Here is a 229,069-nt window from a genome sequence, read left to right on the forward strand (position 1 = left end):
ATATAACGAGAGCCACATTATAATTTTTAATTTTCTAGTAACACTTAACAGTTATTACATGTCACTTAAAATCAAAAAGAAACAGGTGAAATTAATTAGAATAAGATATTTTAACCAATATTAAGGTGACCAACTGTCCCGGTTTGCCCAGGACTTAGGAGTTTCCTGGGATACAGACGTTTCATTTCAGTAATAAAACCAGGAATGTCTCTGGCAAACCAGATTAAGTTGGTCACTCTACTTAATAAATCCAAAAAGCTATAATTTCAACACAAGAGTATTTTTAAATATATTATTCAGACCCAATTCAGTGCCCAATAGCTTTCTTTGGCTACTGGTGGCTCATATTAGACAATGTAGGTATAGAGAGAGATGCTTGATATTGAAATAAACCAGTTAATACGTTGGAGATCCATAATGCTCTCACCAGGGTCCTGACCTTGGGACCCCCCACCCCTATATGGGAAACCCTTGTCCACACTTCAGGAACCCCAGTTCCATCACAGGGGTCCCAGGTGAACCCGTGTTCTTTGGTGGCATCCTGGGGTCCACTGCTAAAGCAGCATGTCAGGATATTCATAACAGTAATAATAATAGAAATAATACTAATAGAAGTTCCCGTTTCTTGAGTACTGGCATTTTCTCATGTAATCATCACAACCACCCCAGGAGGTGTTGTTATTACCCCTGTTTCGTAGGTAAGGAAACTGAGGCTGAGCGGAGTAGTCATATGCCTAAGGTCACAGAGTGACAGAGACCGGGTACTAAGCAAGGGAGTAGTCATGACTGAGAGCAGGGACCTGGGGCTGTCCTTGACTGCTTCCTTACCTGAAACCTACGGGCATACCTCCTAGGAGTTTCCGATAAATGAAGAACTGTGTGTCCAGCACTTAACATGTACATGTCGCCGAGAGAGCTGGTACTGCTATGAGGGCGATGACGATGCTGTGATAATACCATGATAGTGTCGTGATTGTGATTCTGATATGAGTGCACATCAGAGTGAAGACTGAAAGTTCCAGATTTAGAAGCCCGCTTTCCAAAGGGAACAGAGATGGAGAACCAGGACTTGCAGAATGAATCTGTGTCCTCCCCAGCTGCATCTTTCCCCCAGGGCGGGGCCTTCTCCCTTGTAATTTTATACCAGTGTCCACACCCTGCCAGAAAGAAAGAGAAGCAAAATAAAAAAGAGAATATTTGCTTTGCCTCTGCCCCAAGAGGAAGAGGAGCTGCTTCTCTCTGCAGCTCCCTGGAGAGTTGAGAGTTCTCACCCTCCAGCGCCCAGCCCCAGCTGCAGAGGTCCTGGGACCACGTGGGTGGGGTGCTGGGAGAAAGCCCACTCTGGCAGGAAGAGGGAGGAGGGTTGCAGGGGTGCTGGGAGGGCAGGCCTTCCCCGAAAGGGGTGGCAAAAGGCCATGGCATTTTGAAGGCCCAGGGCCCCCCCGAGCCAGCCCTGCTCTGAGATGAGGTGAGCGCTGCAGACCTTCAGCCCAACTCTCCACTCACCCGCTGGCTAAGGTGGAGCTCAGAAGGGGCAGAGCAACCTCAGGAAAGCCATTCTTTACTGGACTCACACACGGTCCAGCGTGTGACCATGATTGTGATTTAATCGGTATTCTCTCTCTGGATCCTACAACTGTAGTAAATGGCCGCTTGCTAGTGCCAGGTCCTGAGCTAAGCATATCATGTCTGTGAGTTATCTTTTTTAATCTTCTCGAAAACACTGGGAGCTCAGTGCTCTTATTATCATGCCCATATTACAAGTAGGGAAACTGAGGCTGCCAAAAAAATCAAGTCACTTGCTCAGGATCCGTTTGGTATTAGGTGTCAGAGTCTGGATTCAAACCCTGGTCTAACCAGCTCGAGAGGCCACTTCTGAGTCGCTAAGCTCTTCAGTCCCTCAGAGCCCTCAGCCCTGACTGCCAGAGGCACAGTTTGCCTGGCGATGGGAAGGGAATGAAGTTCACTCGGCAGGGGCAGGGAGACAGAGCCTGCTGAGGGCCTTGACTTCCTCCCTCTGGGCCCTCCAGCCCAGGGTGGAACTCACAGCCAGAGCATGCCCACACCCCACCCCATCTTGCTGGAATCACACACACACCAAAACAAAACCAGTTTGCAAATGACTGGGCCCTTTCCTGGGCCCTCTTCCTCCACCCAGTCTGACTTTGGCTTCTTTGGAAGATTTATGTCTGGGTCTGGTTTGTTTTTTTAAAGTGCAGACTAATGCCACAGAGCACTTTTTGCTAAAGAAAACTCTGTCTAGCCGCTGCTCACCTGGCAAAGCCAGTCTGCCTTCCGACTGGAACAGAAGTGCCCCTTTGTGGCCAGTGTATGGCTGACAAAGCCCTTTTCCATCCTTATCTCATCTACTGCGCCTCCCCGAATGCTCGGCAAGCCAGGAATAGTATCATCATTCTCACAGTGCTCCAGGACGGGACTGTTTATCTCATCCCTAGGGTCTAAAAGAGGGGAGGCCCTTGTGACCACTTCTTGAATTGCCAGGGAGGAGGGACGCACTGGTAGCTCTGAAAGGTTAAGTGACCGCTCATGGTCACACCGTTAATGTCAGGGTCAGAGCTCAACGTTATGTCTTCTGACTCTAAAACTTGTTATCTCCTGCTTCTTTTGGATATTCAAGGTGTTTATTTCAGCGCTGTTTATAACAGCTGAAATGTCGCTCACCTGTGGGTCCCTCACTTGCGTTGTTGCCTTGCTTCTCAAAGTATGGTCCCACCAGCAGCTTGGGCATCAGCCGGGAGTGTGCAGAATCTCAGGTGCCACCCTGGACCTACTGAATCAGAAGCTGCCGTCTAACAAGATCCCCAAGGTGATTCGTGTGCTCACTAAAGTCGGGAAGTACTGCATTTCAGTACTTCCATTGGATGCACTACCTTGCTTTTTTTTTTAAAGATTGGCCCTGAGCTAACATCTGTTGCCAATCTTTTTTTTTCTTCTCCCCAAAGCCTCCCAGCACATAGTTGTATGTCCTTCTAGTTGTGCTATATGGGATACCGCCTCAGCATGGCCTGATGAGCGGTGCCATGTCCGCGCCCAGGATCTGAACCAGCAAAACCCTGGGCCGCCGAAGCAGAGCGTGCGAACTTAACCACTCAGCCACGGAGCTGGCCCTATCTTGCATTTTTCACAAAAGAATGTGATGGATCTACATAGGCTGATATGAAAAGATCTCAGAATTTATTATTAAGCAGGGGAAAAGAAAAGCAAGTTACAGACCAACATAAATTTGTATGATTTGTGTACACATTCTTTAAATAAAAGTAACACTGTTACATGTTAATATATGCACAGAGCTAATCAGCCTAGCAGGGTGCCAGTCTAAAAGGGGAGCCCAGATAGCACTGGACTAGATCAAAACATGGTGCCAGGTAACTCAGGCTTCCACACAGGACAGACCTGTTGTAACCAGTGGTCGGAGGGAAATAGCATCCTTTGGGGGAAATTAGAACATTCTCCTCCCCAGCACGAGGGCAACTCTTGGCTGTGCCACTAAGCCAGAGTCCAGCTAGGTGACAATTCTCTCAGGTCCTTGGTCTTGTCAGCTTAGTCCTTGGTCAGAGCTGTGTGCTGCCCCAAGACTAGCGATCTGTGAGTGCGTCACCTGAATCTGTGCCCTTTAATACTGCCCTCAAGAAGGCGACTGCTTGGACAACAACAATTCCAGGACAATTCTAAGTAAGTTAAAAGGTCAGATTTCATTCCGTGTATGTAATAAATCCTTTATTTTGAAAAGAAAGAGGAACAATACATTTTATTAACTGAAACTCAGTTTCTCCACATCCTGCCTAAGCAAATTTTCAACAACTGTTTTTAAAATGTCAAGTTGAGGGGATGCGAAATTATGAGCCTTCCCGGGGCACCTTTATGTCTCAGTCTGGTTCTGTGTGTGGATAAGAAAACAAGGCTGGAAGGATTTATAGGAAACCATGAACCAGGCAGTCTCTAGGAGGTGGAATTATAAGAACTTTTTCTTTCTATCTTAAGAACTTTCTTTCTACCTCAAATGTTTCTCTAATGGTTTTTAAACATAAGCTGTTGTTGGGATGGTAAAATGGCACACTCACTTTGGAAAGCAATTTCTTATAAAGTTAAACATATACCTACTATATGATCCAGCCATTCCACTCCTAGGTAATTACACAAAGGAAATAAAAGCATGGGTCTGTAAAAAGACTTGTCCTTGGATGTTTGTACCAGCTTTATTTGCAACTGCCCCAAATGGGAAACAACCCAGAGGTCCATTAACAGGTGAATAGATGAACAAAACGTGGCGTGTCCACCCAGTGGACTAGTTAGTACTCAGCAATAAAAGGGAAGGACCTCCATACACATAACAACGTAGGTTGTTGATACACATAACAACATAGGTGAATCTCAAAATAATTATGCTAAGTGAAAGGAGCCAGACAGAAAAAGAATACATACTGCATGATTCTATTTATATAAAACTCTTGAAAATGCAAACTAATTATAGTGACAGAAAGCAGATCAGCGTGCGCCTGGGGCTGCTGGGGGTTGGAGGGGAGAGATGAGGGGGAGAAGTCACGAGAGTATGGAGAAACTTTTTGGAGTGATGGATGTTCCCCATTTTTATTGTAGTAATGGTTTCATGAATATGTGTGTGGATACAGATGTGGGTGGGTGTCAAAAAACATCAAATTGTACACTTTAAATCTGTGCAGTTTACTATAAGTCAATCCTACCAAAAAAATAATCATAAAGGAGGAAAGAAAGAATACAAGTCTATTTTACTTTTATGGGCAGAAAAAAGCAATAAGGATAAATTCAGAGGCACACCCACATAAAAATGTGTACTCTTTCACTCCATACCATGTTTGTCTTCTAAATCTCCTAGTCTCCCCTACCTGTCTTTGCAGAGTAAGGTAACTGCAATGTGTTCTTTCAAGCAGCTTATTGAAGACTATCTGTTCCTTTCTCTCCTGCATATTCCCCACCCAGGGTGAGCAAAGTGGGAGCCTGCTGAAATGGAGTCAGATAAAGTTTCCTCACCACCCTTGCTCCACGATGGCCCCAGCTTCTCCCCATGGAGCTTACAGGCTGTGAGGAATGTGATGACATGTTTACTTTGGAGCAGACTTTGGCCAGTAAATACACTCTCAGCTCAGACGAGAATCAGCCACTGATAGGAGACAGGCCCTTCCAAAATAGCTGGAGGTCAGTCCTCCCTCCAGATGCTCTGTGCAGCTCTTTAATAGTGAGGGGAGGCAAGGGGTTAGCATGAACACACCACGTTTTCCCTTGGGATCCCTAGAGCCTAAACTGGGAAGGCTGTTGGACATAGAAGCTCATCGAGAAGTAACACGAGAACAACTCGAGCATGGCTGACTTCAGAGGGTCCCCTGTTCTCCAAGGGTGAGAGGTTTGCCCCTATGTTGGCCTAGATGGTTCACCAGTCATGTGATCCCAAGTTGGTTAGGACCAGAGGAAGTCCACCGGATCAACTGGCTTTCTAGAATGCAAAACTTCTCTAGTAATAACAATGGCAATCATGTCAACAACTACCCCATGTACTGAGCAAGTGTTTTATATCTGTTGCCGCATTTAACCCTCACATCACTTTGTGAGGTAGGAACTGAGGCGCAGAGAGGTTAAGCAAGCAGCCCAAACGCATCCCATTAATAGGTCTGACTCTGGAGCCCAAGCCCGGAACCACACACCGCACTGCCTCCCAGGACACCTTGGGAAGTCCAGGCGTGGCACAGACTCTGGACTCAGATGCAGGTTCAAACCCCCTTCTGCCATTGATGAGTTGTGTGGGAATAACAGTAACACCCACCTCACACAGCTCTTCTGAGGTGCTTATGAAATAGTGCAGGCAACGTGGGCTGCGCACACACACCGTGATCCAGAAGTGGTACCTGTCGTCATCATCATCATCACTATCCAGAAAGATCTTCATCCAAAGCTGCTTCTAATTTGATGCTAGCGAGTCATAGTTAGAGATGTCCACACGGTTTCCTCCCTCACGCCCTCAAATCTAAACTCTAAGTCCCGTTCTCTGTGACACCCCAGGTCGACTGAAATTTTCTCACCCTCCCTTGGAAACTCCCTGTCCTCCTTTTCTGCCTGATTTTTCTCCTTGATACACATCAGCTTCTAGTGTACACCTTTTTATCGTGTTTATATTGTCTTCCCAAATAATTTATGAAGACGCCACTGCCTAGAACATGCCTGGCATACAGCAGGTGCTGAGTAAATATTTGATGTTGAATGAATGAATGAACCCTTGCTTCAGGTTTAGACTGGAGTTCAGGTTCCGCTTCTCTTTAGTCTTGTAACATTAATCAAGGTATTCAGCTTCCAGGAGCCTCCTTTTCCTCAGTGGTTGAAAAAGAGCAATAGCATCTGTGCACCTCAAGGCACTGGCAGAGCCTCAGGGAAGGACAAGACGGTGCATGGGGAAGAATCCCCTCCAAATACTCCAGAAATCGTTACTGAGTGTCTGCTCCATGCCAGCAGGCACTGGGGGGTGCAGACACGCATTGGAGACCCCCTGCCCTCCTGGAACCTGTGAGCGAGCTGTTAACAGACATGTCAACAAATAGAATCTGATTGGGTAATGACTCTGATCAATAGCAGCCATTTATCAAACTTTAACACTTTGCGTTTATTGTCTTGTGTAACGCTATGTGTTAGGTACCACCATCAGTCCCATTTTACAGACAAGGAAACTGCAGCAAGAAGTTAAAAAACAAGGATTTGGGGCCGGCCCGGTGGCGCAGCAGTTGAGTTCGCACGTTTCGCTTCTCAGCGGCCCGGGGTTTGCCAGTTCAGATCCCGGGTGCAGACATAGCACCGCTTGTCAAGCCATGCTGTGGTAGGCGTCCCACGTATAAAGTAGAGGAAGAGGGGCATGGATGTTAGCTCAGGGCCAGTCTTCCTCAAAAAAAAAAAAAAACCAAAAACAAAACAAGGACTTATTCCACACCTAGGTATATACCCAAGAGAAATGAGAACATGTGCACACAGAAACTTGTATGCAAATGTTTATAGCAACATTATTCATACTAGCCAACAACAGAAACAACTCAAATGTCCATCAATGGGTGAATAGATAAGTAAAATGTGGTACATCCATACAATGAAATATTATTCAGCCGTAATAAGGAATGACATATGGATTCATACTACAATTTGGATGGACCTCTAAAACATGCTAAGTGAAAGAAGCCAGACACAAAGTTCCATACTGTATGCTTTATTTTACATGATATAGCCATAATAGGCAAATCCGTAGAGACGGAAAGCAGCCCAGAGGGTACCAGGGGAGGAGTGGGGGATAGGGAGTGACTGCTTAATGGGTACAGGGTGTTTCGTGATATGATGAAAAATTTTGAAACTAGAGAGAGCTGGTTTCTGCATAACGTTGTGAACACACTAAAAACCACTGAACCGTGCACTCTCAAATGCCTCCATGTACGTCGTGTGAATTCCACCAATAAAACAGAAACAAGGACTGGCATTGGACATAGCAAAGGCTGGGGCTAGGACTAACCCGGGCACGGTGGCCTCTGATCAGAGCCTGTGATCTTAACTGCAAATCTTAATTTTCATATTGTATTTTTCAGCCTTGGAACTTCCGCTTGATTCTTTTCTCTAGTTTCCAGTTTCCTGCTGAAATTCTCGTTATCTAACTTCCTGAATGTATTAATCACAGTTATTAGAACTCCCCCTAAAGCCTGGGGCATTTTTCACAGATCTGCCACCATGATGGGTCCTGCACTCCAATTTTTGTTCCCCGAGACTTTGAGACACCAAAGCTCTGCCAGCTTCTCAGCCTCTCCGCGGCCCCAGTCAGTACACACCTTGAGGGGAAAAGCAACTCCCAATTTCAGGCTCATCTTTCTGGGCCACTTCTAGGTGTTCTGGGTGGGAAGGCTGACCCAAAACCAGTGAGCCCACCATGGCGAGAAGCAGGAAGCACCAGACCCTCCTTCCCTACTCCTCCAGCTGCTGCTCTCCTGCCAACACAGATAAAGACTTAAAAATTAAAAAGCAAAAAAAAAAAAAGAAGAGTTAGGCTGGTAAAATTGTACTTTTCTTTTCTTTTCTTTTTTGTGGTGAAGAAGATTGTCCCTGAGCTAACATCTGTGGCAATCTTCCTCTATTTTGAATGTGGGACACCACCATAGCATGGCTTGAGGAATGATGTATAGGTCCGCACCCAGGATCCAAACCTGCAAAACCCAGGCCACCAAAGTGGAGAGTATGAACTTAAGCACTATGCCACTGGCTGGCCCCAAAATTGCAGTTTTCAAAGTGGGATTATTTATTTACTTATTTGGGAGAACATTTCCCTCTATTTCATTACAAGAAATACTGCACAGTATAATTTCTGAAGGAAATTAATGATAAAAACTGCCATTTATTGAGTACATCAAAAGAGCTTACTATTTTAAACGTTTTACATGTATTAACTCACGTAATCCTCATAAAAAGCCTGAGAGCATCTCCACTGCCATTGTTGAAGGGACCAAGCCCCAGAGAGGTGAAGACACTGGCCCGAGGACATACAGCTTGTCCATCAGGGAGCAGAGACACAAACCCAGGTCTGCCCAGACATTGTTCTTCAAGACCAAAGAGCAAGGAGTGAGTCATCATAAGGAATGAGTATCCATATTTGGGAGGGCAAGAAAGGCAGAAAAAAATTTGCGGACACTAGATGGAAAATCGTTAAGGAGGAGGAAAAAAAAGAGTTCTGAGTTCTCTTTGGTGGGCCCCAGGTTTGAGGATAAGTAACTTAACCTCCCTGGCCTCAGTGTCTTCATCTGTAAAATGGGACTGATAAAGGCCCTAACCCCTCAGGCTTTCCCCAGGCCTCAGCCCCCTTTCCCATTTCCCCTCTCCAAGCAGAACCTGACATCTTCCCTGTTGGGGAGGTTTGGGTCAGGGAGAGGAAAACAAGGACTCAGCTTCTGGGCCAGCTGCACACCTGCCTGAGCAGAGCCTCCTCCCTCTCCGGAAAGAACCTTAGACTTGGATGGCAGGCCCTGCAGGTGGGGAGAACGGAGAGGGCACACTCCCAGGCCAACCGAAGAATGCCTGCAAGTCCTTATGGTCCCACAGGGAAGCAGGGTCCTCCCCCTGGAGTCACCCTCAGACTTAAAGAGCTCAGGGGAGGGCCAGAGCGCTCGATGCTCACCCAGTCCCTTAGTCAATGCGAGTTTACTGAGCACACATCTATCAATCAGGACTCTCCTGCTTGCCAGTGACAAAAACTCAGCTTAAACTCCTAAAAAAGAAAGGGAATTGATTGGTCCCTGTAACCAGCCCAAGGGGGTGGATCAGGCATATCTGGATCCAGAGGCCTAGGGGACACCATCAAGACCTGCCTCACTCCATCCAGGGCTCTGTCTTGCCCTCTGCTGGCTTCCTTCTCAGGCAGGTGCACCCCACCTGGTGATAGGGACACCCCCTAGCTGCTCCAGGCTGACCTCCTCAACAACCCCTACGGGGAGAGAGCTCTTTCCCAGACTTGCAGCAAAAGTCCAGGGCTGATGCTAGCTGGCTCCGTTGACCCTGACCCAACCCCACAGTCAGAGGGACGTGGGCCTTGTATCGGCCAGCCCTGGACTGCACTCTTACCCCGCATGAGGGGTGTGGCCAGTCACTTAGCTGTTGATATGAGGAGGCATAAACGACAGATTTCTTTCTTTCTTTTTTTTTTTAAGGAAGATTAGCCCTGAGCTAACATCTGCCAATTCTCCTCTTTTTTGCTGAGGAAGACTGGCCCTGAGCTAACATCCGTGCCCATCTTCCTCCACTTTATATGTGGGACACTTACCACACCATGGCTTGCCAAGTAGTGCCATGTCTGCACCAGGGATCCAAACTGGTGAACCCCAGGCCACCGAAGTGGAGCGTGTGCACCCAACCGCTGCGCCACCAGGCCAGCCCCAAATGACAGATTTCTTGAGCCCTTTGCTCTGTGCTGTAGCTGTGTTTAAACCTCCCAGGACCCTGTAAGGTAAGTACCATGTGTTATCCCTGTCAGGCAGGTGAGGAAACTAGGGCACAGAGACGTCAAGTTACTTGCCCCAAATCACAAAGCTGGGAGATAGCGAGGCTGGGCCTCAACTCAAGCACTCACAGAGCTCGACGCCTAACCGTTGCACCACAGGCTTCTATCATTTCCCCTTCAAACCCTGTCCTCTGTCCGGGCTGTATCACTTCAGTTGCTCAAATGATTGGGCTCTCTCTCACCTCCAGGCCTTTGCACTCACTGCTCCCTCTGTTTGGCATCCCCCCTTCCCTTTTCCTCCCGGTTAAGTCCTATTCATCCTCCCAGCCTCTGCTGAAGCAGCCCTTGTTGAGCAAGTCTTCCCTGATGCTTCAGGCTGAGCAGGGGCCCTTCTCCGTGTCGCCAGCCGCAGGTGTCCCCTGCGATGCGTTGCAACTGCCCACTGCTGGATGATGTACCCTGCCAGGTGTCAGCTCCATGAGGCCAGCTTCATTCTTGCTGTTTTCGGGAACCAGGCTGCCGCTGAGAGAGCTGCAGGGGACGGGCTGACTCAGTGGTTGCTTAGCGTCCTATGGCTGCTGTAACAAATCACCACAAATGCATTGCCTTCCAACAACACAAATGTGTTCTCTCTCGGCTCTGGAGGCCAGACATCTGGGACCAGGCTCGCTGGGCCAAGGTCAAGATGTTGGTAGAGCCAGGTCCTTCTAGAGGCTCCAGGGGAGATCTGTTTCCTTGCCCCTTCAGTTTCCAGAGGCCACCTACATCTCTTGGCTTTTGGCCCTTTTTCCATCTTCAAAGCCAGCAGGGTGGCATCTTCAGATCTCTTTCTCTCTGTCCCTCTGCTTCGTCTTCGCATCATCTTCTGTCTGAAAGACACAGGAGGAGGACATCCTCTCATAAGGGCTGTTGCAATTACATTGGGCCCACTTGGATAATCCAGGATAATCTCCTCATCTCAAAATCCTTAACTTAATCACATCTGCAAAGTCTCTTTTGCCATAGAAGGTAACGGTCACGGGTTCCAGAGGTGGACAGCTCGAGGAGCCACAGTCCTGCCGACCACAGGGGTGAAGCATGAGGGCTCCGAGGCCTGGAGGCTTGCTCTTGAACTCACATGGTTCAACCTCTAACTTGCGAGTGACCAAGCATTTTAACCTCCCTGTGTCACAGAGGGCAGAGGGCAGGAGGTGAGCAACCATAGCAGTTTGAGGAACTGACGCAATTCAGGCTGGCTGGAGGATGGGTTCAGGGGAGGAGTCATTTGGCTTCAAGCCTCAGCTCTGAGTCAGTTTCTGCGTCTGTGAAATGAGATGGTAGCGGTCCCTACCTCATAGCGCTGGCTGTCACAGGATTAAATGAGTCAAGACATGTGAAGTGCTGAGCACAGTGCTTGGCACAGAGAAAGTGCTCCATAATGTTGGCAATTAGATATCGTCTTGGTTTGATTTCCTCGCAAGCAGACCCTGAGTCCGGGATTCAAATACAAGACATTCATTTGGGAAGTGATCCCAGGAAGCCCAGCAGGGGAGGCAGGAGGTGAGACAGGCAAGGAAGGAAGGGGCTGCCCCTGTGGGCACCAGAGTGCGAGCAGCTGGGGGATTTACCATCAGTGGTAGCATCAGGTCTCCTGGGGGAGGAGGGCCCGTTCACTCGCAGCCTTCGAACCCACTGTGTGTGCAGGCAGGGCATAGAGTTGTGATGACTAAACAAACTAGTTCATGAAAAGCACTCACCCAGCGACCAGGTGGCCAGAAAATCATTGGGCAAAAGGACTCAGCTGCTGGCAGCTGGAAGTAAATGGCATCGGCTGCAGGGGGATGGGTGGGCACTGAGTGTGTGCTACAGACAACACGCAAGGCCATCCCCGCCAGGGAGCCTTGACCCCTGGGACCATACACAAAGCAGCAGCATCCCCAGAAGAATGGCACCCTTCCGCCCTGGAAATGAGCAGGCCTGGGACTGAGGCCTGAGCCTTCCGGGTTCCTCAGAGCAGTTGGGAGAGGCTCTTACCCAATGTCCTTTACTTTCTCCAAAATGTAGCTGTCGTCCAGGACAAGCTAATGTGGAAATTTTAACAGACCCCCACAGGTCCGGGCAAGTTCTTGACTACAGGTGGATGAAAGGCTGGCTCGGCAGTCCAGGGCCCCAGAGGCTAATGGGAAGATGGTGTCTGTGGATGATTTCCTGGTGGGGGTCGAGCTGCTGGAGCATCAGTCGTGTCTCTGCTTTGTCCAGGGGAGCAGAGGGGTGTGAAGGGCCCCGCATAGGGGGGTTGTCAAACAGTGAGGGCCGGGAGGAAGATGACCTTTTAAAAGAACACGGGCTGCGAGGTTGCATAGTCTTGGGCGGAAGGCAGGGCTGTTGTGGCCTTCTGACATATTTTGGGCATGACTAATGCTCAGATTGTGGGGTGGACACGGAAAGGAAAGTGGGGAGAAGTCCCAAGAGGTGGGGAAAAGCCAGCTACACTGCAGCAGCTGCGATTCGAGGCTTCAAACACACACCCCTGCAGCAGAGGGAGGAAGGCTGTCTCCCATCTCAGGGAGCCAGCAGGTGCCTCACGGCCAGGCTGGGCCCACAGGAGCAGGGCTGGTTGGGCATCAGGCCAGAGCTCTGGGACATGGCACCCCCAGCATCTCCCCAGTGCTCTCTCTGCTCTAGACCCTGGGGGAACCCAAACAGCAGAATGTGGCCACCTGCTTGGAGACTGGGATTTGGAGTTGACCATGGCCTCATTTGAGGTTCCAAAAAGAGGCCTTTTTTGAGGTGCTGCTCCAACCCTGAGACCCCCATGGCCCCGTGAGCTGTAGACACGACATCTGTCCTCTGAGAGGCAGAAGAGGAGAATTCAGTGTTACCTGTTAGTCTCCCTGGTCCAGGAGAGACTGCCGTCAATGGCCAGACAGCCTGGGTTCCAATTCCAGCTCTGCCATTCACTAGCTGTGTGACCTTGGGCAAGTTAACCTCTCTGAGCCTCTACTACCTTTCTCTTGGTAAATGGTTGATTTTAATAGTACCCACCTGATACAACTGTGATGACTAAACAAGTTAGTTCATATAATACACTCATCACAGTACTTGGCACACAGGAAACAACTGACTTCTGCCACTAATATAGAGTCTCTCATTAACTCTGATAACAACACAAGCTGTACTCTCCTAGCATCCTGGATGTCCCCCATCAGAGCAAATCATCTTGCTGTGATGAATTATAACTTACTTCTTACTTTTCAGACCCTTCCCTAAAGCTCCCTGAGCCAAGAACTCTGCCTTGTCCACTGTTTTCCCCAGCATAGCACACAAGTGCTCTAAAAATGTTGATTTTGAAAGTATCCCCATTTACAGACCAGGAAGCTGTGGGCGGAGGATTTCAGGGGCATATTCATGGTTCCCTGCCCATGCCATTTTGTTCCACCTGCAATGCTTGAGTGCCTTCTAGATGTCAGGCCTTGGGCTAGGCACCAGAGAGAGACAAAGAAAAGCAGGTAAACCTCAGCCCTGTCCTTAAAGAGCTCATAGTCTTGCAAGGAGGATATAAGCACATTATGTATGGGGCCTCACCTCTTTGGTTCAACCTGTGTCCCTATGTCCTGGCACATAGGTGGTGCTCAGGAAATATTTGTTGAGTCAATGAATGAAATAAGGCAAAAAGGAGCAATTGTAGATAAGAGTGAAATAATAGTCAGTGACATGTGCTGAGCTGTGACCCAGGGCGAACCCCACGGCAAGTGCACTATAACCTCATTGGATCCTCACAACACCCTACAAGGTAGGTACTGCTCCCTGCTCATTTTAGGGATGAGAAGAATGAGGCTCAAGAAATTACCTGTGACATCAGCGTCATTGCAGAGTGAGCTGTTTCCTTAGTCTCTCCCCACTAAGTTACAACCAAACGGACATTCATTAACAAACAGAGGATTCCCTACAAGGCATAATAGGACACACGAGAGATCCATGAGGCCATACATCTGAAGGTGGGGGGTACTGGATCCCCAGGAAGCAGTGGAAGGAGGTGAGCAGATCCCCTCCCCCTCCCCAGAGGCAGTGATCTAGGTCGTGGGTCCTCATGAACAGCCAGCCATGTAAGAGGAGGTGGGGGAGCAGGCAGGCCTATGTGTGAACACTTTCACTTTCAGAGTTGCAGCCCAGACTACAGGAATGCTCCACACCAAGTGGCACAGCTCAGGCACCATGTGGGCAACCTCAGAAAGTATGCAGACCAGGTGAACTGCCCATGAGCGCAGAGTGGGCCCACACATGAAAGAAAGTGCCCTTTCCCCACTGCTTCACACACCAGCTCAGCCAGTCCCCTGCCAAGACAGCAGATCTGCACCAGAGAACCAGCACATGCATGTGTGACCTGCCAACTGGCTGTGGCCAGTGGGCAAATGCAGATGATCCCTATCAATACAACTCCCAGCAGACATGGTGGGTTCAGAAAACACAGCTCCTGCCCCTTCCCCAGTAGTGGCAGGTGCAATCTGCAACCTGATACTACCACTACACATGGGCAAAGAATCACTTCATCAGACACTGTGAAGAACTACATTAACACTCTAAAGCAGAAGGAAAATGATAAGTCTCCAGAAACCAATCCTGAAGTCACAGAAATTTACCATCTAAATGACAGAGAATTCAAAATAGTTATGATAAAGAAACTCAAGGAGTTACAAGAAAACTCAGAAAGACAGTTCAATGAATGCAGGAATAAATTAACGAGCACAAGGAATTCTTCACAAAAGAGATTGAAACTCTAAAAATAAAGCCAAACAGAAATTCTGGAGATGAAGAACACAATGAATGAGATTAAAAAAACAAACTATCTAGAAACCTTAAAAAACAGAGCTGATGTTATGGAGAACAGAAATAGTAATTTAGAGGACAGAAATATAGAACTGCTTCAGGTGGAGGAGGAGCGATAACAAAGACTTTAAAAAATTTAAGAAATTCTTCAAGAAATATCTGACTCAATTAGGAAATGCAACATAAGGATTATAGGTATTCCAGAGAGAGAAGAGAGGGAGAAAGGAGCAGAGAGCTTGTTCAAAGAAATAATAGCTGAGAACTTCCCAAATGTGGGGAAGGAACTAGACTTACAAGTATTCAATAGAATTCCTAATAAGATCAATGCAAAAAGATCTTCTCCAAGGCATATAATAGTAAAACTGGCAAAAGTCAATGGCAAAGAAAAAATATTAAGGGCAGCAAGGTAGAGGAGAATAATCTATAAAGGACCCCCAATCAGGCTTTCAGCAGAAACCTTACAATCTAGGAGAGATTGGAATAATATATTCAAAATACTGGGAGACAAAAACCTCCACCCAAGAATACGCTATCCAGTGAAACTATCCTTCAGATATGATGGAGAAATAAAAACTTTCCCAGATAAACAAAAACTGAAGGAGTTCATCACCACTAGACCTCCCTTACAAGAAATGATCAAGGATGCCCTCATGCCTGAAACAAAAACACCAAGGTTTACAAAGCCTTGAGCAAGGAGATAAATAGACAGACAAAATCAGAAAATTGCAGCTCTCTATCATAACAGGTTAGGAAACAATTATAACATAAAAGATAAAGGGAAGGAAGCATTAAAAATAACTATAAACACTTTATTTTAATCTCAAACTCACAACACAAAAGAGAATAATTTGTGACAATAACTTAAAGAAGAGGAAAGGGATGGAACCTGCTTACGCTAATGGAGATAAGATGCTATCAGAAAATGGACTATCTCATCTACGAAATCTTTTATACAAACCTCATGGTACCCACTAAACAAAAATTCAGAGCAGAGACACAAATCATAAATAAAGAGAAAACTGAGAAAACTATCACAGAAAACCACCAACTGAAATGGGAGTCAGAAATACAAGGGAAGAGAAACAGGAAAATATAGAACTGGAAAGCAAGAGATAAAATGGCAGTATTAAGCCCTCATATATCAACAATCACACTAAATGTAAATGGACTGAATTCTCCAATCAAAAGACACAGAGTGGCTGGATGGATTTTAAAAAAGACCCAAAAATATGCTCCAGGAAACACATCTCAGATGCAAAGACAAACACAAACTCAGAGTGAAGGGATGGACAATGATACTCCAAGCAAACAGCAAGCAAAAGAGAGCAGGTATTGCCATACTTAGACAAAGCAGAATTCAAGATTAAAAAAAAAAAGTCAGCGAGAGACAAAGAGGGGCACTATAAAATGATAAAAGGGACATTGCACCAAGAGGACATAACACTTGTGAATATATATGCACCTAACACAGAAGAACCAAAGTATATAAAGCAACTGTTAACAGACCTAAAGGGAGAAATTAACAGCAACACAATAATAGTAGGGGACCTTAATACCTTACTTACATTAATAGATAGATCGGGGCTGGCCCCGTGGCCGAGTGGTTAAGTTCGCGTGCTCCGCTGCAGGCGGCCCAGTGTTTCATTGGTTTGAATCCTGGGCGCAGACATGGCACTGCTCATCAAGCTACACTGAGGCAGCGTCCCACATGCCACAACTAGAAGGATCCACAATGAAGAATATACAACTATGTACCAGGGGGCTTTGGGGAGAAAAAGGGAAAAAATAAAATCTTTAAAAAAAAGTAGATAGATCATCTAGACAGAAAGTCAACAAGGAAATAGTGGACTTAAATGAAAAAGTAGACCAGAAGGACTTAATAGATATATAGAACACTGCATCCAAAGACAGCAGAATACACATTCTTCTCAAGTGCACATGGAACATTCTCAAAGATAGACTATATATTGGGAAACAAGGCAAGCCTCTGTAAATTTAAAAAGATTGAAATCAGGGGCTGGCCCCGTGGCCAAGTGGTTAAGTTCGCGTGCTGTGCTGCAGGCGGCCCAGTGTTTCGTTGGTTCGAATCCTAGGCGCGGACATGGCACTGCTCATCAAACCACGCTGAGGCAGCGTCCCACATGCCACAACTAGAAGGACCCACAATGAAGAATATACAACTATGTACTGGGGGACTTTGGGGAGAAAAAGGAAAAAAATAAAATAAAATCTTTAAGACAAAAAAAATTTAAAGAAAAAAGATTGAAATCATATCAAGCATCTTTTCCAACCACAATGCTGTGAAAGTAGTAATCAACTATAAGAAAAAAAGCTGGGAAAGTGACAATTATGTGGAGACTAAACAACACGCTACTGAACAATCGGTGGATCAATGGAGAAATCAAAAAATACCTGGAGACAAATGAAAATGAAAAGACATCATACCAACTCTTATGGGATATAGCAAAAGCAGTTCTAAGAGGGAAATCCATGGCAAGACAGGCCCGCCTCAACAAACAAGAAAAATCTCAAATAAGGAATCTTAAACTATACCTAACAGAACTAGAAAAAGAAGAAAAAAACAAAGGCAGAAGTCAACCGAAGGAGGAAAATAATAAAAATTAGAGCAGAAATAAATTAAATTGAAACAAAAAAAAAAACCCAGTGGAAAGGATCAATGAAACTAAGAACTGGTTCTTTGAGAAGATAAACAAAATTGACAAACCCTTAGCCAGACTCACTAAGAAAAAAAGAGAGAAGGCTCAAATAAAAAAATTAGAAAAGAGGAGAAATTACAGTGGATACCACAGAAATAAAAAGGATTATAAGAGTATCTATGAAAAACTATATGCTAACAAATTGGATAAGCTAGAAGAAATGGATAAATTATTAGACTCATACAACCTCCCAAAACTGAATCAAGAAGAAATAAAGAATCTGAATAGACCAATAGCAAATGAAGAATTGAAACAGTAATCAAAAACCTCCCAAAAAACAAAAATCCAGGACCAGATCACTTCTCTGGAGAATTCTGTCAACCTTTCAAAGAAGGTTTAATATCTATCCTTCTCAAACTATACCAAAAAATTGAAGAAGACAGAACACTTCCTAACTCATTCTACAAAGCCAACATCATCCTGATATGAAAACCAGATAAGGACAACACAAAGAAGGAAAATTACAGGCCAATATCACTGATGAACACAGATGCAAAAATCTTCAACAAAATATTGGCAAACCGAATCAGCAATGCATTAAAAGGATCACACACCATGATCAACTGGTATTTATACAAGGAATGCAGGGATGGTTCAACATCCACAAATCAATGTGATATACCACATTACCAAAATGAGTAACAAAAACCACATGATCACCTCAATAGATGCAGAGAAAGCATTTGACAAGATCCAACATCCATTTATGATAAAAGCTCTCAATAAAGTGGGTACAAAAGGAAAGTACCTCAACATAATAAAGGCAATATATGAGAAACCCACAGCCAACATCATACTCAATGGAGAAACTGAAAGCCACCCCTCTGAGAACCGGAACAAGACAAGGGTGCCCACTCTTGCCACTCCTATTCAACATAGTACTGGAGGTTTCTGTCAGAGCAATTAGGCAAGAAAAGGAAATAAAAGGTATTCAGATTGGAAAGGAAGAAGTGAAACTCTTGCTGTTTGTGGATGACATGATCCTATATATAGAAAACCCTAAAGAATCCAGAAAACTATCAGAAATATCAACAAGTACAACAGCAAAGTGGCAGGGTACAAAATCAACTTACAGAAATCAGTTGCACTTCTATACACTAATAACGAACTAGCAGAAAGAGAATTCAAGAATATAATCTCATTTACAATCACAACGAAAAGAATAAAATATCTAGGAATAAATTTAACCAAAGAGGTGAAAGACCTATACACTGAAAACTATAAGATATTATTGAAAGAAATCAAAGATGACATAAAGAAATGGAGAGATTTATTCCATGCACATGGATTGGAAGAATAAACATTGTTAAAATGTCAATATTACATAAAGCAATCTTCAGATTCAATGCAATCCCAGTTAGAATCCCAATGACATTCTTCACAGAAATAGAACAAAGAATCCTAAAATTTATATGGAACAAGAAAAGACTCCGAATAGCTAAAGCAATCCTGAGAAAAAAGAACAAAGTTGAAGGCATCACAATCCCTGACTTCAAAATGTACTACAAAGCTATAGTAATTAGGGCCAGCCTGGTGGTGTAACATGCGCTCTGCTTCCGCGGCCTGGGGATCGCAGGTTCAGATCCTGGGTGTGGACCTAGCACTGCTCATCAAGCCACACTGTGGCAGCATCCACATAAAAAGGGGAACGTTGGCACAGATGTTAGCTCAGCAACAACCTTCCTCAAGCAAAAAGAGGAAGACGGGCAACAGATGTTAGCTCAGGGCCAATCCTCCTCACAGAAAAAAAAAGGAAGAAAAAAAAAAAAAGCTATGTCATCAAACAAGCATGGTACTGGCACAAAAACAGACACAGATCAATAGGACAGAATTGAAAGCCCAGAAATAAAACCACACATCAATGGACAGCTAATCTTCGACAAAGGTGCTAAGAGCATACAATGGAGAAAGGAAAGTCTGTTCAATAAATAGTTTTGGGAAAACTGGACAGCCACATGCAAAAGAATGAGAGTAGACCATTATCTTACACCATACACAAAAAATAACTCAAAAGGGATTAAAGACTTGAATGTAAGACTGAAACCATAAAACTCCTAGAAGAAAATAAAGGCAGTACACTCTTTGACATCAGTCTTAGCAGCGTCTTTTTGAATACCATGTCTACTCAGACACGGGAAACAAAAAACAAACAAATGGGATTATATCAGACTAAAGAGCTTCTGCAAGGCAAAGGAAACCATGAACAAAACAAAAAGACAACCCACCAACAGGGAGAAAATATTTGCAAATCACAATTTCTGGCAAGGCATTAATTTCCAAAATATATAAAGAACTCATATAACTCAACAACAAAAAAACAAACAACCTGAGCAAAAAATGGGCAGAGGATATGAAGAGACGTTTTTCCAAGGAAGATATACAGATGGCCAAGAGGCACATGAAAAGATGTTCAATATCACTAATTAGAAGGGAAATGCAAATCAAAACTACAATGAGATATGACCTTACACCCGATAGAATGGCTATAATTACCAAGACAAAAAATAACAAATGTTGGAGAGGACGTGGAGAAAAGGGAACCTTCATACTCTGCTGGTGGGAATGCAAAGCGATGCAGCCACTATGGAAAACAGTATGGAGATTTCTCAAAAAATTAAAAATGGAAATACTGTACAAGCCAGCTATCCCAATGCTGGATATTTATCCAAAGAACTTGAAATCAGCAATTCAAAGAGACTTATGCACCCCTATGTTCACTGCAGCATTACTCACAATAACCAATATTCGGAAGCAACCCACGTACCCATCAACTGATGAATGGATAAAGATATGGTGTATATATATACACAATGGAATACTACTCAGCCATCAAAACCTACAAAATCATCCTATTTGCAACAACATAGATGGACCTTGAGGGTATTATGTTAAGTGAAATAAGCCAGACAAAGACAAACACCACATAATTTCACTCATATATGGAAGATAAACAAACACATGGACAAAGAGAACAGATTAGTGGTTACCAGAGGAGAAAGGGGGTGGGTGGGCACATATATATGGTGATGGATAAAAATTAGACTATTGGTGGTAAGCACGATGCAGTCTATACAGAAACTGATAAATAATAATACACAACTGAAATTACACAATGTTATAAACGATTATGACCTCATTAAAATAATTGAGGGGCCGGCCTGTTGGCACAGCAGTTAAGTTCGCATGTTCCACTTCTCAGTGGCCCGGGGTTCGCCGGTTCGGATCCCAGGTGCAGACATGGCACCGCTTGGCAAAAGCCATGATGTGGTAGGCGTCCCACATATAAAGTAGAGGAAGACGGGCACGGATGTTAGCTCAGGGCCAGTCTTCCTTAGCAAAAAAAAAAAAAGAGAGAGAGAGAAGGATTGGCAGCAGTTAGCTCAGGGCTAATCTTCCTCAAAAAAATAAAAAAATAAAATAATTGAAAAAAAAAAAAAAGAATGAGGCTTTGGGAGGCCAAGTGACTTCCTGAGGCCATACAACTGGAGAGAGACAAAGTTGGGAGTGGAGTTCAAATCAGTATTTGAAATTGGCCTCAAATAAAGGTGAGACCTTTTAAATTGTGCTGACATGGGTGTGGGCATTCAAGGCAGAGGGAACAGCATGGACAAAGGTGTAGAGAGAAGAAAGAGTGGACAGGGACTATTGAGGATTCTCTTTTGAGAGTAATGAGTGAGGAGATAATCTGAGGCTAAGGAAAACAGCTTCGAATGTCAAGCAGAATGCCACAGAGGTTAACATCACAGGCTCTGCAGCCAGACACTCCTGGTCCAAGTCCTGCCTTTGCTATCTATATGCTGTGTGACGTAACCCAGCCACCCAGCCTCTCTCAGCTTCAGCATCCTCATTTTAAAAATAGAGGTCATGCATTTTTCCAAAGAAGATGTACAAATGGTCAACAGGTACATGAAAACCTGCTTGACATCACTAATCATCAAGGAAATAGAAATCAAAACCACAATGAGATATCACCTCACACCTGTTAGAAAGGCTATCGCCAAAAAGACAAGAGACAACAAGTGCTGGTGAGGATGTGGAGAAAAGGGAACGCTTGTGCACTGTTGGTGGGGAAATAAACTGGTACAGTCGCAACAGAAAACAGTATGCAGGTTCCTCAAAAAGTAAAAATACAACTACCATATGATCCAGTAATTCCACTAATGGGTATATATCTGAAGGAAACAAAATCACTATCCTGAGGAGATATCCACATGCCTGTGTTCACTGTGGCATTATTCACAATAATCAAGACATGGAAACAACTTAAGTGCCCATCGACAGATGACTGGATAAAGAAAATGTGACATACATATATAATGGAATATTATTCAGCTATAAAAAAGGAGAAATCCTGCCTTTTGTGACAACACAGAGGGACCTTAAGGGCATTAGGCTAAGTGAAACAAGTCAGACAGAGAAAGACAAATAGTGTTTGTTTTTACTTTTATGTGGAATCTAAAAAAGCCGAACTCACAGAGAGAAAATAGACTGTGGTTGCCAGGTGCTGGGGAGTAGGGGACGTGCGGAGATGTTGGTCCAAAGGTACAAACTTCCAGCAATAAGATGAAGAAGTTCTGGGGAGCTAATGTACAGCATGGTGACTACGAGCAACAATACTGTATTATATACTTGAAAGTCATCGAAAGAGTAGATTTTTTTCGTTTTTTTTTTAGATTTTATTTTTCCTTTTTCTCCCAAAGGCCCCCGGTACATAGTTGTGCATTTTTAGTTGTGGGTCCTTCTAGTTGTGGCATGTGGGATGCTGCCTCAGCACGGCCTGATGAGTGGTGCCATGTCTGCCCCTAGGATCTGAACCGGCGAAACCCTGGGCCGCTGAAGTAGAGTGTGTGAACTTAACCACTTGGCCATAGGGCCCACCCTGAAAGAATAGATCTTAAATGTTATCACCACAAAAAAAAGAAAAAAGTGGTAATTATGTGAGGGGATGAAGGTGTTAACTAACCTCATTGTGGTCATCATTTCACAATATATATGTGCATAAAATCATCATGTTGTACACCATAAACTTACATATGTTGTATGTCAATAACATCTCAATAAAGCTAGAAAAAAATGGAGATTATAATAGCTCCCTCACAGGGCTACTGTGGGATGAAATGAGCTCTTGACTGCCGAGCTCCTGTCACAGGGCCCCGACTGGGGCAAGGACTTGGTAACTGGGTGCTGGTCTGTAGGCCTGCTCTTGTTCCCTTCACCTGGAGTGTCCCTTTTATCTTCTCAGCCCCCCAAACCTGGCTAACTCCCACTGAGCTTGGTTGTCACCTCCCCTGTGAAGCAACCTGCTCCCCAGGCTGGCTTAGTCCCCTCTTCTGTGTTCTTGAAATACCCCAAGATTTTGATGCACTCCCCACACAGGGTTAGCTCCATACTAGAATGTACACTCCATGAGGAGGGGCGTGTGTCTATTTCAGCCACAGCTGAATCCCTGTACCTGGCACAGGGTCAGCCACACAGTAAATGTTGAATGAAGGAAGGAAACAAACAAGTGGGCAGATGGATGGATGGGCAGGTGGATGGATGGATGGGTGAACAAATGGATGAGGGAATGAGCAGATGGACAGGTGCCAGGCTGAAGGGCGGCACTTCATCCTGCAGGCTGTGAGCAGTGCTGGGGTGTGGGGCATCCACAAGTACGTGGCTTCAAGCCTGACATTCAGGCCTAAAGAATCTACATCCCGTCCCTGCCCTGGGCGGGGTGTTTACTCTACTGTTATTTCCACAATGCAGTTAACTGCTGACACCCTTCATCCAGGAGACCGATTCTAGAGAGTCAAACAGCCCTTCCCCCCCGACCAGGAAAAGAGTGACAGGGTCTTACCATCCACCTGTAGTTGGCTTCAGGATCCTCGAGATTGCATACCCCAAAAGCTCACAGCCCCATCTTTTTATTTTCCTTTTATATGTAGCAAAACATTACACTCACAAGTCTTCCATTTTATCTCAGGGATTTAGTTTCCTGTGACCTTTTCTGAACTTTATCCTTTTGAAAGATAGCGTCCACTCAATAGAAATCATGTGTACTTTGCATTCGACTTTATACTCATTTGACATATTACTTTCCCATGATCCCAGATACTGTTTACTTGTGTAACTGCTGGCAGCTGCGGCCAGGCCCACGCTGCACAATAATGTAATCTACTTAACCATCCAGCATGGGCAAACAGCTGGGTGGTTTCTAGGGTCTCACTAGAGCATGCAACTGTGTGATTGAACGCAGAACAATGCCACCAGCGTTACCTTTGTGTAAAAAAGGTGGAGCAAAGTATGTATAATTACCTCACCTGTGCATAAAGTCCCTCTGGGATGATTCGCAAGAAAACAGTGATGTGATTACTTTGGGGACCAGAGATGAGAAGAGACTTTTCACCTTGGATCCTTTGGTATCTTTTGCATTTTAAACCGGAAGCATGAATTTTTTAAGAAGATAATTAAATTAACATTTTTAAAAATCAAGGTTTCCTCGTGGAGGTGAGGCTAGTTCCTGCTCTCCCCCACCTAAGGGTGGGCTGACTTCCTGACTCACAAGGGCAGGCTTTGGAAACCAGTGGAGACACCCAGCAGAAACCACCTTAACCACAACTTCAAGGTGAACCTCACCATGGCGTTGTGTGGTTGTCACAGACCCCTGATAGGAAGTGATAAGAAGGACACTTCACGTGTGTGGTTGGTGTTATCTCTAAAATCCTATAACTCCGGTCAAATTAGGAGAAAACCACCAGATGAACCCAGATTGAAGGACATTCCAGGATACCTGCCTGTCCTCCCCAAGATTGTCCAGATCATAAAAAAACAAGGAGGAGCTGTCACAGATTAGCAGGGACACATGACAACTAAATGCCATCTGCTTGTTCGGAGTGAGTCTTGGAACAGAAAGAGGACATTAGTGGAAAAACAGGTGAAATTCAAATTGTCTGGAGTTTAGTTAATGGCAACGTACCAATGTCAGTTTCTAGGTTTTGACAAATATGCTCTAGTAATAGAAGGTGTTAATAACGAAGAAAATAATGTTATCTTATATAAACATTATAAGATGTTAATAACGGAGGAAACTGGGTGAGGGAAGTTTTGATATTATCTTTACAACTTTTCTGTAAATCTAAAATGATTCCAAAATTAAAAGTTCCCTTAAAAAAATGAAGGTTTCCCAAGTTTTAATGAGGAATAAAAGAAAACAAATAACCCTACCATAAACCTTTAGGAATGAAAGTTTTGATCTGCTTTTTTCTTCTTTGGTCTGTGGTCGCAGGAGCACTGGGTGTGATGAGTCAAGGAAGGACAGGGACATTTCCTGCATTTTTACCCGAAGTTCCACTGATGGAGGTCTGATTTGGGCCTGGTGTTTGTCTGGGGTTGGGTGAGGCTGTTTCAACATGAGAAATTGCTGTTACAGTATAAATAAAAGAAATTCCCTCAGTGTTGAGGTTTATATCATTTGTGCATTCCCTTCAGTTGGTATCCAGGTTCTTTCTTTAGTGGAAATGGCTCCAGGCTGAGGGGGTCTGGAGGCCAGAGTTTTGACGCCACATATGCTACTGGCCAGCAAGCTGCCAGCTTGGGTGGGGAGTTTTTTGTTGTGGTTACTTTTGCTGAGGAAGATTTGCACTGGGCTAACATCCACTGCCAACCTTCCTCTTTCTGAATGTCAGCCGCCACCAGTGCACGGCCACCAACAGACAAGTAGTGGTGTAGGTCTGTGCCTGGCAACCGCACTTGGGCCGTGGAAGCAGAGCTTACCCACTAGGCCACTGGGGCTGGCCCTAGGTGGGGCATTTCCAAATCCAGTTTGCCTAACTGTAAAATGAGATGCTACTTTCTCTTATAAAGAACCTGTAAATCACTTTGCAAAAGGAATGATCGATTCAAAAGTGAGACCTCAGACTTTTCTACTGTGGGCCTAAGCGGGGGGATGAGATGTGAGGGGTTGAGGGTTGGGGGTGGGTATAGCCAGAGCAGCCATCCTCAAAATATGCTTTTGTGGAGGGGAGGAGACCTCAGTTTTAGCTTGGAAAATGTAACATTCTAGTCCACGTAGGGCCTGCACTAAGGGCCAGGGTTAACTTCATTGGCGTGTGACTCATGCAGTTGACAGGGTTCTGAGCTTAGAAGGTCCCAGCACCTGATTTGATTTAATGCTCTGCTTTAAATTGAAATTCTTCATAATTTCTGCACCAGGAGGCCCACATTTTCATTTTACACCAGGCTGTGCAAATTATGTGGCCAGTCCTGCTAACAGCAGTCAGTGTATATGTGTGTGAGGGCTGCAGGCTGACTGGGATTTTGAGGGCAAGGACGGAATGAGTGGCTAGAGGAACAGAGAGGAGGCTGTGAGTTGGGGAGGAGGCATGAAGCTGTGGCCTCAGGAAAAAAAGCCCTAGGGAAATTGCTGGGACTGGAGGTAGGATTTGAAGGAAGTCTTGCCATACTAGGAAGCTTGTCTTTTAAAGTCCTAAGAAAGCTTCCATAAAATGTTCACTTCTGATGGTGGATCAGATTTGCTTTTGGAGGGAGAGTGTGTCTGTGTCAGGATTGGGTCCCACTCCACACCCTGCAGGGGAGGGAGGCCGCGAGCATGTATTGGGTATGCACTGGATACCAGCCGCCATGTTGGGTGTGTTCACTCTGCGAGGAGAACAAATCAGTAAGTGGGGCTCAAGGGCCCCCAGCCACTCCCCTGGATCCCTGTTCTAGGCTGAGTCAGAGCAGGGGCATCTGTGATTCCTTTGGGTCTCTAAATTCCGGGATTTGGAGGGGCAGGGACAAGAGTTTCTAGTTGACAACTCAAGTCCTGTGACTACCTGAGGAAGGGAAATCTGGCTAATAGGAAAAGTAGGGAGCTCAGACTTGGCCTGGGCCTCAGCCTTTTGCTTTGTGCCTGAATTCCACTTGGAAGCTGGCCAGTCCCTCTACCTGCCCCTGGCTTTATCCTGGGCACTGCCTCCAGCTGAGGCCCCACCCGGCCCTGCCCGGCCCCACCTCCACACATTTGCCCCCACCTAAAATCACACCCCTCCCAATGTACAGTCCAAATTCTACCTCGTCCTCGGGGCCAAGGCCAGACCTCCTCCTCCTTAAGCCCTTTCCAGCTTCTCCGGCTCAAGCCGCACCCTCTCTCGGAACACTCACAGCACAAACTAGACAGCGGGACGGTCAGCGTTTGCCGCCCGCTGTCTCAAGGTCTATTTGTTTTATCAGCGTTTCTGTATTGGGTGTCCGCCTCCCCCACAGTCCCCATAAAAGTTCAGTGATGCCGCTTACATGCAATATATAAATGGCTAAGAGTGTGGGCTCTGGAGCCAGAGAGACCTGAGTCCAAACCCCGGCTCTACCAATGTGATCTCGAGCACATTAACCAGAATTCCTGAGCCTCAGTGTCCTCACCTTATAGGTGTCACGGGTTTGTTGAAAGAACGTGCGAGAGGATAACAAATAGTGGCTGCTGCTGTTATTATTATTGTTATTGTTATGACTGAGGGTGGGTGAGGAGGACTCTGGACAAACCCAAATAATCCAGATGATAATAGCCAACCCAGACTTACCATGTCCCAGGCAGTGTGCTCAGTGCTTTAGGCCAGAGTCATTTCGTCCTTGTGATAACCTGTGAGGCTGGTATTATAATTTCCCCCATTTTACAGAAGGGGAACTGAGATCCACAGGAGGTTATTAAGTGATTTGCCCAACATCAGCTAAGAACAGGTGGAGATGGGATTTGAATGCAGGCAGTCTGGCCGCAAAGCCTGTACCCTCACCCACTAGTCCTGCCAGCCCTTGGCCACCACCACACTGCCCCTCCCCCCAGGGCCTGGGCTGGGCCACTACCAGCCTCTTTCTGACCTGGTGCTGGGTGCCCCACCGCCTGAGGAAAAAGCCCTTTGTCTTTAAATACTTTCACTTTCCAGGTAGCTAATATTTACTGAGCAAAAACCAAGCCCCGGGAACTATGCAAAAGAGTAATCTCGTTTAATCCTCAAAGCAGCCCTATGTGTTAGGTACCATTTCAGAGATGGGAACTGAGCTCAGACAGCTTCAGTCACTTGCTCCAGGTCACACAGCAGGACATGGTGGAGCGGGGACTTGAACCCAGGTTTGTGCTGCTCTCCTCCCCAAATGGAAGCAGACAGGTCCCTTCATCCCTTCCTACAGTGGGTCCTTGGGGCCCACTGAGCTCTCCTCCCGCCTAAAAGCCAGGCCATAAATCACAGCAGCTGACTTTGGGAGGCTGGAAGAAGGATGGCCCATCCCCTCCCTGGCCCCAAGAATGTGATGAGGTCAGGATGAGCGGGTTACCCCTCCAGCTCCTCCCAGCAAGCTCCCCCCAGCAAGCTCCCCCATCCCACCCAATCCCAGAGTTAGAAGAGGGAAGCTCTAGCCCCTGGGTTTCTGGAAAGGCTGGTTTTCCTGGAAGGCAGGATGAAGAGGGAGCAGCTTAACTTTCCAGTGAATAGCAGGAGGTGAGTCAGCCCTGGGCGTGGATAGGTGCTGTCCTGTCTGGAGTCAGGGGGCTGGACAAGATGACTTCGTGGGCCTCCAGGCCTGGCCGTCTTAATGGCCTAAGACCCAACAGAGGCTGAGGGGCGGCCTTGATGGGAGGGGCATCTCATCAATGTCTGGGGCCCGATCCCTCCTCAATTTTGGGTTTTTGCAGTTTTTGCATGGCTGTTCTGCTCCTTCCTGTCCCTGTCTCAAATCACCCCAGCGGGATACTGTGTTCTATAGACAACTTTGTCTGACAAGTTGTTTCATTTAAAAGAAAAAAAGTTCTGGAGATGGATAGTGGTGATGATTGCACAACAATATGCACGTACTGGATGCCACTGAGCTACACTCAGAAAGGGTTAAAATGGTAAATTTTATTTCTATTTTACCACAATTTAAAAAAACAGGGGCCGACCCTGTGGCCGAGTGGTTAAGTTCGCACACTCCGCTTCGGCGGCCCAGGGTGTCACCAGTTGTATGCTGGGTGCAGACATGGCACCACTCGTCAGGCCATGCTGAGGCGGCGTCCCACATGCCACAAGCAGAAGGACCCACAACTAAAATATGCAACTATGTACTGGGGAGATTTGGGGAGAAAAGGCAGGAAAAAAAAAAAAAAGAAGATTGGCAACAGGTGTTAGCTCAGGGGCCAATCTTCAAAAAAGGAAATAAATTTATTATGAAAATTTTCAAATACACACAATAGAAAAAACGGTTCAATGAATTTCTATATACCCAGATTCAACCATCATTGTATTTGCCATACTTGCTCCATCTATCCTTGCTTTCTTTTTCCTTCCTTCCTTCTTTTTTTAAACTATTTTAAAGCAAAAGCCAGACATTAGGCCATTTCACTCCTACATCACTATTCATCTCTTAAAAAATGTGGACATCGTCCTATGTAACTTTAATTCCATTATTACACCTAATACAATGAACTGATTCAAATAATACTCATTTTTCCTTAGAGGATTTTAAAATTACACCTCTATCCTCTTGCAATCACAACCCTATCCTGCTCTCTCTCACTTCCTACTGTACTATACGCTTATTTTTTATGATTATCACTTATCTTATTAGATAAGCCCTCATTAGACTACAAACGCTACGCAGGCAGCAACCTTTGCTTTGCTCTCTGACATATCCCTGGGCCTAGAACAGTGCCCGGCAGAGCCTAGATGGCTCAACAAACCCTCGCTGAATGAACGAGTTTATGAATAACTTAGGATAGTCTGCATAAATATCTGAATGCAATATAACAAGATAAAATAAATTAAAAATAAATAGGAAAAAGGAGATGAAATGAAAATAAGAGTAAGAGGAGGCCCGTAGTGAGGGTGGAAAGAGAACAGACCTGTGAGACCCCCTTACTTAACAGACCTGGCTCACCATTTGGCTCTGAGCTTCCTAGCAAGCAAGGCAAAGAAGCAAACTTTATTCATTTAACACATATTTATTGGGTGGTCATTATGTGCCAGGCACTGTATTAGGAACTGGGGGATACAGTAGAGAACAGGACAAATATGGTCCCTGCTCTATTGGAATTTATATTTTAGTGGGAGAGAGACAGATAATACATCCTTATAAATCCAGACAGTGATCAATGGTAGGAGGAATATAAAACACTGACAATAGTCTTGGTGAGGGCTGGTTTAGTGGGGTGGTCAGGGAAGGCTTCTCTGAGGAGGTGACAGTTGAGACATATAGTGGTTTGAATTGTGGCTCTGAAAAGATATGTCCATCAGGAACCTCAGAATGTGACCTTATTTGGAATAAGGGTTTTTGTAAACATAGTAGGTAAAGACCTCAAGATGAGATCCTCCTAGATTAGGGTGGGCCCTATATTCAATGGCAAATATCCTTATAACAGACAGAAATGGAGAAGACACAGAAACACAGAGAGAAGAGGGCCAAGATAGAGGCAGAGATCCCAGTTAGGAAGCCCCAAGCCCAGGAATGCCAAGGGTTGCCAGCAGCCACCAGAAGCTAGGACAGTGGTACGGAACAGATTGTCTCTCAGAGGCTCCAAGAGGAACCGACTCTGTCAACACCTTGACTTGGGACTTCTGGCCTTCAGGACTGTAAGAGAACACACTTCTGTTGCTTTAAGCTGCCAAGTTTGTGATAATTTGCTATGGCAGCCCTTGGAACTTAACACAAGACCTGAATGATGAGAAGAAGGTGGCGGTGGGAAGATTTGGTAATAGAGTCTTCCAGGCAGAGGGAACAGCATGTGCAAAGGCCCTGAGATATGATTAATTACCTCAGTGGTTCTCAGCCCTGGCTGCACATTGGAATCATCAAGGGACTCAAAAAAACTTCTGAAGAACAATTGAACCAGAAGTTCTGGAGGTGGGGCCCAGACATCAGTATTTTTGAAAAGCTCCCCAGATGATTCTAACTTGCAGACAGGAGTCTACCACTGAGTTCCATGATTCACAATCTCCACAAGGCAAAATAAACTCATAAAAAATTAAACTATTAAATTAAATTATTAAGCTGAAACTATTTCTGGCCCCTGGTACCCCTGGGAAGCTTTGCCCAGACCCAAGCTGTGAGGCTGTTCAGGCTATCACACACAACCGTACAACTGTGGTGGATTAAGAAAATAAATGAATAAGACCCAATTTTTGGCTAATCCCATCAAGAGAAGGAGTCTATTTTTTCCCCCTTAAATCTAGGTTTGGCCTTATGACTTCCTTTGGTCAACGGATCCTTAGCAAAAGTGATGCAAGCAGAGGCTGGAAAAGTGCTGGGGCATTGGGGTCATTTGTGTTCTCTTGCTGCTGGGAACCCTGAGACCACCAGGTGAACAGGCCTGGGCTGGTCTCCTGGAGGAGGACAGGCCACATGGAGAGAGGCCCAGATGCTCCCCCTGCCCCAGACTAGAACTGCCCAACCAACACACCAGATGGTGAAAAATATTACCTATTTTTCTTGAAAGCCTCTAAGTTTTGGCGTGATTTCTTACACAGCACAGGCTAACTGATACAACTATCTTTGATTTTTTCCTAAATGAGGACTGGGGACCTTTGCCATCAAAATAAAGAGTTGTTTCTTCTTAGAGTAACACAGTTATAAGTTTCATAAAGCTGTTTCTTTATTGTCCTGAATTGGGTGATGGCATCTGTCGAAGTGAACTCTGGGGCCGGGGGCAGGCAAGACCCAGTCTTTGGGGCCAGCCCGGCGGCACAGCGGTTAAGTTTGCACATTCCACTTCTCGGCAGCCTGGGGTTTGCCGGTTCAGATCCTGGGTGCAGACATGGCACAGCTTGGCAAAAGCCATGCTGTGGTAGGCGTCCCATATATAAAAAAACGTAGAGGAAGATGGGCATGGATGTTGGCTCAGGGCCGGTCTTCCTCAGAAAAGGGAGGAGGATTGGTGGCAGCTGGCTCAGGGCTAATCTTCCTCAAAAAAAATAAATAAGTAAATAAATAAAAGACCCAGTCTTTGCCCTTCTGGCCGTGGAAGCACCTCCTCCCCTCACCTGTACCCACCACCTCTCCCGCCCTTACTTCCCTTCTTATTAAAAACCAAGGAGATATACAAATATTGAACCATTATGTTGTACATCTGAAACTAATGTAATGTTCTGTCAGTTATATCTCAATTTAAAAAAAACAAACAAAAAACCAAGGAGAGTCCTTCCTTGGCTACCATGTTTTCCAATCTAAGTATCAAAAGAAAGGTCTCAGGTATATGTTGGGTGGCACTTCCGGGTGAAAAAGGCAGTCAGGACACACACATCTGGATATCAAGCTGTTGAGATTTCTTGGACATTTGGAAGATTTATGTGGGTAATGAGAGATAATTTTTGAAATCAGGATAGTTCCAGAAAACTGGAGCTGGGCAGCTGCTGGAAGTATGGGGAACTGCTCTTCCACATTCCTCTGGATCTGGGGAGCACAATTAATTTAGCACGTGGGTAGAGACCAGCTCAACCCCCCTCCTTCCTCCCTGAGGCATTCTAGTTTCTCACCCACCTGAGAGATTCATGCTGCCTGCAAGGAGACCTCTGGAATAACCGGGCCCAGGGGCACAGCTGGGTTAACCTCTTCCTGACCTGCTGGGCATTGGGCTGGAAACCAGGTGGGAAGATGACTTTGCCCATATGGGACACGTGGAACTTCCTGAGAGGCCACCATATGCCCGGCACCACAATGACGCTACTGCCAACCTCCCAATTCCCCCAGGACCCCAGTTTTACAGATGAGGAAGACGAGGTCAAAGAAGTGAACTGATGTGCCCCAAGTCTAACAGCAGTTAGTAATGACGGTAGCAACAAAAGTAAGCCTAGTAATAATGCAATAATAGCACAGTAATAATAGCAATAATGATACCTTGTGTTGAGCTCTTCTGGGTCAGCCTCTACCTAATTTACATGTATTCACTCATTTAACCCTCGCCACATCCCTGTGAAGAAGGTCCTGTTAGGAACCCCATTTTACACTGACGGGAAGCAGGGCACACACATAGAAGGACACTTATCCGAAGTCACACATCTAGAAAGTGGAGGGAGAGCTCAAACCCAAATGTGGCTGACCGTAAAGCCTCTGGTCTCTTTGGGGTCACTTTCACCATAGGAATCACTTAGAACAGCAGCAAACATTCACGCAGCGCTCTCTGTCGGTTCTGACTTACGCTGGAGCCCTGCCTGCATTATCTCCCGGAGTCCTCACCACAAGCCTGTGCAGTAGATGTTGCTCTGTGCCCTAGTTTCCTCTCCTACAGAAAAAGGCTGGCCACGAGGATTAAGTGAGTTACTTCTTATGCATCACACAGGACAGAGCCAGGCACACAGGAAGCACTTAGGTAAGTCTTATTCTCACTACTTTTATTACTAAGATAGCAGCCCCAAATCTCTGTGGCTTATCATGACAATAGTTTATGTCTGGCTCACATCATGGTCCTGTGCAGGTCAGAGAGGTGGACCAAGGGCTCTGCCCACAGAGTCATTCAAGGGCCCAGGCTCCTTCTACCTTGTAGCTCCACCTCTTCCAAGTTCTCTAAATCCTCTCAGCTGAGTCAGCAGGAGAGGGAAGGGGGCGTGAATCATGTGTGGGAGGTTTATCTGGGCCAGGCCTGGCAGTGGCACTTATGACTTTTGCTCACTTTCCATTGGAGTCACATGGTCACTCAGCACAACAAGGGGGGGTCTGGAAAATGCATTCTGGCTGGTGCCCACGAAGAAGAGGAGAACATGGATATAGTGAATACCTTGAGGTTTTGCCACACTATTACCCATCTTACCCAAAGCCACCCACTTACCTGTGGACCCAAGCCTTACGAGTGGGTGGTGACTGTGGAGCCCCTGGCATTCCCCTGTGCCACAGTTCAGTGGCTCCCGTGGCTACCTCATGTCGTCCACATACTTTCCTTTCCCATGGCCCAACATATTTCCCCTCATCCAGAAGAGGGGCCCGAGGTGGAAGGCACAGCCCTTGCTCTAATCAAGCCTTTCATAACGAGCCCAAGCATCCGGTTTGAGCAAGGGGCTGCGTCTAGCCGCTGCCCACCACAACACACAAGGAGCTCATGACGGCCAGTCTGTCTAGGGTTTCCAGGGGAGCCTGAAATCCCTTGTGCTCCGTCTCCTAATGGATGAGAGCAGAGAGCCCTCCCTATGGGACCTAATGCAGGGCCCCGAACAGATCCTGAAGGTCATCTTAAATCAGGCAGAGGAGAGTGGATGCCCCTCAACAGGATGGAGGCAGAAAAGCCTGGGGGTGGTGGAGAATGGAAGTCAGCTGGACCCAGTGGGAGACCCAGGCCTGGGTCACCTAAAATAGAAATATACTGAGAGCTAACATGTAGGGGCATTTACCATGTGCCAGGCCCGCTACATGGATCGTGCCCTTCAGTCCTCATGGCAACCTAATGAAGGACATGCTATTAGTACCCCCATTTCAAAGAAAGGAAAACTGAGGCACACAGGGAGGCAGTGTCACTTGCTTGATTAAGGTCAGGTAGCTGGAAACAAGCAGAGTTGAGACCGGAGCCCTGCTGTATCTGAGGGTAAACCCTGTGTTCTTATATACCCCACAGACTCCGCTGCCTCCCCGGGGCTGGGGGCTGGCCCCCCGCAGGGCCTAACAGCCAGGAAGGCACAAGCGGGCGCTAGACTTTCCTGCCTCTGGGAATAAAGGAGAGAGTCTCAGGCTCAACATCACCATGCTTCTTTTCCTCATATTTCCGGATTTCGTATCTCGTCAGTTATAAGGAGCACATTTTCCACCTCTGCAACTGGGGCAATAAATCTCACAATTGCTGTCAGCAAGGCAGCAGTCATGATAAAATTGTCGTTGCCTAAGAAATATCTTGATCTATTTACTCAGCTATAATTTTCCCTTTATGTACACATAGATGATATATGGGACATGATAAAGGAATATTTCCAATGGGAAAAAGAGGAACATCCTAAGTGATAGGAGCTTTCTATCAGTTTAGTGGCAGTTTTTTCCTTCTTAGTGGCACATGAAATGATCATGTGTTCTTATGATCCCACCATCTTGGAGTCAATGAAACACAGCACGTCACGAGCATCTGACTCCCAAGAGTGAGAACAGCTGATGGCACTGAGCACTTTCCAGGCTTTACACTCACTGGCCAATTATAACCCAGATAATTACTACCTAGATATTATTATTTCCATTTTACCAATGAGGAGACAGAGGCACAGAAAAGTCAAGTAACTTTCTCAAGGTCACCCAGCCAGTGAGAAGCAGAGGCAAGACTTGGCCAGCAGCAATTTCACACCAGAGCCTGGGTGCCAACCACTGGCCCATCCTGCCTTCCACTCAGTGAGTGAGGAGAAACACTGGGGTTATCATTTCCATTTTTAACACCTGGTGGGGTGATGTGTCAGTCTATCAGCTTACTGCTTATTGGGCACCTACTGCGTGCTGAGTAAGCCCTGTGCTGGGGGCTACGGGGAATCCCAGTGAAAAGGCCCCAGGCCTCCCAGATGATTCTAGATGTAAAGAACTTTCACTCATCCCACTAATAACTTAAAAATCCAGAGGCTGGCCCGGTGGTGCAGTGGTTAAGTTCACACATTTCGCTTCAGTGGCCCGGGGTTCGCCGGTTCAGATCACAAGTGTGGACCTAGCACCACTTGTCAAGCCATGCTGTGGCAGGAATTCCACATAAAACAGACGAAGATGGGAATGGATGTTAGCTCAAGGCCAATCTTCCTCAGCAAAAAGAGGAGGATTTGAGGTAGATGTCAGCTCAGGGATAACCTTCCTCAAAAAAATAAAAAAATAATAAAAATAAAAATCCATGTAATGGTCACAGATTATTTTGGTGCAAGCTGGGTACTTTAAGTGCTAGTATGAGCAGAAAGGAGGGGCTCAGCCAGTGAGGCAATCCAGTAGGGCTTCACAGAGGTGGTGGCTTAAACCTACAGACCTCTTCCAAGGCTTTGACCAGGATCCAACAGTGCAGCTGCCCTCCTGGGAGATCAGAAGGCAGACTGTGCAGGGAGGCGGTGCTCTTGCCCACAGTCTGCTTTGCCCCTTCCTGGCTGTCCCAGTCAGCACTTGAGCCCAGACTTGGCCCTGCCTCTCCTCCTGAGCCAAGCAGGCTATGAGTCAGGGGAACACAATGTCTGGAGCTTCCTGGGAGCAGCCTGGCTGCTGTGTGCTCTCTGGGCAGGGACAGTCACCATGTCTCAGACCCTCACAGAGAGGGTGGCTTCTCCACACAGAGCGCATTGGCTCCTCCTCGGCTGGCCTGGACCCAGGACTTGCCAGTTCACGCTCGCTGATCACTCGTGCAGCTCTGGATCAAGCCCTAGATCAATCATTTACCAGCGTGACGTCAGCTCACCCTGCTCAGCCTCAGTTTCCTCTTTTCTAGAATGGGGATGTTAACAGTACTGACTTTGCAGCATTTGGGGAGGATTCAGAGACAAAGCCTGCAAGCCCTGTGCTCAGCACAGAGCTTGACAGCTAGTGAGCGCTTGGGAGTGGAGGCTGCTTGGTCGGGGCCAGCACTGTGCTGATGCTGAGCGCGGTGGGAGATGCCTGCAGGGGCCAGACAGTCAGCGCTCAGGTGCCTGGGAGGAGGCGGACAGTTTACCTTCTCTGAGCCTCAGGTGAGGCCTCTGTAGAATGGGGATAAGAGCTGGAGGGGCTGCCTCATGTTGTCAGGATTCAGTAACACAGACGATGCATGCAGCAGGTCCTCAAAAAATGGCAGACTCTGGGACGATCTTGTTCAGCTCTGGCAAAACCCTTCCAGTTGCCTCCATTTTTCAGAAAGGGACAAAGCACAGAGAGGTGGAGGACTTACCCCAAGTCACACAGCGGGAAGGGGTGGAGTGAGGCCTCACTGAGGGTCCTCAGGCTGCACCACCAGCTCCCTGAGGGGCCTGATGAAGAAGCAGTGGGTGCTGATGAGAATGCTCAGGCCGGGACAACCGCAGTCAGCACTCCCTGTCTAGCACAGCCACTGACTCAGTCTTCCTCTATATGGCCGCCCCGCCCGGAGTGGGAGGGGCACCAGCCCTGTGCATGCAAGCTCTGCTATGTGTGCCTTGGGGGAAGGGCTGCCCCCAGCCCCTAATGGGAAGAGGGACCACGAAGCAAGTTGTGTGTCTCCCACATTATTTCTCCGAAGCCTCATAACCACCTACAGCATGTATCAGGTGTCATTAGCCCCACTTTCGACAGGAGAAATCCAAGTCCAGAGGGGTTCAGAAATCTGCCCAAGGTCACACGGTTTGGACATAGCAGGTCAGGATTCTAACTGACCAGAAGGGCTGGAGCGGTGGGAAAGACGATACTAAACCTGGAGACCTTGGAGTCAGGCAGCCCTCAGAAGGGGTCTGAGAGCATGGTGGGCCCACGGAGCATCCTTAGAGCAGACCCTTGCATAGTCACATTGGCTGGAAGGGGAAAAACAAGGGAAGGAGCAGGAAACTCTGTGTGGAGTTACTGTGTGTCTTCCCAGATCCCCTGTCCCTTACCACGCCAGTGCCCGCTGTCCAACTTTCAACCGCCAGCACCTGCTTTCTCTGAGTCGCTAGGGCCCACCCTGTGCCACCCAGCAAGCCTGATGTGCCCTGGAATCAACACCCTCTCCATCCCAGCAGCCCTCAAACAGACTGACGGGAGTTGATGCATCCATACCCCAGCTCCCTGGTTCTTCAGTCCGCCTGTGCCATAGTGCTTCCCAGGGTTCCCCTGTGGTACCTGTGGTACCCAGGAGCCCACAGTGATAACCTGCTCCTTATCAGTTGCCTCCTCCTCCCTGTCCCACCTCCCTACTCCCCTACTCTTGCTTCCTGAGACCCTCATCTCAAGATCTGCTGCTCCTGGGACCATCTAAGCCAGTCTTCTCAACCCAGGGTGATTTTTGCCCCCAGGGACATTCGGCAAGGTCTGGAAACATTTTTGATTGTCACAATGAAAGCAGGGGGACTTGCTACTGGCTTGTAGTGGGTAGAGGCCAGAGATGCTGCTAAACATCCTACAATGCCCAGAACAGTCCCGAGCAACACAGAATTATCTGGCCCAAAATGTCAATGGTGCTGAGGTTGAGAAATCCCTGACTAAACTAAGACACTGAGTGGTCCTTCCTGGTGATCGCCCTCTAGCATCTTTGGCCTGACAGGAATGGCCCAGCAGGGCCTGGGTGTGGAAAGGCTGGACGGGTGGGGAGCTAGCCCCTGGGGTCGCGTGGCTTTTGCCTGCCTCTTCCCCTTCCACCTCCCACCAGTTCCTGTGGTTCCACTGCTGTCCCGGCCCCCAACAAGATCCAGGACAAGGATGAGCATGCAAGGCCAGGCTTGGCCAATCAGAAATCCCGGCCCCAGACCATGGTGATTGGTTCAGAGGTGGCATGTGACTCAAGAGAAGCCAATCAGAATTTTCTCTGGGACTTTTCTGCCAGAGACTCTCCCTTTCCATTAGGGTAAGTGAGCTGGCAGGACACGAGCCTGGGGCATCTGGCAGGCATGTAGAGAACAACGTCAGACCTGACGAGGAGGCAGAGAGCTGACAAATAGATGGCTCAGTGACATGAGTCAAAATCTTCCCTTTTTTGGAATTGCTTTTCAGTCTTGACTAACAGGGCCCTGGCTCTCCCACTGGGCTGGGAATTTCCTGTTCTTTTATCTCGTCATCAAGCACCGGCCTCCTCCCCATTCCAAGAGCCTGGAGAGGAGGCCGCCCACCACGGGGTCCCCCACCTGCTCGTTTATGAACTCAGGTTACTCACCTGCTGTCTGGCCCTCATCCAGTCACTCATCACATCACACAGATGAGGGAACTGAGGGTGGGGAAGAGCCACGTCCACCTGGTAGGATCCCCTGGGGCAGTGGTCTCTTTGGGCGCCTTTGAGGACCCAACATATGCTGTGGATAGCTCCCCAGGGGGTTCGAAAAACTCCTCATGCCCAGCCCCTGCCCTGCCCAACATCTATTTTGGTTTTTCAAGGGAGTTGTCTGTGAATTTTGGATTGGACTTGAATCCTGAATCTGCTGCTTCCTGGCTGAGCAAACCTGAACAACTTACTTCCTCTCTCTGAGCCTCAGTTTCCTCATCTGCAAAACGTGGACAGGGATACCACACACCCCCCCCCCACCCCAGGGTTGTTACTGGGGTGAAGATGACAGGAAAGAGTATAGGCAAAGCCCTTAGTTTAGTGTCCAGCCCTTAGCAGACAGTCCACACTTTAGGGGAATAATAATATTCTGGAAATATTTTGTTTGAAAGATAAAGAGGAGACGCCCTGGGCCACCCCTCCCATCCTAAACTAGCAGGGTGAGGAATCCTCCTCTCCATGGAGGGCTGTCAGGAGGTGGGTGTGGAGGCTGGACACACTCCCACTGGGCCCTCCCTCCGCTGGCCAGTTGGAGCTTGGCAGTGCAGGGCCTAGCGTTTGCAGGCTCTCCCCGCTTCCTGGCCCACCCAGCCCCCCACCCCCGTGAGTCAGCCCCACTCCTTAAGCTTCAGCGAAACACACAAGTCACTTCCTGGCGGCCCCAAACAAAGGCCTAGAACTCACAGTGCAGGAACTGGCCCCTTATCGCTCCTCAGGCCTGATAAGAAGGGCAGGAGGGTCTGAGTCAGCCAGGAGTAGCTGTTTCATGACTCTGCCCTGGCCTCCATCCTGCTCCTGGCCCAATCTGGGGGTTCAGAGCCCTCCCTCGGCTTCTCCTTTCTCCCGGACAGTCAGGCTGCCCTGCGGGTCCACCATTCAGCCCTCGGGCACCACGTCCAAAAGAAACCAGCTAAAAGTTCTCTGGGAGGAGCAGCAGGCCAGGCGGTGGAGCACTCCCTGCAGTTTATCAGATAGGCAGGGTCTTCTGGGTCCCAGGGAGCGGGCAGCGGACAGGAACAGTGTGAGGGAGGGAAAAGGTGAAGGGAGGGGCGGGGCCACGCCCTCCTTCTGGAGAACTCCACGGGGAGGAGCTGCGGCTGCAGCCTCCTCAATGGCCCCGAGCCTCCCAGCTGGTGTGACTTTGGACCAGTGTCTCTCTATCTCTGTTCTCCTCTGTAAAACAGCCTGAGGCCACCTGTCAGGCAGCCAGGGGAGAAGAAAGCCTGCAGAGTGTGGAAATGCCCAGTAGGTGCTTGAGCCATTTGCTCTGTGAGGGGCTTTTCTAGGGGACGGTCTTTTGGTTGTTTCTCTGGTCTGGGTCAAGGGAAAGGGCCTGGGTTGGGGGGAAATGAGGCCAGGCCAACCCGGATTTTCCAATTGTTCCCGGCTGCATGTTTGCTCCTTGGACTGGCAGGAGGAAATTCTCCGCACAAAGACAGGAAGGCAGAGGTGCTGTGTGGCAAAGGCAGGGCTCATGGTGGGGCCTGGTATGATCTGAGGACTGCAGCAGCACCTGGAGAGCCGGGCGAGGGAACCACAGCAGAGGCTCCGGCACCACTCCAAGGCGTCAACTCGAGATGTCACAGAGGGGAAAACTGAGGCCCAGAGTGTGGACCTACCCTAGGTCACATAAAGGCCATGGCTTCCAATTCGGGTTCCCCTCCAGAGTACCTAGAAGATGGGAATCCCTCACCAATTGCGGCTTTCGGAGAATTTATTTTATATATACATATACACACTTAAACAGCTTTATCAAAGAGGAATTTATATGCCATGCAATTCACCCACAGTAAGCACATTTTTTTCCTGCTTCTTCCCCTCAAAGATCGCCCAGTACATGGTTATATATTCTAGTTGTGAGTGCCTCTGGTTGTGGCACGTGGGACACCGCCTCAGCATGGCCTGATGAGTGGTGCCATGTCTGCGCCCAGGATCTGAACCAGCGAAACCCCAGGCCACCGAAGTGGAGTGCACGAACTTAACCACTCAGCCACGGAGCGGCCCCAAAGTACATTGTCTGATGAGTGAATTTACACAGCAGTTCAACCACCAACACAGACCAGTTTTCGAACACCTCCATCACCCTGCCCATCTGCAGTCAATTCCACCCTCGACCCCAGGCAACCACTGGTCTGCTTTCTGTCTCTATAAGTTTGCTTTTTCTAGAAATCCCCACCCTCTTAAAAAAAAAAGAAAAAAAAAGTAAAAAACCCAGGAAGAACGCTGCTCTTGCCCAGGCCTGAAAAGGGGAAGACTTTGAGGGCAAAGAGGATGTGCCTGTGAGGGGACCTGGAGAGTGCAGGGCCCGAACCCTCCAGGCCCAATTCAGAGAACTCTCAGATGAACTTAGGGTCAGAGAGGCCTGGGTGGGGAGGGGCCTTTGCGGCCCTACGAGCCCCATGCCTTCATTTCACAGGCAATAATCAAAGCGGCAGCAGCCGTGGTTACTACTCAGCGCCTGACCTGGCCACATGCCTGTTCCCCCTGGTGACCACCTGAGAAGGGAGGACAGGTCTGGATGCAGATGACACAAGGTCCCCACTTCCCAAGGACCAGTGCATGAGGTGCTCACTAAGGGCAGGGAGGTCTCACCCATGCAGCTCGGATGGTGAAGGCCAGGCCTAGCGTCCGTTTAGGCCTCTGCCCTGCCCTGTGGGGTCCAAGGAGGCCTCTCTCAGGCCTGGCCAGTTCTAGTTCTAGCCAGAAAGTTCTTGTTTCTGACTTTTACCTCCAGGTCCAAAACCCCCCTTACAGCTCACCACGGGATACGAGTGTTCAAAAGGCAATGGCCAGTTGCACCAACTGGGGAAATCACCTTCCAAACTAGACCCAGAGTAAGCAGACAAAAAAGAGCTCATTCACACAAGCAGGGCAAGTTTGGAAGTGAGGCTGGGGGCTGGGCTGGCCTTTGCCTACAAATCACCTTGGCAGGTGAAAAGAGAGGCTGCCTTTGTCCTAATCAGGAACTTGCCATGTTTTCTGAGACTGGAGGGAGACTACAAATTCCCTTTTTCTGCAATGACCAGGCTCCGAGGGAAGGGAAACTTTCCAGTATAGGCAGGACAGCCTTTCTCACCCGCAAAAAAATCAATGCAGCGAGTCTGTGAATGGGAGTGATGAGGATAATAATAATAATAATGATAATATCAGTAAACATTTACTCAGAGCTTCATATGTACTGTTCTCAGTACTATGTCATGGGGTATGTACCATTATTACCTCCATTTCACAAATGAGGAAGCTGAGGCCCAGAGAGGTGAAGAAACGTCGGGAGTCACACACAGTGGGAGTGGAGCTGGGAGCTGACCCCTGGAAGTCGGCTCCATGTATGCCCCAGGCAGAACTAACTTCACCATGGAGATGCCTTGCCGTCCCCTGAGCCTTGTTAACAGGCTGGCACTCAATCCTAGAAGACCAGAGACCCATCAAAGCCGACAGCAAAGCTGCCGGTGCCTCTGCTCTTTCCAGTACTCCAAACTGCCCCTGTGAAGCCAGGGGTCTGTGATGCTGAGTAATGAGAAATGAGTTTGGTAAGGTAGCTGTTACAAGTTGAACCGTGTCCCCCAAAAGATGCTCAAGTCCTAACCCCCTGGTACCTGTGATGCGACCTTACTTGGAAATAGGTTCTTTGCAGATGCAATCAAGTGAATCACAATTGGTTTAGGATGCAACTGGCTTAGGATGCAATTGGATTAGGATGGCCCTGAACCCAATGACTGGCGGCCTTGTAAGGAGAGGGAGATTTGGAAATTAGAGATACACATAGAAGGAAGAAGGCCACGTGATTCCAGGGGCAGAGATTCCAGTGATGTGTCTACAAGCCAAGGGATGTCAAGGATTGTCAGCCACCACCAGCCGCAAGGGGAGGGGCCTGGAACAGATTCTCCCTCACGGCCTCCAGAGGGAACCAACCCTGCCTTGATTTCTGACTTTTGGCCTCATAAACTGGGAGAGAATAAATTTCTGTTGTTTTAGGCCATTCATTTGGTGGTAATTTGTTATGGCAGTCCTAGCAAACTAATATAGTCACTGTCTCAAATGTCTTCAACGAGCTTTGTCATTTTGCTGATTCCCTCATTAATGAGTTAAATAAATCTTTGACATGTGTTCACTACTGACTTGTATGAGAACCTTTTTGAAAATTATACTTTGTCACAGCATAGACCCAGAGCTGTTGCTTCAGCTTACTCTGCCCACTGTCCAGGAAGCAGTGTCCCCCCACCGCCCATCCCTCTGTCCCAGGCACTGGGAAAATCTAGGCTGAGCCCCCAGCTCCCCATGGAGGGCAGGCCACCTCAGATGGTGGGAGGAGGAAACAGCCCTCTCAGCCTTGGTCTTTTTTAGCAGCTGGAGGGCAGAGCCCACCTGGTGACAGAAAACTGAGAGGTGGAGGGCTAGGGAAGGGGTGACCCTTTCAAACCTAGCCACATCTGAGGAGTAGGGCAGAGAAAATACTTGTAAACCCATGCCAGAGGTGCTGGGGGCTCAGTGACATGAAGCAGACGGCCAAACAGCCCACTGAGGACAGTGAGGTCATTTTGAGGCTGACTCACTCAGATTGGCAGAGAAGAGTATCCAAGGAGGAAGTCAGCTCCCCCTGAACCAGAAACAAGCAGGGTGCACAGGGTGGGCCTGGGAGCGGGAGGCCTCGCCCTTCATCCCGGTGCTTCCTGTAGAAGGCCCAGGCGTTAACAGGTCTCCTTCCTCAGGACACCTTCAGAGCTGAGGCATGTGGTGAGATGCGGGCGGGGCAGCAGGCTGGCTTTGAATCTCCTCTCCCTCATTTACTCACTGTGCGATGAGGAGCAAGAATCTGACCACCAGTTTCCTTATTTGGAAAACTCCCACTGGTTCCCAGGAGGCCTCGATGGACTCAGGGATGAGAAGGCACCTAACACAGGGCCTGGCATGAAACTGGCACATAAATGCTAAAAAAAAATTAACAATAAGTCATCCTCAAATGCAACTCCCTTGTCTTTTTTGAGGAAATTGCTCTGAGCAGGAGGGGGGGAGGTGGAAGCAACGTAAGTAATATTTTTTCCCAAAATAAAAAATATCTTTTAATCTAAAAGAAATTCTCGTATTCTACTAATTCTAAGATGCACATTTTTTTCACATTTTAACATCTCAAAAACCCAAATGTGTCTTACTATTTGGTGACATGTTGTAGTTTAATTCATAGCAGTTTTCCTTCATGGCAGTAAATAAAATAATGGTGTCTTTCAGTCAGCGGCATCTTAGACTTATGAATTGTGGTCTAAAATTGATACAGGCTCATTGTACAGTGTAGACACACGGAAGTATCCATAATAAAGGTTCCCCCAAATTCCATTCTCCAGAGAACACCCCACCCTACAGACAGACCGCTTTGTGTGAAATTGCACGTTTCTGTTTTGATTCTCTTAATTGCCCAGCAAATCTTCTCAGACCAGTCACCCACACGTCCTCCAGTTCACCAGAGTCAAATTAATGCTCACATACAGACGGCAACACGTTACAAATTTGGATTTCATGATCAGACACCTTCCCCACTCCCACCCCACGTGGCCAGCACCTCCCCTGCTGCCCAGCCCTGTCTGCAGCACGGTGCCCTGTGCCGACCAGAAGGTGTGTGGCCGAGGGAGCCGATGACTTAAGCCTTTTATAGAACGTATGTGCAGTGTGGTTTGTAGTTTTATTACTTGCAAGTGACAAACATCAGGGAGGTGTGGGGCCTGAAGAGGGAAAGCAGTGGGAAATCAGAAACGCACGTCTTATGCAAGGACAGGCTTTTTTAACCATGATATCATTTAGCAGAGCCACCAGGAGCCCTCACACTCAGCTCTACGCCAACTTAACCAAATTGGGAAGAAGGAGACACAGTTTCATAACAAGCACGTGTTAACTCTGATGAACAGGTCGCAGCTGTCAGGAGCACTGAGCTGTGCAAGATTCTGAGAACCATGGTTTTTGAAGGAGAAGAGGTAAGTGACTTGTCTAAGATCTTTTGACTAGTCATCGTGGAACCAGCCTGGAATCTAGTCTAGTCTATCAACAAGCAAATCCAGGGCTCTTTCCATCATGCCACAGGGCCTCCAAGGGGATGCCCTCCTGCCCCCGTCAGCTACATACAAAATCTTTGCTCTGAGTCTACCTTCACAGCCTTCTGTGGATCACAACTTCAACAGAAGACTGAAATGAGAGGCAAGGGGAAGGAGGAGGGGAAACACCGGCCTGGGGGCCCCCTGGCTATGAATGAGACTTCTGTTTCCCTGCCCTGTGCGTCTGGAATTCCGTATGAAAACAATGAACTGGAAGGAGGTGAAAGCATGTTCCCCAAAGCAAGGCTACCACATACCCCCTCCCTCGCTTTATAAAAGACCTGCTTTGTTTCAAGCAAAGCAAAAGAGCAGCAGGGGATATGCTGAGGTTTGGGGGAGTTCAGGGGTTTGGGGTTGACATGCCAAGGCCTAGCAGGAAGCAGCCATCAGAAAAATCAGGAGCCAAACGAGAATCTGGGGTTTCAGGCTCTAATCATCTTCATAACGGCTCTCATATTTGTGTAATGCTTTACACAAACTTGCAAAATGCTTACTCAGACATTTTCTCAACAGAGCAAGAACTTGGGAGGGACAAAGAACACTGATTCTTTCAGCATTCTCTCTTGCTGTTGCGGTGGCAGTGGTGTGCCAGGCACCGTAGGTACAGTGCTTTGTCCATCACTGTCCCCACCCTTGGGAGTCTGACAGACTGGGCTGGGGTCCTGGCTTCCACGCCTGCTAGCTTCAGGACCTTGTGTGAGTTAATCAATCATGGTACCAACTGCAAAAGGCAGAATGACAGTGGCTGCTTGGCAAGATGGCTGTGAGAACTGAATGAGCTCCTGGGGAAGGGGCTCTGGCTTGTGGCAAGACTGCAGTGGATGGTGGCCATTAGTTGTTAGGGCTAGTGAGAGGTTTACAGTAAGGCTGGGGTATGGTCAAGCCTGGAAGCATCTGGGTATGTCACCTGGATGTAAGCCCTATTCAGAAAAGCAGGGTGTGGGGGGTTGGGTGGGGGGGCATCATGTCAGGCAGGCTGTGGACTGAGTGATGCTCCAGGCAGAAAGGGGCATTCAGGGTTGGGAGGTGCTGGTTGACAGAGTCCAAGGAGCTGTGCAGCTTTTCACTCTAACTACAACACACAAGTACTGAGATCTAATGAGGGTCAGATTACATCACTCCTCTCCCTTCCCTGGGTCCTCATCTCACTCAGAGGAATGCCTACAATCCTTACAGTGGCCTATAGGGCCCAACACAATTGGGTCCTCGCTATCTCCCTGACCTCTGCTCCTATCACTCTCTTCCTTACTCACTCTGCCAGGGCCACACTGGCCTCCTTACTTGCCCTCAAACATGACAAGCATGCTCCTGCCTCAGAACATGCTGTTCTCTCTGCCAGATATGTTCTCCCCCAGATAGTCACACAGCTCCCTCATTTCCTTTAGACTTCTGCTCAAATGCCACCTTTACAAAGAGGCCTTCTTTGACCACCTTATATAAGACAGCAACCTGCTCACGGTGTCCCTATCCGCTGTATCATGCTGAATTTTCCTCCAGATCGCTTATCAGACCATGATATACTTTATAATATATAGAAGTTTGTTATATGTCTTTCCACTTGAATGTAAGTTCCATGAAGGCAAAGATTTTGTTTGGTTAACCAGCTAGGACTTATGAGCCTGACATGCAATGGGTGCTCAAAAAGAATGTGTTGAATGAATAAGCCACTGTTAAAACAGTAGGCTGCTGTACAGTAGTATGGCATGAGTCCTTTTTGTTGTCTAGAACCAACATTTGTTGGCAACTGCTTCACGCCAGGCATTGGACTAAGCCCTTGACATGCATTAGCTTATTGAACTGAGTACTACTGTTATCCCATTTTATAGATGAGGAAACTGGATCTCAAAGCTTAGTCCCCTCACTCAGGTGGTAATGGCAGAGCCAGAACCATGTCCAGTTCTGACCACCCCAGAGTGTGGGTTCCTAGCTGCACACAACGCTCATTCCTGATGTAGCAGAAGTCTGAAAGGATGGACACCAGAACTATGGTAGGCTTACAGGTGATCTGTATCCCTTCTTCATATTTTTCTAAATTTATGGATTTTTCCCAATAAGGAGGTATTAACTTTATAATTGGAAAAAGGAAAAAGTTGATCTGCCTGTCCATCTATCCACCAGGCATCACCAAAAAAGTGGGGGCTCTAAAGAGAGAGGTTGCCCATGGCTCTTCTGAGAGCCTCTGAATCCCAGAATCTCCGGGAAGCTGGTTACGGGCAGGAGGGATTTGATGACCCACACTCCAGTTGATGCTGGCAAGAAGGTAAGTTTTAGGTCAGCTGTGAAGACTGCAACTGCTACCAGAGGCAGCAAGGGCTAAGATGGAATAGAAACTTTCCTCCGTAAGTGCAACTGTGTGGCTTCTTTTCCTCTTGGCTGTCATCATGTGGACAGTAAAAATACTTTAGGATCTGAGACTGGCTTGCTTAATTCCCGTCACCTCCCCCCAAATCCTGCTTGGCTTTGGAACTGTGACAAGACTTGCATTTTTACCCAGAAAAAACAGGCAGACTTTTCCAAGAAGGCAACCCAGCCCCACATCTTCTTGGTGTGGTTTCTGTCCCTGTAGGGTGTAGTCAGGAGGAAAGGAACGTTGTGACAACTGTGACACTAAGTCCTTCAAATCCATGAGACTCCTGTCTCCCTACCTTCCAACTATCAGTAAACACCATATCAGGGCCAAGAAACCAGCACTCCCAGTAAGAAGTAAAACACCAAGAGAATGTCGTCGTTCTTAGGAAATACACACAAAAGCAAAGGAACAAAATGAATGAGTTGACATTCTTAAACAGTTCAGAAAACAATGTGTGTGTGTGCTCACATGTACACATACAGAGAGAGCGATAAAGCAAATGGGGAAAAATGTAATAAACAATTGGTGAATCAGGGTGAAGGGTAAATGAGAGTTCCCTGTGTTATTCTTGTAATGTTTCTGTAAGCTTGAAATCATATCAAAATAAAAAGTTACAAAGAAAAGGAAGTCTACGTATGCTGAATTAACTAAGGTGCCCAACTCAGTGTTCAGAGAGGCTGAGGTAAGGGTCCAATTCCTTTCTTGTGCTGAACCCACCGAGGAACTGGAGAAAATTGTGATCACCTCATTCCTCTTCCCCTGGATCACTCTGGACCCTCTTAAGCTTCCTGGTATGGAAAACATCCTGCTTGGACAAGAGCCTTGATCATAAAAATGCAATAAATGCCTGGAGCCTGAGATTGGAATCTTTGCAAGGGACTGTAGGAGATAACATGGAAGGAGAAACTTGGCACCTCCCATCGTGGGCCAAGGCAAGGTCAACATGGAGAAAATCTGAAAACTCGCAGGATACACCTCCTAGGGCAGCAGCGGGCAGAAGAGCGGCAAAGGCAAGTGAGGCCCAGCTCTGCCTTTAGGAGCTCACAGTTTAATAGAGGAGAGAAGTGAAACAGGCGACTCCTGGGATGGAAAGTGCTTGGGGTAGGAGGAGGGTCACAGAAAAAGTCCTCCAGGGACTGAGAGGTGGGAGGCTGCTTGGGGAATTTTCAGAGATTGGGAGAGACACAGCGAAACAGAAACAGAAATGCCCTGCAGTGTGGCTTCCTGTCAAATTCCCTTTCTGCTTTAAGCCAACCTGCTGGCTCCTCCTAACCAAAATCGTGACTCCTCCCTGCAGTGGGGCAGCCTTTGCATGGTCCAGGTGCACACCCAGCTCTCTCTGTCTCAACTATTTCTTCCACTTGAAATCCCCTCTTTCCAGTGTCCTTCCAAACCATGTTCTTCCTCCAGGCCTAGCTCCAGTCTTCATGAAAGCACTCACACGCACCGGACACTTTCCTATCTTCCCCTTGCAACGCCTTCCTGTTACATCCCCGCAAAACCTAAATCTTTTGGCCCTTTAAAGCCTGTCTGCAAAGTCTCGCCCCCTTTCAATTTCTCAAGCTGCTCCTAGAGAAGTAATTTGATTCTGAAACAATGCAAGCCATCAGTATGAGCTAGCTGTTCAAACATTTAATGCTCCCTCAAGCTGTATGGATAGGAAACTATTTTCAACTGACCAATCCCACCACATTCTGCAGTTTGGATCCTTCTGGGAACCTTTGTTGAAACCCTGACAAGCTGCCGTTGCTCCAGAAGGCACTCAGCATGGAGGACAACTTTGTCACATGACAGGGACAGCTGAGGGAGTCAAACTCATTGGGCCTTATGCCAGCCTGGAGAGGTGCATTCCAGAGTCGTCATGAAAGGAGGAATTGAATTGTGGGTGGCTCAGAGATCAGAAGAGGACCAATGCAGTCAGGAGATACAAGAACTTAGGACTCCAATGGCAAGGAACACTTGACATTATGAAATGCTGCCATATGTGGCAGTGGCTCCCTGTTGCAAGAGAGAGCCAGGTCAAAGTGGGGAAGCATATAAAGGTTTGTCTTGGCCTACATGATGACAAATAAAAATGGCAAGCAATAGGATATATTGGAGAATATGAGGAAGCCATTTGGTATAAACCTAATTCGGCCTGACCTTTTCTTTCCAAAAGGGCCTGATCGTGGCTTTTGAGCATGCATTGCATATCTGCTTTAGACATTCCCTATGGCAAGAACAAAGGCCCTTGAGATAAAGGTGCAACTTTCCTCTCCCTCCCAATGCTGGCATTCCCTTAAGGATTAAGCATCTTTCCTTAGGCTAGGAACTGATTGCTGCGCTCACCTGTGACCACCCAGCTCGAGACAATAGGCTTGCCTCCTGCTACGCCCACCAAGATAGCAGACCACTACCTGCTGTGTCCATCAAGCACTGTGCCGACAGGGCAATCTTGTGACTATTGTGGGAGGGACATTTCAATCATATGTGAAAGTCCTGTATGGGGGTATATAACCACTCTGTATACCTCACTTCTTTGGTGCCCTTTCTTCCTTCGGGAAGAAAGGCCCCGGGCCATGGTCCTCAGATTTCAGCTCAGAATAAACTCACCCAAATTTTCATTTATAGATTGGTTATGGATTATTTTCGTGGACAGTGAGAAGCTCACAAAAGTCCAACCCTTAGGGCAGTCTCCAGTGGTCAAGGGCGACCTGAGAAAAATAAGGGCAACATGCTGAGGTTTTCATAAGCCTAGTCCATTTAAAGGGCTTTTCCTTTTATGATACAGGTCCAACAATCCAAAAAGCTCTGAAAACCAAGTTTTTGGTTTGGCACCAAAACTCATTTGGCAGAAAATCCTGTCCTGAACTGACATAGGGTTATTTATAGCCTTTACTTATTCCACTTAGTTGAATATTCATATGGTTCACTGCAGAAATTTTACATTTTATTATGGAGTATTATATGAACTACATTACCTTTCAAAATGTAAAAAACTTTCAATTCCAAAACAAATCTGCCTTCTAGAGCTTCATAAGGAATTGTGGACCACTATTAGGTGCGCCCTACTTTTTAGGTGTATAATGGCCTTTCTTTAATGAAACAGTGAAACAAAACAGCAGCTGTGTTTTTTAATAAAAATAAAAAATGTTATTGCTTGGTAAAATAAAAAGTTGACAACTCTATGTCTAGCTCCAAAATTTCTGGAACATTTTATTGTCCTGTGAAGTCCAACTCTGGCATAAGGCACTCTTGGTGCTCTACAAATCTAGGCTTGATGAGAACAGAGGTTGCCAGCTGGTAGCCCCACTGGCCAAATTGAGCCTGCAGCCATGTTTTGTTTGCCTCATACATTGCATTCTCCCCTCCCTTTTAATCTGGAAAGTGAACATAAAGTCCAGTTTCCAGTTTCTCTTGAAAATTCAGAAGATGTTGAGCCAGTGCTGGTGGTCTACCAGTTAAGATTCGGCACTCTCAGGGCCAGCCCGGTGGCGCAGCGGTTAAGTGCGCACATTCCACTTCGGCAGCCTGGGGTTCATAGGTTTGGATCCCAGGTGCGGACATGGCACCACTTGGCAAGCCATGCTGTGGTAGGTGTCCCACATGTAAAGTAGAGGAAGATGGGCACGGATGTTAGCTCAGGGCCAGTCTTCCTCAGCAAAAAGAGGAGGATTGGTAGCAGTTAGCTCAGGGCTAATCTTCCTCAAACAAACAAAAAATAAATAAATTTTAAAAAAATTAATTAAAAAAAAATTCAGGAGCCGGCTCCATGGCCAAGTGGTTAATAACGTTCTCGCGCTCTGCTGCGGCGGCCCAGGTTTTCACCGGTTCGGATCCCGGCTGTGGACATGGCACCGCTCGCCATGCGACGTTGAGGTGGCATCCCACATAGCACAGCTAGAAGGATCTGCAACCAGGATATACAACTATGTACGCGGGGGACTTGGGGGAGATAAAGCAGGAAAAAAAAAAAAATATTGGCAACAGTTGTTAGCTCAGGTGCCAATCTTTAAAAAAAAAAAATTCAGAAGATGTTGACAAAAGTCCTGAATGGCACGTGGCCCCCTCTGCTTTCCAGCTGGAAACACCCAGTTTGCTTCATTGCCACTGGACAGAGTAGAAGAGACCTCTTTTCCTAGGTTAGAACTGATGGTCACCACACATGAATGGTGCCCTAGCCAATACCTGTACACAAAACTAGGAGGCTGCTGCTCCAGGGAAGGCCTGGGGCAGGGGGTACTGGGAGGCTAGGAGGCCAAGAGCAACTTGCTCGCCTCAGTGAGCTCCTTAGCTGATGACACAAAAGAACTCACTTGATTAGGAATTTCTTCTCACTTCACAGAAACTCCTGCCAAAGCTGCAATTATCAGGAATATTGTCACAGCCTGCCTGAGGCTGAGCTGCTGAAAGCCTGTGTGTGAAAAAACTGTTTTTTATTTCTATGACCAGTAGGCAAACTTCTGATCATTGTTTTCCCACGTAGCTTGGCAACAGGGTAAAGAATAAACTTAGACGTTATAAACAAACAAACAAAAAGTCCTTTGTCCACAAGGATGGTAGCATTCTCAGGAAAAAAGAGTTTCAAAAGATGGTATTAGGGGCCGGTTCTGTGGCCAAGCGGTTAAGTTTGTGCGCTCCGCTTAGGTGGCCCAGGGTTTTGCTGGTTTGAATCCTGGGCGCAGACATGGCACCGCTAGTCAGGCCATGCTGAGGCGGCATCCCACATGCCACAACTAGAAGGACCCACAACTAAAATATACAACTATGTACCAGGGGGATTTGGGGAGAAAAAGCAGGAAAAAAAAAAAAGATGGTGTTAATGAGTAATCAAAACAGCATGGTACTGGTACAAAAACAGGTACACAGATCAATGGAACAGAACTGAAAGCCCAGAAATAAAACCACACATCTAGGGACAGCTAATCTTCGACAAAGGTGCCAAGAACATACAATGGAGAAAGGATAGTTTCCTCAATAAGTGGTGTTGGAAAATCTGGACAACCACTTGCAAAAGAATGAAAGTAGACCATTATCTCACACCATAAACAAAAATAAAACTTAAACTTAAAACTCAAAGACTTGAAGGTAAGCCCTGAAACCATAAAACTCCTGGAAGATAATATAGGTAGTACACTCTTTAACATCGAATTTAAAAGGATCTTTTCAAATACAATGTCTTTTCAGAAAAGGGAAACAAAAGAAAAAATAAACAAGTGGGAGTTCATCAGACTAAAGAGCTTCTGCAAGACAAAAGAAACCAGGATCAAACAAAAAGACAACCTACCAATTGGGAGAAAATATTTGCAAATCATGTATCCAACAAGGGGTTAATCTCCATAATATACAAGGAACTCACACAACTGAACAACAAAAACAAACAGCCCACTCAAAAAATAGGCAGAGGATATGAACAGACATTTTCCCAAAGAAGACATACAAGTGGCCAATAAGCACATGAAAAGATGTTCATCACTAATCATCAGGAAAATGCAAATCAAAACTACACTAAGACACCACCTTACACTTGTTAAGATGGCTATAATTACTAAGACTAAAAATAACAAATGTGCGGAGAGGGTGTGGAGAGAAGGGAACCCTCACACACTGGTGGGAATGCAAACTGGTGCAGACACTATGGAAAACAGTATAGAGATTCCTCGAAAAACTAAAAATAGAAATACCATATGACACAGCTATCCCACTGCTGGGTATATGCCCAAACAACCTGAAATCAATAATCCAAAGTAACATGTGTACCCCTATGTTCATTGCAGCACTATTCACAATAGCCAAGACATGGAAGCAATCCAAGTGCCCATTGACCGGTGACTGGATAAAGATATGGTGTATATACATATACAATGGAATACTACTCAGCCACAAAAAGACAAAATCATCCCATTTGTAACAACATGGATGGACCTGGAGGGTATTATGCTAAGCAAAATAAGCCAGAAAGAGAAAGACAAACACCATATGATTTCACTCATATGTGGAATATAAACGAACACATGGACAAAGAAAACAGTTCAGTGGTTACCAGGGGAAGGGGGGTGGGGGTGGGCACAGGTGGTGAAGGGGAGCACTTATATGCTAACAGACAAGAAATAATGTACAACTGAAATTTCACAATGATGTAAACTATTATGAACTCAACAAAAAAGACCCAAACCAAACCAAACCAAAACCAACTAACCAACCAAACAAAAACAGATGGTATTAATGCATTTAAAACATCTTTAAAAAAAAAAAAAAAAAGGCGTAAGGAAGCTAAATAAAGAGCGATTTTTGGTTACTCAACCTATACCTGTCCAACCAGAGCTAACATTTTGCTCATAGTGCAGCTTGCACAGGTAAAATATACCACTCTTACAGAGATGGTTTGTTTAATGGAAAGAAGACAGTAGAACTCTTTTCTTCAAATACAAGCAGGGAAAACAATATAGGAAACATCCCTGTACCTGTCACCCCAAATGAAGAAATGTTAATTTCTGCCACACGTGCCACCAATTTTTTACAGCAATAAACATTCATTTCAGTTAAAGCTGATGTGCCTTCCTTGTTTCTCCTTCACTTCTCTAAACCTCCTTTCCCTTCCACCACTGTTTCAGAAGCAAATATACAAAGTTAGTAGTTAAACCATTACTAGTTACACTTTTCCTACATAGACAACAGAGTGATTTTTGTTTTTCATTCAATATTGTTTGAGCTCTGGCAGAGTTGATACATACAAACCCATTCATTTTCACTGTTGTATAGTGTTCCATCACAGAGTCACACACCATAATTCACCTGTTTCCTTACTGATGGACATTTAGGTTGTTCCTAAGTTTTTGCTATTATATAGAATGCTTCAGTGAACAAAGATCCTTGTACACATTTTCTTTTGCACACACATCTGAGCTTCCCTAATATATATAATTAGAAGAGGGATTGTTGGTCAGTCTTATACACTTTCTGTTGCTCTCCCAAGTGGCCCTATCAAGTGCAATGAATGATAATTCCTGTCTTTCTATACCTTTGCTAACCCTTAGCATTGTCAGATCTTCAATTTTTTCAATGTGAAGATGCATTTAAAATATCTTTAAAAAACCCCACAATAAAAAGCAAAATAAAGATAGCGACTTTTATGATATGGTTTCTCATTGGTGTTTTAGTTTGCAGTTCCCTGAATGATCTTTTTACATTTTATTGGCCATCTGGATTCTTTCCCTGAAAGTTGCTAGTTTGTATCCTTTGACCATTTTTCTTTTAGATTTTTATTACCAGACTGTAGTTACTTATCAATTTGGGATACTAATCCTTTGTTTTATTTATTTATTTTTCTTATTGCATTAACATTGGTTTATAACATCATATAAATTTCAGGTGTACATCATTATATTTCGACTTCTGTGTAGACTGCATCATGTTCACCATCCAAAGACTAATTACAGTCCATCACCACACACATGTGCCTAATCACCCCTTTTGCCCTCCTCCCTGGCCCCTTCTCCTCTGGTAACCACCAATCCAATCTCTGTCTCTATGTGATTGATTGTTGCTGTTCTTGTCTTCTACTTATGAACGAGATCATACGGTTTTTGACTTTCTCCCTCTGACTTATTTCACTTAGCATAACACCCTCAAGCTCCATCCATGTTGCCACAAATGGCCAGATTTCATCATTTCTTATGGCTGAGGGATATTCCATTGTATATATATACACCACATCTTCTTTATCCATTCATCCCTTGATGGGCACCTAGGTTGCTTCCAAGTCTTGGCTATTGTGAACAATGCTGCAATGAACATAGGGGTCTAATTCTTTGTTTTCTATGTTGCAAATATCATCTCCCAGTTTGTCTTCTAACTTATTAAATACTTTTCATTGTACAAAAATTTTTAATGTTAATATAATTGAATTTATTTTTACCTTCATAAGTTGAACCAATACCAAAGTCATACAATTATCTGTCCTTCCTTCCTTCTTTTCCTAATAGGTTAACATCTTTAATTCACCTGGCATTTATTTCTGGGTAAGGTATAGAGACCAGCTTTTATTTTTTCTGTATGAAAACCCAATTGTCTTCAAACTGCTTATTGAATTATTTCTCCATGGTTTATAACGTAGTGTAACCTCTCTTATAATGTACCAAGATTCCATGGGGGCTTGGATTGATTTCTGAGCTCTTTTGTTCCATGGATGTGTCTGTCTGGCTCCACCCTAATACTATATTCTAAATCATTATAGCTTTATTAGAAGCCTTGAAATTTGATGGACCAAGTCTGTTCATAGATACTCTTTGGTTTTCTATAGAGATCATTATAAAATCTGAAAATGACAAATGTGTGTCTTCCTTTCCAACCCCTATATTGCATTTCTTATGTTAATATGTTAATATATATATATACATTTTTTTTTTTTGAGGAAGATTAGCCCTGAGCTAACATCTGCTGCCAATCCTCCTCTTTTTGCTGAGGAAGACTGGCCCTGAGCTAACATCCATGCCCATCCTCCTCTGCTTTATATGTGGGAAGCCTGCCACAGCATGGCTGACAAGTGATGCCATGTCCACACCCGGGATCTGAACCAGCGAACCCCAGGCCGCTGGAGCGGAACATGCACACTTAACCACTGCGCCACCAGGCCGGCCCCAAGACATACTTTAAAAAAAAAATCTATTGTGGGAAATTTAAAACATACACAAAAGTAGAGCAAATAGTATAATAAGTCCTCATTTACCCTTCCCAGTTTCGACAAATGGTGTTAATCTTTCTTCATTTGCTTTGAATGCTTTTGAAAAGAGGATATTCAGGATTCCCTATATCATAGAGCATGCACGTAAAAAAACAGACTTTATTTTTGGCAGCAGTTTTAGGTTCACAGCAAAATTGAGTGGAACATAGCATGCATTTTTAGAAAAGCCCTGAGAGAAATTCTGATTTAGTCTTTGTAGTTCTCAATAATTTATTATTAATCTTGTGGACACTGACTTTGGTAACTGACCATGATTTTTGGTTTGGTTATCAGAAAGCTTAGCCATATGTGCAGGGTGGCATGGAGTAATTTTTTCCTCTCAGTCTTGGCTCAATTTTAATTAATTAATTAATTAATTATTTTGGAGGAAGATTAGCCCTGAGCTAACTACTGCCAGTCCTCCTCTTTTTGCTGAGGCAGACTGGCCCTGAGCTAACATCCGTGCCCATGTTCCTCTACTTTATATGTGGGATGCCTGCCACAGCATGGCGTGCCAAGCGGTGTCATGTCCACACCTGGGATCTGAACCGGCGAACCTCGGGCCACCAAGAAGTGGAACGTGCAAACTTAACCACCGTGCCACCAGGCCAGCCCTTTGGCTAAATTTTATATCCTCACTCTTTTTTTACTTTCTTTTTTCCCATTCCCCTGCTCATTTTAACCACGATACTTCATATTTTAGCTATCTGTGTAGGACACCTTGAAACCTTAGTGAAATAAGGCAGGCATAAATAAATGCTTATTCAGTACCTTTCTACAGTCATGCACCATACAAGGACGTCTCAGTCAACAACGGACTGTACAGATGACGGTGGTCCCATAAGATTGGTACCATATAGCCTCTGCGTGCAGTAGGCTATACCATCTAGTTTTCGTGTATTTGGTGTAAGTACACTCTACAATGTTCAAACAGCGATGAAATTGCCTAATGACACATTTCTCAGAACGTATCCCCCTGTATTCCTGTTAAGTGACACGTGACTATACTTGATAACTGGTAAAAACTAGGTCCAGCTTTTCTCATTGTGATGTTTAAGTGAACACTTTAAATAAGGCTAAAAAGCTGTAAGAAACAAAGCCCTCCTCCATAGTCAAAATTTACCTTCACGGTAAGAAAATGTTCACTGCCACTAAAATTGATTTTATTCCAGACCAATGGCACACCATCTACCAGTGGCTATCATTAACAACCATAAAGTAGTGATTCAAGTCTACCATAAGACTTGGATTCTACTTTTCCTTTAGCCAATAAATATTTATTGAGTATCTAATATATGCTAGGCACTGTACTAGACTCTAGATATACCAAAGCGAGTAAAGCCCCAGTAGCAGCCCTCAGAAAGCTTATGGTCTAGTGGGGAAGACAGAGAAGGAACTAGCAATTATAGCCCAGAGAAGGAGGGGTAAGCTGTGAGGAGAGGTGCACCTAGCCCAGAGTGGGCAAAAAAACCTGTCCCCTTAGCTTTTCACACAGTGGTTGAAGATAAAGGACATAGTTTTAAAAGATCTACTTTGAGAAATCTTGAAAAAACCTTCTAAATTTAAATTGTAGGTATGACAGTTATCTTGAGGAAGCATAAGTTTGATAATTTGTCATCCAAAGAAGTGCATTTCCTAAGTGCTCTCTTGTTTTGGACTTTCTACAACTTGTTAGGAATCAATAATATCAGTGATACGAGGGAAGAATGTAATTCTTACAGAAGTCTCTTTAGTTTGCCCATTTTGATACATTTCATAAAATCAAGTCTGCCTGCCAACAATTCAGAAGTTTCCTAATGGGAAGTTAGGTGAGGAACCAGGCTCCAAATTGGTTCCCAACCATCCCTGCTGCCTCTTGGTTTCCATGCCCTTGGTTAACCCCCAAACTGCACCTGGGTTCAGTCTGTGTGACCAAGAGAATATGGCAGAGTGATGGTATGTCACTTCAGAGATTCAAAAGACTTCTATCCTTTGTGCTCTTCTCTTGAATCACTTGCTCTGGGGGAAGCCAGCTGCTGTGTCTGAGCAGCCCTGAGGGAGAGGCTCAGGTGGTGAGGAACTGAAGCGTCAGGCTAAAAGCCACCTGAATAAGCTTAGAAACGAATCCTCCAGCCCCAGCCAATAGCTTGACTGCAACTTCATGAGATCCTGGTCCAGAACCACCCAGCTAAGCTGTTCCTGGATCCTCAGAAACCATGTGAGATAATAAACGTTTGCAATTTAATTTTTTTTCTGAGGAAGATTCACCCTGAGCTAACATCTGTTGCCAATCCTCCTCTTTTCTGCTTGAGGAAGATTCGCCCTGAGCTAACATCTGTACCAATCTTCCTCTATTTTGTATGTGGGTCACTGCCACAGCATGGCCACTGACGAGTGTGTAGGTCTGTGCCCAGGAACTGAACCCAGGCCACTGAAGCAAAGCATGCCAAACTTAACCACTAGGCCATAAGGCAGGCCCCGAACATTTGCTATTTTAAGCTGATAAACTTTGGAGTAATCTGTTATACAGCAATGGATAACTAAAACAATAGGTTTTGAAGATCTTGCTGTAAAACAAGGCCAGAAAAATAAATGTGCGATCACATCACTTACTCCTCTTCACTGATATAGAGGGCTTCACATGGACATAGCACCTAATTTTTGGCTAAAGTATCTAAAATACTAGTTGTTTTTTTTCTTGCCAAAGTTGCATGACTGACTGAATAAACTCTTCCTAGGGTTTTTTTTTTAAATGTGATGTTATTAGCTACATTAAATGCTAAATTAGAATGTATAACTCTAAAACTATACCAGATTTAGTTTGCAGAAGAAAATGTGATTAGCTCTATATACATTGACATTTTAAGGAAAATAAAAATTTGATTAAAACTATCCAAACACATTAACTCTTAGTTAGTTATGGAAGTGCAAGAGGGCAGGGGGAGAGGGGGTTAAATAAGCACAGGCTAATTATCTCAGAGCAAGTTTTCAAACAAAACCAGAACGGCATAACTATGCAGATTTTACGGAGTCAAGTAATTTTAGCAGAAACCTGGGATTCAAGAAGTGGAAATGGTAGAACTTTTTAGTGCCTTTGATGCTCCCTCCTTGTCTGCATGAAGTGCCTGCCACGAGGAAGGGTTCTCAGTCTAGCAAGAAAGGACCCCTGCCATTTAAGAGGAAAAAGAATGCCTTCCAAGGAGGCACGCCTGCTTCAAATTCTACTGGACAAGATGATGGGACAAATAAACATATAAAAACTTAGAATAAAAGAACCCTTTAGGGTGTAATTTCATAGCGTAGAAGTTTGAACCTCTGTTAAATGAAGTCTGGCTACCTAGATGTACTCTGGCCAATTCAAGGGGTCAAAATGAAAAGATGACGTGAATAGCAGGAGCATAACCAGCACAAGTTTCTGCACTCCCCCCTTCCCACAGCTCCATCCTCTGGTCCCTTTTGCTTTTATTTATTCTCAATGTTCTTGCCTTTTTCAAAGGCATTATCTCAGTGTCCTCGCATGACCAATCATATCAGATCTGGGCCAAAACATGCTTAATCTTTAGTAAGAAATATACAGTTGCTTAATCTCCTGAATGAGCAGCACTGTAAACACATGCAGTAGGATATGGTGAACACTTGCTTCCATGTGGAAGGGGTTATTGGCTCCATCTAATCCATGGCCCAGCCCATCAATGGGAGATTTTTTCAAATAACCAGTCTGGCTAAGACACTTTCCCCTGGCATAAAAAAAAATCCTTCATTAGTTACCAGTTATTTGCAAGGTACAATTAAAACCACTTAACAGGGCAAAACTCCAGGACAGTACACAAAGCCCTAAAAATGCTTTCCAATCACAATGACTTTTCTAGGAAAATCAATCTTAGATCTTAATGGTTTGCAAAGCCTGGTACTTTCAGAGAAACTAGTCTTGTTCCCCAGACTACCTAGAAGGGAAACTCACCTTTGGCTCTGCAGCCAGGTGTCTCTGGCTTGGATGGCTGGATGGTTCAAGGTGAGAGGAAATGCACTTCTCTTCTATGGTTTCATAGGCTCGCACGTCTTCCTCTAGTACATTGTATTGCAATTGCCAGCTTCCTTGCCTATATTTCCTCTCTACACCAAAAGCTCTATGATGATAGGAACTGAGTATTGCCAGGACCTGGCACAGGGCCTCGTATTAGATACTCAATAAGTATTTGCTAAATGAATAGATATAAAACCATCGAAGCCTAGACACACAATGTGGAGTAGCAAAAAAAAAAAAAGAAATAATCATCTTAATTCTCAACTTTATAATTAGCTATTATTCTGACTCTGAGTCAAAAATTCTTTAGATTTTCTCCCTGGCAGGCAAAAAGGTGAGAATGGATTGCTAAGACCTCCTCCAGCATTCTAATTCTACGTACATATGTAAAAAACACGTTTAAAATTCTAAGACTGATTTTTAAATGAACACACCAGAATTCAGAAGTGCAAGTGAACATTAGCCCCTTTAAATGTAGGTACTTTGACAACTTACTTACTCATTCAATCATGGAAACCACTTTGGAATTCTGCAGAATTCTTTTTGTTTCTAATTTAAGCAAAACCAAATCGCCTTTTAAAAATTTACAAAAGCAACATGTATTTACTACTAAAAATAAATGAGAAATCATAAAAGGGGAAGAGAACTGACCCACCATCATACAGACAGAGGCCCTACTGTGGCCTGGCTATAAATCTTTCTGAGTCCTCCTGCTATCAACATATTCTGTATGTCTACATTTTTTCTTTATAGAACCAGCGTTATTCTATACTGGTAACGTCTTTCTTTTACATAATATAGTATGAATATCTCCCCACATACTTTGCAAGCACAGTAATCCGTAGGGTGGCAATTTAAATTTATTTAATCAATGACCTATTGATGGATATTTAGGTTGTTTACCCATTATGATTAGAAAAAAATACTTCACTAAATGTCCTGGTAGTTAAAATTTTGTGCACACAATTATGTTCTTAGAATAAATTTCCAGAAGTGAAATTTTTGGAGCAAGGCCGCACATTTTTAATACAGTTGATTTGTATGCAGTTTTTTCTCTTTGGTAGGAGATTTCCATCCTTTTCATAGTAGATATAAACACTAGCAGCAGCCAAAAGTCACTTGGGGTCAAGTCTGGTGATTAAAGTGAGAGATCAAGCTAGGCAATACTATTTTTGGTTGAAAGCCTCTGACTATTCAGCAATGTGACTGGTTTTCACATGTGACTCAAAGTGACCCTGAAGGGAGTTACAACAGGAATTCCACACTGTCGTAGGGAATTGGCTCATTAGCAAACTAAGCATATTACTTCCCAAAGACACACTATGAAGGGGACAAATAGAGCTGGGTGACAATGCTTTCTTAGGATTCATTATGTTGCAGTTATATCTCATTCACACATTTAGAAAGTGAACAGTTGAGTCAATCACTTCATTTTAAAGATTGGCACCTGAGGTAACAACTATTGCCAATCTTTTTTTTTCCCTGCTTCTTCTACCCAAATCCCCCCAGTACAAAGTTGCATATCTTACTTGTGTGTCCTTCTAGTTGAGGTATGTGGGACGCTGCCTCAGTGTGGCCTGATGAGCGGTGCCACGTCCACACCCAGGATCCGAACCGGCAAAACCATGGACCGCCAAAGCGGAGCGCGCGAACTCAACCACTCGGCTACGGGGCTGGCCCCCCAATCACTTCATTTTAAATAGCTGTACTAAAACTTAAATGTATGCAGTATTTTTTCCAGTATGACATTCTCATAAACACTTATTTAGCTCTCAAATGCCACTTTACATTCATTGTCTTAACTTTCATACTACCAGTAAAAATATAGATATTATTCTCTCCATTTTATAGATGTCATTTTATAGACTCAGAAAAGATAAATGATTGGCCCAAGGTAACACAGCTGATAAAAAGCAGAGCCAGGATGCCAATATGGATCTGTTTAGCTTCAAACACCACATCTTTTCATTTTCTGACCCAGTCATGTAGCAGTGTTGAGTAATTCTTAAATGTATCATTATAGGGTTGTTCAATTCTTAACTGCTATGATTAAAATTTCTTAATGACTCTATCATTAACAGTGAACAATCCTACTCTTTTGTAACCTGGAAGTGAAGTGAACAAAACTGGAGGTACTGCTTTATGAATAGGCTCATTTATATTAAGAAATACTGGCAGTAACTAGAAAACCCATTTATTCAATTTGAATAAAGTAAATATTGATACTAGACTTTACATTTAAAGAGACTTGTCTGGCAAGTGAGTCATGTTTTAACAATAACCATAGTAAAAGGAAAAAAATTAGAGCAGTAAGTTAAATAAAAGGCTAATAAAACCTGGAGGAAACAGCTCAGTGTTTTCTCTTAAACCCCAAGACCACTAAACATATATTATGTTGCATAAGGAGTCATTTCAAGAAAAAACTAAAAACAATCCAATAGTAGAGTCAGCACTAAGAATTTCAATGATATCCAACTCAAAAATGCATAGGGAGAGTAAAGTTATTTTATTAAATCATGCACATCACGTGTGTTAGTGCAAATAGTTTAATCTGTACTCGAGAAATTCTATTGTACTTTATATCTTTACAAAATAGATTTAAAACAATTATTTACTTTAAAAAATGTAATTCTGAAGTTAAGCATTTCAGAACAATATTTGCAATAACCTATATACAAGAGGTACTGGGTACCACTGGCATATCAGCATTCTGTGGTGGAGTGGCTTCCTGCAACAGAAAATGATGAAATGAACTATGTGACAGTATTTTCTACAAGTCATTTGTGACTAATTCCTCCATAAATCTAGTGATTCTCCCAACAGCAAATCCCAAATAGCTTAAAATATAACCTTTAAAGTATAAACAATGACTGCCAAACAGCACAAGGCAAATTATATCCTAAACTTCTATTTCAATATGTGGCTAGGCCTGTGGATTGCCACAGAACATCCAAGCCAATTCACTGACATTCCCTCCCAGTCTTCATTGACTGAAAATTTTAGCTATATGATACTTTAGGATATTCTATGACCTAAATAAACTTTATTGACATAACTGTGGTGCCGCACAAAACCATAGCTAAACTTTCACTTCTGTGTCTTAAATTTATAATATCAAGCAGTGTTTAGGTGCTTCACTGTGCATGGAACACTATTAACCTTGGGAATAGTGCTTCTCATTAACAGAACGTCCCAATTAACAACAATAAAAAGAAAATAACCATTTGCATACCCAACCAGGAAATTTGTTGGTAGGTAACAACAGCTCACCTCAAACGTGAATTAGCTTTGAAATATCATAACCAAATTAAGTCAGTAAAAGCTTATCTAAAGAGATATTAATTCTTTCTTCAATTAAACATGCTTAGAGGAAGAGATGATAGGAAAAAAAAAAACCCATGCTTCCTAAAATGCTGTATATGAGAAAGTAACTTGGCTTTTAAAGAAAATATCTCTTTAAATACATGAGGTTTAATAAATTACATTCCAATTGACTCAACAGTTTGGTTTACTGCACTGAAATTGTATAATTACTGTTTTTGCTCCCAGAAATACTTCAGTTTGCTCAAGAAAATACACACTCTCATGGAAAGTTTTTCAAAGTTGATGCCCTCCACATCATCAAATCACATTAAGGCTGAACAAATGTGCACATATTCCCCAAATTATCACTAGAACAGAATATTTTCCAAGTGTATTTCTCCTTAAAAAAAAAAAAATCCACACAAATAGTTGTCTCTAAGTCTTGTTCCCAACAGCTCAGTGGTTTTATAACAAGTAAAAATGGCGTAAATATGTAAAAAATATATATATATGTGTATATATTTCAAACTGATAGGCACTGAGCACACAGGGCCTCTCTTCCCATGTATGTATAGGTTGTTTGGTTTGGGTAGTTATCGAATCACAAAAATGAATTATCTGGCCACTAGAATTCAGAGTAAAATACCCATAAATTTAATGTTATAAATAATTTGGTGTACCAAGAAGCCTACTTTAGGCCACCATAATATTCAGAATCTCAACAGACTAATTTAAAAATTACATGAAAAATTGCAAGCAAATTATTGCTTACAGTAGAATCAAGTCACAATTTTATATCCTCTTTATAGACAGATACATTTTATATAATTTAAAGCAATGACCCTAACAGCTGTATTCTTGCACTTCTGCTGTTTTAAGAGGTAAAAAGGAAGAAAATGGTTCTGTTTGTCCCCAGCATGAGTGTGATGCCAGCTTCTAGAGGGAGGACGGTGTACGGACTCAAGAAACGTTCTCATGGAGAAGCTCTGGCCAGACCTGGCACGTACAGCACGATGGCTGTCACCGCAACCAGGGCAGCCAACATGGGCATCCAGGGCCAGGGTTTCTGTGTGGAAAGAAACCAAGAGTCAATATCACATTCTCCCCTCTCTTTTCATACCTATTAACCCATTGGATCCAGAGAGTCCTGAATACTTAACAGAACATTAGAAAAACCTTATCTTTGCATAAGAATAAATTTTTAAAGAAAAGAAAAAGTGGTGAGGGAGTGCAGGTGTGAGGAGAGTCATAATAGCAGACACTCTTTTAGAGGACCACTGTGAAAAAGCCTGATACATCTCAGGAAAGTCTTGGGCAGTTTCCAATTTTGTTACAGTTAAAACCTAATAGTGACTTCTAAGGAACCCTCTGGGCTCATCCTGCTTTATTTACTCTAGTATCCATACATTACAACTAACTGATGTATACAGATGCCTGGAGTATATTTCTGCCTAAAATGTTTATTTCTTGATAAAAACCAGATTCACATGTTGGAGTAGTTTTATATAAGGGGCTGGTGGGTAAGCTGATAGAAAGAAAATCATCTAAGCTTTGATCCTCTAATTTGAAACTGCAGAAGACAAAATCAGATGGGGTTCAAGATGGGGAAGTGCTATCAGGGAACACCCCTGACTGTCTGATACTTTTGGTAAAGACCATGTCCAGTGTAAAAATGTCACATGATCATTAATTTATATGTTCTATTAATATGCAAGCATGGATAGGCTGTTCCCTGTTAACTTTCAGAGGGCTTTATAGTATCAACTTGCTTTGGTTGATAGCTTTATTTTCACGAGTTTTCTGAGAGTCTTATTGAAAAAGCTGGCTTTTAATGAAATATTCTGATATTGCAGATCAGGGCTCAGAAAGATATGGGATAGGTTTATAGTCTCATAAGTAAATGCACAATGGGGTTGAGATTGTGAGCCAATGGCCCATTATGCTAATCTCATCCTTTTTCATCTTCACAGCCACAGTGTAAATATAGGCAAAGAGTTGAAACAAAGAAACTCTACACTATGGAAAAGGGAAGAGAGGAGGGGGAAGAAAGCTGGCTGAAAACCTCAAAGAGGCAAACTCTTCATTTCTCATTCAAATCTGATTAAACATATCAATTGGGAAGAGGGTACTAATATTGCAGCAATTCATAGTTTACTCCAGTTTGCTAGAGACAAAGACTCAGTTAAAGGCAGCATGTTAACAACTGGTTAGGTTGGAATTAATTCATGGTTAGCATTACTACAAAGGAAACAACACAAAATGTTATGTGATTAGTTGATTGTTCAGTTCATTCGTATGACACAATACATGGCATACTAAATGAAGGGTTTGCTTCAGGTAACAAAATACCTGTGTGTGGTTTTGCCATGCACTATATTACAGATATGGCACAAACAGGTGACGGGGACAAACAGACAAGGACTCAACAGTAGTGCTTGTACCTTTCTCTACCACAATGGACCGAAACACCAAAACAGGAAAGCCAGGAATAGGCCGATGAATACGGCTGGGACGGGTTGTAATATGGAAGGCTAAAGAAGGGAAGGGATATTAAAATCATTTTATGCTATAAAAAAAATATCAGATAAGATGATTTAGACCCCAGGAGGGTGGGAGGGAAGATAGGAAGACTGAGGTTTTGCACTGATTCAAACATTTTAAAGACATCTAATACAATCCAGAATGATGGACCATGGTATGTAAGTCGGCAAACTATCAGTTTAAAAGGAACAGCTGGAGGCAATGGGCAACGTGGGTATCCCTAAGACCCTAACGAAATGTAGCACGTTAAAACAGAGCAATGACAATACCTCACCAGCTGATGCCCTGCTTGACAGTACATTATTTTTGTTCCATATTCGGAATCCATTAGGATTTGACAATGTACTCCCTTGGAAATGGCTAAAGTTTATTTTATCCCTCCATCAAAATCTTTTTATTTTTTAAACCAAAACTCTTTTGCCTGAGATGGTATTGCTTTCATGCTTAAAAATAAATGTCCTGTGATGCGTGCTTCCTAAACCAAGCAAGAGATCTGATACAATGTACGATAAATATTTGGTATTATAAAGAATGCAGCTGAGTCTCAGGGCTTTCAGTTATGTTACCAGAATATAATTAATTTTTAAAATTGGAAGGGAATTACTACAATGAGTGTTATTACAGAGTAATAGTTTAATACTACAAGCCAATATCATAAAAAAAGGAAATCACCCTATTTGTACAACTATAAATAATAATAGCAAGGTTACTTTTGAAAACATTCTAAATAGTATTAGGGGGATCCATTCTGATTATGCTAGATGTCTTCATAGGTTAATTTAGTAGAAGGTGGTTTGAAATTCCACACTCAGAGGGATATGAATTAACACAAAAGAGAGAAGTAACCAAACCATTATGATCTGATTTCAGAAGAGTTCTGTAATCTACGTTTTTGAAACAAATGCAATCCATTTTTGCTTAGCATAAAGCCTCCAAACCCAATTCATCAACTTCTAAAAGGCTTCCTTCCACCTCAGTAACAAGCCTTTATTTTCTAAACAACTGAGACTTTCTTTAGCAAATGACAGTTGGACACAACTCATGAGCATTGTGTGTGCAACTGTGTAACTGGATGGCCATGCAACATCACTCTTTTGTACTTGTGCTGCAGGTTAAGCGGAGTGCGTTCCTTGGTAGGAAGTGTGTGGCTCACGCCCACTGCAGTATCCAAGCCATGACAGGGGTTTGAAGTAAGTCAGAGCACAACCAACCACACTGAACATCCATCAGTTAGGGCCCACAAAGGCAATGATCACCAAAACGTGTAACACAACATTTATTTAGAGTAACATCTTTTTAAAGACTATCTGCCTTTTTAGCAAATGAAAAACAAATTAATATTATTAAACTCAATTTATACCATAATGTTCCAATTTAACACACACACACACACACACACACACACACAAACACACACACAGAGCCCTGCAGAAACTCACCAAATATTTCCTAATATTTGTAAGAGGCCAACAAGACACTAAGCTTTTTAGGAACGTGCCTTAGTGAGAATGTTATTTGTATAAAATGAAAACCATAATTAAGTCTCCATTTTTTGATACAGCTATGCTAAGGAGTCAAGATGTGCTACTATTTCTTGGGTAGGTCCCTGGTGGTACAGTGCTTCATTTCCTAGCAGGGGAAAGACAAGGGCCAGATGACGGCTTAGTGACAAAACTTCAGATTCATCTGGGAAAGCTGATAGTTCTTAGGTAAATTATTTTCTTGCCAACAAGGCTCTTCCTCCAGGCAGTCCTCGGACTCTTCTAGTGACACAGGTTTAAGGGGCAAATTCTTACTCAAAAATTTGACAGCACAACGATTCCATCATGGAATTTCATAATGAAAAGCTTAGTTCATGTGTTCTACAGGCTTTAGTTTCTCAAACCAGTAACAAAGTCCTCTGAAAAATCAATTTCAGGACTCTCACCTGCCTCTCAATCAAAGCTAAGCCAAGTTTGCAAAGACTTACATTATTTCCTTTCTCTCGGAGCAGCTTCAGGTTGTCTTTACATTGTTTGAGCTCATCTGTGATTGATTGTTTTTCCTGCTCAGTCATTTCAAACTTCAACTTCAGTTCTGAGAGTACAGTCTGTGTCTTTTCATACTAAAGGCAAAGAAAAAAGAGTGTGCAGACTCAACTTAAAATTGGTATGAAGTAATGGTTCTAGTCAGGCTTATATACCAGACCCTACTTAGTCACCTGCAACACCAAAGTCAAGCCTTTTTGTTTTAAGGAGGATAAGAATCATTTGCACTAAGAAGAAGTCTTGAATGCTAACTTGGTTTTATGTAAGAATTTTCTGGCCCTGGAATTTAAAAAAAAGTAAGAGAAGTCACCATTCTGTCATCGGTTTGCAAGGTAAAGGGTCATTTTTTTCTATTAAGTGAGCGAAAGGAGAAAATCAAAATTTCAAACTGAGCAAAAGAAAAGCAAATGAAGAAAAACTCCACGGCCTAATTAAATGTCAAGGTTAGGAAGTCTGAGTTTATATCCTGGTAGGAATGTTAGCCAAGCTATTTTAGCCTTAAAGTAAAAAGCGTTAACTCCCATTAGGCCTCCTTTTACTCAGCATTAAAGTGTTCTGGGTAAGTGAATTTCTAGGCAAATGAAGCAAAGAAATGTATCTAAGGTACCAACAACTAGAACTGGGACATTTCTATCTTTCTATTTAAAACGTAAGCACCAAATAAAAATAATTTTTAAAGATCTGTTTCTGATAGACATTTTTCTACAGTGAAACATACCACTTCCTGCTCTGGAAAACAGTTCACTGTATAGAATTTGACTTTCAGATGGACGAGCTATCCCTTGCACAAAGGTGAGGCCAAAGTGAAACGTAGTATGGTTTGCCCCTACTTTAAATGCTCTGGGAGGCAGGAATTCTAGACTGATTCTACTTGCAGATATTGCATCTTACATGCAAGCTGAGCTCCCAGTCAAAGAGCAAAGACTGTTCTGCTGCTGGTTGTGCTTTTGTCTCAGGCTCCGCTGCCCCACTCTGCCATCTCTGAAGGTTTTAAAAGGAAGAAAGAAAGACAAGGGCTGAGTATAAAATAAATATACTGCAAGTCTGGCATACCAGAAAGGTTTCTCCTCTTCCCCAAATATAGCCATGAGGCTGGAAAGTCACCAGTTCTTTTCCGCCTATAACCTAGAAATTCCCCCAATAAAGGACACCCTCTACATGGTGCTTCTGAATAATGCAAATACCTTCGAGTGACTAATTAGGAGCTCATCATTATGCACTCCAGAGATAACTATTAAAAGGATGCAAATGTACAAAAACATTAGTCAGAAGAAGTAGGGGTGGGAGGGCTAGAGTCAGCAGAGAGGTCACCAAAAAGTGGGAAGAAAGATATGGGTACAGAGAACGAGGTAAAATATGAAAGGAACTCCCTGTTACCTAACAATGTTCCCAGAACAAGTTTGGGTAGGATGCCAGAGAATGAACTAAGGAGTAAGATTCATGGACTTTATGACAGTTTTTTTTTTGTGGGATCTGTGGACTTCCTTCCAGAAGGCAGAAGGTTACCAGCAGGCTGCCAAAATAAATTCAGTGTACCCAGGCTAGTCTCTGCACGAGTCTCTTAGAACATAATCAATTCTCAATGATCTGATTCTTAACAGTGACTAACAAAGAATAAGTGAAAAGTGATCTGCTGACCTAAACTTTCCCTTACTTTCCTTTTCTGCCATTCTTACATCCAGCCTGTCCTTTCCACCAAAGTACTTAATCATTTCTCTGCTCCAGGAGTTGTGAAACATAATGACAGGAAGGCAGCTCAGTCAGGAAGATCCTGCTGTTAACCTTCAGCATGTGAGTGGGTGGGAAGGATTCTGGCCCCAGGGCAAGAGTGAAGCCAAACAACTTTCCTGAGTCAGTCTTTGCAGGTGGACTTGTGTACTCAATGTTTTATGAATTCTTAAATTAGATATTCCTACTAAATTAAAATATAGAGATGCTTTCTTAAGTCAAATATAAAGATGATACACTATTATTTTTCTCTTAATACTGAGGATTAAAATTTACTTTTCTCATATACTTTTTCTTTATTAAATGTTCAAATAAAAGCTGCCACAAATATAAAATTTAATTGTTGGAACAAAGGTCACCTTTTGCAGCCTTAGTTGCACATCTCACTTGGATATCATTTTTGCTCCATCTTGCTTTCTAACTCAGAGGTGAAAAATGAGCTCAGTTCTGATTAAAAGGGAAATACCACACAGTATTACCAATACTTTTGGTTCTTCTTCATAAAAATAATCGTATCTGGGCTTGCTTAGCTTGTAATATTTTAGCTTGTCACAGTGCTGAAGACACATAATCATAATACTGTGCACATAGAAAGGAGAACAAAGGGGAAATGTTGAAAGGGAATATGTACATTAATAAAAAGGAGTAATTCATTTGCAGTGGATTACACAGATATAGGAACCTCATTAAAGAATATGTTAGTTACAGACTAGTATCCAATAGTTGACATCAGGACAAACGGAAAGAGAAGCAATTTTACATTACAAAGAAGTGTGATGACCACATTATTTCACAATGGAAAACACTGAACAAGAAAATAGAAAAGAAACATATTGACAAGATCAGACATATTTTTAAATGTGCTGCATTTAATGCAATCCAAAGGCTATCAACAATTTAGATGCTGTGACAACATGCCACTGCCATTTATGGAAACAGTTAAAGCAATTCGCACTGATTGCTCAGTGACCAAAAACAGGCAAACAAATAATGCAACAAAACGGCTAATGCATTCATATTAACATACAACAGAATCATCTTCCAACCACAGCATTCTTCCCAGATTTTGAAAGAATTATGGCATATGGACTGGAAGGACACAAAGTGCTTACAGTATTAAATACCAGCATATTTACTTTGGCACAAAATTTGTGTTCCAATTAAATAAAATGAGATTTCTCCCAAAACACATATCCTTAGCAAGAAGATAAAAACGAACATATTACAAAATCAATATGGCCACATGTAAATAAAAAAATGTTACAGTTTTTTTTTCTTTAGGAACAAACATGAAGATAGAAGAACAATAATCATTCTCAAGTTCAGGATACTACAAGGAAAGGAAAGTGCAAACAAAAACTGCATTGATTAAATAGATCCAAAAACAACTTGGGGAAAATTCATTATTAAAAACAAAGAATTGTCTTCAACTTCCTTTAATTTATAACGAATCCTTCATTTAAGAGAGTCAGCAACTGGGGTGGGGCCCTGACCAGTAGGAGATCAAGATGCATCAGCCTTCTCCATCCCCCTAAGCTGGCCAGGAGTCTATGCAGAGAGTAGTATAAGGCAAGCTGGACTGAACGCAGCTCTAACTGCCTCACTGTCAACTTCAAGGCTTTGCTCAGAAAGAGACTGGGTGGGTTCTCTGCTCCAAAGTAAACCCTCACCATTTTTAACATGATTTTTTTAAAAGCCACCCAAGTCAAGGTTTTAAGAAAAATGACATGAAAAGTGAGCAGCATATTTGTGAAGAAGAGGAAAAAGGGGTAGGAGGAGAGGAAGTAAAAGGTCATAGAAGATGTGTTTGGCTGGCTGGCTATGAGGTGAATTTTAAGTAACTTTTCAGGCCAGTTTCACCTGAGGAGTTTAGACAGCATTACAGTGTGGCCCCAGTTTGCTTTCCAAAAGTATTCTATGTTAAATATGATACTGTCTTTCAAAGATAAATAATGAATTGAGTGATCCGGTACAAAGTGCTTCTCATATAGGTTAACTAACTGGTAGAGAAAATTTTTTTAATGTAATTTTGCATATTTATATTTTTGAGAACAAATCCTACTGATGAATTCTCTACATATGGACCATGATACATAGCTAGAAATCACCAAGCAGAGATGCTCCAAGTATCAACTTTTTAACAGGTAATGTGACTTCTGCTTCCCTTTATTTCTAACTAGCATGAATATCTGATTTGCTTTTGGCTTTAAGTCCAACCATAATTGGGCTCATAATGTCTTTTCGCTTTACCTCTTTCTGTACATCCTTTGCTTGGGTTTCAGCCTTACTGAGAAGACTTTTTAAATCAGCTGAATCTCGAAGATGCTGTTCTTTCAAGGATCCCACTTGATTCTCAAGCTCTTTTCTAGTCATCTGAAGGATGCTGAGATCACTGGTAAGCTCTAAACTCTGCTTCTGAGAACTGCAACATAAATATTGACAGAGTTATTCATGTAGAAACTAGACACAGCAGGAAGTCCAATTTCTTATACATGTCACTAGGAGGGATGGAGTGGATTTCAGGGGAGGAAAGAAAAGTGTAAAAAAGAATAAGATACTTTCAATAAGTAAAAAGCGTTAAAACATTAAAAAAGTGCAAGTTTAAAGCTATGTCCTATTTTTAGATAATCAAATATATACAAAAGTTGAAATTTTAAAAATAGAAGTAGGCAGTGACATTATATGTTTTGTTGTATTACATTATATTAACTATATCATAAAAAGATTCAATATAGGTCTTCTACAGGAAAAGAAGACCATGTATTTCAACTATTTTCTTATAAGTTTCAGTACTTGACAAATAGGTTGGGGGACAGAAACTTAAAGCTTAGGAGCCACTGCCAACTTAAATAAAGATAAACCTAATGAAAAGAGAAAACATACCAAAGTGGGGGAAAAGCATGGGACAAAGAACCAGGAGGCTGAGTTTTGCCCCAGCTCTGCCACTATTTAGTTGTGAGATATTAAGCAAGTCACTTAACTAGTGCAATTTCATTCTCTGAGTAAGCATTTCCTGAGTTCTTAGATCTGTGCCAGGCACCAGGTTACATAGATACAAACAACACAAGGAGAGTCTCAATGCCCTCCACTGTCAAACAAGAAGATTGAACTCAATAATTTCTGAGGCTGTTTTCCGGCTTAAATTCTACGATTACTTTTATAACCTGATGTAAAAAAATCCGATTTACATACTAGGAAAACAGCTTGATAGGCATGAATAGAAATTCTTTGTTCAATTCCTTCTACATCACAGACAACAAAGAACAAAAGATCTGTATAGTGTAGCTGTGTTAAAGAATTTGGCTCCCATCTACAACAGAAAGAGCTAAAGGAGGATAAGGTTTCCAAGATGACAGTTGTATGTCTCAGAACGGAACAAAAGACTCAGACTCAATATTGTAACAGATACTATAGAGTATAAATCCCATTCTGATTGTATGCTAGGCAGATTCTCAGGGAGTAAGTGTGATGCTGTCAGGCCAATACAGCTAGGAACTAAATGGCATATAAGACTCTATAAAGGAAGACTAGCTTCTAAATACTACTTAAATGCTGGGGAGGCTTACCAAATAAATTTAGAGAACTACTAAATCAGAAAAGTTTAAGGAAAAGAATTAGCCTTAAATAGTTTATATGAATTTAGGCAGACAACTTGACCAATGATCTACCATATTCCACCCTTTTGGGGCCTAAAATTTTTAAACCAGAGGCTTCTAACTCTTAAGGAGTTTGTAGGCTTGCTTTTCAACACTTCAACAAATTTTGAAGGAATTAAGAAAATAGCATTTAACAATCCGCTAGAGTCCAATTAATCACATCTCAAAAATGAGGGATCGAGTCTGAATCTTTATAATACCAATAATTCCAAAACAAGAATAATTTAAGATAATCAATATTGGTAATCAAACATCAGTATTTCTTGCTTGATAGAATACTAAACTAAATGGATTCACTAAGATCCAAATGTATTCCAAATATGAAGAACCTGTCTGCATCATCTTATGCACACTTTATACCAAATAATTTGTCCAAATGTGCTGTAACATAGATAATCAGTTGGTACATACATGTACATATATATATACACACATGTACAACATTAATAAATTGCTTTTGGACCTTTATTTTGTCATCTTCATATTTTGGAATTTGCTTTTACAAACTTTTACATGTTATAAACAAACATTTGTTTTATTCTTTATTTATAAACATTTGTACTATTATTATTGTTTTATTCTTTATTCTCTAAACATTCAAAAAATAATACACATAAATAAATGAAAAGACTACAGTAAGCTATGACACTGGAAGAGAAAAAAGCGCTTTACAGATATTGATATGGAGAAGACATGGTATCGTAAGGAGTTTTAGAGAATAAATCAGCACATCTTGTTTCTTCAACTAGTTCTTAATTTTTAAAAATGTATAATCAATATTACAATTGGTTTTTTTTAATAAGCAGATAATGAAGCTTACTATTTTCTGATGTATCTAGTCCTTTATCATTTTTCCGTAAAGCTTGTTTTCTATGGGAACTGACCTTGATCACTGAGTTTTTGCTAACCTTAATGCTCTTCTGGAGTGTAAACATAAGGCTAACGAGAGTAATGACTCCCATTTTTTGCGTACCGGCAGGGAGGGAGATGGAGTAATTAAGAGCGGCTTCAATAATAAACAAGTACTACTTTTGTATTCTGAATCAGAACATAAACATTATTTAAACAATAAATATGGAATGGATCAAATTTTTAAGGAAGAAATCAATTTTAAACTATGCAACAAATGTTGGTGGGAAAACAGGACTTCACTAAATTTGCTGGAATAAATCTATTGCATTCATTGGTTTACCTGTAGGGTACTGGATACTAGAAAGATTTAACTGGTTTTAGAGAATTCTTGATGTTACACATTATTACTCTTTATATAATCCTGCTTGAAATTCAGAAGATGAATTTATATCTTTCAATAGTATAAATTCTTTATTATAGTCATCTCCTGATCACCCTTATTAACAGAAAGGATCACTGGCATGGAAGAAAAACAAATTTGTATTTGAAATTTATTATCATTTAGTTTATAGGGAAAGTTCAATCATTAATTATAGATCTTTGCTGTTTGTTTAGGGCTTTTTGGGGGAGGGGGCCTTTACTGAACATGTATTCCATGAGTACACCAAAAGTAAAGAACATATAGGATGATGGTGGCAGCAGAAAAAAAATGCTAAACTGTTCATTTAGCATGGTTAACCTGGCAAATAGCCAAGAGTCTGGCTGAACATTTTGCTCCAAAAAGATATTTAAGTATCAAAATTAAATTTAATTTGGATGAAAATTTAAGAAAAAGAGTATTTTGAAGCTAAAAAAAAGAGTTCTTGCATACTTATGCAATTCTTTTTCTTGCCGCTGCAGTTCTGATGATAGCAAAACATTTTCCTTTTTTAGAGAACGGCATTCGGTTTCCAACATATTCCATTCCTTTCTCAACTTCTCTAGTTCACCTAAAACAGTCCCAAAACATATTTGTTAATATAGGAACATAACTTCCATAGTAATTCAGAGGAGAAAGGGAAATATTTCAGTGAAGAACATACGTTTTTCTCCCTTAAAAACATGTAGAGTTTACATGGCTATCCTTTGATTTCTGTTACATTGCATTTATAACTCAGGGAAGTCCCGTGACCTTGAACTTCAGTAATATTTGTTTCCCATTTCACTTTTATAAGACAAATAATTTTTAACAGCATTTAAATAAAATATAAAATTGTAAAAAATTTCAATTTATTGTAGAACTTGGAAACCTGAAGAATATTTAGAGCCCCTAACATAAAAACACTGCTCTATACAACCAATTGCTATCAAAGAGAAAAACAGCCTGAATGGTTATCCTGTACAACTTACAAAGTTATCATTGTCAAGAGTTAAAAAGCTTCACGTAAAATACATTTACTCACCTTGTAGCCTTGTTGCTTCCTCTCTCTGTTGGTCCTCACATTGTTGACATCGAAGCTGAAAACTGTTTTGCAGACTTGTGATTTCTTTCTCATATTCAGACGCTGCTTTCCGCCACCGCTCAAGCTCAGCTCGCACCTTCTTAAGCTCTTCTTGTAAAGAAGCAATGTCAGTGTCCCGCTCAGAGGCAGCCTTTTCTGCTGCTTGATGAAGGAGCAAAATTTCATCTCGGGCACTAAGCAATTCATCGCGGGTGCTTGTGATTTCATTGTCCTTCTCCTCCCGGAGATTCTCAATATTGATGTGTAACCTCTGCAGTTGGGCTACAAAAGTATATTTATCCATCATTTTCTTAGTCCATAGCAATTAGGAATAAAAGAATAGCCCATATGGGATTGTAGTTACTGCACAGCCCAGGCTGTCAGGGCTGTTTATTTCTTTTGATTAAACTGTACAAGCAATCCATGTTTAATGCAGAAAATGTCCAAATACAGAAACACAGAAAAAACCAAAGGGATCTTTATTTCTCCCATACAGAGAAACTGCTTCTAACATTTGGTACTTATTCCTCTAGGTTTTTTCTACGTATTTACACATATATAAAAACAAAAATAGGGAGGGATCATAATATATATAGTGTTCTCTATCCTGCTGGTGATGAACATCTTTTAAAACAAAAAAGTTACACTGTAACTTTCTTGACTAATTCTTTATTTTAGACATTTTAGGCTAAGTTTTAAATTACTAAGCTATAATATAAACAATACTGCTTATAATGCAATCCTGATTTTTTTCTTAGGGCGAATTCTTAGACACAATTGCTTGGTCAGAAGGGAGCATTAGTAAAACCTTTGATGTTCTTAATTCAACTTTCTGTTCAAATGTCAATTCCTTAAAGAAGGCTTCTCTGATGACTTACCTAAAAACAGCCCTCTGTCATTCTCTAGCCCTTTACTCTGCCCTTATTGGAGAACATATTACATATTTATTTGCTTATTGTTTATCTTTTCCACTAGACTGTATTTCTCATGTGTGCACTATCCCCAAACAGCAGAGTAAACAATCAAGAATTGGTTGAATTAATGAATTGATAAAATTAATGAATACGCCTGATCAAAGAGGTATATTTTAATTAATTAATTAATTTTTTAAAAGATTCTTTTTTTTTTGAGGCAGACTAGCTCTGAGCTAACTACTGCCAGTTCTCCTCTTTTTGCTGAGGAAGACTGGCCCTGAGCTAACATCCGTGCCCATCTTCCTCTACTTTATATGTGGGACGCCTACCACAGCATGGCGTGCCAAGCGGTGCCATGTCTGCACTCAGGATTCGAACTGGAGAACCCCGGGCCACCGAGAAGTGGAACGTGTGAACTTAACCGCTGCGCCACTGGGTCGTCCCCAAAAAAGATTTTATTTTTTTCCTTTTTCTCCCCAAAGCCCCCCAGTACATAGTTGTATATTTTTAGTTGTGGGTCCTTCTAATTGTGGCACGTGGGATGCTGCCTTAGCATGGCTTGATGAGCGGTGCCATGTCCGCAACCAGGATCCGAACCTGTGAAACACCAGGCCACTGAAGTGGAGTGCTCGAACTTAACCACTTCGCCACGGGGCTGGCCCATAAGAGGTGTATTTTTAAAAGATCTGGTTTTGTGCCCTCTTGACTTGAACTGGAAACAATTTGTATAAAATCATACTTGGTTCAGAACTAGACTACTAGTCTTGGTTACTATAACACAAGAAAATTATAGGTAGAAAAGAAGAATAATTAAAATAATTGAGGGGATTTAAGGCTGGGAGGGGGGAGGTTATCTCATAAATAAACATTAAAGACAAAATTGTAGGAAGCATTTTTAAATTTGTAGGAAGCATTGAGAGGTAACAGGTTCAAAATCTGAAAAGATACAATGGCCAGACATAACATAACCACAGACTTGTAGATAAAGCCCTGAAATATACATGCTGGCACTAGGGGGCACTCAATGATGCCTAGGTAAGACAGCTTTAAGACAAAAGGCAGTACAATGACATACAACCTTTAGGAAAAATTGCCCATACACAGTACAGGATACAAACATAGACTCAAATCAGAATTATATAAACTGAGTAACAGCATTAAACTATAATAAGAGTTTAAAGAGTTTTCAACTTAAAGAAATAGAACCTACACCAGATATTCTAATTTGACCATAATAAAATTAAAAATTTTAAATAATTCAAATGTCCCACTCAAAAATAAGAAAATAAAACCCCCAAATTGGTTTTTTTCTCTGGGATATTTTAGGGCAAATATCATAGGTCTCATACAATGACTTCCCATTTCTTATGAACTGAGATTGCCTGTCTATTTAATTTCTTCTCACCCTATGTCTCAAACTAATATTTTAAAATAACATTGGTTCCCTGTTTGACAATGCAGGCAAATTAATTTTGCTTTAGGAATTTTACAATGGCATGGGAACGAAAGACCTCCCCTGGGGTATCTCAAGACTACAGCCTCAGAGTACCAGGAGCTCTGGTTAAGAAAACCCTTGACATGCAGGGAGGGGTCGTTCTGGTCATTTCTGTCATGACCCTGTGATAGTCCACACAAAGAGACAGCAAAACAGTGGGTATGAAGAGAAGCCTTCACCAATGAAGGCAGTGCGGGGACCATTATTCTATTCCATGTGGTATATCATTTTTGTTGCAATGTAGGTGTGTTAGGAGCATTAGAAATAATGCCACCAACAAGCTAAAAGTGCTGATGCACAGAGCAGCTCAAACTGGTTTCCTGTCTGAAGGCCCTGTTTGTACTAATTCACTACATAATCCAGAAAGTGAGTCTTACCAAATCTGTGTCTTCACCCGTGATCATCCCACTCCAAGTGTCTACTATTGGAGTACTTGGGAACCTTCCCTTGTAGCTTCTTTAAAAAAAAAAACAAAACCACCAAGAGCCTAGTTATAGTCTCAGATTCTAGGGAAGAACCAAAGCCATGAAAAGAAAAATGGGACTCCTCTGCACTCTTACTTTCCATTCCTTAGGAATCACTACAAACAATAACAATCCCAAATAGCCTTGGGGTGTTCCATACCTTGAAGAACCTGTATTTGTTTAGTGGATTCCTCAACTTGATTTCGATAGGCTTTTCTTTCTTCTTCCAAAAGAGCTACAAGTGAAAGACAGAATATCTAATTTTGTGAGTTAATGAAAATGTTCAGAATTGAGCAGCTGGAAATTTCTAAGAAATTCTCTCCCAAAGTTTATTGACAGAAACAAAAGTTAGGCAGTAAGTATTATCAGTATGAGCAATTAGATTGTTTAAAGATTTTTAGGAGCACAAACAGTAAGTAATAAATCTATTTAATTAAGTAGTGGAGTTTTCTAGACCTTGTATCACCAAGATATTATGTGCTATTCTTTACATGAGAAGGATCCTTGATAGTCGTTAATCAGCACTCAGAGCTTAAATTTAAAAAACAGACCTAAAATCCTCATGTTTACGACTAAGCACATAGTAAGTACCCACTAACCGGAAGTTCCCAGTTCCCCTTGGGATATGAATCTTCCTCCTGGTCAGGAAGGCTGTCTTAGAGAACATGAAGACTCCATAGGTCATTCACTTTCTCCTCGTTCTAAGACTTTCTAAGGTACTAATTGACTACAACTAGGTAGTTACTGTGAATGATATGGAAACGTAAACTCTAAGGAATAACACAGAATCCACTGGCCTATGACACTATAGATAAGTGAGCTACTAGAAAAGAAAGTGGTTGGGACATTAGAAGATTCTATACCTTAACCTTGCCTGGTTCCTTCCATTTATTGAAGAATATACTATAAAATCATAGGGAATATAAATTTCCCTTATCTTATACTGAGTAGTTAGCATTAGGTGTAACTAAAACTTAGAAATGTATATACAGTATGTTTTTCCTTTTGTTGTCTTAATATGTAATTAACTACTAAGATCTTTAATTAATACAGGTCTTTTTTATTTATTTATTTTGAGGAAGATTAGCCCTGAGCTAACATCTGCCGCCAATCCTCCTCTTTTTGCTGAGGAAGACTGGCCCTGAGCTAACATCGTGCCCATCTTTCTCTACTTATATGTGGGATGCCTACCACAGCATGGCTTGCCAAGCGGTGCCATGTCCACACCCGGGATCCAAACTGGTGAACCCCAGGCCACCAAAGTGGAACGTGCGCACTTAACTGCTGCGCCACCAGGCCGGCCCAATACAGGTCTTTCTTGATCACATCAACAATGGGAAGGAAGTAGGGCAACCGTAACTCTTTATTCATCTGAAGCATAAGTTCAGACAGGTTAAATCAATGTCCCAAGGTCACATATCTAATAACAAAATTGTGGATCTGGAACAGAATACCATGCTTCTGGACGCCAAGTTTGGGGCCACTCAGTTATATCATGTTGTCTTCACATTCCCTAAAGAATCAAAGTAATCTTGATCTCACCTTGAAGTTCAAAGCATTTTTGTTTACTTGCTCTAGCTAGCTCCTGGGCTTCAATCAATTCCTTGCGAAGATGCTGAATTTCTTGTTTTGCCTCAATTTCTGACTGTGCACCCTGCAAGTCATCTGACAAAAATATGTTTATTTTAAAAGCAAGAGTTAGTATCACACCACAATCTCTACAACCAAAGATTAGCAATCTCTTTCATGTTTAGACATGCATAGTTAAACAACACAGGACAACTGAGTTAAATAAACTTTAGAAGCAAATTATATTAAGCATTTTAGTCATTTTACCCTGGAGAAAGAACACAGGTACAGTTAAATATATATTAGTAATTCATGGCAATGGTACTATAAAATACATATTATTATACACTAAGTTAAATATTTCACTCATGTAGAGCTTATGTAAGGTTTGAAATTCAGTAAGATGGGCATAATGCTATTCTTCTTTATCAATTTTGAAATTTCTTCATAACAAGTCAGAAAAATTTCACTTGGAACTTAACTGGAAATGGAAAAACAGAAATAAACTTTTCTTTAGGAGAAAGTATTTTAGCATGATTTCTCCAGTTGTGAAATACAAAATAAAAATTAGGCTGAAAGTTCCACTGTGCTCACTTTGTCATCACTGTTTCCCCAACACTACACACGTATAACAAATGAATATTCGCTGAATTATTAGATGATGGTTTTTATCAAAATAAATTCAATCCAGCATTACATCTCAAATATGCCACCTCCCCTAACCTCTGCCCATTCTAGTCACTCTGTTCATCTTTCATTGTATTAAAACTTTCTGCTACTGAACACTGCTTGAAATAAATATATCATCAGGTGGGCCATATTCTTATAGTAGATTCTATTTGACTATTACTTTGGCTTACAAGTAGCTCAGGCATAACAACTTTAATCCATCAAAAAAAAGCTAAAACTAAAATTTCACAGTACTATCACAGTACGTCACACACATATTTTCATATTCATAGATTATACCCTACTTTTCTGTCAAAAATTTTCACTCTGGGTTCATCTATTCTAATCAACCTATCAATTCTTCCTTCAAATGGCCTCTGGGTAAGGGGAGAGGCACGTAGAGAGATTTTCCAGTGACAGGAACACTCGCACAGCAACTACAAAACTTCTCTTTCAACCCTGCACATTGGAGTCTGCAAAGGTCCTAGCAACCCATCTTTGGATTTGTCATTACGTAGGACAGTGTCCATATTTTTAAGAGTAGTTAGGAGGGAAGTATCATGATCCTTATATATATATATATTTTTTTTTTTTTTTTGAGGAAGATTAGCCCTGAGCTAACTACTGCCAATCCTCCTCTTTTTGCTGAAGAAGACTGGCCCTGAACTAACATCCATGCCCATCTTCCTCTACTTTATATGTGGGACGCCTACCACGGCATGGCTTTTGCCAAGCTGTGCCACGTCTGCACCCGGGATCCGAACTGGCGAACCCCAGGCCGCCAAGAAGCGGAACGTGCGAACTTAACTGCTGCGCCACTGGGCCAGCCCCCCTATATCTTATTTTCAAGTGGTTTAGCAAAAAATATCTACATGACATCCTTCAATAGATATTTTCCTAGTTGCATGCTAGCATTTTTTTAACCTTAGCATTTTTGACATTTTGGGATGAAAAATTCTTTGTTCTGGGGGCTGTCCTGTGAATTGTGGGTGTTTAACAGTTTCCCTGGTCTCTGTTCACTAGATGCCAGTAGCACTCCCTCTGAGTTGTAACAACCAAAAATGTTTCCATATATTGCCAAATGTCCCTGGGGGTGTAAAATTACTCCATGTTGAGAACTACTGTTCTATGTTAATAATTTGATGAGCAAGAAAAAACAAATCTACACATAGGCTTCTTTTCCATAGAAGCATTGGTTAGTAACTCTGAAACTACTTTTTCTGTATTCTAAAAATGATCAAATAAATAAACATATTGTAGATAAAGGAAGCCAGGTTTCTCACTGTCGGAGAAGAGAATAACAGACATGGAAATAGGGAAGATAGAATTAATCCTGTGGTGTAGGTTATGAATTAGAGTGTGAACTCTAATAGATTTCGATGTATGGAAAAATACAGATGTAGAAATAAATATAGATATGTGAGACTGCATATATATACATTCAAGTATGTACAGGTGTATGTATTTACATATAGTCACGCATCGCTTAAGGATGGGGGATACATTCTGAGAAACGCATCGTTACGTGATTTTGTTGTTGTGTGAACATCATAGAGCGTACTCACACAAACCTAGATGATATAACCTATTACACACCTAGGCTATATGGTACTACTCTTAATGGGACCACTGTTGTATATGTGGTCCATTGTTGACTGAAACATCATCATGCAGTGCACGACTGTACATCTATTTCTTAACTTTGTTCACTGAGTAGGCCTAGAAGCAATAAACACACCAAATACTCAGATCTTGGTTTCTAAATACCATTCCCCACTAAAAAGAACTAGGGCTCTTTGGAGAAATAGCTGATTTCAGGGCTAAGGCCAGGAAAGTACAAGATGAACAGAGAACATCTTTTATGTCATAAAATCAGAAAGGGCTCAAAAAATGATTGGGTCACATCAAAAAAGACATGAGGGGCTCCCACTGGCCAAACACAGTACAATTTGAGTATCAAAATAAATAATCATAGTGATAGATTATAAACCACTGAATAGAAACATGAATCCATGAATTCATACTGATACAGAAAAAGGAAGGGAGGGAGGGAGACAGGAGATGAGAAAACTCTTCCTTATAGAAGCCCAGCTAACGTAGAAGGAATGAGAAAATTATGAAATCACAATTTGGCAACTATTATAGTAATAATCGATTCAGGCAAGAATCATTAGTAGATGCTAAAACTAAGTAGATAAAAGTCTGAGGAGTAACAGCATATATTTATATAAAGTTAATATCACCAGTGACAGAATAATTCAATGTGAGGCGCCTTCTGATATGGTGCCCAATATTATTTCTGTTATATTCCTGCCCAAAATGCATAGTCTGAATCTAACCATGATGAAACATGAGATATATCCAAACTGAGGGACATTTTACAAAATACCTGTGCTCTTCAAAAATGTCAATGTCATGAAACACAAAGAAAAGTGAGGAACTGTTCCAGGTTAGGGGAGATTAAAGAGACATGACAACTGAACGTAAGTTACAATTCAGCATTTTCTTTTGTTATAAAGGACATTAGTGAGACAACTGACAAAATCTGAATAAGGTCTGTGGATTTGATAATAGTAATGTATTAATGTTAATTTTCTAATTTTGAGAATTGTACAGTGGTTATATAAGAGAAACAGAAAATACATACTGAAGTATTTAGGAGTAAAGGTTATCATGTCTACAACTTACTCTCAATGGTTCATGGAGAGAGAGCCAGGGGAAGGAGCAGAGAGAAGAAGACAGATAAATCAAATTTGGTAAAACGTTAAGAGCAAACGGGGTGAAACGTTAACATTTGGAGACTTTGGATAAAGAGTACATGGGATTCTTTGTCCTATTTTTGCAACTTTTCTATAAGTCTGAAATTATAGTAAAATAAAAAGTTAGAAATTTTTTCTACCTATATACACATACAAATACAGAAAATATGGCAAAATACAACTGTTAAATCCAGGTGGTGGGCCCATATGGGTGTTTTCAGTACTCTTCAACTTTTCTTGGGTTTGAAATTTTTCATAACTAAAAAAGGTCTCTTGAGATTATCAATCCTAATGCCACAATCTTAGAACAAGCCTCAATCATTTCTGCCCAAATTGTTGTCCTTAACCTATCTTGCTCTTCTGCATTCTATCTTGCACTGTGATACTAGAGCAATTCTCTCAGTTAGACTAAGAACCTACATTGAATCCCTATTATATAAATCCAGACATCTTTGACTTTTAACGTTCTCCACAATCCAGTCATTACTTATTTTCCATCACTCACTATTATACTCTATACACTATTATACCTACTAGTCTCCTCAGTAGCTCCGCTCATGACTACTGTCCTCACTTAAACTTGCTCATGCCATTCTCCTTTACTCCTCCAAACCCGCCCATCCTTTAAAGCCCAGGTTCAAGCCTCTGCATCAAACCTCCTGACTGCATCTAACTCTCAGCACGCAGTGGTCTCTTTTGTCTGATTTCTAGAGCTTGACAGTAAAACCCAAGCAAGCAGGAAGCCCTTTCAAGTTCCCTAATATTCAATAGCATTTAGTTTCATATTTAAAAGGAGTATGAACCCATATAGACACATAGGATTTTGGAAGAGACCTTTAAGATCAAGTAAGTACTCCTTTCATTTGAGAGAGGAGGAAATAAACGTCCAGAGATCTGAAAAAGCTTACACATCTGGGAAGTGGTGGAGATAGGATTGGAATTCTGACTCTAGCTCAATTGTCTTTCTCATAAATCATGGTACCTTCTTAGTTATATCATAGCATTAAGTGGCATGCTTTCCTAACAACCAAGTCTTTTTTTCTTCTCCAGAAATAAGAGGATTCCTATCATTGTTTTTCTTTTTAGTAACAAATGTTAAACACATGTACGTTTCACACTTATGTTCCATGTTATATGGAACATACTATTTTCCATACTATTTTCCAAATAATACAATACTAGACATACAGTAGGCACTTAACTATCTGATTAACATACAAGGTAACCAAAGATTTGCATCTAACCGTGTAGATTTTTGAAATAAACAATAATTGTAAATGAATTAATCCAACAACTAAAAAGCTGTTTTATTTTGAGGAAGGGGATCCTTTTATAAATGAAGAATCATATGTAATCTATCTCAAAGGTCTATTAAAACAGATAATTCTTGTCTGCAGCAGAACAATTCCCTTCATCAGTGATGTTGTAAAACAAAACTAATTCTTGCTTTTCAAACTAAAAATAATAGAACAATTTTTATGTTAAGTAATTATGTTTCAGGAGACAGACTAATCTAGGCAATAATGAGTTTGGCTAACACAGGAATCTACTATTTGCAAATTAGTTCTTTGTGCCACATAATGAACAGGATCAGCATTTTAATTAGAGCTAATAAAGACTCCATGTTTCAAATAATGTAAACATATAAACTCTACACAGTGTTTGATTATAGAAGGATACTGACCAAAAATCTTTACAAATTAAGTTTAATATAATAAACACAAATGACTATATTCAAACTAATCAAGTAGTGTGCAGATACTCTTTTCAGAAAACGAAGTATCAATTTTTTATCAAAGATGAATGAGCAAATCTTTTTGTGCTAAGGTTGATCAAGGCCTCATTGTATTTCATATGGTTGTGTGGGAAAATGAATTATTAGTTTATTATAGCTTAGGTTCACTCTCATGGTGCCTCACTTTTGTCATGGAAACGGACTTTTTGTATCAATTTACCTCACAATCTTGTGAAGTCTTGTTATGAGTATTGATGGAAGTGTTTAGATGAAGATAAATGAAAGTCTTACTGAACCAAATCCATTTTATTTACATATGCAAGTCAAATGGATATTTTTTTAGGAACTATCATGAGGTGGAAAGATTAATAGAATCAGTTTTCCCCTTAACACAGATGGCGTAGCTTTAGAACTGCCTGGTGTACAGTCTGGGACAGGGGCCAGCTTTTCTCAGATTAAGGCTAAATGTTGTAAAGAGATCCATACCACACAAGAATCCACTAAATGAACCAGCCCTGGCACAAAGAATACCTACGTGATATCTTAAATTAAATTTGGTGTCACTATTTCTTCAGAAGAGTGACTAGAGATATAACTTAAATTTTGACCTTTGCTCTAAACATGGTTGAGATACTCTGAACCACTTGGTAAAGGGCCAAATCAAAGCATTTCTTCCCAAGTTCTATTTCATCTGTGCATGTTTGTTGAAGGCTGATATAGCCACAATATGTGTTACCTCATCAACTGACAGAAGTTAGCTGGCCGAGGCAGCTGGCCAGGTGGGTGCATCCTCTTTCCACTACTATCACTCCTCCCTTTGGAAGGTCTGGTAGTTGCAGGCTTGGTTGATAAGAACAACCTTCACAATGGAGAAAGACTATTTTTCTGTCATGGGTATGTGCAGTCATGTGAGATAGTTCTAGGTGGCAACCTAACTATGAATTTAACTTCAGACGCAGCCTCTTACTGTCAATTTTCACCCCTTTGCCATTCTTTCTGACCAGCTGGGTTCCTTCTTGACAACTGGATCTTTTGTTGGCTCCTTTGTCCTCCCTATTGTTCTTTTCTTTCTCTATAAATTCCCCTGCTATCATGGTCCAGCCCTACGCAAAGAATTCCCAAACACCGTTACTGCCTTCTGTCTGATCAAGTCTTATCTTTCATCATATTCGCCCCACACAGTCTGTGCTCCACCACACTTGTGTTCTTGTACACTTTACTCCTGACAGATATTATTCTTACTTTAAACATTATTCCTATATTTAAATGTTAGTACTATTTTAAAGAAATGCATGGCTCCCTTTTCCTTGTTGGCATACTCTCACTTATCTTTAACCACCTCATTCGGGAAGCCATCTTGACTACTGCTCCACTCCACCCCTGCCCTTAGCCAGGAAGTTAGCTGTGCCCTTCAAAGTTACCACCACACCTATTAAAACACTTATTAACACTGTCAACATATTTCTTTCCTCCATAAGACTGAAGCATCCTCATGTGTCTTCTCTCTCTATCTCCCAGGTCAATAAAGGTCTCAGAAATAAATGAAAATGACTTTCTACTTCTAGTTTCTGTCTTGTACTTCCAACTGCATCTCTAGTTCCTAGTGTGACAATACAAAACTGGGACACCTTTGAATGTGAAAGGAAGCAATTTTAATAATTGGGAAAACAGGCATAAATGGTTTCAGGCAAACCAGAACCTATGGTCACCCTTCCTGCTCAACATGTGCCTCACCAGCACATCTCTTCTTCCAGAAATAAATATTTCTGTTAATGACACCACCATCCTTTCAGTCACTCAGGGTCAAACGTTGGAATTATATCTGACTTCCATCTCTCTCTCTTTCAGTTTCTCAGGCCTATGGACAAGATCACCAAAGGAGAGATGATAGAGTAAGACAGGAACAGGGCCCCAAATTGGATTTTGTTCTTCTGTTTAAATTTCCACAGCACTCATCCTCGTTCAGCCTCTCAATGATTACCTAAGCCTCCTAACTGATTGCCTTACCTCCAGCCTTTAACTACTCCAATTCATTCAACAAATCTCCCAAAAGTACAGATCTGATCATATCATTTCTGTGCTCAGAAGTCTCTGAATGCTGCCAAATAATCACCCCAACTTATAGAAAAACACTCAAGTGATTATGTGAATAAACTTTAATTATACTTGTCAAACGCAACCCATATTATCTAGCTTGTGGTTTTTAATATTTTAAAATTAAAATATTTCCTTTGTCTGAGAAGGTCTCTGAATCTTCTCATAAACCTACTCATTCAAAAAATCTATCTATCTATATCTATATAATCTCTAAAAGAACTAAAACCAAAAAAATAAATAACTGTAACACTAGTACCACATTGAAAATAATGAGCAATTCCTTAATATCAAGTGTCCAGTCAATATGAAAATTTTCTCATCTGAAATTTCTTTTACAGTTGAATTGCTTGAATGAAGAGCCAAACAAGGTTCACACATTGCATATGGCTGAAACATCTTTTAAATCTCTTTTAATTTGTAGGATCCCCCATCCTTTCCTTTTTTCTCCCAAATCTTGCAATTTACTTGAAGAAACTGGGTCGTGTCCTATAGAATTTTCCACATTCTGGATTTTGCTATTATATCCCCACCAATCATTTAGAATATGTCCCTAGTTCTTTACATATCCTGCAAGTTGGCAGTTGGATCTAGAATCTTGACCAGATTCAGGTTCAGTTTTTTGCCACTGCATATGTCATATGTGGTATGACACACTTTAAAGGTCACATCAAATGATACTTTTTTCATGAAGCTCAGGTTGCCTTTCTTCCCCTTCTTCCAAGATAAACAAAAAGAAACCAAAAATCTGGACATTCTTTCTCCTTTCTTTGACTCCTAATGGGAACAACCATCAAGAAGCAGCTTATCATCTATCCCTCTCCTATCACCAATTTGACTAGAAACTCCTCAAACCCCAAGGACAGTCTTATCAGTCTTTGAAATCACCAGAGTCCCTGGCATAGTTCCCCAAATAGAGCACATCTGCATTAGAAACTACTTGGACTGAATTCCAGTTTTCTTTTTACCTTATCTGGAACACGTCTGCAAGCATATAGAAAACTGTGATTTGAGCTACATCCTTATTTCTGTTCAAAAGTAGCATAAATTGATTGAAAATAATTAATATTTCAGGATAAATGTATCATTGCCATCATCATTTTATTTATATCTCATGGTGAATGTTTGACCTACTTTAGATTATTCTCTTAATCCGACATGACTAACATGAAGGGTAGCACACTATAATTTGAAATAAAGATTGGCTGTTTTTTAAAAGAGAAAGAATAAAATTTGAAACTAATGGTTCAAGAGTCAGGAATAGGGTTCAATGAGGAAAATAAAGGGGCTATTTTCTACAGCTCTCAAGGTTAACACTGTGGTCTAACAACTTGTACTCTTCGTTTAAGAGAAAAATTTTGTCAGCCTACTGAACCTAATTATACAGATTACAAAATACAACTACACATAATCAAGCATAACTCAAATGTTTCTATGTGCCAGGCAATACATTATTTTTAAGAATTTATACAACTCTTACAAAAGAAAAACAATGGATTAAATAACCACTTAGGGCCATGGTGACCGTTTCTTAGAGACTTCTAAAATACGCCTGCTTCTAATGGGTGATTTTTCTTTATATCTAATCATTGACTGACTATTGACAGTCTGTTCTTAAAATCAAGGTGCAAAACCTTTCAAGAGGTGTTGATAAAGATATGATATCATTAACAAAAGTTGGCAATCATACAGAAATGTGAAGAAAGTTTTGGGGTTCTGTTTTTGCTTTTGTCACCTTAATTTAAAGCAAGGTTAGGGAAACTGATTCATCTTCACTGGCACCCCAAGCAATTACTAGCAGCATTTATACACCCACCCTCCTTCCACATGCACCTTGTATTTTCAAATGTCTTTCTTTCCCACATCTTTCCCTTTTATTCCCTTTTCCTTGAGACTGATTTCCCAGCCTATATCGTGGGCACTTTCACAGACAAAATTTAGCTTTCCTGTGGTACTCAAGGATTAAAAAAACTTTACCCCCTGACATCTGGCAAAGTAAACAAACAAATAAATACATTATCATTTGGAAAACATCCACCACCAACAACTGCTTTTCCCTAAAAGATAAAGTAGGAAATGCTTTTTTGAAACCACAATCTTATTCAATTAATGAAAAGTTACCCTTTAACAGATAGTTCTGCTTTTATCAATCACTATCATCATTATTATTAACAGCGCCTTCATTATGGTGCTTAACATGTTACGTTCCCAATACCCTGGTAAGTGATCTACAGGCATTATTTCATTTAATCTTCACAATAACCCTATGAAGTCATTTTTCTCCAATGTGACAAATGAAAAAACTGAAGCACATAAGGGTTAAGCAATTTGCCCAAGGTCTTATCACAAATGCAAGCCAGAGCTGGGATTGAACCCAGAGCTCTTTGACTCTTAGTTTCTTGGTTAGAGTGTGTTCCTTTCCTAATGCTCTTGTGGTTTTATAACTTTGATGTAAGAGGTCTATTATTAATTTATTGAATAAATATCTGAATTTTACTGAACATCTGGCATTGTGGTAGGCAATGGGATAAAAATAAAAATCTAAAACAGACATAAAATCACAAAAGCACTAGTAACAGTTGAAGATAATTAACACAATCATAAATACTACTTATAAATCAATCTGAACTTGGGTGCTAAAAAGATTTCTGGGAGATTTCTATAATAAAAAAAGCCATAAGAACAGCTACTTTTGTATGACAGGTGTTCATTACTCATTCACCTCCCCTCTTATTTCTCTATGTTCCCACAAAGGTCCAGATAACGACATTTTTTTCAGTATCAGCAACAACATTTCATACAGTAACAGTATTGCGTTTCTGAGAAGAATCAGAAATGCTCCAAGATAAGCTTTCTGGACTGTGCGAATATTAACTTAGATTTATTATTATGACACTAGAAAAAAGCACGCCTCCTCAACACCAATGGTCATCTGAGAAGAGCGCAGATCACCAACAGTGCTAGAAATTACGATCATACTTAAAGACAGGTTGGCAATTGGTTGCCTGGGCCAGTATTCCTCAGGGCTTCCCTTGGTAATAGAGCTCAATCAAAGGTGGTTCAAAGAGCCACATGAGCTTCAGTATCTGTGGGGAAGAAAAGAGAAGGCCAGGATGCCCAGAACAAGGAACGCTAAGAGAATCTGGGTAATCTCTTTGGTAACCACCCCCTATCCCTATCATTGTACCACTAGGCCAGCAGCAGAGTCATGTAGGGTAAAACTAAGTCTTCCTTATATAATCCAAGGCTCAGGATCTGGACTAGAAGATCTCTTAATAGTCCAGCCAGAAGCACTGGAATTTCTATACAGAGAAAGTTCCACAGGCTGCTTTCGCTGCCGATTCGAGAGAGCTGCCTGGTGTTAGTCCACTGTTACCAACATGTTTAACCCACTGGGCTGAACTTATATGTCAACTTTTCTGTGTGCAATAAGGCAATATAAAAAAGACTAAAAGGTGACAACCACAGATTTATCAATAAGTCACCTCAAGGTACTTTATTTTAAAAACACTTTTATAAATGCTGATTTATTTCCTACCCATTTCATTCTAAACAATATCAAGAAATAAATGTACTTCTTACCTAGAAGTGAGACAAGTGAAAGAGTTTATTATATGCACTGCTTATCTTAGCCCCACCCAAAATTTCTAAAAGAGCATCCTAAGAACCTAGGGACATTTATTGGAGGATAGGGAGGACCAGAAAATGAGGAAATTTAAACTGCTACCATATGGTAACAGAGCAAACAGGTGGTTCTTTCAAGAAAGTTAATGATTTTACCTTTTTCTTTTCTTTTTTCTTTTTTTGAGGAAGATTAGCCCTGAGCTAACTGCTGCCAATCCTACTCTTTTTGCTGAGGAAGAATGGCCCTGAGCTAACATCCATGCCCATCCTCCTCCACTTTATATGTGGGACGCCTACAACAGCATGGCGTGCCAAGTGGTGCCATGTCCGCATCCAGGATCCGAACCGGTGAACCCCGGGCCGCTAAGCAGAACATGAGAACTTAACCGCTGCGCCACCGGGCCAGCCCTACCTTTTTCTAATTTATGTTATAAGTGTTAGTAAGTTTCTATCAGAGACATGAAGGTAAACACAAAAAAACCACAGCTGCATTTCATATGCAGAATATCACTCGCAGTTTCGCCTTTCATAACCTTGATAGATCCCAATTTTATAATTTCAACTTTTTGTTTGAAGCACTGGCACCAAAACTAACATTTTAAATTTTAGTTCCTGCTACCTTACAGGACCTGTTATACAATAAAAATATACAAAAAAGTTAACCTTTCAACTAAAACTTAAAACTTCACATAATACATGGAATTGAAAAGGATGAATCTGATGCCCTGGTTTAAAACGTCATAAAAACATGTTAAAAGTACCTTTTAATAGGGACACTTTAGCAAGAGGTTCATTTAGGTCTTGCTCATCCATTTGGGCGTCTACAGAGAGGGGAAAAAAGACAATTACAAACAGTAATGAGCTCTATCAGCAAGCTATCATTATCAAAATAAGTAACTGAAATTTATACAGCTATTGATAAATGGAAGCATTGTTTTTTCCCAAAACACAAACTTTGAAATCTCCACTCACATTAACCTGCATACCTAAACTCCTCTATTGGTAACAATAACATCTGTAGATTTGTAAACATTAGGTTAAAACTCACCTGTAGTGTCGTCACTACTTTTTTCCTTGCTTGGACTCAGAGTATCTGATAAATCAGATTCCTTTGCTCTTGCCTGGTTTTCTACCAAGAAAAAAAAAAAAGTAGAATCCCATTATAATTAAATAGCTTATATCAATAAAACTGCTTCAGGCTATGCGTGCTCTAAATCTACTGGTATGCAAAATACTTTTAAAATTAACTGAAGTCACTGAAATCTCTTACTTCTGTACCACTCTAGTCCAAAATGGAATGCTGGCTATTACACGTAGCTCATATTAAATTATAATGTGGATTGGTGTCTGCTGTGCAGAGGGCTGGGGCTTTTGTTCAAGGTTGTCCACTGGCCAACTGGAAACAAAAACGAAGCAAGCTTTGCTAAAGTATTCAGAGAAATGCAACAAATATAGCAAAATTCCCAAGGCCATGGGGACATTGTATGAAGATGATAAAAGCAAACGGCTCTATTATATAAAAACACAAGTTAGGTTGCCTTAGTAATATTTATACTCATAATAAAATTCTAAAAAAAAAAAAATCACAATTATTTGTTATAAAAGTAACAGTTAAAACAAGAAAATCACCAGCTTTTTATATCTAAAGAAAATATAATGATACCTGAACTACATTGAGAAAAACTTAAAATAAAAAAAGTTTTGAAATTATTTGCAAGTAGTGTGCTGCTTGATCCAATAAAAGATATTCTAGGGCTAGTTTGCAATGAATTGCTCTCAAAAATATTAACTATAAGTCCAATAATTTATTCAAGATGACTGACTATTAATTAGGCCCTGTATACTATCGCATGCATTAGGATAGCATTTACAGAGATGGCCATTTCGCTCACCATAATCCTACAGCACTTCCCCGTTTCTCCATAAGGCCTCAGCCAAGCTTCACATCCCAGAATTTAGCCATAATCTGGTCCCTGCATTAATTCCCACAGGAGCTCTGTTTCAGTCAGGTCAGCCTCTTTACAGGGCTGAGGCATGCCAGCTCATGATGGCCTGCAATTCTTTGCTTGAGTTTACATTTCCCTAAATTCAACGACCATTCTCTCTACTTGGCCTATTCATTCCGTAAGAGAGAGCGTAAGCCCCATCACCTCTAAGGAAGTCTTCACTTCTTCAGCATGCAGCTCCTTTTAATTGCATCTTCTCTGAGTCTTGTGTTTTAGCAATTAATCATGATCTTTTTTTTATCATTCTGTGTGTCTATATATCTTATTTCCTTAGTGAGATTATAAATTCACTAAGCATATGATTTTTTACAATGCTATGCACTTGATTGTACTGTTTGTGGTAATTTGTATGAAAAATGTAAATAGGCATATCCACTTCTAGTACTTTTTCTAAGGAAACAATAGACTATTTATAGTACATATAAGGATGTTCATTGCAACATTCTTCATTATGGAATGGAAAATATTCAAGATATATTCACTACTATTAAGTAAAAATAAAGTCTGTTAAAGAACAGTATGTATAATATGACCCCATTTATTTATTTTTTGAGGAAGATTAGCCCTGAGCTAACTGCTCTCAGTCCTCCTCTTTTTGCTGAGGAGGACTGGCCCTGAGCTAACATCTGTGCCCATCTTCCTCTACTTTACATGTGGGACGCCAGCCACATGCCAAGCAGTGTGTAGGTCTGCACCCGGGATCCAAACTGGTGAACCCCGGGCCGCCGAAGCAGAATGTGCGCAGTTAACCACTGCGCCACTGGGCTGGCTCCATGACCCCATTTAGATTGAAAGTAGTTATACATTTAGCTATGAATTTTTAGTTATATTATTTATTCAAGTCTAGAAGGATCTCAAACAGAGTTACCAATGGTCTTTTTTGGAGGTAGGGACATGGCGGACATTTACTTTCTAACTTCACACAGTCATACATTATTTGAAAAACTATAGTGAATATAATTATATTATAATCAACTGTGTTATAAACAACTAAATCAAGAGATATTTTTCATTTTGAAAGTAATCAGAAAGATATCTAAAACCATTACCGTCACCAATATTTAGTACAATATTAAAATATACATTCTTATGGCTATTCCATATAAGAACACCCCTATAATTTGTAGCTTAACTTATGAAACAGGTGATGGATTACAAGAAGGCTTTTGCTTCTTTTCTCACTGCCATTTCTAGCCGAAGGCCAACTGCTGAAGAGACAGGGAGCTTAGATTAGAAGTGAAGTCACTGACCACAGAGGCCCATGGGAATCCAATCTATGACCTCTGGTGCACTGATAGGGTGCGTAATCAGACATTTCTGAATGTTGTAGTTTTGATCACAAAGTTACAGTCTCAAATAAGGCATGCTAATACATCTAATCTATATATAGATAGAAAAACAACCACTCTGGGGGAATGGAAAAGAAAACAGAAAAATGACTCTCTTCTGATTTTAATATTCTGGGCAATTTTATGATCAAGATATTGAAGTAAACCAAGAGGAATATACTTTCAAAAGTATTCTTCTGGCTTAGAAGGAACTTTTACTTTATATTTAGAGTATTGGCCAGGAAGGTAAAACTGCCATAAAGGTGGGACCAAATCTTCCATTAAGATCCTACCAGAATATAAACTTCATGAGGGCAAGGATTTTTGTCTGTTTTGTTAACTGCTATATCCTCATTGCACAGAACAGTGCATAGTATATAGTAGGTGCTCCAAAAAAAGGATGACTGAAGGTACAAATTTACTTTGCATAAGAAGGCAAGATTTTAGCAAGTCAAGACATGATCCATCATTATTGTGTCCTGATACTACAGTTCCTATATCAGGGCAAACAAAATCTATTCAAGAATGAAACACAGGACACAACAAATGAGTGGTAGAGTATCTATTTTTCAAAATATCTATTCTTCAGTTAGAAGCAGCACCCAACTTTCTAGTATTAAAAAGTCATTACTGGGGCCAGCCCAGTGGTGCAGCAGTTAAGTGCACACGTTCTGCTTCGGCGGCCCGGGGTTCACCAGTTTGGATCCCAGTGCAGACCTACACACTGCTTGGCATGTGGCTGGCGTCCCACATGTAAAGTAGAGGAAGATGGGCACAGATGTTAGCTCAGGGCCAGTCTTCCTCAGCAAAAAAGGGGAGGATTGGCAGCAGATGTTGGCTCAGGGTTAATCATCCTCAAAAAAGAAAAAAAAATGTCATCACTGGTTGATTCTCTCTGCAGTACTTAATCATTAAGATACACACCAATAGTATATAAATGGAAATGGAAGAATAGCTAGATTATCATTATGAATAATTTACTGTGCTTTGCATATGACAATTATTATTGTAGGTAATATTTATTAGGCTTATACTATATAAAAACTACCATCCTGAAGATTATAAATGCTAAAGTCAGGTTGACTGAATTTAAATCTTAATTTCACCACTTAACAGCTCTGTAATTTGCTATAAGACACAACTTTTCTTTGCCTCAGTTTCCTCATCTGTAAAGATGAGGGATAATAATGACCTTAACAAGGTTGTTGTGAGGGCTCAATGAAAGAATACGCACATAGATTGCTGCCTGGCGCATAACTAAGTCTTCAAAAATATGAGGATTATACTTTTTAATTGGTCTTATTTTACAAATAAAGGAAATGAGGTTCTCAGAGATAAATTAATTTGGGTACCAACATCAATATTAAACTGTTCCCAAACTGAGAAATCTACAACAAGGTGACTATTTTCACTGTATCTTTGAGTAGACAGAATGATGGACAGGCAAAACAAACATACTGGCCATAGACCATTTCTTACACCACTGGAAGCACTACTTGCAAAGAAAGCAAGGTTAAAAATCAAGAAAGGAAAGGAGAACTAACACTGGTTGAACGCCAGAATGTTGCTTCCTGCTTCATAAGCAATATTTCACTAAATTCCCACAAAACCCTGCAAGTTAAATATTGTCAATCCCATTCTACAAATGAAGAAATAGGTTTAAAGAGCTAAAGTAGAGGCCGGCCCTGTGGCTGAGTGGTTAAGTTCACATGCTCCACTTCAGCGGCCCAGGGTTTCGCCAGTTCGGATCCTGGGCACGGGCATGGCACCGCTTATCAGGCCATGCTAGGGTGGTGCCCCACGTGCCACAACTGGAAGGACCCACAACTAAAAATACACAACTATGTACCAGGGGGCTTTGGGGAGAAAAAGGAAAAAATAAAATTGTTAAAAAAAAAAAAAGAACTAAAGTAAGTTGCCTGAGGGCACATAGCTAGTTGGTGGTAGAATCTGGAGTAGAAAACAACTGTTTTCTTTCTACTTCCACCCCTAAAGCTATTGTAAACATATAATGACTGCAAGTTGAATTAGGGCTTTAACAGAAAGCATATGCAATCTATGATCACATTTTGCATTAGGTGAAATATCTGAAGGAAATACTAAGATTTGTAATAGCTAGTAATCAGCAATTTCTAGTAATATTTTCAACGCAGAAAATTCTATCAAAAACATGACCAACGAAAGCATTTAAAAAAATAAGACAATTCAGCCAAATCCAAAAGAAAATATTTTATAGCCCGATATAAAGCACTTAAAATGTAACTTATTTCAGCCATGTAGTTTGTTACAAGGTTTAGTGTACTACTGCATGTTAACTGTGAGAAGTGCTAGTAAAATTGTAGTGCTAGTAAAGGTTCCAGTTGACTGCCGATAGAAAAATCTCTGGGTATATAAAACTTCTATCTGGATTATCATTCTTAAAGGACGTATTTACCTGCATGGACTTACTTGCTATAATTTACTTAATAAATGCCCTTATTATTGGACACAAGTTTTCCTCATTTTGCTTTTAAAACAACACTGAAACAAACACACTTGCATATGTGTCCAGTTTGTTCCTTAAGATAAAAACCCAGAAGTGGAATTGCTGGATCAAAAAAGCATGTTCTTTAAAGCTTTCAATACATATTTTATAGCTAGGTTTCAAAAGGACATCAGTAAGATTGCACAAATCTTTTTTAATAATGACATCACATAATTCGAAGCAAATATATTCTAATTCAAAATGTATTAAATCGAAATACTAACACACTTTAATTAAAGAAGCACTGATTTTGTTTTCTAAGGTTCCACTTCTATTTCAAAGTGTTGGCTATTCAACAAACTAATCTGAATAGGTCTTCAGGTGGTGAGGTAAAAGCTATTTTAAAGTCTGTTCTCATCTCACTTTAGTAAGATGAAATAAATTGCCATATGTACTAAAAATAGTTCACTGTTCTGAAACTCAACGCCTGTTTGCCAGAACAATATTAGTGATGCATAGTCTACGCATTCTTTCCCCAAATATGGCATCTGCCGTGCACAAAATTCAGAAAGGAAGCCCCAGATATTTGAAATAACACTATCCTTTTAAATATTTTTAAAAGCCAAATGGATCTAGTTACTTTCATAAAACAGAATGTGCTGAAGCAGAGTATTCCAAACTTCTTTCACTCATTTTTTTAATTGACCAAAATGATTGTGAATCTAGTTTTAAATTTTACACTGGTATGTTCTGATCAAAGTCCTAGAATGATAATGAGCATATCCCACCAAATTTATTTGCCCAATTTCCCTATACATAAAAGTGACCTGATAATATGATGTTTTAAAACCCACTTTTCTTCTCTAAATCTAACAATTGTAGCAGAAAAGAATTAATAAACTACTTCACACAATTATAGGACTCCATGATAAAATATAAGAAGATTCTACATTATCACTTTGGTTTAAATCAAATTGAGATGCCAAGAATTAAGAAAATATTAAATATCATAAGAAATGTTAAAGGTACGATAACCACAAAAATGGAATTGTAAGCATTTTTCACCTGTTGTTTCAAAAAAGATTTACATTGTGTTTGATTAAAATTTTGACATCAAAGCTGAAAATAATGCTGGAAGTGAGACAGAGAGATCATAACAAATCTTTAATACACAAAGAAACTCATTCTAAGCATTTAAAAACACACACATCTATACTCATTTAAAGAGAAACTTTCCAGTTAAGATATCCTCCTTAAAACAAAACTCCAACTACTTTATATTATTATCTGATACTGTTACTGGATTGCCATTTTGTGAGCTATAAGAAATAAACTGATGAAATAAAATACTATGAATAGTATTTAGAGAGAGAAAATAAAATACTATGACCTTGGAAAAGTACACTAACCTTCATTATCCAAAAGAGCTGTCAAAACCCACAGGAAAATCCCACAGAAAACCCACAGAAAACGAACCTTTTGAAAGCTTTGTTTCTTCTACCACTTTGGTTAGATGACCCTCGACGATCAGCCTCTCTGCCAAAGAAAATAAACATTACTATCCAAGCCCAAACCGAGTAGCATTTCCCTGAGCGAGGCAGTGTAACACATTCCATGACCAAATTTAAAGATGATAACATTACTCCCATGACTAGGCTTCAACAAAAACTTGAACCTGAAAGAGGAACTAAGAGAATTCGCACTATAATAGAGCAATCAGGTTAGGGGGTAGGGACACAATTTGCCTTTTATTTTCATTAGTTTTCATGTTATTTAAAAAGCCTAGATCTTTTTGAAAAGGACTCAGAATGAACAAAGCAAGCAACTCTTTCAAAATCAAGGATATTAAGTAATAATAATATTAAGTAATGATAATAAAGGAATTATGAGAAGCTATTTTATTTAAATAAAGTAATACAAATTATATCAATAGCATACTTTTCCCTATTGATACAAGTCAGCCTATATGACGTGTTTCAGTAAAATGAATCATTTTAGAAGAACTAATTATTTAAATAAATTTAAAATATTTTTGTTTTGTTTTATGGGGGATTATCTGTAAATGTCTAATGTAGCTTCTTTATAATTTATTTAAAGTCAGATTTCCATATTCTGTATTTCACTGAGGAAGATAACACATCTATTCTGTATATCCCCTTATTTAATCCTGTATGTCAGTTAGTCTCCTTCAATTTACACTTTTGCGGTACATGAAATAATTTCTCTTTCACTCTGCCACCTACTGCAACCTGGTCTACACCCACCACTCAACCACTGAAGCTGCTCCAAGATCACTATAACCTCCTATCTGCCAAAGCCCATGGCTCCTTTTAATACTTTTCATTTCATATAGGATTTTTGCAGTATGTGGCGCTGTTTCCCCCTCACTCCTTAAAAACAACTTTTTTTAAGTCAAAGTAATAGATTCAATTTTAAAAGCCATTAGTCTTACAAGATGTACAATGTGAGCTGTCCTATTCATCCTCTGTCCTACTCCACTCCATTCCTGAAATTCAATTCCTGGAAGCGACAACTTTTAATTTTTAGCCATTTCTTCTGGTATTTGCATTTATATCTCTAAATAATATATTGCTATTTGTCTATTTTTCCATTTTAGACATTATTTACTGACAATCTCTTATAGATGATTAAGCTCTCAAATCTTACTATCATCCTCACAAGAGTTACATTTGAGACATCTATAATCAGTATTTATATTACGACCATTATTTATATCTGGGTCATATAATATGCTATGATTACATTTCTCATGTACAACATTTAGAATTTTTGGAGCTTAAAACGTCTTGTTTTGTTTTGCTAGTGTTTTATATATCTATCTCAAAGAGCCGAAGTTCTCACAGAACTATAAAACTCTCAATATTAACATATCAAACATATCAGGTAATCTATCACATTATATATCCCTGTCCCTCCCTCCCCCCAGCCCTTTAATCTTCCTGATCCAGTGTGGACTATATCCTGTGCAAAATCCTTTGCCCCCAGATTCCAAATCTTCCTTTTCCTGTTCTATTCCCTTGTTTTAGAGTAACATATCCTCTGAGAATTTCCTGAAAAGGAGTGGATAGAAGGCAAACGCTTTGTGACTTTTGTTCCTCTGAAAACGTTAGTGTTCTATCCTCACATTTGACGAATGCTCTGACTAGATACACAATTCTATAAAAAATAATTTTCCTTCAGAATTTTGAAAGCATTGTTCTACTGTCTTCTAGCTTCAAACTAGAAGGTAATGCCAGTCTGAGTCCTGCTCCTCAGCATGCACAGTAGAGACTTCTTGTGCTCAGCAATGGCTGGTTTGCCTATCCTGTTTGGGCACCTGGGAGGACTGGACGTTCCAACTCCCTAGGCACTGGGGAAAGTCTATATGACTGGTTCTAGCCACAGCCAAAGCATTCAAGAGAGAGCAGGAGTCTTCTATACTTCTCTCTTCCCCTACTCTAGCAACCAAGTGTTGACATGGCAACACCATAGGATGGTAAAGCCTCCATTAGCCTAGATCCATAAATAACATGGTGGAACAGTGTTCTCCCTCACCAAGGACATGTACCATGAGAGAAAAATAAGTGTTTGTTAAATGAAGCCACTAAAATTTCAGGGTTATTTATTGCTACACTATAATTGAGTTTATTATGACTATTACAGTATGAGAGCCTTTGTTTCTCTCTGGCCATTTTCAGAATTTTCTCTTTATTCTTGGTGTCCTTAAATTTCATATACTTCAGTACATGATCTCTTATTTTTTTGCTGAGGAAGATTCACCTGAGCTAACATCCATGCCAATCTTCCTCTATTTTGTATACAGGTCGCCACCACAGCATGGCCACCAATAAGTTCCGCACACAGGAACCAAACCCAGGGTGCTGAAGTGGAACACACCAAACTTAACCACTAGGCCACAGGGTTGGACCCATGGTCTTTTTTTTCACCTGAGGTTAAATTCACATACCATAAAACAATCATTTTAAAGTGAACAATTCAGGGGCATTTAGTACATTCACAATGTTATGCAACCACCACCTCTATCTAGTTCCAAAATATTTTCATCACTCTAAAAGGAAACCTCATGCTCACTAAGAATTTACTTCCCATCCTGCCTTCTCAGTCCCAGCCATCACTTGTCTGGTTTCTGTCACTGTGAATTCCTACACTGGATATTTCATCCAGTATAGTGGATATGTGACTTTTTGCGTCTAGCTTAGTGTGTGGTCTTTTAAAATACATTGTATTGAGCATTCAGTGCATGACATCACATAATTCGAATTCTGGGGAATTATCTTGTATTCTATTTCACTGATAAATTCTCTTTTCTCACTTCTTTTCTTCTTCTACTCTCTCCTTTCTCGCGCTTAAGAAATCTTCTTATTTAGACGCTAGATCTCCAGGATCAATTCTCTAATTTTCTTAAATTTGCCCTCCTTTCTTCCTTAAAGAAACAAATTTAAAAAAACCTCTTGTCTTTTTTATTATATCTTCTGCAATGTTTCCTCTATTTTCTCTTCTAATCCTTCTGATTTTTTTTTTTAGTGTAAAAGGAAAAGTTTATTGTGCTAAATATCTTTATTAAAATTTTTTATTTTATTGAGGTCATAATAGTTTACAACACTGTGAAATTTCAGTTGTACATTATTATTTGTCAGTCAACATATATACGTGCCCCTTTACCCCTTATGCCCACCTGCCAACTCCCTTGCCCTCTGTTAACAACTCATTTGCTCCCTTTGTCCATGTATTTGTTTATCTTCCACATATGAGTGAAATCACACGGTGTTTGTCTTTGTCTGGCTTATTTCGCTTAAAACAATGTCCTCAAGGGCCACACATGTTGTTGCAAATGGGACGATTTTGTCTGTTTTATGGCTGAATAGTATTCCTATATATCACATCTTCTTTATCCATTCATCAGTCAATGGGCACTTGGGTTGCTTCCATGTCATGGCTGTTGTGAATAATGCTAGAATGAACATGGGAGTGCATAAGTCTCTGAATTGCTTATTTCAAATTCTTTGGATAAATAGCCAGTAGTGAGATAGCTGGGTCATATGGTATTTGTACTTTTATTTTTATTTTTATTTTTTTTTGAGGAAGATTAGCCCTGAGCTAACATCTGTGCCCATCTTCCTCTATTTTATATGTGGGACACCTGCCACAGCATGGCTTGATAAGCAGTACATAGGTCTGACCCTGGGATCCAAAGCAGCAAACCCCGGGCCAATGAATTGGAGTGTGCAAACTTAACCATTACACCAACAGGCTGGCCCCTCTATTTTTAATTTTTTGAGAAATCTCCATCCGGTTTTTAATAATGGTCGCACCAGTTTGCATTCCCAACATCAGTGTGTGAGGGTTCTGTTTTCTCCACATTCTTCCCAACACTTGTTGGTTTTGTCTTAGTAATTATAGCCAATCCAACAGGTGTAAGGTGATATCTCATTGTAGTTCTGATTTGCATTTCCCTAATGATTAGTGATGTTGAACATCTTTTCATGTGCCTATTGGCCATCTGTGTATCTTCTTTGGAAAAATGTCTATTCATATCCTCTGCCCATTTTTTGATCGGGTTTTTTTGTTGTTGTTGAGTTGTATGAATTCTTTATATATTTTGGAGATTAACCCCTTGTCTAATATATGGTTTGCAAGTATTTTCTCCCAGTTGGTGTGAATTGTCTTTTTGTTTTGTTCCTGGTTTCCTTTGCCTTTAATTAAAGCAGCTCTTTAATCTGATGTAGTCCCATTTGTTTATTTTTTTCTTTTCTTTCCCTTGCCTTAGCAGACACGGTATTTGAAAAGATGCTTCTAAGACGATGCTAAAGAGTGTACTGCCTATATTTTCTTCTAGGAGTTTTATGATTTAACATCTTACCTTCAAGTCTTTAATCCCTTTTAATTTTTGTGGATGGCAAAAGACAATGGTCTACTTTCATTCTTTCGCATGTGGCTGTCCAGTTTTCCCAACACCAGTTATTGAAGAGACTTTCTGTTCTCCATTGTATGTTCTTGGCTCCTTCGTCAAAGATTAGCTGTCTGCAGATGCGTAATTTTATTTCTGCATGTTCAATTTTGTTCCATTGATCTGTGTGTCTGTTTTTATGCCAGAACCATGCTGTTTGATTACTATAGCTTTGTAGTATATTTTGAAGTCAGGGATTGTGATGCTTCCAGCTTTGTTCTTTTTTCTCAGGATTGCTTTAGGTATTTGGGGTCTTTTGTTGCCCCATATGAATTTTAGGATTCTTTGTTCTATTTCTGTGAAGAATGTCATTGGGATTCTGATTGGGATTGCACTGAATCCATAGATTGTTTTAGGCATTATGGACATTTTAATGATGTTTATTCTTCTAATCCATGTGCATGGAATATCTTTTCATTTCCTTATGTCATCAGCAATTTTTTTCAATAATGTCTTATAGTTTTCATTGTATAGGTCTTTCATCTCCTTGGTTAAATTTATTCCTAGATATTTTATTCTTTTTGTTGTGATCGAAGTAGGATTGTATTCTTTTTTTTCTCTCTTCACCCCAAAACCCTCCCATACATAGTTGTATATTCTAGTTGTAGGTCCCTCTGGCTGTGCTATGTGGGGCGCCGCCTCAGCATGGCCTGATGAGTGGTGCCATGTCCGCGCCCAGGATCAGAACTGGCAAAATCCTGGGTCGCCGAAGCAGAGTGTACGAACTTAACCACTCGGCCATGGGGCTGGCCCCAGGACTATATTCTTGAGTTCACTTTCTGTTAATTCATTACAGAGTATAGAAATGCAACTAATTTTCATAAGTTGATTCTGTACTCTGCAACTTTGCTGTAGCTGTTAATTATTTCTAATAGTTTTCCAATGGATTCTTTAGGGTTTTCTATATATAAAACCATGTTGTCTGAAAACAGTGAGTTTCACTTCTTCACTGCCAATTTGGATACCTTGATTTCCTTTTCTTGCCTCATTCCTCTGGCCAAAATTTCCAGTACTATGCTGAGTAAGAGTGGCAAGAGTGGTCACTCTTGTCTTGTTCCTGTTCTCAGAAGGATGGCTTTCAGTCTTGTACTGTTGAGTATGACGTTGGCTGTGGGTTTGTCATATATGGCCTTTATTATGTTTAGGTACTTTCCTCTATACCCATTTTATTGCGAGTTTTTATCATAAATGGATGTTGGGTCTTGTCAAATGCTTCCTCTGCTTCTATTGAGATGATCATGTGGTTTTTGTTACTCATTTTGGTAATGTGGTGTATCACACTCATTGATTTGTGCATGTCGAACCATTCCTATGTCCCTGGTATAAATCCCACATGATCATGGTGTATGATCCTTTTAATGTATTGCTGATTCGGTCTGCCAATATTTTGTTGAAGATTTCTGCATTTAGTTCCTCAGCAATACTGGCCTGTAATTTTCCTTCTTTGTGTTGTCCTTATGTGGGTTTGAGATCAGATGATGTTGGCCTTGTAAAATGTTTTAGGAAGTGCTCCATTTTCTTCAATTTTTTGGAATAGTTTGAGAAGGACAGGTATTAAATCTTCTTTGAATGTTTGGCAGAATTCTCCAGGGAAGCCATCTGGTCCTGGATTTTTATTTTTGGGGTGGATTCTGATTACTGTTTCAATCTCTTTATTTTCTACTCAGACTCTCTATTTCTTCTTGATTCAGTTTTGGGAGGTTGTATGAACCTAAGAACTTACCCATTTCTTCTAGATTGTCCAATTTATTGGCATATAGTTTTTCATAGTATTCTCTTACAATCCTTTGTATTTCTGTGGTATCTGTTGTAATTTCTTCTCTTTCATTTCTAATTTTATTTATTTGAGTCTTCTATCGTTTTTCTTAGTGAGTCTGGCTGAGGGTTTGTCAATTTTGTTTACCTTCTCAAAGAACCAGCTCTTAGTTTCGCTGATCCTTTCCACAGTTTTCTTTTTGTTTCTATTTCATTTATTTCTGCTCTAATTTTTATTATTTCCCTCCTTCTGCTGACTTTGGGCTTTGTTTGTTCTTCTTTTTCTAGTTTTGTTAGGTGTAGTAAGATTACTTACTTGAGATTTTTCTTGTTTGTTAAGGTGGGCCTGTATCACTATGAATTTCCCTCTTAGGACCACTTTTGCTGCATCCCATATGAGTTGCTATGGTGTATTTTCATTTTCATTTGTCTCCAGACATTTTTTTATTTCTCTTTTAATTTTTTCAATTACTATTGGTTGTTCAGAAGCACGTTGTTTAGTCTCTACATGTTTGTTACTTTCTCAGCTTTTTTCTTGTAGTTCATTTCTTTTTTTTTTTTTTTTAAGATTGGCTCCTGAGCTAACAACTATTGCCAATTCTTTTTTTTTTTAATTCTTCTTCCCAAAGCCCCCAGTACATAGTTGTAGATTCTTGTTGTGAGTGCCTCTGGTTGTGCTATGTGGGATGCTGCCTCAGCATGGCCTGATGAGCAGGGCCATGTGCACACCCAGGATCCAAACCACTGAAACCCTGGCCCGCTGAAACAGAGCACAGGCACTTAACCACTCAGCCACAGGGCTGGCCTCTCTTGTAGTTCATTCTAGTTTCATAGCATTGTGGTTAGAAAAGATGCTTGATATGATTTCAATCTTCTTAAATTTATTGAGGTTTGCCTTGTTTCCCAAAATATGATCTTTGAGAATGTTCCATGCACACTTGAGGAGAATATGTATTTTGCTGTTTTTGGATGGAGTGTTCTATATGTATCTATTAAGTCCATCTGGTCTAGTTTTTCATTTAATTCTACTATTTCCTTGTTGACTTTTTGTCTGGATGATCTGTCCACTGATGTAAGTGATGTATTAAGGTCCCCTACTGTTATTAAATTGCTGTTAATATCTGCTTTTAGGTTTGTTAATAGTTGCTTTATGTACTTTAGTACTCCTGTGTGAGGTGCACGTGTGTGTATATATATATATATATTTTTTTTTTTTAAAGATTGGCAGCTGAGCTAACAACTGTTGTCAATCGTCTTTTTTTTCCCCCTTCCCAAAGCACCCCAGTACATACTTTTATATCCTAGTTGTGAGTGCCTCTGGCTGTGCTATGTGGGATGCTGCCTCAGCATGGCCTGATGAGCAGTGCCATGTCCACAGCTAGGATCCCAACTGGTGAAAACTTGGGCCACCAAAGCAGAGTGCATGAACTTAACCACTCAGCCACAGGGCTGGCCCCTGCATATATATTTATAAGTGTTATGTCCTCTTGGTGGAATGCCCCTTTTATCATTATATATTGCCCCTCTTTTTCTCTCATTGCCCTTTTTATCTTGAAGTCTATCTTGTGTGATACAAGTAGGGCAATACCTGCTTTCTTTTGTTTGCCATTAGCTTGAAGTATCATCTTCCATTCCTTCACTCTGAGCCTGTGATTGTCTTACAGTTGAGAGGTGTTTCCTGGAGGCAGCATATTGTTGGGTCTTATTTTTTAATCCATCCAGCCACTCTGTGTCTTTGGATTGGAGAATTCAAGCCATTTACATTTAGAGTGATTATTGATATATGAGGGTTTAATGCTGCCATTTTATCACTAGTTTTCCAGTTGTTCTGTATTTCCCTCATTTCTCATCCTGTGTATTTCTGACTGCTAATTCAGCTTGGTGGTTATTTACGACGGTTTTCTCAGTTTTCTCTTTATTTATCACTTGTGTCTCTATTCTGATTTTTTTTTAGTGGTTACCATGAGGTTTGTATAAAAGATCTCCTAGATGAGATAGTTCATTTTCTGATAGCCTCTTATTTCCTTAGTCTAAGCAGGTTCCATCCCTTTCCTCATCCCTGTCTAAGTTATTGGTGTCACAACTTATTTCATTTTTTGTTGTGGGTTTGTGGTTATAATGAAATGATTATTGATGTTTTCCTTCCTTTTATCTTTAATGCTATAATTGTTTGCTAACCTGTTCTGATAGAGAGCTGGAATTTTCTGATTTTGTCTGCCTATTTATCTCCTTGCTCAAAGCTTTGTAAACTCCTTTTTTTTTTTTTTCTAGGTATGAGGGCCTTCTTGATCATTTCTTGTGGGGGAAGGGTCTTATGGTGATGAACTCCCTTAGCTTTTGTTTTTCTTGGAAAGTTCTTATTTCTCCACCACATCTGAAGGTTATTTTCATTGAACAGAGTATTCTTGGCTGAAAGTTTTCATCCTTCAGAATTTTGAATGTATCATTCCACTCTCTCCTACCATGTAGGGTTTCTGCTGAGAAATCCACTGAAACGCTGATAGTGGTTCTTTTGTAAGCTATTTTCTTCTGCCTTGCTGCCCTTAATATTTTGTTTTTGTCATTGACTTTTGCCAGTTTTACTAATTATATGCCTCGGAGAAAATCTTTTAACACTGATGTAATTAGAACTTCTGTTAGCTTCTTTTATTATTAAAGATTTTATTTTTCCTTCTTCTCCCCAAAGCCCCCTGGTACATAGTTGTGTATTTTCAGTTGTGGGTCCTTCTAGTTGCGGCATGTGGGATGCTGCCTCAGCATGGCCTGATGAGTGATGCCATGTCCACACCCAGGATCCGAACTGGCAAAACCCTGGGCCGTCAAAGCAGAGCACACGAACTTAACCACTCGGCCATGGGACCAGCCCCAGCTTCTTTTATTATTATTCCAGCTCCTTCCCCAGATTTGGGAAGTTCTCTGCTATTATTTCTTTGAACATGCTCTCTGGTCCTTTCTCCCTCTGGAATGCCTATAATCCTTATATTGCATTTCCTAATCGAGTCATATATTTCTCAAAGAATTTCTTCATTTCTTTTTAGTCTTAGTTCTCTCTCCTCCATCTGAAGCATTTCTATGTTTCTGTCCTCTAAATTGCTAATTCTGTCCTCCATGATGTCAGCTCTGTTATTTTTCTTTATCTCATATTGTTTTTCACCTCCAACATTTCTGATTGTTTTTTATAGTTCCAATCTCTTTTGTGGAGAATTCCCTCTGTTAATTTTATTCCTGATTTCATTGAACTTTCTGAGTTTTCTGGTAACTTGCTGAGTTTTTTTATGATAGCTAGTTTGAATTCCGTCATTTAGATTGTAAATTTCTATGCCTTTAGGATGGACTTTTGGGGGCTTGTCACTTTTCTTCTGGTCTGGAGTGTTAATATACCTCTTCATACTATTTGATCGGGTAGATTTGTCCTTTCACATACTGGTAGTATCTGGTTACAGATGCCACCTGCTGCCATGGGTGGGGGGGTAGGGGTGGCAGGAGCTGTGTATTCTGGGCCTGCTGTGATCCCTGACAGCTATGCCTATCCTTCGGAAGCTATGCTGACAGGGCCTGTCTGTGTTGGCACACTTGCCGCCACTGCTTTATAAATGTATGTGCAGGTGCTCTGGCTGGGGTCTCTTGCTCAAGCCAACCTGCTGAGCTGATGTGCCAGGCAGGAGGAGGGGCATTTTGTTTTGCATGCATGATCCCAGGGTGCACTCCCACTCTTCACTCACTCTCTGCCCTCCTGGGGTGCTCAGCTTGGTGAAGATGCCCACACAATTGCTTAGGTTCCTCAGTGTGGAGCTTTCCCACAGGCTGGGAGGCAATTTCAAGAACTAAGGCGTTCCTGCAGAGGGCAGGCCCTCCCCACCCCTCACCCAAGCTGCATGCGGTCCTGTGACCTAGGTTGCTGCCATTGGGGGGGGGAAAGGAGATCCCATTACCTCCTTCCACTGCCTCCCAGGGGGGTCCAGCACCTCCACCTTCAGAAGTATGGTTGTGTGGATCTCTCAGACTTCTGTTGTGTCGTGTGAATGTCCTCTGTTGGTTTATGTGTGTCCTTTTCATTGTATCTTAGCGGGGAGAGTCCAAGGGAAGAGCTCACTCTGCCATGATGCTTACTTCACTCTCCCTACTGGTCTAACTTTTTTTCTTAAATCTGGCATTTATATTTTTAGTTTTCAAGAATTCTACTTGCACTCTGCTCCTTTTTAAAAATAGCCTCTTTATCTTGTTTCATCCATGAAACACTCTATCTTCCTGAAGAAATTATTTATCCTTTTTTTTTAAGATTTTATTTTTTCCTTTTTCTCCCCAAAGCCCCCCGGTACGTAGTTGTATATTCTTGGTTGTGGGTCCTTCTAGTTGTGGTATGTGAGACGCTGCCTCAGCGTGGTTTGATGAGCAGTGCCATGTCTGCGCCCAGGATTCGAACCAACGAAACACTGGGCTGCCTGCAGCAGAGCGCGCGAACTTAACCACTCGGCCACGGGGCCAGCCCTATTTATACTTTTTTAAAAATAGTTTTCTTCTGCTTCTCATATTTTTCCTGTTTCTTCTCCAGTCACATTTTCTGTTTGCTTTTTATTTGTTTTGATCTCTGTCTTTCTCAGCAGAGAATTTCCTCAAAAGTTTGGTGATCTTGGTTGTCTCTTCATTTTCAAGGGTGAGGCAATACAAAGCTGACAAAGCTCTGTGTGCACATGCAGGGCTTGTTACCTGCTGGGCTGCACCGTGGCAGTTTGTTGTGAGACCTTCAAATGTCACTATCAGTAAGTATTTTCTCTTGGTCTGATCAGTTCCCCCAGAGAAGAATCCTCTAACCTCCTTTCTAGGGAGTATAAACCTGGTGACCAGCATTCTGATTCAGTATACAGACTTTCATTTAATTCTCCCACCTTTTTTTCAGTAAGATGTTCAGACCCTGCCCTCAGCCATGTCTGAAGTACCCCAGTCTAGAGACTCTCCATTTCAGCCTCCAGAGAACAAACCTCCAGTCTTTTTGTGGGAGGAAAGAGATACCTGTCTGTCTGCATGGACCAAGGGAAGAAAACGAAGGTTGAATGATTCCTCATATAAACTTTCAATCCTGTTTTTAGCACCACCCAACACTCCTGCCCTGGCTAAGAGGTACTAAGTGCCTCTGACAACTGTGCCACAGTATTAACTGGCTTTTTTTGGCTTCCTTCACACCACCTCCCCCTTGCAGCCCCTTAAAAAAGAAAGAATGAAAACCCAAATCTCTTATCATTCAATTATCTGTTTTACATTTTCCAAAATTTTGTTGACATCTACTATCTGCTATAGTCTCCATTCCCATTCTCTTTGTCCCTGTGGCCTCATGTCTTCTATAATCCTTTACTATGAATGGGTCCATTTTACTATATTTAATCAAAAGTTTACTGCCTCCCTTTTAAAACTCTTTTCCTTTGACTTCTAGGATACCACTCATTTCTACTACTTTTATGTGTTTGCCCATTCCTTTCTTCTCAGCTTTTCATTGGCTTTCCTTTCTTCCAATTGTGATCTAATATGTGTTACAGCTCAATAGCAAAAACCAAACAATCTGATTAAAAAAACAGGCAAAAGATCTAAATAGACGTTTCCCCAAAGAAGACATACAGATGGACAACAAATACATGAAAAGATGCTCCACACTGTTAATCATCAGGGGAATGTAAATCAAAACCACAATGAAATACCACTTCACATCTGTTAGAATAGCTGCTATCAAAGATAAGAAATAACAAGTGTTTGTGAGAATGTGGAGAAAAGAGAACTCTTGTGCACTGTTGGTGGGAATGTAAATTGGAACAGAGACTATGGAAAACAGTATGGAGCTTCCTCAAAAGATTGAAAACAGAACTACCATATCATCCAGCAATTTCACTTCTGGGTATTTATCAGAAGAAAATGAAAGTACTAACTTGAAAAGATACACGTACCCCCATGTTCACTGCAGCATTATTTACAATAGCCAAGATATGGAAACAACCTAAGTGTCTATCAACGGGCGAATGGATAAAACAAATTGTGGAATACATATACATGGAATATTATTTAGCCATAAAAAAGAACGAAATCTTGCCGCCTGCAACAACATGGACGGACCTTGAGGGCATTATGCTGAGTGAAATAAGTCAGACAGAGAAAGACAAATACCATGTGCTCTCTCTTATATGTGGAATCTAAAAAATATATATAGATATATTTAAAAAAAAAAAAAACTAAGCTCATAAATACAGAGAAGAAATTGGTGGTTGCCAGAGGCAGGGGGTGGGGAGTGGGCGAAAATGGGTGAAGGTAGTCAAAAAGTTCAAAAAAAAAAACAACAAAAAGGCTTTAGGCAAAACGAAGAACACAAAAGACATATGTGAAAGAACTGATAGATTTGACCTCAAATAAATGAAAATTTTCTGTATGATTAACCTTATCATAAACAAAGGTAAAGGGCATGTGACAGACACGGAGAAAATATCTGAAAAACAATAAATGAACTCATTCATTCATTGAACAATTAATTAGGGAGTCCCTACTATGTGCCAGACATTGTCCTAGGTGCTGGAAACATTAGAATGAACAAATCACAAAATCCCTGCCCTCCTAGTCTTACATTCTAATAGGGCAGGGAGGGACAGGCAATAAAGAAATAAACCAACAGTATGTCAGATAGTAGTTACGGAGAAAAATAAAACAAGGAAGGAGGAAAGGGAGTATAGAGAAGGCAAGCAAAGATGTGAAGCCCTCCAAAAATGAGTAAGAAAAAGTCAAACACCACAATAGAAAAAGGGGCAAAGAATAGCAACACAGAATTCACAATTCCAGCAAACATGCGAAACTCATGGTCTACTCACTGAAACAATGCCCTAGCATTATTTGCCCACCAGATTGGCAAACATTCACTACTGAGATGGGTAGGTAAATGAGTAATCCGGTGTCCTTCTGGTGGGAATGTAAATCAGTATCATTTTTTTTAGAGGGCAATTTGGCAGGATGTCTCCAAATGTTGAAAGCGCATGTCCTTTAACCCACACCCTTCTGCGTATTACTCTGGAAAGAGAGAAACTTATACAAAGATTTCCAATGCAGCACTGTGTGCACTGAGGTAGGGGTGGGGGAACAGAATATAAAATTTTTATGGTTCTACAAAGCCAAAAAAAAAAAAAAAGTGCGTTAGTCTTCAAGATCTGTCAACAACAAAAACTCTTTTTTAATGGCATTAACTACCTACTACACTTGAATAATTTCTAAATGTTGATACCTAGTCTACCTCTCTCTCTTAGGTCCCAGAATCTTACTGTTTAACAACTTCTCAGACATCTTCACCCAGAAATCCCACCAGGATCTTAATCTCGCCATGTCTAAAACTGAATTTATCTTCTCTTCTTTTCTCCTAGATGGATTTGGTATCTCTCCTCTTGTCTTCCATAGCTCTTCATTCATATCTCTATTATCCTAGATTGCAAGTATCTATTTATGTCTACTTTTCCCAACATAGTATGAACTCTTTGAGGAATATACTCATGCCTTCAAATATTTACTATGCACCAGTTACAGTGCTGGGTACTCCTGACAGATTATCAAGATAAATGTGATAATTTAGGGTCTAGTGAAAGCAGGTAGGTATCTTATTAATAATTTAATTCCCAACACAGTTCTGACATGTAACACAGGTTCCACAAATGCTTGTTACATGAATACAGCAAATAATAATATAATATAAACAAAGACTTTGAAAGCCATTCCAATCTTTTTCTAGTATGTTAAAGATCTAAGAACCATCTTGTCTAAAAAATTATAAATACATATTAGGAGTAATTTATTGCTCGAAACTCCCTCATCCTTAGAACAAAATCTGAAGTCCCTGCCATGACCTACAAGGTCTATATGATCTAGCCCAGGAGTCAGCCAACTACAGGCCTGCAGGGCCAAACCCAGCCTGCTGCCTATTTGGTAAATAAAGTTTTATATGAACACAGCCAAGTCCAATCATTTACATATTGTCCATTGCTGCTTTCCACTACAATGGCAGACTTTAGTAGTTGCAGCAGAGACCCTATAGCCTGCAAAGTCTAAATATTTACTATCTGGTCCTTTATTTTTTTTAAAAAAAGCAATTTTATTGTTCTAAAACTCCAATTTTAGACCTGCCTTGGGTATTTACATGGTTTCTTTCTATTTCACATACTCTTTCTCCAAATACATGTACAACTCACTCAGCTTAGTCTAGAATCTGTTCAAATCCCCTTGACTAACTTTGTCGCTCCCTATTGCCTTATATTCTTTTATTTTTCTTTGGTGGGCTTATCACTACCCGACATACTATTAGTTTATTAGTTTTTGTTGCCTCAAGAAAATGTAAACTCCATGAAGGCAAAGCTTTCTTTGTCTTGTTCATTTCTATACCCCTAACAACTACTAAATAATGCCTGACATGTAGATTGTAGATGCTTAATAAACATTTGCTGAATGAATGAATTGAGCATCTATTTTTAAAGAGCTAAAACTTGGAAAAAGTAATCTGAATGTTTTCCTTATTCTTATAACTAAGGATTAAATACATATAAAAAGTTTTAAGCAGTACTAGTATACAAGTGCTAAATAATAATTACCTACTGCTATTATCACTACTGAAATTATTTAAGGTTATACTATCAAATCTAGTGAATCATTAGTGGCCTGTGATTAAAGAATTAACAAAGAGAATATTGTTTTTAAAAAACTTTCTAATCAGGGCCAGCCCTGTGGCCGAGTGGTTAAGTTTTGCAAGCTCCGCTGCAGCGGCCTCGCGTTTGGCTGGTTCAGATCCTGGGCGTGGACATGGCACTGCTCGTTAGGACACACTGAGGCGGTGTTCCACATGCCACAATTAGAAGGACCCACAACTAAAATATACAACTATGTACTCGGGGGATTTGGGGAGAGGAAGCAGGAAAAAAACACAAAACTTTCTAATCACTGGTTCTCAAACTTGTGGTAGAGACTCAATTCTTCAGGAGTACTAAGTCAGAGACCTCTCAGAAACTCAAAAGAGAACTTCCATGTAATGATAACTGCAGGTCTTAAAAGAGCTATTTGCCTTGGCACAACTGTAAGATAAAGCAGAGGATTTTCTTTCTTTTTTAAAACTCCCTCTTTTTGAGGGATACTATAGAGAGATAATTATTCATGTTTCCCTATTTTAAAACCATATTTATTTATTGTGAAAAATAACACTCAGAAAGGGGCATAGAACACAATGGTGCAAAGTTAATAAATTTTTTTTAAAGCAAATGTCTATATGACTACAGCCCAAATCCAGAAATAGAACCTAACCATGCTCCCCACTGCTACCCCGCCAAAGCCTTCCACATACTCCTTTCCAATCAAAACTCCATAAAGGTAACTACTACCTTAACTTTTATAGTATTTAATTTCTTTCATTTCTTTATAGTCACACTATCTAAATATACATGACTGAATAATTTAATATAATTTTAGTGGTTTTGAGCTTTAAATAAATAGAATACTATAGTATGTACTCTTTTGTGTCAAGAGTTCTTTCATCCAATATACCTCAGTGTATTCATCCATTTGACTACCGGAGGTCTTCTAGGTTATTTCCAGTTTTGAACTAGCATAAATAACGCCACTGCAAACATTTTAAATTTGTACCTGATATATATATGTAGGCATTTCTGTATAGACCATACCAAGGAGTAGAAATCATGGGTCTAATAAGTTTGACAACATTTGAGAACCATCACCTAAGCACTTAGTTTAGTAAGAAAACACATGATGGAGTTGCAAAAACTGTCAAATCTTGTCAAAGACTGAATAAGAAGAGAGCCAAATTTATTTCTTGGTTGATAAAAATAAATTATATACTACCTATATTGCCATGTGGCACAAAATAAAAACAAGAAACAATGCAAACAATGCATTTCAAAGAAGCTCAAAGGAGCACAGGTGTGCCTAGACTGGATTAAGTTCTTTTAATTTTTCCCTGCTCTTCTCTTGGATTAAGTTCTTAAAGCTAAAGAGCCATTTACCTTACATGACAGCCACAAGCAATTGAAAGCAAAAGATAAACTCAAATAGTACTGACTATCAGATACTGATGTCAGTTGCCTAGGGATCTTAAACAAACTGAAAGAAGAGTAGATGAATATAAAAGAACTACATAAACTGCTGTTGTAACTGCCAGCTTGGAAAATAGAATAGGCTGGAGTACTAGTAGAATATTAGTAAATTTCAAAGTCAGGTGTCATTCAAAAAATAATATTATGACTAGGACATCAAAATAATGTGCTTGAGATCAAAATTTTTAAATGGCATACTCGTATTTAAAAAGTTAGATAATCTCCAGATTGTCAGAAACATATTACTTTAACAGGAACAACAAAGCTAATCAATCAGCTTTCACTATCCTGAGACTGGGAATAAAAAGGAGGAAAACAAGCTACTTCAACAAAAAAGTTCCCATAACACCCTTCTTTACCCCTGCCAACAAGCTTTCTACCTACCAGTTAACATGTATTTCTGTGTACCAGGCACTACTTAGAGCACTTAGTAAATAGGATCTCATTTAATTCTCATAATAATCCTATGAAGTAGGTACTACCATTCCATTTAATAAATGAGGAAATTAAGATTTAAAGAGGTCATAATGCCAGCAAGGGACCAAATGAGAATTCACATGAAGGTTCCTCTGATTTAAATCTAAACATCATAAATAAAAATGAGCTAAAGTTACCTAAATGATCATTAAAGGGAAATACGGCAAAGAAACTGAGATTAGAATAAACAAGATACAGTTAAAGTAAAAGTTAACAATCAGCGTTTGACATCAAGCCAACAATTTATTTCTCTTCAGAGAGCAGGAGTTCACAAAGCAGAAATAGACTTTTTAGAACCTCACAGAGGAGGCCCTGTGAGGTTGCTAAATTTAGTACAGACTTTCACAAGGTTATTCATTTCTACAGCAAAATAAAATTGGTTAAAGCAATTCTTGCTACAGAAGATAGTCTGCCTTTTCATAACAACAGTTCCAGAAAGCTATTTGTCCTAAAACCAATGAATAAGGAAGAACAAAATAGAAAAAACAAAATTTAGAATTTGAGGATAGATTTAAAACTAAATGAAATGAGGGGCTGGCCCCGTGGCCGAGTGGTTAAGTTTGCGCGCTCCGCAGCAGGCGGCCCAGTGTTTCGTTGGTTCGAATCCTGGGCGCGGACATGGCACTGCTCATCAGACCACGCTGAGGCAGCGTCCCACATGCCACAACTAGAAGAACCCACAACGAAGAATACACAACTATGTACCGGGGGGCTTTGGGGAGAAAAAGGAAAAAATAAAAAATCTTTAAAAACTAAATGAAATGGACCAATTTCAAGAACACAGAAAATATCTTTTTTTAAAAAAAGGAAGAGTCTACATACCAAAACACTGTTGGCATGAACTTAAGACTATCTTCTGTGCAGTTACACTGGGACAAAAATCTGGTAAAAATGTTGGAAAGCAAGCTGACTGGGGAAATGCTTGGTACAACAAAACAATAAACAAAACCCTCCAATATACCCTAGATTGGACAACTACTCTAAGAACGAAGAAATAAAGAATAGCAACATCTAATTTAAACTCAAGAGTTTTCCTATAATAGGGACATAAACTACTATGAGCAGGAACTACACCAAATGTTTTCTAGTCTTTGTCATAAATAAATTGCTTTGGCTTAGAGAAATAAAAGTTCAAAAAATGAAAATTCAGGAATCTGTTTCAAGTAGAACATATAATCAGAATAATCCAGAGATTGTTCAGAGAGGCTGATCTCATAGAGTGATGAAAAGTAAACAGTCACACAAGCAACACTGATTCAACGCATTACTCCAAATAAGGCAATTTCTATGTGAGAGCAAAGCCGTAAGAGAAAGGAGGACAGAATGAGAGAAGCATAACAGACAGTGACTGTAATTTCAAAATGGGGGTGGGAGGCAGGGAGAAAATTCTTTAAAGATCAAGAAAAAACAATAAAACATGAAATATTAAGAGCACTAGACTTTTGCCTAATAAGAAAAACCATTAAGTCTCACAGTAAGAATGGATTAAGAATACAAAGATATGAGGTTTATTTCAGGGCACTTAACTCCATCGTCAAAAGGCAGATGCCCTTGGGGGAAGGGGCAGTTTGTCTCTCCAAAGCAGACCTCAGAGGAAAGTTTCTCTGGCATCCAGCAGTGATGCCTCTGCCCTCACCAGGGCAAAGAACAGCAAGAGAAATCAAAGGGGCAGGCAGCAGCCCAGACAAGGCTGTCTTTCACTCTATGCCCACAAAGGGACGGTAGGTCTGCAGATCCTTAGATTCTCCACCTTTTACCCTTCATCCTCACTTGGCATACAAGTTAATCAAGTGACAGTTTAAGGAATATGCATAAAACAGATTTAGAGATGCACAATTTACAAGTTAATATACAATATAACATAACAATACAATATAAAACACAAGTTAATCAAGTGACAGTTCATGGAATATATATGAAACAGATTTAGAGATGCACAATTTCTTAACTCAGAAAGCACCTTTAACAGAACACAAAAGTCTCAATGTATTCATTAAGTTTATATGGTAAAGTCTGAGTAACTAAAATTTGAAGGGAACATGGAATGTGGAGTTCTGCTTAAACCAAATTTCATGCCTGAATCTCTAAAGAAGAAAATATTGCTAGAGCTTTTTAGCAAGTCCCACTAAAGTTACTCACTAAGTCTAGATTTTATATGGTGTATTTTTCTGCATAAAATTTATTTCACAGTTCTGGAATTATGCAAAAGGCTATTTAAATCTGTTCAAAATCCAATTTCATTGCATGGGATTAAAAGCTTTTCTCCTAAAAGAGAATTAAAAGAAACACAGTCTGTTTTACCATAAAAGGAAAACAAACTGAAATGTATTTCAACTCATTTAATTTCCTCAAAATCACCTTATAAATGGAGAGAGCCAACAACCAAATTGTTCTCTTGTGGATTCATACACCTAAACTGAAAAAAATCTGTCGATATATTAAAAATAGATATGATGAATCCTATGGAAGTGAATTACTTGCTTTCTAATTTTTAAAACACAAGGCGAATTTATACTATACAAGCACATTAAATAATGAAAGTTAGGAACTTAACATTTACTTTTTAAAAGACTGGAAACAAGAATATGAAGTATCACTGCTCACAGAATATGCACGTCATGTTCAAGATCATAAATCAGTTCAAGATGCTTATCAATGAAAATAATAGCAAAAACGTTTGTGCGCTTGTCAAAAAATAATCCAAAATTGTTTCAAAAGTTCTCTTGAATAAAATTTTTGTTGAATTTGCCTTGCTTGCCTTAATACTTATGAAACACAACAATTTCTATAATGGCAACTTGTCATAAAATAACAAAAATGTCCCTTCTGTCAACAAATCAAACCAGAGGCAACCCTTACTATGCCACCTCTGGCTATCCAAATTTAAGGAGCCAAACAGATTTGGAAAATTTTGAGATACAACTGGTAGGTATCCTCATTAACCAAACTTTTGCTATTTATTACCGAAACTCAAGAACCAAACAGATTCAGATAATGGGCTATATCCCTAGATACCTGAATTCACACTCCAAACTTCTATTTGCACTTAGAAACCCAACGGATTCAGATGGTTAGGAACACTTGTATTTTATGTTTTCTGTTCTTTGGTTCACTCTTTGTCCACAAGAATAGGATTTCATCTTCTAATTTCCCCCTCTATGTACCACATTTTGCATTTTCCCATGCCATTATAGTCCTCATAAACATCATTTTATTGGCTAATATCCCCACTGAGAGGATTGCTATAATTTACATAACTTCCCTCTAACTCTGAATATTTATTTGGCCAATTTCCCCCCATAACTATGATATAATAAAACTCTCCAAACATCTTTTTCTTTTATTTAAAACAAACATTATTCTGTGTTATAATTACAGCTAAATATTTTACGTATTTTATAATAATATTTTAAATGATTGTTGCAAACTTAATAAAAACACACTTTTGATAGTTTTCTGTTCTTATTTCTTTGAGTTCAAAATATAAATCCCAAAAATTCAAAATAAAAATAACATTAAAAAAGGGCCACGTATAACAAAACTAAGTATAAAATTCTTCTCCTAAAGATCTATATTTTAGATTATACATTCTACTTTTAGTTGGTTTCAGTGAGTACCAATTATTTTGCCCCAATTTCCTATAAAAGTGAGATTTAGAAATCAGAAGACCAAAAAAAAGATGCACTACTATTTGCTTTACGAAAAAATTTTAAAGGACAAAGAAATATGCATGCCATATTTATTAATCAATTTACCTCAAAGTAATGTTAAACTTACACTCAACATTATAGTCTCTAAAATGGACAAAAACAGAAGCTCTTCTAAAATTATTAAATGAAATTCAGGTTTCTTTAAAGCATTTCTAAATAGTATAAATATTTGATCTGTTGAGTTTGCATCCACTATAATTACCAGGTGTGATCCTGACAACCCCCAAGTGCTCCTGAGATTATGTATGTGTGGGGGAGAACCATACATGCATGCACACCCAGAAAATGAATTTATGGGCATAAAAACATGGAAAATCACTCATTTCAAAACGAGAGCAAGCAGGAAGATAAAAATGCCTGACAAAGTGCGTCTGACAGGAAAAAATACAGACATTATCAATAAATCTTTACTACACATAGTGACAATTAATTGTCACTAAGAAGACTGAGAGAATATCACAACCTTGTGATTGTTACAGATTTAAGCAGCCATGTGATTTTCAAGTAAGAGGGAATTCAAGATACTTTTGTTCAGAATCCAGCAGAGGTCTAAACCACCTCAAAAGCCAACCTATCTTTAAAATATGATTAAAGATAGTCTTTGCACAACTTCCCAAGGGTAGGTAGTTGATGCTAGACTGTGGGACAGTCCACTGCTACTCCTTCCCTAAAAAGCTCCTGCCACCCTAAGGGCCATCTTCAGATCTGAGTGCCCAAACTAAATCATTGCTTTTGTGGTTTCATTTAATCATTTAAGAAATGTATTTAAGAACCTCAAAGGCCAAATCTGTGATAGTACTAGAACTTAAATAAACAGGTTAACGTTATTACTATCTCAAGTATCCACACAGAAAGTTTAGGTGCTTGACATTCTATTTTATTTCCCGCTCAATGACGATTTTTAATTAAAAAGCTTGAAACTTCCTGTTTTTTGCGAGCAATATGAAATGCTCACCTCCATCCGTGAAGGCAAATGCAACAAAAATATTTTTCTCAAAAGAGAGAAACGGAAACAGCATGAAAAGGACTGCTGCTGTCTGCAGATTGCCCTTTGTGCACCTCTACCATAGCAAACACATTGAGATCTTCATTGTCTCTCTCATTTTCCAATTTTAGCCCCTGACTTCATTAAAATCAATGTGAAAAATACTCTGTACTCACTCTGGCATTCTATGAATTGATGAATAAAAGTGCAGTCCCCGCCACTCTTTGAAAGCAAGTGCTCTAATAAAGAAAGAAACACCTTTAAGGATATAGCTTGTTGCTGTTTTTGAAAACCAACAGCAAAGGTAGGAAAACCGAAATATATTAACATGGGTAACTCTAAATAAGATTAATAAAAGTTTAATATATTTTAATACTAACAGCAGACATACTGTGGAGTTAAAGTTAAATAACTGAATATTATAATAATATAATCATTAATTTGTACCCTGAATGGTTAGCTTTTAAAGGTGCAGTTTCTATCCAAAGAGGTCAAGAAAACCACAGAAATATATTGCTTTAAAAAGCTTCTCCCACTTTTAAAATACGCCTTTCTCCATGAGAGCTTAACAAATATCCTTAAATAATTTTACAATTTAACATTTGTTCTTACTGTTCTCTAACAGTCCCTCTTCCAAACTATCCATCTTAGTCAAGAGGCAAAAAGTAAATATTTTAAGAATACCATAAAATAATGCCTAAAAATTTTAAGAAACTGATGAAATATTTTAATTTTTACACTTCCATTTCACCGTCTTCTCCTTTGAATCACTTAATCTGTACTTCATACATTATCAAAACATTACATTGTTTGTCTCTGCCCAAATGATTAAAATCAATGCCTGCACATTTTAAAATAAGAGCTTGGTAAATAGCTTTGCTCATGTCAAACAGAATTTGTTTTTTGGGGTTTTATTTGTTTTTTAAATAAGTGGAGAGAATCAAAACCTAACATAGTAGTTTAATAAAAGTTTCAGTCTTTTTCTTACAATAATGTTATTATTTACTTTGATTCAAAGAGTTAACTTCTGAATCTGGATAACATCCTTCAATTAGATATTTACAGCTTTCAAAACTACCAAACAGACTTTGGAAGTTCAAGTGTTAAAAACATATTCCAACATGATGACTCTCTAGAAGGTGTGAAAGCACTAAAACCTGTCAGAGAGGACAATGAATTAGCACCACGCTGACTGTAAAAGCCACTTTTCTCTTCATCCCCAACTCAACCCACCTCATCCTTCATCATCTCAACTTAGCTTGAAAGGCCGGCATCTCCTACTCTGATCGCTCATCAGTCTCTCTTGACATCCTTACTGACAGCCTTTTTCTTAACTTTCATACTCAAATCTATCATCATCCTTTATCTAGTTATATACGTTTATGTGTGTGTGTGTATAGTTATATATGGTTGTATATAACTGTATAGTTAAATACAATTATATTATACAGAGATACAATATAGCCCTTAAAAGAAAAAAAGGCTAACCACAACAGAAATTTGAAATTAAAAAAAAAAAAAATCTAATAAATAGCATTTGCCAATTGGAGCCAAGAAAGCTAAAACAAGAGTCCTCAGTTGAATAGTTATTACCAAGGTAAAGAGTTGTTTTACATAAATCCTAAGCTATGATAACATTTTCAGAACTCAAACTACACGACACCACTGTTAAATATGAAAACTCATTTGAAACCAAATTTTAACCTAACTAAAGGACTTTACAAAACTTATTTGAAACCAAATTCCAGGCTACATCACAGGACTTTAGATGATATTTGTTAATGCAGGACATCCCACCATCGCTCATCAAGCCAAAAATCCCCCTTTTATCTACTCTGATTTTAACATACGGACTCTACATTAAAATATTTACTATACTAATTTAAATAAAATGCAAGATTAATGTAAGAAGATACATATATGACTTCCACAAAGGCATCTCCTAAGACACATTAGATAAAAGTCTTTCAGAGAGTATATGTAAAGGATTTGGATCATGACACTTTTAATACTTCATTACTTGAATTCAGGCCCTTGGGAACTCATGTAGCCAAAATTATAAAAGATGTCACTGATAATCCAAAAAGATCAGATACTTATGGAGGGTTGTCTAGGATACTAAATAGGGCTATAGAAATGTAAAGAAAAAAACGGATAAAGAAACATAATAGAGAACCACGATACTTAAAATGTGTTTTATTTATACATACGAGTTTCCTATGAATTTTGATTTTCTGTATCTGTGTTGTCCAGAACAGTAGCCATTAGCCACATGTGGCTACTGAGCTTTTAAAAAGTGCTTAGAGCAAACTGAGATGTGCTATAAGTGTAAAATAAATATACACTGATTTCAAAGACTTTCTAAGGAAAAAACAATGTAAAATACCCCATTTTTAATCTTTTAATATTAAATACATGGTGAAATAATATTTTGAATATAGTGGGTTAAAGTAAATATGTTATTAAATACATTATTAAAATACATTATTAAAATTTTACTTTTATATTTTTAATGTGGCTATGAGGCATTTTTAAACTGTGTATATGGCTCTTATAATATTACTATTAGACAGTGCTTTTCTATACCCTTTAAGACATATTCAAATTATGTTTATCAGATAAGATAAAAAAAATTTACAGTACAGAACCTATGTTTACAGCAGCTACTTTAGATTTAAATAATTTCAAAAATGAAGTTTACTGGAGAAGCATTAGTAATCTTAACATCTCTGGACACTTCTGAAATATTCTCTTACAATTTAAAGAATTTTAGTTAAAATCATATCATATAGCACATTATGGCTATGGACTTTGGTAACAGTGGGATACTTGATAACTGGTTTCTTATTATACCACAAATGATTCAGAATAGACCCATCTTATTCCAAAATCCACTCTGTAACTAAATCGGGTGTAATGAAACTTTTGTGCAAATCCAGATATTTACTACTAGATTTATTTAAAGATATTCTATTAGTGACTCTTACACTACTCAATTTATCACCACTAAAAAAACAAACACACCAGCAAGGGAAAATAATTATAGGAAGGAGTATCTTAAAGTATCCAAAATATCTCATTCAGTCTTAAATCAAGGATTTGTCTACAACTATTCTTATCTAAATCAACTGGAATTGGCAAAGAATTTTGAGCACTAATTCAACAACTCTAAATAGTATAAAGATGATTCATTGTATATAAAAGGATTCTCTTAAGTGAAGGAATAGAATGTCCCCAGCTTGAGTTAACACTAACATTATTAATAAACACATGCTCAAATCAAAAGGGAGATGTATTTGAATAAAAAGTGTACATGTCAGGAAGAGAAAAAAAGGCAAAATAATGACAACAGGAAATATAAATTCATTTAAAGATGACAAGCTTCCAGAAGATGAAGACTAATTCATTTTACATGTTTGCTAAATACACTTAAAGAGAAATTAGTAATATTGGTGCAATGAATATAAACTACACCTTTAAAAATTCTCAAATTGAAATTCAATCAAACTGAAATTTTAAAATACCAATGCATTTTACAAAACATATATAGAATAGTCAAATAACAATGATTAATGAAATTTTTTTTTAATTTAGAGTTTCAAGATTCGTCATATATGTAATATTGGGTCTTGACTTGCAGCTCACATATACATGATTACCTGAGCCTATTTTGCCAGTTCTTGATGAAAAATAAACCAACGAAATGAAAACAAAACAAACAAAAAAGCACCTCCTAACTTTATCAGTTTGGTTGCTGCTCAGATACTATAAAGATATCCCCTGATACATGGAAAAAATACTTAATAAGAAGTTCTCGGTATCAACCCTGACTTCTTCCACTAACTTCTGTATAAAAACTGAGATGAGAGACACATAGATTTGTAAACACAGAAGATAGTATTATTCATTCTGTAATCCAAGCATCTAATGCAGGATCTGGCACATAGTTGGTGCTCAATTAATGTTGGATGGATGGGGAGGGGAGAAGGATGAATAGGGATCTTTGTGACAGAAAGAATATAGAAACCACTGGGTAAAAAGTACCCCATGCAGTAGTAAAAAAAAACAATAGTGGCTGTCCATTTTTGGCAAGAGATAACACAAGCTCCCCAGAAAGAAGGGTCACAGTACCAAGAACTAACAAGGGATTTTTCAGATGGCAGAAAATGACTGACCCTGTTTTCTCTGATCAATGAAACGATAGATAAAGAAAGCAGTTTCTATGACATGTCCAAGGGCTCAATGGGCTCTTAACTAAACTCTTGGCTGGGAAGGGGGCAGGGCACAAACATTAAAAATGGGGGTCAATTATCCCCCGGAGCAGTACTTAATGGAAGAAAACGGTAGTATAGTTCTTTGAAAAACATGGGGGGCGGGGGGAGCTATATTATATCATACAAGCCAATGCTAAAGTTGAACTTCATCATTTTCTTATAATTTGAATAATTGAAATTTCCATATAACAAGGGATATCCAACCACAGATCATAGCATGAAGAATTACAAAATAAATGGAAGCTTGATTTTAAAGGATAGGATTCCATGGTCTAGGAACAGCATGCTTTTCATTCCAAACACTTAAACCTTAAAATCCTGACCTCTCTATCCTGCTTAAATAGTAAAAGGATATCATGAAAGAAAAATATTTAAGTATTTTACACTACCTTTTTCTGTGCTCCCATTTATTTTAGGTAAGAAGTCATCAACTTGTATCCCTAGGATTAAGAGAGTGTATCATTGCCTGATCAAAGAAAGTATTCCTTTAAAATTGGTCTCAAGTGTAGCCATGGCATTTTGTATTCCTCCTTAGATTGAGACTGTATAGAACACTTCAAATTTATTTTCACAAAAAGGGTTCAACTTGCCATTTTCTAACAAGTCAGATAAAAGGCTACAACTGGTTAGTAGCCTTCCACAGAACCTTAAAAGAAAAAGGATCCTGCTGTTTGTGTTTTTCTATTTAAATATCTCTAAGTAGAACATCTCAGCTGCATAAATTTCATTCACTTCAAGGACTAAACAATGGTGCCCACTGGTGGCAATCCAGCATATTTTTAAAGGAAATTTTCTGAAAGCGTGTAGATACTTTATACCTAATATTTAAAACATCCCTCTTAAGGAAAATAAGTAACTAATGTGAGGTAGTAAACATCAAAAGTTCAATGATAAAATTCAGCTTTAAATAAGAAATTCGATGACACCTACCTAAGCTGCTGCATTCTTTAAGAGTTTTCTCCTGAAGATGTTCTAACCGTACTGTAAATAAAAGTCCAAGAAAAAGGTATTTCACAGATTAAAAAAAAAAAATCAAATCAAATCAATTTCTGGATTAGCTAATTTACCTTGTAAAGCTGTTAGCCTTTCATTGGTGAAGTCATTATCAGCTTGCAAAGCTTCTATTTTTGCCTGGAGCTCCTGTTCTTTTTCTTCCATTTCATCTATTTTATGTTGTAATTCTTTTTTCTCAGCTTGTCCCTTCTGTTGGATTTCTTCTTGTTTTCCCTCTGCCACCTATTGAGAAAGCAAAAGAAAATGCAGTTAGTTAATAAAACTTGAGCTTGTTTTAAGAGGCCCAAAGCAGGACTGCTTTTATTCACAAAAATTTCTAAGGAGAATATTCAATATTATAAAACATATTTATAAATGTCAAAATGATGTCAAAAATGACCTGCATTGGAGTCATGTCACCACATCACCTAGGACATAAAAACTTGCAGCAAGCAAACAGGCTCAATACACAGAGAGATAAGAGTCAAAATGAAAAGCTCCACATTTTTCAAGAGGGAAATAAGGTTTTCCCCTGATTACTACTGTTTCAATTACTATGCAAATGCTAAAATGTAACTTATTCTGAAATTTTAAGCAAAATTATGTTTAGCTAAAGCAATTATGATTACAAGCACTTTTCAAAACGACCTCCTTTTAACAAGACCAATCTTTAAAACTGTTATAGGTTAACCAACCACACAGAGGGGAGGTATGCTCTGGTCTTTTCTAACAAAAGTTTATCTTCTAGCCACTCAATCCATGGTTTGAATTATATAAAGATGGGTCTTCACAAACTCAGTTATAACATTTTATTGGGGCTTTTTTGCTAAGGAAGATTCGCCCGGAGCTAACATCCATTACCAATCCTCCTCTTTTTTTTTGGCTTGAGGAAGACCAGCCCTGAGCCAACATCTGTGCCAATCTTCCTCTATTTTGTATATGGGACACCTCCAGGGCATGGCTAGTGACTGGAGTAGGTCCACACCCAGGATCAGAACCTGCGAACCCAGGCCACCAGAAGCAGAGCCAAGGAACTTTAACCATTCAGCCATAGGGCTGGGCCCTCAGTTATAACATTTTAAAGGACAAACTTGAGTTACCTATGGTCTGGTGCCATCCTTATCTTAAATGTCCTATAGCTATATGGCGCTGCAGCTGAAGAGGAGTCAATAGCATCCCCGGAGGCTACAAGGGTTTAAGAAGATCACTTCAAGGTTCCCTCTGGGCTTGTTCTAGCACTAACATATCTGGGCCCTGCTTTTGGGACAGTCTAAAGATAAGCAGATGCAAGTTCAAAAAAATTCTGAATATCCTGGGTTTTGCTGATTATCAACTACTTCCTGTTATATATTAAAAGATGCCTATTGTGAAGTACTGACTATTTATTTCCATCCAGAGGAAATATGCCAACTTCTAAGACTTTCAATTATCTGTGGCAATGGGGTCTGAGCTAAACGACCTGATTTTTACTACAAATTTCAACCATTAGCAAATTTTATATCAACAACTATTCAGCAATACCTACAATTTTAAGTTACCCAGTGTGTTAGGGACAATTAATAACATACTTTTATGTTTATGTTAACATTAACATGTTGAGTAAACACATACCTTTAATTTATCAGATAAATCTTTAATTTCATTAACTGCTCCATTATATTTATTGGCTAATTCTCTTAATTCTTCCTGAGTCCGTTCATTCATTTCTTTCAGGTGGGTACATTCATCTTCAGTATTACTCAGACTTCGCTGTAATTCAAATTTACAGGCAATTTAGAATAAATGCACATTCTAAATCCAATTTATAACAAGTGTAACTCTATGGGCTGTTCTAAATCAACATCTGCCCTGGATTTTATATAAGGCTAAGTTAAATAACACAAGGATTTCAATTTACTTCAGGTACCAGCCAAGACAGAAAATAAGACTAAGAATTTGGGGAGGGGTTTGGGAGGGAGGAGAAAAAAAGACACCAGGTAGGGAGGAGATGATACTACCTTTACATAATTATACTTTTATGACCATTAGCCTTGAAAATATTTTAAGCCTACTGATTGTTGAAAGCAAGTTTAATAACATGCACAATTAATTTAATAAGAAAATTAGGAGACAGCTAGCGACTTTCTTTCCTTGCATGTCCAATTACGACATGACAGTGAGTCAGTCACTCTGGCATGAGGCTGTTACAGAAGCTATCCCTACACTAAAGTATGCTTACCATTCAGTTTACAATGGGCACTTTACTAAATCCAGTAACAGATAAATTCTGTGGTAATTTTGCAGTGGTTCACAGGAATGAGTTGTATTATCAATTAGCTTGTCTATTGCTTTGAAATAGACAAAGCAATGAGAATCACATTTTGATTGTTCCTAAAAGACTCAGAAAGGACCACAGAGATAATTTCTCCTTTGAACCTCCAAAGTTAAGATAGTTTTCCTCTCTGGAGGATGGGTAAAATAATAACAGTGGTATAGGCTCTCCAACTTACACAGACTATCGTCAACTGGAAGAAAAGCAAAACAACGTGACAAGAGATCAATACCCTGGCACACGGTCCACTGAGTGGAGGCTGAATCCTAAACAGACTGCAAATATTAAGATTCCCTGATTAGGCCTCTATTTCCTCAATCACTGACTACAGATCATAAGCACCAGAGCTCACATGGTTATGTTGAGAATTCCTGACAATGAAAACAGCACACTGCTCCTTCCCAACTGATAAACAGGAAATCTTTCCTGGCTACATAACACTACTCAAATTTAAAATGTTCTGAAATGTAAGCAATTTTAGTAGAATTTTAAAATCATGCTACTATTTAGTATTTGTTAAATTGAAATTACCTCAACTTCTGAAAGTTTTCTAACCACATCAATTTTCTCCTGAAGAACCCGCCTCAGGGACTCTTTGGCTGTCGTCTCATAGTTGTGTTTATCCTCCTGTAATGCTATAAGTTCCTTCCGTAAACTATCATCCGTTTGATTCTAGGATTAAAAGATATTTATAATTACAGCCAAGTTATTTTTTTTAAAGTATTTACCATTTGAAAAAAAACACACTATGATGCTCCTTGAATTCTATATTAAAGTACTTCCAAACACAAATGATGTAGGCCTTGTTTTAATTGAAGCTGTATTTAAAAGTTGCATTAATAAATTATGTTTCACAAATATATTAATACACACTTTCAATGGAGAAAAAAATTCCAAGGAAATTGAGAATTTCTCCTAAATATACAAAATGAATGAACTCTTCTACTTGTCATATTCTCTGCAAGCCATACAATTTACACTTGTGGGCAAAAATAATCTCTTACCTTCAAAGGGGCCAAGCATTTTAAAACAATGGTTAAAACAAAAGGAATAAAAGTACCCTGGGGAAAAAGCTGATTCCAGGTCTGAGGAAGGAAATGTACAAGATGAATCTGGAATATCTTGTCCGATATAACAGCAGGAAGCTATCAAAGTCTGCTAGGGTTCTAGCAGGATTCAGGTGCCAACCTGAAGAAGTTCTCATGGACCAAAGATGGGATAATTTGACTATCAATAAGAAAAACACATGGAATAGGATGAAACACAAGAAATATATTTAAATCTAAGTTGGGGAGAAAAACCACTTCATAGTCATTCTTTGGTCGATGAGAAGAAACCAATTCATTATTTCCAAATCCAGTAAATAAAAGGAGAAAACCACTTATCCTGCTTTTCCTAAAGAAAATGTACCTCAGGGTAACAAAATGGTTTATGAGGGGAAGTTTCTCTCTATAGTAGTCCAGTTAGTAAGTGAAAGGATGATGAAGTTACAATCACCATTTTTTTGCAACCTTTAATAAAATAATGGATCTAGGCAAGGATCATCAAAGACTGCTAATATCTCAAAAAGAAAGACAAGTAGACATTATGGTGCCTCGTGGTGAAAGTATACACTACTAGCCACGAAGAGCTGTTAACAAAAAAAAAAAAGCTGAAGATAAATCTCTAGATCAAGCTACCAATTTATGGTGTGGGAGGGGGAGCTAGAAGAATGTTTAAATAACCCAGGTGGAGGGAAATTATTGATGACAAATGATACAGTACCTACAACAAATATCAATTGTGATGGAAAGAAGAGAGAGAGTTGTACATGGGTATTCACTATACAATTCTTTCTACTCACAAGTATGCTTGAAATTTCCCATAATGACGAAAGGTTTAAAAGAATGGTGAAAATGTAGTATAAATGTTTTAGCATGTACTCAAAATGGCAGTCAAAGACATAAAGCTCATAAAAAACTATGCATTTTTCTTTATGTACTTGAGATTAATACCTACTTTGGAGCATGCCTGCAATTGGTTTCCCATAACTTCTAACCGTGATAAGAGTCTATCTTCATCTATTAAAGCCTGTTGACGAAAAATTAAGTATAAATAAAATCCCAGGGTAATTAAAAAATACCATATTAAAAAGGTTGCTAATGCCAAACAAAAGATATCAAATCATAAAACTGAGCAATATCTACTGTAAAATGCTAAATTTTCAATATTTGTTCATTAGGAAATAATTTTGCCTTTGCTTGCCAAAAAATTTTAGTTTTAGTTTAAACAATATCTAAAAGATATTAAACTATGCTTAAATGCTTCTAGAATATAAAGGCAATTGGAATACCTGCCAACTGGTATCTGAAGCCTCTTGGGTGATGGCTAGTAGCCGCTGAAGCGTGGCTAACTTCTGTTCCAACATCTGTTCCCGGTGTAAGGCCTCCTAATATTATAAATCACAAAAGAGATTCTAATAAACTCAGCATGATTCCTTTGGAGAGTACTCAGTTTTTAGCACATTCTGAAAGTATTCTCATTTTACATCCCATTTAGTATCTTACTTTCAAACCTGAGAAATCTACTCTGTAAAATATATATGGGCGACATCATTTTAGTTTCATTTGTTGGGGCTGTTAGGGGTGCTGGCTGCAACTTCCCCTATAACAGAAAACAAATCATCTGTCTTTGTTTCCTTTGTATTCAGAATTCATTGAGAGTGAGTTAAAAAAAAAAACCCAAAACGTAGAGTAGAAGAATCCAACAAATGTTTTAACCCTGAATTTTACATATACATATGAAAAAATTTTTTTAAATTTATATATGTATCTCAGAACAAACATTCCAAACTAAGCCAAAACAATCTGATCAGTAGCAAAGATACCTCTTAATGGCTTAGCTGCACAGGAATGAAACCTAACAAAATGTTACGGATATAAATATGTATATTTAGAAAGAAACTGCTTCACTCTCACAGTCTATTGCATTTTCAGGGCCTCTCATTCTCTCGGGTGACTGCACACCACTTAGCAGCAATCAAATGTCCCCAAAATAAGTAAGAGTCCACCAGTGCTAGTTCAATGTAATTAAGGGGTCAACTATTTGGCAGCTCCAAAGGAATATTTTACAGAGAAAGACATTGATGAGCAAAGCCTTATCTCTAGGTCACTTGTTAATATTTGATAGCTGTTAACAGCATCTCCTTCACTGAAAGTCAAGGCGAAAATGCTCATACAGCATTTAGTTGTGGTTTTGGCACATCTCTAAATTTCACTTTTTTCTATTCCTGTCGTTATCCAAAGAGGAACACTTACTACCCTAATTCCTCTGAGCCACCTCAACTGAGAAGCGTATGCTTCAAACATAGTACTTGAGGTTTAAAGCATGCACTTATTGCTCTCCACATCCTTGAGAATGACTACGAAAAATCTGGTTTAATTAGAGTTAGAGGTACTGTTTTTAAATATAACTCTAAATATATAGATTAAGGAATCTAATAAAAGCCATATCACCTCAGAACTCACATTAAAACACAGCTTACACTTAAAAGAGACTAGTTGCCAAATTTATTTTAAACTTCTAAAACATTCGTACCATCCAGGAAATTACACTAGTGCTGCAAAAAGTTTTACTTAAAAACAAAACCACCAAAAAACTACTACTTCCACTAGATGGCATAATTTCACCTGTTTCAGTCAATTCCGTTTAGAGTTTTGTAACTCTACGAACCACATCCTAATAGAAACTTAATACTTCCAAGAATGGGCTTTCAGTTCTAAGGCATAAACTGCATCTATCCCAGTTTTTATTCAAAAGGTTTACCACTTACATTAGAACTTTAGCAATTCAAAAAGATGTATACGGAAAAGACAGTGCAGCATAATTTTCTCTCAAAGAATTAGAAAAAGAGTGAAAGATTATGCCTTACTAAAAATATTCAGAACTGACAAGAAAGTTGGAAAGAGGACTGGAGTGAGTAAGGATGTTAAGATTCACAGTCCATGATGACTAGTAACAATAGCTTTAGGAAATCCTTTTACCTATATGAGCCCCATGTTTCGTATATGAAAAATGAAGGTTAGACCAGATTAATCTCAAAATTTTCTTTCACCTCTAAAAATAAGAGAGATGTAGGTCAACTAATGTGCCTTCCTACTGCATGGTAAATAACTACTAATATTTATGGGATACATTCTATGTGCCAGACGTTGTAAGTGCTTTATATATATTAATTCATTTATTCTTAATTCTGCAAGGTAAGTGCTATTATTATATCCATATCACAGATGAGATAAATGAGGCACAAAAAGGTTAAAGAACTTTCCCAACAGGTCAAAAGTTAAACCCACAGATCAAGTCCAGGGAATTCTGGCTAGAGTCTATGCTTTTAACTATTCCACTAAACTGCAAGTGTGTAAAACTGCTTATCTATGCACCATTACATTTATGCCCAGTGGAAGATCTGATTAATACATTGATGGTTTTCTGTTTATTTTCACAACGTGTACATTCTTAACTGAGGTAGAAATGCTCTTAGTGACTGACTCCTATAAAAGAATGTAGAGACTCAGGATCACTGGTTTGGTCCTATAATTTTAAACAAAAGGAAACTGAAGACCCACCCAAAGTCACAGAACTAATTGAGTAGCAGAGCCAAGATAAAAGCCTCAATGTCTAAACTCCTGATCCAGAGTTTTCCTTAACCACGAGAATCATAATCCAGTGTAAATCTACCAAAACCAGGAAAAAAAAAAATAACATTTGTTTCCTTTTTAGAGATTTGTATGGCTCTTTAAATATGGTGTTAACTTCCTGCGGAACCCATTCCAAGCATCTGCCCTATCAAGCAATCTTTCCATAGATCCAGCAGAATAGCATAGTGGTTAAGAACATAGACTCTAAGATCTAACTGTCTGGGTTCAGATCCCAGCTCTACCACATACTAGGTCTGTGATATTGTGTGAATGATTTAACCATCCTGTCCCTCAGTTCCTCCACCTGTAAAAATGGGAATAAGAAATGTACCTTATAGAATTGTTGTGAGGATTAAGTAAATTAATATAGGGAAAGTACTAGACTAGAGTCTGGCATATATTGAATGCTATATAATTGTTTGCTATTAATATCAAATTAAGCAACCAAAATCTCTCCAGGTTTAATTTTACTTAAAAGTCATCTACAGATAAAGAACTATTTTGGAACTTTTTCATATTTGAAGAAAAATATTCCTCTTGTACAGAATCTTATCTTCTTTAGACTTAACAATCCTGATTCTTTTTATCTTTTCTTCATAAGATCTATTTTTGATTCTTTTTTTACTTCAAAAAGATGTTTCTTTTGTACTTGTATCCAACCAATATTTCTTTAGCCAATATCTGTGAACTAGCAAAATCAAATCTAAGTTGTTTAATTCTGCTTTTAAAGACTAAGAAGTCTCAAGATTTACTTTTACCTGTAGATACTGAGAAAGCTGGAATAGTTCCTGAGAGTACATACTTGGAGTGTTAGCAGCAACCTAGAAACAAAATCACATAGCGTCAATAGTCACACAAAATATTTATATTAGACATTAAAACCAAACCAAGTCCTTGAAATGCCTATTTACTGAAATACGCAAAATAAAAATTATTTTTCAAATTAACCAGTGCCTTTAGTCTTCAAAATATTTCTGTACCATGTCTAGAATTTGTAAATGGCATTATATTATGCTGACCAGTTTGAGATTTATAAGCAGGGTGGTGGAATAAGTGCTACTCACGAAAACATTCCTTGATAAACCAAATCACAAATTTACAGCACAAAGGCAACACAGTCGTTTCTTAATCCAGAAATAATACCTCCTAATCAATAGATCTACATTTTTCTCCTTTAAAATTCATTATTAAATAGTAATACGTCAACAAGTCACAATTCATTTAGAAGTAGCCATCTTCAAAATGATATTTGTATATAGGGGTGTGGGGGAGGCAGGACACGAAACAAAACTTTGTCCAATGGCCAGAGGCAATGAAAATAGTTTCGTCTTTTTTTTTTTTAAACTATAGGTAGGTTTTAAGAAGAAAAAGATAGGAATAACGTCGTTTAAACATTATAAATCACTGTCAAAAATGCTTAGAACTCAAGAGTATTAGAAGAAATACCTTCGTATAAGGGGTATCTCCCAGGTGTGGATTAGAGAACCACAGCATTATTCCAAAAAAAAAAATAAAAGAAGGGCACTAGTAGGTTGCTGTAACATTTACTCACATTCTCAACACTACCAAGCCTTATGCATTAACTTATTAATGACAGTAATAGCATCATTCCTTATTAAGCTCAGAAAGTACATTTTTATTAATATGCCAACTAGAAGACAGAGAGGTAGCATTATTTTCAAAGTTAGTCCTAAATCAGGAAGCCCATTATTTACTTCTGAAATAATTCTTGGTATTGCTGAAATTGATGATTAACCATTTCTACTTCTAAAAAAAGAAATCTAACAGAACTTCAGTTTCAAGAAGGCTTTCATTCTTCATCCAAATGGGAAAAAAAGGGAAAATATTTTTCCCAATAGTTTAGTTAACTGAACTAAGAGAACTCAACATCCACATTAATGTGAAAAGATAAAAAAGATGTATTTTCTTTTTTGCTATTTAGCAAAGATATCTACAGTTTAACACGCCATTTATTTCTGAACAAAAAATATTTTCTAACAAGTAATTATTGCAGAGTCCCTGACCCAAATCAAGTTAAAAAGGATCTTCGAGGACAATAAAAGAGCAATTTGTGTAAGCCCATATTTCTGTGTTATGTCCATGTGTAGGTATATGTTAAGTGAAATATTTGGGCAAAAAGCCTTAATAAATATTTCTAGACAGAACTGTATTCCAGAATAAAAAGTAGTAACTAACACTTCTCACTCTGGCTACGGACAAAACAAGTACTCCTGGTCTACACAGTCAGCCATTTACTTGCAAAGGCTTTTTCATAAGAAACAGCCGTCCTAAATTCTCCAGATATTGAAAATCAGAAGGCTACAGTAACTATGTAGTTATATGCACTCTAAATATACTGTTAGAAAAGAGAAATAAGTTTCGAGGTAAAGTATATTAAAAACAGAAACATTTTCCAAAGCAATATAGCTGAGTCAGTTTAGAAAAAGGAATCATTAGCAACTTACTTTGTCAACAGGACTTGGTAATGGAGCATGGATGACACTGAAAAGTAAAACTTAGAATTTTTATCTCATTTCCTGACAACAGAGGAAACAAGGGACAACAGTACCAATATATCCTCAACCCCAAAGTTGATATATAATTGCCTTCACATAATTAAGAGAATGTGAATTATTTTTCAATCCTTTATAAATGTATAGAATTCTTAGAAAACACAGTGATAAATACAAAGTCTAGCTTTGACACATAATATATTTCTAAAAACAAATTCAAAATCCAAAATCTATTAAATGTTCTTTGAGGATTCACTACTTAACAGGGGCTATGGTGAATTCCTTGGTTAAGTCTATATGAAAAAGAAGCATTCCTTAAAATATCCATTTTCAATTTTGGAATGTATAAATTAAATTCTTTTAAAATTTAAATATTCCTATACAGAAAGTCTTAACAAGCAAAGTTCTACCGGAATGAAGGCTACAATTTGGAAACTTGCTCTAGTGGAGGACAACTTTAGCTAATCAAAACAGTATCCTCTCTACCCAGCCACCTCACACACTAATGACTGAAAGCTTAGATGTAGTATGAAACTAAACTCAGTACGTCAGTTTAAAACTTAATTAGTAGACAGTACTAATTGGTACTAAATGCCTTTTGGGCCTTAAAAAGTACTACTGACAGAGAGGCAGTATGTGTAGCAGTTAAGCACACAGGCTCAGAAGCTATACTGACTGGGTCCAAATTCTGGCTCTACTTCCAGATATGCAATCTCATGCAAGTAACAATCACTATAGGTCTCAGCTTCCTTGTCCATAAAATGAGGATAATCATAAAACCAACCCCCATAGGATTACTCTGAGTATTGAACATGTTAATATAAATAAAGAGCTTAACATAGTACCTAGGACACAGTAGCACTTGATCACTACTACCATTTCCAAGAGAACAGAGCAGTTAAGGAAGCCAGGCTCTCTATCTCACAATGCCCTGTAAGATACTGTACGTGGGCTGCATTGGGGATGAGTAGCAGGAACACAGAGTAAGGCTGCCACCCAAGTCACCGACCAGATGCTAATCACTCCATACCCTGGAGGCCATTCATGGTCAGCTTGAAGGCTGACTGGGAAAAGTTCCAGATTCAATGGGTTAATCATGTATAAGCTGCAGAGAAAGTCATCTTGCAGGACTTAAAAATAGGAATGACAATTCTGGTCCTACTGAAATAACTGCAAACATCCTAAGAACTGTTTCAACTCAATTATCACAAATACACTAAAATGTTGAATAAAATCAATATTAAATACCAGCAGCCACCTCCCTTATGAGCACCCATAATAACATGCACAGACTCCTACTGAGACCATAAAACTCTTTACGTACTCTACATCTTTGATTTCACATCTGTGTTTTCAGGCACTGTGATCAATTCACCTCTGCATCCCCAAAACCTACTGCAAGGCCCTAAAAAAGCTAGTGCCTTATGAGGGTTTAAAAAATTATAAACAACTTTAGATTTTTTTCTCTACCTCATAAAAATGAAATAGACATCTTAAAACAAGTTTCTTTTTCTTGACTATACAAGGAATATATATTGATTATGGGAAATATATAAAGTAAAGCATGAGGAAATAAATAAAAATTACCCAATGCTAGCACCCAGAGATAAGCATTTTGGATATAAATTTTCTGTTCTCATGAAAATCAGACTAAACTTGCAGCAAAACATTTCATAAGTGATACATACTTGTATTTTACAAAAAATATCTTGGATATAGGTGTATTTTGTTTGAATTATGTAAAGAGTTCATATTGAATAAGGGAATGTAGAAAAGGAAAACCATTATTTAGTGCTAGGGTAGTGGGATTACAGGCAAGTTCTCTCTGTTTCTTATTATTTGAAAATTATTTGTGCAATATAATAAAAATCAAGGCAGAAAAAGAATCAGCTCTTCAAGGACTACCTACTGAAGACCTTAAAAGCATTAAAAGCTATATATACAATGTACCTTAAACTCTAAGCATTCTGGCATAAGCAAAAGCATCTTGATTGCTAAAATATATTAAATTACAATAACAGAAACAGCTAATGTTCATCACATGCTTATTACATGCCAGGTACTACATTATGCTCTTTATGTGCACAATCTTGTTTAATCCTCATAAAATTTCTGCTCAATAGGTACTATTATTATCTTCATTTTTCAAGTAAGAAAAGGGAGGCCTGATCAAGTCACAGAATAGGTGGAGTCAGGCTTTGAACTGGACTATCCACCTCTAAAGACCCTTTGACCTTCCTCCACCTCTAGAGAACTGCCTGTTCAAAATTTATCTTCTCTTGAAAGTCAGCCAGATTATGTACCATGAAACTGGAAGCAAAATTTTAAATGATGCTAATATTTAACCACATAAGAAAAACCAAACAGAGCCAGCCCTGATAGCCTCACGGTTAAAGTTCGGCATGTTCCACTTTAGGGGCCAGGTTTGGTTCCCAGACGTGGAACCACACCACTTGTCTATCAGTAGCCATGCTGTGGCAGTGGCTCACATAGAAGAACCAGAAGAACTTACAGCTGTACATCATAACTATGTACGGAGGCTTGCGGGGATAAAAGGAAGAAAAAGAGGAAGATTGGCAACAGAAGTTGGCTTAGGGCAAATCTTCCTCTGCAAAAAAAGAAAAAAGAAAAGCCAAACAATGAGAAGGAAACAGAGGCAAAGATCAAAAACGCTGGGAAAGAGACAGGAACAAAAGTCACTAAAATAGACTGTCAAAAAATTCACATGCCCTACTAGATTGAAACTGAGAACACAGATGACCCTTTATGTAATTGCTCAAAGTTCTTGACTCCATGAAAGAAAAATTTCATTGTCAAATACAACATCAAGGTCTTTAAGAAGCCATATGTCAATAGTTGATTAATAGTTACTCATTTTTAAAACCTTAACTCTCAACTCATAAAACCTGAGTCATATTAAAGTTCCCCAAATTAATGTTATTTTTAATAATTAAACTATAATTTAGAATGAGAAACATTAACAGCTTAAATTTAAAATGTTTTAAAATTTCTGCTTTGTTTCAGATAGCCTTAAAGCTAAAAAAAAAAAATTGGTGGCTTCTAACTGAAGCATAGTATATAATAATTCTAATGAAAGCACAGACTATCATAGTAATAGGAAGGCCTTGTTCTGCTTTCTTTTTCCTTCTCTCTCTCCTACTCTCTACTCTACCTTGCCTTCATCTTACTGCTTCTCTCAGCCTCCCACCCTCAGATCTTCGTCTCTGCTTTTGAAAGAGAAAATATTATGTTGGGTATAAAAACAAGCTTCTAGCATATTCAAGGTTTTCTCCCCAAATAAAAAAAATGCTGAAGTTTAAAGATTGTTTAGCTCTCTCAATACTTCATAATGACAATCTGTGAAAAGCACAAGATCAAATTGTACTTATGCTTACGTTTTGACATTTACATTTTATTAGTATTGTTTTCAAGTGTGTCCTCCTCTAAGTGATCTTTCCACTGCTTCTTTAAAAAAAAAAAATTACAATGCTCTAAAATCCCTCCGAAAACTCCCACTAAAATAGGCTACTAATGATAACAACTTCCTCAAGGTCCTATAGGATTGTGACACTGGCATTAACTTCAGACACAATCATAGTCTAAGAAGTCCTATATTAAATGCAGATCAAAATGAATACAGTTATCACTTACCAATAACTTACATACCACAAATATTTTGCAAAACAACTAACTATCCATCAAAACATAACATAAAATTAAATTTGGAAACAAAATAACCTGCCTCCTTATATATTATTATTTACTAGAATTGCAACTAATGTGAAAAGCAATTAAATTGAAATGTATTATGTTCCAAAAGTACTACATCAATTTCCTAACATTATTAGAATAATCTCGAAGCATTAACAGTACACCATCATCTAGAATATTATTAACCAAAGTAATTAATACAAAAACTTCATAGCACCAAATTATACTCACTCTGAGCGGAGCCGGGCTTCCATACCATCTGGTAGAAAAAGTTTTATTGTGGAAACAATACACCCATGGGTAACTGGTTAAAACAAACAAATAAGATAGATAAAATAATTGTTTAAAAATATAAACCTTTGATATAAGCAGTACACTCTGTGACACTGATCTTATAAGGATCTTTTTGAATACCATGTCTTCTTGGACAAGGGAAACAAAGAAAAAATAAACAGGTGAGACTTCATCAGACTAAAGAGCTTCTGCAAGGTAAAGGAAACCAGGATCAAAACAAAAAGACAATCGACCAACTGGGAGAAAATATTCGCAAATCATATATCCGACAAGGGGTTAATCTTCATAATATATAAAGAACTCACACAACTGAACAACAAAAAACAAACAACTTGATCAAAAAACGGACAGAGTATGGGGCTGGCCCAGTGGCACAGCGGTTAAGTTCACACACTCCACTTCGGTGGCCTAGGGTTAACCAGTTTGGATCCTGGGTGCAGACCAACACACCACTTGTCAACCCGTGCTGTGGTAGGCATCCCACATATAAAGCAAAGGAAGATGGGCAAGGATGTTAGCTGAGGGCCAGTCTTCCTCAGCAAAAAAAGAGGATTGGTGGCAGATGTTAGCTCAGGGCTAATCTTCCTCAAAAAAGAAAGGGCAAAGAATATGAGCAGACATTTCTGCAAAGAATATACACACATGGCCAATAGGCACGTGAAAATATGTTCAACATCACCAATCATTAGAGAAATGCATATCAAAACCATACTAAGATATCACCTTACACTGGTTAAAATGGCTATAATCACCAAGACAAAAAATAACAAATGTTGGAGAGGACATGGAGAAAAGGGAACCCTCATACAATTTATGAGGTATGAACACTCGTACCTCATACACTGCTGGTGGGAATGCAAACTGGTGTAGCCACTATGGAAAACAGTATGGAGATTTCTCAAAAAAACTAAAAATAGAAATACCATATGACACAGCTATCCCACTACTGGGTATCTATCCAAACAACTTGAAATCAACAATTCAAAGTGACGTAAGCACCTCTATGTTCATTGCAGCATTATTCAGTTATTATACAATGGAATACTATTCAGTCATAAAAAAAGACAAAATCATCCCATTCGCAATGACATGGATGGACCTGGAGGGTATTATGCAAAATAAGCCAAACAGAGATAGACAAACACCATATGATTTCACTCATATGTGGAAGATAAACAAACACACGGAAAAAGAGGTTCAGTGGTTACTAGGGAGAAGGGGCATGGGGGGTATGCACAAAGGGTGAAGGGGAGCACTTATATGGTGATGGCCAAACAATAACGTACAACTGAAATTTCACAATGTTGTAAACTATTATGAACTCAATAAAAAAAATTCAAAAAGAAAAAAATTCATTTATGTTTTCTAAGAATGTTAGCTCCAAAAGTAATCTTGGAAATCATGTGATTCAATTTCCTTATTTTCTAAAAGGAGAAACTAAAACCTGGAAAGGGGGAGAGATTTTGCTGAGGCCACCACTGAACTGACATGACCAGAAGCCAATGTTTTGCTCCACAGAGATTGTTTTCATTAGGTCTCTGAAGCCAAGATGACTGATGTTTGCATTTCCCGTATCACCAAAATGCCTAGTCTTAAAGTACACAAAATCTTATCGGAATTAACTTCCCCTTTTTTGGTTGTTTTATTTTCTTTTACAAGTTTGTGACTACAAAAAGCTGAAAACAGAGGTGGGAAATAAAATATAACTTTCAAAAAGAATATAAACCTTTGTACCTCTCATATGTAAACATGTATTTCATTCCTATATGTAATAACTTGTGGAAAAGAAAATAAATCTGGTAGTTTAACGACAACATTCATTTCCCTGGAGAAACTCATCCCTATCCATAATGAATCGCAATTGCAAGGCAGAATTACAGACAGAATTGTTTCAAGTGTCCTAACCTCCAATGCTTTAATAACAGTCAATAAAAGGTCAGCGGAATATATGGGAAAAAAATTGAGGAAGGAAATGCACTTTCTCCCCTATCTGCCAGCATCAAGCCTAACTCCAACTATTCCCCAGTTTAAAACTTAGCCCTTATTCCTGATTCTCCAACCTACAACTCCTAATGGCACCTCACAAAACTCTGAAGTTCTGCATAATACAGCTTGGAATATGCCATTCAATTTCCTATTTTATGGGTGTCCAAGACCTTGGACAAGTGAAACTGCTTCTACAACTCTCTGCTAGTAGCATCTCAGCTGTTTGCTAGAACTCAAGTCTGAGGTTTCCAGTGTGGTATCTAAAATTTTGGTTTTGTTTTCTTGGTGGTTGTTTCTTCCTCCACTCCCAAACATCTTTACATAATGTCACAGCAGCCACTCTGTAGGCAACTTCTTACTGTTGCTTCTTACTTCCTCCTTTTCCTTCTAAAGATTTCAGGAGACAACACTTTATGTGCGGATTTTATAGAAAAAGAATATTTTTGCTGGTTTAAAGGTTGATAGTTTTTCAATTTCTCTGTTCTTCAGATATTATGTCTTTCAGGGTTCAAAGAGTTCATTTATTTAGTTTATCAAACTCTAATTAAAAGCTAATGCAGAGTGAGGAAAATATACTATACCATGACTAGAGGAACGGTGGTTATGTGACTGTATACATTTGTCAAAACTCACTGAATTGTAAACGTGAAATTGGTGTTGTAAATAAATTATATCTCAAATAAAACTGATTTTTAAGAATAGAGCTAATGCATTTATATGAGGGTAACATTAAGTGATCAGGACCATGAATCATCAAGATGACATTTTAAACATGAAGTAATAATTACTCTCTCATTTGGAAATGCACATTAAACTTAAGAAAGTTAGCATAGTTTATTCAATATTAATTTTCACTAATTAATTTCTTATATGAAAAGTGCTAGTAGATCAAGAACCATCTATGGGACAGTCTTCTAAACTCTCTTCCTAACATAGCAGGTGCGGCCATGAACCACTGGGCTCCTTCCTTCCTTTCGGGCCTTATCCTCCATCCTGCTACCACAAATACCCTATACATAAACCAAGCTACCTGCATCTCCAAATACCTTACTTTACACAACCCCAGGCCTTTTACACAAGCTGTCCTCTCTGTCAGTGATATCCTTTATCCCCTTGCCTGCAGGACCAAATGCTTATCCTCCAGGCTCAGATTTTGTTCTTCCTTCACCAAAGCTCAGTATATGAGTTAGGTGTCCCCAGAGCCTCCTATCTCTACATCTTATAACACTAAGCACAAAGCATTGTGAATATTTATCACTTACACAACCGTTGTCTCATCAGTTAGATTCAACTCTTTGAGGGCAGCAAGGATTGGCTGCTTCTCACTTTTTAAACACTAGTACTTAGAGTTATCTAGTATAAAGAAGAAATTTAATAAATGCTTATTGAATGTGTCAAAGAACATGTCTGGTTAATACTTTACGGCCTCCCTTACTCGGGGGTAAAGATGTCTCTTACTTTGAGGACAGTAGGGTTTATCTCTAATTGCCAAGAACCACCTAACTTCCTCCTTTCCCTGGCAGAAGACAGGGAAGGACAGATTTATCCCAACTCTATGGTTCCCCCAGAGAGTTACTATAAACAGGTTACAATCAATACAGGAGCACAATACAAGAAGATCCAGCAATACTGACACAACCAATAGATTTAAATTGATAATAAAGTTGTTTTTTTAAAAAAAATAAGTGCAGCAGTAACAGAAATAAAACTGCAGTGCCAGAGCTGACAACCTGTGATACATTACATCAGGATTTCTGTTGCTCAGATGTATCACCCCAAAGCCCGGAAAGTAGACTGATGCACAAATCTGTGAGATGAACCAAGGGCTAATACTGACTGGGCAATACAAGGTTGCTGTACTACTGAAGGCAGTAAAGACTGCGCCTTGACAAAGCTGACTATCTAGTCTAGCCAACTCTGCCTTTGAAGGGGGTCCTGTGACAACTAGATAATAGATGCATAGAAATGTTCTCTCTTTAATTTGCAATAGGTAAGTATTTAAAGCAACCTGATAAAAATGTTTTGTTCTAATATTTATATTAATCAACTCTACATAGCAGCATTTCCCAAAGTGGAGTGCTAGTAGGTATTAACAAAAGAGGATTTTGGAGTCAGAAGAGCTTGGAAAATACTTGGTTAAAAGAATTTTTACTTTTTTAAACCACAAGCTTTCTCAGAGCTTAATGGGCTTTTCATCCACTATAACGCTCTAAAAGATGCATTTTCCAAACATATTTGAGGACTGAGCATTCCTGTCCTCCTTTTTAGGAGCACTTACACAGGAACTGGTATTATGGTATTAAATGCATGGTATATATGGTATTATGAAGAAAGACCTCAGAAAATATTGCTCTAAAATATTCTATGAAGTACTTTTAAAATAAATTTTGCTCTCAAAATTCACCCAGAAATATTACTATTACGGTATTTCCAAGATTCAAAGACAAAATTGATTGTAAAACACACAATTTAGAAGTTTCTTGGGCGGGGTAAGGAGGCCACAGAAACACTGCCAAATTAAATATACACATGCATTGTAAGCTAGATGTAAATTTCATAAATGTTAAAACATGAAAAACAAGTGTGTCTGAATCGAGGAAACAAGGCGTTTGTGGAAAAAAGTCTGAAATTACCTGCTGTAGTTATAAGACTTTATTAAAAATCAGAATTAAGACTACACAAGCTGACTGCCATTTGTGTGGTTTTTTCCTCTATGATCTTATACAGATTATTTAGCTTTTGAATTAACATATTTACTTTATGGTATGCAGTCAGACTTTTCTATTACCTCTTCACAAAAACATCACATAAAGAACCTGTGTTCACTTTGATTAGTTTAAAAACTGTTTAGGCCCTGAGCTGGGAGACTGAAACTTCTGGGGTATGTTGTAGTCTGGTTCTATCTCTGTTCCTACCTCAAGCAGGAAGGTCAATACTAGTCTATACTTGAGTAGTTTGAAGGATCTCTTGAAATGACTGGCAGTAATAGGAAGTACAATGAGTAAGACCATAAAAGCCCAAGAAACAACCAAAACCTAATATTTGGTTTAAAAAACCAAAACCTAAATGAGAAGTGTTAACATTTCCAGACTGGGGAATTATCTGCTTAACTGCCTTTTGATTGCAATCTAAAATAAAAGAGTTACCAAACATCCATTCTTGAATTTTTTGCTTCATAAAGCTTCTGATTCAAAGACCTTTTTCTTTTAAGTTAGAAAAGAGGCAGGGAAAATTAGCTGAATAGACAATTACTCTTTTAATTCTAAAAAAAATTTTTTAATTGATATTCTTTCATACTGTCTTCATTTGTGACCTGGAGTTCAGTTATAAAAAACTTTCCCTCTTCAACTATTTGTTGATCTCAGGTATGATTCCTACAGGAAAGGTAGCATAAAAGCTTTACTCTTTCTCTTTATTTACTTGTTTTCAGAATAATAAATGGGTTTCCTAAGTTCTTCCACAGGTGATCAAATTTTTCTTTTCTTTTTAGTATCATTTTAAGTTCACGGATTTAAACATATTTGATATATTTCAATCTACTGCTGTTGTTATTATTTGATGCTCAAACTGCCCCATCTTTGATCAGTTGGAACTCCACATTAATTCCTGAGTCCTTGTGACAGAACCCCAGCAGTCTTAGACAGCTTCATTGCTTTCTGGGATATGACAAAATCTTCTAGGCTCAATTTGTACATTTCCTCTCCTAGACTCAGAGGCTGCTATTTCTCCCAGGAATCTTGTTTCTACCTATCTCTTTGGTGGGAGGAATCCTTTCCGTAGGTATATGAATTCATTTGCTACTTTATTTCTCTAGCATACTATTGAGTGATACTGCTCCTTGGCTTATTTTTCGATTCACCCATGAGGAGTGGTGGTTCTTTGGCTTTACCTGTTTATTCAATATTCACTGAGAACCTGGTGGCTACAAAGTAGTATGCTGGGAATGATGGGGAAAACCAACATTATGATGACTAGGTCTTTGTCCTTGAGGAGATTTCAATTTAGTTTGTAGAGAGAACAAATTAGAAATATCTAACGTAACAACAAATAGAGAAAAAAAATCACAAATACTACAAAAGGTACAAAACACTACGGCAATCTGGAATGGACAAGAGCAGGGGAAGGATTTATGAAAAGGGGGGAAAAAAGAATAGGATTTCAAAAGCTGGAAATGGAAGGAGAGGCAAAGAGAACGGCGAGAGCAAAGAAACAGAAAAAGAGAAGGATGTGAGAGAGTGCGCAACTAAGGAGGGCAGCTGGAGGAGACTGGAGAGTGGTGGTAAAGAATACCTTTCAAGGCCCTATAGGTGCCAGGTCCCATACTAAGCACACTATACATATTGCCTACTTATGACAAACCATGTAGTTATTTTTATGTCCTATTTTACAGATGAGGCAAGTAAGGTCAAAGAGGCTAAAGTAACTTGCTAAAGGTCATACCTTTGGTAAGTGGCAGTGCTAGGATTCAAAAAAATCTTTTCTATATACCATCTAACCTCTAAATAATCTAGTTAAACAGCTTAGTATATATTAAGGGAATTAATGGGAAATAAAATCAAAAGGTTGAACTGAGTCCACATTTTTGAGGACCTCAAATGTACAATTAAGCATTTCAGACTTCATTCTGCAGTATGGCACAGCCACTTAAGGCTTCTAAAAGCAGGAGAATGACATAAATAAAACTGCAACAGAAGAATATTCTGGAAGCAATGAATTGGCAGAGTATGGTGGCCAGAGTAGGGTGCTACAGTAGCAAGAAGAAAAACAAGTAGTAGCAGGGAAAAGAGGCAAACGGTCTAGATGACACAACTGCTAGAGATAAGGAAGAGACAGGATTCAGAAAAACACCAAGATTCTAGCTAGAGTGTTTGGGAGAATGATGGAGCAATAAAAGAAATTGGGAAGTCAGTAGAATGTTCTAATTTGAAGGCGAAATTAAGCTTTATACAGAGTAATCATAGGGCAACAGTAGGATATTCAAAAGGAACCAACTAACAAGCATCTGGAAATACAGGTAAAGAGCCAGCAAGAATGGATTCACAGCAGACAAGGTGAGAAGGGAAACTTGGGACTTGAGGATAAGGGAAAGCAAATAAAACAGCTGCTGCCAGGAACTTAACTGAGTAGGGTTCTTAAACCTAGCTGTCCAAAAGAACAACCCGAGGCTTTTTAAAAATAGGCATGTCCAGTCTCCACACCTAGCAATTCTCCTTCTTAGGGCTGAACGATACGATCCAGGCATCTATAGTTTTACAAAGCTCTGCAGGTAACTCTGGTGCACATCCTGGGTTGACAATCCATGTTTTTAATGAAGAAAAGAGATTGCAGGGCTGCCCCACGGCCAAGTGGTTAGGTTCACGTACTCCACTTCAGTGGCCCAGGGTTTCACTGGTTTAGATCCTGGGCACGGACATGGCACCACTCATCAGGCCATGCTGAGGCAGAATCCCACATAGCACAACCAGAAGGACCTACAACTAGAATATACAACTATGTACTCGGGGCCTTTGGGGAGAAGAAGAAGAAAGAAAAAAAAAAGAAGAAGACTGGCAACAGATGCTGGCTCAGGTGCCAATCTTTAAAAAAAAATTTAAAAAGAACATTGCCATGCCATCTGAAAAATTCTCTCAGTCAACCTAGCAAATTTGGCGTAGTCTGCGCTGAATCAGCTTTGTGATTTTCCCTAACAGCTAGAAAGTGGAAGTGTGTAAAGCTATAGTGAAAGTAACCAAGAGCAAGGAATGAGTGAGGACAGCACAGCCAAAAGTCAAGTAGTCGTCTAGGAATCGGCGACAGTACCTTTGAAATGGCCAGTGATGGGTTCCAAAGGACAGACAGGTAAAGGAGCCTGGGGTTGAAGCTACTGAGAAAGAGGAGCAAACTTAACGGCAAAAAAAGATAGTACAAATGATTGCCAAGGGTTTTAGTAATAACAATAGTACCTGGCCCTGAGATGAGCACTTTATATACACGCTTTCAAAGTTCATGTTGAACATTGTGCTACAATGTAAACACTGAAGATTGTACTACAAACCTTGAGGTAGGCAGTAGTATCATGCGTCCTATTTTACAAGATGAGGCAATTAAAGATTAGACAGGTTAACGAGAGGTCACTGAGTCACAGCAGAATAAAAAGGGTAGCGGGAAAAAGAAGGTTGCCAATTTCCAATCCTCATATTAAGGCTCCAGATTAGGAGGCAGGTTGTCAAAATCTTAGTTGAGATAAGTTGGTAGAAAGAACTTTTATAAAATGGTGGATGAAGATTCATGCGACATCTCAAAATTTATTCAACCAACATGTGCCATGTTAAGTGTGGAGATTCTACCACGAAGACAGAAACATTGCCTGCTCTTGTACAGCTTACAGTTTAGTGAGGGAGGCAAACACATAAAGGGGAGTAGTGTGCAAGGGGGACATGGTAGGGCACCTCATCTGGCCTAGAAAGGTTTCTAGGTGAAGGAAAAAGCATGTGAAAGAGCTTGAAAGCCAGAAAAGGCAAGGTCTATTGTGGGGAGTAAAAGTAACTCAGCACAGTTTGAGCATAAAGCGAAAGGAAGATCCCATTGATCTTGCTCATAATAGGTCCTTTGTTCATAGGGGCTTAACCTAGGAAGAGATATTGGGGAAGTGGACCTGAGCTGATTGGAGTTATATGCAAAGTTTATAGAACTAACTTGCTCCAAGCTTTGCAACAGAGGGTTACTGTAATGTTGTGTGACCCAGGAAATTCATGCCCTGTCTGAGCAGTTTGTGGGTTCGGGAACAGAGGAGTGGGCAACAGTTGGGTTGCTAAGGCCTTTGTTGCAGGAGGATCTGATAGACTGTCTTTCTCTCTTCCTCCCTTCCTTTTTTTTTTTTTAATCTATTAGAATGTCACTTTGTTTACAGTGATATTTTGTATCTCTACAGCAGGTTATTTGTACAGTGCTGACCAGTGAGTTTTCTCCCCGGAGCCATACTATGTGGAAAGCCAAACATCAAAATCAGTTTGTTTTTGGAGAGCTTGGATTGGAAGAGACACTAATATGAACTGATATGTTCAATAACATCAAGCTCATATCACCTTTTTAACAAAATCCCGATTTTATACACACACATACACATGAAAATCTTTATATGTTATATATTTTTTTTTGGAATTTCCTTTTACACATACCTGATTTTGCATAAATACATAAATGTTATACATACTGGCGTGTTTCTACTGCAGTTTCGTTAGCCCTGCCCTTTTTAATTCGGCTCCCTTTTCTCCTTTACTCTTCCCTTCTACCCACACTCCAGGATGACTCACCTTCATGACCGAGAATGCATTCTTTCACTTTTTTCCCTCATGTTCATATAATCCTATACAAACACATACATATATATACATTTATAGGAACTGGTGAGACTTTTTACAAATTATGAAATTATTAAAAGTAATTCTTTCTTTACTCAACAATATATCTCATAGAAATCCCTGTAATTCATATAATCCTAATTTATTCTTTTTAATAGCTGCATATTGGGAAATGTTTTTCAGTTTTAGTTTATTGATAGAGTTCTCCAATATTGAATGATCTTTGCACTCCTAGAATAAATTCTACTCTGTTATTTTAGCTTCATTTCTGAATTTAATTTACTAACATCTTAGAATTTCTCATCTATTGTCACAGTAAAACTAGTTACAGTTTTCTTTTTTGTATTCTATCTTTATCAGAATTTTGCATTAATGATAGGCTGCTGACTTCTTTAAAGGATTCTGAGAGCTTTCCACCTTTATATATGTTTGGATTATTTAAATAACATTGGATTTATCTGTTTTCTAAAATAAGATCAAATCAGCTATGAATGCTTCTGTTTTTGGTCAATCTTTAATAACTTTTTAGTCTCTTTTAAGGAAATCGATTTACTCAAGTTTTCCATATCTTGTAATAACTTTGCTAGGAAAACATCAATTTACTATAGTTTTTTTTTTCTCTCTCTCTGTCAGAGGTTAGCATGTAATATAGTCTCTTAGAATTCCTTTAGTATGTCCTGTATCTGTGTTTACATCTCCTTTCTCATGCCTTACCTTGCATATTTTCGCTAGTATTTTTTTTAACCTAATGAAGAAATCAAGGCTCATGAATTACCTATTTTATTGTTTGTTTATAAAGAACCAGCATTTGAGTTTGTTTATCCCTTCTAGAGTTTTTTATTTCATTAATTTCTGCCTTTTATTTCTTCTTTCCAGCTTCTTTTTTTTTTCCTTGAGGAAGATTAGCCCTCAGCTAACATCTGCCACCAATCCTCCTCTTTTTGCTGAGGAAAACTGGCCCTGAGCTAACATTCATGCCCATCTTCCTTTACTTTATATGTGGGACGCCTGCCACAGCATGGCTTGACAAGCAGTGTGTAGGTCCACACCCAGAATCCAAACCAGCAAACCACAAGCTGCCAAAGCAGAACGTGTGAACTTAACTACTGTGCCACCAGGCCAGCCCCAGCCCAGCTTCTTTTTCTTGTTACTCTTTTTCTAATTTCTTCTAAGTGCCAAGTTCCTTCATTGTTTGCCTTTCTTCTTCAATACAGAAGAAATTTAAGATTATAAATTTTTATCTGAGTAAAGTACTTAATGTATTTTGGTGTAAAAGTCTCCTTTCCTTTCTACACTGTTTGAAATTCCCCTTTTGATTTCCTCTTTGATCGAGGGGTTATCCAGCAGTGTTGCATACTTTCAGTAGGATTTTTCAAGTTATATAAAGCTTATCACAGTACTGTTTAGCATAGGAGAAAGTCTATACTTCTTTTTCTGGCATATGCTTAAACAGGTAGTACTCAAATGTGACACAGCTGTATCCCAAGAGGCCATGCATAAAATAAGTCAACGTTTTTAAGTGAATAAATACCAAAAGAAACAAAATTTTAAATGAAGAAATTTTTCTTCACTTAATTTTCTTAAAGTTGGCATAAAAGATAGTTAAATTTTCAAAAAAGCCTGCAAGAATCTAATGTTGCTAAAATAACACTCTACTAATAATAACCCTCCATCTCAGGGTTGTCCTCTTAGCTTTCTACAGCATTTTCTAAACAGCGTCTCTCACAACTAGAAGAGTAGGAAAGAGTTAGAAAGAGCTGCATTCTCTAACAGTCACCCTCTTGGAGCTCTGCATATATGTTAGCATATCAAAGGCTCTGAGAAGTCCTGCTTACCTTTGGTTAAAGTCACCCTCTTGGAGCTCTGCATATATGTTAGCATATCAAAGGCTCCGAGAAGTCCTGCTTATCTTTGGTTAACTAAGCATTTCCTAAATGTTATTTGATTATCTCATTCTTTTATTAATTAATACCTATTAATTCTCTTTGGGAAATGCAAGCCAAGAAGATAGACATTCCTTGGAGAGAAAGACAGTGTAATCAAATTCTCTGTCTTCTCTGGGGGTTACTCACAGCTGGGGCTCAGAAAATGTCTGCTGAATGGCTTGGTACCAGAGGAGGTGTGATGTGGCAACAGCAGATGTTAGCGGGTCCACTGCAGCTGTTCTCAGTATGGTCATATATAAGTTGAGTTCTCTTAATAAGGAGTACTCAATATTTTGCATCAAAACACAAACTTTCTTTTCTATTTTACAATTGTAAATGGAAACTCCTAAGACTTTGGCCCTACCCAAATTCAAATATCAAAACCTAACTCCCTGAGGAGGCCAACAAAAACTCAGTTAAAATAATATTGCAGTTGCAACACCAGTCAAAGTATATAAACAAATATACACATGCACACACACACCAGAATTATCACCACCACGGCTCCCCACCTCATCCCCATGTCTACTATGCAAAATGTCAGAGACTGATGACTTAGAATATCACCAGATCAGAGTATGTTCAAAGAAACAAAAGGACAAACATGACAATTGGTTTGATTGTCCATATTAAACTAAGCTAGTGGAACTGCATACTTATGATTCACTCATATAATTTCATGGTCACAAAGTGGTCAGTGAACTAGGTAGAGCCACCAAGCTTCAGAATTGCAAAAATAAGGACAATTTACATTGATTTAGCAAGAGAACTTCTAGTTTCAAAAACTGAGACATGAAATTTTATATTTGTGATAGGTACAACTAGCTCCCCGTAGAACTCTGATTTTGTTTGGGGCAACAATGCATACACAACTGGAAGGGATAAACCATAACTGATCTTTGCCAGTCATGGATCTCCTGATCCCCTTTGCCAGGTAAGCAACTTTTCAGGCTCCTTTGTAGTTACAAGTAGCTATGCCCGTGACCTAACCATGTGGGCAGGGAGACAAAGGAAGAAATCTGCTGGGAGGATTCTACAGATTATTCTTTCCAACATAAAGAGAGCCACACAGGAAAGCATTTGTCCTCACCTCGTCCATTTTGCCTAGGCCACTGGTGTGAGGAAAATAATGCCTGGGGCTAAATTCATCACCCTTTGACCATGAGGCAAGAAGCAAAAGCATAAGAAACTGACACGTTAGGGACAGTAGACTAGGAAGACAGTAAGACTCTGGATTCCTGATGACACCATTGAGTCAAGTGAACAAAGTCTGGATCTATCTACCTCCAGACTTCTTGTTAACAAATATCCTTACGGTTTAAGCGCCTGTTGGTTGGGTATGCTGTCACTGTAGCCAAGTGTTTCCTAACTGACATGGTAGTGCCTATGTTTTCACACTGTGATGAAAAACATAAACTACTTATTAAAATTTCAGAACTTAAGATTTTAGAAAAGCAATAGAGAAAGTAAGAGACTTTTAACTTTTCACTGCATGTAATGCTGTGTTTAAATTGCCTTTACAAACACGAAATGTTTTGTAACATTAAATAATAGAATTTTTTAAAAATTTAAAAAGACAAACAATAGGAAAAATTGATCCATACCCGTACCTTTCCGTGTGTTCTCCGTCACATCTACCCCAAACTGGATAATGTCACCGGAAAGAATTTCACATGGTGGACTTTCTTCAGAGCCTCGACTCAATCTCTGGCTATTTATAAAGGTACCATTACTACTTTTAGTGTCTTGGAGATAAAACTGCAAAAACAAAATTTAAAAACAAAAGGCCAAAGATTAATAGTAATAATTCCAAACCTATTTTTTAAAAAAGTTCTTCCAACTTTGCAAACTACTGCAGGTGGATATTTTCCCCTATCAATTCAAACCATTCCTATCAGCTAAGGTTCTCCTTCAATATATATGAAATTAGAACCCTAAAACTGGGTGATTTAAAATTGAGCTAAACAAAATAGTGTGGTTACCTTGGAAAACAGTTTATAAGGCCCTCAAGATGTTAAACGTAAAGTTAGCATATGACCCAGCAATTCCACTCTGAGGTATATGCTCAAGAGAACTGAAAACATGTCCTCCCCAAAACTTGTACACGAATGTTCATAGCAGCATTATTCATAACAGCTAAAAAGCAGAAACAACCCAAATGTCCATCAATTGATGAAATGGGTAAATATCCATATGAAATTATATTATTTGGCAAAAAAAGTAATGAAGTACTGATTCATGCTACAACATGGATGAACCTTTAAAACATTACACTACGTAAAAGCAGTCACAAAATACCATAACATAATTCCATTTATATGAAATATCCAGAATAAGCAAATTCATAGAGACAAAAAGCACATTAGTAGTTGCAAGGGGCTGAGATGCCAGGGAAAAGAGGGTAGGGTAGGTGGAGAAAAGACTGCTAATGGGTACAAGGTATCTTTTTGGGGTTATTAAAATGTTCTAAAATTAGATAGTTGCCATGGTTGCACAGCTCCATGAATATACTAAAAACCACTGAATTCTACTCTGAAAGGGTGAATTTTATGGTATATGAATTTTATCTCAATAAAGTTATTCAAAAAGAAAAATCCAGCTAGATAAAATTCTAATTCTATCTTTGGTTTTCACTCTGACTTTGTAACTTTGTTCCTAGGATGTCTGGGTTAAATCAGAGGCAATGTTTATTCCACAGGCAAAGACAAGTGGTTTTAAGTAACACCTATAATTAACAGCTATCAGTTAGCTAACATACTTGGTATCAGAACAGCATCTTCAGTAAATTCTTTGCAATAAAGCAGACTGGAAGCACTAGAAACCAAAATACTGGAATCAGCTATGAAAGTACTATTTCCTGGCCTCCCAAACTTGCCTTTCATCACTTGGGTAATCTTCCCCCTTTAAAAAGGGAAGAAGTAGCAGGAGGCACAGGAAGCCTATTTATTTACTACTTACCTATCCTAAAAGAAATTAGGAACAACTAGGACCACACACAATAGACTCACTAGGAAGAAAACAACCAATAAAAAAAGATGTACCTTTCTTTTTGCATTTTTCTACACTCTCCAGCCCTGCTTATTCTAGCAACATATTTTCACTGAATTCCTTCCTAAGGAAGAAAGGAAAGAAGAAACTAATATTTATTAAAATACATGTTATGCCACCAGGCCCTCATTTAACCTTAACATTAAAACTATGATATAGATATTACTTTCATTTATAAACGAGAAAAATGAGGCACAGGCAAGTATCTTTCCAAAGGTCACAGAGCAAGGGAACACAGGAGCAAGGATTCAGATAACAGAATTAAAATGACCATTTTTTCCCATTACTTCATACTGACCTTTATGTTTCATTTATCCTTCACTCCTCCCACAAGCTCTCTTCCAAATGAAAGACAACAAAAGAATAAGCAATTTTCAGAAACTATGAAATGACATTTCTTTTCATTAATTCTTAGGTGACAATTTAAAGGCCACCAGGCTGTCTATAAATGACTTAGCTCTGTTTACAATTCAGAAGAGATCAACTGTTACTTCAGCTGGCAGTTTGTATATTTAATTACAGACCACTAATAAAACTGTGTTGATATTTTATAAGTCCACTTGAAATTTACAGGCCTTAACATTTCATGCCAGGAAGATAAGCACAGGCAATCCACTCAAGTAGAAACACTTACCCACAAATTTTTACTACACTGGAGCCTACTGTTATACTGTATAAAGGAGATTGCTTTCTGTTTTTTAATAAATATATTCTTGAAAAATGTGGCGGTATCTAGACTGCTTTGGTCATTTTCAGTAATGTATTCTTTGGCAAGCCAAATAAAGGAATTACACTAGATTCACAAACTTCAAGTTCTGATCCATTAGTGTGTTGCTAAGCCAACTTAGTGGGCTGAGACTAGCGTTTTGTTTTAAACATTGAAGAGAACAGAACAGAAATAAGAATATATAAAATGAGGTTTAGTACTATTTAGCAAACTTTGTTTGGAAAACAAAAAGGGGTGTGTGTGTGTGTATCTCAACACCTCATGTTTGTAGTTCTTAATTCTAAAATCACAAATTTTCAAATTAAAAAATTTTAAATCAATATTAACCCAGATTCCTTTCATTGTGACAGGCCTATATTACTGTCCAAAGCACATTTAGCTTGAACATGTCATTTACACCAGTTGTTCATTCTGCCTCCGTTCTCAACCTGCTAATGGCTTCTAAAAACTTTAGAATAAAATCGAAAAGCCTATAAAGCCCTACATGACCTGGCTCCTGGTTCCCTCTCTAAACTCATTAACTTCCACTATTTTCTTCCCTCATCCCTCTCAGCCAACACTAACCTCCACTCATGTACCTGAGCCTCTGCTCTTGTGTACAGCTAGACTGCACTAGTTTACCTCCCTGCAGAAATATTTTCATTGATGTGATTTAACCTTCTACCCTTGGCTGTTTTGAAAGATTGATATTAAAAATGTTTCTGTACCTCCTATGAAACAATCTGCCATTATTCAGCCTACATCGTACAGAAGATAATCTATTTACTATCAGTTAGGTTCCTGAAAGTATAAAGAAGTCAACTTGTTTGCAAGGAACTGGGAAGGGACTAGGCTTACAAACCTCTGGACGCATTTCCCATAAGCAGGTATGTTTGTCAGTCCTCTGTCACTTTCAAACTAGAAATATTTTTCTCCTCTCTGCAGACAAATCTTCTTCTATCAGGCAGCTTTTATTTTCCTTAAAAGAGATCAGTTTTGGCCACTCTAAAAAAAAAAAATCCTGTCAAAGCTTTAACTGTCTTTACTTCCTAGTAGCCTAAGGAATGCCCAAGTAGCTCTAGTGTTTGCACTAGCCACCGGGCAGTCACTTTGATGTTGAGCAGGTGTGTAAGTAGTACTGAATTTATAAAACCCTCTGTAGCTTGTGGCCAAAGTTCAACTTTCACTGATTTCAGGTTTTATCATTAACCCCTTACTTTCCCCGAATGAATGTCAAGCTCCCATAAATCTGGCATTGATGGTTATCCTAGAACTGAAAGGTTGTCCCTGTCCCATCAGTCACTTTTCCTCATCTCTTGCTGATTATGATTACCTTCAGTGACACAGGCACTGCACTTTAAAGGTTACATAATTTGCCCTTCGGCCTTCAGAAAGTTCTTGCTTTTCATTCCACAAACAAATACACTTCATGTCACTTTCAACTTTGCTAAAATCTGTAAATACTTTAGTTTCCACTATAATGATAAAATGCTTCTTTCTAGCCCTTTCTACATTGACAGGTTTTGCAATATGTAAACACCAGTAGACCAACAACATTTGAACTAAAGCTTCAGAATAAAGCACAAACATAGTATACATGCCATAGGCCAGAAGCCGGAAACTCTAAGTATATAGAGGGGAGTTTTTAAAATGTGAATGCAGAATGGATTATGGATTCCAGTTGGCAGATGCTGAGCACATCATGGATTTTGAATCTACCTGAATCACCAGCTAAGATCAAACAGAGTGACTAAGGTAGAAAAACCAAAATCCCACAGACAACATTTACAACAAAAGTAGGTAAAAAGGTATCCTTATGAACCTCAAAACACAAGTGAGCGGAAAAAACCATCAACAGCCACCAGACAAGCAAGAAATCAGCATCTGTGAAGAAGGATGCATAGGGAAGCAATAGGGCATTTGAGAGACTTGAGGAGAACATCAAAATAGTCACTATGAATTCACTGGACAATATGATGGCCAATTTGAGAAGAAAAGCTGAAAATGGGAAAGGTTTAGCCCAATTCAGTAACAAGTGAGTACAAGCTAAGTTCTGAAGAAGGCTGGAGCAGTCCGAGTTATATAAATTCTCTTTTTTTCTTATTTTTTTTTAAAGATTTTTTTTTTCCTTTTTCTCCCCAAAGCCCCCCAGTACATAGTTGTATATTCTTCGTTGTCGGTCCTTCTAGTCGTGGCATGTGGGACGCTGCCTCCGCGTGGTTTGATGAGCAGTGCCATGTCCGCGCCCAGGATTCGAACCAACGAAACACTGGGCCGCCTGCAGCAGAGTGCACGAACTTCGCCACTCAGCCACGGGGCCAGCCCCTATATAAATTCTTATAATCAACCTACCTACCAAAACTGCCTTCCAAGATAGGGCTCCACACTGAGAGAAAGTTGTGGAGTGTGGAACCAAAATTAAGCAGGGCAGGGACAATAGAGACAAGAAAAGAAAAGGTCCAGATAAAAGTGAAGAAGAGGAAGGAAGTGACCATATTTCTGAACACTTTACAAAAGCAACAGAAGAGGGAGCTCTTTGACATTAGAAAAGTTATCCTGAATCACAACCCCTTCTAAAAGTTCAGGAAACAAATTTCACATAAAAATGAGCAACAGGAAAATATCAAGGTTCCATCCCAAACAGTTATTTTAAGAAAAAAGGGACTAAAGAGCAGAATAACATCTCTTCAGATAACGAAAGACAGACCTTGGGAAGAAATAAAAATCATAACATACTATTTCAAAACAAGCTAAAAGACATGAAGAAAATAATTCAAAAAAAAAAAAGAAATATAAATCACAATTATAACACTTTAGGAAAGGTGAAAGACCTCAAAAAAGAAACAGAAATGAAAGGAAAAAAATTTCAGAAACGAAAACTAAATTAGAAGGACACAAGTGACTAAATATAACAAATAATGCATTAAGAGAAATAAAAAGCAAAAAGGAGGAGTTTTGTTTTTTGTTGGGTTTTTTTGCTGAGGAAGATTCACCCTGAGCTAACATCTGTTGCCAATCTTCCTCTTTTTGTATGTGAGCTGCTGCCAGAGCATGGTCACTAACAGAATAGTGGTGTAGGTCTGTGCCCAGGAACCGAACTTGGGCCACTGAACTGGAGCATGCTGAACTTAACCACTAGGCAACAGGGGATGGCCCAGGAAATTTTTAAAAATCAAAAATAAATGAAATAAGTTACATCAGCAAAATAGTGAAGTAGGCAGCACCAAGCTCCCATCACTCTTCAGAAAACTGAAAAACAAGCAGAAACCTTTAGAATCAACTTTGTTAGAACTCTGGAAAACAAAGTTTTACAGCAACCAAGTAAACACTGAATCAAGAAAAAGGCAACTTAAAAATGGTAGGAAATCTTTGTGGCATTACTTACTCTTGTCCCATCCCCTTCCCCAGTACAAGAGAAATCTTGAAGACATCGTCCTGCATTCCCAGTACCTGGTTCCAGAGAGAGCAGAACACATCCAAATTGCAAATAACTGTGCTTATCTCTTCTAACCTGTCTGGGACTACCTGAGGACTGACCCAAGGCTCTCATCTCTGTTTAGCCTAACTGGGACCCCACCCAAGCTGGAAAAGCAGTGGCTGGTTGAAAAAGTGGGATTTAACCCAAGTGGTTCAACGTAAGAAAGTCAATCAATGTAAATACCACATTAATAGAAAGAAGGGGGGGGAACCACACAATAATCTCAATTAATGTAGAAGAGGCATTTGACAAAATCCAACACCCTTTCATGATAAAAACACTCAGAAAGCTACAATTAGAAGGGAACTTCCTCAACATAATAAAGTACATTTATGAAAAACCCACAGCTAACATAATACTCAATGGTGCAAGATCAAAGGCTTTCTTCCTAAGATCAGGAACATGACAAGGAAGACTGTTTTCACCACTGCTATGCAGTACAGCACTGAAAATTCTAGCCGGACACAAGAAAAGGAAATAAAAGGCATCTTATTGGAAAGGAAGACGTAAACTAAGTCTATTCACAGATAACATGATTTTATATATGGAAAATCCCACAGAACCCACAAGAAACCTACTAGAGCTAATAAATGAATTCAGCAAAGTTGGAGCTGGCAAAGATAAACACACAAAAATCAGCTGTGTTTCTACACATGAGCAATGAACAATCTAAAAAGGAAATGAAGAAAGCAATTCCATGTACAACAGCATCTAAATAAAATACCTAGGAATAAATTTAACCAAAGAGGTAAAAGACTTGTATACTGAAAACTACAGAATATTGCTGAAAGAAATTAAAGAAGACTTAAATAAATAGAAAGACATCCTATGTTCATGGATTGGAAAACTTAATATTGTTAAAGTATCAATATTAACCAAAGTGATCTACAGATTTAATGCAATCCCTATCAAAATTCCAACAGCTCTTTTTGCAGAAATGCAAAGTTGGTCCTCAAATTCATACAGAATTTCAAGGGAGTCTGAATAGGCAAAACAATCTTGAAAAAAAAAACCCAGCAAATTTGGAGGATCCACAATTCCTGAATTCAAAACTTACTACAAAGCTACAGTAATCCAAACAGTGTGGTACAGGCATAAGGACAGACATAAAAGGAACAGAATTAAGAGTCTAGAAATAAACCCATACATCTAGAGCCAAATGAATTTTGACAAAGGTGCCAAGACCTTCCAATAGGAAAAAAAACAGTCTCTTCAACAAATGGTACTGAGACAACTGGATAACCACACGCAAAAGAATGAAGTTGGACCCTTACCTCATCCCATATACAAAAATTAACACAAAATGCATCAAAGACCTAAATATAAGAGCTAAAACCACAAAATTCTTTTCAGCCATTATGTCTTCCAATATTTTTTCCTGCCCCTTTCTTTCTCTCTTCTCCTTCTAGGATTTCCATAATGTGTGTTGATGCACATGATGGTGTCACATAGGTCCCTTAGGTATTGTTCATTTTTCCTCATCTTTTTTCTTTCTGGTTCTCAGAAAGGGTAATTTCAATTACCCTATCTTCAAGTTTTTTGATTCCTTCTTCTGCCTGCTCAAATCTGCCACTGAACCTTCCAGTGAATTTTTATTTCAGCTATTGTAATTCTTACAATTTCTCTCTCCCTATTGATATTCCCCACTTGTTCACACATTGTTCTCCTGATTTCCTTTAGTTCTTTGTCCATGATTTCCTTCAGCATTCTGAGCATATTTAAAACAGTTAATTTAAAGTCTTTGTCTAATAAGTCCACTGTCTGAGCTTCCTCAGGGATGGTTTCTGTCAATTTCTTTTCTTCCTGGGTATGGGCCACAAGGTCCTATATCTTTGTTTTGTAATTTTTTGTTGAGAATTGGATATCTTGAATATTGTAATGTGGTAACTCTATAAATCAGGCTCTGTCTTCTCCCTGAGGATTGTTGTTATTTGATGAAGGCTGTCATCGTCCGTTTAGTGACCTTTCCAAACTATTTTTTGCAAAGACTATATTCCTTGTCACGTCATCATTGAAGTCTCTATTCTGTTATCTCCATGGTCAGCTAGTGACCTGACAGAGATTTCCTTAAATGCCGGGCTCCAATAAGAAAAAGAAGGGGAGGGGTTGTCTCTTTAAATCCCCTTGGCAGATGCCAGGGAAGCCACTTTAGCCCATGAGGTTTGAAACAATGGCCAGCCTCTGTGCCGGACCCTTGGCAATCAAAACACACAACCCCAATTTTTGAAGGACAAGTAAGTCCACCAGGAACCATGGGCCACCATCCCACAGCTGACTGCTGCAGGTCTGGGGGACAAAACATGGTAGCCACTATGCAAAACACTGAAATTCTTGTAAATCTACTAGCCTCTTTCTTCATTAAGCACTCGCCTGGAGGCTGTAAGTGTTTGATTAGACTCCAGAGTTCCAAAATAATTGCTTCAAATAGTTGAGGCTAGCTTAACAGTTGTCTTGGTGAAGAAACCAATTTTTGGACTTCCATCTCCACCATTTTCCTTGATGTCACTCCCACTAGCCTCGTTTCGACCTACAAATCTTTTCTTGGGCCAAACTAAACAAGTCCTTAATCTATAAGAATAGCCACCATTTATTGACTACCTGCTATGTGCAGGCACTACTGATCCTCACAACAATCCTACCAAGTAGATATTACCATCTCAATTTTATAGATTAAGAAACTGAGCCTCAGGTATATTAAGTAGATTGCCATGGTCTCATAGCTATTGCAGATTTGGCACTGCTATTCCTTCAAAACCTCTACACTGCCTTCCTCCTCTCCTACTTAGACTTTTAAACGCTTTCCGGTCTTTGAGTCCAAACTTACAAAATCCTACTTTGTTTATGCAGTATTCTTGAAGCAATTAGAATAGGAAGAGCCAGTTCCAACTCTAATTCTACCATTAAGGCAAATCATTCATTCTACAACACTTACTGGGCAACTGTCTGGGCAAGATTGCACATCCATACAATCAAATGCAGGGCAACTCTACACTGAGAATAAATTAAGAGAGTATGAATTAAGTACCAAAATTCTGAAAGGCTGGTGAAAAATACAGTTAGGAACAGTCAGTTGCTAAGGAAGACTTATAAGTGAGGGTGGTGATTTGAATGAAAGGCAAGGAGAAGAAGGAGGTGAAGGAGGAGGTGAAGGAGGAAGAGGTATTGCAGTACATTTATATATAGTTACGGCCCAGCTCCAGAGGGTAACAAAAACCAAAGAAAGAAAGAAGTGGGGAAATGCATGATAGAGTGAAGCTATAAGAGAGGGCTTTGTGCACTGGACTAAGGAGTTGTGATTTCTTAAGAGAGAAGCCACTACTAAAGAATTTGATGAAAATATTATTTTAGGGAGATTATTCTAACAGCTCTGATAATCTAGCAGCTGTATGTAGGATGAATTGCAGTGGGAGTCACTAGAAATATGGAAATCCATGACTTGTACCTTTTTGCCACCAACGATTTACAGTCATGTACCACAAAATGACGTTTTAGTCAAGAACAAACTGCATATACGACGGTGGTCCATAAGATTTAGTACTGTATAGCCTAGATTAGTACCATCGAGGTTTGTGTACGTACACTCTATGATGTTCACCCAATGACAAAATCACCTAATGACACATCTCTCAGAACATATCCCCATAGTTAAGCAAAGCATGACTGTAGTTATTTCTTAGAGTACACCAAACTCTTTATATGCATGTTACATATGCATTTATCTGCTTATATAATCTTCCTGGCTTCCTGACTAGCAAAGCACCACGTGTTTCAGAGGCTGGAATTTTTAAGTTGTGCCACTGAAAGAGGAAATACAAAGATTTATTCATATGCTATACGAAAACACACAGAAATGTGGTAAAGCGTTCTCACCAAAATGAAATCTCACATATAAACTCAAATGAACTTATCAACATACCACCCAAAGGTCTTGCACGTGTTACGAATTTGCCGGGATTTTTTCCATCTCCCAGTGACATTCCAGACACATTTACTGTACAGTAATTTTTTCTTGCAGAGACAGCTCACAAGAAAAAAGGGAAAGAAAAAGTATTTCTCTCTCTCTCTACATCAGAATAGAGATAAGATTATGAAGGACAGAAGTAGAGAAGGTGGGAAGGAGAAATTTTTAAAAATTTAATGAGAACATTATAAAACATACAAAATGCAGCTAGAATGATTACATCCTTCTTAAATATGCAATCAAATTGTGACAATCCTTCACCGAGAATTGAGGACACAGTAAATTAGATTTCTGAAGCTCAGCAAGATACAAAATAAACATATCATCAAAACATTACAGTTCTGAGAAGTAAGGCTATTGAAAGCCTACATCAAACTCTAATTCGGAGGGGCTGGCCCCGTGGCTCAGTGGTTAAGTTTGTGCGTTCTGCCGCAAAGGCCCAGGGTTTCGCTGGTTCAGATCCTGGGCACGGACATGGCACCGCTCGTCAGGCCATGCTGGGGTGGCGTCCCACATGCCACAACTAGAAGGACCAACAACTAAAATATACAACTACGTATTGGGGGGATTTGGGGAGAAAAAGCAGAAGGAAAAAAAGAAAAGATTGGTAACAGTTGTTAGCTCAAGTGCCAATCTTAAAAAAAACCCTCTAATTTGGAGGAGATTAACCTATTTCCCATATCCCAAAACTGTTGTGGTGACAAGCAAATCCTGATTCTTTTCTCCTCTGATGGAACATCAATCACTGCAAGATGCATTCAACTTTGTCTTTGAGGTTCCTACTCAGGTAACTGGTATTAAAGAACAAATACTGATCCGAAACTGAACCCATTAGACCCCAAGAGGTCTCTAATTACCTCAAAGAACGTCAAAATTTTAATTCCAATATTTAAAATATGTATTTGTAAAAATGCCACGTATTCTAGCACATTAAGGATAAAACAAGGTGATATTGTCATATTTTAAATACACAATGCTCTGACTATAATTTATAGTCATTATTTTCCTCATAAAATGTTAGCTTAGGGGGCCGGCCCCGTGGCTGAGCGGTTAAGTTTGCGTACTCCACTTCGGCGGCCCAGAGTTTCGCAGGTTCGGATCCTGGGTGCAGACACGGCACTGCTCATCAAGCCATGCTGAGGCAGCGTCCCACATGCCACAACTAGAAGGACCCACAACTAAAAATACACAACTATGTACCAGGGGGCTTTGGGGAGAAAAAGGAAAAATAAAATCTTTAAAAAAATAAAAATAAAAATAAAATAAAATGTTAGCTTAAATCATCCTGAGATCAGCTGAAACAACAACAAAATAATTGCACCACTACTCTTTATCTCTGATAGGCAAAAAACCTCACCCATAGAATAATAGCCTTGTTTGCCACAAAAGGAAATCATAGTGATCACATTTGTGGGAAATATAGAACAAGGTGACTATTTTTAAAGGATGTAGCCTTGCATACTGTTTAATAATGCACATGATAGGCTCAATCTAGGGACAGTTGATATTGATTTATATAGTCACTAAGAGGTAGGGGAGAGGGAAAAGCTAAAAAAAAATCACATCGAAGATCAGCAAAATTGGCAAAACACAGGAATCTAGATAGTACTTAGAAAAAAAAAAAAACACCCACACATAAAAACAATTTATTTGGCAAAGAAATTCAATGGAAATGTTGAAAGATGCAAATAGTACATCTGCCTAAAAAAGGAACATTCATAGCTTTTCCAAATGCTTATTAAAGTGGGCAGCCCCCATGGCTGAGTGGTTAAGTTTGCGTGCTCCCCTTCAGCGGCCCAGGGTTTTGCAGGTTCAAATCCTAGGCGCGGACATGGCACCACTCATCACACCATGCTGAGGTGGTATCCCACATGCCACAACTGGAAGGACCCACAACTAAAAATACACAACTATGTACTGGGGTGGTTTGGGGAGAAAAAGGAAAAAAAATCTAAAAAAAAAATGCTTATTAAAGGTAGTGAAAATAATCATGATGGCCTTTTCCATTCTTTAGGCACAACTACTCAGGTTAGCATATAATTTTAATGTTTAGAACACCTTGGTCTTTACTCATGTCTCTCCATTTTTAGTGATAGTTAATTCAAGAGATTTATCTCCTCAATGCTTTGACAATTCACACATCCATAGGTGAGTTCTTTAAAAATTGTAATAATTCTACTTCGAAAGAGAAAAAGAAATAAAGTCACTAACTGAGGATTATATATAAATAGAAATAATAACAATGCAATTTATGAAACAATTATTTTGACTGAGTTGGGAAATGACTATCGGGACCAAAGAAAATAAACCCCTTACACAGTTAAGTATAGTGCAAAGAATCCCATTTTTCTGCCATCACATGATTCAGATGTTCAAACACAGTCTATCCCCAATATCCCTCATGATCTCAGAATGGGTAGATGATGCCCTCAGTTAAGAGTCACTAATTCTTTTCTATTTTGAACTGAAATTTAATAATAGAAAGTATCACATTCAAATTCTACCTCCATTTATGGTTTAAACAGAAGGCCTTAAACATTCTTCCCTAGGAAACTTTTTAAGGGGCAAAGTCAAGTTTTCTTTTAAAAGGGTCATTGATTTTTTTTTTTTACTACCATAAAAGGTAACATCACCTATATTTGGAATTCAGCTATACAGAAATTTTAACCACTGAGTAATGCCAAACAAAAAAGAATTCATTGTTCAATAGTGTCAAAAGGATACCACATAATATACAAAAATCACAAGTTTTTGAGTGCTTATCATGTGCTTAGATAAACTACTTTCCATGCATTCTTTCACTTAATCTTTACAGCAATCCTATGAGGTATATGTTTTATTATTCCTAAACTACAGATAAAGAAATTGGGACTAAAAGAGGTTAAGTAAAATGCCAAGGGGCCTCCCAAGCTAGTAATGAGGAGAGATGCACATTTCAAGCTTTTTTAGCTCAACCACTCTGCTGTGCTACTTATGTTTGACTGGCAATTTCATATCCACAATCTCTAATATTTCTCCCAACCACTCTGTGAAATAGGAATGATTTTGTTCATTTTACAGATCAGCAAATTGAGGCTGACATTTAAGCTCAGTGACCTATCTACAGTCACAATGGAGAAAATAATAAAATAGCAATTCAGCCTTATGATGCCAAGTCATCAGGAAAGATAAACTTTTTTGGGGGGGTTGAGGAAGATTTGCCCTGAGCTAACATCTGTTGCCAATCTTTCTCTTTTTTTTGCTTCAGAAAGATTACCCCTAAGCTAATGTCTGTGTCAGTCTTCCTCTATTTTGTATATGGGTCACTGCCACAGCATGGCTGAAAAGTGGTGTAGGTCCACGCCTGGCATCTGAACCTACGAACCCAGGCCACCAAAGCGGAGCACGCCGAACTCAACCACTTTGCCACAGGGCTGGCCCGCAGGAAAAGTAAACTTTTAAAATTTCTTTCAAAAATGCATTCACTACCTGCTGCCACCTACCTGACACACAATCCTAATAAATTTGAGTTTCCCAGCTTCTGCGTCCACGGCAGATTAAAAGAAAACAAGCATTCGCTTATCCCGGGGACTATGCCAGGCACTTTACACACATTACCTCATCTAAACTTCAGAATACTATGAAGTAAGCAGTATCTCACGTGAACAGATTGAGTCAGGACTTAAACCATATGCCCAACGATTGCACAGAAATTAAGAATGGCAAATAAGGTCTACTAGACTCCTCATGGCTGTGGCAAATTCCTTGAAGATCAGGATCAGTGATATCCCTAGCCCTTAACAAAATGTCTGCTGAATAAGCACCAAACAAATATTCTAAATAAATACTTCATGAGTATAATATTTACAACCCAGACTCATTCCATCATTTACCCATCACTTCCTGAGCACCTCTGGACAGGAATTCAGCCATCAGTTACTAAAAACAGAACGCATAATTGACTACCAGAAGCCACTTAGAGCAAATGCAAAAAAGTGGCAATAACAAATACTATCAGTAATAATAAGTAATAGCAATCCAATCCAATATGTTACAAATTCCTATGAATTCTGATTCAGAACAATCTCTCCATTACACACTGCCTTTCCCTTCCCATTACTTTTCTTCTAACCCAGCCCCATAACCGTTGTCAAGATGATGGCTATGATTCCACACTCTCTCCACCCTTCACACTGATGCTAGAGTTATTTCCTAAAATACAAACCTGATTACATTGCTTCCCTTTATACAAAGGCAGCTTCTGCTGCCTTCAAAATCAAATCTGAGAGCTGCAAAAACTTCAAAAATCTTTCAAAATGAACCCAATCACCCTATCTACCCTGATCTTCCACTCTTCCTAAAAGTACTATCCATTGCACCCTTACTTAACTACTAGCAATTCCCTTCCAAGCCCTAAGCCTCTGTGTGTATGCTTACACTGTTCTTGGACCCGAAAAGCCCTTGCTTCCACCTACCCACACTCTGTACTTGTTAAAAATCTCCTTTTGTTTCTGAAGCCAAGTTTTAACATCTTAACAAATAAGATTTCTCTCTCAGATAACATTTCTCATTAAATAAACACCTAAATCAGTGACTCAAGGCTTTATTCCAAGTTAAGCAGCTAACTCGCAAACCTCTGTATCCAAATCACACTTTCAACAGCACTATAATCCCATCTTTTCTAATCTATAACATTCATTCCCTGTCAGAAAGTTCCAATAGGCAAAAGTCACAAATGATTTTTTTAAATGTAAAATGAATAAATGAAATAATTGATACTCTAGAATGGAAGCTATCAAATTTTGATTTAACACAGGATGGCCCAACGCATTATATTCAAATAAGTCTATGCTTGATAGTCTAGCGGTTAAGATTCAGCACTCCCACCGCTGGGGCTTGGGTCTGCTTCTCAGTCAAGGAATCACATCATGCATTTATTGGTTGTCACACCGTGGCTGCTGCGTGTTGCTGTTATGCTGAAAGCTTTGCCACCGGTGTTTCAAATATTCAGCAGGGTCACCCTTGGTGGACAGGTTTCAGCGGAGCTTCCACACTAGACAGACTAGGAAGAAGGACGTGGACACCCATTTTCGAAAAAATTGGGCACGAAAACAGCAGTGAAGCATTGTCTGATATAGCACCAAAAATGAGAGGATGACACAAAAAAGACCAGGCAGGGTTTCACTCTGCTGTACACAGGGTCACTAGGAGTTGGAATCGACTCAACAGCACTAACAACAAAACAATATGCTGTATGGAACACAGCATACATTATACGTATGAATTCTAGCTCTATCACCTTCTAACTTACTGTGTGACCTATACCATGTTACTTAACCTCTCGAAGCATCTCTTTAGTTTTAAAGGGCTATTTATAAATCCCTATTTATAAATTGGGGATAATACCAGTACCTACCTCAGAGTGTTTGTTGTAAAAGTTAAATTATGTTAAGCACGTAAAGTATTTAGCACATTATTTGTACATAGTAACTGCTAAACAAATGGAAGATATTATGACTAAATTCACAGAATATGCATAAATATGTAATCACTTTGACTTTCTTCAGTCAGGGAACCAATGCAAGACTTTATTGGTTAAGGTACTTAAAAATAAGTCCTTTGCCAATTAATTATTTAAACAGTAAACAGCTGATAGAGATATAAATAGATCAGTAACAGCTGAACTCTTACACACACAGGTGTTAAAAATAGTATGCTGTTGCCCCCATTACACGTGAATATTACCATAAATAACCACAACCTGTACACAGAAGAAAAGCAACTAAGCCTTTGTCTCACAGCATAGACTGAAAACCTTTTATGAAAAATATGAAAAACATATCACAATATGGGTCAGCAAATTCCCTAATCAAAGTTAAATCAAAAGGAAATTATACTCTCAGGCATGTGTAAATATACTTAGAATATATTATATAGATTAGCAATCTACAGCTCATTTAACAGTGTGACCCAGTTTATGAATAAATTAAGCCAAGTGATATTTAGCAAATGTCGTAATTCTAAACCAGAGCACTACTGTACTCCTGCCCCTGAGTGACAGAGCTGGAAACCCAGTAAAATCATGGAATAATGCAAACAGACGGTTATAACTCACTCATTTCAAAACTTAAAATGCTACTTGGGACACCCTATAAACTATTAAGGTGGGAGTAGAAGTTTTCCCATTATACCTTCCTATATTTTTCAATTTTCTGTTTAAAAAAAAGAGAGAGAGAGACGTTGAGAAGAGGTGAATAAGCACCTAACTCTAAAACTTGAGAAACCTAAAAGCTCAAAAGATGAGCAATGAACGAAGTGGTCAATATCAACTTGGCAAAGATTAAGACTAGTGACACTTGGCTCCAGCAAGAACGTAGAGAAACGGCACTCTCATATACTGGGCATCAGAATGCAAACTGCTACAACTTTTTTGGAAAATTATTCAGCAATGCCTTTTAAAATTTTAAATGCTTATAATACTCTGAGTAATTCCACATCTAGGAATCTAACCTATAGAAACAATAAAATACACACAAGTACAATGGCAAATGCATAAGCATGTCCACTGAAGGAAGGTTAATAGAAGTTTAAAACTGGAAACAACTAATGCCCACCCAAACTGTATTATGCTCATTAGATGAAATATCAGACATTACAATCACAATATAACAATGATCAAAAATAATGAGATAGAGTTTTAATTTCAGCACTGAAATTAAAATATATCAAGATATACAGTGATACTTTTTACAAAAAGAATGATATATGCTAACACACCATTAGACAAAAGTCTGAAAGAAAGTATACAAACTGTTCACAGCGTTTATCTCCACAAAAAGAAATCTTAAAGAGTTAAACTTTAAAATTAAGAAAGATATAAAACTTTATTCAATAAGCCTAACAAATCTCCAATTCTGGGTTATGATTATTTAGTGAAAGAGAATGGAAGGAAGATAAAAAGAAGAAAACAAAACAAAACAAAACAGGGAAACAAATATAACTACACAATGAGGGAAAAACACATAAAAACAGAATTTGCCAGAAAGAAAAGAGGTAAACATCAAGGAAGATCAAAGAGGAAAGTTCAATAAATTCAAAAGGGTTAATAAGCTAGTCATCACTTGGCACAACTGAAGAGCAGACTTCAGGAGTAAAATCACTGACTTTTGACATATACTTAAGAATTTTCACAGTTCACTTCGTCTTTGTTCTTTCAGATTACAGGACTCAATTCTGAATGAAATAGTTTCTGCAACCCACGAGAGACCATCACCTGGGGGTAATTCAAACCAAAGGACCTGGTATAACTGTGGTCTTCAGGATCTCTGCCCTTCAAATAAAACAATGCTGTAAAACTGAAAAAGCATTATATTAACCTTTTACACGACACAGCACACACTGAAAATGATAATATTTGTAATACCACAAGATTTCCTGACCGACTGGATGTACCATATGAAAGAAAGGAGTCAAGAAGGATACCAAATTTTTTTACCCAATCAATCTTCCAAGGATGTAGCTGCCTCTACGTGACCTGGGAGGGCTGAAGATGGGAAGTCTTTTTTATTGAGGTTGGGGGAGGTGTTAGGAGTTCAGCTTTGGACATATTAAATTTGAGGTGTCTGTTAGATATCAGTTGGAAATGTCAGAAAGACAACTGGATATGAGTCTACAGTTCAGGAAAGAAGTCTGGGCTTGAGATAAAAATTTGGTTGTCATCAGCATATACAAAGAATTTAAAGTCCAGAGACAGGATGAAATCACCATGGTAGTTAGTATAGACAGACAAGAAGAGTAAGGACAGAACCTGGGAGCATCCAAGGTTTACACTTCAGCGAGATGAAGACCAAGCAAAGGAAACTGGCCAGTGAAATATGAGGAGAATCAAGGGAAAGTGGTATGTCCTAGAAGCCAAGTGAATGATGTTTCCCAAGAACAAGGGAGAGATCAACTATGTCAAATGATGCTGAAAGATCAAGTAAGGTAAGAAATAAGAACTTGCCACTGGAAAAGCAAACTGGAAGCCACTGAAGACCTGGACAAGACCCGTGTGGATGTAGCAGAGAATGAAAGCCTGACCAGAATGATTTAAGAGAAAATGGACAGAGGAGTGGGTCAGCATAAAGATGGAGTGAGCTGTTTCTTTAGTCTCTCCCCACTGGGTTACAACCAAACGGACATTCAATAACCAAGAGAGGATTCCCTACAAAGCACACTAGGACGGCTGAGAGATCCACACAGCTATACAGCTAAAGGAGGAGGTACTGGATCCCCAGGAATCAGTGAAAGGAGGTGAGAAGATCCCCTCTACCTCCTCAGAGGCAACAATCTTGCTCTCCGGTCCTCACACAGCAGCCAGCATATGACTGTGACATGAGGCAGGGGAGCAGGCAGACTTGTGGGCAAACACTTTTGCTTTCGGCACTGTAGCCCAGCCCAAGGGAATGCTCCACATCAAGTGGTGTGGTTCAGCCACAACATGGGTGCCCCCACCAAGCACTGCAGCCCAAGCAAACTGCCAGTGAGCACAGAGCAGGCCCCAAAAGCATGAGAAAGAAAACGCAGCTCCCTCCCCACCTAGCAAACCAGGTTGGCCTGTCCCCAGCCAAGGCAGTGGATCCACACCAGAGCACCTGCACAAGTGTGTGTGACCTGCAAAGCAGCTGTGGTCAGTGGGCAAATGCAGAGGAGCTGATGGCAGAGCAGCCCTATAGGCACAACAGCCAGCAGATGTGGCAGGTTGAGAAAACACAGCTCCTGGCCCCCAAGTGGTGGGAGGTGGAACCTGTGATCTGGTACTACTACTATGAGCCAGAAAAGAATCACTTCAAACACCATGAAGAACTATGTTAACACTCTAGAGCAGAAGGAAAATGACAAGTCTCCAGAAACCAATCCTGAAGACACAGGTATTTACAATCTAAATGACAGAGAATTCAAAATAGTTATTATAAGGAAACTTAATGAGTTACAAGAAAACAGAAAGTTCAATGAATTCAGGAATAAAATTACTGAGAAGGAATTCTTCACAAAAGAGATTGAATCTCTAAAGAAAAGAACCAAACAAATTCTGAAGATGAAGAAAACAATGAATGAGATTAAAAAAACAATCTAGAAACCCTAAAAAACAGAGCTGACAGAATTAGTAATTTAGAGAACAGAAATATAGAAATGCTTCAGGTGGAGGAGGGGAGAGAACTAAGACTTAAAAAAAATGAAGAAATTCTTTGAGAAATATTCAACTCAATTAGGAAATACAACATAAGGATTATGGATATTCCAGAGGGAGAAGAGAGGGAGAAAAGGAGCAGAGAGCTTGTTCAAAGAAATAATAGCTGAGAACTTCCCAAACCTGGGGAAGAAACTGGACTTACAAGTATATAAAGAAAATACAACTCCTAACTACATCAATGCAAAAAGACCTTCTCAAAGTCATATGACAAGAACTGGCAAAAGTCAATGACAAACAAAAAATATTAAGGATAGCAAGGCAGAAGAGAATAATCCACAAAGGAACCCCTATCAGGCTTTCGGTGGATTTCTTGGCAGAAACTTTGCAGACTAGGAGAGACTGGAATAATATATTCCAAACACTGAAAGAAAAACTTTCACCCAAGAATACTCTATCCAGTGAAACTATTCTTCAGATGTGATGGAGAAATAAAAACTTTCCCAGATAAACAAAAGCAGAGGGAGTTCATCACCACTAGACCTCCCTTACAAGAAATGATGAATACCTGAAACAAAAATGCAAAGGTTTACAAAGTTTTGAGCAAGGAGATAAAGAGAGAGACAAAACCAGAAAATTGCAGCTCTCTCTCAGAACAGGTTAGCAAACAATTATAACATAAAAAATAAAGGGAAGCAAGCATCAAAAATAACTATAAACCCTTTATTTTAATCACAAACTCACAAAACAGAATAAATTGTGACAACAATAACTTAGGGAAGAGTAAAGGGATGGAACCTGCTTATGCTAGTGGAGATAACAGGCTACCAGAAAATGGACTATCTGATCTATGAGATCTTTTATACATACCTCATGGTAACCACTAAACAAAAAATCAAAGCAGAGACACAAATCATAAATAAAGAGAAAACTGAGAAAAACATCACAGAAAACCACCAAACTGAAATGGCAGTCAGAAATATAGGGAAGAGAAAAAATGGAAATCTAGAACTAGAAAGCAAGACACAAAATGGCAGTATTAAGCCCTCATATATCAATAATCACACTAAATGTAAATACACTGAATTCTCCAATCAAAAGACACAGAGCAGGTGGATGGATTTTTTAAAAAAGACCTAACAATATGCTACCTCCAGGAAACACATCTCAGATACAAGGACAAACACAGGCTCAGAGTGAAGTGATGGAAGACGATACTCCATGCAAATGGTAAGTAAAAAAAGCAGGTGTAGCCATACTTATATCAGACAAAGCAGACTTCAAGCTAAAAGAGGCAGTGAGAAACAAAGAGGGACAGTATATAATGATAAAAGGGACAAAACACCAAGAGGACATCACACTTCTGAACATATATGCACCTAACACAGAAGCACCAAAGTAAATAAAACAACTATTAACAGACTTAAAGGGAGAAATTAACAGCAACACAATAATAGTAGGGACCGCTACACCTCACTTACATCAAAGGATACATCATCCAGACAGAAAGTCAACAAGGAAATAGCAGGCTTAAATGAAAAAGTAGACCAGATGGAGTTATTTGATATATATAGAACATTCCATCCAAAACCAGGAGAACACACACTCTTCTCAAGTCCACAAGAAACACTCAAAGATAGACCATATGTTGGGAAACAAGGCAAGCATCAATAAATTTAAGAAGACTGAAATCATACCAAGCATATTTTCAAACCACAATGCAATGAAACTAGAAATCAATGGAAATAAAAAGGCAGGGAAAGTTACAAATATGTGGAAACTAAACAATATGCTACTGACCAACCAATGCATCAATGAAGAAATCAAAGGAGAAGTCAAAAAATACCTGAAGACAATGTGGGTCTGGCCCAGTGGCATAGTGGTTAAGTTCATACACCCCACTCCAGTGGCCCAGGGTTCATGGGCTTGGATCTGGGGCATAGACCTAGACACCGCTCATCAAGCCATGCTGTGGCAGTGTTGCAAATACAAAACAGAGGAAGACTGGCACAGATGTTTAGCTCAGCAACAATCTTCCTCAAGTTAAAAGAGGTAGATCGGCAACAGATGTTGGCTCAGGGCCAACCTTCCTCACCCCCCCCCCAAAAAAAAAATACCTGGAGACAAATGAAAATGAAAAAACATCATACCAACTCTTATGGGATGCAACAAAAGCAGTTCTAAGAGGGAAATGCATAGCACTATAGGTCCACCTAAATGAACAAATCTCAAATAAGGAATCTTTTTTTTTATTTAATTGGCACTTGAGCTAACATCTGTTGCCAATCTTCTTTCTTCTTCTTCTTCTTCTTCTTCTTCTTCTTCTTCTTCTTCTCCTTCTCCCCAAAGCCCCCAAGTACATAGCTGTATGTTCCAATTGTGAGTGCCTCTGGATGTGCTATGTGGGACGCCACCTTGGCATGGCCTGATGAGCAGTGCCATGTCCACACCCAAGATCCGAACCGGTGCAACCCAGGGCTGCCGAAGCAGGGGACATGAACTTAACCACTTGGCCACAGGGCCAGCCTCTCAAATAAGGAATCTTAAACTACACCTAACTAGAAAAAGAAGAACAAACAAAGTCCAAAGTCAGCAGAAATAGGGAAATAATAAAAATTAGAGCAGAAATAAATGAAATAGAGACCAAAAGAACAGTCAAAAGGATAAATGAAACTAAAAGCTGGTTCTTTGAGAAGTTAAACAAAATCAACAAACCCTTGGCCAGACTAAGAAAAAAAGAGAGAAGGCTCAAATAAATAAAATTAGAAATGAAAGAGGAAAAATTATAACAGGAGTCACAGAAATACAAAAGATTATAAGAGAATACTATGAAAAACTATATGCCAACAAACTGGATAACCCACAAGAAATGGATAAATTCTTAGACTCATACAGCCTCCCAAAACTGAATCAAGAAGAAACAGAGAATCTGAATAAACCAATAACAAGTAAACAGATTGAAACAGTAATCAAAAACCTCCCAAAAAAACAAAAGTCCAGGACCAGATCACTTCTCTGGAGAATTCTACCAAACATTCAAAGAAGATTTAATATCTATCCTTCTCAAACTATTTCAAAAAACTGAAGAGAGAAGACTTCCTTACTCATTCTATGAAGCCAACATCACCCCGATATCAAAACTAGATATGGACAACACAGAGGGAAAATTACAGGCTAATATCACTGATGAACTGAGAAGCAAAAGTCTGCAACAAAATATTGGCAAACCGAACGCAGTAATACATTGAAAGGATCATACACCATGATTATGGGGGATTTATACCAGGGATGCAGGGATGGTTCAACATCCACAAATCAGATACACCACATTAACAAATGGAGGAATAAAAATCACATAATCATTTCAATAGATGCAGAGAAAGCATTTGAAAATATCCAACACTGATTTATGATAAACAAAAAAACCTCAATAAAATGGGTATAGAAGGAAAGTACCTCAACATAATAAAGGCCATATACAACAAACCCAGAGGCAACATCATATTCAAAGGGGAAAAACTAAGTCATACATCTGAGAAGAGGAACAAGAGAAGGGTGCCCACTCTTGCCACTCCTATTCAACATAGTACTAGAGGTTTTGGCCAATCAATCAGGCAAGAAAGAGAAATAAAAGGTATAGTATTCGGCAATGAAGAAGTGAAACTACCACGGTTTGCAGATGACATGATCCTATATACAGAAAACCCTAAGGAATCCATCAGAAAACTATTAAAAATAATCAATAACTATAGCAAAATGGCAGGGTACAAAGTCAACTTAGAAAAATCAGTTGGATTTCTATACAATAATAACCAATTAGCAGAAAGAGAAGTCAAGAATTCAATCCCATTTAGAGCAACAAAAAGAATTAAATATCTAGGGATAAATTTAGCCAGGAGGTGAAAGACCTATACAATGAAAACTATAAGACATTATTGAAAGAAAGCGAAGATGACATAAAGAAATGGAAAGATATTCCATGCTCATGGATTGGAAGAACAAACATAGTTAAAATGTCCATATTACCTAAAGCAATCTACAGATTCCATGCAATCCAAATCAGAACCCAATGACATTCTTCACAGAAACAGAACAAAGAATCCTAAAATTTAATGGAACAACAAAAGACCCCAAATAGCTAAAGCAATCCTAAAAAAAAGAACAAAGCTGGAGGCTTCACAATCCCTGACTTCAAAATGTACTACAAAGCTATAGTAATCAAAACAGCATGGGACTGGCACAAAAACAGACACACTGATCAGTGGAACACAAATTAAATAAAACCACATATGTATGGACAACTAATCTTTGACAAACGAGCCAAGAACATATAATGGAGAATGGAAAGTCTCTTCAATAAACGGTGTTGGGAAGATTGGACAGCCACAGGTAAAAGAATGAAAGTAGACCATTCTCTTACACCATACCCAACAATTAACTCAAAAGGCATTAAAGACTTGAATGTAAGACCTGAAACCATAAAACTCCTAGATGAAAATACAGGGAGTACATTCTTTGACATGGGTCTTAGCAGCATCTTTTCAAATACCATGTCTACTCAAGGATGGGAAACAAACGAAAAAATAAACAAGTGGGATTACATCAGACTACGGAGCTTCTGCTCCATGTACAAAGGAAACCATGAACAAAATGAAAACACAACCCACCAACTGGGAGAAAATATTTGCAAATCACACATCCGAAAAGGGGTTAATCTCCAAAATATATAAAGAACTCATACAATATAACTCAACAACAAAAAAACAAACAACCTCATCAAAAAATGGGCAGAGGATATGAACATTTTTCTATACATACAGATGGCCAAGAGGCACATGAAAAGATGTTCAACATCACTAATTATCAGGGAAACGCAAATCAAAACTACAGTGAGACATCACCTTACACCTGTTACAGGGGCCATAATTACCAAGACAAAAAATAACAAATGTTGGAGAGGATGTGGAAAAAGAGGAACCCTCATACACTGCTGGTGGGAATGCAAAGTGGTGCAGCCACTATGGAAACTAGTATGGAGATTTCTCAAAAAGTTAAAAATAGAAATACCGTATGACCCAGCTATTCCACTACTGGATATTTATCCAAAGAACTTGAGATCAACAATTCAGAGACTTATGCAACCCTATGTTCACTGAGGCATTATTCAGAATAGCCAATCCATGGAAGCAATCCAAGTGCCCAGTGACTGATGAACGAATCAAGATGATGTGTTATACGTGTGTGTGTGTGCGCGTGTGTATACACACAGAATTGAATACTGCTCAGCCACAAAAAAAAGACAAAATCGTCCCATTTGTAATAACATGGATGGACCTGGAGGGTATTACGTTAAGTGAAATAAGCCAGACAGAGAAAGACAAACACAACATGATTTCACTCATTATGTGGAAGATAAACAAACACATGGATAAAGAGAACAGATTAGTGATAACCAGAGGGGAAAGGGTGGGGGTGGGGTGGGCAAAAGGGGTAAAAGGGCACATATATATGGTGACGGATGAAAATTACACTATTGGTGGTGAGCACAATGCAGTCTATACAGAAACTGATAACTAATGTACACCTGAAATTACACAATATTATAAACCATTATGACCTCAATTAAATAATGGAAAAAATAAGAAAATTTAAAACAAGAAAATGGACAGAGAAAATGAGAAACCACACATCTAGACAAATCTTTTAAGGAGTTTTGCTCTAAAGGGAAGCAAAGAAATGAGCAAGCACAGCAAAGGAAACCATCAACAAAATGAAAAGGCAACCTACTAAATGGAAGAAAATATTTGCAAATTATTTATCTAATAAGGGGTTAATATCCACAATATATAAAGATCTCATACAGCTCAACAGGAAAAAAAGGAAAGTATTCGATTAAAAAATAGGCAAAGGGGAGCCAGCACCGTGGCCAAGTGGTTACGTTCATGCGTTTCGCTTTGGCAGCCCAGGCTTTCACCAGTTTGGATCCTGGGTGTGGACATGGCACCACTCTTCAGGCCATGCTGAGGCGGCATCCCACATAGCACAGTCAGAAAGACCTACAACTAGAATATACAACCATGTACTGGGGGGCTTTGGGGAGATGAAGAAGGGAAAAAAAAAAGGAAGATTAGCAACAAATGTTAGCTCAGGTGCCAATCTTAAAAAAAAAAAAAAGGCGGGCTGGCCCAGCGGCGCAGCGGTTAAGTTCCCACATTCCGCTTCTCGGCAGCCTGGGGTTCGCCGGTTCGGATCCTGGGTGCGGACATGGTACCGCCTGGCACGCCATGCTGTGGTAGGCGTCCCACATATAAAGTAGAGGAAGATGGGCACGGATGTTAGCTCAGGGCCAGGCTTCCTCAGCAAAAAAGAGGACTGGCAGTAGTTAGCTCAGGACTAATCCTCCTCCTCCAAAAAAAAAAAAAAAAAGGCAAAGGATCTGAATAGATATTTTTCCCCAGAAGACATACAGATATACAGATAGCCACAAGTACGTGAAAAGATGCTCAACATCATTAATCATCAGAAGAATGCAAATCAGAGCCACAATGAGATATCACCTCACTCCTGTTAGAATGTCTATTATCAAAAAGATAAGAAATAACCAGTGCTGAAGAGGATGTGGAAGAAAGGCAACCCTTGTGCACTGTTGGTGGGAATGTAAATTGGTGCAACCATTATGAAAAACAGTATGGAGGTTCCTCAAAAAACTAAAAATAGAACTACCATATGATCCGGCAATTCCACTTCTGGGTATTAATCCAAAGAAAATGAAAATACTAACATGGAAACACTAACACTCCCATGTTAACTGCAGCATTATTTACAATAGACGAGATAAGGAAACAGCCTAAATGTCCATCAACAAATTAAAGGATAAATAAAATGTGGTGTATATATAGAGATACACAATGGAATATTATTCAGCCATTAAAAAGAACAAAATCCTGACATTTGTGACAACATGGATGAGCCTTGAGGGCATTATGCTAAGTGAAGTAAGTCAGACAAAGACAAACACCATATGCTCTCCCTTATATGTGGACTCTAGAAAATATATATACATTACAAAAAAACAAACAAAACTAAGCTCATAGATACAGAGAACAGACTTGTGGTTGGCAGAGGTGCAGGGTGGGGGTTAGAGGGGATTAGGTGAATGGAGTAAAAAATACAAACTTCCAAAAAAAAAAAAAACAAACTTCCAGTTATAAAATAAATAAGTCATGGGGATATAACGTACAGCATGGCGACTATAGTTAATAATACCATATTGCATGTTTGAAAGTTGCTATGTAAGTAGATATTGAAAGTTCTCATCACAAGAGAAAAGATTGTAACTGTATGGTAATGGGCATTAACTAGACTTATTGTGGTGATCATTTTGCAATATATACAAATACTGGATCATTATGTTGTACACTTGAAACAAATATAATGTATATCAATTGTACCTCAATAAAAAAATTTTTAATCAAAAATAAAAAAAGAAATGAGCAGTAGCTAGAAGGCAAAATGAGGTCATGATAATTTTTTTTTTAATAAGAGAAAAATCACAGTGTTTCATATATTAACAAGAAATCCAGTAGAAGGGAGGGGCACTTGGCTCAACTCTGAGGATTCAGAAAAGGCTTGGAGAAGGAGCTGTCCCATGCTGAGTAAGAGTTAGTCATGATCAGTGGGGAGAGGACTGAAACAGCAGGAGCAAACAAAGGTAAGAAACAACATCGGGTGGTGGGAAGGCATGTGAAGTACAAGACTGAGAATGACAGGTGAGGCTGAAGAGGTAAGTAAGCAGTCACTAGGCCTTTTAAGATGTATCAAGCGGTACAATCTTTATCATATAGTTGAAAGGGGACTTGCCACTACAGGGTTTAGGCAGGAAGTAGAGATCAAACTGCCATTTCACTCAGGGGGGGAATGGCTTGAGCAGTACTATACTGAAAGCAGGGAGACCAGCTACGAGGCTACTGAAATAAACAAATAATAAGGTCCTAAACAAGGACAATGTAAGAAGTAATGAAAGGGGCTTAGTAACAGAGCCTATGTGCTCAGCGTCGAAGGCGTAGTTTCTAGTGTGGGCTACTAGGCAGATGCTAACACGATTACCTGTATTTAGAAATACTGAGGAGGGGATAGTGAATGATTCACTTCAGTTTGGGGTACACTGCTTTTGGAGTCTCTATAGGACATGCAAGGAAGTAAACATAAGTAGAGAGTGGGTAGAAAACTCAGACCTTAGGGCTCAAGGTATCTGAAAGGCATCAGCATTTGGGTGATTATTAAAATTATTTTAATATATGAGATGATCCAAAAATAACATTTACAGAGAAAACAATGAACTTTTAGGAACACTAACATATAAGGAGAAATTAGCGGAAAAAAGGCTTGAAGGAATTTCAGATAGAACAGTCAGAAAGGTGCAAGAAAAATCAGGAAAAGAAACAAACATCCAAGAGGCCAGAGAAACAGCCATTTCAACCTCTACCAGTGTAAAAAGAGATTTTGTAGTGACCTGAATAAGCTGGCAGAGATCAGAGATCAAGAAAAGTCAAATCACATAACAGTCCGGACTTCGCAATTCTGTTGTATTAATTTTTCAAAATAAGTAGAACCTACAGATCCATCTCTTCCTGAGGTCCTTAAGCAGTCAAGCCAGTCCGAGTGGAAAAGAGTAAAAGGACTAAATACGGTTGTACCACTATCTATAGTAGAAAATTATTTACAGTTTCAGTAGAAGAGTAGTATTTATGGTTGTTCTAGACAAAGAAAACTGGTAATATATTTCTTAATAAAACAAAAATTGTTGTCAATCAGAATAAAATAGGAAATTTTTTACTTTTTATCAATCCTGACTTTTTCTTTTTAAAAGACTGGCACCTGAGCTAACAACTGTTGCCAATCTTCTTTTTTTTTTCCTGCTTTTTCTCCCCAAATCCCCCCAGTACATAGTTGTATATTTTAGTTGTGAGTCCTTCTAGTTGTGGCCTATGGGACACCACCACAGCATCATCTGATGAGCGGTGCCATGTCCGCCTCCAGGATCCAAACCAGCGAAACCCTGGGGCAGGCCCCCATTGCTGACTTCTTGATTGTTACAAACTACCTCACCTATGACTTCACATAAACTCAACTAACAATGGAAAAATCGCACAGCCTTATATAACAGGTATTTAAGCATGGATCAAGTAATAATAATGCTAGTAATTAGGGAGAAATATTACCAATACAACAAAAAATTTATCACAAATAGAATTTTTGATATTGGAAGTAAAAAGATAAGTTGAAAGATACAAGAAGGAAATAAATAAATCAAGGATCAATTTCCGTTTCTTGATTCTAGCTCTACTTTACCACTTTTTGGCAGACAATTTGTCAAACTAAAAAATCACTTACTTTTGGATGGCTGTACTGTACTAACTGGGAGTGACTCACAAGTGTTTGGTCCCACCCATACAGAAGAACTCCACAAAGAGCTTAAAAAAAAACCAACAGAAAACATATTTCAGATGAGTGCCTAAAGCAAAATCAGCAAAGCACAGAAAGGACATGACAGAATTATTTACGCAAAATGGGAAAGTTAATAGTATTTTCTTGGAGTGGGGTGGGGGGAACTCCCAAGGTATGAGTCATTGGATTAAAGAACCACTGGATCCAGGATTTAGCCAGAACCGGAAATGCAGGATTTAGAACACAGCAGAGCAAACACGCAGCTCTCTAGGCCAGAAAGAAAAAAAGCCTAGTTGGGTTAGTGCCGCCAGAGTTTGGGTGAGTCACAGAGATAGAAAGGAAAGCATGACCAGCCTCAACTTTAGCACAGGAGGAAAATGTGCAGCTGTTTTCTTATCTTTTGGTTTATTCCTTCCTTTATTAATTTACTATTAAAGCACTTAATTACATTCAAGGAAGCTAAAATGAAAGTTACTGGGCCAGCCTCCCTGGCCTAGTGGTCAAGTTCCGCACCTTCTGCTTCGACAGCCTGGGTTCAGTTCCAGGGTGTGGACCTACACCACTCTTTTGTCAGTGGGCATGCTGTGGCAGCAGCTCACATACAAAATGAGAAAGACTGGCAGCAGATGTTAGCTCAGGGTAAATTTTCCTCAGCAAAAACATAAAGAGAAAAAAAGAAAGTTACCTCAGAATCCTACTACTCCAAGGATCCGGACAGGCTTGACCACATAGCTTTGCACATGGACTAGACCCACATACAAAGCTAACATCACTACCACAATCTTTCTAGCACTAGACAGTTTGATTTTACCAATTTAATATAACAGCCCATTTGTAAAATATTTATTTCTGCGGTTATTAGCAAAAGTGAATGTTTATTTACTACATATAATCATCCTGAACAAATTGACTGCTTGCTGCTTTGGCCTGTTTATCTACAACAATCTTGATGGCCTTCTTTTATATTGGAAAGGGCATTTTATGTGTTTTATATATATATTCATTTTTATGTCATAATGAATGCAAATGATGTCCCATTTCCATTTTTCTCATTTTTCATGGAACTGAAGTTTTCACTGTTTATTTAGATGCTCACTGATTTTATCTGCCTTTACTTGGTTTTCGGCTCTACGAGTTCCTCATCTACCAATAAATGCTGAAGTGGTTTCCGTCATTACACAGTCATACGGCATATCGTAGAACTTTTCACTTGCCTGCTCCGATTGTTCCATTTTAAATCTTTCATATCATTTAATGGTGCTTCTTCACAAGTACAGTGCTACCATTTATTCTTTAAAAGAAACATTTTTGTGGCTAAGTATTGATATGAAATTTAACGAGTTCCAAGCAATTCTAATCCTAGGTATCCACCCAAGAGAAACGATGGATCCAAAGAACTGCACATAAACTTCCTAGCAGCACTGCTCATAATAACGAAAAGTTGGAAGCAATCCAAATGTCCATCAGCCACTGAATAAATAAGATAAATCAGCAATAAAAATGAATGAACTACTGACACATTCTGCCACATAGACGAACCTCAAAAACATACTGCTAAGTGAAAGAAGCCACTCACAAATGATTGCATTGAGTATGGTTTGGTTATTTGATATTTCTAGAATATGTAAATCTATACAGACAGAAAGCAGATCAAGCGGCTGCCTAAGGCTGAATGTGAGATCAAGGACTGAACTGAATGCAAATGGGCATAAGGGATCTTTTCGGGGTGATGGAAATGTTTTACAGCTGGATTGTGGTGATGGTTGCAAAACCAGAGATTTTCTAAAAGTCATTAACTTCAAGTAAACTCAATTTACATTTACAATGGGGGAATTTTATGGAGTGCAAAGTATAACTCAATAAAGCTATTTTTAAAAAGCCCATGAACAGAGGAAGGATAAAAAGAATACATACATATATACACACACATATTAAATGACCATGAAATATAAAAATTTAAAAGATTCAATTTGTTACTGATAAAAGTAGCAGAAAGTATTTTAAATAATAAATACTTAGTGCTTCCAAGAGTGACATAAGAGAAACATTTTCACAAGCTGGTCATGGGAGTATAAATTAGCACAACCTGGGGGCCAGCCCAGTGGCGTAGCAGTTAAGTTCACACGTTCCGCTTCAGCAGCCCAGGGTTCACTGGGTCGGACCCCAGGTGCAGACCTATGTGCCAGTTGTCAAGCCATGCTGTGGCAGGTGTCTCACATATAAAGTAGAGGAAGATGGGCACAGATGTTAGCTCTGGGCCAGTCTTCCTCAGCAAAAAGAGGAGGATTGGCGGCAGACGTTAGCTCAGGGCTAATCTTCCTCTAAATAAATAAATAAATAAATTAGCACAACCTGTCTTGAAAGTAGTCTGAGGAGGTACATCAAGGGAGCTTTCAAAATGTGCCCTTTGCAGTATGCTCTTTGACACTGGTCTTAGCAGTATTTTCAAATACCATGTCTACTCAGGCAAGGGAAACAAAAGAAAAACTAAACAAATGGGACTACATGAGACTAATAAGCTTCTGCATAGCAAAGGAAACCATCAACAAAATGAAAAGACAACCCACCAACTGGGAGAAAATATTTGCAAATCATATATCCAAAAAGGGATTAACTTCCAAAATATATAAAGAATTCATACAACTCAACAACAAGAAAACAAACAACCTGATCAAAAAATTGGCAGAGGATATGAACAGACATTTTTCCAAAGAAGATACACAGGTGACCAACAGGCACATGAAAAGATGCTCAACATCACGAATCATTAGGGAAATGCAAATCAAAATTACAATGAGATGTCACCTCATGCCCGTCAGAACGGCTATAACTAACAAGACCAGAAATGACAAATGTTGGAGATGTAGAGAAAAGGGAACTCTCATATACAGCTGGTGGGAGTGCAAACTGGTGCAGCCACTATGGAAAACAGTATGGAGATTCCTCAAAAAAATTAAAAATAGAGCTACCATACAATCCAGCTATTCCACTGCTGGGTATTTATCCAAAGAACGTGAAATCAATAATTCAAAAAGATTTATACACCCCTATGTTCACTGCAGTATTATTCACAATAGCCAAGATGTAGAAACAAACCCAACTGCCCATCAATGGATGAACAGATAAAGAAGATGTGGTATATATATACAATAGAATACTACTCAGCCATAAAAAAAGACAAAATTTTGCCATTTGCAAGAACACGGATGGACCTTGAGGATATTATGCTAAGTGAAATAAGTCAGACAGAGAAAGACAAATACTCTATGATTTCACTCATACCTGGAAGATAAACAGGGGGAGGGCGAAAGAGGTAAAGGGGCACATATGTATAGTAACAGATAAAAACTTGACTATTGGTGGTGAACACAATGCAGTCTACACAGAAACTGAAATATAATAATGTACACCTGAAATTTACACAATGTTATAAGTCAATGTGACTTCAATAAAATAATTTTTTAAATACGTCCTTTGATTCACTTCTGAGAATTCAGCCTAAAGAAGTAATAAAAAATATGAATAAAGATATAGGTATAAAGATATGCAGCAAAGCAAAATACACAATAGTTTTTAAAAATGGAAACTATGGAAATATTCAACAACGGAAGAATGGTTAAGAAAATTATAGCCCACCCACGAATATTATACACCCTTAAAAAATGTTTGTGGGTCTATGGCCCAGTGTACAGCAAGACATCATAACCACCACCACCACGGCCCGCACTCAGGAGGAAGATGTTCTAAGAGAAATATACTCATTGTTTCCCAAATGTCATGGCTAGGAGAGTGCTGGCGGCATATCACGTAACTTTGTAAATGATGCTACAGTTGAAATTAAGAAATGTGACTGACCTTCACGGGTTTGAAGAGGGCCCTCCTATCACAACAGGGAAAAGGGACTCAGTACAGGATGATAGAGACTATTTACCAATGGAATTAAACAGAAAATTATTAGTGGTATCTATCACTTGTATAATGTCAGGAAGTTTGGGGGGGTCTTGATGTCAGGATAAATAATGCAGATCATCACATCCAACTGGGGTCATGGCTTTAGCTTTACTTGTGGATCTTCTATCCCATAAATTTGCAGAGTTTACAGGACCAAGAGAAAGTTGCACTAAAAGAAAAGTAGGATCTATGCACATGTACGTCAAGAACTTCTGGGGCAAAAGCATTGTCAGAGCTCATATCCCTGTGAGAGCTGGTATTGGTCTGGCCTGTAAGTATAATGGAAAAGATCAGGTCTGTCTGACTTCATATTTGAAGCTTACAACATGGCAGCTTTGTGGAAATCACTGTTTATTTTCACCTGTGAGAATAACTGCTATGGAATGGGAGCATCTGTTGAGAGAGCAGCAGCCAGCACTGATTACTACAAGAGAGGCAATTTTATTCCTGGGCTAAGGGCAGATGGAATGGATGTTCTATGTGTTCAGGAGGCAACAAAGACTGCAGCTGCTATTATATTACAGATCTGTAAAGGGGACACTACTGCAGATTTACCATTATCAAGGACACCATACAAGTGACCCTGGAGTCAATTATCATACACGAGAAGAATTCAAGAAGAAGAGCGACCTTATTATGCTTCTCAAAGATAGAATAGTACACAGCAATATTGCCAGTGTTGAAGAATTAAAGGAAGCTGATACTGAAGAGAGGAAAGAAATTGAGAACAGGGTCCAGTTTACTAGAGTTGATTCTGAACCACCTTTGGAAGAATTAAGCCATCACATCTACAGCAGCGATACACTTTTTGAAGTTTATGGTACAAATCTGTGGATCAAGTTTAACTAGATCATTTAACAGAAGACTGTAAATTTACTATTATGCCTTCAATGGAACATCCATTGTCAACTTTAAGAAACTTTGTGGTCTCAACTTTAAAAGGCATAAAACCCATAAAAAACCAAAAAGTTTATGAATGTGTTACGCTGTGCTACAAAATTAAGTTTAAAAACTCGGGGGCGGGGGGGCAGGGCTGGCCCCATGGCCGAGTGGTTAAGTTCGTGTGCTCCACTGCAGGCGGCCCAGTGTTTCGTCAGTTCGAATCCTGGGCGCGGACATGGCACTGCTCATCAGACCACACTGAGGCAGCGTCCCACATGCCACAACCAGAAGGACCCACAACGAAGAATATACAACTATGTACCAGGGGCTTTGGGGAGAAAAAGGAAAAAAATAAAATCTTTAAAAAAAAAAAAACTCGGGGGAAAATGAAATGAGTTCCAAAGGTCCAGCGGTACAGTAAAAAGTACATCTTCTTCACTATGTCCCACAGTTTCCCAATTTCCCTCCACAGAAGCAAACATATTACCAGTTTCTTCTACATTAAAAAACGAAATTTCTCTTAACTGAAACAAACCAACACACACAAAAAACTCTCAAAATGTTTAAAAGAAAAGCCTCATAAATTCTCACATTCAGAAAGAAAAACTTGGAGGGAGAAATATAAACACTATGTAATTAATGTGACCCAAGCAGAAGATACAAAATATATATATTCACTCAGGGAATTTGAAGTCATTGAGTTAAATCTCTGGGAAGATAGAATAAGATATTTGACACATAGGGTAGGAATTCTCTCATATCTATACTTATACAAACAACTCATCCTAAAATAAAATCCAATCCCTAAGGCAAGCAGAGCCCTCCTCTCTTCTGTCAATGAGTCAGAAAGCTGTCTTGATTTTTGCCCATCAAGCCAGAAGACACACCACCTCTCTCTTGTTATGGGGGTTAGTTAGGTATGTTTTATAAACAAAAGTTTTTACAATTAGAGGAAAACATCCTCTAATATCTGTTATAAGTAACAAATTGTATCCCTTAACTGTGGCAGTCAAACTCTTGCCTTTTGCTTCCTGGCAATGTCACTCTACTAATTTATTCTCTAACACAGAAATAATGACCCCCCATGGTGGGCTGCCTACTGCAGCTAAACCACACAGAGAAGAGAACTTCTGAAGATCTAAAAATAAACGTATTAAAATACAACTCTCATTCTTACCCCTAGTAGAGAAAAAATATAATTATCTTATGAGTACCATTATAAACTGAGGTATCAGAGTGACTTGCTCACAGACAAAAATTTCCAAAGCGATGGAATACCTGAGTCACTATTCACCAAAGACTTAATTATCTCATATAGTCAGTGAAAGAAAATGATATAATATTATCAAAGTCATGTATTTCTGTAGTCTTTGTTCGGGGTTCCAAAATGAATTTCAATATGGTTGCTGTTTCTGAAAGTGATTTTCACACACTCAGATTTCTCTCTTAAAGCATTTAGATACATCCTTTTTCTGGGATTAAATTAAATAACATCTATGCATGAATTGATTTACACTATAGGTCATGCTCTACCAACTTCTAGCTGAGTTTACCTTATAATGTTAGCTTTTCCTAGAATGGGCTACTCAACTGAGCTATCACATTGCTTTGGGCTTTCTGCCATATCCTAAATTTAAAATTGAAACAGCACTTGAAGAAAAATAGGTACAACCTAACAGCCTATGAAACTTAATTATGGAGAGATTAAGCTGCATACATTAGCTCCAGAACAAAAAGAGTGAGAAAAAAAACCTAGAAAATCAAATATGAGATTTTTACTGCTGCAAAGGTCTACAAAATAGCCTCATCAATGAGAGATAACTTAGGGCCCCAAAGAAGCTGTCTATACAAGAATGCAAGACAAATAAACAAAACCAGGGGAAGGGGCCAGGACTCCAAAATATTATATTTCACAAATCAACAGCCTCCACAATCTCAAAAATACATAAATAGAAAATTAGCTCAACTTTCAAATGATAGACAAATTTAAGAATCACTTACTTGATTAAAAATATTATTGGCAATAAATGACTGCATTAGAAAAGACCTTATATACCAGTAAAAATAGTTACTATTTATTGAGTCCTTATTATGTGCTAGATTCTATCTTATTAAGTCCTGTATATATATTAGCTCATTTAATTCTCACAACTACCCTGTGAGGTATTATTGTTATCCCCACTTTATAAATAAGAAAACTGAGGCACAGAGAGGTTAAGTTACTTGCCAGAAGTCACCAAGAGAATAAGAATCAGGATATGAACCCATGCAATGATCTCCTCAGCTGTAGTCCCTAATTCCCACTTCTGAGCCCCCAGCTCTTAATCACTCCACTTTACTCACATCACTGCCTTTATAATTTTAGTACAACTCCTCATTTTGCAGATGAGGAAACTGTGTCCTCTGAGGAAAAGATAAAATTCATTCAAGGCTCAAAACTATTTAAAAGCAGTACTAGTACTAGGACTCAGGTTTCCTATTCACATTATGCTTTCCTATTTCACAATGGGCTTTTCCTCTTTTCCGATCATTTTTCCTATTTCACAGTGGGCTGCCTCCATTTAGTCTTTTTCAAATAATTTGTTTTTCTGAGAATAATATACTTATTATTGACGTCAGGAGAGTACAATAAAGTATAGAAGAAAATTAAAATCACTCCTCTCAGCTTCCAAGGATAACTACTGTAACAGTTCAACGTATTTCTTTATATGCATTACAAGACTAACACTCCACTTCTCTGCCCTGTATTTTTAAAGAAGTTAAGAGACATACTTTATATATAGTTGTATATTTATTTTACTTTTTCATTTATATCATTATTTTCCCATGGAACTAAATATTTTTTGAAAATATGACTAAACGGTAAACGACATTTCGTAAATTCCATTAATTTATTTAACCATAGGTCTACTACCACATAAGGCAGATTTCTTGCAATTAATCTCAGCGATGAAATTGTTATACATACATTTTTTTTTTTTTGAGGAAGATTAGCCCTGAGCTAACATCTGCTGCCAATCCTCCTCTTTTTGCTAAGGAAAACTGGCCCTGAGTTCACATCCATGCCCATCTTCCTCTATTTTAAATGTGGGACGCCTATCACAGCATGGCTTGCCAAACGGTGCCATGCCTGCACCCAGGATCCAAACCAGCAAACCCCAGGCCACTGAAGTGGAACATGCAAACTTAACTGCTGCGCCACTGGGCCAGCCCTACATACATTCTTATGCAACATCTCTGATAATTTTCCTAGATTAAGTTCCTAGAAATGACATTACTGAGTTAAAGAACATGACAATATCTAACACTTCTGTGGTGCTTACTATTGCCAAACTGTCCTAAGTGCTTCACAGATAGTATTAGCTTGTTTAATCCTTGCAACAATCCAATGAGAAAGGAAATGAATGCCTAGAGACAACAAGTGACTTGCCCAAGGTCATATAGCTAGAAAGTGACAGAGCCAGGATACAGACCCAGGTAGTCAGGCTCCACGATCCATGCTCTTAATCACTATGCTGGAGTGTTTTAATCCCACACTTTTCCAACCACATGATGTGAAGCCTCCTACAAGTTTACTAAAAATGTACAAAAATCATCTGAGGAAACTGTGTTTTAGTAAGCATCCCAGGAGATTCTAAAGATTGAAACACACCATCTCGATCAAACAATTTAAAAGAGAGGGTAGTGCCTGGTGGTGTAGTGGTTAAGTTCACACGCTCCACTTTGGTGGCCCAGCATTTGCAGTTTGGAGCCCAGGCATGGAACCACACCCACTCATCAAGCCATGCTGTGGTGGCATCCCAAATACAAAATAGAGGTAGATTGGCACAGATTTTGGCTCAGTGATAATCTTCCTCAAGAAAAAAAAATTATAAGAGAATATTTAATAAACTTTCCCATAAAACCTTTGATGGTTATATTGATATTTTAAATATGGATGGGAGGGCCAAGTAAGAAAGTACTCAAAAATGGTTAAAATAAATCTTCATGACCTTGAATTAGCCAATGGCTTCTTAAATATGACACTAAAAGCACAAGTGATAATGTAAATTAAAAATTTTAAGATCATCAAAAATTATTTAAAAAATAAAAAATAGATAAACTGAACTTAATCAAAATTAAAAACTTTTGTGCTGTAAAAGACACCATCAGGACAAATATGATATGATTCCACTCATGTGAGGCAACTGGAATAGGCAAATTCATAGAGTCACAAAGTAGAAATAGAGGTTATCAGGGGCTAGGGGAGGAGCAGAAGGTGAGCTATTGTTTAATGGGTAGAGAGTTTCTGTTTGGGATGATGAAGAAGTTCTGGAAATGGATGAAGATGATGGTTGCACAACACTGTGAATGTATTTAATACTGCTGAATTGTACACTTAAAATGGTAAGAATGATAAATTTTATGTTACATATATTTTACCATAACAATTTTTAAAAGGCATCAACAAGACAATCTACAGAATGGGAAAAAATATTTGCAAATGATCCATCTGAGAAGGGAATTGTATCTAGCATATACACTCAACAATAAAAAGATAAATAACCTAATTTTTAAAATAGGGAAAGGATATGAACAGACATTTCTCAAAAAATATACACAAGTGGCAGTAAGTACATGAAAAGTTCAACATTATTAGTTATTAGTGAAATGCAAATCGAAAACACAATGAGACACCCCTTCATACTCACTGGATGGCTACAATAAAAAAGACAGACAATAACAAGTGTTGACCAGGAACTGGAGAAAATGAACCTTCATACACTGCTGGTGGGAATGTAAACTAGTACAGACACTTGTGGAAAACAGTTTGGCAGTTCCTCAAAAGGTTAAATACAGAGTTACAATACGACCAAGCAATGCCAGTCCTGGCATATAACCAAGAAAACTGAAAATATATGGCCACATAAGAACTTGTACATGTATGTTCACAGTGGCATTATTCATAATAGCCAAAAAGTAGAAACAACCCAAATGTCCATCAACCAATGAATGGATAAATGAAATGTGGTATATCCCTACAATGGAATAATATTTGGCGGTAAGAGGTACGAATTACCGATACATACTACAACATGGACGAACCTTGAAAACACTATGCTGAATGAAAGAAGCAAGACACAAAAGGCCAATGTTATACGATTCCATTTATATGAAATATCCAGATAGACAAATATATAGAGACAGAAAGTAGATTAGGGGCTGCCACAGGCTGAGAGAGAAGGAAATGGGGAGTGATTGCTAATGGGTACAGAGTTTCTTTTCAAGACAACAAAAATGTTCTGGAATTAAATCGTAGCAATAGCTGCACAATTTTGTAAATATACTAGAAAACCACTTCAGTGTACACTTTAAAAAATTAAAAATATGATGAAGAAATTCATGATAAAGACATAAATTCTGAAATAAAGTGCTTAGAAGTGGTAATTTAAGACAGTAAGTATGTGAATTTTGAAAGAGAATCTTGGGAGAAAAATCCAAAGGATTTATAGAAACAACAGACAATGGAAACAAAGATAAAGATATTAAAACTGTCAAAAAGTTAAGAACTAGGAAAGTACAATGTCATGCAAACAAAAGTTTGAAAAGTTCTATTAAAATTCATGCTGAGGAAGATGGAAAAGAGAGTTTCAGAGTAGAGAGAAAACAAAAGGAATAACCACCCAAACAAAATCATTCAATGACTCATCTAAGAGGTTCCCTGATGACTTCAAAAAATAACTTAAGTGAAGTTTTGCCTGTTAGTAAAGAACAAGGTCAAGAAGACACATACATGATCTAAATTTATAAAATTGAGGGAGATATGGACAGATTTCACCAAATGCAGAGCGCTAGTAATTGAAGGCAAAACTGAAATTTAACCAGAATATTTTGGGGACATATGATAGTTTTGCTTTTACACAGCAAATTTCTAGAATAAGATGAACTGAACTATGTTGGACTCCCTGTCAATAAATCAGAAGCATTTGTCCTAAATAAGCTGAGGGGATGATGAAAGATGGATGGGCATACTGCACGCTAGAGTATCAGCTCTATGGGGGCAGGGACTTCGTTTTAACTAGAACAGTTCTTGGCACATGGGAAGTGCTCAATAAGAATGGCTAAACGAATCAACAGCACTTTGAAATCTACAGAATACTGTGCATATGCTTCAGGAATTCAAATCTAGACTAGGGAATTCTACACATCTAGAAATGGAATCTTAATGGAGGAAAGACCAGAGTTATCTGAGATATCTGCATTTCCCTCTAAATACCACACTGGGTGGAAGCAGACAAGAAGCCTACATCACTTGCTTGTGTTGTTAAATGTTTAAACATATTCATAAATTTCCTTTATTTTTTACAATTGTCAGTATAAGGAAAAATATAAATGAGTCCATACACTTCTACAGAGTTAACTATTTAAATGGTAAAAATAACTATATACACTTAGAATTCACCATGGCCAAGTTAAAAGAACACACAATATAGAAGATAAAATCCCATAAAGGCAAAGTATGATTTAAGTAAAATATAACAGACAAAATCAATATCTAAGAGATACAAGGAGAAAATATAAAACCTAACTGTTAAAACCTATTCAATACTAACTAAACTTCAAACAATGAATACAGAAGTAAGACAAAGTCCCCCCACCTTAAAGGAATTCAATTCAGAATAATAAACAAGAAAGAACTAAAATACAGTGATAAAAGTCATGACAGAGATAAAGACAATTTCTAACGATGACTGATTCAGCTAATTTACTTAAGTGCACATGGAGAACTTAAGACACATCTTATTTTAAAGCATTAGTACATGTATAAAAAGTTTCTATATCTGCCACATAAATAGTAAAATCAATACCAAAAAAAGGTATTTTATATTAAAATACCACTGAGAAGGTTGTATTTAAATATTTAATCAACACAATTATTACAAAATTTTGTTCTTTAAATCAAAGTACTCTATTGTGAGAATAATGACCAATGTCACTAGTTAGTTCATTTCACCTCACTTTTTAAACAAGACACCTGCAGGCAAGAGACATGCAATTAAAGCTGTAGCTCAAGTTCAAACAATTCCCTTTGAACAGACTAAAAAGACAGCCCACTAAAACATCCTGTTATACTTCTCATATTTGAATACTGTTCCAGATTTATCTTTACCAAGAACTTTACTTGAATCTAAAATATCAAGCAAAATTTGAGATGAAATGTTGTTTTGCTTTGCATTAATAAATAGATATGTCTTTATATCAATCAGTTTCAATCCTAAAGTTTAGTAAAGGACATAAATTGGTTCAAGTAAGAGAGATCTCTATTACCCAGTAAAATTACAATTTTTAAGTACTTACTCTAAGAGAACTTAGATACTATATCAAAAAACAAGCTATTTTTGGAGTTTTCTCTTGATACAGGAGTTTATTTGATAGTTTTTAAAAAAATTATATTGAAAATGTTGAAATGAACTTTCAAATGGTCATAACTTATAAAATTAGTCATACCTTAACTTTTTTTTCATCCTCAAACTGCTTTTCAAGACCCTGAGAAATTTACATGCTGTTTCAGGCATATTCTTAGCAGCAAAGCCGGATTTACAATAAGGAAGTGACAGTGCAGATTCTGGGTTTTGACATACATGCTGTACAATACAAAATATTGTGCAAGTGAAAGAGTACTAGTGTTCAGAACTGCAACACATGCTAAGCAAAATGGTTCGTTTTTAAAAAGTAAGACTGATGCTATATACTTATACTGAGCCAAAATTTATAAAAAGCCACTCTTTCAAAATCTTCTTCTCCTACTCTTCTGCTTAAAATAACGTTTTCCGTCTAAGAACTCATAAAATTTATTTAAAATAAATATTTCAGTACATCTTTATTATCTTTACATTCATGGATATAACACCTTGAAAGTGAAAACATTTTATTTGACCACTTTGCTCCAAAATAATGTTTTTCAATTAAATTTAGAATGAATTTTAAATATTTTTCCTATCTGTAAAATTACTTAATTTCTAACTACCAAGTTTATAAAACAGTTCTGCATACACCACCTCATTTCATTTAGTATAAATTCAGAGGAATTATTAGTTTTACATGTTTAATTAATAATTGTTTGATATCCTCCCTTTTTCCTTAATGTTGAAAGCACATTTTAACAGTCATATATTCAGCACCTACCACAAAAACAAGCATGCAAAACTGAAAATTATAAAATTATATAAAGAGAAAATAAGTGACCAAAGTAACATAAAATTAAGTAATAGAATTTGATAATTCACAAAATGTCTCTCTCACTACAAAAATATTCAAATTTTATCATGGTGTTTTCCTTCTTTTTTTATCCTTGGTTTATAAGTTCCTATAACCATTCTTTAATAGTCAGGTGTTTGTAAGGATGGAGACTAAAATATTTAACCCTTTTGTTGAATATTATAGGATTTATGCTAACAATTTAATTTGGGCCAAATGTAAACTATCAGTAATCCCAGATTAAGCCATCCTCAGAGAGTCTCTCATTCATATACTTTGGACAGAGTAAGACCTGGATATGTATCTAGCTATACACACACACATATATACACAAATTTTGCATAGACGTACCTTTCTACCAATAGAAATGCAAAGATAAATTCCTAGCATTAAAAACTCAGAACATCAAAAACATAACAGGGAATATCATCTTTGGCTACTGAATTTCTAATTTGTGTGGAATTACAAAGTTTTTAACATTCCTATATATTTTTGACATCTGTGACATGTCCCACTTGCACCAATTATATTTAACTCAGTAAGACTTCAGCATACATTTAAGTCTATGAGCAAATTAATCAGAATAGGGAATGCCTAACCTATGTGGCTCTTCTCATTCCACACACACCCCGCCATGCACCTGGAGAACCACCACAGTCTCCCTGGAAGTAGCAACAATTAAAACTGAAGAAGAGGGGCCAGCCCCGCGGCTGAGTGGTTAAGTCCGCGCGCTCCACTGCGGCAGCCCAGGGTTTCGCTGGTTCGGATCCTGGGTGTGGACATGGCACTGCTCGTCAGGCCACGTTGAGACAGCATCCCACATGACACAAATAGAAGGACATGCAACTAAGATATACAACTATGTAGCAGGGGGATTTGGGGAGAGACAGCAGAAAAAAAAGAAAAAAAAAGATTGGCAACAGTTGTTAGCTCAGGTACCAATCTTTAAAAAAAAAAAAACCTGAAGGAGAAAGAAATTATCATCACTGAAGTATATGTACACATATCTTTTATACGGAAACACCCTTAATTACCCTCTGCATCCACTCAGTCAAGCACTTTCAGGGCTATCACGTTCACTAACTAGCAGGCTTCTTAACCCACTGCCAGTGAGTTTCCACACCCACCACTCTACTGAACAGCCCTCATGCCACTCATGAGACTTCCACCTGCCAAATCCAAGGACTACTTTCAGCCTTTATAAGGTGATATTTGAGTGCCATTAACAATTACCTTCTCAAAAACGTTCCCCTGCCTTATTCCTCACAAATCCAATCTTTCCTGGTCCTCCACTTCTCTGCTAGCTGTTCCAATGTTGATCATCCCCAGGAAACTTCCCTGGAAAAGTATTTCCTACAGCCTTCACTACACATGAGCTCATGACTCCCAAATCTGTCTCCCTCAATCCAGATGATTCGGTTGCACATCAGGATGTTATTTCTAACTGTCCTTTCTACGGTATCACTCTTCTGGGTCTCCTTGCCTCTAGTTGCAATACTGATGTCTTACACTATCACCAAAACTGCTGCTCTAAAACCAAAGATCTAACTATCTTCTGTTACTTAAAATCTTTTGGAACTCATCACCACCTGTCCTAAAGGAAAAAGCTGCATGATGCTAAAATTCTTCATGAGTTGTTCCTAAACTACCTTTTCTGCCTCATCTGTCCCTTCCCCCACATGATATCACACAAAATCACTCAAAGTTTCTCAAACAAGCCACCTATTTTTACTCCTTCATCTTATTACTCCTGCTATCTATTAGTTCTGCCCGAAATGCACTTCCCTTTATTTGCATGCTAAAATCTTGCTCTTCTTTTAAGACTTGTTTCAGATGTCATCTGCAGAGAAGACATTCTTTTCCCTCCTTCATTGTCTTATCAATTGGTCAGTCCATCCTCAACATTTCTACTGAACTTCATTTGAATAGTACCTCTCTTAGCAATTATTTCACTGCATTATAATTATCTGTAGACATGTCCACCGAATCAAGGGTCATATCTTTTCACCCTTGTCTCCCTGTCAGCTAGCAAACATGCCACGTAGTAGATGCTTAATAAAGAGATGCCCAATAAGTAAATGCTACATAATTAATGTCACTATTTTAAATACTCTGTTTGACCCTATGAACTAATATATCTCAGTGTTTTATTTGAAAACATGATTGTTGTAGATTCAGTCCATGACAAAGCACATGAATAGGAAAGATAACGTAAACTGAAGAGATGTTTGGGGGGGAAAAAAATTAACGACTAAACCCCATAATTCAATGTCAGTGTTATCCACAAAAGATACTAAGTAGTGTATCAATGATATAGTCTTCTATCTCTCATAAAGAGAACAGCACTACTTCAAATTATAATTTTTCTGCCTTAATTTTCTCTTCTCTGATAGAGATACAAACCATTTTTTACTTTATGTCTATTAGAACGCTCATAAAGGCTAAGGAAACAACTTTATTTTTGCTAAAATGCATTCTTATTTGATAGCTCCCAGAGCTACATAATTTTTACTTTGCTTTGGAAAGTAAGTGAAGCATAGTAGAATTTAAGACTGTACTCAATTATTCCACTGCTTCTTCCCAAATGAATATTAACCACACTGCCCTACCCAAGTGCATCATACTTGGCCATGTGACTTGCTTCAGCCAATGAAATGTGAGTGGGAGTGACATACGCCATTTCTTTTTCTTTTTCTTTTCTTTTTTGCTGAGAAAGATTAGCCCTGAACTAACATCTGTTGCCCGTTGCCCATCTTCCTCTTTTTTTGGTGGAGGAAGGTTTGCCCTGAGCTAACATCTGTGCCAACCTTATTCCACTTTGTATATGGATCGCAGCTACAGCATGGCTGATGAGTGGTGTAGGTCTATGCCTGGGATACGATCCCATGAACCCAAGCTGCCAAAGCAGAGCACGCTGAACTTAACCACTACGCCACAGGGGTGGCCCACGTATTCTATTTCTAAACAGAAGTTTTAACTGTAATTACACAGCTCTGCATGGCTCTTTTCCTTCTACCACCAAAACATGTCCTAGATAGGAGCTGCTCCTTTAGCTGAATTCCAGACATGAGAACAACTGTGGATGGAGCTGCCATCTACCTATACAGGTAACAAGAACAAAAAATAAATCTTTGTTATTACAAGGCACTGAAGTCTTGGGGTTGTTTATTACCACAGTATAAACAGCAGAAACTAACTCATACCCTGAATTCAATGCTCCTCCTCTATAATATCATAATACCCATGCATATACTGCTATAAAATTATTATACTATTCTTAAAGGGTTTTTTATTGTCTTATGCAAATAGACATAATTTCAAGAAGTCAGACATTTGTTTCTTCATCTCTAGTACTTGCCAGTAGAAGACTGACAAATGATTGTTGAAAGAACTATAAAGGTACCCATCATACATTTTCCAATAAATGAAGCCACAAAGTTACTGAAAATTTTGAAAATGTAATACAAATATAACTTACATTATAAAGACGAGCTGAACAGATCAAAACAACATATATTGTAAAAAGCTGAAGAGATCTCACAGTCATTTGTTACCTTATCTTTGGTTAAATATCTTAACATTCTTCTAAAAGGTTTCAGCAATATATTTATCAAAGATTCCAAAAATACCAAAGATTCCAAAAATTCCAAAAAAACCTTACTTACAACACATTCACTTAATAACCAGGAAGGAAAGAAGAGAAGCATGGGAACAGATGTCCAAGTTCATGCATTGTAAAATTCACATGCTTTCTCACAGATCCATATTTATATATGTTTAGTTATGCTGTTTCTAAACAGTTCCTAAAGGAATGGCTGACCCAGAAAATTGACCAATACCAACTCAGAAGAACCAACACATTACAAAACCACATAATTCAGTAATTTTAAAATATGTTAATCTGAAGTCACTTAGCACTGGGGTAAAAAGCCTACAGCCTCTAATGCCTCTAAGTGTGTAACTCTATTAGTAAATACAACCAGGTCATTAAGAAAAGGTTATGTCCTTTACTCTATTTAAGATCACAGAGAAATGTTTAATCACTTCAGGAAAATTTCCATCCAAAATTGATTTGGGTGCAAAAGGTAAATTTTCAGCTCATCAGAAAATCCTATTTTCTAAAACAACTCATTCTCTCATGGTGTCAGAAAACTATGACATAATGATGACTGGTGTAATTCCTAATCTATTACAATATATTTGAGTTTTAAATTTTATACAGACTAAGATGTACCTCAAATTCTCTAAAATCAAGTAAATGCCTGTGTTTGCTAAATCTTGCTAGCATTTTATTACATAATGGAGTACATGCATTAAAAACTACACAAGGTGGAGCTGGCCCCATGGCCAAGTGGTTAAAGTTTTGCAAGCTCTGCTTTGGCAGCTTGGGGTTCGCAGGTTCAGATCCTAGGTGCGGACCTTCTGCACTCATCAACCATGCTGTGGAGGCATCCCACAGACAAAGTAGAGGAAGACTGGCACAGATGTTAGACCAGGGCTAATCTTCCTCAAGCAAAACAGAGGAGGATTGGCAACGGATTTTAGCTCAGGGCAAATCTTCTTCACACACATACAAAAAAAACCCAAAAAATAATAAAAACCACATCAGGTGATAGGAACAGAAATTTTAACATTAAGTTAATACTACAAACAGATTCTCAATCTTTGTGATTTTCCTAAACACTTGTGCTATTTTTATTCTAAAGAATCTAAAACTATAACAGCACTTCAAAATGAATGGCTTACTCATTTTATAAGTTAACTTTACTATAACAACATCTATATGGACAATTTAAAAACAGCACTAACCAAAAGTCACACAGGACATTTTCTATGTGTTTTTTTTTCTTGTAAATATTTTTTTTAAGTAGGGTGTTTTTACCTATGAGCAGTCTAAATAAGAAAATAAATGCTAAGATAAAAGTTGTCACCTTATTCCATTTAAATACTGAAATGTACAGTTAGGTTAATATATTTTTACTTCTCAATATTCCATCAAAATGCTTTAGTCATGTCACCAACAACCTTCATAGATATTAACAGTATACAGACTTTTAAAATATGAATAACTGATAAGTATTAAATAGTAATCTCTGGAGGATTGGGTGCAGGTATCAATGCATTTTTAAAACTCTATATGATTCTCAAACTCTTCCAAAAAACTGAAGAGGAGGGGAAGCTTCCTAACTCATTCTAGGAGGCCAATATCACCCTGATACCAAAACCAGACAAGGACAACACAAAAAAAGAAAATTACAGGCCCATATCACTGATGAACATTGATGCAAAAATCCTCAACAAAATGCTGGCAAATCGAATACAACAATACATTAAAAACTCATACACCATGATCAAGTGGGATGTATACCAGGGACCCAGGGATGGTTCAACATTCGCAAATCAATCAACATGATATATACCACATTAACAAAATGAAGAAAAATCACATGATCATCTCAGCAGATGCAGAGAAAGCATTTGACAAGATACAGCAACTATTTATGATAAAAACTCTGAATAAAATGGGTATAGAAGGAAAGTACCTCAACATAATAAAGGCCACATATGACAAACCCACAGCTAACGTTATACTCAATGGAGAAAAACTGAAAGCTTATCCTTCTAAGAACAGGAACCAGACAAGGATGTCCACTTTCACCACTCTTATTTAACATGGTACTAGAAGTCCTAGCCAGAGCAATCAGGCAAGAAAAAGAAATAAAAGGGATCCAAACTGGAAAGGAAGAAGTAAAACGGTCACTATTTGCAGATGACATGATTTTATACATAGAAAACCCTGAAGAATCCACCAAAAAACTTTTGGAAATAATAAATGAATACAGTAAAATTGCAGGATTCAAAATCAACATACAAAAATCTGTTGCATTTCTATACACTAACAATGAAGTAGCAGAAAGAGAAATTAAGAATATAATCCCATTTGTAACTGCAACAAAAAGAATAAAATGCCTAGGAATAAACTTAACCAAAGAGGTGCAAGACCTATAAACTGAAAACTGTAAAACATTGTTGAAAGAAATTGCAGAAAACACAAAGAAATGGAAAGATACTCTGTGCTCTTGGATTAGAAGAATTAACATAGTTAAAATGTCCATGTTTCCTAAAGCAATCTACAGATTCAATGCAATCCCTATCAAAGTTTCAACGACATTTTTCACAGAAATAGAATAAAGAGTCTTAAAATTTATATGGAACAACAGAAGACCCCAAATAGCCAAAGGAATCCTGAGAAAAAAGAACGAGGTATCACATTCCCTGATTTCAAAATACACTACAAAGCTATAGTAATCAAAACAGCATGGGACTGGCACAAAAACTGGACAGAGATCAATGGAACAGAATTGAGAGCCCAAAAATAAACCCACATATCTATGGACAGCTAATTTTCAACAAGGGAACCAAGAACATAAAATGAAGAACGGAAAGTCTCTTCAATAAATGGTGAGAAGAAAACTGGACAGCCACATGCAAAAGAAAAGTAGGGGCTGGCCCAGTGGCACAGCAGTTAAGTGCGCACGTTCCTCTTCGGTGGCCTGGGGTTCACCGGTTTGGATCCTGGATGCAGACATGGCACCGTGTGGCAAGCCATGCTGTGGTAGGCATCGCACAGATAAAGTAGAGAAAGATGGGCACGGATGTTAGCTCAGGGCCAGTCTTCCTCAGCAAAAAGAGGAGGACTGGCAGCAGTTAGCTCAGGGCTAATCTTCCTCAAAAAAATAAATAAATAAATAAATAAGAACTCATACATCTCAACAACAAAAGAACTAACAACTCAATTAAAAAATGGGCAAAAGATCTGAACAGACATTTTTCCAAAGAAGACAGAGGGCCAACAGGTACATGAAAAGACATTCAACATCACTAATTATTAGGGAAATGCAAATCAAAATTACAATGAGATGTCACCTCACACCCGTTAGAATGGCTATAATTAACAAGACAAGAAATGACAAGTGTTGGAGAAGATGTAGAGAAAAGGGAACTTTCACACACTGCTAGTGGGAGTACCTACTGGTGGGAGCCACTATGGAAAACAGTATGGAGATCCCTCAAAAAATTAAGAATAGAGCTACCATACAATCCAGCTATTCCACTGCTGGGTATTTATCTAAAGAACATGAAAATGCAAATGCATAAAGATATATGTACCCCTATGTTCACTGCATCATTACTCACAATAGCCAAGACTTGGAAGCAACCTAGGTGTACACTAAGGGACAAATGGATAAAGATGAGGTATACATATACAATGGAATACTACTCAGCCATAAAAAAAAGATGAAATCTTGCCATTTGTAATAACATGGGTGGACCCTGAGGGTACTATGCTAAGTGAAATAAGTCAGAGGGGGAAAGTCAAACACCACATGATCTCACTCATAAACAGAAGATAAAAACAACAACAAACACACACATAGAGATAGAGATTGGACTGGTGGTTACCAGATGGGAAGAGGAGAGAGACGAGGACAAAAGGGGTGATTAGGCACATGTGTATGGTCATGGATGGTAATTAGTTTTCGGATGGTGAACATGATGCAATCTATACAGAAATAGAAATATAATGATATACACCTGAAATTTATATGATGTTATAAATCAACGTTACCTCAACAAAAAAAAAATTCCAAAAAGAACTCCAGATGATTCTAATATGCAGCTGAGGTTGCATTTTATATTTTTTTCAATGTCCCAACAAAAGATTAACACCTTTTTTCTTTCAATGTAATTCATTTTTAAGGGAATGGCTTTAAACATTTCGTTAAACTAGTATAAATTTATACTATTAACCTCCATTTCAACTTCTGGAGATTTTGATTATACAGTAATTTTTATCATGCTTATAAAATGTGTCTTAAAATGACAAGCTTTAAAAAGGAAAAAAGAACACTTCGGCCATCTAAACACTAAATTTTCCTATGTTTTATTTTAAGTTAAATGATGTCAGAATGCTCAAAGTCACAGTACCAAGGCACTTTTTAAATTATAAAACAGTTTAAATATAAGGTTGTATTATTAACAAAAAGCCTTCTCATTAAAAGGAAAGTTCTGCGTATATAAGCACAGCATCCAAAAGAGGCAGAAGGTAATCAAAAAAGAACTGAAATAACACTAGAAGGGGAGACTCTGGAATGATTTTGGAAATTTAAATGAAAAAGTCCTCTTTGAACATAAGTCCTTATTAATGGTATAGTATTCCCAAAATTTCTCTATTTCAAGAGGTTGTAAGACCAAATCTCCTGAAAATGGGAATATCTTATAGGCAACAAATAAATAAATTTAAGTCTCAAAATAAAAGGACATAAATCTGAGTCTACCTGAAAGAGCCATGCTAAACACATATTCTTTTTAAATTAACAAACTAATGTTTATTTATTTAGAATTGGTTGAATAGTCACATGGTTCCAAAAGAACTAAAAAGGTATATATAGGGAAAAGTCTTCCTGCCATCCTTATATCAACCTAGTCTCCACCCCTACCCTACTCCCAGGTAACCATGGTTACTAATTCCTTACATATCCTTCCAGATTTCTTTATGCATAAACAAATAAATAACAAATATAGATTCTTATTTTTCCCTCATTTGCACAAAAGGTAGATTACTATATAAACTATGCTGTATAACTTTTTGTTGTGTTGTTTTGTTGCCTGGCAATATATAACCACTTAAACCTTTTCAATGAAGCAGAATCTCAAAAAGAAACCCCCTTTACTTTATAACTCATTTTATAATCCCCTTATGATCATCCAACAAAGACATATAATATAGCTGCAATTAAAAAATCTTTGGAGTTTAAAAAATCTTATCTGATATTTTTATTATAAAGAATTTATTGAAATATGGAATACCTACACAGTATACAAATCAAAAGTGTACAGCTTGATGAGTCACCACTAAGTGAACACACCACCGTAACTACCACCCAGGTCAAGACACAAAAAACTAACACATCATCTATCTGACTTTTTAGTATTTATGGTCTACTAGTATCTAGGAAAGATGTTATAGAAAATTGACAGTGTTGACTTCCTAAACTTCCACTTAGGATACAGTTTAGGGAATTATGTTTCTTACATTCCATTTCAGATGGCTTGACCTTTCTTATTTTTCTTTTAAATTTTTAACTAAATAGTTCATACATACAAAAGTAAACATGAACGCAGAAATAAGAACTAAAGAATTATAAAACAAACATCCATGTACCTAGCACTCAGCTTAAGAAGCCCCCCTGCCCCTCCCATCAGGGCAAGCAGTTGGCTTAATGATTAAGAGTGCTGACTCTGGAGCGAGACTGCCTGAGTATGATTACAAGCTTTACACTTATTAGCTGTGAGATTTGGGGAAGTTAAAGTTTCTGCACCCTTATTTATAAGCTCCTTTGTTTATAAATGAGAATACTAATAGTGCCTGCTTCCCAGCAGGTACTCAATTTAATTATGACAATTAAAGCAGGTATTCACTTAACTATGAGAATTAAATAAGTAAATATTGGTAAAGTATTTAAAACATTTTCCAGGGGCCGGCCCCATGGCATAATGGTTGAGTTCAGTGCACTCTGGTTCAGCAGATAGGGGTTCGTAGGTTCAGATCCCAGGCGTGGACCTATACCACCCATTAGCCACGCTAAAGTGGCAACCCACATACAAAATAGAGGAAGACTGGCACGGATGTTAGCTCAGGGCTAACCTTACTCAAGCAAGAAAAGAGGAAGACTGGTAACAGATGTTAGCTCAGAGTGAATCTTCCTCAGCAAAAATAAATAAATAAACAAAATACTTCCTAGCATATATTATGTAAAATTTAGCTATTTTTGTATTCACTCTCTGCCTCCTTCACAAAGAAATATGTTTTCCATTCTATTACTATATATGTAGCATAAACAGATATATGAACAAGTATTGTGATTTTTAAATTTTATATTAACTAGTATCATGGTCTAAGTTTTCCTTCGCAATTTGCTTTTTTCATTCAACATTTCTGAGATTCATCTACAGTGATATATACAGTCATTGTTCACTCCTGTGCAGTATTCTAAGGTGTAAATTAACATAAGTGTTTACATATTAATGTCAATGGACATCTGGATTATTTCCCGTTTTTTGCTATTATGAAAAATGCTACTACAAACATGTTTGAACACGTCTACTGATGGAGTTATAACAAAGTATTTCTAGAGTATATACCCAGGTGAAGAACTGCTGAGCCATTAGGTATACACAAATTTAGCATTATAACAATGTCGAATTGTTTATCAAAATGATTATATTATAGCATTATATGCCTTTATTAGAAAAGAAGAGAGGTCTTAAATCAACGATCTAAGCTTCCAATTTAAGAAACCAGAAAACAGAAAAGGAAATTAAACCCAAAATAGGGAGAAAGAAGGATATAATAAAGATAAGAACAGAAATCCATGAAGCAGAAAACAGAAAAATAAGAGAAAATTCTACTAAAAATAACTGATTCTTTAAGAAGATCAATAAAGTTGATAAACTTCTACCAATGTGATAAAAAAAAAGGGAAAAGATACAAATTACCAATGTTAGGAATAAGAGAGATGACATCACTAAAGATTCTATAGATATTAAAGGGGCAAGAAAATAATGTTATGATTAATTTTATGCCAATAAATTCAACAACTTGGATAAAATAGACAAATTTCTTGAAAGACACAAAGTACCAAAGTTAAAGAAGAAATAGATAACCTGAAAAGCCCTATATCTATCAAAGAAATTGAATTCATAGTTTAAAACTTTCCACAAAAATACAAAAACAAAATAAAACACAAACAGATCCAGATGCCTTCATTGGTGAATTCTAACAAGTATTTAGAGACTAATCCTTTGTAAACAGAGATGCAAAATTCCTAAATAAAATAGAAGCAAATCAAATCCAGGAATGTATAAAAGGATAATACAGTACAAACAAATGGAGTTTATCCCAGGAATACAAAGGTAGTTTCACATTCAAAAATCACTGTAACTCAGCATATCAACAACAGTGCTGGAGATTTTCTATTACTCTACAGTGTCACCCACATCTGGTATTATCCAACTTTTTAAATGGGTATAAATGGTATCTCAAGGTTTAAGTTTACAGTTCCCTAGATACACTGAACACCTTGTGTTTGTTTATTGGCCATTCTTATTTCTTCTTCTGTGAAATTCTTACTTGTGTCTTTTGACTATTTTTTCTGTTGGGTTGAATTTTTTAATTTTTAATTTGGACAAGTCCAGTCTCTATTCTGGATAGTAATCCTTCGTAAGTGATACGTATTACAAATATTTTCCCCTAGTTTTTTTATTCTTCATTTTTTTCACTCTATTTTAATGAAAGAAATTAATTTTAATGTATTCGAATTTATCAATCTTTCACTTCAATGTGTGCTTTTTGTTAATTACTTATAATATCCTTCCCTATCCCACAGTCTTAAAGACATTCTCTATTTTCTTTTAAGAGGCTAAAAAAAAAAAGACATTTCTTAAGTTAGTACTTCTATCATTTCTTTGGAGAAAGGTAATGAATTGGTGATAATTTTCTTAACTACACACTAAGTACTAGGCACTGTACCTATGCTGCAGGGCTACAAGGCAGTGTAGGCTATTACAGTTGCCTTTAAGAAGATTATAAACGAATTAGGGCCATAATAATTAAAGAGCTAAGAATAATATATAATAAAGGGTTAAGTTTTGTGATAGACTTGATCAAAGTTCAAAGTATTAGGAGAAAGGATAAATTAGTGATAACTGGGGCTATCAGTAAAATTTCATGAAGAAAGCATTAAACCTTCACTTAATAATTCTGATTCAGAATAACAACAAAATCCAAAATTTATCCAAAACACAACCATATGTTTTAAAACCAGCAAATAAAAACCACAAAGTCTGAATTAATGCAAAACCTCCTTGTAACAGCAACAGAAAATGGAAAATAGAATAAAATTAACAATGTAAAACATACATAAACATTATATAAATTTTTATTTTGTATGGCTGCATTGCTTAGGGCCATATATAATTCAGATTTACCCAGCCCAACTCTGCAGACAACCAGGAAATTCAAAATCCAAAAGTAAAACAAAAAGTTGACACTGGTGCAACCAGCATATGAAAAATAACTAAATAACAGTTATTAATAAAAATAACTGAGGGCCGGCCCAGTGGTGCAGCAGTTAAGTGTGCACATTCCACTTCGGTGAACCACGGTTCACCAGTTTGGATCCCGGCTGCGGACATGACACTGCTTGGCAAGCCATGCTGTGGCTGGAGTCCTACATATAAAGTAGAGGAAGATAGGCACGGATGTTAGCTCAGGGCCAGTCTCCCTCAGCAAAAAGAGGAAGATTGGCAGCAGATGTTAGCTCAGGGCTAATCTTCCTCAAAAAAAAAAAAATTTTTTAATTTAAAAATTTAAAAAAAATAAAAATAACTGAAACCAGAAAAAAAAATAGTTGACAGGTTAAGTGAGTTGGATAACAGAATTAACTGGTACTATCAGAGTATTACGTAGTCATAAAAGTGGAGCTATGACATTGAGTCCAGAAAAGAGAAAGAGTATCCTCTTCTAGCAAGTCTTTTTTGTGTATGTGTAAGGAAGATTGGCCCTGAGCTAACATCTGTTGCCAATCTTCCTCTTATTGCTTGAGGAAGACTGTCCCCGAGATAACATCTGTGCCAATCTTCCTGTATTTTTTGTATGTGAGACACCGCCACAGCACGGCTTGATGAGCGATGTGTAGGTCTGCACCCGAGATCTGAACCTGCGAACCCCAGGCCACCAAAGTAGAGCATGTGAACTTAACCACTATGCCACTGGACCAGCCCCACAGCAAGTCTTTTTTAAAGTGATTGAACATAAAAATTTTAAGTTTTTTTCTCCAGCTCCAACATGTAGATACCAACACTCCCAATATTTTGTTTTGGGGAATAATACTTGGGCAGCAAGACTTACATATCAGAATTAAATACTTTATATGAAATACAGAAGATAATAGTCAATCAGCAGGCCTACAACAAAGCAGTCATTTCAGAAAGTAATTCTCTATTACAGTCTGTAATTTACTAGTACACTTAAGCTTCCATATCACTATGATGACAAAGCAGTAAAAATAAAGATTAGTAAAAGTAGGAAGCAACAACTAATTTTTTTAACACAACCACCTAATATTTGAAAGTGCTTTTTAATCACTTTCTCACACATTACTCAAATAGTTTACCTATTGTTATATTAATTTTCAAAACAGCTGCAGCTAAAACAAAGAATAAAATTTTGATAAAATTCTCAAATCAGGGGCCGGCCCCGTGGTTGAGTAGTTAAGTTCGCGCGTTCCACTTCGATGGCCCAGGGTTTCACCTGTTTGGATCCTGGGCGCGGATATGGCACCGCCCATCAAGCCACACTCCACATTCCACATAAAACAGAGGAAGACTGGCACAGATTTTAGCTCACTGACAATCTTCCTCAAGCAAAAAGAGGAGGATGGGCAACAGATGTTAGCTCAGGGCCAATCGTCCTCATACACACACAAAAATTCTGATGTAGGTTCTATCATTTACCACCTGCCTCTGACATGGACATTCACATATGATATTTTCTTCATCCTTATCCTTGTAACTTCTTCTTCTTCGTTTTTTTTTTTTGCAAGGAAGATTGTCCCTGAGCTAACATCTGTGCCAATCCTTCTGTATTTTGTATATGGAATGCTGCCACAGCATGGCTTCACAAGCAGGGTGTAGGTCCGCACCCAGGATCCAAACCCTCGAACTCCAGGCTGTCAAAGTAGAGAGTGCAAACTCAACCACTACTCCACCAGGCCGGCCCCCACATTTTTCATTCAAAGTATTAAATCTATACTTCTGGCAATATCAGAAACGGTATTTAAATTAGTTTATTCCAGAATTAAAAATGACTGACCAAAAAAAATACACCTTAAAAGGATGCACACAAGCACAATCTTTTAATATGCCAAGAGAGAAACAATGTTTGTTTTTTTTTTGAGGAAGATTAGCCCTGAGCTAACACGTGCCACCAATCCTCCTCTTTTTGCTGAGGAAGACTGGTCCTGTTCTAACATCCGTGCCCATCTTCCTACTTTATATGTGGGACACCTGCCACAGAATGGCTTGCCAAGCAGTGCCATGTCTGCACCCAGGATCCGAACCGGTGAACTCTGGGCTGCCAAAGTAAAACGTACAAACTTAACTGTTGTGCCACCGGGCCGGCCCCAAAACCATCTTGAAAATAAGAAATCATACTTTGGAAACTTAAAATCTTGTCTACTCACTTTACCTATGAATCCAATTTTCATCACTTTTCAATCACCCTATTATGAATATATCCAGCATATTAAAGCAGATGAGTGTTTCATAACCCACTAGAGAACCTACCAGTTTAGTGATTAGGGTTATCTAGACGGATTAAGGGGAGGCATAGCTTTCCCTAAAGTTGCAAATCCAAGATTCTTACCCCTAAGGTTTGTGCCTTGGTTCCATAAAGGTTCTTGCCCTATTGCCCCATCAACTCTTGTACCTCCAACAGCCTTCCTGAAACAGAACCTGACTCAGGTTCACCTCTATCATTTAAACTATCTGATCAATCCAGTAGTAGGGCTCCTCAACATACAACTGCCTCTTGACTATCCCTCTGGGCTTATGCCTTTTTATGCAGACTTTTATATACCAAGAACACCTGTTATTTTCTACCTGAAATCTTCAGAGTCCAATACAAGTTCCCCTTCCTAGATAAACAAGCCTTCCCTACCTTAATCACATGGAGCTTTAAATTCCACTTAGAACTTCTTTCTTAATTGTTTATGGGGGGTAGCTTTGCCTCCCAGTTAAACTATAAGCTCCTTGAGGACTGAAGTAACACTCAACAGAGCTATGCACCACACAACAACATTTTGGTCAACAATGGACCACATAAACAACAGTGGTCCCATTATACTAGCACCATACAGCATAGGTATGTAGTAGGCTATACCACCTAGGTTCGTGTAAGTACACTCTATGATGTTTGCACAACTACGAAATCACCTGACAATGCATTTCTCAGAATGTATCCCTGTCATTAAGCAACGTATGACTGTCCCTTCATTATGCCCCATGTTGCCTAATACAGCATATACACTCTTTTCCATGTTTCCTGATTGACTAGATTCTCATCATATAACTTACTCAACTCTTAATTGCCTTCAAGTAAGGTAGGCTAAGTATGCTACCAATTTTTATCGCTTCTAACAGGAAAACTATACAAAGTTGGTACTAGTGACAAATGGATATTAATTATAAGACTATTTGAACTGTTTTTATTCACAACACTTCTGACACCAAATTCGTGGTGTCTTTTCCAATACTACTTCTCTGACTCTCCGACAAAAGCTGGGTGTCCTACAATTCAATTCAATTTTGACATTATCTACCTGGAGTTAATGTCAGATTCCACAAGTTAAGGGCTCAGTCCCACAAGACTGCTCCCACTTCAGATGGCAGTCAAAAGCCCCAGGTTAATACTTCCAACCAATTGGCTATAAATTCAAGGGGTTCCTAATTTGCACCTCAGGTTCAATAATTCCCTAAAATGACTCACAGAACTCAGGAAAGTGCTTTACTTACTATTACCGGTTTATTATAAAGGATACAACTCAGGAAGAGCCAAATGGAAGAGATGCATAGGGAGAGGTACAGGGGAAGGGGCTCAGAGCTTCCATGGCCCCTCCGGGTGAGCCACCCTCCCAGTACCTTGAGGTGTACACCAATCTTAAAAGCTCCCCGAATACCAATGTTCAAGAGTTTTTATAGAGCTCTAGCTTCAGTCGGCCGTTCAAGAGTTTTTATAGAGCTCTAGCTTCAGTCGGCCCTCGTCCCTTTGCTGGCGATTGGGAGATGGGGCTGAAAGTTCCAACTCTCCAATCACTGGGTCTTTTTGGTGATCAGCCCCATCCTGAAGCTACCTAGGAGGCCCCAAGGCACCAATCATATTATTAGCATACAAAAGACACTCTTATCACTCTGCAGATTCCAAGAGTTTTAGGAATTGTGTGCCAGGAACCTGACACAAAAACCAAATATTTATTTTTTACTGTATCACACTATTTCTTCAAACACACTCAAAAAAATTTCAAGATATCAAAGAATTTACTTAGTTTAGGAAACTGATACTAAAAGGAGAAAACTTTTTTAACAATGAAAAAGTACGCTTCTGGAAAATAAGCATACAGGTCTTACTTACCATGCAAACGCACGAACTGAAACAATAAAGAAAAATTATAATAGGTCCAAGTTATTGAGTACTCATTCGGTGCCAGGCATTCTGCTAACCACTTTACATAAATTTTCATTAAATTTCTACAACAAGCCCATGAGATGAATCCCAATATTAGCCTCCTTTTACAGATGAAGAAAACTGAGGCACAGAGACTCCCCAAGGTCACACATCTGGCAAGCAGTGGAGCCAGGATCCCGACGCAGGTTGACCAACTCTGGAACCTTTAACCTTTAGCCACGCTGCCTCCCCTCGGCCCGCTGCCAGCAATGCTCAATCCAAAGATTTGACAGCAGCTCTATTGTCCCCTGCCCAATTCTGCTGGGTTTAATAACTTTTGGGTTTGCATTTCCCAGAATACATCATTCTCTTTCAAGCTTTTCTGCCTTAAACACACACTGTTCCCTTGGGCTGGAATGCTCTGCTCTTTTTTATCCAGCTAGCAAAGCGCCACTCATTCTTCAAACAGCAGCCTAAAAACAACTTCCTCTGTGAAGCCCTCTTCATTCCTTCCACATTGTCTGACCCTAATCCTGGGGGAAGGAATACACCACTCCTGTAGCTCCCTGGAAACAATGATGCAGAGATACTTCTATTGTTGGACTTACTTGTATTATAATTCTATTTTTCAGTACTACCTACTGGCGAGTACACTACACTGCAAGCATGAGGCACTCAGATACTTGTTAAAGAGCATGGTCCCAGTTCAAATTCAACTATAATTTAAATGAGTACTTTCTTCTATTCAAGACAACATCATTGCCCGTGGCCAAGTGGTTAAGTTCGCGTGCTCTGCTTTGGCAACCCAGGGTTTCACCGGTTCGGATCCTGGGTGCAGACATGGCACCGCTCATCAGGCCACACTGAGGCGGCGTCCCACATGCCACAACTAGAGCGACCCACAACTAAAAATATACAACTATGTACCGGGGGGCTTTGGGGAGAAAAAGGAAAAATAAAATCTTAAAAAAAAAACAAAGACAGCCTCATTCATTCCAACAATATTTTACCACCCTCTGTGGGCCTGCATACTCGGAAGATTCACTGGTGAGTAAAATTACCATCTTAAGTTTCCCAGGTTCAGACTGGGACTTTTAAACCATATCTTTCCAACCATTTCTCAACTGCTATGTTAAGACTTTGGCACTACAACTTTTCAATAATACCAAAACTGTGCCTATTAACAAATATTTCAAAATTGGAAACACTCCATCTATTAAATTTGTTAAAAGTCTAACCAAGAGTAAGACATTTAGGCTAAGGAAGTAAGGATAAAAATTAAACTACACAGTACTTTAAAAGCTGTTCTGCTAATCCTACCCACATCTGAACACTCAGTCTACACTCTTTCACTTCCTACACCCTAATGTGCTTTCACTAAGCTATTACTCCATCTAACATGCCTCTTTTTATAAGAGGTTTTTTGAGATATAATTCACATACTATGTAATTTGCCAATTTAAAGTGTACAATTCAAAGTTGTTCGACCGTCACCACAATCAACTTTATAACATTTTTATCACCCCCAAAACAAACCCATACCCATTTAGCAGTCACTCCCTGTATTAGTCAGGGTTTTTCAGAGAAACAGAATCAATAGGATGGGTAAATATACAGAGAGAGAGTTTTATTTTAAGGAATTGGTTCATGTGACTGTAGGGACTGTCAAGTCTAAAATCTGCAGGGCAGGCCACCAAGCAAGAGACACAAGGAAGAGCGGCTGCTGCAGTCTTGAGTAGGATGGCTCTCTGAAGGCAGAATTCCTTCCCAGGGGAACCTCAGTCTTTTCTCTTAAGATCTTCAACCAACTGGAGAAGGCCCACTCACATTCTGGAGGGTAATCTACTTTACTCAAAGTCTACTGATTTAAACATTAACCACTTTTTAAAAATACCTTCACACCAACATCTAGACTGGTATTTGACCAAAAACTGGATACCATGGCTTAGCCAAGTTGACATAAAATTAACCATCACACTACCTGTTACTCCCAGCCCCTGGCAACCACTAATCTACTTTCTCTCTATGGATTTGCCTATCCTACACATTTCATATAAACAGAGTTATACAGTATGTGGCCTTTTATGTCTGGCTTCTTTCATTTAGCATAGTGTGTTCAAGGTTCATCCATGTTGTAGCATGTATCAGTATTTCATTCCTTTTTATTGACGAATAATATTCTATGTTATACTACATTTTATTTATTCATTCATCAGTTGATGGACACTTGGATTCTTTCTACTTTTTTTTTACTATTATGAATAATGATGCTATGAAGATTCATACAAGTTTTTGTGTGGACATATATTTTCATTTTTCTTGGGTATACACCTAGGAGTAGAATTGCTGGGTTATAAGGTAACTCTATAACATTGCTTTTTACTATGCAATTTTTTGAAAAAATTCAAAACTATAAATTTTGTTTATTCTACAAGTATAACTACCATAGCTATACTGGTAACACACAGCATGATCTTATTTTCTGTCCCCGGATTTTTGAAATGGAAAGAAATTTATGACTAGCATCAAATAATATAGTTGGTATTTCTACAGTTAAACAGTTAAAAAAACAAACATAGTCATTTTTTCTAAATCAGATTTACTTATGAGGGTTATATATACATTCCGTTTAAAACACAATCTCTAAACATATTAAACTTAGAAATTATCCAATAAAAGAAAAAAGAACCTTTTTTAGTATATTATAGTATCTGAACAGTGATACTCCAATATCCTTACACGTAAAAAGTTGTTTTTATTCAACCTGTAAAATGTTAAGTGATGAATAAATACTGCTTGAGGAACTGATCTTCAGTTAAAACCCTAAACTGATGTTCAACATTACCAATCATCAGGGAAATGCAAATCAAAACTACAATGAGAATATCACCTTACACCCTTTAGAACAGCTAGAATCACCAAGACAAAAAATAACAAATGTTGGAGAGGACGTGGAGAAAAGGGAATCCACATATACTGCTGGTGGGAATGCAAACTGGTATAGTCACCACGGAAAATAGTATGGAGATTTCTTGAAAAATTAAAAATAGAAATACCATATGACCCAGCTATTCTACTACTGGATATTTACCCAAAGAACTTGAAATCAACAATTCAAGGGGCCCCCGTGGCCGAGTGGTTAAGTTCACGCACTCCACTGCAGTGGCCCAGGGTTTCACGGGTTTGAATTGGGGGGACACAGACATGGCACTGCTTGTAAGGCCATGTTGAGGTGGCATCCCAAATGCCACAACTAGAAGGACTTGCAACTAAGATATACAACTATGTACCAGGGGGATTTGGGGAGATAAAGCAGAAAAAAGAAAAAATTCAAAGAGTCTTATGCACCCCTATGTTCACTGCAGCATTATTCACAATAGCCAAGATGTGGAAGCAACCCAAGTGTCCATCGACTGATAACAGACAAAGAAGATATGGCATATTTATGAAATGGAGTACTACTCAGGCACAAAAAAAACCAAAATCATGCCATCTGCAATAAAATGGATGGAACCTGAGGGTATTATGTCAAGCGAGATAAGTCAGACAAAGAAAGACAAACACCGTATTTCACTCATATGTGGAAGATAAACAAATACATGGACAAAGAGAACAAATCAGTGGTTACCAGAGGGGAAGGGGGATAGGTCAGTGGGCATAATGGGTAAAAGGGCACATATACATGCTAACGGACAAATAATAATGTACAACTGAAATTTCACAATGTTATAAACTATTATGACTTCAATTAAAAAAATGCAAAAAAACTCTAAACTGATTTACAGCCAAAATATCTAAGAGTTAATAGATAAGAAAGTTTTTTTTTCAGTGTATTTTGTGTGTGTGTGTGTGAGGAAGACTGGCCCTGAGCTAACATCTGTTGCCAATCTCCCTCTTTTTGCTTGAGGAAGACTGTCGTGGAGCTAACATCTGTGCCAATCTTCCTCCATTTTTTACATGGGATGCCACTACAGCATGGCTTGATGAGTAGCGCGAGGTCTGCACCCAGGATCCAAACTCATGAACCTCAGGCCGCTGCAGCAGAGCAGGTGAACTTAACTACTCTACCACTAGGCTGGCCCCATGTATTTTTTTCTTTTGATTATTGCTAACAGTGTGGTGATGAGATTAATAACGACTAAGAGTTCTTAGGTAGCAAGCAATAGAGTATTCAAGAGTGTGCATTCTGCAGTCAGATGACTGGGGTTTGAATCCTGACTCCACCACTATCTGTGTCACCCTAAACAAATCATTTTCACCTCTCTGAACCTCAGCTTTCTCATCTGTAAACTCAGAATAATAATACTACCTACTTCAAAAGTTTGTTGTGAGGATTAAATGAGATTATGCACATAAAATCCTGAGCATACTACCTGGTAAGTGCTCAATAAATGGTAACTATTAATTTTACAGCAGTTTGGATGCTGGTCAGAACTTAGAGGATATTAACACATTCCAGATAAGCTTACTACAATTCACTTGATGTCATCAGCTAAAAAAGCACATTTTAAATTAAGATCCAATAGCTTATGGAAAAAAGTAAAAACAAAAAACTATGTCTCTTTGTCTACATACCCAAGAAGGTTAACGGACAGAAAAAGTCCAGAAAATTACATACCAAACTAATAACAGTTACTTCTGGAATGGGGAAGAGGATGGGAGGTGCCCATGTGAAGGAGGACATGTATATACTCTATATATTTCCCTACTGCTTGAATTTTTATGAGAATCTATTCCTATTATTTGTATAAGGAAAAAACAAGAAAAGAAATAACAGCTTGAAAGTCCATACTGCAAACTCATTTCTACTTGGCTCAGCTAGAACAAGTCAGTAGTTATAAATGCAGATAAAATTATAAGCCTGAAAGTACTGATAAACATTAAGACAAATAAATAAGAAAACATAGTTTCGTATGCCTTTAAACTAAAATCCAACCCAAACTGTATATCTGACAAAGGTTACAGCACTAATCACCAAAAACTTTGAGGTTTTCAAGTGCCTATTTAAACTTTACTTTTTTTCTCTACATCTATTAGCTAGTCTCTTTAAAGGATAAAAAATTTACATAGCAAACAAGTTTTTCCAAGGCTGTTTCATTTATTTGCATAAACACCCAAATCCAAATCAGTTGCCTGAATACAAGCCTAAGAAAAAATATATTTATTGCTAGAAGTAGTAGAGGTATGTCTAAAAAATGCTAGCTGACTCAGAAATAATTAACTCAAGTTCTCTCGGTCTTTGAAAGTCTGTCATACGACAAGCATTTTAGTTATGCATCCAGAAAACAACAGCTTAGATTACCTTTCAAGAGAGCAAAAGACAGATTTTCATTACAATAATTGTTCAGTCCATAATCAGATAGTTCAGAATAAATGTCTAGCAGTTGGCTTTTATTTCAGGGGGTGAAAATCTAGATTCTGTTTCTAACTCGCATAGGTACTAATAGATGACCTTGCACAAATAACCTCTAAACATCAAACTCTTTTTGGATAAAAGCAGCCTGTACCTGCTCTACCTACCTCCTAGGAGTGTTATATAGATCAAGGGAAATAAGAAAGTACTCTGAATATTATAAACTCTTAAAACAGAAGTATTACTTTGCATGAGAATGGATACATATGTAATAGCTCAAAATTAATACCACCAACCACAAAATTATCTATGATGCCAAAACACTCAGCAAAGTGTCTTGCACACTGTAGACTCTCAATAAGTAATGATTTATACAAACACTACCTATTGGTAATTAAGTCCAAGATTCCAAATTGAGAACTAACTCAAATGACCTTCTACCTTTTGACCCTCCTCAGGTTAGCAGAAATACAGACTGCTCCATTGTTCACATTTCACGCATTCAAACATTTATGTAGTTCTTGTTCTCAAGAGCTCACATCTGGCAGGGCAATAGTACACTTGAATCATAGTTATTTCGTTGTCTGTGTCCCATAATGAAATTATATACAAAGTTCTACGGCAGTATAGAGGAAGAAGCAATTAATTCTTCAATTAGTAGGAGTCAGGGAAGGTTTCGCTTTGGAACTGGGCCTCAAGAGATGAAAGGGAAAGGTCATTCTGGAAGACAAACAGCAAAAAAGGCACTTGTTCTAGGAACAGCAAGCACTGTCACACAGCTACTGCACAAAGTTTGGGGCAAAGGAAAAAAGGAGCAATAGAAGACGGAGCTGGAAAAAAAACGAAATGACAGATTTTGAAGGAGTTTGTATATCGTGCGAAAAATTAATGGTGCAAGAACCAAGATTTTTGAGCAGAGGTATGAACTGTTCATTTACCTGTAGTGGCAGTGAGAGAAGCATGGGCAGGATAGAGTCCTTAGAATACTTCCGCAGCTAACAAATGCCATCATTTTTCTTGATTCAAGTAACTGATACACAGAAAGAACTTATCTCACAATCTTTTCACTTAAAACTCTAAATGACAGACACCTCTTCTCTATTTATCAAAGAAAATAGATAATAAGCTCTAACATAAACACCACTTGAGAAGACCAAATAAGAGCCTGAAAAGGTAAAGAGTAAATTTAATCTAAGGAGTAAAGTAAAATAACTAAGTAGGAAAAAAATGTTTTAATTGCATACAACATCCATATTTTTAACGATTTGAAATAATAGATAAAATATTTCATTAATGTTCCACTACCGTGAAAAGTAACACAGAAGGAAATGAGTGCATTTTGGATATACAACCTGGCCTTCTAAACATGTTTACATGAATGTGACTTAAACATAACATGTGCCAAATACATGACTTTCTCACAGAAACCAGCACCTCTTAATGACCTTTTTACTTGTCAATAAAAAAATTAGGTAAACAAATAAACAAAATCAATGAATGTATGATCTGTCATTCTCCCAAAAGGTGAGGCCAGGATCTTTGCTGTCATGTTTAGATACGGGGAGGAAGAAGGAAGAAACTATCTTGGTTGTCAAATTCTGGAGATTCTTCCTTCGCAATGACTTCCTTGCAATGTTCTTGGAATGTGCTGTATCATTCCTGCTTCTATGCCTTTACTTGAGCAATTCTTCCCACCCAAAACTCCTTCTCCTGAATGACTCTATCTACATTCTGCCCTATTTAAAAAGACCTAAGGTGTAGTTCAAATTGCATCTCATCCATGAAACTGTCTCATCCATGACACCTTCCCTAAAATATCCAGTCCATACAGAACCTCTCTCTTTGCTGAAGTCCTAATAGACAAGTTAACATACTTGTCTTCTTTCACTTTCTGGCACTTAATCATTTTCATTCCTACTGCAAACCTGGTCTACGCCCTTACAAAATGACATCATATCTAAACTGATAGAAAGCCTTGCAATAGCAGAGTAGTTAAGAGCTTGGGTTCCAGACTCTAAAGTCAAGAATCAGAATACCTTGGTTCACATCCCAGGTCTACCATTTATTAGCTATATGAACTTGGGCAAGTTAACCTAATTGAATCTGTCTATGCCTTAATTTCCTCATAGGTTAAGGAAAAATAAGCACCCATCTTAAACATTTATTTAAGGAGTAAATAAGTTAACATGTAAAGCATTTAGAACAGGGCATGGTACATAGTGCCACAAGTGTTAGTTCAGCTGTTACCCATTTCCCCTTGCTCCAGGCCTCTCTGCATATTGCTCTATCACCCTTACAGGGTGGTTTTGTTAAGTCAGTGCTCTGCAGAGAACTCTCCCTGGACTTCCATATCCCATGGGTCCATGACCTGAGCTTGGTAATCCAGGCACTCCACAACTCCACACTATCTAGTCAGCTTCAGTTATTCAACATCTGCTTTATACAAAATAAGAAATAGACACATAAGGCATAAATCCTCTCTTCCAGGGTCTGACAGATAATTACAAAAACAAGGCACAAACATAAAAACATGACAGAGAATGGATGTTCACCCATAGCTACTCTGCAAAAGAACTCTCCAATCCAACACAGTTTCCTCAGTGTTTGGAAGATGCCAAATTCATTCAAAATTATCTGCTTTTGTCTGTTTTATGCCACTCTCAATCCTTTAAAACACACAAACAACTCCAAAAAGCACTGTTACTTAACTTGTATCTATACACCCCCATTTTAAAGTCTAATTCAAACACCATCACTCTCTTGCCATTTAAACTTATATAATCCTATCTCACGTCAATCAACTGCTCTCAAGTTGTAGAGTCACACTCTCTATCCAAAATATAAGCTCCTAGAAAGAAGGAACAACAATTTCTTACTAGTTCTTGTCATTTCCTCTCCCCTCAACACTAGGCCCTCCATTAAAACAGATCATGATAGAAGAGGTGCTCAAAAACATGCATTGAATTTAAGCAAAAAAGCGAAACTGGAAATAGGCAATTACTGCTCCTACTACTAAGTAAACTACAGTGAGACTGGAAATAACACTACCATGTCAAGCACTAGAGTACACCTGTCCACAAAGCCTCAGTCAAATAGGATCATCCAAACCAGAAGGAGGCAGTCAACTCACTCTGCCTTCTATGTAACCACCATATGGCAGATTTGCTTGTTCAGTGGCACCGTAAGGCAACAGAAAGATTAACAACCATTCTATTATCTGCCATCTAATTTAAAGAGCTTGACCTCCAAAAAGGAGTGAAGGACGAAACACAGGGCCAGCATCCAACCAGCACAATATCCAGCTGCTACGTCCCTGAGTAGATGATCTGGGAAAGCTTATTAAATTCCACTTTGTGGCAAATCTGTCACCCTCCAACATGCAGGTTTTAAGTACCATAACACATTCCATGAACTTAGCACTAAAAGGTATTACCTAGATTTCCATGTACTGACATTTTGCAAATTTTCTACAATGAACATGTGTTGATTGAATAATCAGGAAGTTTCAAGTGTTTATTATTTCTTCCAGCTTTTAATGGGCTTCCAATAATGACCAATGCAGAATGCAACAATCACAAAGTGAAAGTCAACCAAAGAGCATACTACCCCAATTTTCCACTTCCCAAGTAAAGTGCCAATTTGGACAAAGTTCTCAACTCTGTATGTTTCAATTTAAAACATTACTTCTACATATGACATCGCATGAAAGAAAAAAATTTCCTATTATCTTCCTAAGACTCCACAGCACTATAACAAATTACAAAGAGCTGTTTCCCTCTTCCCCTCAACCCAAACACCCACCTCCCTAAGTACTGAGCCCTTAATAAGGGCCAAGAACAGGGTGCTAAATGATTTACATAATAATCTCGATTCTCAAAACAATAGCAGGTACCATCACTATCCCCAGAAGAGAAAACTGAGGTTTAAAGATGTCTTTTAAAAAAACTTGCCTGAGGTGATGCTTATAGAAGGAGGGGATTCTTGTGTTGTACAAAGGAATTTGCTGGGAATATATATTAGGCCTGGGGACTTTTGTTACAAGACAATTATAGCAGAAATTCTCAAACTGGAAATTTCACACAGAGAAAACAATTAATGATATTTGGTCAAACTGTGGGTTTTCCTTGGAACTGTGTACCTCACAATATCTGACACATAATAAATGCTCAATAAAAACCTACTGTCTGTTCAAACCTAAATTTTAAATAATTAATTTCTAAAACAATTTGATCACATGGCAAGATCTGACAGGGCATTTGTTTTAACTAGATTAGGTCGTACGATAATCAATAATTATATCTACACCTAAAGTAATGGCCTCATATCCTGAAGGTGGTTTAGCTTGTAATACAGTTGGAAAACAAAAAGTGAAAAGGGTAAAAATAAGCTGTGTATCCTTTAAAGATAAGTTTTTCTAATAACAAATTCCATTCAAAATTTTAACAAGTCATCTCAATTTAACATACACAATAAACACTCACTACTGACCTATTCTTAATCATCTCAAAATAACCTATTGTGGGGGTTTTAGTACAGCCATGAAAAGCACTGTTCCTGTAATCATTATTTTTCAAATAAGTAAAAGAAAAAAGCTAAGTCTCTTTTGAGTACTGAATGAAAGTAAAGAATGTGCATTTGCAGAGTGTGTACTTTAAGCAAACCTGTTATCTGATTAAGCTGGACCTTAATTGTTGCTCAGGGACAAAAAGAGACAAATACATAAAAGCTGGCTGAGTTAAGACACTAGCAGTTAACTGACGTTTGAATTTAATTTCTGGAAAGATGAGTTCTATGAATATTCCCTTTAAATGATTACGGGTAATCTATGAAGTCTTTCAGGTACCTAAACTTTAGTTTCCAGAGAAAAAAAAAGGATCACCTGGCATTACACAGAAAAATTAACATATTTTCCAGTTCTCATCCCACACACACAGTAGGGTATAGGTATTATGCAAGCACATAGCACTTGGGCAATCTTTTCCTCCTTTCTCTGAAAAATAATTTATTTAATAATTCCTTGATTCAGTAGCAACTGAAGTACTGCCTTCTCTCTTCCTCTTCAGGCTCAGGTTTCTTTCATTTCAAAACACCACTTGACTTAAATTCTTTTTTTAAAAAAGATTTAATTATTTAACTCAGAAAGAGGGAGCAAAAAGTCAGGAGATGAAACCAGAGATATTCTTATTAGTCTTACATAACTCCCTCTAAGTTAGAACTCATTCAGTAGCACAAAGGTGAGCTCTTTAATATATACTCCCAACACATAAAGAGTTTTAAAATTTGAAAAGGTCTGTCTTTATTTTTTTTCTTATATTTTTAAAATACAAGGACCCACATGTATAGTAAATTAGAGTGCCTAAATAAAAATGCTAAAATGGTCACGCTTAAAATGAAGAGCACTAAAATCATCCTATCACATCTAGGTAATGCAATAATTGATAGAACTGGATATAATATCAGAAAATAAATTAATTTCCTAAATATCACCTCTGTAAGTATGCATTAAGAATTTTTAGTAAATGCTGCAGGGAACATCAAAAAGTGATTTTCAAAAGCAATAGGTATATGTTCTCCCAATATGCAAACAAAACTGAAAATGTAAAGTTAACAGTTGTTCATGCTTAATTAAATCGGCTTTGATAACTGCAAATTACTCCTACACGGGTAAATATGTATCAAATCCTTCAAAAACATAAATTCACACAAAGGATTGTCCTTACTAGAAAGGCCCTGATCTGAACTCAACTAAAAGCTATGTGTTAACTACCTCTCACCACTGAGACACTTGAGCCCCAGTGTAACACTGGCCGCGGATTCCCTGCATTGCTTTGAGAACTGCTGCTTGCTTCATCAAGCGCTGAACTGCGAATTCACCTTTCTAAAAAGACTGAAAGCAAGAAGCCAAGTTTCACTATCTAGTTTTCCCAAAGGAATTAGGGTTTGGGATTTCACCGGGAATGACCAGGTTATCAAGATGCCATCGCCCTCCAGAGGCATTTAATTACAATACCTTCTCTGTTTTCCATTCAACCACCTCAACTAAATTTCCACAAGAATCCAACACACAAAAAGTTGATTCCGTGGCCTTGCTGAAAGTCTCCTGCGCGTGCGAACCCTGGGATCCTGAATACGTTACGCAGAAAGAGCAAAGGGAAAGGAAAAGTAAAGACTGTCAGACAGCGTGGGGACATTACCTTGCCCGTCTTGTGATCAAACCAGACGAGAGCATGGTTCCTTGACAGCACTTTGCAATCGAAAGTAGCATTATTCTGCGCTGGTCGACAGCGGGCCACGGAGCGGCCGATTTTAATGGGCTCGTCCAGGTAGACATGACGCTCCTGAAACGGGTGCGAGTTCGGGCGGCAAGTGAAGATGGCCAAGGCTGACGGCATCGAGGACAGACTGGGGGTGTCTCTCCTATCAAGGGACAAAGAGGAGTTCCACCGGATCCGGACTGCCCTTCACAAGCCTCTAACCCTATCCCCCCCAAAATTTTAAATTAAAACAAACTGTGCATGGTCTAAGCATAACCAGCGAACATCAACAACTCTTCACTTGAGTGGGAAGACAAGCCAGCGCAAGCCCCATTACCTCCTTTAAAACCCAGCAGCTCCCTGATCACAAAAAGTCCCCAACTGGCAGCTTTCAGTCCATCCTCTTCCCTGGGAAGAAAAGGCTCAAACATCGGACAGCTTCGGCCAAGAAAACTCCTGGAAGACAGTTTGGGGACTGGAGGTATCCAAGCAGATGAGTCACAAACCAATTCTTGTGTTTTGTTTGGGATCGCGGCCGCCTTTCCCCCTCGGTGGCGGAAATGTTGCAGCACTGCAGCATGAAGGAAGGGTCGGTTCGGGGCGGCCAGCAAGGTCTGTTCGGGCCGAAAGAAGGTGTAGCCGAGCAGCTCTGGGCAGCCACCGCCCGTCCTCGAGGGCCTCGACAGTGGAAAGGCAGAGGCGAGGGGGTCTACACGGCCAGCCGGACAGTCTGCATGGCCCCTGCGGCGCGGAGGCCGCCCGGGAGGTGGCACGGGGTCCCTGGCCCAGCACGAGCCGAGGCGGCGGTGGCCGGGTTCCTGGGCGCGAGGAGCGGGCACCGGCGGAGGCGCGGGCAGAGGCCGAGTCGGGACTCCCCGGCACCTGGCGGGCGTCCCCGCGACCAGGGCGGGGATCCGGCTCCGCAGGCCGGTGCGGACCGAGCGAGGCGCGACCCCGGGGAGGCTCGGGGGTCTCCGCCCGCAGGAAGTTGGTCCCTGGACGCCTGGGCTCCTGGCTGCTGCTCAGCACACCGGCCGCCTCCCTTCAGGGTCGCCCCCGCGAGGGTCGCATCTCAGGGACAGCAGCCGCAGCTCCCGGAGGACGAGGAGGTGGGGGAGGGAGGCCGGCCCGGAGGCTGGGGGAGAGGCCTGGAGGCCCCGGGCTGGGTCCGCCGCAGCCTCCACCACTCGCGGCCGGTGGGACACGCTCAGGCTGTGCCCGACGAGGCAGGAAACTTTCCGACCTGGTGGGGGAAACATCAAAACAAACGGCCGTCAGGCGCCGGTGCCCGCCCGCCTCAGCCCTCATCTCCCTCAACCCGCCCCCCGCCAGTCCCCGCCAGGGGCCACGACCTCGGTCGACCTCTCCGCGGAGGGGCTGCGGGGATTTGGAGTCCGGACGCCACGACGGGTCCAGCCTCCCTCGCCGCCGCGCCGCCGCCTCAGCTTACCTTGCCAGCGCCGGCCGCCATAGTGACTCTGACTGAAACCTACCCGGTGCACCGCCACGGGAACGCGCACCCTTCAAGGGCCCTCCTACCCCCTCTCCCGCGCCGTAGTCCGGGGACGTCACGTGATCGACGCCGCGGAAGCCATGATAGTCGAGGGCAGAAAAGAGGGCAAGGGAATTTTTAACAAGCCTCCGGGCGCCATCTTAGTTAAGGGCCGAAAGCTTCAAACCATGAGGCAACGTTTACCACCATTTTGGTTAATGGCAAGAAAAAATTTGACCTGTTGAAGGTTTTCTGAATAAAACGTACTAACTTCCTACTTTACCATCTTGGTTAGAAATCACCAACGTTTACTAAGTTTTATTCACTATAATTCTCGTTGAAAGTGGCGACGGGCAAAAAGAACAGGGCCATCCAAAGGAGATGTTCATTAGCAGCCATCTTAGCTGTGGGCAACACTGTCCCTCACAGCCGCCTTAGGTGTGAACAACCATATACCCACAAGTCTCAGGATTTGTGAATCTAAGATGAGAAGGTCCATCCTCCTCCTGCTCAAGTGTCCTCTGTGTATCCGAGCTAGAGGAAAACTCTTTCTTAATCCCCGCGTTCCATTTCGAATGACCATTCTGCTCCCTGGTAACTATGGTGTCCCCCAGGGCTCCAAACGCAGATTCTACCCCGGAAAGTGTGACTAAAGAAAGTTTAAATTCACGTTGCTTCTAGAGAGAGATAATCAATTTATAATGAAAAAAAGGGGATATCGCTCCTCACTCATGATATTCAGCTAGATGAGGAGTCATTGGTCGAAGGAAGGAAAGAATGCAAAATCTAAAAGAAAATTTCAAGAAAAGGTGGTGAGAAGGAGTCATTCATTTAGAATCAATGGTGGCTTCATTCTCCACGACCGTGTGACCCTGCTCAAGTTTCTAAACCTTTTCAAGCCTGGTTTTCTCATCTATAACATGGAGATAACACAAGAGAATTGTAAGAACTACAATTATTATTGTGAGGATTCAAGATGATAATCCATGTTGCTCAATAAAGAGTAACTATTGTTCATTTCAATACTTAAAACATAGGCTTTTGTCCCTGTCCTAAACTCTGTGCTGAGCCCCAGGGGTGAATGAAACCTCAATCCCTGCCCTGAGAGGGCTCACCGGGTTGTTGTGGGATAGGATAGGAGGTGACAAACATAGATACAAATAACTTTGATGTAATCGGGGCTAAGATGGAGACAAGCACCGGATGCTAAAGGGGTCAGGGAGGTCCTTGTAGAGGAAGTAACTGAACTGAATCAAGGAGGGTAGGAAAACTAGAATAAATATGGTATTTGCTGAATGGCGTCATAAATTTCCAGGAAGAGGGAATAGCAAGAAAAGGAACAAGGCTGTTTGAAACAGTGGACCAGTGTGCCAGGCACGTCGTAGTGACTCAATAAATATTTGATACCTGAATAGAAATTGCATACTGTTACTCATTATTCCAGGATAAAGTAGGAGTGGCACAAAGTGAATCTGGAGAAAGAATATGCACTAGTTTATGAAGGCTTCATATACTTTTCTAAGATTCTTCACTAATTCAGCAAATATGTGTTGAACAAGTACTCCATCCATGTACTTTATTCTGGAGAAAAATAAGAATATGTTGAAAAGTTTTATTTATTTATAAGAAGAGTTTTCATTTCTGGTAACTTTTAGGCTTATGTGGAATAAAGTAATATAGGTCCCTCTGCAAATCCCTGATGACTTCTGTGCGTGAATTTATAAGTGATTTATGCGCTCTTTCATTCATTCGTTCAATAAATATTTTTGTTGTTCTTTTTTTTTTTGAGGAAGTTTAGTTCTGTGCTAACATCTGCCACCAATCCTCCTCTTTTTGCTGAGGAAGACTGGCCCTGAGCTAACATCGTACCCATCTTCCTCTACTTTATATGTGGGATGCCTGTCACAGCATGGCTTGCTAAGCAGTGCATAGGTCCATACCTGGTATCTGAACTGGTGAACCCAGGCCCCCAAAGCGGAACATGCCAACTTAACCCCCGTGGGACTGGGCCGGCCCCTTGTTCAATAAATGTTTAATTGAATGCCTATTGGGAAACAGATACTTTGAAAGGCCCTGAAAATACAACAATGAAAAAAGACTCCTTCGAGTTGCTCACAATTTAGGTGATGATGCAATAAGATCCCTGCCATAATGAGTATATAAAGAGTAATGGCAGGGGACCCGTGCAGCAGTTAAATTCACATGTTCCGCTCCACTGGCCCAGGGTCGCTGGTTCGAATCCCGGATACAGACCTACGCACTGTTTGTCAAGCCATGCTGTGGCAGGCATCCCACATATAAAATAGAGGAAGATGGGCACAGATGTTAGCTCAGGGCCAATCTTCCTCAAAAGAAAAAAAAAAGAGTAATGGCAGTATGGTGGAGTAGTTTAAACTAAGATTTGAAAAATGAGTAGGAGGAAGGCAGCTAGTCTGGCAGTAGTGGGATAATGAAATTTTAGACCAAGAAAATATCATAAACAAAGACCGAGAAACTTGAGAGAACAGGACTTTAAGGGAATTACAAATAGGTCTGTATTACTGCAGCAGAAGGGGATGTGGGGGTATTCAAGGAGAGGGGCACAAAAGCATGGTTTCAATTGCTGAAGGACTTGTAGGCGATGCAACAGACTTCAGAACATTTCCATCTTTCTCTTACAAAGTCAAAGTAGAACAATGAGAATCAAGGTTTCAGAATCAGACATTGCATCACCATTTACCAGCACTGTGAATGGTAAATTATTTAGTTTCTCTAAGTCTCAATGTCCTCATTTGAAAAAAAGTAGAGAATACCTCATAGAGTCTTGTTAGGGTTAAATAAGACAAAGAGGACAAAGTGCCTACCACGATGCTAGGAAAATAGTAGATATTCAGAGAATGTTAGTTTTTTATTATTCTTACTAACAGAATTCCCCCAGCTTTCCGCATACAGTAAGGAGCGAGTTGTATTATCCCTAATTTGTGTACGAAGAAACTTGTTCATAAATAAGAGAACAAAAAGTCTCTTTATGTTCAGTTCTACTATAATGTCTTTTAAAATTAATGTTAAACAAATAGAATAGGCTTTTTTTCTTCAAGAAAAGCTGGGATTGCTATAACCTGGAAGGGTAAAGAATCCTACCAAGCTACACAGGGTGTGGAAATGCCAAAACGGCATTGAAGGCGTTCTTCACCCACTGGTATTCGGCAGGCACAGAAAAGGCTTAAATTAAGAAATCTCATACATGAGATATTTTGAATTCTAAACCATGTGGGTGTTCCTCTCTATGATTTTGTATCCATACAGTATTTTAATTAAATTAAAAACATGGCATGTTTTGAGAGATTTCAAATGGTAGTATTTCCCAATCTTGTAGCTTTCTCTCCCTTTTTTTATTTTTACATTTTTAATAGACTGATAACTATCACCACTGCTATGATCCATGCTACTTTTCAATCTTAGAAAAGCAAAGAGAGAACTGTAGAATTATTACCCTGGTACCCGGAAAGACAGGTAATTATTAGCATTTCAGATGTGTAGGAGACAACTCTGTAAACTCACTTAATATGCAACCTTCCCTAAATGATAATGACCTAATTGGACTTTAACCAATGACATATGATATAATGAATTATGGAAGACTTGCATAACTGCTTGATCAGAGTATCTGGATTGCAAATATAGGTAAGCAAACTAATTAAAGAGGAGGCCTGAAGTAGTCAAAGATTAAAATTGAGAGTATATAATATTTTTAATGGCACACACTGGCTTATTAAAACTGAAGTTTGATCCTCTTCCTAATAAGGAAGGCTCTTCTCATCAGGGAGCTTCTAATGAGTGGAAATACCCTGTCATTTCCCAGGTGCCCAGGGTGGAGTGGCCCAGACATTCCAGAGGTACTGCTCATCTGTTTTTGGCTTCCTGGTTCTTCAGGAAATAAAAGAAAAATAATTACATGAAGACAAGTAAAGACATGTATTTTTCATTTGGCAATAATTTTCTGTGAATATCAAAAGAAGGAATCAGAATATTAACTCTCACAAGGATCATGGACAACTAATCCAACTCTCTCATTTTGGCGGCAAGGAAATTGAGGTTCAGAGAAGGAATCTTTATGAAATGTGTGTTTACCATGTGGTAAGCCATTTTTCCTCATGACATCTCTGTGTCATTTTATAAGTAGGGAAACTGAGGCTCAAAGTGATTAAGTTACTGATCCCAGATCACCATGCTAGATCTAAAGTACAGGCTGGGGTTTTTTTCTTTTTAAAAAATATGCTTACTGATTTTTTTGGATTGATAAAACTAATATATATTCCTTGCATATATTCAAATACGCAAAGTAAGGAAAGTAAAAATCCTAGCCTCATCACAAATCTTTAGTCTAAAGCTAACTACTATTACCAGTTTCTTAGCTGTATCCTTCCAGATGTTTTTCCAAGTTACATGAGTAACTTTTAAAATCACCATTTTATTTATTAGAAATGGGAAAATCAACACTAGGAGCCTCTTTCCTAAAAGTGATAAAGACTTTATATCAATGGCAAAAATCCTGTATTGAGGGAAGGTGAAAGAGGAAGGGAAGAAATTATGTTTATTTTTGTCACTCTTGTATAAGTCTCCTTTTGATTACTGGAAGTGTCCTCTTGCTTTTTATAATCAATTTAAGAATGTTACTTGGAATGCAGCAAAGGCTCAAGAATAAAAGGGATGGGTCAGAAAGCCACATGAGGCATTTTCTTTCTGAATTTTTATTGGTACATTGGGGTTTGTTTTTAAATAACTTAGTTACCAATTAAAATATCAGTAGCTGTTTATGTGTGGTGGTTTTTTCATCCAGTGATTTTTAAAAAAATATTTTAAGTATATTCTTTATTCTGGGAAAAGTATGACATTTTGAATCATCATTTTTTGATATAATTGTATTTACTTTTAATAAGCTCCATTGGAGCTTTTGTTTTAGATAAATGCATTGTTGCTACAACTATACAACACTGTCATAGATAATGGTTGACAACATCTCACCAAATGGCTATACTTTGGAAAACTGATAGATTTTTCGGGGATGTTTGGTCTTAAGCATCCCTAAGAAGACTGGTTGAAATGGAATGAAGAGACCTATGCAGTAAAATGAGTCTAGAGTGTCTGCTCCTCTTCCACTCCCATCCCCACCAAGCATGCCCAGCATACAAGGCTTGGTGGGAGATCATTTGTACATGGCTGATTTCTTGGGTGTGTAACCTTACATAGGGCCTGGGTTTGGAAGGACTCTGCTCCCTTGAAATGCTTAATAATTTTTTAACAAAGGATCTTTCATTTTCATTTTGCATTGAGCCCCTCAAAGTATGGAGCTGAGGGGATGGCCCACTGGGGCAGCAGTTAATTTCGCATGTTCCCCTTTGGCAGCCCGGGCTTCGCGGTTCGGATCCCAAGTGCGGACATGGCACTGCTTGGCAAGCCATGCTGTGGTAGGCGTCCCACATAGAAAGCAGAGGAAGATGGACACGGTTGTTAGCTCAGGGTCAGTCTTCCTCAGCAAAAAAGAGGAGGATTGGCGGCAGATGTTAGCTCAGGGCTAATCTTCCTCAGAAAAAAGAAAGAAAGAAAGAAAAAAATGGAGCTGATCCTGCACTGAGCATACTGCTTCGAGAACCCAGTCTCCTCTCTACAAGTCTAGCATGTTGATAAGCATGACAGATGAAATGCTATAGGAGAAATTAGTGGCCTGTTGACAGTGAAGAAGCATCGCTATAGAAATGAGACCTTTTTTTTTAACATTTGTTGCCAGTCTTCCTCTTTTTTAGTTTTTCCCAGAGCCCCTGTACGTAGTTGTATATCCTAGTTGTATGTCCTTCTTGTTCTTCTATGTGGGGCGCTACCTCAGCATGGCTTGATGAGCGGTGTGCAGATCCACACCCAGGATCTAAACCTGTGAACCCTGGGCCGCCCAAGCGGAGCACACAAACTTAACCACTACATCACCAGGCCGCCCCTGAAATGAGACCTTTATAAGTGAAACCAGACAGGTCCATCTTCCCTTTTCCTGGGATCTAATTATGCAACTTGGTATCAGTGGTAAAGATGGTTGCAGAAGAAAACGTGCCTTGATTTTATAACTTATCTTCTTTCTCTAGCTTAGACTCTGAATTTATTCTTTTGTGTGTGTGTGTGTGTGTGGAAGATCAGCCCTGAGCTAACATCTGCCGTCAATCCTCCTCTTTTTGCTGAGGAAGACTGGCCCTGAGCGAACATCTGTGCCCATCTTCCTCTACTTTATATGTGGGACGCCTACCACAACATGGCTTGACAAGCGGTGCCATGTCCACACCCAGGATCCGAACCGGCAAACCCCCGGCTGCCAAAGTGGAACATCTGCACTTAACCACTGCGCCACCTGGCCAGCTGAATTTGTTCTTGAAAATGATAATGTGAATAATATAGAATCAATATAGAATCTCTGTCCATTAAAATTTGCCTTTTATATAACTTTTTATTATAAAAAAATTTCAAATGCGCAAGAAAATTGAAATAGAATTACAACAAACATACATATATACCCCTCCTTGATTCAAAGTTGTTACTATTTGGCCATATTTGCCTTATCTATCTACGTGTGTGTTTTCTGAACTCTTTGAGGGTAGGTTGCAGACATCATGATACTTTACTCCACAATAGATCAGCATGCGTTTCCTAACATTACAGACATTCTCCTAAATAACCACAATAAATGGGGGTTTAAGTATTTTATTTTTAATGTACAAAATTTGGAAAACAGAGAAGCATAAAAAAATTACCCATAATTCCACTACCCCGAGAGAACTCCTGTGAGCACTTTGGTGCTACCCAGAAAAATGGCATCATCTTCTATATATTGCTTTGTCCACACAGAATGAAGCATCTTTACTTTTTTTACCCTTAACAAGAACATTTTCCATGCCTTCTGTGGTAGGCAGAATGATGACCCCTCAAAGATGTCCATGTTCTAATCCCCAGAATCTCTGAATATGTTATGTTACATGGCAAAGGAGACTTTGCAGGTATGATTAAAGGTACAGAACTTGAGCTGGGGAGATGATCCTGGCTTATCTGGGTGGATCTACTTTTAGTCATATGAGTCCTTAAAAGCAGAAGAGGGAGGCAGAGAGTAGGTTAGAGAGATGTTACACAAGGACTCAACCTGTTGCTGACTTTGAAGATGGCGGAAGGGGGGCTACAAACCACGGAACGAAGGAAGCCTCTAGAAGCTGGAAAAAGGCAAGGAAACTGATACTCTCCTCTAGCCTCCAAAAAGGAACTCAGTTCTGCCAACACCTTGAGTTTAGCCTAGTGAGACAGTTGAACTTCTGACCCATAGAATTTTAAGATAATAAATTTGTGCTGCTTAAAGCCCTTAAATTTGTGGTAATTTGTTACAGCAGTAATAGAAAATGAATACGTCTCCTCATTTGTATTTGCCTTTGAAATGGTAGTCTTTAATTCTTTACAACCTTTTATCTGAGTAATTTTCCTCTTCTAGCTGGCTTTGAAAAATGATAATGATTAGTTCAATGAGGAAATAAAGGCAGAACCTGTAGGTTTTGCTCTGAAAGGGGGACTAGATCTTCTATGAGTTTTCTTTGACCATGGCTGG

General features: G+C 39.1%; 1 protein-coding gene and 1 pseudogene across 50 annotated transcripts; one reads left to right on the forward strand and one right to left on the reverse strand.

Moving 5' to 3' along the window:
- Positions 1-61,968: 61,968 nt before the first annotated feature.
- On the reverse strand, positions 61,969-221,519 carry SLMAP (sarcolemma associated protein). 50 transcript variants are annotated; one of them, XM_070493204.1, is made up of 26 exons: positions 221,419-221,519; positions 220,306-221,211; positions 219,909-220,131; positions 150,828-150,975; positions 137,904-137,976; positions 133,914-133,950; positions 132,207-132,269; positions 129,105-129,200; positions 128,771-128,842; positions 127,304-127,444; positions 126,073-126,210; positions 124,536-124,704; positions 124,399-124,449; positions 123,858-123,908; positions 119,371-119,433; positions 97,667-97,726; positions 91,441-91,521; positions 91,154-91,213; positions 79,485-79,607; positions 78,103-78,177; positions 75,031-75,351; positions 74,460-74,577; positions 71,331-71,502; positions 67,295-67,429; positions 65,226-65,315; positions 61,969-63,850 (listed from the first exon to the last, which is right to left on the reverse strand). In XM_070493204.1, the coding sequence occupies exons 3-25, from the start codon at positions 220,104-220,106 to the stop codon at positions 65,232-65,234; spliced, it is 2,529 nt and encodes an 842-aa protein (XP_070349305.1). In that variant the 5' UTR covers positions 220,107-220,131; positions 220,306-221,211; positions 221,419-221,519; the 3' UTR covers positions 61,969-63,850; positions 65,226-65,231. The 50 variants fall into 50 exon arrangements, with proteins under 50 accessions (XP_070349305.1, XP_070349303.1, XP_070349312.1 ...); XM_070493202.1 differs by having other exon boundaries at positions 150,822-150,975; positions 221,419-221,517; XM_070493211.1 differs by lacking the exon at positions 124,399-124,449.
- LOC106848639 (pyruvate dehydrogenase E1 component subunit alpha, somatic form, mitochondrial pseudogene) lies at positions 182,918-183,942 on the forward strand (annotated as a pseudogene).
- Positions 221,520-229,069: the final 7,550 nt, after the last annotated feature.

Source organism: Equus asinus, chromosome 21 (assembly GCF_041296235.1).
Source record: "Equus asinus isolate D_3611 breed Donkey chromosome 21, EquAss-T2T_v2, whole genome shotgun sequence".
Classification (NCBI taxonomy): domain Eukaryota; kingdom Metazoa; phylum Chordata; class Mammalia; order Perissodactyla; family Equidae; genus Equus; species Equus asinus.

Coding starts and splice junctions, on each gene's coding strand:
- SLMAP (XM_014868699.3), bottom strand. CDS start 220,106: ATGCCGTCAGCCTTGGCCATCTTCACTTGCCGCCCGAACTCGCACCCG. Junction 132,270..133,913: donor TACCAAGTCCTGTTGACAAA/GTAAGTTGCTAA, acceptor TTTTGTTTCTAG/GTTGCTGCTAACACTCCAAG. Junction 63,851..67,294: donor TCCGAGAGAAAGGAAATAAT/GTAAGTCTTTGC, acceptor CTTTCCACACAG/AAACCCTGGCCCTGGATGCC.